This window comes from Urocitellus parryii, chromosome 9 (assembly GCF_045843805.1).
Source record: "Urocitellus parryii isolate mUroPar1 chromosome 9, mUroPar1.hap1, whole genome shotgun sequence".
Classification (NCBI taxonomy): Eukaryota; Metazoa; Chordata; class Mammalia; order Rodentia; family Sciuridae; genus Urocitellus; species Urocitellus parryii.
The window spans coordinates 429,474-713,145 of record NC_135539.1 but is presented as its reverse complement, the minus strand read 5'-3'; the positions used below and the strand labels follow the sequence as shown (position 1 = coordinate 713,145).

The following is a 283,672-nucleotide window of genomic DNA, read 5'->3' as shown; positions in this document are numbered from 1 at the left end:
ACCCCGTCCCCACGTCTCCCTAGGAGGACCCCCGTCCCCACGACTCCCCAGGAGGACCCCGTCCCCACGTCTCCTCAGGAGGACCCCCCCGTCCCCACGTCTCCCCAGGAAGACCCCGTCCCCACGTCTCCCCAGGAGGACCCCGTCCCCACGTCTCCTCAGGAGGACCCCATCCCCACGTCTCCCCAGGAGGACCCCCGTCCCCACGTCTCCCCAGGAGGACCCACCGTCCCCACGTCTCCCCAGGAGGACCCCGTCCCCACGTCTCCCCAGGACGACCCCGTCCCCACGTCTCCCCAGGAAGACCCCGTCCCCACGTCTCCCCAGGAAGACCCCGTCCCCACGTCTCCCCAGAGGACCCCCGTCCCCACGTCTCCCCAGGAGGACCCCATCCCCTCGTCTCCCCAGGAGGACCCACCGTCCCCACGTCTCCCCAGGGGGACCCCCTGTCCTGTCCCCCTCCCGTCCCCCGTCCACTCTCCCTGCCCTGTCTCAGGCCCCGTGGGCCACCAGGATGGTCCCGAGCTCCCTGCTCCCTCCTCTTCCCAAGTCACCCCCTGAGCAGGACACAGCAGTGGACACCTGTTCATTTCATAGGGAACCCTGACGTGACGCCCGGCTCTCAGTCCTGGGAGGGCCCACAGGGAGTGCCCGGCACCTGCCCCCATGAGGAGGAGACAGGACCTGGCCAGCTCCAGCCTCAGAGGCCAGAGCCGCTGCACTGCAAGTGACAGGTCAGTCACCATAAGAGGGGTCGTGTCCAGAGGGGGGGAGCCACTCATGGCGGTCACCAGACAAGCCAGGGGAGGAGCTGGGACCAGAATCCGCCCAGAGCCTTCATGGCCCCTGGAAGAAGTCCTGTCACCATCTGGAGGGGACGGGGGGCGGGGGCGGGGAGGAGCGGCACCCCGGATGGAGAAAGAGCCAGAGGTTCCCAGATTTTCCCAGGTGGGGCCTGGCCAGGCAGAGCCTCGGGAGGCAGACGTGCCCACTTCCACCCCTCGGCAGTCCCTGTCCCCTCCCTCCTCAGCCCAGCTGGGCTGGGGGCCTTCCCAAGGTAGACCCCGGGCCCCAGGCCTCGGGCTTGAGAAATGCTCATGGTGCCGACCCTCTAGCCCAGCGAGTCACCGTGGCCTCCGACTTAGCATTGCTGATGAGGGGCTGGGGACAATGGTTCCCTGGGAGGGGACGCTCCCTGAGCCCCCGGCGGCACCCCTTCCCGGTCTTCTTGGACAAAGCCTTTATTTCTTAACAAATGAATTTGCAATAAAAAAGGGAGAGGGACCTGCGGACAGGGGGTGGTCTCCAGGCCGCGGCTGCCCACTGTCCGGGAGGCCTGGGAACGCCAGCGGGAGGGCTGAGCTGGGAGTGGGAGAGGACGGGGTCTCATGCCCTCGCTGGCAGGGGAGGGAGACCACAAGCCCACGTGGGCCTTCCAGAACCTTCTTCAGGGTGACGTCCCAGGGGCCAGTGGTGGACGTGAAGTCTGGACCTGTGGGGGGACAGGTGGGAAGCGTGGACAACTCCTGGGCCTGGTGCTCAAAACCACACCAAAGCGGCACCTCTCCGTGCTTCAGTCCCAGATGGCGCCTCCCCGCTACAGGGGGTCATCCACCTGGGACCCAGGACAGACGTCACCTGGAAGTCCCCGAGCTGAGGAGAGAGCACGTGAGCAGGTGGCCACTCGGGGCAGCCCAGGACCTCACCGGCACCCACCCGCAGACCAGTTCTGGGGCCCAGGGCGGTGCCAGGCAGGAGAGCCCTCCCACACATGGAAGGTTCTAGTTCCTCACGTTGGAAGCCAGGTCTCCAACAGTGGGTGGCCAACACCCAGGGGCCACAGTCCCCACAGGAGGCGTGGACAGTCTGCGCTTTCCCAAAAAGCCCTGGAGTTTGGTTGACACCCGCTGCAGACAGATTGCGAGGCTTGTCAGCAAGCCGTGAGGGGCACAGCCAATGGGAAGCCTCAGATCCCCATGTCACTGCGGCTGGGGACCCGGCCGCGCCTTCCTACACGGCCAAGCAGCTTTTTAAAAACTTAGTTGAGGGCCAGGGACGCAGCTCGGGGGAGAGCTCTGCCAAGCCTGCGGCACCCTGGGTTCCACACCAAGAGAAAAAGTGACCGTTTTTAGAGCATTTAGTTCTTACAGGAGCAAGACTTGGGAACATCGTCGTCATCACCGCGGAATCCCAGGGAGGGCCCACTGGGGACTGAATGGCCACAGCCTGCCCACGGAGGTGTTCCATCTGGCCCTCACTGCCACTCTGCCATGATGTGACCCAGAAACCCGGGCCACTGCCCCCAGCACCCACAGACCCGCCGACTAATTGACGAATTCCTGGCTGACATTTCCCAAAGGTCAAGGGCCCAGGTCGCAGCTGCGCTGGGGGAGGTCAGGCTGAGCTCCAGGGGCACCCCCAGCAGCACCCCAGAAGCAGGTGCCCCGCCTGGGACCATCACCTTGAGGGCAAGCAGGAGGCTGGGGCTGGAACGGCGGCCGAGGAGGGTCAGGTGGGCTTTCCAGACGCGCAGGGCTCTCTGTGGGGGAGCCCCCAAGTCAAAGGCCCGGGAAGTGGGGGACAGAGGGCACCAGGATCGGGGGACTGAGCCAGGAGGATCCAAGCTCCAGGCCGACCAGTCTCCAAAGATAAAGAGGCAGGAGTGGAGCCAGCGCAGGGCACGTGGCAGCCTGCAGGGGGCGCTGGGCTGCCTCCCGCACCCCCCCAGGGCCCGGGTGGTTTGTAGGGGAGGGGCTCAGTGGACACTTGCTGGGCCAGAGAGGGCCAGGGGCCCAGGGGGTGTTCTTCTCTGTCCCCCCTAAAAGGTGGACCTAGGGTCATCGGCACCAGAACTAGGGGCGCAGCCAGGCTGGGCCTGAGCCTTGCCCGCAGCCCTACTGTGCACCCACCTGGAGTCAGGGGAGCCGCTTCCCAGAGGCCAGTCTTCCCCACGGCCAGGCTCTGCCCTCCACCATCCCAGGCAGGCCCCCGCCCCGCCCCAGGTCGCTCACTGTTCCCACCTGGCCCAGGGGAGGGGAGTGGGCACCCCAGGTGTGCCTGGGACGGCCTGGTGTCCCCAAAGTCCTTGATAACAGCCCTCTTCATCCTCAAAAGCTCCTACCTGGGTTCATCACAATGACTTTAAAAAGAATGTAGAAGCTGTGTAACAACAACAGAAAGGCTCAGTGACAGACACCGTTATTTACTTTTGAACAACTGATGAACAGCAATTGGAGAACCGTGGCTTCCCCTGCCCAAGCTGGGGCTTGTTAGAGTGGGACCACCCACAGCTGAGTGGACACGGTGGAATACTACCTGGGCGTCAAAAAGGACGCAGCCCCGATTCAGGCTGCGGCTCGGACCACACTCGACAACGTCACCGCACGATTCCGTTGGCACAGAGTGGACAGAACACGGCGGTGGGTGGGGGCAGATGGGGGGTCACAGCTAACCAGCGCAGAGGACATCACCGCACGATTCCGTTGGCACAGAGTGGACAGAACACGGCGGTGGGTGGGGGCAGATGGGGGGTCACAGCTAACCAGCGCAGAGGACATCACTGCACGATTCCGTTGGCACAGAGTGGACAGAACACGGCGGTGGGTGGGGGCAGATGGGGGGTCACAGCTAACCAGCGCAGAGTGCTTCTCTCTCTCCACTGAACACCGTCTGGGCCTTCGATGGTGCGGAGGTGGCCTTGACCTTGGGATCCTCCTGCCTCCGCCTCCCCCGTGGCTGGGTGGCAGGCGTGGGCCACCACAGCGGCCAGCGGGCTGATAGACATGCTCCTGGGGACTCTGACCCCCCCCAGGCACTCATTGCTCTTACCCGGGACCCACAGAGGGCCTTCAGCCTGCACCAGTGCAAACTAGTCACGGCCCCGTGCGGTGCTGGTGGCCCGCTCCTGGGACCCAGTGACTCGATGTAGAAGGGTCTAGGGCTGAGCTGGGGACAGAGAAGTGACAGGCGGGCACAGCCCGGCTCCGCCCACCGTTCCCGACAGAGAACACGGGAGCGTCTCCAGGTGCCAGGTCCCTGCCGGCTGCCCCTGGGCACAGGTGAGCCCCTGCCCTCTGGCACCTGGGGTGAGGCCAAGCTCGCGGGTCCTCGCGCCCCTGAGGCGGACCAGTCTTTCCCAACTGGCTTCACGTGCCTGGAGCCACCGTGGGCGGGGAGGCCGGGCCAGCCGCTTAGCCCAGCCAGAAGGACGCCCTTGACACCCAGGAGACCGGCCACCTGCCGGTGACTCACTGATTTCCCCACAGGATGGCCTGCGGGCCCTGGACGGGGACCACGCTGGAGGTCCAGGCTTCCGGGGACCAGGCACAGATGCACAGGGCCACCCAGACACCGGCAGACACCCCTCATCTGGGAAGATACCCGCCCCCCTCCGACCCGTGGGGACGCCCGGCCGGCACGTGCCACCTGCGTGCGCCCCACCTGCTCCCTGATCAGACGACCCGACGGAGGCTTGAGACAGAGGAGGCTCCCCACTCCACAGGGAGGACAGGAGAGAGGACCAGGTCGGAGCAGGTCAGCCGCCAAGAGGGCTGTCCCTGGACGGTGCTCCCTGTCATCTCCCTCGCCAGGCTGCAGCCCGCAGAGCCCATGCCACCGTGGCGGTGGCGCGGATGTCACTGGCTGGGCTCCGAGGGCTGTGCTGTCCAGGGTCAGGGTTCCTGGGCAGAAGCACGAGGCCTAGCCCACAATGTCCCTCCTGGAGGTCACGGCTTAGAACCGACTTCATTTCCTTATTTAGATGCTTTTTAATATCGACCTCCAGGTGCAGGTGGACACAGCACAATGCCCTCCTTTTCCTGGGCCAGGGCAGGCTCCACCGCTGAGCCGCCGTCAGCCCCTGAGGAGAGGACTATAGGAAGCCTCTGTGCCTGTGACCCCAGTGGCTCGGAGGCCGAGGCAGGAGGATCGTGTTCTGGCCTCCACCCTCTGCTCTGTGCCTGGAACCGTCCCACAGGACACCCACCCTCCCAGGAAGCGGCTGCCAAGTGCCCCCACTTCCTGTTTCCAGAATGTCCCCATTGGGGATGGCGAAGTCTCCAGGTTCCAGAGGGTCTTCACCCTCCAGGGCACGCGTCGGGAGAAACCGAGACCCTCGGGCGGAGGAGGAGACCCGGCAGGTGGGACTCCCGCTGCGGCCCGTGGTCACTCGCCCCGAGATCACCCGTCAGGGACTGTGCCAGCTGCCACTCCCCAGAGGGAAGGGAGAGGCCATGACCCCCTCGGAGAGGGAGAGACGCCATCAGACGCCCCAGTGACTGCTCGCCCTGACGGCCGTGAGGCACTCTGCGTGGACACCCAGGCCATCTCCCAGGACGAAGGACGCGTGGACGGCGAGGAGCCTCCAGCCGGCTACCACTCACGGTGTCCCTGCGGTGTTCCTGCGTCCCCCCCCGGGGCTTCTGGCCTTGGGAGTCCCTCCCCGTCCCCCACCAGCTGCCCAGTCCCCGCTGTAACTGAAGCCGGGCGTCAGGCCAACCCAGGGCCACGCTGAGCCAGGAGAGTGGGTGACCTGGGCCTGGGGTCCTCCTGCCGGGCTCCCGGGTCACCCCAGCACAGTGCGGGGCCTTCTGGAAAAGGCCGAGCTGCAGACGGCGAGGTCACCGGTGGCCGGGAACCTGAGAAGGGGACGGATGGCAGAGTGGAGGGTTTTCAGGGCTGGGAGCATGTCACACCCACAGGACACACACCCAGGCTCAAGCCTAAGGCCAGCCACGGGCTTCAGATGGGCGGACAGTATGTGACCTAGACTGTCACTTCTGGGTGACCTGTGACGGCCACATGTCCATGCAGGGCCAGCAGCTGTAGAGGAAAAGCCGTGGGGCTGTGGGTACCACGCACAGGCCTGGGTCCCCCCACACCACAAAGGGGGCGAGTCCTTAGATGGGGGACACCTTCCTGGACTGAGGGACCCGGCCGGGCTGCTCCTTGGGCTGTGAACCGTTTGCTCTCAATCTCGCTCCTTTAAAATTCTGACATTAAATAAAACCCTGAACCCGCTCCCGCCCTCCCGCCCTCGCTGGATCCTTCCAGATTCCCTGGGTCCCTCCTGTCACCCCTGAGGCCTGGGAAGGCCACGCCAGGCTCCCTCTGTGCGGACGGACGGAGGCTGCGAGGCCACGGTCATAGAGTTGAGCCTCGGGCGGACGGGAGCCGTTGTCCCAGAGAAAGCATTTTCCTGGCCGTCTGCAGGGGTGACAGGTGACGGCCACTTGTGGATGAAAAGGCAGAATTCTTCTATGAGGTCCCAGTGGGTAAGCTGACTGTGACCCGGGTTTGCATGGGACTGACCCTAAGGTCCCCAATAAACGGTGGCAGGACGGGGGGCATTTTGATCCCCCAGATCCATAACTCATCAAGGACCCTGAGCGACGACCTGTCGGGACCTCGCACTCAGGCCCAGGACCCCCAGGGCCCGAGGCAGCTCCTGATCTGAGACGGCGCCTGGTGTGCGTCGGCCTGAGGTCACCCGGGCACCGTCGGGGGAACAGCCGACTCTGCGAGCCCCGAATTCCATCCGACCCAGCACACGGGGCCCGGGGAGCAGCCCTTCTCGGGAACCGTGAGTCGGGGTCTCGATGACGACTGAGCCACACCCAGATGCCATCATTTCCCTGCCCCTTCCAGAATGACTCTACTCAGGTAGGAAAGGGAGTGGGGGTGGTGGCCACGGGCTGGCCGGTCCAGGGCTGGCCGGTCCAGGGCCCGCCTCCAGGCCTCACCACCCGGATCGACTGACAAAGCGTCTTCTGTTCAGGGCTGGAGGCGGACGGCTCTCCGTGTGCATTTCATTAAACCCGGAGCCGTGGCTGGCTGCCATCATGACGCTGTGGGCTCCCGTGGCCCACGTCCAGCCGGACGCGCTGGCACCCGGCCCCCACCCCCTCCTGACGGCGCGGGACACTCAGCCAGTCTCCAGTGTGGTCCCGAGGACTTTTCTGCCGTCACAGAGCACACAAGGGCTCTCTGTGGCAGCCCCTGGAGACCCACAGGCACTTTCCTTCCCAGAGGGACCGATGACAGCTCACGGAACGAACCAGAAACTTGATTTTATTGAAAGCCGAGAACACCAGAAGCAACGTGCAGGGCCAGGCTCACTGAGAAGAGCGTCGCGGGTCCTGCATGCTCAGAACTTCACACACACAGCCACGGCCACGCTCTGACTGTCCACCGAGGCCCATGTCCCTTCAGGCCTTGGTCTGTTCTACGTGTGTCAGTCCCAGGAGGGGACCCGGGGCCTGAGAAATGACCCAGCTCTGCCTCAAGGTGTGCACCACAGGGAAGACACAGAGGCCCACTCTGACCTGCCGCTCCAACCACATCCCCCAACGTGAGAAATGACGTCCACATCCCGGGCCCGAGGTCTCGGCACCGGGCCTGTGCGACGTGGCCTTCCTGCACGTCAGCCACCCCACGGGGAACCCCAAAGGGGGCCCAAACCACAGGAAGCCCGTGTAGACAGTGGATAAGACGACCCCCTTCTTTGTCTGTTTATCAGAAAAAGGTGGTTCGCGCCTTGGTCCCAGCACCCGGAGGTGAGGCAGGACGTGAGCCCAGCGGTTCAAGGCCAGCCTGGGCCACCCAGGGACACCCCGTCTCAGATACAGAACCGGAGCACCCCTCTGGAAATCACGCCCATCACAGTCACAGAAAACGGTTCTGTAAGCCTCCTTCAAGATGAGGTCCAACCAGGCCCCATGGCGCACACCTGCATCCCAGGGGCTCGGGAGGCTGGGGCAGGAGGATCGTGAGCTCAAGGCCAGCCTCAGCAAAAGTGAGGCGCTGAGCCACTCAGTGGGACCCTGTCTCTACATACAATAGAAAGTAGGGCTGGGGTGGGGCTCAGTGGTCAGTGCCCCTGGGCGCAACCCCCAGTGCCCTCCCCACAAACGTCAGGTTCAGAGCGTGGAAGGTCCAGGGAGGCTGAAAACCACCACGACAGTCACTCCCGGGGACCTCCCACGACTGTGCGCAGGATCTGCACCCAGACACGGCACGGCAGGGCAGGAAAGCCTCGTTTTTCTTTTATTTTGCATCTGGGGCCTCGCGGTGTGCCTGGTGGGCGCCAATGGCCTTTCCTTGCACTTAACAACAACAACAAAAAAAAACCCAGGGATTAAGTGAGTTGATGGCAAGGAGTCTGCGATCACGGAACCTAAAAGCCAAGCCCATGAAGTCGTAAGGCAAGATCCTGTCCTGGGGAGGGGAGGCCCTGGGCACTGGGCACGCAGCGGGCAGGACAGTCTCTCAGGTAAGGCAGGCGGGGCTTCGGAGTCGGAGCCACCACCAGAAAGGCCACTGAGGCAGGAGGAGGAGCCAGCCGGTGGCAGGTCGCCCAGGGACGGCGGGCGGCCACAGCCCTCCGGGCCGACCTGGGGTCGCGGGCTCCCTGGGACGGCCAGCTCCAGGTCACCGTCTTTGCCTGTCCTGGGCGGACTCCAAGCAGCAGTTTATGGGTCTGGAGATCTGGACTTTGTGATGTTTTCCCCCCAAAAGAAGAATCAAAGGTGGACTCGCGGAGAGGAGGCCGGGCGGCCTCTCCCGGGGTGGCCTCCTGCAGCGCGGCGCCCGCTCTCCAGGGTGCCCGAGTCCTACAAGCGCTTGTAGGTGCCCAGGAGGGCTTTGCAGTTGGGACAGTAGTGGTCCACGTCCTGCAGGGCGTCCACGCAGAAGGGGATGAAGCAGCAGCCGGCCACGCACCTGGGGAGACAAAAGGAGCCACACGTCAGCAGCCGCGGCAGGTGGGGTGGGGCCCGGTGTCCTGACACCTGGGAACCTGGGGGCACTAGGAAAGGGCATTTGAAATGGGGTCATCCGAATGGGCCCTCAAACCCGGTGACGGGTGTCCTCGGAAGAGGAAAGGCTAAGCGGCGCGGTGGCACTCCTGCAAGCCCAGACTCGGGAGGCTGAGGCAGGAGGATCGCCAGTTCAAGGCCAGCCTCAGCAATTCAGCAGAGAAGAAAGGCCAAGAGACACAAAGGCCCGGCTCCAACAGCGGAGGCCAAGCCTGGAGTGCAGCAGCCACAGCCAGAAGCACCTGGGCCACCGGAAACGGGGGGCGGCGAGGACAGCTCTTCCCCAAGAGTGGCTGGAGCCAGCGTGCCCTGCTGCCATCTTGACTCTGGGCTTTTGGCCTCCGGGATCGTGAGAGAGCAGTTTAAGGGTCTGTGGGGGTCAGGAGACTCCGACACCAAGCCTCACCACACCTCCCCGGGGCCAATTTCCAAACCTGGGAGCATTCAGCGTCTTTCAGGATCTCAGATGGGAGGTCGGGGTCTGTTTCTGTTTTTGTAAAAAGCACACAGCGGGTGTTGGGGACTCTTCTGTTCATGGTACCAGGGCTCGAGCCCCGGGTGCTCTGCCACTGAGCCACATCCAGCCCTCTCTATTTTATTTTGAGGCAGCGTCTTGCTAAGTTACTGAGGCTAGCCTCAAACATGTGATCCTCCTGCCTCAGCCTCCCAAGTCACTGGGACTACAGGCCTGCACGGTGACACCCGGAGACTCGACTCGGCTCTGAAGCAAGAAAACTGCCGAAGGGAGTCTCCGAACAAGTGAGGCTGGCTGCCTTCACTCAGCCCGTCTCCAGGCCCAGGTCGCATCCATCTCTTCACACAGCGACCAAACCGAGATCCCAACACCACCTCGCAGCCAGGTGACCCCAGGTGACCACGTCCACACACACAGCAGGACTCCTGCAGCCTTGGAACCAACCCGGTCACGGCCAATCACGAAAGACACACACTGTGATTCTGCTGCGGTGGTCAACGCGGTGGTCACATTTAGAGGCAGAGGATAGAAAGGCAGCTGCCAAGTCACCAAAAATGTCGATAAAACTCAGCCCCTGGCAGGAAGGCAGAGCCGGGTTCTAGAAACATTCCGAGGAGGAAACTGTCTTGTGAAAGACACTTCCTCTTTCCTCCCTGCCTCAGTACAAAGTTCAAATCCAGGCAGCCACACCACTTGGAGGTTACGCTACCACACATCCCAAGGCAAGCTCACAGATGGGGAAAGCCAGCACAGAGAGGCACAGTCACCTGCCCACTGTCACACAGCTGGTGTGAGGGGGTCTGGCCCTACTCTGCCACATTTAAGAAGACAGAGGGAGGAACAGAAAGTCGGTGTTGATCTCGAAAGCGAGATCACAGAGGCTGACTTGCAATCTTCATTTCTACTCTGTGTCTTCCTGTTTTTAAAGATGATATTTCAGAGGTCTTTTGTTTGTTTATTTTAGGGGTTTTGGCTTTGTTTGTGTGGGGACTGGTCCTGGGCTCAAGGGAGCCTTACCACACTGAGCTACACCCCTAGCCCTTTTAGTTTTTGGAGACAGGGTCTCTCTAAACTGTTGGAACCTCACTAAGTTGCTGAGGCTGGCCTCGACCTCCTGCCTCAGCCTCCAGTCCCTGGGATCCCAGGCCTGCACCACCGGGCAGTGCCCAGTGCCGGCAAAGTTTCATTTTATATAAACATCCCGGGGTAATGGACTTTGTAGCATTTTCTGTCTAGGGCGGGAAACCCACAGGCCATGGGAGAGCCGGTGGGCGGGCGGGGGATCAGATGGCCAGGGACAGGTTGGTCTCCCAGCAGGGCCTGACCTCAGGGAAGGGAGTAAGCTCTCTGGGGCTGCGAGCCCCTCTCTGAAATAGGAAGAGAAACACTGTTCCTTACTGCCCTGATGTCACAAGCACATGACGAGGACGTGGCAGTTGCCCAAGAGCAGAGGGCTCCTGAGAGCCACTCCTGACCCCTCTCCTTCAAGGGAAACTCGGCGGTGGTTTCCCAAGAGCCCCGAGGCCGGGAAGAGGCCCGGAACCTGCTGGGTGGGGTTCAGGTGTTCCCTCCAATCCCCCTCCAAGAGCAGACCCTAGGGTTAGTGCTGGGACCCTTAGCGCTTCTCAGAGTCAGCAAACCCGCTGTCAGGTGGGTCTGAAGTTCTAGAAGAATCAGAGATCCTAAGGGCCTCGCCCTGCGCACATGTGAGCGCTGCTGGGTCCCTCTGCAGGAGGGGCGGACGCTCAGGAGCCTGGGGACCCCAGTGGGTCCCTCTGCAGGAGGGGCGGACGCTCAGGAGCCCGTGGGTCCTAGTGGGTCCCTCTGCAGGAGGGGCGGACGCTCAGGAGCCTGGGGACCCCAGTGGGTCCCTCTGCAGGAGGGGCGGACGCTCAGGAGCCCGTGGGTCCTAGTGGGTCCCTCTGCAGGAGGGGCAGACGCTCAGGAGCCCGTGGGTCCTAGTGGGTCCCTCTGCAGGAGGGGCGGACGCTCAGGAGCCCGTGGGTCCCTGGTGGGTCCCTCTGCAGGAGGGGCGGACGCTCAGGAGCCTGGGGACCCCAGTGGGTCCCTCTGCAGGAGGGGCGGACGCTCAGGAGCCCGTGGGTCCCGGTGGGTCCCTCTGCAGGAGGGGCGGACGCTCAGGAGCCTGGGGACCCCAGTGGGTCCCTCTGCAGGAGGGGCGGACGCTCAGGAGCCTGGGGACCCCAGTGGGTCCCACTGCAGGAGGGGCGGACGCTCAGGAGCCTGTGGGTCCCTGGTGGGTCCCTCTGCAGGAGGGGCGGACGCTCAGGAGCCCGTGGGTCCTAGTGGGTCCCTCTGCAGGAGGGGCGGACGCTCAGGAGCCCGTGGGTCCCTGGTGGGTCCCTCTGCAGGAGGGGCGGACGCTCAGGAGCCTGGGGACCCCAGTGGGTCCCTCTGCAGGAGGGGCGGACGCTCAGGAGCCCGTGGGTCCCTGGTGGGTCCCTCTGCAGGAGGGGCGGACGCTCAGGAGCCCGTGGGTCCTAGTGGGTCCCTCTGCAGGAGGGGCGGACGCTCAGGAGCCTGGGGACCCCAGTGGGTCCCTCTGCAGGAGGGGCGGACGCTCAGGAGCCCGTGGGTCCCTGGTGGGTCCCTCTGCAGGAGGGGCGGACGCTCAGGAGCCTGGGGACCCCAGTGGGTCCCTCTGCAGGAGGGGCGGACGCTCAGGAGCCCGTGGGTCCCTGGTGGGTCCCTCTGCAGGAGGGGCGGACGCTCAGGAGCCCGTGGGTCCTAGTGGGTCCCTCTGCAGGAGGGGCGGACGCTCAGGAGCCTGTGGGTCCCTGCTGCAGCAGGGGTGGACGCTCAGGTGCGGGGCTCCCAGCCGGCGGGGTCTGCACCCCAGGGCATCTGGGGTGCAACGCAGCGGGGGGGGGGGCGGGGGTCCAGTGGGGACAGGTCAGGGATGCGCCCCGTTTCCCATGGGATGGGTGCAGCCCAGGGGAGGAGCGATGGCCTACGGGGCCAGGCCCTGGGTCCACCCCGGCCCCAGCCTCAGCCCCGCGGCAGGACTCACCCCAGCAGGCACAGGCTCCCGCAGGAGAGCCAGGTGAGGGCGCCAGCGTTGTAGGACAGCTGGGTCACGATCATCTTGCTGCACGACGGGCAGCACATCTGGACCGGACGGTCGAAGAAGGTCACGGGCTGCTGCACGTAGACGGTCTGCACGGCAACTGGGGGGAGGAGGGAGACACCTTGGCTGGGCTCCGCGGAGAGACGCAGCTGGCCACGCCCAGAGCCACGCCCTCACACCTGGCCCACCCCGAGGCTGGGGGGTCTGTCCACTGGCAATCGGATCAGCTAAACGTGGTCAGTCCACGTGGTGGACATCAGCTTCAGAAAAGGAGACTCCCACATTCGCTGGCCACAACGTGGATGACCTCCAGGACATGGGGCAGGGTGGCACGAGCCAGCCACGACAGAATGTCGTGTTCTACTTATAGGAGGTCCCAGGGCAGTCGAATACAGAAACATGGCACGGCCGTGGCCAGGGCCCGTGGGGCAGGACTTAGATGTTAGTGTCCAGGGGGCATTTCGGTTTGGGGAGACGACCAGTCTGGACACGGGTGGTCGGGATGGCCGCACAACTCTGTACCTGAGGCCACAGAGCTGCCTCCTAAAGGTCGAGGATTGTGTGTCTGGAGATTTCACGGTCAAGGAAGAGACAGCGGGCAGTGGCCAGGCCTGCAATCCCAGAGGCCGAGAGGCAGGGGCTCAAGGCCACCCTGAGCAACTCACCCGGGCCCTAAGCAACCTAGTGGACCTGCCTCAAAATAAAAAACAAAAAGGCTGGGAGGGGGCTCAGTGGGAAGGGGCTCGGTGGGAGAGCGCCGCTCCAGGCCCACGTACCACACACACAAAAGTAAGAAGCTGGTAGAGGAAATGGGGCACCTTCGTGGGACCCTACTCCAGGGCTCTCAAGACCTCACACAGGAGACAGACAGCAGGTCCTCCCACTGCCCTGTCCACTGAGAACGGCGGGATGCCGGCCCTGCCCCAGGCCCGCCTGAGCAGCGCCCGCCCGGGAGCACCCACTGACAGGCGTGTGCCCCCAGGCCCGGCCTCACAGACCCTGGATGGGAGTCCAGGGTGCATGACGGGGCAGTCGTGAGAGCAGGGACCATGCACCCAGCTCCGGGGGATGGCTGCAGCCCGGGTCACGAGGAGAGCGTATGAGGTGACGTGAGGGACCCCACGCACAGGCATGTGGCCATCACAAGACGCTCTGGGAGGGAACTGCTCCGCACTCGAGTTACCAGAGCCCGAGTGTCTGGTCAAGTGACTTCTTCTTCTCCTTTTTATGTCCCTAGGAGGCCACGGGTGAGGCTGCTCTGGGGGACTTAAGGACTGCCCAGAGGGCACTGGACCTCGAGCGAGGTCCTCCTCCCAGAGGAGAGCACCGAAGCCTGTGAAGAAGACTCACTCCTTTTCTGGTTCGGGAATAAGTTATTTATCATCAGCACAAAGTCTGTTCGTTTACTTGTTTTTGGTGGCACAGGGATTGGACCCAGGTGTGCTCTACCACCAAGTGACACCCCAGTCCTTTTCTTCAATCCTGATACGGGAGCTGGCTAAGTTGCTGAGGCTGGCCTTGAATTTTCGATCCTCCCGCCTGAGCCTCCCAAGCTGCTGGGACGACAGGTGTGTGCCACCGTGCCCGCTCGTCAGGGTGTACTGAACGCCTACAGTGGTCACTGGTCCTCTTCCCCAGCCCAGCGCCTATCCACAGACAGAGGCTCTCCCTGGGCTCAGGAGCCCTGATTTCCTTTCTAACATTCCACTGAGGTGGAGACTCGCCAAGGCCTGCCCTACAAAGAAGCAGCTGAGGACGTTCAGTGACCTGGGCAGGCTGACCCTCCCCTCCCTCTCCCTGGATCAGACCCCGCGCAGGAAGCCCTGCAGGGCAGCAGCACCACCTGCACAGAGGGGCCGGGAGGGTGCTGCCCACCCGCCTCTCCTGGGCCACCTCACTGCCCACGCCCTGGCCTAGGGGACGCCCTGGCCTAGGGGACGCCCTGGCCTAGGGGACGGGGGCTCTCAAGCCCCAGCAGGAAGAGTGGGTCCTTAACCACAAACTCCCGTTCCCAAATCCCCCTGGGGTGGCAGGTGGGGGGCAGGTCGGAGGCAGGCGTGGTGCCTGGGCGCCATCGAGAACTCTCAGGCCTGGGGAGGCCGAGGCCCTGACTACCGCGTAGAGAGGGAGGGCTGGGCTGGGGCTCAGAGGCAGAGCGCCCGCCTGGCACGGGGGCACCGGGTCGATCCTCAGCGCACCACAGAAACAAAATAAAGGTCTTGTGCCCACCTTCAACTAAAACATAAACATAAAAAGAAAAACAGGGCCGGGTGCGGCTCGCTGGCTGCGCACCCCTGGGACCCATCCCAGTTCAAACCCAGGGGCCTCGCAGCGTGGGTCTGAAACCCCACGTGACCTCTCGGGGTCGGGGATGGAGTCAGCTGCCCAGCACTGCACTCTGACTCTCCTGATCCCAGGCCACAGGCCGGGCGGAGAGCTAGGGACAGCAAGGGGGCAACGTACTTGCGTTGGCGTTGGGGACGGGCACGGGCTGGGTGTAATAGGAAGGCGGACTCATGCCCTTCCCATCCGGGCCGGCCACCAGCCCCGTGGTCGGCCCAGGCACGGGCGCAGGAGGCGTTGGGTAGTAGCCATTAACGGCCACCGTCTCTTCGTAGGACGGGGGTGCGGTTGGCGCCGAGGAGGGCCCGGGGGCTGCCTGGTAAGGTCCTGGAACCGACATCTTATCTAAAACACAAACAGGAGACACCAGGTGAGAAGTTCAAGGGCCGGCCCCTTGCTGTGAAGAAGTGACGTGTCCAGCCTTGTCCAAGGGCAGGGGGCACTGTCCCTGCCAGACCCACGCTCTCCACGAGGGCCTCCAGAGGCAAGAGCAAAGTCAGCGTGAGAGCCTCGGCAACATGACCAGACCACCCCCATGAGGTCGCCGTCCACACCTGGCACCAGGGACTGAACCCAGGGCCGCGCACCACTGAGCCCGTCCCCCGCCCACGTTCATTTTACTTAGAGACAGGGTCTCACTGAGTGGCTCAGCGCCTCCCTTTTTGCTGAGGCTGGCTTTGAACTCGTGACCCTCCTGCCTCGGCCTCCCGGGCCAGCTCCACGGCGCCTGGCCGTTTCCTCTCACTTACCTTTTGTAGTGGACACCATGACTTTACTCTGTTTATTTTATGTGGTGCTGAGGAAGGACCCAGGCCCTGCACGTCGAGGCGAGGGCTCGGCCTCTGAGCCCAGCCCCAGCCCCATTTCTTCTCTGAACCCCGTGGTTCCCACTAATCCTTTCAAGTCTTCCAAACACCAGCCGCACACTCTCCAGGTCAGAGTGCCCAGCAGAAGCCCCACGTCCCAAGTGCACGGTGCCCGGGAGAAAGAGACCCCTGGGGGGACCCGAGGGCGCGCTGACACCGGGGGAGGGAGAGTCTACGGGAGGTGGAGGGGAGTCCTGGGGCGTCACGGGTTTGCTGGTGCAGATGCGGGCTGTGCCAGCGAGGCGGGCCTGTTCTGCATGTCAGAGTTTTTGAAAACGCCAACAGGCCCACGCCAGGTCCACTCAGGAAAGCAAGCCCCGGGCAGCTGTGAGGGCAAAAAAAACCGGTCTCCCACCCCTGGCAGAGCGGCTGCCGCCTAGAATGACATCCCTGCGCCCGGGTGTGTTCTGCCTGACGCTGCTGCCCGGCAGCCAGGGGGGCAGCTGGAGGGGACAGTGCTGGCCTTTGTGTGGCTGTTTTCCCAGCTGGGCGGGGCCCAGGCCACTGTGTTAGAAGAGCCATTCAAACATGTCTCAGGAGAGACGGAGCAGAGGGCGGGCGCCTGGGCACAGGGCAAGCCCAGGGGGAGGGGAGAATCCTGGAGGAGCCTCCTGCTCCAGGACTGCATCATCTCCAGCTGCACTGGCTGGTGCAGTGGCAGCCACAAGGTGTGGACGTGTGCCCGAGACGCAGCCAGTGCATCTGAGTTTGCGCGATTTAAGTTTAAAAACTGGGCTGGGGATGTGGCTCAAGCGTTAGTGCGCTCGCCTGGCATGCGTGTGGCCCGGGTTCCATCCTCAGCACCACATACCAACAAAGATGTTGTGAATCTGCTGAGAATTAAAAATATATATATATTAAAAAAAATTCTCTCTCTCTCTTGAAAATAAAAAAATAAATAAATAAATAAGATTAAAAACTGGGGCTGCGGGTGTAGCTCCGTGGTACAGGGTCAACCCAGCGGAACCCACAACCAAAAGCCCAACGTCGTAGCTCAACCCTGGGAAAGCTCCTCACCTAAGTCTGGGAGTGGGAGCTGGTTCTCAGCAGGGGGTCTGGGGAACTCGGGGCTGGGCTGGCGCTCAGGGGTGAGCGCTCGCCTCGCGGGTGAGGCACGGGGTTCGATCCTCAGCACCACCCATAAATAAATAAGACACTGTGTATTCATCTTCACTAAATAAATGTTGAAAAATAAAAATTAAACAAGTCTGGTGAATTCTTGAGTACAGGTCAAAGCTCCAACTTGACGTGGTGTCAACGCAGATCACACCTGGGCTCTCAACTCGGCAGGAACAAGTCGGTGTAGAGGACCCAGTGACTTGGGAAGCTAAGGCGGGAGGATCGCGAGTTCAAGGTCGGCCTGGGCGGCTCAGTGAGACACAGTCCCCAAAGGAAAGAGCAAGGGGCTGGGATGTGGCTGGGCGGTCCAGCCCTCTGATGCTTTATGTTGGACCCTGGTGTCGATCTGCTGAGGTCTGTGAGACACACTGTCAACCTCACCTCTTTACAAAGCGGCTGTTAAACACGCCGCGTCACCGTCGTTTCTGACACAAGAGTGCTCAGAGCCACGGGAGCCATGGAGGTCACAGAGGGACTCAGCCTGGGAGGCGGATAGCCAGGTCTGAGAGAAGCAGGGAGGCCCCCAGCCCGGGTGTAGAGGGGGCGATGGGCATCGGGCCGCAGAGGAAGACGAGCAGAGGGCAGAGGGGGACTTCCACAAGACCACAGGGGGTCTCGTGGGGGGGCTGTGCGCAGGGGAGGTGTGTGGCGGCTCGCCCACCCACAACCGGGAGCCCAGCCGCCCAGCCCCAGAGCCAGGTCCCGGCGGGCGCAGCTCCCGGTGGCCCAGCACCCGCGCCCAGCGACGGCCTCGCTCAAGTTCCCAGCCCAGGAGCAGGTCGGCGGCCACCTCCCGCGGCGCACAGAGCCGTGCAGGATGCGCGTCCCTTCCTGTCACAGGAAGGCAGGCCCACACCAGCCCACGCTACTGACGAGGACTGAGTCATGTACAAAATGACAAGGGCAGATAAGGCCAGCGTGTGCCTGAAATATCACCGTGGGCTGCGGCGGCGGGAGGGGACAGGGTCCCCGCGTCCAGGATGTGCAGACGGCGGGTCAAACTGCCCAGTGACTCCACAGGCTCCCAGCTGCGACGGCCGCCAGGAGGAGGGGACCCGGCCACCACAGTGTGACACCCAGGTGTGGGTGTGGGCTGCCCCAGGCGTGAAGGCAGGGTGAAGGGGGACGGCGCTCGGCCTCCTGCCCTGAGCTCCCCCACCCCGCTGGCCGGGCCACGTCCTGCCCCAGCCCTTCCCAGCTCAGCTTTGGCATCAGATGCATTTACAAACCTGGGAAAACCAGGGCCACAGCAGAGTTGTAAAGACACCCACCCACAGGCCCCTGGTGCAGAAGTTTTCTAAATGGACTCCACAGCCTTCCTCCGCCCAGGCCCCGAAGCTAGGAAAGGCTGTCCTGTCCCGTCCCTGGCCACCACCTCGCTGTCTTAATTTGGCTTCCCACAGGGGACGGGAGGCCACCTACTCACCTCTCCCAGCCCCAGAAGGATCTGCTCAAGCCCTAGGCCATCGTCCCCAGGCCCTCCCCAGGCTCCCGCAGTCACCACCCAAAGCCCTGAGGCCCAGGTCCAGCCCGGCCCAGGCCCAGGGCCCTGCATAGCGGGGTAATGGCTGCCCCTTTTCAGGACAGACTGGAGAAGGCCTGCCACACGCACATGCGGCCCTGGACTCCCTTTGGTGGCCCAGGGGCAGGGCGGTCAACCCACGGATCAAGCAAGGCAGTCCTGGTGAGTCCAGGTGGCCACAGTTACGGGAGCCTCGTGGGGAATAAAGGAACAAGGGTCTCCTCCCCATCCCAGTTGTTGGCCTTTGTCATCAGGACCCTGAGGTGGCCCTCCACTGTCCACCTAAAGAACAGACTCCGTGCCCAGCCTCCCCACAGGGGAGAGAACATAAAAAGGGTAAGAGACATCTGTCTTCTCCGTTTCTGGGCAACTCTTTTATTAGCCATTTCCAAATTTGGAGAGGGACATTCCAGATCTATTTTTTCGATATGGGAAACGGGACCAGAGGGACCCCAAGCCGTGGCCCCGGGCACGTGACCTGGGCAGCTGCCTAGCCGGGGCCTGCGCTGGTGGGACTTTCTCAGCCCAGGGCCACATTTCCAAGATGCCTGAGACCCAGAGGCTGGGGACCTCCGCTGTGGAGAGGAGGCCCTGGTGACCTGCAGAGCTGGACTCTGACCGCCCTCCGGCCAGGCCGCACTTTCTCATCTGCAGATGCGCAGCTTGGAATGCGAGGACCTTCTAGGCAGACCTTCCACATTCCAGGCCTGGGGCATCCGCTCAAGGAAGGGCCCTGTCGCGGGTGGTGACGGGCTCATCCCAGGCCCTGGGGGACATCTGGGGGCTAGTGGCTCCCGGATCCTGGTCCCAGCAGCGTCCTCAGCCTGTGGGCCAGCTGCCCCGCCCCAAGGAGAAAATCAAATTCCATTTAAATTTAATTAATTAATTTAAACATAACTTGATTTCTGCCCAACAAGAGAAATGAAATACCCAGAAATAAGATTTTGCTGGGGAGAGCCGAGTTCGGGAGGGTCACCGTCACCGTCAAGACCCTGTCCATGGCGCCCACTGTCCAGAGGCACCTCTGCACTCCCTGGGATCCCCGCAGGGGCGACTTCTCCTGGATTCTCCCTGACCTTTCATGGACGCCACCCTGGTGTCCCCTACATCTGGACCTTCTTCTCCGGGCACCTCCAGTCTTTCCATGACAACCTCAGGAGTCTACAGGGAGCAGCAGGGACAATCCCCTCTGCTGTCCTGGGGCCACCACAGCTGGGGCTGGCTCTGTGCACGTCCACTCTGTCGCTGGGTCACGCCTTGGTGTCACCACCAGTAGCCCATCCCGCAGGCCATGTCCGGGGCACCACCTGGGAAGAGTGAGGCCAGCTGGGTAGCACCGTGCTGCCACCTCACCAGGCACCTGTCTGACTCCGAGGTCCTGGCCTGGGCAAACCTTCTCTGCCACCCACCTTTCTCTACCCCCCGGATCCTCAAACACACTAAAATGAAACTTAAAGGGCTCCCACTTTACCCCAAGGGGCCGTGTCGTCACCCCCACGGTACATCACCGAGACAGGACTTCCTATAATCACCTCCACTGACAAGTGACAGAACCGGGGCTCAGAGGGGCTAAGCTTCTGGTCCACTGTCACGCGGAACGTGAGAAGGCTGGAGCTGGTACCCATACCCAGTCACTAGAGCGCCACAGTGGGCAGCCCAGCACCTAAGCCCCCAGGCCAGACTCCAGAGGGAAACAGAAGTGAGCGGAGTCCACCTTTCAGGTCCAAGCCTCCCCGCTCACCGCAGGCTTTCATGCGCCCTGGACAGAGGGGACTAAAAAGACCTCCCAGACGGTCACTGGGCGCCTCCTCCTAGACAGGAGCCTGGATCGACCAGGCGTGGACATTCACCAAGTTCTTCCTGCTCAGGTTGGAGAGAGACCAAAGCTGTACACCTGAAGCCACATCCCGGGGCTGGGACATGCTCTGTGTTCCCCCCCCGCCCCCCACCAGGCAGCCCAGCCAAGGGTGCTGGGGCTGGAACCCAGGGCCTGGTGCAGGCGAGGCAAGCCCTGGCCCACTGACCTGCACCCGGCCCCAGTCCAGCCCTTTGTTAGTTTATTCATTTACTTATTTATGGTTCTGGGGACTCTACCACTGAGCCACGTCCCTCTCCCTTTTATTTTGATATAGGGCCTCACTAGGTGGCCAAGGCTGGCCTCAAACGCGCCTCAGGCTCCTGGATGGCCGGGATCCCAGGTGTGGGCACCACTATGGGCCCGTCTCAGGGCCACTGAGCCCAGCCCAGCCCTACTGTGTACTTTATTTACAGACAGGGTCCCACTGAGTGGCGAGCTCCTCCCTTTTGAGGTTGGCTTTGAACTGAAGATCCTCCTACTTCAGCCTCCAGAGCGGCTGGAATCACAGGCGTGCACCACCGTGCCCAGCTCAGCTTTTTATACTACTCGCTGAAACACGAGGCAGAGGCCCTCACATTCCTGGGGAGAAGTCACACCACTGGGCCCAGCAATCCTCAGAACCCTAGAAACTCGGGACACAGAAACAAACTCCGTGAAAGGACCCCTCCAGACAGGTGAGACACAAGGCAGCCTCGGCGGGTGCAGCGGCGCACACCTGCGATCCTGGTGCTTCAGAGGCTGAGGCAGGAGGATCAAAAGTTCAGAGCCAGCTTCAGCCATTTAGTGAGGCCCTCCGCAACTCAGCAAGACCCTGTCTCTAAATAAAGTGTAAAACGGGGCAGGGGTGTGGCTCAGAGGTTAGGGGCCCTGGGTTTAATCCCTGGTACCCCCCAAAAAATCCAGCCTGGGGCAGGGGATAGAGTGGTGAGCCCAGGCCCTGAATTCAATCTCCGGTATTGGGAGACAGTATTGGGGGACGGGGGGACAACACGCAGGTCTAAACAGCCCAGGGTCCTCTGGAACAGCCGGCGGAGAGCTACTTCAGGTGCCCACCGCAGTGGTTCCTTCCAAGTCTGAGGAGCCAAACCTGGATGTCACCTCGGTCACTGTTCTGCCTGAAACCCCGATTGAAGGGAACAGACCTGGGTTTGGGGAAGCCCGGAGATGGGCGGCCTGCCAGGTCCCCGCTGGTCACTCGGGCTCCAAGCCACCTCTGGGAAGAACCTCAGCGTCCCAAGGTGCAAGAAGGCACCAGCACGGCTTCCTGGCTGTGCAGAGAGCCCAGGACCCCAACCCACAGAGGAAGCCATCAGCTGCAGGCAAGGCAGGGGGATGGGGTGCGCGAAACCTCTGGATCCAGACCGAGGTGGGGGCCACACAGTGTCACCCGTGCCCCGATCGGTTGGTTCAAAGTGGCTCATTTCGTGTTATGCTGAATTTTACCTCAATAAAATAAAGGAGCCGGAGCTGTGCCGACGTCCCTAGCCCCCAGCCCAAGCGGCCTCGATGGGCCTGCACCCTGGCCACCAGCCCGAGGTCCACCCACCGGGCCCCCAAGGCCTACGGCCACGTGCCTGCGCCTTCCCTTCGGGGTGGTGGTGTCCCGGTTTGGGGGGTCCTCGGTGCCCACTTCATCTCTCACTCGTCTCCCCTGCACGCTGCACCTGCACCACGGCGTCCCCAGACGCCCTGCACGTTCTATCCTGGTGACCCAGTGTCCGCCTCCCTCCTGGCTCAGGCCAAGTCCCCTCCCATCTCCCCAGGCTGATTCCAGAGCCTGACCCAGAACCTGAGAAACACGTTTTCAAGGGAAGACGTTTCAGCGATGAGAAGCCTCGAGAGAGGGCCTCGGCCCAGCCAAGGGCAACGTGGGGGGTCCCCAGGCCAAAGCCACAGTGTGGGCGACTGGCTCCAGAGGAGATGGCTACTGAGCTGAGTGCAGTGGCTCCCACCTGTGACCTCAGGCCTGTGACCTCACATCTGTCATCTCACACCTGTGACCTCACACCTGTCATCTCACGCCTGAGACCTCACACCTGTGACCTCACGCCTGTGACCTCACACCCGTCATCTCACACCTGTCATCTCACACCTGGGATCTCAGTTGGTGCGGAGGCTGAGGCAGGAGGACTGCGAGTTCAAGGACAGCCTTCGTAATTCAGCAAGGCCCTAACCTGGCAGGGCTGGGGATGTGGCTGAGAGGGTGAGCGTCCTTTGCTGAAAAAAGACAGACAGGCTTCGTCGGGAAGGGCCCTCTCGGCCGGACTCTGGGGCTGTGAGGCTGCACAGCAGGCCCGATGGGCTGTCCAGGCGTGGGGGACGTGGGGGACGTGGGGGACGAGATGAAATCAGGAAGGAAGCCAGCCCCGGTCTCCAAGCGTCAAGACGGGCTCTTGTCTCTGGCTTTGCCAACGTCCATTCCCAGCTTCGGGTCCATGAAAAGGAGAAGAGTGCGGCCACTCGCTGCCCCAGCAGGGGCCACGGCCAACACCCCTGGAGCAAGGGCAGGTCACCCAGCAAGAGGCGCAGAGCAGACCTGCGGAGCCAAAGGCCAGGGAGACCAGCAGCCAGCCCTGGCTCACGCTCAGGTGACAGGTGGACCACAGGGGCCACCCACTGCGGATGTCCCAGGAGGACAGCTCGCAGCCTGCTGCTCGGGGTCTCGCTGGCCTCTCTGTGGGGCTCCCTGGTGGAGAGGGAGGCAGTTCAAGGACCCTCGGCCCTTTCCTGCCCACCCCACCTGACCGGCATGGCCAGAGGGAGGGGGTAAAGGCCGGAGGCTGCCCGCGGAGCCCGGGCAGAATCCGGCGGGAACAGCGGAGGCCGTGGAGTGGCGGGACAGCTCCCTGGGGCCCAAGACTCCCCAACAGGAGGGTTTCCAGACCCGCCTGCCGCGTGTCCCCCCCATTTGTAAGGCGGGGAGGCCGTCCATCTCTGAGGGGGCCGTGTGCAGGGGTGGACTGAGGCCTGGCTGCCGCACCCCCAGGGCTGTTCAGGGATGGGAGAAGGTGAGGGCGGGGGGGGGGGGAAGGGGCCAAGGGAAAGCTGAGGGGACGCCTGCGGCGGCCCCTGCTGGACAGCGGAGCCCTGGGCCGCGCCCTCTGCCACCTCCAGGCTGTGCAGACGGGTCACGCACCACACTCCTCTGGGCCTGGGCTTTCTTGATCTGGGAAATGGGCCAACGACATAGTCACCCCCCAGGGCTACAGAGAGGGGTGTGTCCAGACACGGGGACGTGGTGGCTGGAAAGCGCGGCTGAGCTGCTCACAAGGAGCAGGGGAGACCCAGGCGAGACCCCAATAGACCCAACCACACAGCTCGCTGTGCCCACCCCCCACAGCTGCCCAGGTGGACTTTCAGGTTGTCTAACTCCCTGCCATCTGGTGGCAGGGCCGGGTGGCAGCTGGATCCCAGCTACTCCAGAGGCTGAGGCCGAGGACTGAGTTCAAGGTCAGCCTCAGCAACTTAGCAGGACCTTAGCTCCCTTGTAGAGTGTCCCTGGGTTCAACCCCAGTACCAAAGACAAAAAAGAAAGACTCAGGTTACGCAGAACTTTCTGTACTAATTTTAATCTATAACTTTCCTATAAATTCAAAACTATTATGAAATCAAATTTAAAAAAACCACAACCAACCTTGTCATATATATATATATATATATATATAGGTACTGAGGATTGAACCCAGGGATGCTCAACCACTGAGCCACATCCCCAGCCTTTTTTTTTAAATATCTATTTTTTTGATTATAAGTGGACACGATACCTTTATTTTATTTCCATGTGGTGCTGAGGATCGAACCCAGTGCCTCACACATTGCTAGGCGAGGCGCTCTACCTCTGAGCCCCAGTCCCCCAGCCTTTTTAAAAACTATTTTATTTACAGACAGGGTCTCACTGAGTTGCTAAGTGGCTGAGGCTGGCTTTGAACTCGCAATCCTCCTGCCTCAGCCTCCCGAGCTGCTGGGATTGAGACAGGTGCCACTGTGCCCAACTCGTGATCCCATTTTTCATCCGTTCCTGTGGAAAAACCCCAAAGTGCTCAACAGCTCGTGCAGCTGGGGGTGCAGATGGAGCACACAGGCCTCCCCCAGGGCTAGTGGGAGGTGCCACCAGTCCTCTGGCCCCAGAGCTCCCCCTCCAGCAATCTGCACAGAAGGTGACCCCAGCCGGGGGCAGTGACACAGTGCCTGACACAGTGCTGAGCGCTGGGCAAGGCTGCTGATAACAGAAGACTGGAGGCCACTGTCCTTCAGCAGGGCCGGCCGGTCAGCTGACCCCGCGAACAAGGAAGAGCCAAGCAGGAAGAGCTGCTCCAGGCAGAGGCGTTCCTCCTGCACCGCCTGGAAACTCCAGAACAGCGTTGGGGACACCCACCCTGTGTGCCCTGCAAGGCTCTATAGGACAGGTGTGCAACACCCCGGAGACACAGGAGATGGCGACGGGCTGCAGGGTGGGGACCAAGGACACCCACTCCCAGGCAGCAAACCCGTCTCGGCCCTCCCCGGCCCTCCCTCCCTCCCTACCTGGTGCATCCTTCCTGGCCCTGGTGAAAGTGATGTCACCACAGCCCTAGGTCCCATGACTGGGTCTTATGTCCCTACCCAGCACCTGGCCTGGGTACCTCCCTGTTTGCAGAGTGATTAGAGCTTCTAATTACAGCTGGCCTTCCGGGTCCTAACTGGGTTCCACATCCGCAGAGCCAACCAACCGAGAATTGAAAATATTTGGGAAGAAAAAAAAAATCGGTACTCAATGTGTTCAGGCTTTTTTGGTCAATTATTCCCAAAACAATGCAGCATAAAGCTATTTACCTCGATTTTGCATTGATTACCTATTATAATCACCTTCATTATTAGCGATCTAGAGCTGATTTAGGGCAGACGGGAGGTGTGTGTAGGTTATATATAAATACTTTGTCATTTTACTTAGTTATTTTTTCCAGGGTGCCCTAACACTCAGCCACATCCCCAGTCCTTCTTTATATTTTATTTAGAGACAGGGTCTCACTGAGTTACTTAGGACCTTGCTAAGTTGCTGAGGCTGGCTTTGAACCTGCGATCCTCCTGCCTCAGCCTCCAGAGCCCCTAGTTCTTTTTACTTTCTATTCTGAGACAGGGTCTCACTAAGCTGCCCAGGCTAGCCTTGAACTTGCCACCCTCCTGCCCCAGCCTCCAGAGTAGCTGGGATTCCAGGCGTGAGCCCCCACACAGGGCCACGCCATTTTATATAAGGGACTTGAGTGCCAATGGCCTTGGGTACCTGAGGGGTCCTGGAACCCACCCCCTGGGGATACGGGGGAACGCTCTATCTGCTAGAAGGAGCGCGTTCTACCATTCCCACTACAGGCAGCACCCCAAATCTGCACTGCAGCACCCCATTTATCAACACAAAGCTCTTTTCCTCATGCTTTGTGTCACTGGCCATTTTCACCTCCCGGGCCACCAGGGATGTGGGAGCCCATGTGGGGAGCAGTGAGCCAACAGGGAGGCAGGGAAGGACCACCAAGGGGAAACTGGGTCAGTAGTAACAGCGCTGGAGGCCCAGGGCAGAGGAGGCAGGGAGCCCCCAGGGCGGAAGCTCAGAGGTGGCACACCAGTCCTCTCGGGCCAGAAGCCTTGGGAGACCCCGAGAAGGATTCGAGTCTAATCCAAGAACCAGCAGCTTAAGAGCAACTTGAAACCACCCCCCAAAAAAGCACTCAGCTCCTGCCAAGAAGGGGAGCTCAGAGCCTAAAAATAAGCCTCCAAACCCAGAACACCCAGAGAAACCACCCACAGCAAAGCCGCCAGCAGCTCGGCAGCGTAAACACACATCGAGGCTGGGCCACGGCTGGGTGCCGGTGCCCTCCAGAAGTGCTCAGCACTGGGCGCCCAGTCCCACCACCTGCCAGACCACGGACCCCGCAAACACTACCCAAAGCCTCTGACCTTCTGAGACCAGCCCACATTTCTCTCTGGAGACAGACAGACAGACAGAGAGATGGAGAGAGACGCAGGGAGGGAGGAGGAGGAAGAGCAGCTGGGTCTGCATTTTGTGGTCTGTCCCATCCCTGGCTCCTCAGCATCCAGCCAGGGGCCAGGGGCCGCCCCACCCCAACCTGCTCTACAAAGCCTCAGAGGACTTGGACCCCAACAGAACCAAGGGATAGAGGTTCCATGGACAGTGTGAGCCACAGCGTCGGGCTCAGAAGAGATCGAGATCCGGGCCTCTCTGACCGCCCCCTGCCTGCGGGCTCCCTGGAACCCAGGGAGAGGCTCTGTCTGCCTGGGGTCTGCAGAACCGCTCAGCGTCCCGGGACCCCTCCCCAGGAACCTCTCCATCCAGGAGACGGCATCACGGGAAGTGGACCAAAGGTCAACACCACAGGCAGAAGGGCTTTGTCACAGGCTGTCACCTGCTCTTCAGGCCCACTAGCTCCCCAAAATCACTCCCCCTAAGCGGCCACTGCCCCTGCCCGAGGTGGCACAAGTTTCTAGATCTCCGAGGGCTGCTGGGACCCTCACGGTGCTCATCCTAAGCCTACAGACTGTTCCCTGGGCTCTGCCTGATGCTGGAGGCATCGACCCTGGACCACGTCCTGCCTCCTGTGTGGGAGGTCAGCAGGCCAGGGAGTCTGCGCCCAGCAGGAACATCTGCTGACTTCCACAGCTGGGCCAAATTCCACGTGACCACGGGCAGTCCGCTGGGGCAGCTTGGAAAACGATGGAAAAGAGCTTTGCCCTCAGCAAGACTTAAGGACCTGCGAGACCAGGAGGGGGACAAGGAGATGGGAGGCAGGGGGAAGGGGGGGCAGGAGGACCGGGAGGGGGCAGGAGGATGGGGAGGAGGACAAGGAGATGGGGGGCGGGGGGAAGGGGGGAGGCAGGAGGACCTGGAGGGGGCAGGGGGACCGGGAGGGGGCAGGGGGACCGGGAGGGGGGAGGGGGCAGGAGGACTGGGAGGGGGCAGGAGGACCGGGAGGGGGCAGGAGGACGGGGAGGAGGACAAGGAGATGGGGGGCGGGGGGAAGGGGGGGGCAGGAGGACCTGGAGGGGGCAGGGGGACTGGGAGAGGGCAGGAGGACCAGGAGGGGGGCAGGAGGATTGGGAGGGGGGCAGGAGGATTGGGGGGGCAGGAGGATTGGTGGGGGGGGCAGGAGGACCGGGAGGAGGACGAGGAGATGGGGACGGGGGGGGGGGAGGAGGACCTGGAGGGGGGCAGGGGGACCGGGAGGGGCAGGCCCCGCCCACTGGCCTCAGGAGGCCCCGCCCACGAGGCTCTGACGGCTTCCCTTCCCTTGTGACCAGGTCCCCCCCCACGACCCCTGGGAAGGGCCGCACTGGGTGTGCGCGCGCGGCTGGACCCCGGGCCTGGGGAAGTCGTGCACACGGGACAGAGCGGGCTCCAGGTGCCCCGCGACGTCCACACCCCACGTGCTCAGGGCTATAGGGGTTGAGCTCAGGGGACGCGTGTGAGCAGGCACAAGGCCCTGGGTTCAAGGCCCAGCACAGGAAAGGACAGTGTCCGCAGGGCGCAGCGGCCGGTCTCCCAGCAGCTCTGCAGGCAGGAGGGTCAGGAGTTCAAAGCCAGCCTCAGCAACTCAAAGGAACTTGTCTCTAAATAAAATTTTTTAAAAAGTGGGTGGGGGGCTGGGCTGGGGCTGGGGCTCAGTGGTTGCGTGCCCCTGGGTTCAATCCCCAGTACAAAAAAAAGTGTCTATTTTTTAATTGAGGGGAAAACAACTCTTCCTCAAGACCAACTCTGAATCATCTGTGTGGCTAGCCCTCCAAGAGGGACCGCGATCTCTCACCAATCTCTGGTCCAGGCTGGACTAATGGCTCTTACAAGAAAATCACCTATGAAAAGGGACAGGAGGAGTCAGTCCTATGGAGAAACTGGCCAAGGCCACCTTACCCTAGTAACGAAGGCAAAGTCCCTGGTGATGCCTTGTGCACATCACTATCCTGTCCCCTCTCATGGGTGGGAAAAGAAGGGGACCTCACCTCTGTGGTCTTTATGCCCAGCACTCATCCCAGTGTCATCAGGAGAAGAAACAGAAGACAGCTGGGCACAGTGGTGCACCTGGCTCAGGAGGCCAAGTCAGGAGGATTGCAAGTTGGAGGCCAGCCTCAGCAATTTAGCAAGGGCCTATGCAACTTATCGAGATTCTGTCCCAAAATAAAAAGGGCTGGGGACATGGCTCAGTGGTAAAGCACCCCTGGGTTCAATCCCCCGGACCCAAAATAAAACAAATCATACAACCCAAATTTGAGGGACATCCCTCATCAATCCTCCCCAAACTGTCATGGTCATGAAAAACAGAGAAGAACAGAAACAGTCACGGCCACAGAAACTGGGAGACAGAATAACTGAAGGCCCTACGGTTCCCGGACAGGACTCTGGCACAGAAAAACAGAAGTGAACACTGGGAAGTGCGTGGGGCAGGAGGTCCTCTCTGTATTCACTGTACACAAGTGAAAACTATCCAGCGTTAAAACTTTGTTGCCGGGGGCTGGGAATGTGGCTCAAGCGGTAGCGCGCTCGCCTGGCATGCGTGTGGCCCGGGTTCGATCCTCAGCACCACATACAAACAAAGATGTTGTGTCCGCCGAGAACTAAAAAATAAATATTAAAAATTCTCTCTATCTCTCTCTCTCCTCTCTCACTCTCTCTTTAAAAAAAAAACAAAAAAACAAAAAAACAAAGATGTTGTGTCCACCAATAACTAAAAAAATAAATAAATAAATATTTTTTTTAAAAAAAGTTTGTTGCCGGGCGTGGCAGTGTACACCTGTGATCACAGCACACAGGAGGCTAAGGCAGGAGGACTGCGAGCTGGAGGACAGCCTCAGCAATTGAGTGAGGCCCTGTCTCAAAATAAAAAGTTAAAAGGCTGGGGGTGTGGCTTAAAGATACAGCACCCCTGGGTTGAATCTCCAGTGCCAAATAAACAAGCCAAACTGTGACTACCTCCAGGGTCACCCTTCTAAATACCGGAAACAATAAGGCGAACTGCAAGAGACTGCTCTCATCCCAAAGCATTCAAGCTCAATTAAAAATAAAGAACTTAAAGAGTGTGTGTGTGTGTGTGTGTGTGTGTGTGTGTGGTGCATGCTGAGCTCTGTGTGTGTGTCTACCAACTGAGCTCTGTCCCCTGCCCTCAGTATTTTAAAAGTATACTTTGGTTAAATGCCAAAGATTAAGTGGGGGAGGAAGGGAAGGATTCTAACTTTTGTAATAGAGGAAGTTAAAAAAGAAAGAAAGAAAGAAAAAGAAAACCCAGAATTTTAGCAAAAGGACAGGGTTTCCAAGGACCCTCCAAAGCCGGGGACATCACCCACTTCCGTTTCCCCACAAACTCTCAGTCAAAACTCCCACAAAGTCGCTGTGGCCACATGTGGGTGGTAAATGCTTCTATAAATACAGCCCCTGCTGCCTTCTAGATTTAGGTATCAGATCAACACACAGAAAGGCCAAGGCCTTCGGGGAAATAAAGCAGCTTTTTAACCACCAACTTAATCCTCTGAGATCAATTCTTCCAGAAAGAAAAAGAATGATTCAATTCCACTGGGCCCTGCTGCCCCCCCAGCCCCAGAAAAGAAACCCCGGGGCAGAGTCCATGAATATGCAGATGGCAGGCATGACCCCAGGAGAGGGAGGCCCTGGGCAAAAGGAAGACACCCCCAGGCAAGCGGTCAGCACTCAGAAAACAGCCTCGTTTGTAAACAAGGAGGAAGACAGCCGGGAGGCCACCAAGGCCTGGTCTTTCAGAATCCTTCAGGGAGAAGCAAGTTCCTACAACAATGTGAGCAGCTGGATCCCGGCTAGGATGAACCCTGGGCATCTCCACGTTGTGCACGGCAAAATCAAATAGGGTTCAAATTCTCCAGCCCAGGGCCACTGGCTGGTGATTTGAAAACCACAGATTTCTGCCATGGAATTCAACCTGCGTCTGGTTCCAGGGACGTCCAGGGAGTGAAAGACACTGACCCTGAAGGAGGAGGAGGAGGAGGAAGGACCCACACAAAGGGGAAATGGGCTTCCCGTCTTCTCTGGGGAAGGGAGAAAGAAACTGCTTATCTGACCCTAAACAGATTCAAATTCAGTATCGATGGTAAAAACATGGACCTCACAGTGAAATCCTTCAGAGAATTCTGAATTCCCTGCCTTTCTGCAGGGCCATACGTCCCCCGTCAAAGATAAAGTTACCACAAGCTTAAAGCCAGGCTCAAGCGTGGCCGAACTACAAATTACCCTGATTTGTGGAATGGAAACCAGGGCCACGGAGCTGCTCCTACAGTCAGAGTGGGCCGCTTCCCTCTGGATTCCTGGTGAAACCACATCCCCCCTTTGCACGTAAATAATGGCTTCGGATGAAACATGAGTCAGCCTGCAGCAGTACCGACCCTACATACCCTGGTGACAGTTAAGTGGAAAAGAAGCACAGAGACAAAAGGCAGAAGCCACCCAATGAGGGAGCAGTGCCGTCTCATGCACGTGGTGAGAGTAGGCTTGAGTTTCTTCTGTACCTTCCACACTTTGGGAAATATTTCTGAATTGTTCCCACCAGGGCTTGAGCATGCCAGAGTCATCTTCTACCACTGAGCTACTTCCCCGGCCTTTCTCATTTTCTTTTGAGACAAGGTCTCCCAAAGTTGCCCAGGCCGTGAACTTGCCCACCTCCTGCCTCAGCCTCCTGAGTTTTAAATGTGTTTTTTCTTTTTTTTAAATATTGGTACATGAAGCCCGGGGCCTGGAATGGTGGCACATGCCTGTAATTCCAGGGTCTCAGGAAGCTGAAACAGGAAGATTGCCAGTTTAAGGCCAGCCTGGGCAACTTGGAAGACCCTGTCTCAAAATAAAAAGGGCTGGGGGTGCAGCTCAGTGGTAGAGCACACCTGGGTTTAATCTGCACTACCACCAAAAAAAAAAAAAAAAAAAAAAAAAAAAAAAACTAGGAATGATCTTGATCTTGCTGGGTTCAACGTTAAGACCTAAGAGGGTCAACATGAAGCTGTCTACCCAAGAACACTCTCAATTCTAAGGCTCCTGGAGCTAAATAGCTTGAATTCTCATCATGATTTTCCCTGAAGCCTCAGGCTCTGGATCCTAATGAATGAACTCCCCCAGGGACAGTGAGCAGAGAACTGTCACATCACCCAGACACTATCTCTAGCACCCCTCCCCTTAAACCTGCTGGGCCACAGAAGGTGTGGCACACAGACAGGCTGTGGACTTTGGCCTGAAGGACAGGGGAGGGGCCTGCAGCAGTCTCTCCCCTCCAGGCCCAGTGTCCAGTCCTCCTTTCTCAGCTCCCCCCACACCAGGCAGGTCCCCAAGGTGGGTCAGGGAAACCAGACCCCTCCCCCAAAGCCAGCCACCCTACGACCTAGGACACCACTCTCACCTTCCCAACCTGCAAAGAGCTGGCCAGAGAGGAACACGGCCTCCCCTGTCTGCCAAGAGATGCTAGGACCCCCTGTCCAGTCATGTTCCTATCCATCTTTCCTCAAATATAAGCACAAAACCGGACAGTCATCCCTGGGCCTTTGGTTCTGGACTTCAGAAGCCTCCTGTCACATAAGTTTTGATCCATGAACCTGTGATGCTTTCTCTAACTTGTCTTCTGTCCCCTTAGGATGGGGAGGCCGAAGCCCAAAGCAATTAGACAGAATTCTTCTACTGAAGGGACCTGCAGCCAAGGGTCATCTTCATTAGCTCCAAAGATGCTGTGGCCCCTGCCCAGTGTCACTCAATGCCAGCTCAAATAATAAAATGAAATTATGACGACCCAGCAAAGTGCCACTTGACCTCAAATAACCATTCTGCAGCAAGTAAAGACCCACGGGTGGCCAACGGACTCCGGAAACATCAAAAACCCACACGGGCTCAAGAAGCAGGGCTAAGGACATATGTCTACCTGAGACCACCTGGGTACCTTCGTGGCAGTCATAGCAAAACCAAACACAGGGCAGATCACAGTGCCAGGACTCTCAGGACTCCTCTTAGGGGTCCCTTTCTCTGCACCCCCACTGGGGCTTGGGGGAAAACTCTTCTTCAGGGAGAATCTGAAGTCCCCGAGAAGCAGCAGCCCAATTTCAAAGAAGCATTACTCCTTCCTCGGGCAGCAAGGATTGGATTATCGGAAGCAGAGCAAGCGCTGTCCATCTTGAAAATTAATTTAGCCTGGAAATGGCTCCCAGCTCCCTCCTCTGTGAGGGTTCCCCTTTTACTGTCCTTGACCCTGGGCTGGTCAGCAGCTCCTCTGCAGCTTTGCTGAGACTCTTCTGCTTGTTTGAACCAAGTGCCCATAGGTTCAGACCTACCAGGAAGAAACCTCCCTCCTCCCCCTCCTCTCCTCGAGCCCTGGATCTTCAGTGCACTCCTACCTTCCATCCCTGGCCTGAGCCTTCAGGACCAGGAACCACCCAGGAGCACTGTGCACCAAGCACTTTTTACTTCCCCACGACCAGCTCAGGAAAGCCACAAGAGGAAGAACAAAGGGAAATGTGTTTGCCAACAACAGGGAATTACTTCAATCTAGTGTCTTAGAGACTTAAGAAATTGATCCTACATCTTAGATCAATCACTGAGTCACTTAATCCACGAAAACATTACAACAAGGACACTTTTTCAAATGTGAATGAAAGCATCCATTATTAATGCCTTCAAGTAGCAGGAAAGAGAAAGATGGGCCTCTCCCCAGGTGAGCTACAATAAATGTTTCTTAGAGACTTGGGTCCACATTTAGGTGACAGGCCAAGGGGTGGCACTGCCTGACAGGTAAGGCAATCAGATGCCCTCTGGATCCTGATCCAACCTGATAAAACCCACACTGGCGTGGTTCCACATACCACCTTGTGCAGGCACGGGGTGGGTCCTGTTTTTAAAACACCACTCTGAGAAGGCTGGGTCGAGGGTGGAGGGCAGGGGAGGTGCCGGGCTGGCCTTCATGCAAATCGTCATCTTACTGTAAAGGACCCCACCTGGGTTCCAGGAAGCCTTGAAGGAGCTCCAACTCCCCACCAAGGGGAAGGATGTACCCCCCTGTGGGCAGCTTCCAGAAAGTGGATTTCCCAACGACGACAGCTTGATCCCACAGTCAATGACATCAGCTCCATTATCCGGAAAAATGAGGAAGCAGAGGACCAGCACAGGTCCACCGGCTGACCCCATGGCCTCCTCCCTGACCCCGAGGAGCTGCGAGGAGAACGCAAACTGCACAGATCCACGCTGACCCGGAAACCCGAGGGAGGACACTGGTACCTCCGTGCCCCTCCGGCCCACCAGCCTCTACCCCTGGGCGGTGGGCGGCGCTGGGCGCGTGGGGATGGCCCCGGCGCTCACCGAGTGCCCGCGGCCCGGCCAGGAGGGGTCCCGGGAGCGCCGCCCTCGGAGGCCCGCCCCGCAGTCCGGGCGTGGGAACTGGCCGGCTCGCGGCTGTCCCCTCCGAGGCCCCGGAGAACGCAGCTCGGGTCGCGCCGACGGCCGGTCGCGCCTTTTCCCGGGGGGCCCGGGGCTTCCTCTCGGGAGAGGGGCGCGGGGCCGGCCGGCGCGCTCCGGGCCCAGGGCCCCCACCCAACTCGGGGCACCCCGGGCCGTGGCGGGGGAGCCGGACCCCGCGCGGCCGACCCCCGCGTCCCCCACCGGCTCGATCCCACACGCGCCCCGCGACCCTCGGGCAGCCGGCCACCGACGGCGCCGCGCCCCGGGGCTCCTGGCAGGTGCGGCCGCCGCGGGGCCCCGCTCCCGCCCGCTGCCCCCGCGCCCGGCTCCCGCCCGCGCCCGGCTCCCCCGCGCGCCGCACTCACCGCCTGCACCGCCGAGGAGCCGGGAGGTCTGAGGTGGCGCGCGGTCGGCCGCGAGGAGGGCGCGCGGGAGGAGGGCGGGGCGGGGCGGGGCCTGCCGCGGGCGGGGCCTGATGTGGGCGGGGGCTGTTGTGGGCGGACCCTGATGTGGGCGGGTCCTGGTGTGGGCGGGGCGGGGCGGGGCCTGCAGTGGGCGGGGCCTGCCGTGGGCTGGGCCTGCCGTGGGCGGGGCCTGTTGTGGGCGGGCCCTGATGTGGGCGGGTCCTGGTGTGGGCGGGGCTGGGGCGGGGCTAGGGGCTCGCCGGCTTCCGGCTCCTCCCGCCTCCGCGCGCCGCCTGGAGCCGCCCCGCCAGGGTCCCTGTCGCACAGCTGCGGCGCGGGTGGGCCCTGGCACCCATCGCCTCACCTACACGCTCCCCGCACCCCTGTCCGCACCTGGGGACTAGGCGGAAGCCACAGGCCCTTCCCGGAGCCCTCCGATAGCTCACCGCTCTGGCGACCCCCCAGGTCACGGCCAGTCCCTCTGGCACGCCTGGAACCCCCCCCCCCCCCGTTGCACCCCAGATGCCCTCGCGCGGACCTCCGAGACCCCCGCTCGCGGGTCCTGGTTCTCCCGCGTCCGATTCTGCCCCGGCGCGAGTCCCCACCCTGTGCCCCTGACCCCCGGCCCCCGCTGGCCTCCTGCAGACCTCGCGGAGCCCCCAGTCCCAGGCCGCGACCCGCGCCGCCCTCCCCGCCCACAGCTCGGTTCCGTAAAGAGCCCTGCGCCTCGGGCAGGCTGCCTCTGGGCTCGGCTCCCCGTCTGGAAAGTGACTGCGCCCATGAGGGTACCTTGGGCCCAGAGGGTCCAGTGACCTTCTGTGAGGGGCCGGGTGGGGCTCCATGGCCTGGATCCAGCCCAGCAGGGGAGGAGGGGCCTCGCTTCTTTGTGGCCGGTGACCACAGAGTCCCTTCTCAGTCCCTCACTGAAAACCCTGGAAGTCAGTGACCCCTGCCTCAGCGTCGGCCCCCGTGGGTACCCCCGCAGTGGGCTCCCGTCTTCCCACCCCAGAGAGGCCCCCAGTGACACTCAGCGGACGGAGAGGAAAGCGGCGTCCTAAGGGAAGGCAGAGCACGAGCCCTGTCCTGGTTGAGAAGAGGGGAAGTCCACGCACACCCGGAGATGCAGAAAAAAGCGCCAACTTGCTCAAGAATCCTACAAATAGTGGTCTCCAAGTGATGGAATCAGGGATTTCCCCCCTGGTTTCTTATGTTTCATGCACAAACACAGATTGCTAGTTTAAAAAACTGATTTTCAAAAAAGGAATCCAGTTGCCAGAAGCAGCCTCCAGGTCTGGGTTACCCATTTACAACCAAATCTGGAAACTAGGGTTTCCAAACAGCTTTCCATTTCCAAAACATGCCCCCCACACATGGCACAATCCCTTCTCAGCAGACTCAGGCGGCAGACTTTTGCGGAAGACGGGGAGACCCAGCCAGCAGGACAGAGGCTTGCTGCGGTGGTGCAGGTCCACCCTGTCCCCAGACCCGGTCCTGGCCCTTCCCAAAGGCTTTGCTTCTGCTGCTGCCAAATTGGAGCTGAAACGGGGCAGAGGGAGACCTCAGGTAGGGCTGCCGCCTACAGGGCACCAGGTAAATTCGAATTTCAGATAAACGATTGCTTAATGAAACACACCCTCAATGAGCAGAACCATAATGTGTCCCCAGTGTGCTTGCCTGGGACAGTCTTAAACTTAACATTTGCTTCTGGTTTATCTGAAGCCCACGGGGAACCGGGCGCCCCATGCTTATTCCCAGGACTGCCTGAGACCTGCATCCGACCAAGGGAGGAGGTCTAAGACGCAGGCAGTGGGCCACAGACAAGGGCCCAGCTGGAGGCCCAGGGGAGCCGGGAGGAATGGGAGACCCTCCCTGAATTGGCTAAGCCTCCATCTTCACCTGGCCCAGGAGAAACAGCCCAGGCAGACGTGGGCTGAGCCTGTCCTGGCCTGCCCAGAGTGAGCCCCATTAGCCGCTGTTCTCCAGATGGGGTGCTGACCCCTGAATGCTGAGTCCAGTGGTCCTTCTGCAGGCCTCAGGGGTCAAGTGCAGGCGGGCATGTTGCTGGCTGGCTTTGTGGTACTGGGGCTTGAACCCAGGGCTGCTCTACCACTGAAGTGCATCCCCAGCCCATTTTTATTTTTATATTTTGAGACAGGGTCTCGCTGAGTTGCCCAGGCTGGCCTTGAACTTGCAATCCCCCTGCCTCAGTCTCCCAAGTAGCTGCCAGTGCAGGCCTGGGCCGCGGTACCTGGCTACAGGCCTGTTTCTGCTGAACACAACCTACCCAGCAAGGGTTGACAGCGGGCCCCCAGGAGAGGAAGAGGATCGGAGGTGCTGAGTGGTGAAAAACACAAGCTGTAGCCCGACTGGTGCTGGCCCTGGAATATAGCAGCACTTTTCCACCATAAACTCATGTTCTCCTGACAACAACCCACCAGCTGTTCAAAGGAGGCCCAGAGAAGTTAAGTAACACACCCCAAGCCACACAGCGAGGCAAATGGAGATATTTGAACCTGGTCCAGCTGATCCCTGAGACGTTTATTCCCTCTGTGACATGTCCTAGGTACTAAAACTGGGGTAGCGAGGTATGGGTCCCAATTCCCGTGAGAAGCAGCAGAGACAGACAACAAGTCAATAGTAGTGAAGACTGGGGCTGGGTGCCGCTCAATGGAAGAGCCCTTGCCCAGCGTGGGTCAGGCTGGGGTTCCATCCCCAGCACCTGTGACTTTGGGACCACAGGCTGGCTCTTTCCAACATGGCCACCTCCAGGAAACACAGGTCCCTGAGATAGAGCGGGACTTTCTTTATTCCTCTGATGTATTCCTCGACACCACTGGGGGTGGGGGACAGCGCCCACCACAGGGTCAAATTCATTTAACAAACAGCCACAGGGTCCACCAGACACTGTTCTCCCAACTGCCCTGTAGGGGAAATAGGATCAGCTCCACTTTATAGATTTGGCAGTGGAGGCCCAGAGAGGTTAAGCAAGTTGTCCAAGATCACGCAGCTAGCAGTGGGCTTGGAAACCAGACATCTGTCTCCAAGTGCATGCTCAGCCACCAGGAGCATTCTGGAGGGCCCGGACCTGTGTCTGTCAGGCCACAGACCCTCAGGATTCTTCCCTCCAACACTGTCTCTCCCAGAGCGCCGATCCTCAGAACAGGAAAAAAGCAGTTCTGGGTGAGCTGTGGAGTCCCTGCCCCCCCCTGCCTCCCCCTGCTGCCAGCTTCCCCCCGTTTTACAGCTGAGGCCCGAGAGGGGCTGGGAGCTGCCGGACCCCCCACAGCCAGAGTCGGGCAGACCCCAGATTCTGGGTTCCAGCCTCTCTGGGACATTCACCGAGGCCCCGCCGGCTCCAGGGCGCGGCCATCTCTCCCTGGACGGTAGGAAGCCGAGGCCCAGGTGAGCCCACCAGCACCCCTCCCCTGGGCCGCGAGGGACTGCCCCTCTGGGTCTTCTCCCAGGCTCGGGCGGCGGTGCCCGCGTGTGTTTCCTGGAATTCGAACCTCAACCCCAGTGTTTGTCCATCAGCCTGGAGACGGGCACCAGCTGCCCGCACAGTTCAAGGCCAGTTTGGGTCCCCAAGGCCTGGTGGAGAAGGTCGCCTGCGATGCCCAGCCCCCCGAGGGCTGGGCAGCTGGGGGCATGATCGCGGCGATTCCAGAAGGTGGTCTAAGAAGTGGCCGTGACATGGGCACTGGAAGTCCCCTCCGGTGGCAGGACTCCGGCCGGGGGTGAGAGAGCTCGGAGGGCAGCGGGCGCCTGGCCTGGCAGCCGGGCCTCAGCCCTCATTCACGGCTCTTCCCGAGCCTGTGGCCCCGGGCTCTGAGCTCGGCTGGCGCAGAGCGGGAAGGCCGCCAGGCCTCCGGGATCTCAGGCGTTGGGTTTCTGTTGGGCTCTGCCCTGGGGGGGCGCAGTCTGGGGCTGGGGCTGTGGCCTGAGCGGCCGCCCGCCCTTTTCATTTTATTGTGGAGTCGTTCTCATTAAGTAGATGAGGCTGGCCTCCAACTGGCGATGCCTCTGCCTTCAGCCTCCCTAATAGCTGGGGCTACAGGCGTGCCCCCCCCTCTTGGCCAGTTCCTCCGTCTTCATGATGATCGAAGCCAGCCACTCGGGAGGCTGAGGCAGGAGGATTGCAAGTTCCAGGCCGGCCTCAGCAACTTAGCAGGGCCCTGAGCAACGTAGTGAGGCCCGTCTCAAAATAAAGCCAAACGGGGCTGGGGGTGGGGCTCGGCGGGCAGCCCCCGGTTCCTCTCCAGGGCTCCGCGGCACCCAGAAAGAAGGAAGGAGGGAGTCTGCGTGGAGGGTCCCCTTCCCCAGAGCCCTCAAGTGACAAAGCAGGAAGAGAAAGGAGGAGTGACATCTCCAAAGCCCTCCTAGACCTGCCCCAGACCCTCGGCAGGCGGAGAAAGAGGACAGAAAAGGACAGCCCAGGGCGGCGGGTCATGGGCACTTCTGACCTGGGGACCCACCGGCTGAAGGAGGAGCAGGCGGAACCTCCCGGAAGCCTGCTCAGGAGGAAGAGCCCCTGGTGGCTGGGCCAGGGACACGGCCAGGGCCCAGTGACCCGGAGTGAGGCAGAGGCTCTCAGGTCCAAGGGCACCTGGGCAGTGAGCAAGGAACCTGTCTCACGATACGGTAAGACGTGCCGGGGACAGTCGGTGGGGCCAGTCGTGGGGCGCGTCCCCGGTTCCGTCCCTGGCGCCCCCCCACACACACACACACAAGGAACGTGGAAGGAACCGCTCGGGTCCCGCCTGCTCAGGCTGGGAGCGCCACGGAAGGTGGCCCTGAAGACCTTGATGCGAAGCCGAGTTCCAGAAGAGAAAAGGGGCTGCAGCCAGGTCCCGCAGGTCCCCTGCAGGGCACAAGGTCCCCTCTGTGTGATGAAATGGAACGGAAGGGGACGGGTGGACGGAGCGCCCAGGCGGCCCAGTGCTAAGGTCTCCATCTGACCCCGGCTGCTGGCCCATCCAGCCTCCAGGTGGGGTCCCGGACAGGCCAGGGGTGCCCTACCGCTGAGCCACACCCGACAGGGTCCCACCGAGGGGCCCAGGCCTGGAACGCGGGTCCTCTGCCTCAGCCTGCTGGGTGCCTTGGGGTGACAGGCGGCCACCGTGCCCAGGACACATTCACTTTTCACTGTACCCTGTAGCTACAAAGAGGAGGAAAAAGGTCTTTTTTTCTTTTTCTTTTCTTTCTTTTTTTTTTTGGTGGGGGGACGTTTGAAGTGGAAAATATCTAAAAGAAAAAAAGACGGCAGACGACCAAGGCGCTCGCGGGAGAGGAGGAGGGGCGCGGGATTTCAGTTTACACGATTCTGTGATGTTTGGTTCTGAACCACGAGTGTGTATGGCTTTTGCAATAAAATAAAGAACTTTTTAAAGACTTGGAGGATAAATAAACACCCGGCCTCAGTCCCGGGAAGGGGCTGTGCTGTGGGAGCTGCCAACAGGCTTTTGATTTGAAAAAGACCAACTCCCTGCCCGGGCTCTGCCTCCCAGTGCCGCTCCCTCCCGTCCTTCTTCCCACTTCCTTCTCTTTGCTCCAGACCCACAGATCACCCCGAGTGGAAATGCACCTTCAGGCTTCAGTCTGGAAAACGAGGTCCAGAGGAGCCCCGACTGGGAGGACCCTGGGGACACAGCAGCAGGACAGCCTGGGGTCACGGAGTCCTTGGCCTTCACTCCCCCCTTGGGTGTCAGCACGTGGGCTCAGCACTGTCCCTGAGTGTGTCCCTGTGGACAAAGGTTGTCCCCTTTCTGGAATCCGCTCCGACCCCGCCGACGCGCCCAGAGACCTGGTGTCCTGCTGTAGAGGCCACAGGAGGTCCCTCTGGACAGGGCCTCCCCGGTTCCCGTTTGAGGGTCATTTCCCTCGGGCCAGTTCCCAGAAGTCTGTCTGCTGAGGAGACCAGCAGAGGCCAGGCGACCTCCAGGAGGGAAGGCTCAGCCAGCCAAGGACTTGCCCAGGCCCCGGCAGAGGTCAGCGCCACCGCGTCCCCCTGGTGGGAAGGGAGACATGGAGGGAGGGAGGAGGAGAGGGACTTCCCCTCCGCCCCAGGAATCAGGCCTGAGCACAAGGGTGGTCCGGGGACCGTCCCCCGAAGGGGCTCGCCCCTGCACCCGGGACCCTGGAGCCAGGCCCTCGGTGGCCCAGCCAGGCTGCAGGGTGGCGCGTTCTCCTGGGAACTAACTGCCCAGGAGGACGGGGCCCACGGTGCTGTTGGGGACACAGCTCAGCGTGGGTGACCTCAGGGACACCCAGGGGACCACTCCCCCCGTGAGAGGGAAAGGAACCTGGGTGGGCACTGTGGGGGTCCTGAACCCCACCACAGCCAGGCTCCAGGACAGCCTGGGCCACTTAGTGAGACCCGGGGTCTCCAGACGTTGCCGAATGTCCCTGGCTCCTGGAGGCAGGACGGGGTGGTTCATGACGGTGCCAGGGCGTGGCCCAGCCGCACAGCTGTCGGAGTTGGCCCAACAGATAGTGGCAGTCCGCCAGGTGCCGGCCCCTCCACCCGCGGCACCCTGGGGGGAAGTGAGACACGCAGCTAGACTCCCACATCACAGGCGAGGGCACAGGGTTCAGAGAGGCTGAGCAGTGGCCCTACACCACACAGCAATCCTGAGGACAGAGCACGGGAGGCCGGCGCAGCCTGAGCACCTCGTTCTCCACGGCAGAGAAGAACTTTAGCCCAGAGGAAGGGGGCAGGGGCTCGGGCTGGAAGGACAAGAGGGGTTCTAAGGGGGAGGCGAAGGAGGGGGTCCCCAGGCCCGGAAATACCAGCCGAGTGGGCCTGGAGGCGGGAATCTGAGTGGCTGGCTTAAGAGGGGGGACAGAGAGGACCCAGGAAACCGGCTCGTGGGGGCCGTGGCAGCGCGTCCACCAGGGCGGGCGGAGACACCCAGCGTCCATCCTCCACCCGCAGATGGGAGACACCCTGTCTACCAGCACGAGGTGCCGTGGGGCGTGAGCGGGGGCGGACACAGGCCACCTCGGCCAGAACCTGGAGCTCCAGGCCCGGAGGCCACAGGTGACCGTCGGCCATGTGGGTACAAAAGGAGGCTCCGGTCAGGCAAACCCGCAGAGCGGGGCAGGAGGCAGGCCGGGGGCTGCAGGGAGAGGGCCGTCTGCAAGACCGGGCAGCTGTGCTGGGACCCACCGCGGGCGCCTGCGGTCCAGGTCCAGGTGCTGAAGGCCCAGGGTGGACAGCGTGGTCTGGGAGTCACAGCTCAGTTTAGCCATCGGGGAAGAAGGACTCTGGAGGCAGAGAAGGGGTCCCTGCCACTCCCTGCCCCACCACGGGGACCCTCTGTCTCAATTTCCTTCTCTGCAAAATGGCGACACCAGGTGTCCCTGCCTGCTCGGGCCACAGGGTGGGTGGAGGGGGGTGCCCGGTGCTGCCCGCGCTCTCTGCCCTGCCCACCTTGGTCCTGGAACGGGAGATTCCCCGAAATCTGAAAGGTCAGGGCTCTCCTGGCCTGGGAAGGAAAACCCCAGCTGTCCCCTGGCCCCAGCGCTGGACGCAGGAGTCCCGTCCTGTCTTCTGTCCCAGGCCTGGGTCCCAGCCGGCATTTCCAGTTTCCAGACACCAGATGACCCCAATGATCTGCAAAGGCGTCCCCATGGCCACCGACACCCGGGGCCCTGGATCCATGTCACCTCCCTGAGTCCCCACTGCCCCATGTGGATCTGGGGACCTCAGGAGAAGGTGGCAGTTACCCTGCAAAATAACCCAGCCCACAGGACGCGGTAGCAGGGGACCCCACAAAGAAGCAAGTGTGCGAGTGGCTGTCCCCACACAATGGCCCCTCAGAAACCTGTGCCCGGGAAGCAGAGGACCTCTGTCAGCTCGGCCCAAGAAAGGGGCCTGTGTTCTGCAGGACCTGCCGCCGCCGGCCAGCAGCGCGGATTACCCGGGGGGGTCGGGAGAGGACGTGCTGGACGGGTGGGCAGGCAGGAAATCTTCACTCCGGCTCCTCCTGCCCCAGCCGGCTGCCGGGCCCCCCGACTGGGCCCCCCGACGTCGGGCGCCCAGGATCAAAGCCCCTCTGTGCAAGGTGCCCGGCCTCCCAGGGCCTCCCTGGAGGTGAGGACCTCCAGGGCGTCCTGGGCGGCCCAGCGGGAGGGGCTGGGCAGCCTGTGACCCCAGCGGCTCGGGAGGTGGAGGCAGGAGGACCGCGAGTTCAAAGCCAGCCTCAGTGACTTGAAAGCGACTCAGTGAGACCCTGTCTCTAAATAAAATACAAAAATTGGGCTGGGGATGTGGCTCAGTGGTGGAGCACCCCTGAGTTCAATCCCTAGTACCAAAAAAAAAAAAAAAAAAAAAAAAACCCAAATCTACAAGTGGGAACAGCACGTCATGTCGGGTTGCCCTGGTTGTGCACTTGCGTAACTCCAGAGGCCGCGCTTGGCAAATCTGGAGTCCCGCTGCGTAGGAGCTCTACTCCCATTCACGATGGCCCATAATGCAGCAGAAAGGGCACCGGGTGGCTCGTGTGGCCAGGGCCACTCTTGGACGAGGCTGGGAGAATCAATCTGTCTGTGGAGGACAGAAACCAGATCCGACCACAAATGGACACAGTTGAAATACTCCTCCGCCTGCTCCGCACCCGGAGCTGGCCGACCCGTGGGCGTCCGGGAGGAGGGGCTCTAGCCCGGGGCCACCGGCCTCCGGCCCATGCAGCCCGAGGGTCAGCGGAGTGGGCGCCAGGGCTGGCCGCGCTGTGATTGGCTGGCGCCGCCCCGCCCCGGAGGCCACGCCCAGGACCCCCCCACCGTCGCCGGGGAGTGGCCCGGGGACTGGAGCCGGGTCCGCCCCTCGTGGGGCCGTGCCCTGTCCCGGAGTCAGTGGGACCCCGCATCCGCGCGTCCCCGTGGCTTCCTGCCAGCCCAGCCCCGCAGGGACACGGACTCGGCGCTGCCCACACCTTCTGGGGCAAGGCCACTCCTGTGAGTCACGTCAGGTGACTTTCCAGGCGCCGGCGACCTGGAGGGCGTGGTCCTCCCCTCCCTGGGCCTCTGGAGGCCGGTAGGGGACGAGGAAGGAAGGGCTGGGACCAGTTTCCATGGGAGCCTCAGGGGCCTCTCTGGGGACACCTGTGTTTAGAGGAACCTGCGGCCTGTGGCCAGGCGGGGGAGGGGCCTGGCGGAAAGTCACCGTCCTGCCCAGTCCTGCCCTGCCCAGTCCGGCCCAGCTGACCCGGCCGCCCCGCCCAGCCCCGAGCCGCCCACTCCCGCTCTGCCCCACTCCTGGGAGGAGGGGACGCTTGGGGCGTGAGTCAGCCTCTCCCGGAGAGTCCACTTCAGAGCCCAACTGTGCTGGACCTGCAGCCCCGGCCTCCCCAGGCTCCCAAAGACCCCAGAGTGTCCATCTCCAGGCATGAGCTTCGTCCCTGCAGAAGGGCCTCTGTGGGCCGTGCCAAGGGCCTGGGAGCCCCTTCCCGGGGAGGGCCAGCCTGTCAGGCTCTCAACCCTAGACTGGTCCCCAGGGGATGGAAACGGTCACTTACATGGCCCCCGGGGTCACCGACCCGGGAGAGAAGCCGTACAGTGACGGTTGGAAATGGCGAGTCCAGGGCACCCTGTCCTGGTGACCTGGTGGCTCAGTCACACCTGGGTCTGGGTGCAGCTCCGCCTGCCCAGACCTGCCCCACCTCCAGGTGCCCATGAGTCCCAGCTTCCTGTCAGACCTGGCCTCCTGGCCCAGCTGATCCCCGTCGGTCGGGAGGCAGGGTCAGTCAGGAAGGGCCGGGCCGGACGCCCAGGAGGCAGGGCACTTCCACAGGTCAGCACCCGAAGTCCTCCACCCGGTCAGCGGGTCTGTGGAGGCCGCACCCCCTGGGCCCGGCGGAGCCTCACTGGTCACTGGCCATCCCTCTGCCTCCAAGGTCACCTCTTCTCGGGAACTCAGGGGACGAGCCCAGGCCATGCCTGCCCCCACGCCCTGTCAGGGACGAGAGGAAGACGGGGTGTGTGTTCAGGAGGTCACCGCAGCGCAGGCCACACACACGCACCTGGGTGCCACAGAGCCCTTCTGTCACAGCCCCAGGGAGGGGACCCAGTGCTGAGCACGGAGCCACACCCCAGCCCCTTTGTCTTTCTTTGTTGATATTCACTTCCAGGTGGACACAGGGTCTTTATTCTACTTGTACGTGTGCTGAGGATGGACCCAGGGCCTGGTGCGTGACAGGCCAGCGCTGCCTCTGAGGCGACCCCAGGCCCCTTTTTACTTTCCATCTGGAGAGGGGCCTCTGAATTGCTGAGGCTGCTGGGACCCGATCCTCCTGCCCCAGCCTCCCTAGCAGCTGGGATGACAGCTGGGCCACTGCACTTGCCACGCCCTGGCTTGGATCAGAGGCCCCTGATTTAAAAACAAACAGACAGACAGACAGAGTCCGACAGTAATGACCTGTCCCCACGGCCCCCACTGCCGGCCACTAGTGTAAGAGCGAGGCCTAGGCCCGTGAGGCCCCGGGTTGGATCCCTGCCCTGACCTAACAGCAGCAGCAGGGACTGAAGTGACACATCACCCAGACCCTGGGTCGCTACTGAGGGCTGGAAGGCCACCGCGTCCCATGTCCCCGGGAGGGAGAGGCGCCCCCTGCCGGCGCCGGTGGGCACTGCGCCCTCCTCTCGGGCTCCTGGGTCCCCCCGCGGTCCAGCCTGCGCGTGGGGGGCAGGCACTTCCTCGGAGGCTGCGGGAGGAGGACCGGCGCGGGGTGCCGTGCTGACTGTGGCTGGAGGCTGTCCCCCAGCGCGGATCCGACGGAAGGGACCAGGCCGCACGGTCCCACTTGGAAGGTGACTGGGCCCAGGGCCACTTCACTCTAGGGGACCAGAGGCACCAGTTAAGGACAAGAGGGAGTCGACCTCGGGCTCCTGCCAGGGGTGGCCAGCAGGGAGGGGCGGGGCGCTGCAGAGAAGGACCAGGTCCCTGCAGCCGCTGGACGCGCCTGTCACTGGCCCTTCTGCAGGGCCCACGAGTGGCCCGGAGCCGAGGTCCCTTGGTCCTGAGGCTGCGGGCACCATGCTGCCCCTCAGCCCCGCACATGTCCCCTGTGGATGCAGCCCAGTGTCCTGCGTGGCAGCCCTGGACACCGCGGCCCTTCCCTGCCTGCCCCCCTCCGCTCCCCCTGCACCCACGTGCCGAGGTCCAGGCTCAGGTCTGCCCCTGGGACCATGGACCCGGACACCCTCAGGGTCAGGGTGGGAAGCCAGCCCCGCTCTGGGGGACCCACGATCCTATTTTTTTTATTTTTATCCAAAGAAAACCCAGATCCAAGAGTTTCCTGTGCGACCTTCCGAATGGCAATTTCCAGCTCAAACGATATCGAGTGGCGGAAAACCGAGCAGACGGGCAGTCAGGGGCCCACTCTGGCCCCCCGCCCCCTCGTCCTCGTCGGGAGCTGTGGGTGCAGGGAGAGGCAGGGGGAGCTGTGAGCGGCCACGCAGAGGGCAGGGTGGGGGGCCTCTGGAGACGCCCCTGCAGCCTGCGGGGGAGGGCCCCCAAGTTCAGTCCCTGATACAAAAAATAATCAAGTCACGGATACAGGGTGAGCGCCCGGGAGCAAGGGTGGCGGGGAGTGCTGCCGGGCGTCACTGTGGGGCTTCTCAGGAGGCTGAGACAAGGACGCCTGGAGTCTGACGGGAGCTACCTTCGCCCTGGGCACAGGGACTCCTGGCAGCTGGAGACGGAGCCAGGAGGGCTCTACCCCGGAGCCACAACCCAGACCCCGCTGTATTTTTAATCTTGTTCAGGGTCCCACTGGGTGGCTCACAGCCTCGCTCAGTTACTGAGGCTGGCTGCAAACCTGCGATCCTCCTGCCTCAGCCTCCCGAGTCGCTGGGAGGACAGGTGCCACCGTGCCCAGTCTGTCTCCATCTCTCCATTCTGCTCTTTGTGACCGCCCGACTCCTGGCCGGCCTTTCCCTGTGGCTCAAAGGTGGCTGCCAGCAATCCTAGGTGTATCCCACGTCAGCTGAGCAATCCTGCAAAAGCCTCATGATTGAATCCCCTGGGTCCAGTCGGGTCACCTGCTGATCCTCTGACCAATCACTACAGTTAGGGACCACTGCCCACCCCTGGGGTTGGGGAAGATCAGTCCCACCGGAGTAGAAGTGGAGATGAATAGTTACTGTCCCCAGAAGGGATGCCGGAAGCTGAGCATCAAACAATCACACACACCTCCACAGCAGCGAGGGTGACAACAGCCAAGGCCCATGCTCCTAAAAGGGCAGTGGAGACAGTTGCACGGGTTGGGCACTGCACATCTCCAGGGGGTTCTGTTCACATCACTGTCACCGTAGGTTGGTGTATTTATCCAGACAAAGTTTCAGCAGGCGCCAAGGAGGGCCTTAAGGAAGGAGTGTGTCATGGACTAGAAAACTCGGTCACAGTCTTTTGCAATCCCTGCCATCAGGCGACAAGCCATTGCCTCACACCTCCACTGGGCTGCCCGGTTGGTAAGTGTGACACTGACTAGGAGGACCCAGGGGCAGTGACGCTGAAGATTCTGAGCCTGAGCCCAAGAGGCTGGGTTCCACTGTGACCCTCTGGCCATGCTGCCCAAGACGAGGAAGCCAACCGCCCCTGGAGCATCACACGCCTGCACCCCGGGACCCGAAGGCGCTCACTGTGGCCAGCTGCCACTGCCCCGAGCCTGGAGAGGGAGCCGTGGCCGCCTGCCCCAGGTCAGGTGGTCAGACACCCAGACTGAGTGTCCTGGGGACACCCCCAAACTGCCCGCACCTAAAGCCTCGCTCTCGACCTGGTTGGGGGAACTGGGTTTGAGACGGATTCTGAGGACTCCGTGCGGGTGCTGGGAGCTCCGTGGCCCAGGGAGCAGAGGAGACGGCCCCCTCCAGGCTCAGGGGCATTGGCAGCTGGCCCTCTGGCTGTGGCTACTCACCCCTCCACGGCCCACGAGCTGCGGCCCCAAGCTGCGGCCCTTGGGGAGCCTCCTCTCACCCTCCGCGGCCCTAGGAGGCAGGAAACATCGCCATCCCATTTTTTAGATGAAGAGACATGGGCACAGAGGGATTGAGTGACCTGCCTGAGGTCACACAGCGGCAGAGGGAAGACGTCAACCCAGGAGGAGACTCAGGCCTTTGGTCACTTCCTCAGGGCTCCACAGAGGGGGCTGATGGGCGGAGGTCCCAGCATCCAGGATGTGTCACTGTGAGTGGCATGGCCGCCTTCCTCATGACAAAGACCACGTTTACAGATCTGCCCAGGCCGGGATCAGGCTCCTCCCGGGGGGCTCTGGCCCCTCGAAGTCGACCCCCGAGTCCTCCCGCCAGCCTCCTCCTGTCTGTTCCATCCGCCTCGGGACCGCTGTGGACAGCCACGGGTCCTTGCCCCTCCCAGGCTCCAGGGTGACCGACCGGGCTGGCCAGTGACTGCGGCTGACCCCAGCCTCAGGGACGGCCTCAGCAGGGGCCCGGAGACCACTCCCCACATCTGGCTGGAGACCTGCACCGAGGATCTCCCGACTGGGAGCGGGGGACGGGGCCTGCAGCTTCTCAGTGCCGTCAGGTGGCATCAGGTGGCCAGGCAGTCCCGGGCCACGCCTGAGCCCTGGATCTAGCCGTGCCTGCACCCAGGACACTGCAGCCTCCAGTGACCGTCCGTTGGAGTCCATCATGGGCATGTTTCCCACCGTCCTGGTCCTGGGCTGGTCCTGGGCTGCTTCTGGGCTGCTTCTGGGCTGGTTCTGGGCTGGTTCTGGGCTGCTTCTGGGCTGGTTCTGGGCTGGTGCTGGGCTGGGGCTCGGAGTCTGCCCCAGGGAGAGCGGCCTGGCCCCTCACACCAGGCCCTGGCTGCCCCCCAGGGGCTCCCAGGTCACCTGATGAGGACAGCTGGGAAGGCTGAGGGGCAGCGGCCCCCTCTGCAGCCTCAGGACTGACGGGGGCCCCGGAGCCCGGGAAGCAGCCGTGAGGTCACGTGGGCTCAGCCCCAGCAGCGGGATCTGAGGTGGGACTGTCAGTGCCGGTGGTCTTTGGGAAAGGGGGTGTCTCCCGGGGTGGGGAAGAGCCAGGAGCCAGGAGGGGGTGGGAGGAAGGCGGTCAGCAAGGCCGCGACCCACTGGGGGAGGCTGGGCCCCATCCCAGGGCCTGCTGCGGGGGTCCCCACAGAGTGCCCCGCTGCAGGTGGGGGCTGTCCTTCCCCTGGGGCCCAGGGCAGGGGAGGGGACAGGGACACCTGTGAGGGTAGCAGCCCTTCCCTGGGTCAGTGGGGGACTGGGAAGCGCAGTGGTGGCCGCCCAGGGCTTGGGGCAGGCAGACTGTGTGAGGTCACAGGGACAAGGGGGACAGAGACAAGGTGTGGCCTGGGTCGAATGCTCCTCCTCCCAGAGCCACCTGGGAAGAGCCCAGTAAGTCCTGGCTTTGCCCGTCCAGGTGGGGAGTCCAGGTGGGGAGGTCCAGGTGGGCAGGTCCAAGTGGGGAGTCCAGGTGGGGAGTCCAGGTGGGGAGTCCAGGTGGAGAGTCCAGGTTAGGAGGCCCAGGTGGGGAGGTACAGGTGGGGAGTCCAGGTGGGGAGGTCCAGGTGGGGAGTCCAGGTGGGGAGGTCCAGGTGGGGAGTCCAGGTGGGGAGTCCAGGTGGGGAGGTCCAGGTGGGGAGTCCAGGTGGGGAGTCCAGGTGGGGAGGTCCAGGTGGGGAGGTCCAGGTGGGGAGTCCAGGTGGGGAGGTCCAGGTGGGGAGTCCAGGTGGGGAGTCCAGGTGGGGAGGTACAGGTGGGGAGGTCCAGGTGGGGAGGACCAGGTGGGGAGGACCAGGTGGGGAGGTCCCAGTGGGGAGGACCAGGTGGGCAGGACCAGGTGGGCAGGACCAGGTGGGGAGTCCAGGTGGGGAGGACCAGGTGGGGAGGACCAGGTGGGGAGGTCCAGGTGGGGAGTCCAGGTGGGGAGTCCAGGTTAGGAGGCCCAGGTGGGGAGGTCCAGGTGTCACCGGCCTGCTCCTGGGAGATAGGTGTCAGCCTCCAGGTGCAGGAGCAGGAAGGCTCTGTGTCCTCCGGCTCGCACTGGTCCTGGCAGAGGCTGACCAGGCTTCCTTGAGCCAGGGCTGGGCCCTTCTGCCCGGGGTCAGCAGGAGCAGCTGGAGGGTGGACGGAGCCGGAGCGGCCCGGGCGCCGGGGTCCTGGCTCCTCAGCGCTCCCCTGTCCAGTTACTGGACCTCTCTGTGCCTGGGTCCTCTCCTCTGCCCACTGAGACTAAGCCGACCCACGTGAAGGGAGGTGGACAGGCGGCCGAGCGGTCCGTGGAAGCTCTGGATGCCCAGCTCGCGGACAGGCGTCCGTCGGCGGCACCAGGGAGACTGCGGTCAGCGGAGGCTCGCTCAGAGGCCCCCAGTCAACGCTGACAGCAAAGAGGCGGCAGGTCTGTGCCCACGCGTGCAGAGACACACGCCCCTGTCACACACAGGCGTGCACAGACACACGTCCAGGTGTAGGAATGGAGGGGCACAGCGAGTGTGCAAAGCTCGCACACTAACCCACGAGCACGGGGCAGATGAGGCCACACACCCTGCAGCCCGAGCCAGCCCTGTGCCCCTCCCCCCACGCGGGGACAGTGGCCTTCCTGGTCCTTTGACAGGCACCTGTGTCACCTCTCAAGTTCACCGGGGCTGTTTCTGTTTATCTGACCACCAACACCTGAGGCCACCACTTCCAGAGGACAGTGGCCCTGGGCCCAGCAGCCTCTGGCCCTGTCGCTGTCTCTGGAAAACTGGGGCCTGCAGGGTCCCTGGAGCCGGGCGGAGGCAGCCAGGAGCCAGGCCCCAGACAGAAGTGGCCACCGGCGAGGGGGAGGGCTCCCCCACCTCCCAGGGCTGCAGCCCCGGCCTGACATCAGGCGACAGTGTCGCGCACGAGTTTGCTCTTCCCGCCCACATCAGCTGGGGCTGAGCACCTCAGTGGCCAAGTGCCTCCGCTGCTCCCGGCCTCCTCCGCTGCCCCTGGCCTCCTCCGCGGGAGGCAATCACCCACTGCCGGGTGCAGCACAGAGTCTGGCCACAAGGGGCGCCCAAGAGACAGGGCCAGCCATTCACGTCATGGACAGCTCCGTCACCGTCACCACCAGCTGCAGCTCGGAGCTCGTGTTCTCCGCTGTGAAAAAGAAGCAATGACATGTCGAACCCTGTAGCTTTGCTGCAAAGATTAAATGAGATAAAGGCACGTAGCAAGTGCTCAGTTCTCCCATTGTTAATGTTCTGACTTGTTTTGGCTTTTATGAGATCAGAACTGGGCAGGGGTCCTCAGAATGAGAAGATCCAGCTAGGCAGGGTGCGCACGGCTGTAATCCCAGAAGCTCAGGAGGCTGAGGCAGGAGAATCTCAAGTTTGAGGCCAATCTCAGCAATTTAGCAAGAAATAAAAAAATAAAAAGGGCTGGGGAGGTGGCTCAGTGGCTAAGGAGTCCTGGGTTCAATCCCTGACACCAAAAAATAAAAAATCAGAAGATCCACGAATTCGGATATGAAAAAATACATTTTCCCCAGTACTAGGATGGAACCCAGGGTCTTGCACACACTGCAAGCGCTGTGCCACTGAGCCACGTCTTCAGGCCCCCAAAGCCTTCATTTCATTAACCTGCAACTGAACTTTTGCGTTTAGCTTCAACTCTGATTCACGACACCCACAGCAGTGTGAGCGGGATCTGTGACTTTGTCACCAACAGAACTCACAGATATTTTTACCTCTCACAGCCTCTTTCCAGATGCACATGGGCTGCTTCCTTTGTGTGTGTGTGTGTGTGTGTGTGTGTGTGGTTGTGTTGTTTTGCATTGAAACAGATTCCCTTTAGTTATTAAAGTGCTTGTGCTGGAAGGAAACGGGTGTTGACCTCAGCAACTTTGAAATGCATAGGAATAAGCTGGGTAAGGGGAGGGGCGGATGGAAGGCGGAGGGTTAGCAGGGAGGGGGAGGGGAGGGGAGGGGTGGGGGAAGGGGAGGTCAGGGGAGGGGAGGGGGAGGGGTGGGGAAGGGGAGGGGTGGGGGAAGGGGAGGTCAGGGGGAGGGGAGGGGGAGGGGTGGGGAAGGGGAGGGGTGGGGGAAGGGGAGGTCAGGGGAGGGGAGGGGGAGGGGAGGGGAGGGGGAGGGGTGGGGAAGGGGAGGTCAGGGGAGGGGAGGGGGAGGGGTGGGGAAGGGGAGGGGTGGGGGAAGGGGAGGTCAGGGGAGGGTGGAGGAGGGAGGGGAGGGTGGGGAAGGGGAGGTCAGGGGAGGGGAGGGGGAGGGGTGGGGAAGGGGAGGGGAGGGTGGAGGAGGGGAGGGGAGGGGAGGGGTGGAGGAAGGGGAGGGGAGGGAGGGGTGGGGGAAGGGGAGGGGAGGGGAGGGGAGGGGAGGGGAGGGGTGGGGAAGGGGAGGGGAGGGGAGGGGAGGGGTGGGGGAAGGGGAGGGGAGGGGAGGGGAGGGGTGGGGAGGGGAGGGGAGGGGTGGGGGAAGGGGAGGGGAGGGGAGGGTGGGGGAAGGGGAGGGGAGGGGAGGGGTGGAGGAGGGGAGAGGAGGGGAGGGGAGGGCGGGGGAGAGGAGGGGAGGGGAAGGGGAGGGGAGGGGAGGGGAGGGGTGGGGAGGGGAGGGGAGGGGTGGGGGAAGGGGAGGGGAGGGGAGGGGTGGGGGAAGGGGAGGGGAGGGGAGGGTGGAGGAGGGGAGAGGAGGGGAGGGGAGGGCGGGGGAGAGGAGGGGTGGGGGAAGGGGAGGGGAGGGAGGGGAGGGGTGGGTGGAGGAGGGGAGAGGAGGGGTGGGGGAAGGGGAGGGGAGGGGAGGGGAGGGGTGGGTGGAGGAGGGGAGAGGAGGGGTGGGGGAAGGGGAGGGGAGGGGAGGGGAGGGGTGGGTGGAGGAGGGGAGAGGAGGGTGGGGGAAGGGGAGGGGAGGGGAGGGGAGGGGTGGGTGGAGGAGGGGAGAGGAGGGGAGGGAGGGCGGGGGAGGGGAGGGGAGGGGAGGGGTGGGGGAGGGGAGGGGAGGGGAGGGTGGGGGAGGGGAGGGGAGGGGAGGGCGGGGGAGGGCAGGGCAGGGCAGGGCAGGGTAGACGTTAGGGACAGGGAACGGAGGAAGGGTGGTGGGTGCACGGATGGTGAGTGGCAACAGGCTGTGGGGGCAGGTCCCTGGATGTTCATGATACAGTTTGGTTCAGTTTTGTCTGTGTGTTTGGACATTTTCACAAGAGAATATTGAGGAGAAAAGGGGAGCTGGGCTGTGGACTGTTGTACAGCACTGGCCTGGCAGGCCCGGGGCTCTGAGAGAGAGAGAGAGGAAACCAAGAAGGAGGTGGGGGCGGCCACAGGTCAGGTGACCAGCCAGGACGGGAGGGGACAAGCCAGGTCTCCCAGGACAGGGCTCGGGCGGGCGCAGAGCTGGGGCTACAGGAAGCCCACAGACGCGCTGGGCAGGCAGGGTCACTGGCTCTGCCTTCTGCCCTGGGCAGGCAGGGTCACTGGCTCCTGCAGGCTGGCAGGTGGCCGGGACAGGCACCCTGCTGCCCAAGGGCAGGTGTTGCATTCTTCCTGCGGGCGACCCCTCGGGTCCCTCGGGGAGACCCCTGAGAAAGAGCGTCTAAGATGCTGAGAATAAGCTGAGAGGGGCGCACCCCTGGGATCCCAACTCTCTGGAGGCTGGGGCAGGAGGATTCCAAGTTGAAGGCCAGCCTCAGCAGCTCTGGGAGCACTGATCCTCTCCAACTCCGGGGGTGGGCATGGTGGTGACCACTGTGACGGTCAAAGGATGAGTGCGCCACCCACCTGGACCCGTGAGGTCCAGTCATGAGACTTTTGCTGGAACTCTCAGGAGGTCAGTGTTCTCCGGCCGCCAGGATGGCTCGGCTGAATTCAGGGTACAGCAGGGACTGCGGGGGCCACCTTTGCAGCCATCAGGAAGGGACGGCCAGGAGGGGGGCAGCACAGAGAGGAGCAGAACCCGAGACAGAGAGGCTCTTCTTTCAGTGCCGGGATCAGACCGAGACACACACGTACCAGGCGAGTACTGCACCATGAGCTACGCCCCAGAGCAGGAGAGACATTCTCCTGTTCCATCTGCTTTTTGTGGCACTCAGGGACGGAACCCAGTCGGGCTCTACCGAGGACTGGCTACAGCCCCATCTCTCTAACTTGCTGAGGCTGGCCTCAAACTCATGATCCTCCTGCCTCAGCCTCCTGAAGTGAGTTTTTCCTCCGTGTCTGCAAACACTCGCACACACACAGATAGGCCTGGCCCCGGGCTCACCCTCCTGGACCTCTGACTCCTAGGCCCTGTCCTGCCTCAGGCCCTTGGCTTGTGCAGCCCCCTGCCCGATGTTCTCCCTAGAGAAGCTCGGCCAGAAGCTCCTTCCAGCCTCAGCTGGAGGCCACTGGCCCCATCTGGATGAGGTCCTCCCCCGTGGCTCTGGCTGATGCTCCTCCCACTAGACTGACCACTCTGTGAGGACCAGGACCCGGCTGGGTGCTCCCGGCTGGAGGCCCAGGCTTAGCACGGCGCCTGGCGTGTGGGTGAGGGTTAGGACAGGGACAGACGGACGTGATGGTGGGAGCAGGGGCTGAGGGACTTCTCTTTTAATATCTGTTTTTAGGTGTAGATGGACACGACACCAGGTCTTTATTTCTATGTGGTGCTGAGGGTGGAACCCGTCCTGGGCGCTAGGCGAGGGCTCTCCCGCTGAGCCACGTCCCAGCCCCGGGGACTTCTCTTGATAAGGCCCTGCTGCTCACTGAACAGGACAGGCCACTGTCCCCAGGCAGCCGCCGGCAGGAGACAGGAGCCCCGAACGCTCAGATGTGGGTGATAAGAGGACCAGGTCACCCTGAAGGGACACGGGACGTGGTGACCCTCACGCCAGGAACCAGGGAGACCAGGACAGTTCCCTCTGCCCCGACCTAAAACCTGCCGGAAGAGATTGCGGTTGGAACTGGTAGGCTGCAGGGACCTAGAGCCGTCCTGGCTGTGGGGACTTGGAAGTCTGACGTCACCTGCTGCCTGTCAGACACCCAGAGGGGACCTGGAACTTCCCCGGAGGGCGGGGAGCCCGTCCCCCTCTCTGACAGGACCCTTCCCCCTGACCATGTGCCCCCTGTCCCTCCCGTCTCATCGACTCGCACCTGAGCCCCTCCTGGAAGGTCAGGGTGCAGGGCCTCGGGCTGGCCCAGGCTCACGGCCTTGTGACAGTGGGACCTTCCGGAGGAAGAGGCGTGGGGTGACCTCTGGGGCCACACCCGGGGCCCGGGTCCCCTCTGGTCTTGCAGGGTCCCTGACGGGTGGGAATCCGCCACTGTGTGGAGAGGAAGCCCTGGCCACAGGCGGGGGACAGAGTGTGTCACCTGACAACCCAGCCAGGTCCCCGCCGGCTGCCCACCTCAGCCGCCAGGCCGCCAGCCTCAGCACCAGGAGGGGGAGACGCAGTGGGCCGCGCCCAGCAGCCGGCTGATGCCCAGGATGGCGGAGGCCGGTTCCTGCCGGGCGCTGGGTCGGAGGGGGCTGGGCGGCCAGGGCAGCAGAACCCACCGCAGGCCCTGCCTGGCCGCTCTGCCGTCCTGGGCTCCAGGTGCACCCAGCGCCCTTCCCGGTGCCCCCTGGGCCCGCCAAGCCCTCTGTTAACTGCAGACTCTGTGGGTTGTGCTGGGATGGGCCTGGCTCCCTGCTGCCCCCACAGTCTGACAGGCCTGGCACAACGCCAGGAAGCCTGGGGCCACCCTGGGCACATGTCATTCCCAGTCTCAGTGACCAGACGGCCTGGGCAGAGGTGACCGGCCGTCGTAATGAAACCATAAGCCATCGATCGTGGCTGGGCACTGCCTGGGTTCATCACCCGCGGCTCCAGGTGGGAGATGGAGGCCCAGAGATGGGCAGCACCTTGCTCGAGGCTGCACAGGGAGAGGGGCCGGAGCTGGCACAAGGTACCTGAGCCCTTTGCCTGTGGGATTTTTCTTTTTTTTTTAGGTTCTGGGGATGGAGGCTTGAAGCCAGGGGCACTTCACCACTGAGCCACATCCACAGCCCTTTTTGTTCTTTATTTTGACAGAGTCTCACTGAATTGCTTAAGCTGGCCTCTAACTTGCCATCCTTCTGCCTCGGCCTCCTGAGTCGCTGGGATTCGCGGCGTGTGCCACTGCCCCAGGGCACCTGACTTTCCTTATTGAACAGCTTGACTGAAATACGATTCACGTTCCACCCACGTGCTGAACACTAACCACTCAGCAATTCTCAGTGTCACCCTGGATTCGTCTTTGGTTTCGGTACTGGCTATTGATCCCAGGGCGCTCCCCACTGGGCCACATCCCCAGCCCTTTTTATTGAGAACAGGTCCTGCTAAGTTGCTGAAGCTGGCCTCAAACTTGAAATCCTCCTGCCTCAGCCTCCCGAATCTCTGGGACTACAGGCCTGTGCCACCTTATCTTGATCCATCCCCAGGTCAAGTTCAGGACACTCCATGGCCTCTAAAGCCCCGGCTGCTCGTCCCCCAGCTCCGGGCACCTTTAAGCTGCCCCTCTGCAGGTCTGCCCTCGGGAGTTCCTCGCAGGAAGAGACCACGGCAAGTGTCCCTGGTGCCTGGCTCCTTTCACTCAGGGCCAGGTCTCTGGGTGCCCCCGCTGCCCCCCACTCCTGACCAGGAGCTGGGGGGCTGTGAAGGCTGGTGCCACCCCTTCAGACAGCCCTGGGGCCCTGTGACCCTCCTGCTGGGCAGAGTGACCCACTGTCCGGTTGTCCCAGGATGTCCCTGTTTTAAATGTCGTCTAGGCGGGGACCCTTGTTGGCCCTCTTGTCCCCAGAGCTTCCTGCCTGACATCCTGCCCCTCACCACCGCCCCTCACCCAGCACCCGGGGCTCCGGAGCTCCCCGTGGAGGGCACCGACCTCTGAGGTGCATCTGCTGAGCTCCGTGGGGTTTTCGACCGTCTCTCTCTGTGCCCACCTTCTCCAGAGCCGTGATCTCCTGGGTCCTCCAGAAGATGAGACTGGAGTCTGAGTGGTCCACCCCCAGCTCACCCACCTGTCTCCCTGATGGAGGCTGCTCTTCTGCGAAGCCCTGGGAGAAGGGATGTGGCTTGGGAGGTTTTTGTTTTGGGAACTGGGGATTCACTCCAGGGGTGCTTTACCACTGAGCCAAATCCCAGCCCTTTTTGTTTCTATTTTTTAATTTTGAGACAGGGTCTCAGTAAACTGCTTCGGGCCTTGCTAAATCAATGAGGCTGGCCTCCAACTTTCAATCCTCCTGCCTCAGCCGCAAAGCCACCGGGGTTACATCTGTGCCCCCGTCTTTCCAGGGTAAAATAAAAGTCGATCCTCTCCTCAGCACCCTCCCTTTTTAAAACACATTTTCACTTTGGTAATCGATTTAAGTTTACAGAGAATTGGGACAGTGGTAGGAGGTTCCCACACAGCCTCCCCCAACTTCCCCGTTACTGCCGTCTCCCGGGAGCTCGGTGCGTCACCACAATCAATGAACCCACAGGATGACCTGGGGACAGTGAGCCACGCCGCAGGTGTGCCACTTGGCCTGCTGCACTCTGCACTGAAGGACGCCTCCGTGGCCCAGTCTCTCTGGCCTCCACCCTGTCCTCCTGTCTCCTGCACCCACAAGGGGGCCCGAGAAACAGACCCCTCCCCAAGCCGGCCTCGGGGACCCCCCTCCAACCTTCCCAACCTGCAGAGGAGCTGCCAGAGAGGGCGCCCCGCCCCTGTGTGCCAGGAGAGGATCAGACCCCGGGCCCAGGAGGGGGAGGCCCACAGAGAGGCCCGGGAGCCTCTGAGGTCACCAGATCTGAGCACTGAAATGGACGGCTGCTTCTCGTCCATCGACTGTCCTGGGGCGGAGTGTCACCTGGACCTTCAACACTGCCCTTCGTCACCGACTCAGAAGTCCCGCTTCCTACCCTCGGCTCCGGCCGTCTGCTCTAAGACCCACGTGGAGACTGGGCCTCCGTCTGGATCTGTCTTGTGTTTTGTTTTCATTCTTTGCAGCCCCCGGGATGGAACCCAGGGCCTCGCCTCGGGGCCACGTCCCCAGCCCTCCGTATCTCCCTCTGAGCCCGGGTCTGGCTGGGCGGTCCAGGCTGGCCTCGAACTGGCCACCCTGCCGCCTCGGCTCCCGTGTGCCACGCGCCCAGCCTGGCGTGTTCTCCCAGGGACCAGGGTCATGGCTGGGAGGACCCAGGGGCAGAGTTCCTCCCATCGCCACGTCACCTGGAGGGCACAGACCTCACGGTGACTCACGCTGCTGCAGCTGACCTTGACCATCGCTGACCCAGGTGAGTCACTGGGACTCTGTGAGGATCTCTGCAGTCGAACCACCGACCACAGAGTGTCACAGGCCCCACGTTCTGGCTGCCACGTGTGACCTGCCGGAGGAGGCCCCCGTGAGCCAGGCCTGGTGGCACTGGGCTTTCACACAGGAGGCCGCTCCCTGGCAGGAGGCCCAGCGCTCTCAGGGGCGGGTGAACCTCAGAGAGGCCGCGTGGGGACCCGGGAGTTAGGGTCAGGGTCAGGGTGAGGGAGCAGCGGAGGCTCCAGCGCCTGCCTCCCTCCCCCACCCCCAGCTGTGCCCCCCCAAGCCGGCTGCTGCCCCAGGCAGGAGGCTCTGCCCCAGCCACCTGCGTCACCGTGCCCCGGGACCACCACCAGGCCGTGGGGAGACCCTCACAGGCACCCACCCACGGCTGCCCCAGAACCTCCAGATCCAGACGGTCGGGAGACGGCGGTACGGCCCGCCACCTGCGCCCACCCCTGCGCCCTCTGCCCAGGGCCCGCGGGCTGCGGAGGGCCCCCTGGGATGGGCTGGGCCTGGCCTGTGCTGTGAGAGCCCGCGGGTCGGGCGGGTCACAGCGGGAGACCGGAGGACGCTCTTTCCCCTGGTGGCCTTCAGCCCAGTGATGACACGGAACCAAGAGCCACAGCCAACGTGACGGGCCACAGAGAAGGAAGGACACACAGCACCAGGTCGCAGCAGCGCCCGCGCCTGGAGTCCCCCGCAGCTGGGGTGTCCCGACTGGGAGGTCCCGGGCAGCCGCTCTCCACGGGGACACTCCGAAGTCTGGGTCCCAGAGGCTCCTTCAAGACACGTCAGGACACAGAAAGCTCCTTCTCAGGACCTGCGTGACCTAGAGACCCCTCAAGGACACACTTCACGTCCCCAAGACTGGCCAGGTCCCCCAGGGAGGGAGTGAGGACTCTCGTTCCCCTGGGTGGGCCTCACCCTGGGGGGCCAGTGCGAGGTCGGGCAGCACGTGGCCAGGCAGACCTGCGGGGTCCCTCAGCCTCTGTCACCCGCCTTGGGAAGGGGGGCTGGGGGGGTGAAATCTGGGAGGGACCTGCTCTGAGGGCACTCTGGGGACCCACCTGGAGCCCGGAGCAGCTTGGCAGGAGCTCTGCCACCCGCCACCTCCCAGCCCTCCGGCCTCCACATTCCCAGCCCTCCGGCCTCCACATTCCCAGCCCTCCGGCCTCCACATTCCCAGCCCTCTGGCCTCCAAGGCAGCCCCTCTCCGCGGTGCTGAGCCCGCGGTGCCTGGTGCTGGTCCCCACAGACCACGGAACTCAGGCTCCCTGCAGAAGCCCTGGACAGGGCCGGGAGGGTCCTGAGACGCCCATGCCCCCTTCCTGCCCACCAGACCTGGAGTCCCCTGTACCACCAGCAAAGCCCAGGCAGCCCAGCGCCCGCCCCGGCGACAGCAGCGCCCCCTGCCGGCCGGGGGCCTCTCGACGCCCTCTCAGCGCCGCCATTGCTCTCTGCCTCCCCCTGCAGGCCACCTCGGGAAGGGAGGCTCGGTTGAAAGCCAGGGGCCGTGGGTCCCCTGCGGTCAGAGCCAGGCCCTGGGCTCGGTCAGCCTGGGCTGCGGTCGGCCTGGGCTCCATCCTCAGCTCCACCACTTACTCAGGGAGCCTTCAGTGTGCGACAGAAGCCCTCGAACTTTAGTGCAAAGCTTGTAAAATGCACGTGATTTTTTAAAAAGTATATTTTGGGTGGAGACGTCAAACCCTTGCTGAGGAGGTGGGCTGTGGCTCAGCTGTGGAGCGCTGCCCGGCACGTGCCAGGCCCTGGGTCCGAGCCTCAGCGCACATAAAGCTAAATAAGTAAAATAAAGGTCTGTGTCCAGCTGCAACTAAAAAAATAAGATATATATTTATTTACAAAAACTTGCTGAAAAGAGTAAGAGTCACCTCTGAAGTGCATAAGGCCATGAACCACCACAGAGAAAGACCCCGTGACATTCCCAGGGAAATACCGGAAAGTTCCACGGTGCTCCCCCGTAGCTCTTCTCGTCCCACCCCACACACAGCCATGACCCCTAGATTCCAACATCCTGTTCTCTTCTCCCGAGGTCACTAACAAGGCCCAGATTCAGAGTCCTGGCCACACTTATCAAGGCCTCCTTCTCTCTGGCCAGGACGCGTCTCACTTCCTCTCCTTCTCTCTCTTCTCTGCCCCTGAAGAAGCCCCTGGCGAGACGTGCTGGTGCACATCTGTCACCCCAGAGACTCGGAGGCTGAGGCGGGAGGATTGCAGTTCAAGGCCAGCCTCAGCAAGTTAGCGAGGCCCTCAGCAACTGAAGGAGATCTGCCTCAAGACACAAAATTAAAAAGGGTTGGGACATGGCCCAGTGGCTAAGGCCCCAGGGTTCAATCCCTCAGGCCCCAGGGTCACGGCCTCGGCATGTCCACTCCCCTCTCCCTCCCCTCTTGTTACTTCCAGTGGGCAGCAGGGACACTCCAGGGAGGCACTTCCTTTTCCTTTCCCATTTCCCGCTTCTGTGGTGGCTGGGGTGCTCCTGGCTGGGCCACCTCGCCCGCCTCTGCCTCCTCCTTCACGTGGCCTCCCCGGGGGTCTGTCCACTGCCTTCCCGTGGTGTCCTTTCTCTTCTCACAACGTCTGGGCTTGGGGACACAGCGCCCCTCCTTGAGCACTCTGTGATGGAGCTCGGTGTCGACGCCCTGGAGAGGAGGGGGAGGGCCTGGAGGGGGAGGGCCTGGGCGGCGGGTCCAGAGCTCTCCCAGTGGCTCGGTCACGCTGCAAGGTGCCCAGCTCTGGCCTCTGGAACCCAGGGACAGTTAGTAGGCAAGCACTCAGGTGGGCCTGCCACCTCGAGCCGTGGCAAGGGGGGTGGTGAGGCCCAGGGGCCCCAGTCCAACCTCTGAGGCTGACCGACAAGGAAACCCAGGGTCAGGGGGGGCCTGAGGTCTGCTGTGGCCCCAGAGCTGGACCCGGAAGCTAAGGCTCTTGAGCCCCAGGCGGGGGCCCCTGTGTGTTCCCGGAGGTTGGGGTGGTGGCTGCTTTCACACACACACACGTGCACACACACACACACACACACGCGCACACGCACGCGCGCACACACACACACACACACGCGCACACACACGCGCACACACACGCACACACACGCACACACACACGCGCACACACACATGCACACACACTCACACACGCGCGCGTGCACACACACGTGCACACACACACACGCACGCGCACCACACACACTCACACCACGCAACGCACGCGCACACACCACGCACACCGCACCACACACACCACACGCACACGCACACACTGCACGCGACACACACATGCACACACGCGCACACACATGCGCACACACACACGCACACACACACACACGCACGCACACACACGCACACACACGCGCGCACACACAGCGCACACACACGAGCACACACACACACACACTTAGCCCCACCCTGGCCTTTGCCCTCCCTGACCTAATCACCTGACCGCGCTTCCTCTCCACTGGGTGAGACCATTTCCTGCTGGGATCGGGGGATGGAGTCAGGATTTCCACCCGATGACCCTCTCCTGCCGCCTCAGTTTCCTGTGGTCACTGTAGCAAGTGACCTCAGAGGGAGGGCTTCGGGCAGCACCTCACCATCCCTGTGCGGTCCCTGGAGATGAGAAGTCGGCTCGGGGTCCAGCAGCACCCTGTCACCCAGCACCCCCGGCTTCTGCCTGGAATTCGGGGCGAAGCGTCCCGCCTCCCCCACCTCGAGCAGCTGCCTTCCTTGGTGGCTGAGTGGCTTCGTCATCTCCCCCTCTGACTTACCTGCGGCGCCGCCCCGGCCTCCCTGGGCCTCGCCCGCTGGGCGCCTCTAGGCTCTCAGGCCACATGGATACCCCGGTTCCCCTCACGTCCAGGCCCCTGATGGTCTCAGCGGTTCTCTTGCAGGTCCAGGGGAGAGGCTTGGTGTGGGGGGGCCATGATTCAGCCAGAGCACCCCGATCCCTTGCCTGCCCCCCACCACCCTCCAAGGATCTCCTGTGGCCTTGACCCAGGGAGGGGTGGCCCCATCGAGCTGATAGACCCACTGGAGCTCCCGAGGGACACCTCCGAGGTCCCTGGCCAGGGGCAGAAATAGCCGTCACCCAAACCGAGGAGGCCTGCCTGGCCCCAGACCTCCCCCCGCACACCACCAGACTGTGCCCTTCCCTTCTTCTCCAGGTGCTGTGGGTTGGCCCAGGGCCACGCGCAGGCCAGGCAAACGCTCTACCACGGAGCTACGTCCCCAGCCCTTTTTAAGATTTTCTTGTTGAGACCCAGTCTCACTGTGTTGCTGAGCTGGCCTCCAACTTTCCATCCTCCTGTCTCAGCCTCCTGAGTCTCTGGGATCACAGGTGGGCACCACTATACGGAACCGACTGTCATTTTCTTGAAGTCCACGAGGCCCACATTTATCGAGTGCCAGTGTGTGCCAGGTTCCTTTTCCAGTATGATCCAGTTTGAGTCGCACGTCAGCCCTTATGAGTCTGATTTCCAAATAAACAGAACCGGTAGGTTTTTATGGGAACTGGCTCCAGTTACCGAGGCTGAGAAGTCACCAGGTCTGCAGTCTGCCAAGCCGGAGACGGGGAGCCAGGGGCCTGAGAGTCGGGAGGGCGAGGAGGCCCCTGGGTGAGACCTGGGCTCTGGTGTCCAGGGGCAGCAGGAGGAGGCGTGTCCCAGCTCCAGGGAGAGCGAGCTTCTCCTGGTACCCATCCCCTTGGACTGGATGGTGCCCACCGTTGTGGGAGGGCAGAGCCCTGGCTCAGCCTTGACTGAGAAGCTCATCTCTTCCAGACCCTGCCTCAGGGCACACCCCAATGACCTCTCACTCGCTCCCTGGGCGTCCCTGGTCGGCCACGTCGACCCACGGTCCAGCATCAGCAGCCCTAGGGGTGGGTAGAAAACCCTGCTTCACAGACGAGGAGACTGAGGTCCACAGAAGCAAAAGCCACTCACCCTGGCCCCACAGCCTGGCCTCCGGTGCCTCACGTGAAAGTTCAGAGGCATTCAGGTAGCCCTGCGTGGCCCTGGTAATAGGACGTGAGGAAGGTCCAAGGTGGCCCCGCGTGGAGGTCCGGCCCGGACCCCGAGGCCTGCGCTCGGTCATCACCAGCCCCCGGCTCCCGGTGCCGACACGGCCCAGGCGAAGGGGCTCCCTCCGGCTGAGCTCTGGCCTTGGCCTCCTGCGTCCCCAGACCCTCCTGCCCGGGGTCGGGCTCCCGGCCCACACATCAGCACCTGCCGGCTGTCGTCCTCCCAGCCAGACCCCCCCACCACCGTGGCCCTGGGGAGCCCCTGGCTGCGTGCCTGTAGCTTCTCCGCTTCGTCCCAGCTCTGAACCTGGTCTCTCTCTGCAGCAGCTGGCAGGGTCAGTTCTGGGGAGCAGGGAGACTCCTCGGCCCGTGAGTCAGCAACCTCCTCTGAGAGAGCCAGAGCCCCTGACCCGGTGGCCTCCCCAGGGCCTCCCCACCACAGGGAGTCGGGTCCTCAGCTTGAGCACTACTCCACCAAGCCCTGTGCCCACCTCGGCTGATCTGATCTCAAAAGGCCAACAAAAGCTCCCACGAGGTGGGCTTTGTGGACCCACAGACGGGGACTGAGGCGCAGAGCGCTGCTGTGGCCGGGCCTGCACCGTCCAGGGCGGGCCTCCCCCCAGACCCTCTCCTCCCAGCCCACCCTGCAGGGGCGTGCGGGAGGTAGAAGGAGAAGGACCGGGTCAAGAGGGACCCACTCGGAGAGGGGCACCCAACAGAGCTTTGAGGTGGGCCAGGTGCCGGTGGGAAAGGGGAGGGACAGGCTGCCCGAGTCTATGAGGCAGAGGGACAGTGAGACAGGTGCACCTCATCGTGGGGACGAGTGAGCCGCTGCAGCTGAGTGTGACAGTGCACGTGTGCCTGGGTGTTGTGCTGTCAGGAAAACTGATGAAACCTTTTGAAATGGGCAAACAAGGTTCCCACGCGTGTTCCCTGGGGCACCCTCTGGGTTCCTTGCCTTCTGTCACCTGTGGCTATTTTCAACACCTGAACTTGGGGACACTGGTTCTAAATCCCAAGACGCTCATCCAGAAAAGGGCCGACGAAGGGCGTCTGGGGAGATGCAGCTGATGTCGCTGTGGATCTGGACAGCCTTTGCAGCTCTTTCCAACTCATTTCAGTCCTCCCGATGGCCGGGTTTCCCAGTGTCCTTGACTTGGCAGCAACGTCTTATGAGTTTCCTCACCAGTTAACGAGTCAAAAACCTTTTGACACACCAGGCGTGGTGGTGCACGCCTGTCGTCCCAGCAGCCCAGGAGGCCGAGACAGGAGGATCGTGAGTTCAAACCCCCGGCCTCAGCAAAAAGCCAGGTTGCTAACCAACTCAGTGAGACCCTGACTCTAAATAAAATATCAAAACACAGGGCTGGGGAGGCGGGTTCAGGGTCAACTGCCCTGAGTTCTCTCCCTGGTAACTCCCCCCAAAGTCTTTGCCATGTTCATCTTACACTTGCATGAATCATAAACTCACCTTTTCTAACATGATCCTTGAGCAGTACCCATTTGACAGCAGCCTTGGGGGTGCCACGCCTGCCCACCCTTTAACCCTGGCCCACGTGTGCCTGGCCTTGCTGACCTGTCCAGCTGGCCCTGACATGGCCCTGCAGGCAGGAGGGCTGAGGATCATCGTCCCCCCGGCACGTACCGATCCGTCTCCTTTGGGCAGATTCTGAGCTCACCTTCCCCTTTCCACCGACCCCACTTAACAGACAGAAAACTGAAGATCAGAGAAGTGAAAGCCCGTGGCACAGTCAGGATGTGAGCCCCGTGGCCTGGCTCCTGGGGCTGGGGGTTCCCTGACTATCCCACAAGCACATGGGTTTTGTGGGCACCCCTCAAAGTCCTCCTGGGAAGAGTCTTCACCTGGAGCGACTCTCCAACAGCACTGGTGAACCGGGCACTCGAGGCACCCTGGGCAGGAGTGAGGTGCTCGCTGTGGTGCCTGGGGACACCCCTAGCCGTCCCCTCAGACACGCTCTGGCCATGTGGGTCCCGGCCACCCCCGCGGCTCCAGCTCACAGAGGGCAGGAACCAGGCCTCCGGGAGGAGAGGGGTGATGGCTCTCAGCTGGGGAGGGCTCTCCCGGAGCCCACTCTGCGCAGGACGGGGCGGGCACCACCGGCGGCCTCCCGCAGCCTCTTCACCACAGAGGGCAGCAGGCAGCTTCTCCTCATCCCTGTCACACAGGAGAGACCGAGGGCTCAGAGAGGGGGTGCCACTTGTCCAAGGTCCCAGGACAGAGCTGGGGATGGGGACCCAGGTCCGTGTCGCCAGTCTGAACCGGATTTGGGCTTCCCCAGGTCTGACGGAGGTGACACCCCGCCAGGGCTCAGTCAGCAGCTGGACACTGGTACCCTGTCCTGCCTGGGCAGTCTCCTCCTGGGAAGCTGGACGGGCGGCCAGAGCCAGCCCACCCTCATCCCCGTCTTTCTCATCGGTGGGAGCTGGATTCTCTCATCCTGAACCCTGCTCCCTCTGCCGCGCACAAAAGCCACGTCACCAAAACTCTGTGGCACAGGATCAGAAAAGACAGCCGGGGCTGGGGGTGCAGACCAGAGGTGGGGTCCTGGCCTGGCGCACACGAGAGGAGCGGGGAGCCTGCATGCTCCTGCCGCAGCAGCAGGTCCACCCCGTAAAGGGACTGGGGACGAGACCGCCCTGCCCTGCCCCTGCGTCCCCACCACTCTGCCTCCCAGACCCTCCCAGTGGCAGAGACTGAGGGTCCCTCGGCAGTGACAGAAGCTCCGCTGCGGGGAGCGTGCCCCTCAGAGCCAGGTCACATTCCCAGCTCCCGGCACCTGGGTGGCAGGTGATTGAATCTGCCAAGGGGACGTGAAGCCAAGGGGGTGCAGCTCCCCGCTGGCCTCTGAGGGAAGGGCAGGTCCCTCCTCCTGCTCTAGGTCCTCTCCTTCCCCCTCTGGTGGCTGGAGTGCAGCGTGTGGTGGTGGCTAGACTCGCACCCTAAGGACTCAGGCAGGACTGGGAGCCGTGGCTCAGTGGTGCAGCACTGGCCCTAGTGCTCATGGCCCCGGGTTTGATCCCAACGCTGCACAGACAACCCAGCATTTTGATTTTATATCCCTAACGGACTTGACCCAAAGAACCACAGCATCTCCACGAAACAATGAAATTCCCAGACTGCACGCCGTCATCTCGTCAGTAGTGACTATGTGAGGACTGCGATGTTGAGGCTTTAGCTTTCTAACACAAGATAAGTAAAGAAATCGTGCGGCCGTGCCGGGGCGCACACCTGTGATCCCAGCAACTCAGGAGGCTGAGGCCGGAGGATCACGAGTCTAAAGCCAGCCTCAGCCACTCAGCCAGACCCCTCTCTGAATAAAAAATAAAAAAGGGTTGGGGATGTGGCTCGGTGGTCAAGCATCTCTGGGTTCAATCACTGGTACCAGAAAGAAAAAAAGTGCTAAAGCTGTTAGAAACTACAGTTTTTCTGTGTAGGGAAAAAATGTACAAAAGAAAAACAAAGAAGGTGAATAAACACCTTGTGATCTGAAATTGGAAGAATGATCCGTTTTTCCGTCTCTAACCCTAGCTGCCATCACAACCCAGCAGCAGCGAGCGCCCGGCTGCCTGGACTATGTTCCCAAACCCCCGTGTATCAGCACCAGGTGCCGGGCTGCTCGGACACATGGCTGGCTCCAGGGAGAAATGGACGTGAGGACCTCAGGCCTGCTGTCCCCAAGCAGCCAGGGAGATGCCGGCCGGCGGGTGGGTGAGAGGCCCCGGTTCAGCCTCCAGCTCCCAGAAGGAGGAGTCGACAGAAGTGGCAGAGTGGGAGGTCACATCAAGGACGGGGCTGGTTGATCCTCAGAGGAGCCTGGCAGGAGGGTTGCCAGGGCTCACTTTACAGGCAAGGAACCGAGTCGCTGGGCCCTGGGAGGCGCTGGGCCAGGGCTGGACCCCCGGGACCTCTCTGGCTGCTTCCTCTAACGTGGGAAGGGAAAACAGGAGGCCGTGGCCAGGGGCCCAGAACCTCGGGCAGCGCCAGACTCGTCCCCTTCTTGCTCTGCTGGGCCCACACCAGGGCTGACCGCGGGGAATCCACTGGGATGTGCGCAGCCCCCTCTCTTGGTCAGCGGCCAAGCAGGCTCCCCTCTGCCCAGCTCCTCCAGCCACGTCCAGGTGCTCCTGCTGCACCTGCGGCCACCGAGGCCCTGTCCCTCGAGACGGCTCCTCGACAGTGGATGACCATTTAGCTCCGGACACGCTCAGCCGGGGAGGAATGGCAGCCCCACTTCCGAGACGGGAAAACTGAGGCTGGGCCAGGTGTCCACTCGGGCAGCTCAGCGGCAGGTGCTGGTGTCTGTGCCCTGGCCCCACCTCCTCGCGCTCCTGGGATGGTGAGTGTGGGGGTGCTGGTGCCCGGGAGTCACCCTCATTTCGTGTGTGTGTCATCTCCCCAGGTGCAGCGGGTGCTGGGCGGAGGTGTCGGCCACATGAACGGGGAGGTGGCTTTCCCAGCCAGAACGGGAGCCAACTCGGGAGCGTCCCTCCCGACGCCTCCTGCCATCCACCCTGTCCCTCCTCTGGCGGCGTTGGACCAGTGCTACCTCCAGAAGATTCCAGGACTGCCCCGGTCCCTCCCTCCCCCAAAGGCACTGCCTGGGCCAGGCCCCCTGGAGCCCCAGCTGACCCCCTACTTCCTGCTTCCTCCCGGCTGCCCTCTGCCACCTTCTGCCCGGGACTCAGGCAGCGTCTAGATGAGCTCTGAGTGGACAGGAGCCACGACAAAGTGGACAAAGGAGTGATTCAGCTGCAGTCTCTCTGAGATGGCCGGGACGTGGGAGGGGGTCAGCGGGGAGCGCTGGCCGTGCACGTTCCAGCCCACGCCGGAAAGACAGACAAGAAGGACCTCCGGGCTGGGGACGGAGCTCAGTGGCAGGCGCTTTCTGGCAAGTCCAATCTGGGCTCCGTCTCTAGAGCTGGAAAAAACAGACGACAAAAACGCCAACAAAGGAGACTCCTGGTCCAGAGCCGCCGGGGAGTCCTCCTGGAGGCAGCCCCATCAGAGGTCACGGGCCAGGAGCTCGGAGGAGGGGGTCATCACAGATGAAGGGGGCACAGCCCCTGCCCGCACCGACCTCCCGCACCGGCCTCCTCCCTGGACTTGAACCAACCCACACGGAAAGGAGCTCAGGGAACAAGAGTAGGACGGACCTGGCGGAGTGCGCGGCGGGAGCTTCCCAGGCAGGGTGTGGGGACTCCCAGGGAGAGGTCCGGCAGGGCGGGCGCCGCGGGCGGCAGAGCTCCTCCGAGCAGCTCCACCTCTCTCCGGAGATTGGCCTCACGTCAGCTCAGTGGATAGAACAGCCCGGAACCGGCCAGTGGCCGCTGAGAGGACCGTCAAGAACCGATGCGTGAAATATGATATGTCAAGAGCTTTGTAAGGTTTTGAACAACCAATAAAAAAAAACCCACGGCCTGGGGCCGCCTGGCACGCGTGCGGCCCGGGTGCCATCCCCGAGAACTAAAATAAATATTAAAATTCTGTCTCTCTCTCTCTCTCTCTCTCTCTCTCTTAAAAAAAAAAAAAAAAGAAAAAAAGCCCGGCGGCGGCCTGTCAGGGTGCCCTTGACGCGTGGTGCTCCTACCATCCTGTTCTGTTTCTGTGAACTGGGGAGAGGGAGAGCTACGCGGCTGGTTCAAGCCCTGCCTGACGCCTCCTTCCGGTGACCATTGGCAAGTCACGGTCCCACCACGTGCCTCAGTTTCTCCATCCGTCAGGTGGGGGTGTTGTCTGCTGGGCAGGGCAGTGGTGATGGCCGCGGGGCTGACGCTGGGATCAGGCCCAGCCACCACAGCGCTAGGGAACGGGCCTCTGGTTGTTGCCACGGGGTCTCAGGGGTCTGCGGGATTTCCTGTTTCACTTTTGATTGATCTGAGCAGATCTGAACCCCACCTCTGGAGGGTAGACGCCGGGCCCACGGGTGTCCACAGGCCGCTCTGGGTACAGGCCACCATACAACTCACCCCATGGACGGCAGAGTGCACCCCAACCGCGGCGGGGCAGGTGGCCCAGTCTGGAGCGTCTCCTGAACTCTCAGGGCAGAGGTGTGGGCCTGGGGCAGGCCACAGGCAGGCGTCCGGCTCTCAGATCCGCGGCAGGGACAGCAGCCCTGTGGGGTGTGTCCTAGAGAGACCGCGACCTCAGAGCAGTGATGACCGGCCACCGTCTGACCCCTCCTCTCAGGGGAGGAGAGGTGCTGGGGGGTGGGGAAGTCGCTGCCCAACGGGGCGGTCAGTGGTGGCTCCTGGAAAGAGGGGGGGAGAGGGAAGGGGGTGCTCTGGGCTGGGCGGGGGGCAGAGGCTCCACAAGCCCCTTCCCACCACCCTCAGGAGGCCCAGCAGGACCGGACCGGCCTTTGGGGCCATGATGAGGTGGGCCTGGGCCCTGCCTGCTGAGCCCTGTGGTCCTGGGGGAGGGCAGGCCTGGTGTCCTGGCCTGCGAAGTGGCCTTCCCAGGACTGGGGGGTGAGGGCAGGCCTGGTGTCCTGGCCTGCGAAGTGGCCGTCACAGGACTGGGGGGTGAGGGCAGGCCTGGTGTCCTGGTCTCTGAAGTGGCCGTCACAGGACTGGGGGGTGAGGGCAGGCCTGGTGTCCTGGTCTCTGAAGTGGCCGTCACAGGACTGGGGGGTGAGGGCAGGCCTGGTGTCCTGGCCTGCGAAGTGGCCTTCCCAGGACTGGGGGGTGAGGGCAGGCCTGGTGTCCTGGTCTCTGAAGTGGCCGTCACAGGACTGGGGGGTGAGGGCAGGCCTGGTGTCCTGGTCTCTGAAGTGGCCGTCACAGGACTGGGGGGTGAGGGCAGGCCTGGTGTCCTGGCCTGCGAAGTGGCCGTCCCAGGACTGGGGGGTGAGGGCAGGCCTGGTGTCCTGGTCTCTGAAGTGGCCGTCACAGGACTGGGGGGTGAGGGCAGGCCTGGTGTCCTGGTCTCTGAAGTGGCCGTCACAGGACTGGGGGGTGAGGGCAGGCCTGGTGTCCTGGCCTGCGAAGTGGCCGTCCCAGGACTGGGGGGTGAGGGCAGGCCTGGTGTCCTGGTCTCTGAAGTGGCCGTCACAGGACTGGGGGTGAGGGCAGGCCTGGTGTCCTGGTCTCTGAAGTGGCCGTCACAGGACTGGGGGGTGAGGGCAGGCCTGGTGTCCTGGCCTGCGAAGTGGCCTTCCCAGGACTGGGGGGGTGAGGGCAGGCCTGGTGTCCTGGTCTCTGAAGTGGCCTTCCCAGGACTGGGGGGTGAGGGCAGGCCTGGTGTCCTGGCCTCTGAAGTGGCCGTCACAGGACTGGGGGGTGAGGGCAGGCCTGGTGTCCTGGTCTCTGAAGTGGCCTTCCCAGGACTGGGGGGTGAGGGCAGGCCTGGTGTCCTGGTCTCTGAAGTGGCCGTCACAGGACTGGGGGGTGAGGGCAGGCCTGGTGTCCTGGTCTCTGAAGTGGCCTTCCCAGGACTGGGGGGTGAGGGCAGGCCTGGTGTCCTGGTCTCTGAAGTGGCCGTCACAGGACTGGGGGGTGAGGGCAGGCCTGGTGTCCTGGTCTCTGAAGTGGCCGTCACAGGACTGGGGGGTGAGGGCAGGCCTGGTGTCCTGGTCTCTGAAGTGGCCGTCACAGGACTGGGGGGTGAGGGCAGGCCTGGTGTCCTGGCCTGCGAAGTGGCCTTCCCAGGACTGGGGGGTGAGGGCAGGCCTGGTGTCCTGGCCTGCGAAGTGGCCTTCCCAGGACTGGGGGGTGAGGGCAGGCCTGGTGTCCTGGTCTCTGAAGTGGCCGTCACAGGACTGGGGGGTGAGGGCAGGCCTGGTGTCCTGGTCTCTGAAGTGGCCGTCACAGGACTGGGGGGTGAGGGCAGGCCTGGTGTCCTGGTCTCTGAAGTGGCCGTCACAGGACTGGGGGGTGAGGGCAGGCCTGGTGTCCTGGCCTGCGAAGTGGCCTTCCCAGGACTGGGGGGGTGAGGGCAGGCCTGGTGTCCTGGTCTCTGAAGTGGCCGTCACAGGACTGGGGGGTGAGGGCAGGCCTGGTGTCCTGGTCTCTGAAGTGGCCTTCCCAGGACTGGGGGGTGAGGGCAGGCCTGGTGTCCTGGTCTCTGAAGTGGCCGTCACAGGACTGGGGGGTGAGGGCAGGCCTGGTGTCCTGGTCTCTGAAGTGGCCTTCCCAGGACTGGGGGGTGAGGGCAGGCCTGGTGTCCTGGTCTCTGAAGTGGCCGTCACAGGACTGGGGGGTGAGGGCAGGCCTGGTGTCCTGGTCTCTGAAGTGGCCGTCACAGGACTGGGGGGTGAGGGCAGGCCTGGTGTCCTGGTCTCTGAAGTGGCCGTCACAGGACTGGGGGGTGAGGGCAGGCCTGGTGTCCTGGTCTCTGAAGTGGCCGTCACAGGACTGGGGGGTGAGGGCAGGCCTGGTGTCCTGGTCTCTGAAGTGGCCTTCCCAGGACTGGGGGGTGAGGGCAGGCCTGGTGTCCTGGTCTCTGAAGTGGCTGTCACAGGACTGGGGGGGTGAGGGCAGGCCTGGTGTCCTGGCCTCTGAAGTGGCCGTCACAGGACTGGGGGGTGAGGGCAGGCCTGGTGTCCTGGTCTCTGAAGTGGCCGTCACAGGACTGGGGGGTGAGGGCAGGCCTGGTGTCCTGGTCTCTGAAGTGGCCGTCACAGGACTGGGGGGGTGAGGGCAGGCCTGGTGTCCTGGTCTCTGAAGTGGCCTTCACAGGACTGGGGGGTGAGGGCAGGCCTGGTGTCCTGGTCTCTGAAGTGGCCGTCCCAGGACTGGGGGGTGAGGGCAGGCCTGGTGTCCTGGTCTCTGAAGTGGCCGTCCCAGGACTGGGGGGTGAGGGCAGGCCTGGTGTCCTGGTCTCTGAAGTGGCCGTCCCAGGACTGGGGGGTGAGGGCAGGCCTGGTGTCCTGGTCTCTGAAGTGGCCGTCACAGGACTGGGGGGTGAGGGCAGGCCTGGTGTCCTGGTCTCTGAAGTGGCCATCACAGGACTGGGGGGTGAGGGCAGGCCTGGTGTCCTGGTCTCTGAAGTGGCCGTCCCAGGACTGGGGGGTGAGGGCCGGCCTGGTGTCCTGGTCTCTGAAGTGTCCGTCACAGGACTGGGGGGTGAGGGCAGGCCTGGTGTCCTGGTCTCTGAAGTGGCCTTCCCAGGACTGGGGGGTGAGGGCAGGCCTGGTGTCCTGGTCTCTGAAGTGTCCGTCACAGGACTGGGGGGTGAGGGCAGGCCTGGTGTCCTGGTCTCTGAAGTGGCCTTCCCAGGACTGGGGGGTGAGGGCAGGCCTGGTGTCCTGGTCTCTGAAGTGGCCGTCACAGGACTGGGGGGTGAGGGCAGGCCTGGTGTCCTGGTCTCTGAAGTGGCCGTCACAGGACTGGGGGGTGAGGGCAGGCCTGGTGTCCTGGTCTCTGAAGTGGCCGTCACAGGACTGGGGGGTGAGGGCAGGCCTGGTGTCCTGGTCTCTGAAGTGGCCGTCACAGGACTGGGGGGTGAGGGCAGGCCTGGTGTCCTGGCCTGCGAAGTGGCCTTCCCAGGACTGGGGGGTGAGGGCAGGCCTGGTGTCCTGGTCTCTGAAGTGGCCTTCCCAGGACTGGGGGGTGAGGGCAGGCCTGGTGTCCTGGTCTCTGAAGTGGCCGTCCCAGGACTGGGGGGTGAGGGCAGGCCTGGTGTCCTGGCCTCTGAAGTGGCCTTCCCAGGACTGGGGGGTGGAGGGCAGGCCTGGTGTCCTGGCCTCTGAAGTGGCCGTCACAGGACTGGGGGGTGAGGGCAGGCCTGGTGTCCTGGTCTCTGAAGTGGCCGTCACAGGACTGGGGGGTGAGGGCAGGCCTGGTGTCCTGGTCTCTGAAGTGGCCTTCCCAGGACTGGGGGGTGAGGGCAGGCCTGGTGTCCTGGTCTCTGAAGTGGCCTTCCCAGGACTGGGGGGTGAGGGCAGGCCTGGTGTCCTGGTCTCTGAAGTGGCTGTCACAGGACTGGGGGGGTGAGGGCAGGCCTGGTGTCCTGGCCTCTGAAGTGGCCGTCACAGGACTGGGGGGTGAGGGCAGGCCTGGTGTCCTGGTCTCTGAAGTGTCCGTCACAGGACTGGGGGGTGAGGGCAGGCCTGGTGTCCTGGTCTCTGAAGTGGCCGTCACAGGACTGGGGGGTGAGGGCAGGCCTGGTGTCCTGGTCTCTGAAGTGGCCGTCACAGGACTGGGGGGTGAGGGCAGGCCTGGTGTCCTGGTCTCTGAAGTGGCCTTCCCAGGACTGGGGGGTGAGGGCAGGCCTGGTGTCCTGGTCTCTGAAGTGGCCGTCACAGGACTGGGGGGTGAGGGCAGGCCTGGTGTCCTGGTCTCTGAAGTGGCCGTCACAGGACTGGGGGGTGAGGGCAGGCCTGGTGTCCTGGTCTCTGAAGTGGCCGTCACAGGACTGGGGGGTGAGGGCAGGCCTGGTGTCCTGGTCTCTGAAGTGGCCTTCCCAGGACTGGGGGGTGTGGGCAGGCCTGGTGTCCTGGTCTCTGAAGTGGCCGTCACAGGACTGGGGGGTGAGGGCAGGCCTGGTGTCCTGGTCTCTGAAGTGGCCGTCACAGGACTGGGGGGTGAGGGCAGGCCTGGTGTCCTGGTCTCTGAAGTGTCCGTCACAGGACTGGGGGGTGAGGGCAGGCCTGGTGTCCTGGTCTCTGAAGTGGCCTTCCCAGGACTGGGGGGTGAGGGCAGGCCTGGTGTCCTGGTCTCTGAAGTGGCCGTCACAGGACTGGGGGGTGAGGGCAGGCCTGGTGTCCTGGTCTCTGAAGTGGCCGTCACAGGACTGGGGGGTGAGGGCAGGCCTGGTGTCCTGGTCTCTGAAGTGGCCGTCACAGGACTGGGGGGTGAGGGCAGGCCTGGTGTCCTGGTCTCTGAAGTGGCCGTCACAGGACTGGGGGGTGAGGGCAGGCCTGGTGTCCTGGTCTCTGAAGTGGCCTTCCCAGGACTGGGGGGTGTGGGCAGGCCTGGTGTCCTGGTCTCTGAAGTGGCCGTCACAGGACTGGGGGGTGAGGGCAGGCCTGGTGTCCTGGTCTCTGAAGTGGCCGTCACAGGACTGGGGGGTGAGGGCAGGCCTGGTGTCCTGGTCTCTGAAGTGTCCGTCACAGGACTGGGGGGTGAGGGCAGGCCTGGTGTCCTGGTCTCTGAAGTGGCCTTCCCAGGACTGGGGGGTGAGGGCAGGCCTGGTGTCCTGGTCTCTGAAGTGGCTGTCACAGGACTGGGGGGTGAGGGCAGGCCTGGTGTCCTGGTCTCTGAAGTGTCCGTCACAGGACTGGGGGGTGGAGGGCAGGCCTGGTGTCCTGGTCTCTGAAGTGGCCGTCACAGGACTGGGGGGGTGCAGGGCAGGCCACTGTGGGAGAGGAGAGGAGGTCAGCACGGAGGCCTCTCCTGCAGAGCCTGGTCACACCCACGGGGAATTCCAGCTCAGAAAGTCCCTGACACGGAGCTGAGGGGGACAGAGACCCTGGGAAGACCCCGGAAGGTCTGACCAGGAAGCAGGTGGGGGTTTCTGGGCGCAGGGAAAGGGACACTCTGGGTCGGGGAACTGAGAGCCGCCCTGTTCAGATCCCCTGTGGCTGCCCAGGGCACGTTCTCCAGGCCCCTGAATCGGGCTTGGCCTGCCCCTGGGGACCCCAGCCCCCCGGCCTGCAGGACACCCCCATGGAGTGCAGCCCTCCGGGCCTTGGGGCTCTGTCCCCAGGGCGGCCCGCCCAGACCTCCCCTCTAAGGCAGGCCCCTCACTCTGTCGCGCCTCACGGTACCGTCCCTCTCTGAAACAGCGGGTTCAGTTGTGTGTGTCTCGACCCGTGGCCTCCCCTCAGGAGACCAGCTCTGTGATGGCTGGATCTGGTCGGAGTCACCCTCCGGTCCCATCCCCAGGACGTGGCCGATGCTTCCTGGGTGGCTGTGTCTGAGCTGGGCTTGGAGGCGGGTGCCTCCGGAGGACCCCGGGGGCCCCAGAGATGGCCCCTGGTGTCAGAGGGCAGAGTCGCCTGCAGCTGGGCTGATGAGAGGTGGTGATGGCCCGGGGCTCGGAGGTGCCCAGGTGGCCTGGCTCTTGCTGGGTACCTCCCCAGGCTGACGTGGGCGAGTTCCCCACCGGGGGACGGGAGCCAGCTGCTGCCGTGCACTGTGCGCCCTGCCCCAGTCCCTCCCATACATACTTCAGGGCTGGACTGGCCAGGCTTGTCCGGTACCCACTGTTCAGGGTCCTGCCTGCCCTGGCACCTCCTGGTGAGTCCTGACCCACCAGGGGGAAGGACCATAAGTCCCTGTACCTGCCCTGTGGGGAGTGGCTGGGCCCCACTGCTGACGCTGCATTGACTGAGTGCCAACTAGGGGCATGGCCAATGCAGAAAGTGACCATCTCCCATCCAGAGGGTTCCAGCACGGGCTGGCCCCGGTCCCTCGTCCTGCCTGTCTGCCCTCACTCACGGAGAAGCGGCTCTCTCTGGGTTACAGAGCTGCCATAGTCTGGCCCTCCTTTGGGGGTCGCGTAGCCTGGTGGGGACCACAGGCACAGGGTGAGACCCGGGCAGGGCAGGAGCCACGCGGAGGTGGAAACGGTGCAGGATGGCAGGGCGCCCTCCAGGGCAGAGTAAAATGGTGAGCAGGAGACTTAAAAGAGCCCGGAGGGCATCCAGGCCTGGGGAGCAGCTGGCACAGGACTGGGCCAGGGAGGAGGTAGCAGAAGGCACCTGGAGGTGGGCAGCAGCCGGGCACCAGGACAGCCTGGATGCTGAGGATGCTGAGGGTCTCAGTGGCCCCAGGGCTCTGAGCAGAGGAGGAGGAGGACCCAGGCCGATCTGCCTCAGCGGCTCACTCCCCTCAGCCAGGTGCCAGGACAGCTCCGGGCCTGCTGGAGAGCTCCGTCCCTTCCCTCCAGGGGACGGAGGGTCCTTCTGAGTGACAGGATCCGTGGCCAGGGGCCCACTCTGCTCAGAACTGGTTCCCCTTGTCCTGCACGCTCCGCCCAGCCACAGCCCCAGGCCAGTGCCCGGCTCCCAGGGTCACACCGGGGCTCGGGACGGAGACGCAGAGGTGGGTCCCAGGTGGAGCTGGCCTGGGTAGGGGCCGCGGCTCAGAGCCCAGAGCCAAGTTCCTCGGGGAGCTGCCCGGGTGGGGCCGGCTGGTCCAGGACAGAGCTGGCTCCTGGGCAGCTGCCCCCGCGGTGCCCCTCGCCCTGGGTCCCGTGATCTGCCCCACAGCAGAGCGCTGGCTGCCCATGGCCCCAACATTAAAGGCTCCGGGCGCCACTCTCAGGAGGGCACAGCTGGCCAGGACCCCGGGCTCTGGGGACTAAGGCTGACCTTCAGTCTGGGGCCCTCCTTCCTGCTCACCCACGCCAGATGCGGAGCTGGGCACACCTGTGACTCCGCTGTCCCTGCCTTGGTCCCAGCCTTGAGGCGGCTGACCCTGGGAGGTCTCCTCCAGGCCAGGCCCAGGGGCTCTAGCTTTTCCTGGAAGTGGACTGTGATTGCCATGGACACAGGGACATGGTTGGTCACACTGCAGCTTGCTGGACACACAGTAGGTATTTAATAAATTGTGTTGTCTAAATAGCCACCTTTAGCACAGTGGCTCACTAGAAGCCATTTTCGAGGTCATGCCTGGGTCATCCGCCTCCTCCGCGGGCTGCGAGTTCCTTGGGTGGACCACACCATCTTCCTATCCCCAGCAGGGCCTGGACAGGGTCACCGAAAGAGCACCTCCCCAGACCAGGCCCAGCCACAGACTGCTCTGCCTCTGTGTAGGCCCCTTGTGCATCTCTTCACAGAGTGGGGCAGTTGTTCCCATCTCACAGATAAGAAATGGAGGCTCAGAGAAGGTCATTGAGCGTCCCGAGGCTGCAGAGCTGGGCAGCTTACGGCTCCTGTCTGGGGTGGTGGGGAGCCCCCAGCCCTGTCCCTGTGCCCAGCCGTGGATGAGAGCCCTGAGGACTGGGCCTCGGGAGCAGCCCAGGACTCCCGTGGAGGCTGAGTCCCAGGGCTCTCTCTCCCCGGGACATCTCCGCGCTCCCAGCAGTTGCCTTCCAAGGGGAGGCTGATGGATTCCGTGGAAGGAGGCCCAGCCTCCCCTTCCCTCCCAGGCTCTTCTCAGTTCTGGAGTCAAAGGGAGGGTCCCAGGGGAAATTGGGGGTAAATCCTGCTGCTTCCCCCTCCCCCATCTCGACTTCCAGGCCGTCCCGGGCCCCTGGCTGTCCCCGTGCCAGGGGTCTGGATTCTGGTGGAGAGAAAGAGGGACAGAAGTGGCTTTCGCGTGTGGAGCCCGAGGACAGGACACGGCGGCCGGCGCTGAACCTCGAGTCCTTCTTGAGGTAACTGTGTCCAGGGGGACCCACCCTCCTCTCTGAGACTCGGTTTCCTCATCTGTAAAATCCAGGAAATCACGTCTATTTGGGGGGCTGGGGAGGGGGCTCAGTGGCAGAGCACTTGCTGGCCTGTGTGGGGCCCTGGGTCCCGTCCTCAGCATCGCAGAGAGAGGTCCACTGACAACGGGAAAGGTATTTAATAAACCATGTTTCACGGAGCTGCCGGAGGCCCAGTGGGTCGATGGCTCACACGGAGTGTGACTCGTCCCCTGGCGCACACTCGCGCTCACAGACGCTGGCGTCCTCACGCTGTGTGCCAGGCGACGGGGGCGGCATTCTGCAGCTCTATCTCCCGAGATCTCGTGGCAAGCCAGGGGTGACCCTCCACCATTCCTGTTGGAGAGGAAGGTGAGCTCTCCCGGCAGTCTAGGGAGGGCGGGATGAGAACGCAGAATCTGGTGGCGATTCCTAGCACTCCCAAGAGTCCTGGTTGAATATCTGTCCCTCTCACTCCAAAGTACACCCATCACCCTACAAAAGCACAACAGATCACCTAGCGGGTCCCTGCCTCAGACCACATAAAAAAATCAACTCAAAATCAAGGACTTAAGGACTTAAATGTTTTTTAAAAAATTGAGCAGAACATATGAAATATCTTTTAGACCTAAATGTTGGAAGAGTGGTCAATTATGGACCACAGCAGAACCTGGGAATTCTGTAGAAAACACAGGTGAAGCTGCTGGTGGACACATACCCCTGCTCACAGCTACCTGGGAAGCTCAGGCAGGAGGGCTGCAAATCCAGAGCCAGACGGGGCATCTTAGTGAGGAGCCTGTCTTTTTGTTTTTCTTTTAATTATAATTTGTTACACACGACAGCAGAATGCACACACAGAGCACAACTTTTCACACCTCTGGTTGTACAAAGTGTGCTCACACCCTTCCTGTCTTCATGCATGCACTTAGGGTAAAGACGTCCACCTCACTCCACCATCACTGATCACCCCTGCCCCTCCCCTCCCCTCCCACCCCTGCCCTCTCTAGAGTTCGTCTGTTCCCCCATGCTCCCCCTTCTCACCCCACTATGAATCAGCCTCCTGATATCAGAGAAAACATTCGGCCTTTGGTTTTTTGGGACTGGTCAACTTCTCTTAGCATGATATTCTCCAACTCCATCCATTTACCTGCAAACGCCATGATTTTATTCTCTTTTATTGCGGAGTGATATTCCATTGTGTGTATTTACCACGGTTTCTTTATCCATCATCCACTGAAGGGCATCTAGGCTGGCTCCACAGTTTAGCTGTTGTGGATTGAGCTGCTGTGAACGATGATGTGGCTGTGTCCCTGTAGTGTGCTGTTTTTAAGTCCTTTGGGTATGGACCGAGGAGAGGGACAGCTGGGTCGGATGGTGGTTCCATTCCCAGTTTTCCAAGGAGTCTCTCCTGCTGTCCACCTGGCTGCACTGTTTCGCAGTCCCTCCAGCATGTGTGAGTGGGCCTTTCCCCCACACCCTGCAGGAATGTAGCTCAGGAGTGAAGTGTCCCTGGGTCCCGTCCTCAGTGCTGGAGGAAAGGTAGGAGGGAGGACGGAAGGGAAGGCCGGGGAGAGAGCAGCGAGCGGCCCAGAGAGAAGAGGCTGAGCCAGGTGGCTTCAGGCCCAGGAGGGGCGCGGACTGCTGTGACCACAGAAGCTGGGAGAGGGACCGAGAACACATCTTCCTGGAGCCTGGAGGGAGCGGCGCCCTGTTCCCACCTGGGTCCAGAACTGACCCAAGACGTTTGGGTGGCTTTAGAACACGGGGCTGTGACGATCGGTGGCACCGCTCCTAGGAAACGAAGGCCCCTTTTAACAAAGTTGGTGGAAAGGAACGGAAATGAGACTCGTTTCAGGAGACAGTGTGACAGACCTGGAGAGAGGGAGAGCCAGGAGAGAGGACAGCTTCAGACGCCAGGGCCTGGGCGGGGACAGCGACCTCAAGGTCAATGTCACAGTCCTGGCTTCGGCTTTGATGGACGGGTCACCCGGTGCAGATCACAGGATTCAAATGACGCTGCACATTTTTCACAAGCAGGTCATGAAGAACCTCAGGGGACAGCACACCATGCTGTGGCTTAAGTCTGTCCATGACTCTGTGGATCTGAAATCCACACAAAAATGAACACTTCCCAGTGCCAGCTCAGTGCCGGCTTCTTCCAGCCCGCGGGCATCGGGGCCAGGAGGCACCCTGGTTCTCGGCCCTGGAGGCCCTCCCTGGTGCCGTCCAGTCCCTTTCCCCTTTCCCACACTCACCTGCCTGGGAGGTGCCGCCACTGTCCTTGCTGCCCTGGGGAGAACTCAGGGCTGAGCAGCACCTGCCAGACTCAAGGCGGTCGGTCTCCTCAGCAGCTAGCACAGCACAGTCCCTGGCACATAGTAGGTGCTCAGTAAAGATCGGCAGAATGAACAGATAACTGAGTGAGTGGGTGGATGAGTGGTCAGAGGCTGGGTGACGGACAGACCCACGGTTCTCGGTGCACATGTGTGGGGTCAGGGAGCCGTCAGGGAACCCCAGCCACTGACCCCACAGATGAAGACCAGGCTGACGGAGGCCCCACTCAACCCCGACAGCCTGCTGCACTTTTCTCGTGGACCTGGGGCCCAGCTGGGCCTCTCCGGGGCCGGGGCACGGGAGGACTGTGGGCGGCAGGCTGTGATTTCCCTCTTGGCTCCTTGCACTTCAGCCACTGATCTGCCACCGCACCTCCTCTTCCATGTCCCATGACACCTCTGTAGTCACTTCCTTCACATTTTAAGGTACTTTTCCCCCTAACTAGGCCGACTTTAAGAGGAATGGGCATCGGTCACTGATGGTGAATGGAAGGGAACTGAAACGCAGGCACACAGAAGACCATCCACCTCAGCTCATGAGCACTGACTTCCCAAGATTCTGGGTGTGAGGTCGACTTTCTCTTCTCGGTGTCAGGGGTTCAGCCATGTTCAAGCTGCACTAGCTGCAAGCGGGGCTTCCTCCCCTTGAAGGAGAATTGCTGTGTGTCTCAGAGCTAGGTGACACCTCCTCTGTGTCCCCCCTAGCCTGGCCCTGCAAACCTCACCAGTGGTTTTCATCTCGCCCTCAGGAAGCTCCCCTGTGGCCGAAGTCAAAGTTTTCATTTTCTCTCTAGGCCTGGAGCCCTGGGGGGGTGTCCTGGGAGCATACCCCCACCTGGGGGCAGGGCCTGGTGGCTGTGGGCTAGGCAGGGGGGCCCGCTGCAGGAGCTACCCAGGCAGCTGACTCCTCTCCACTCTCCAGTCCCAGCCAGCCCCTTCCTGGTCGCAGCCCCCTCCCCTTCTTCCCCACCTCCCCCAGTGGGCCCAGGGCCAGGTCAGCACAGGGCAGACCGGGTGGCCGGCCAGCCCCAGGGAGCCCGGAAATGTCACCTCTGGCCCTTGATCATCTTGCTGGCTAATGAACACCTGAGACCCCCAGCCCGTCCAATAGGGAGGACTCAGGGGATGCTGAGCCAGATGTCACCACAGAGGCCGCCAATATCTCCCTCCAGGATGTGGGCCTGGGGGCAGAGGCCCACACCCTGCCTCTTGGGTAGAGAAAGCTGGGGCTGGGGCAGCCAGTTGGGGTCTTGGTGAGAGCAGACGCCATGGGCTCCTCTGTGGGTTCGGCCTCAGGCCTGGTCCCCACTGTTGACCGTCAGCTCATGAGAAACCGAAGCTCAGGCGCTGCACTCAGAGCGCCGCCCCGGGGGTCCTGAGCTGTGCATGGGGCTCCCAGTGAGTTGGGAACTGGGAGTTTGGAACAGGGCCTGGCAGCTCTGTGTAGGTGTTTGTCGCTGTCTGTACTGTTCCTTCCTGCCTTGTTACCAGGTGGGAGCCTGGTGGGTGGGACAGGGCTGGATCCAGGTGGGCGGAGGCCAGGGCCTCCCACCTCTCAGTAGCCCCAGAGGTGGGTTGTGAAGACCAGGGGGTCAAGGCTTAGAGCAGTGCGTAACTTCACCTGCCAGACCCCGTTACTAATATAAACAGCCAGTGGCCGAGGCTGCTCAGTCCTCCATGTGCTCTCCGCCCTGTGAAGTGGACCTTGCTGTCATCCCTGTGTGTTCAGATGAAAAACGTGAGGCCCAGAGAGGTTAGGCTGCTCTTTCAAAGCCACTCAGCAGGACAGGCTGGACTGAAGCTGGGCAGTCTGGCGGTTTCTATGCCATGCTGCATGGCTTTCATCAGTGTCCTGCCTCGCCTGTGGCCAGCTCTGGCTCTGGAGATCTGAGCCTGCTCTCCGGGGCTCTGACTGCTCATGAGGCGAAATCAACTTGAGGCTAGGACCAGAGGCCACTGGAACTGGCTTTTGGGGAGAAACTGTTTCCTCTGCTCATGTTCCCTGGTGTGGCCCATAGCCGGTCCACTCCGGAGCAGGAGCTGCCTGGCTCTGGCCTTCCCTCTGTGGTTCTGGGCCCCATTCTTATGTAACTCCCAGCTCGCCTCCTGGGCCTGTGCTCCTCCTGGCTGGGGTGCAGCTGGGCTGGCTGGGAGAGCTGCCTTCCCGTCACATTCACTCAGCATTTATCTGTCACCCACTGTAGACTCGGCAGGCAGTGAATGGGACACACCAAATGGGTAGGACAGACCTAAAGTTAACTGTGCGTCCTTGATTAGGGGAGAATGACCAAGAGGACAACCCTTGAGTGGGGGCTCTCCTGACAAGGGGCATGTAAGAGAAAACCTGAAAAGGGAAGTGGAAGAATGTTCCAGTTGAAGGAAAGTCGGGAGACAAGAGGGTGGGGGCACTGTGCACTGCTGCCTGGTGGGAGGGAGGCAGGAGCTCAGACCATCTTCTTCCAGAGGGCTCCACTTGAGGCTGGGGAAGAAGTTTCTGGCAACAATCCCGTGAGCTCCCAGAACAGCTCCCGCCAGCTCCTCCACCCCCTGCTGTCTTCCCTAGTACCTGGGCCACCTTCACCCACCTTGTGGACTCCAGCTGGCCAGGGGCCAGTGTCCTCTACCCCAGCCACTTTCTTGGAGTGAACCAGTGGTGGTTACTGCACTAAGGGAGCCTCTCAGGACCCACCTAAAACCCAGGCTGCACCAGAACAGCTGGCAGTCCTTGAGCTCTTTAACACCTGGGGTTCCTTATTTGTAAATGGGATAATTCTTAAAGTTATTTTGATAAAATGTGTTGACCAATTAATTCAGCGCATGGCATTTAGTGGAGGGCCTGTCCACCGGGGTCTGAAGTTTTTAAAAAACCCGTGATTTGCCAGATGCACTGGCTCCCATCTGCTCATCCCATAGGCTTGAAAGGCTGGGGAGACTGTGAGTTCAAAGCCAGCCTCAGCAACTCAGCGAGGCCCTCAGCAACTTAGGGAGGCCCTGTCTCAAAAAATAAATAAGTAAATACATAAAAAGGGATGTGGCTCAGTGGTGAAGCGCCCCTGGGTCCACACACACACACAACAAACCCCAACCCCCAGGCCATGATCATGGGTGGTCAAAGGCTGCGATTCCCACCGTCTGCTGCCACCGGAGAGCGCTGCCGGCAGAGACCGCCTCTGTCTGTCCGGGGCTCTTTGCGCAGCGACTGGGGAATGAGGCCCAGGGTCGGGCTCCCTCCGTAGAGAAGGGAAGAGGAATGGGTGAACAGCCGCGGAACTGGACCCCCGCGGTCTTTCCGTGCAAAAGTGCCAGGCCCGCCTCCGCCGGCACAGCCCCGAGCGCTGCGCTCCAGCTTTCCGGCGGGTGCCGTCCTGCGCGCCGTGCGCCTCAGTTTCCCTGTTCTCAGGCGGGAACGGAGCGGCCTGCGGGGCTGGCCGGAGGACTGCCGAGGGAGGACTCCCGTCGCGGGCCCCACACCCCCCGGCGCCCAATCGGCGCGCGGAAACCCAGCCCGCCCCCTGCCCCGGTTCTGCCCGCCCCGCCCCGGCCGCCCGCCCCCTGCCCCGGTTCTGCCCGCGGCGCCCGGCCGCCCGCCCCCTGCCCCGGTTCTGCCCGCGGCGCCCGGCCGCCCGCCCCGGCCTCCGGCGCACGTGACTCCGCCCCGGGCCGCCCGCCCCGCCCCGGCCGCCCGCCCCGGCCTCCGGCGCACGTGACTCCGCCCCGGACCGCCCCGCCCCGCCGTCCAAGCGCGGCCCACCATTGGCCTCCCTGGAGGTCCCGCCCCCTCAGGGGCGGGGCCGGTGGCGTCCCGCCCGCCGCAGAGCGGGGCTCCTGCGTCCCGACGGTGCGCGGCGGCCGGACCGGGCTGGCGGGCGGGCGGGCGGAGCCGGACCAGCGGGACTGCCGCGGGGCGATCGGGCCGGCTGCAGGCCGCGCCATGGTGAGCGGGACCGGGCGGGCCGGGCGCTGTCGGGTGGGCCCCGGCCGGAGGGGCCGGGGCGGACCCGGGCGGGGTGGGGGCGCGCTCGAGGCCGCGGTGCCCGGGGCCGGGGTCTCTGCGTCGGGGGAGGGGCGACCCTGCGGGGGCGCGGCTTCGGGGAGGGTCTGTTCCTGGGGGCCGCGCCCGCGGGCGGGGGCTCTGGGTCCGCTGCGCCGTGCGAGATCCGGACAAAGGAGGCGGCGGGGGGCGGAGGCTGCTTGGCGCGGACCCGGTGTCCCCCTCCCCCGCCGGTGCGGGTCCCCCGCCGCGGCCCGCAGTTGTGCGCCCTGCGCCCGCTGCCGGGCTCTCCGGGACACTTCGGGATTTCTCAAAATCCCGGGAGAGATGGGGGTCCTGGCTGCCCCCAGCGTGGTCCAAAGGGCTTGGAGAGGTGGCCTCCAGCCGCATCTGGCGTCCGTTTCGTGGGTGGGGAAACTGAGGCCGAGCCGCAGCGTTTGGCGCCGGGTTCCGTCGGCCGTGGCTGCGCGGCGTGGGCAGGACTGGGTCTCGTGGTCCCCGTCCCCCCACCTCTAAGAAGCGGACTTGAGTGGCCTCTCCAGCTGTCGCTGCCTCTCCAGCTGTCGCCCCCGGCCTGAGCCCCTGCTTCCCTCAAGCCTGGCCTCGCCTCTCCTCTCCACAGAGTGAGGGGACGCGGGCGTCGCCTGCAGGGTTAAATGAGAGGGTGCGTGGAGCGCATCTGGCACCGCGCCTGCACTCCGCCCGCGCTCAGCACGAGGGAGCTGCCGGGGCGCTTGTCATCGAGTCCCCGTCCCGCCTTGAGTCTTCAGCTCGGGTCACCCAGCCTGCTCTCATGGGGACCACACTGGGATTCACCTGTCCTCCACCCCTCAGGCGTCAGGGAGAGGAGGTGCCGGAGAATATGGCATTTTAGAGTCATACTCTGGAATCCAGAGTTTCAGATCTAGGCTGCCTAGGTTTGAGCTGTGTGACCTTGGGCAATTGACATAACTTCTCTGAGCCACAGATTCTTCCTCTGCCAAGTGGGAAGAGCAATAATTCAATTTTAGGGTCGTTGTGAGGCAGAAATTTTGGAGACGATCTGCAAAGGGTGTCTGGCACATAATAGTCACTATCAACTTTTGTAGCAGCCACTACTTCCAAAGTTGTTTGGCCAAATGGGCTGTGAGAATGACCAGTGGACGGTGCATACTGTGGGAGCAGGAGCCTCAGATCTGGGCCACAGGAGACCCTGGCTGACCTTGGGGCAGTCCCGGAGCTCTGGCTCCCGCTTCCTCTTCTGCCGTGGGGAGCCGTGACTCTGGAGCCAGCTTCTCTTCTGGAGGAGGAGGTGGAGGGTGAGATACCGGGACCAGAGCCGGGCACAGCGGTAACGCTCACTTCCCGTCAGCTTCCCTGCTGTAGGATGTGTCCTTGTGTCCAGGGCGGCTGGGGCTGGCGCGGCAGACACTTTGCCCGCAGTCTGCTTCTCCTTCTCTGGTTGTCTCTGTCCGGCAGTCCTGCCTCCCTCCTCAGCACCAGGGCAGCAGGCCTTCTGGTTTGTGAACTGGGGTCAGTCAGTGCCCTTGGCAGGTGGCTGTGTGGCGGGTGAGAGACATGCTCTGCCCTGGGGTTGCAGTGGAGTCCCTGGGGGGGGCTGCACCCTGCGAGCAGGTGGGAGCTGTGGACATGGGGTGCTGAGCTCTGCCAGGCTCAGCAGCACCATGGTGTGCCTGGGGAAGGGAGAGGAGCAGCAGTGTGTCCCTGGGGAGGGCTGCTGGTGTCACGGGGCCTGGGCCAGACTGTGTGCCCTGCTGGTCCTCACTTTACACACTAGAAACCAAGGCCATCAGCAGCGACATGCTTGAGTGGGTGGGAGCAGCTAACGGAAGCCTGCTTTGGGCCCTGCGCCTGTCCAGTGGGCAAAGGCCATGCAGAGGCAGGGTCACCTAGGTCCTCTCCTCACACTGGCCAGACTCAGAGGAGAAGCGGGGCCTGCGAAGGAGACCCATGCCCTGTGCCCACTGGTGCCTGGGCAGGGACTGTCTTTCTGAGCCCTCCGGACCTTGGCACAGCAGCTTTAGCACTGCCGCAGCCTTACTGGCGAAGGCCGGCGCTGGCCAGTGCTCACCTGGAATTTGTTGATTCTCTTATTCCAGGGGACACATGACCTCTGTGGGGACACGGCATGTCCTGTGCTTCACCCTCCTTTGGGGATGATTGGGGGGCAGAGAACTCTGCAGACTGGAGAGCCTGGGCTTTGCCAGGCGTGGTCTGTGGGACTCCCGGGTCAAGGCACACAGTAGGCTGGGTGGGGTTCAGGTGCCAGGTTTGCCCTGACCCAGAGAGTGGGCCAGGGGGTGTCGCAGATCTCTGCTGCCAGCTGGCCCTGTCCTGCTCTGGCCCTCTACACGTGAACGACCTCCCTTTGCTCTTGGGGGTCACTGCTCATTTCCAGCTCTCACTCTTGACAGCCCACCCCAGCTCTACACCTCGGTCTCCTCATCTGCGAAGCGGGGGTGCTGATGGCGAGTGGAGTCATCCAGGGGCCTTGGGGGCCAGAGGCCTGTGTAGGAGGTGTGATGTGTCCACGTTTCCCACGTGTCATCCTGGGCATCTCCCCAGCCCAGGCCTTGACCCTCTCTGTGCCACCCTGGCCCTTGTGCTTTGCAGGATTGCAGGGGCCAGCTGGCTTGCAGGAAACAGCCATACTCGGGGGCCTGAGGAGGCCCAGGGGGGCTGGGGTCCAACCAGGCAAAGTGGGGCTCACAGCGCCCAGCTGCCCTGGCATGTTGGACTTCCTCTGGGCTGTGCTTCTCAGCCACTCGGCCACCACCTCCCCTCGCTGCCCCAGCGTGCAGCATGGGCTGAGTCCTCTGAGAATCCACGGGCACATCTTTCTTTCAAACCCCACACTCTGGCTGCAGCCTGTCCTTCCTCATAGGCTGCTGGAGTGGGCACAGGGATCTGTGCCCAGGGTCCCAGGGCTGGCCTGGGTTTAGGGAGCTCACTCAGCTGGGGTTCCCTGCCTTTGAAGGCAGGATGTCCTCTAACTTCTCGCTGCGTCCCTAGGCTTGGAACACTCAGCAGACCTTCACTGAGCACCTACTGTGTGCTGGTGATCAGGCAGAGGATGTGCATGGGCAGTGGCTTCCTCTTGCAGACCTGGTGTCCATGGGTGCAAGTCAGCAGCCAGGGAGACACCCTGACCCAAGAGCCTTCCAGGTGACAGAGAGCTCTGGAAATAAAGTGGAGCGGGGTGAGCATGGGAGAGGGGTTGCTGGGGCCAGGGTGGTGTGGGTGGCGGCCCTCAGAGGTACCTTCTGAGAAAGGCCCCAGTTACAGGAAGGAGCACCATGGGCTGGGGAGGGAACACTGCAGGCCCAGGGGACAGGCGGGGCAGAGCCAGCTGGAGGCGGGGAGTTTGGATTTTCTTCTGAGGCCTGGGAGGGTCTGAGTGGGGAATGATGTGATCAGATTTTTTAGATCAGTTCTCAGGAAATGCTCGTGACTGAAAGGAGGAACCGGTACATTCCGGGAGGGCGGGGGGCCACTGGTAGGCGTGACTGTGGCTCGGTCACGCTCCAGTCACGCTCCGTGCTTGGGGGTGGGTGGGACAAGAGGCCCCTACCTGGCTCTGCCCATCTCCAGGCCTGGGGCAGTCCCCTCTCTCCTCAGCGGGTCCCTTTGAGCTGGGGCTGCCTGTGCCTCAGTTTCTTTACTAGTCCTGAGACTGCTGGTTCTCCTGGACTGGTGGGTGCTTCTTGGGCTATCTCCCACCTCCTGCCCCTGAGCCACCCAGTCCCCAGACACACACTTCCCCTTCTAAACTGATACTGACTTGCCTTCCTGCCAGAAGGCTGTGTGGGAGGTGGATGTCCCGGCAGCTCTGCACCCCGAGGCCCCGGAGAGGGAGTGCAGGCAGGGCTGGCCGGTGCAGGCCCACTCCTGGGGCCTGAGGGGACAGGCTGGTGGAGAGGGCAGAGGCCGGGCTGCTGAGTGGGCAGGGCAGGGTCAGGAGGGCATCTTGCCAGAGCTGGCATTAACTAGGTCAGAGTTACTCTCCGCCTCCCTCAGGTGGCATTTGGGGCCAGGTCACTCTGTGTCACAGTTCTGGAGTTGCCCTGTGCCTTGGGATGTTCAGCAGCATCTCTGGCCTCTGCCCTGTGATAGTGCCTCCTCCCCCGGTTTATGACCACCCAAAATGGCCGCAGGAACCGTCAGACGTCCCCAGGGTGGGGCAGCCTACATTGAGGACCACTGGTGATGGTGCAGAGGATGTGCGCGGGCAGTGGCTTCTTCTTGCCCACCTGGAGCACAGGTCAAGGCAGGGGCGCCTGGCGGAGGCGGCCTGGAGGATGTGCGCGTGGCAGCAGCATGGCTGGGAGGTGGGAAGCAGCCCCGGGCATCGTGCTGGCCCTGTAGGCAGCTGTGGACTTGGTTGTGTCCTGTGTCTTGGGATTGGCAAGGGTCCTGGCTGTGGTGGGCTCAGTGAGAGGGACGGCAGCAACAACAGTAAGAAGGACACAGCTCCAGGACTGTCGCCTTCCTGCCTGGAGCCTCTCTGCAGGTGGTGGGCAGTGCTCCCTGGTTCCAGGGCCGGTCCTTGGACACTGGGGTATTAACTTAGCTGCCTTGACCTTCGGGTAGCCCCCCCACCCTAGCCTCCTAGGTTGGGTACAAGTCACTTCTAATTGAGGTCACTATGGCTGAGGGACACAGCAGGTCCATCCTGTTTGGAGGGAAAAACTTTTCCAGTGCTGTCTACCTGCGTGGATGCGACTCCTGAGAAAGAAAACCTACACCTGTGGACACCCAGTCTCAGCGGAGGGCGGACTGAGTGCTGGGCCTGCACAGGATGCTTTGCAGGCTGGTCCTCACCCCCACGGCCAGGGTGTGCTGCTGTAGTGGCTGTGTGACTGGTGGCGGGGGGAGAAGGGGCAAGGTCTTGGGCACCAGGGCAAGCTGGTTTCAGTGTCCAGGGGTGCAACAGTGGCAAAGTCCAGGCCTCGATGCCTGGCCCTGGGTGTCCCCTGTAGGAAGAGAGGAAGACTGGAGTGTGGGTTTTCTGGATCCCGTGTGGTGGGGAGCCACTTTCTGATGCCCCCAGCAGCCACATCTGCAGATGAGGGTTCTGGGGCTGGGCAAGGCGGTGGGAGCTGTCTGAGGTCACATGGGGAGGCAGTGGCTGCCAGTCCTCTGGGTCCTGGCCTCACCCCTCCCACACCTGGGAGCAGGCCTGGCCTGGGGTGCCCTCCCACCACTGTCTAGACAGGGTGCTGCTCCCACTCCCTGCTCCTGCCTTGGGTAATCACCACTCCCCCCGCCAGCAGTGCCGTTCCCCCCCAGCGAGGCCTCCCTGCACCCTAGCCGCCCACCACCTGGTCCTTGGTGTCCCTACGTGGCACCTGCATTTGTGGTGACAAGCATTTTGGAGTACTGACCAGGTGCAGAGCATGTGCAGACAGGGCTCCTGCCCACCCCTGCCCCTCCAGAGCTCCCCTGGGCCTCTGGGCCTCAGCTCACCCAGGTTCCAGAGGTCCAGGTCCCCCAGGCCAGCACAGGCCCCAGGGGCAGAAGTCACAGGAGTCCCCGAGGGACGTGGTTGCTGTGTGTGTCATCTGCTCCCCACCGGAGCAGATGTCATTTCCTTGTTTTCAAATCCTTCCTCCATCCCTCAGGAAGTCACTGGCTCCTCTTAGTCCCCAAGTGGTTAGTGACACCCAGTGGTGCAGCTCCCGGAGCCGACACGGCCAACGGAAGAGCCAGAGGAGTGTCCAGCCCTCCCTCGGCCCCTGCCACAGCTTTAGAGGTGTCCTCTGTCCCCCTTCCCCTCCACGACTGGGTCCTGGGGCTGAGCCAGGGGCCACATGCTTGATCTGGTTACAGAAGCAGGTGGGTGTGGGACACCAGATGGACAGACACCGAACGCCAGTCCTGTGTCCTCCTTGGGATGAGAGCCCGTGTTCAGGCTGAAGAACTCTCAAAAACAGAGTCCAGAGCTGGGCCCAGTGGCGCCCACCTGTGATCCCGGCAGCTCGGGAGGAGCCCGGGGGGGGGGGGGGAGCACCTGCAGTCCCAGCACTCAGGCCGAACAGGAGGATTGCTTAAGTCCTGGAGTTTGAGACCAGCCTTGGCAACAAACTTAGAGCCCATGCAGGTGCCAGCTGGAGCTCTCCAGTGGTGTGTGGTCCCCCTGTAGGCCCCGGTGTAGCCTCCACTCGCTCTGTCTTTCAGGACCCTCACGTCCAGCTGGAGTTCCAGCCTCACTGAGCCAGCCGCCCCAGGAGCTTCCTGCCGAGGAAGCCACACGAGCACTGACCATGTCTATCATGGACCACAGCCCCACCACAGGCGTGGTCACGGTCATTGTCATCCTCATCGCCATTGCTGCACTGGGGGCCTTGATCCTGGGCTGCTGGTGCTACCTGCGGCTACAGCGCATCAGCCAGTCGGAGGACGAGGAGAGCATTGTGGGCGATGGCGAGACCAAGGAGCCCTTCCTGCTGGTGCAGTACTCGGCCAAGGGACCGTGCGTGGAGAGGAAGGCCAAGCTGATGACCTCCAGCGGCCCCGAGGTGCACGGCTGATCTGGGCTTCGAGGCTTCCGGTCCTGTTTGCAGCCAGCCAAGCGGCACCAGGAGGGGCAGAACCACACAGATATGCTGCTATCTGAGAGGAAGGGTTGATGCTTGCTGGCATGGCCTCTTCGGGCTTGGCCATCGCATGCACTGACTCCAGGGTCCTGGCTGTCCTGGGCTTCCCCTTGGCCTCCTGGTGGGGCTGCCCATTGCAGGCAGTGGGCAGGCTTGACCTTGCTGGGGCCTTGCTGGGGCCACGCTGGGGCTGTGGCCCCCTAGTGCTTTTGTTACTTGAATGTTTAGCTGAGCCTGTTTTTGACAGAGCTACTACTGTAATGCGTGAACTAACAAACCTGTGAACTGTACATAGGCCCCAGAAGCACGTGCTTAAAGCCTTTTTTTTGCTGAATTTTAAAAATACCATATGAAGCACATGGGACCGGTTGATTATGGCCGTACTCACGATGAGCAGAGGCAAGACCGTGGAGGGTCTTGGACGTGTAAGGCCCAGGGTTGAACCTGGCAGGAGTCTCTGATGCCTACCTGCCTGTATGTAAAAGAAGTGAGATGTCAGTTTGAAGTCTCTGGCTGACCTGTCTGGGTGCTTTGGAGAGGTCTCTCTGGCTGGTAGTGGATGAAGAGCCACGCCCCTCCCTCTTTCCTCCAGGTAGATGCAGCGGTTAAGCTGTTAACCGCGCCCATTGATGGCAGTTTATTGCAAGGACGCTACGTACCTGCTTGGGAGCCAGTGAAGGACGAGTCAGGGCACGCGTCCCGAGGCTGCCAGGCGTCTTAGTAGCCGAGCAGTGTCTTGCCCCCCTGGTTGTGAGCATGCTGAGTGCCCCATCTTGACACAGGCTTTGCTGAGCTCACTGATCCTCAGAGGAACACCAGCGCTCTGGTGGCTCCTGTCAGCTGAGACCCAGTTGGCCCAGGAGCGAGTTTTTGGTTTTGTTTTTGTATTTAATATTTTCTGCACTGGAGGGGAGGAGGTGGAGATCTGGCTTTTCTCCCCCTCTTCCCTTTTCACAAGTTAGCCCCCTTTCCTCTCTGGTGAGCGCCCACCTGCTGGGTACTGGATTTCACTTTCCTGAGTGGCCCATCTCAAAAGTCCCTGATCTCTTCAAAGGCCCTGCATGCGGTGTGTGGCTTCACCAAGAAGCCACCAGATGCTCCCTGCCAGCCCGTGCTTAGCACAGGAAGAGGGGGTGAATTTCAAGTTCAGGAACTGGTTCTCATGGGCAGGAGTTGGTGGCTTTCAGTGGAGCTGGCCTGCGTCTCAAGCTGTCCCATGTGAGCTAGCTCAGGTTTTTAATCCAACCACTGTATGCACATTCTACACCATCACCAAAATGTGGCTCAAGTGTCATCCTGGGTCACCAGTCGGAGGCCAGCCCTGGCATGACTTTGGAGTGCTGGCCCCATGCACTTGAGCTGCTGGCAAGCAGCAAGCATCGTGGGAGGCACAGCTCTGGCCTCCTGGCCCTGCTGGAGGCAACTCCCCTGTTGAGCTGATCCACTCTCTAGAGCCCCGGGGAGCTGTAGGGAGCCTCCATTTTAGCAGCATCAGACATGAAGGGTGGGAAGGGGTGGCGGACTAGGCCATCTGTGCTGCAGGCAGTGGAGGAGCACCGGAGAGCAGGAGAGGAAGTGCCCTTGCCCCTGACGGATGGCGCAGTGGCCAAGAGGTGGTAGAAGGACAGCTGGGCCTAAGCAGAGGCAGTCAGGTGGGGCAGAGGCTGGGAGAGGCCACCCAGCCACCGCAGCCAAGACCAGAGGGGAGGACAGGAGGCCCAAAGATGCCGACAAAAGACAGGTGAGGTGCTGGACCCACTCCTCTCCCTGCCGACCTCCTGGCTGGCTCCCACTACTCACGAGGCTGGTGGCCCACAGCCTCAGCTGCATGAGTGGCGGGATCTGCACCTTCAGCCTCTGACCCCGATCCCTCAGCTGACTCCACTCTGACGCCTGCAGTTCTCACTGTGCCGCTGAGTTTGTTTGGAGATGACTAGCCCTGCCCTCTCATCAGCTTCACTTTGAGGTCCTCTTGCCCCTCCATTAGCCAGCCACGTCTGTAGAGCCTGAGTTGGCCAGGGGCAGGCCCAGTGGGGCGCTGGTGGGGTGTCTGGGAGGAGCATGACCATGCCCATGAAACTGGAGAGCAACATACAGTGGCTGTCCCTGTTCTATCAGTGGCTACTTTTTTAAAGCATAGATCCCAAGCCACACACTCCAATGGCTTAGTGAATTATGATCTCTCTCAATTCTTTATCAATAGCCCAACTTTTGTGTTCCAGTCTTCTAAGACAGTCAGAGTTGACCTTTCCCCCTCCATGTCATGGCAGAAGCAACAGTAGGGCAGCGGGAGGGAACACTGACACTGAGCCACTCAAATACAGACTGATTTTTCAGACAGATCTTCAAATGGACTGTGCTACTGTTTTTCTCTCAAAGCTACCAAGTTTGTGCAATAAGTGGAAGGGATGTCATCCCTGTTTAATAAAAGCTGAACGACATTCAAGTTGATTTTCTAGACCACTGAGAAAATCTTTATTTACAATAAATTTCAATAAAATTTGCATAAATATATTCCCAATATACAGTTTTCACCTCTGATTCCTTCATGACATTTTGCAAGTTAGTCTGTCCTGTTCTCACCCTTCCTCTCAGGTGCCAGCGAGGAGCTGCCATTGGAAGGTGAAGGGGCGCTTCCAGGTAACTGGGGGGCGCCTGTGGGCTCAGGGTGCTCAGGACGCACCTCTGTCCGGGGGGCTGGGTCCTCAGCCCGGTCCCGGCCCTCCAGTTTCTTCTCCATGGTGGCCACCAGGATCTTGAGCCACGCGTTTTCAGTGAGGAGGGTCTCTGAGGCGTCAGCCAGCTCTTCCAGCTCGCGGGCCTTCTGTGCATACAGGGCCTGCAGCTGCTCACTGTGCCGCTGGAGCAGGCTGTGCTGCTTCTCCAGGGTCTGCTGCTGTCGCAGCAGCCGGCGCTCGTCCCTGCGGGCGTTGGAGAGCTGGCCCTCCACCTGCACCTGTGCTCGGTGAAGGCTGCCTATCTCTGCTCTCAGTTTCTGGATCTCCCTCTCCAAGTGGGAGATGTGCCCCTGCTGTAGGACTGCCTCGCTCTGGAGACATTCTTGGGTAGACATTCTTGACTTCTGGGGGGCGGAGGCAGGGTCCGAGTGGTGCAAGATGAACCTCAGCAGATTTGGAAGGGTGATGGGGAGGTCTTCAGGGTATTTCACACTTAGGTCCTTTCTGGAAAGAGAGGGAAAGGAGCCGAGGATCAGACTCGTGGCAACAGGATGGTATAAAACCAGCTGCTGCGGAGGTCAGGCAGCTCTGCTTACCAAGAAAGACATCCCGAGGACTTGACTTACTGGAGGGAGGGAAGAGGGGCATGAGCAGGCACTTCTCACAGGTGAGGCTGGCTGCTCCGTGATAAGGCAGCTTATCTAAATGTGTGTCTGTTCCTGAGGCTGGAGCTCAGCTTCTGCACACGGCCTTCCAGAAGTGCTCCCAGGCTTAGGCCTAAAGCCAGTGACAGCAACTTAGCAGCGTGGGGAAATGCCACGTGCTCTGTGAGGCCTAGTGACCATGCAGCATGGGCTTCCTGGGCAGGACTGTCCCTATGTCACTTTGTGGTCATCAACAATGCTTGGTGAAATCAGAAAAGCTGAAACGTTTGTTTTCTCAGTAAGCATTTCTACCCATCCAAGGCAGAAGTCCTCCATCCCCAGGAGACACTGGGCTCCACCTGGAGAGGTCTTATTGGCAACCAGACCTACCAAGGGGCTCAGGTCAAGCGTGGCTGCCTGGTCCTGAGAGCGCAGAATAAGGAAGAGGGTGACAGTGGACAGGGTTCCCCACAACTTTGTTCCAAGTCTTGATTTAGAAAATTCCTTTTCGGAACTTCATTGTCTAACAGCCAGAGTCTCTCACAGATATATTCACTTGTGCAGGCAAAATCTGGCTGAAACAGACCAAAATTACAAGCCTTCTGAATTTATGCCTGAGGGGCGGCAACAGACAGTATCAGCTCCCTCAGATATTAAAGGAATGGAAGTCAAGAGCAGAGGCTCCAGACGTCAGCTGCCCAGAGTGGTTCTGCTCTGTGTCCTGTGTTCTTAGTCAGGTGACTTATCCTCCGTTAAAGGGGGATGAGAAGAGTATCCCCTACCTCACGAGATTCTTTTAAGGATTAAATGAGTGAATACACAAGGTTAGCTTTTTAAAAACTTGCACTGTTCCTTAAGCAACCACTAGTTAAAAACTTATACACCCTCTCCACACACACAACCAGTGGCTAAATACCTAAAAATGTCAAAAGGGGTTCTATCGATGTTCTTTCCCTAGCAAATAAAAAATCACAAGGACATCAAAATCAGATATGCCCCACTGCACACAGTATTAAAGGAGACTTTCAGGTGACAGCCAATACAAAGAACATGGACCCTCGCATGTAAATTGTTTTATAACATAATTTAATCGTCCCCGCTGTTAAAGCACGGTTCTCTGGACATGAATGCTTTGTCCACATGGGGTGTCAAGTGCAGCCCCTGCAGAGGGCAGCCAGCAATTCAGCAGCTGGGTCTGCCACTCTCCCAGGGCAGAGCAGAGGTGCACCACCCCTAGGGAAGGGCCACGAGGAACCTTGGCGGGCCTGTCTGGAGACATGTGTGCGCGTGCAATTGTAGAAGTCCTGAGGCAGTGCCACCAACTCCCTAATGGCCATGCTAAAATGCTTTTGTCCATTCTGAAAGTAGCTAAAACACAGAGCAGCAACAAACTGTTGTTCTTTTGGAAGCATGACGGTAAGAGGTTCTGTAAGAGGTTCTGCCATTGTCTGACTCCCCTGAGTCTTGAGGGAAGGGCTGGGAGCTCCTCAGAAGTGGCTCCTCCCCAGGGACCACCAGGCGGAAGAAGGCTGTTGGTGGAGTGTGTATACCTCCTGCCCCCTGGAGGGTTAGGCCAGAGCACCTGCATTTTGAAATGTCATCCAGAGAATCTGATGCAGGCAGGTGGCCAGGAGGAGAGGCTCTGAGCTGTCCCTATGCAGAAAAGTGATGGTTTCCGTTGGAACCCACCTGGCCTCCTGCCTCGGGTAGGGGGTGGCAGGACCAGGAGCAGGATGAAGCCAGCCAGGCTGCACACCTGGCTGAGGACAGGCTCCTCTGCAGTTTTCCCCATAATCTTTACAAAATGAGGCATGCTTGTTGCAGAAACTTGCGAGGGATGTAGAGATCCACCCCCAGCAATCACCCCCCACCTTGACATTCCCCTCCTATGCATCTGACCCACAGCACGGGGCCTTTTTCATAGTGCCCATACAATTCCATATTTCTTTCACTAAAAACAGCCTAAGCAGGTGAACGTGAAAACAGCCTTATCACATGGTTGGTCTTTTCATTTCCTCCTTTGCAAGCTGCCAGCTCCCATCATTTGCCTGCTGACCTCCTGGTCAAACCAGGCATTCCAGCCAACTGGGAGCTCACTTCACTTGTGCCTCCCATTTGTTTTTAGGAAATGAGAAAAATCCCAATCCAAAGCAATAAGGCTTTGATTTACTGAGAGCTCGCATCAGGACAGAACTGGACTCTCCTCTACTCACTGCTGAAGGGCACAGGAAGGGGCTTGGTGACCGACCTGCCCAGGTCTGGAGAATGAGCTCGGCTTCATGCTTCTCACAGCAGGCAGCTTCAGCAGAGAACCCATCCCAGATGCAGGCCTCCCAACAGCCACCGCCTTGCACTGTCCTCCACGTGTGTCTCTTTGTCCCTCTCAGTGCATACCCGTGCGTTCCCACTGCAGAGAACTTCCTCATGCAGAGGTACACGTTAGGTGCCATAGCTCTAATACCTTCTCCAACTGTGTTTGGAATGCAAGGTTACATGTCGTTAAACTACGTGCCCAACTTCTGTCCCACACAGATGAGATTGCTAGTGTTGGAGTCCATGATTCCTTGATTGTGTGGCAATTGAAACACTTCTTAGAAAGAAAAAGGCTCATCATGACACAGCCAGCGACAGAGCAGGGTGAGTCACATTCTGATTTTAGTGCATGATTTGACAAGACCCTACTACAGGGAGTGTTCCAACAAACATTCTTTAAGTTAAATGGCAAAAACCAAGCAATGAGTCAAAGCCCATCCAGGAAGCCCTCTCCTGGAGCTGCAGGTGAGAAGAGCAGGGGCTCAGGGAGTCCTGAAAGGGAGGCAAACGCTGCTCGTGCGGGTCAGGGCCTTCCCTAGAGGACCTGAGCACACATTGCCAGTAGAGAAGAGGAGTGAACCCCCAGGAGGACCCACCCTAAAGCCAAGGGAATCTGTACCTAAAAGGGAGCCCACATCCAGTTTATTAGGCTTGAGAAGGCCAAGAGTTCATTTTCTACTGAAACGTCTGCACCCACAGTCACTGATTGCCAAATCCCCTCTCCTTTTGCTGCTAGGGTCTTCGGCACAGATGGAGTAATAAGTGACTCTGGAATACGTGCAGGTGAAACTGACAGGGTCAAGGGTCAACACTATGGCAGACATTCACAGTGTTCTGCACGTATGCAGAGAGAGGCCCCTTTTCAGTGCTCCCCGAACCCAGGGAAGGACAATGCTGTCAGTGAGAAGTCCCCACTCATCTTGTTCAAGACGGGTGGGGGCGTTGGGAGGGCCGAATGGGAATGGGCATGGAGAAGGCTTGGGCGGCAAGGCGCCAAGACTGGCTGCTCATTCACCCCACAAACATCGGGTCTTTCCTGCCCATCCTGGCTCACGGGCCATGAAAGCTAACCAATTCTGACGGCCACATGCATGCTCCTGTAAGAAACAGACTCAGGAAGAGCAAACTTCTTCAAAGAAAATTAACACCACACATAACATTCTGACACTGGAGCTCTTCTACCATGCTTCCAATGGCATATTTTTTGAACAGTTTAGTCACAGAAAATGTTTTATAAGGTTTTTGTTTTTGTGCTAGGGATTGAACTCAGGGCCTTGTGCAGCACTCTACCACTGAGCGACATCCACAGTCCTTACATTTTGAGACAGGGTCTTGGTATGTTGCTGAGGCTGTCCTCCTGTCCTCCTCCCAGGTAGCAGGGATGACAGGCATGTGCCAACAGCACCTGGTTTTTTTATAACTCAAATTCATTTCATCTTCAGACCTCAACATGAGAATCTTATCTGCCCTACATTGAAAAAAATTCAGGGGCTGGGGTTGTGGCTCAGTGGTAGAGCGCTTGCCTAACATGTGTGAGGCACTGGGTTTGATGCTCAGCACCACAAATAAAATAAAGGTCCATTGACAAATAAAAAGAAAAAAAAGATTTTTTAAAAATTTTTTAAAATTCAGTCTTACCTGTTGCAAGGAAAAAACAAGACAGTAGGAAGACGGTCAACCATAAATTCCCAAGGAAGATCATTCTGAGACACATCAATTCTGGGAGACAAAGAGAAAACAGAGGTAAGAGAGAGGCCCAGGGAGCTCCCAGCTCAAAGAACCTTCTCTAATACCTAAGGAATCCGGTGCTTTTTGTCCCATGCTGGCCCAGCCCCGCTCACTGAGTGTCGGGCACCTTGCTTTCAGGACGTGCAGCTGTCCACCCTGGGAAAGCCTTCCACTGAGGGCTAACATAATGTCTTCAAAGTAATCATGACCTGCCAAAGAATGTCTCATTGACACCTAAGGAACAGTTCATTCATCTGACAGGATCTGGCCAAATATCTTAATGCGTGAATTAGTTCTAGAAAAAGAAAATACACTGAATGAAATATATCAAGCATTTTGAAGATGGAAGATTATTCTCTTTTTCATAAATTCTGAGTCTGAATGGAAGTTGAAAACAAGTTCCTTAGCAGCTTTTAGATTAACTTTTGAATACAGAGAATGACATCAGTCTTCAACCCAGTGCTCAGGCACTGAGGAACTCGGAGCAGGGCTTTGGATGGTGAGTCCTCAGGCCTGAGCTGGGCCTGGGGCAGGGCTCCTGTGCCAGCTGCCTGGACACAGAGAGCCGACAGACCCTCCAAGGAAGGAGTGCGGTCCTGCTAGTGGAAGGGCCGCGTGGCCAATGCTCACCAGAGCGCATGCGAAAGCTGCCATGGTGGAACCTTCAACTCGATGGGACACTTTCAGAAAGTACAACTGCTGTGGGGTTGGAAGGGATAAATCAGTGCCACGTGTTTATTCAAAAGGGTGAAATTCACTTTTCAAAAACTGGCATGGGCTGGGGTGCTGGCTCAGTGGCAGAGCACTTGCTGAGCATGAGTGAGGCCCTGGGTTCGATCCTGGCACCATATAGAAATAAACAAAGTAAAGGTACTGTGTCCATCCGCAACTAATAAAAAGGCCTAACTGGAAGAAAAACCGTTTACCACGACTTTATCCTGCCTCTGCCTGCGGCATCCTACCTACAGCACCAGAGTTCCATCTTTCAAGCAAGTGGCGTTGAACACTACGTCCTATAACCACGTGTTTTTCCTTGTGATTTTTACTTCAACAAGAGAGCAGACTGTGAAATAAAAAAGAAAAACACGTAAAGACCCGCTCAGAGCTCTCCTGGGCTGCCTGGGGCCTTCTTTCTGGGATTCCCGTCCACACCTGGCCTGAGAGCTGACATGGTTCTGGGAGCAGTTAGTATCTCACGCTCTGTTCTTTCCAATTGATTGTATGAGGTGCACTGCTCCTGTGAACACTTCCAGAACTGTGTTTCCTCTCCTACTGGATATGAACACTGTGTCCCTGGGCTGGGACCCCCATTTCCCTAACCTCCCAGAGCGGAATCAACTGGGTCAGAAATACATAGCTGTCTTTGTGATTCCTTGCAAATGTTGCCAACATTTCTAAAAAGGGTTGTGCCAATTTACTCATTCCATTAGCTAATGTGACTGTGCCAATTTCACTCCATTTTATCAACACAAGATTGTCACTTAGAAGCACTTATTAATTTAATGGATGTAAATGATGCATTGTTAGTATTTTAATTTACATTTATCAGGTTGTAATTTCCCAAGTTGTGTATATACTCTGTCCTCTTATATGAAAAACTTGCCCATGTCCTTCCTTCACACTGGAGTTCCCCTCACTGGTCCTTAAACCAAGTTAATGGCGAGGGGGCTGGAGCCTCTGAATCCTGATCCATCACTTATAGGCTGTGTGACTCTGAGAAGGTTACCTAATCTTTCTGTGCCTTTTTAGTTTCCTCCTCAATAAAATAAAGTGATGATCATAGTGGCTTCAATGACTGTTCTGATGATTAAGTCCTGTGTACAGAAAAATCTCTTAGCACATCACTCCCCAAATTTGGCTCTAGTTATTACTGACAGTGCACTGGATATAACAGGCAAAATACAGATACTGTAAACTACTTATGGTCCCATTTTTTACATCTGATTTCCTTTCACTGTATATACTTCTAAGGAAATCTATGCATCTTCCTTTTCTTATTATTTTCATTATTATTTATTTATTTATACCAGAGGTTGAACCAGGGGCGCTTCACCACTGAGCCACATCCCTACCCTTTTTATTTTTAGAGACAGCATCTCACTAAATTGCTTAGGGTCTTGCTAAATTGAATTTGTGATCCTCCTGCCTCAGCCACAAGTCACTGGGATTACAGATGTATGCCACCACATCCAGTTTTTTAAATTAATTTTTTAAGTACTTCCACTAGGGAGGTTTTCAACTTTCAAAAGAACTAGCAAATCCAACATTCTATGTTCTGCTATGTTTTCTATGGTTTTATCTTTTATATACACCTAATTTATCTGTACGGGGCTTGGGGGGGCAGCTTAAATCTAAACAACCCCAGCCCAAACTGTCTACTAGCTGTTTTAGTCAGCCTCTGCATCACTGTGAGAACAACTCAGAGGAGGGACGTTCATTTGGAGCTCGTGTTTCAGAGGTCTCAGTCCACACTGGGCGGACTCCATTGCTTTTGGCCCAAGGTGAGACACAACATCATGGGGTAAGGGCCCAGCAGTGGAAAGAAGCTCAGCTCATGGTGAAGTTGGGAAGCAAAAAAGAGAAAAGGGGCCCAAAGGACAGGGTCCCCTTTCCAGGACACCCCCGGCGACCCACCTCCCGCCACACCACACCACTCAGCAAGTCCATTCAAACCAGGGTGGACTGATCAGGATGCAGCTCTCCTAACTGACCACTCCATCTCTGAATATTCCTGCAGCAGCATCTCTGCGGGGCACTGAATCTGAACCACAATACCACCTCCTCTAAAATCTCTGTTTGAGCCTTCTTTTTCCAAAAGAACAAAAAAACTCTATTTTTTTTTTTTGCTTATGTGGAACCCACACACAGTGCTCATGTAATCACAAAACTAGAATACAAGGCTATCAGCCAATCCTTCCTCTTGATTTCACAAATGAGGAGGAACACAAAGGTTGGTACTCCAGGTCCCAGGGTCAGGTGGCCATTCTAAGGAGCCCCCTTCCCATGATACTAAGCAGACAGAACTGCATCTGGCTTCCAAAGAATCCCATCAGTCCTAAACACACTCAACATCATGGAACACTCAGAATTCACCAGGAAAGGAGGGCTTCAACCAGGCTCTGCTCATGGCTTCAGCCTAACCACCAAATCTAAGTCTCGCTCAAGGTCAGTGGGCATAGCCTCACACACTACGGCCAAGCTGCAGGGAGAGTGAGGGCAGCACACAGCCCATAGCATTGAGCACGGGCTTCTTTACCTGGCCACCGTGAGTGCATCCGCAGGCAGGAGACGAGCTAGCTGGATAAAGACGTGATTGAGGGATGGGCAGAAGCCACACCACGGCGCGTAATAGAGCAGCAGGACATCCTGTGGACAGGGAAGACCATTACTTGACCTGGGCAATAGGCTCTGCCTCCTGTCCCTGCTGCGCGGGGTTAACGCTAGGCCCTATGCAGAAATTACAGGGAAGTTTTCATCTCCAGATCTCAAGTTCCACCACTAGCAAAATGTCTTGTGGCTAATGTGTACATCACAAACTGACTGACCACGCCAGGCAAGATGGGGATACCCTGTGATCCCAGCTACTCAGGAGGCTGAGGCAAGAGGACTGCAAGTTTGAGGTCAGCCTAGGCAACAGAAGGAGACCCTGCCTTGAAATAATAAATAAAAAAGGGCTGGGGAAGTAGCACAGTGGTGGAGCAATCCTGGGTTTACCCCCAGTACTGAAAAAATAAACAAGCAAAAAAACTGCTCACCCCAACAACTGCAGCTTTGGAAATTATTTCAAAAGGGACAGAAGTTTAATCTCTGCGTCCCTTGTGACTCCATACCTGTCTCCGAAGGACAACTTCCCAGAAGGTATCCGTTGTCACTTCAGTGATTAAATGCTGAGAAGGGAACTGGGCAGGATCACTTCCAATGAGATGCCTTTTCAAGGGACTGTAGAGAACGCTGAAGTTTTGAATAAAAGACTCTAAAAAAAAAAAAAAAGTGAGATAAACTCTTTTGTAGATACAGGGAGAGTAACTGGCTACTTTAAACTCCACGTTTTAAAAACAGAAATGGCTTCCCATGCTCACATTTGTAACACTTCACCTCTTAGCCAAACCTTGCACGGAGCCGCCCAGGGTGGCACCAGGCAGAGCTTTGGTAGTGTTAACCGCCACAGTCCTTTAGATGACAAAACCACGCAGCACTGGAATCCCAGGCTGTTCTCTTCTAAAGGGCCTAGTCCACAGGCACACACCACCAGCGTGCCACGGTCTTCTCAAGAGACTTCAACCTAGGATGCTAACATCTTTAAATGTAACTACAAAGGCAGAAACGCACAAGCTTCCGCAATGTGGAGGGCATTTGGCACTCGTAAACTGGAGGACAAGGGCTACTTTTTGTTTCCTTTATTAAGATCCTTCAAGTTTCCTTTTTTAGAGGTTAGTGAAAATAAACTCAATCATTTGTGGTGGAATACCTAAATAAAACCTATATACATACCACTGGCCCTAAGTCGAGTCAACAGTTTTACCATTTCCACAGAAGCCACCATCTTTAGGGTCCTCTGCCTCAGCTGAAGCAACACTGATCTGAGTTTTGCTTCTCTTTTTCTTTTAACTCCCTCCACTTTGAGAACCTAACAAACAAGGGCATGTTCGCAGGAGGAGGAGGAAGTGAAGAATGCTATGTGAATGAATACTAAAGAGACTTCACTGTCAAATCTGAGGGACATTTAGTTTTGGCTATGCCGTTAAAACATAAAACCAAGAATTATTTCCTATTCTGAATGCAGCCTTAATTCTGCAAGTGCCCTAGAGACGGCTGCCTTGGGAGTTAACTCTCCAAGCCAACAATGTGTACAAGCACATGGTTTGTTTCACAAGGACCCTAAGAAGTGTCACTAGCTACAAGTCAAAGAAACGGCTAAGCCAGACATTTCAGAGTGGATACAGAAGACAGAAGAAAATCTGAAGAAGGGAGCTGGGGATGTGGCTCAAGCCGTAGCGCACTCGCCTGGCATGCGTGCGGCCCGGGTTTGATCCTCAGCACCACATACCAACAAAGATGTTGTGTCCGCCGAGAACTAAAAAAAATAAATAAATATAAAAAAAAAAAAAAAGAAAGAAAATCTGAAGAAGGCTTCTTTCAGCTAACACTGACATTCAGAGTGAACATATCATGAGCTCATCAAAAGATCCAATGAACACTTTCTTTAAAAAATAAATACTTGTTTCATTTTAAGAAAATCCAATAGACAAAAATACTCTTGGAAAACACGAATCAGGAGTAATTTGTAGTATCAAAAGATTACATCATCTGGGCTGGGCTGTAGCTCAGCTGGTAGAGTGCTTGCCTCGCACGCACAAGGCCTGGGTTCAATCCCCAGCACCATAGACAAACAAAAAAAGATCACGTCCTCCAGAAAGAGACTGGTCCCAGGGCTCTTTTAAGCACCAAGGAGCACTCATGATTGCCATACATAATTTGGAGGGAAATTAACACTTCCATAAAGTCCGTTCCCAACTGTGGGTCAGGTACAAACCCACTCCACCGGGATTGAACGAGGACAGCTTTGAGGACCAGTATTCAGGGACTCCTGAGTTTACTTTTGCTTTCAAACCCTCTGAACTTGAAAACAGTTTCCTTTGCTACCAAGTTCCTCCTTTCTCCATCTGGCACATACTGCCTGTCCCCCAAGTCTCCAGTGAGGCTGAACTAACAAGGCTTTTGAATTCTCACTTCCCTCTGTCTGTCCAGGGCTCCACCAAGGTCCTGGGAACAGGCAGTGTGGGTCAGCTGCTGCTGCTGCTGCTGCTGCTGCCAAGCCCCAGGGGCAAGCTCTGGGGTCTTACCCAGATGGAGTTGTAAACCCAGAAGAGGATTTCACTAGTTTGCAACCTGCTGTTTGTTTATTGCACTTGACCCCTGCTTGTTACAATCCAGGCACCCAAGGTCACAGCAGCATTCCTGGAAAGCTGCAGCAGAACAGATTAGGCCTGGTGGCCTTGAGGCCAGAGTACAGACCTGCAAGGCAGAGAGGGCGGGAGGCACTTTAATATCCTCTCCTGGCTGCTCAAGAATGACATGCTGTTAACCCTCCCCTTCACCAGCCCCTGCACGTCCCCCCAGAACAGCTCTCCCCTCCTTGCCCAGTACACAGCCAGGTCCCCTCTGCATACAGCTGGCTCTACATTAAAAATGTGACAGGAACGGTCAACTAGAGAGTTGGACTCTTACCCCCACAGTTGATAAACTTATCCAAAGTTTGGGTGAGGAAGTTTCCGTTCCGCTCTTTTTAAGATTATGACTGATGGATAATGACGATGTCCAAGAGTCTACAGACCTAAGTGAGCCTCAGAGCTGCCAACCCCCCAACCCAGTGCAACGAGCCCTCCCAATCAGAGTTACCTAGGCCAAGTTAGGCAAAACTTAGTGTGCTGGGGAAGCCACCTACAGTACCTAGGGTGAACTTCATGAGCGTTTGTTTTGGATCCAAGATATAGTGAGACTCTTCTTTCACGTCAACAATTGTGGCAAACTCTTTCACGTGCGTGGAGCTCGGAGCACCCAGCCTCTCTGCATATAACCAAAATAAATTGGAATCCAGAAGGTAGATGTTCAGAGTCTTGTTGGTTCGGCAGCTCAGGCCGGTGAAGGTGGTGCCAGGCACGCCCACTTCAGGGAAGAGATACCTGTTCTCCTCAATGTGAGGAAGGGAGCTGGGGGCGGCGACCTCACATTTCTCCTCCAGGGAAGAGAATGCAAGGGTTGGGGTTTCAAAGACACCTGGTTCAGAATCGATGAAGCTCACCACGCCCCTGTTGATGGTCCTGCAACATGCAGTGTAGTAGCTGAAAGGGCTATAGGAAGTTAAAAAATTGCTGCACTCCATGCTGTCTGAAGCTGCGTGGTAGAAGGTCTGCTCCTTGAGGTAGAAGGAATCCAGGGCTGCCGCCATCTCAAAGAAGCTGCACTGTGGCATGCTGGCCGAGCTTGGCCTGAGGCCCCTAGCAGTCTGGTTGACACACAGCTCACAGACGTTGTGGGTCCTGGAGAAGGAGTGCCCCTGGGGCAGCACCACACTATTGCAGCAGGGGGACGCTGCCACCGGCGGTCTGTCCAGCAGTGGAGCTGGGGGCTGTGGCGCCAGGGACTGGAACACAGGTGTGTCCACCCGCCGCAGGTGCTGAAGTAGACGCTCCACCACCTGGTCCCCGTGACAGTTGTTGTACTCCAAGGCCACTTCGGTGATCTGAAAGAAAGGGCGAAGCTGGTGAGAGGCCAGCAGCTGCCTGGAAAGCACCCCCTCTGGGTGGCAGTGGAGCCCAGGCTGGGAGGCCAGCCTCTGGCTGCAGCAGCCTTCCCAGACCTGCTCGGAGGCGGTGGTGCTTTTCATGACATGCCATTCTAATGACAAGCAGTGAACACTTTTTGTTTTGTTTTATTTTTTTTGAGACAGAGGGGGTCCTGGAGATGTCTTAGCCTACTGTATGAGAGGAGAGGGAAGGGCTGAGCCCAGGACTTAAGTCCACGCTGTCAAGGAACAGAAAGAGAAGTGAAATCCCTCAACTGCTAAGGGAGTGCACGCTCCTTTACACCAGCAGAACTCCTCCACAGGGTCTTCTTTCTACATCTTCATTAATGAGTCTAAAAACTTCCCAAACCAGTACATCAAAGTACTTCACAACAGGCTGGGCGCAGTGGCTCATGCCTGAATCCCAGCAGCTCAGGAGGCTGAGGCCCAAGGATCTAAAGTTCAAAGCCAGCCTCAGCAACTTAGCGAGACGCCAAGCAACTCAGTGAGACCCTGTCTCAAAATACAATGTAAAAAACAGTGGGTGATGTGGCTCAGTGCCCCTGAGTTCAATCCCCAGTAACAACAACAAAAAAGTATTTCACAACATTCACGATTCCATAAAGTCCTGTCTCACAGGAGGTCAGCAATCCAGCCCATTCTGAACCACACTCACTTATCTCACCTACCCTATAAGCCGACCTCTTCCTTGTCCTGTACCACCTTCTCTGGGAAAACGGCAGCATCACGCAAGAAACTGGGCTGATCTTCAATTTCTCCTGTGTGGGCATCGCCTGCCTTAAACGCAGCCTGCTCCGACTTGGGCATGCTTGGCAGCCCCTCCCGTCCACAGCCACTGCCTCAGTTCAGGAGCTCCACCTGAACTCAGAAACGGAACCTTCACACTGCCCCACTCTATTTTCAAAAATATGATCCCAAGGTCAACAACACTCCTTGGCCAGATGACATCTAATGGGTCCCCACAACCTCTGGACAAACCCAACCTGGCCCATTGGCCTTTCCGTTCTCCATGCCTTGCCTTCACAGAGGCCAGGACGGCGCCTCCCCATCTTCCCAAGACTCGGCACTGGGTGGCTGCTTCAGCAAACCTCACTCTCTATACCTTGGGACGAGCTGGTGTCCATGTCCACACCTCCAGGGCCCCTACAGCCTTTTTAATCCCTCTTGCCCAGGCTTATTTATGGATGCCATAGGCAGGGAACACATTTGATTTATCCTGCTAACCCTGGGGCTAGCACAGAGTCAAGCACCTAACTAATGTTCTGTTACCTAGAAGGGTCAGCAGTTTATATATATATATATATATATTTTCACAAGATTCTTCCATTTCCAAACTGAGTATCTTTACCCCGTCTCTCTGACCCTTGTCTAGTTTTGTGAGAAAGAAGAAACAGTTATAATCCAAAAGTGTTTAATCTCTAGAGGAGTGTGTTTATTTGAATCAAATTTTGCTGTAATTTGCTTAAAGGTGTTCAGTCAAGATTTTATTTCATGGGCTCAGTTGGTAAAGTGCTTGCTTCACATGCACAATGCCCTGGGCTCAATCCCCAGCACAAAAAAAAATAAATAAATAAAATAAAAAAATTATTTATTTCATTAAAAAAAAAAAAAGGATATGTGAGCACAAAACCATTCAATGAGTGCAACTCCAACTTGGAAAAAACAAGTTTTATAACAATATTTATAGACTTAACTCAAAACATACATATTGGGCTGGGGATATAGCTCCATTGGTAGAGTGTGTGCCTCGCATGCACAAGGCCCTGGGGCTCAATCCCCAGCACCCTCCCCAAAAAAGTATTTGTATAGAAAAATGGCTTGAATAATTCTTGGCATAAAGAAAGATAGTTTAGACGATGAACCAGGGTTTTCAATGGTTTTCCTCCCCCCCCCCACAAACTTCTCAGTCCTTTCTGGAGTCCTTTCATGGGCCCCTGCATTGACAGGTGGGGCCTCTGCAACCCAGCCAGAGTCCGCTGCCTCTGTCCACCCTGGAACTGCGTGACACTCAGTGACACAATGGTGGGGAACTCCTTCCTCCTACTCCCAGCACCCCATAAAACTTCAAAACTGTCATCTTTTACAAAATATTCACAGAGGAAAGCATTAATTACACCAAAGAGCAAAATTCCGAGTGTCTTCTTGTTTCATCTCTTCCATTTGTCTCTCTTGTCAGAAAGCAATGTGCTCATGCACTGTGCTCCTAGGAACTGGCTTCTGCATCTCACTCCTTTCCCAGTTCTGAAAGTGTACCTCCATGTACCATCTTGTTCTGTGGACTGTTTAATGTCATGTTTAATTCATTTAAACTATTAGGGAAAACTTGGCAAATAACTTAAAATCTTTGTGCAACAGATGCTTTCTTCTCTCTTTCATCAGAGAAATGTGTAAGTCTGATTGCAATATCCATGCCTGTGCACTAGACTCACGCCGTGACCGTCTCCTAGAAACGTCACAGTAGGACAAGGCTTGCAGACTATGCTGGCTGACAGGGCATTTCCTTTGATTAACAAGGTGCATAACACACACTGCGACGTCACATGACAGACCTTTCTAGAACCCTGGAGACAGCAGGGTGTCAGAGCGTTGTGAGTATGAATTCAGATGCACGTGTGTGAGAGGCACCACTGCCCCAGGGCTTGATGTGGCCATCCTACACGTGCCCTACCACGATGGTTCCCGACATCCTTGTCTGGCTCTCAAGCCTAGACCCTCCCCCGAGGAAGACTGCTCGCTTTCAATGTAAGCTGCTTCGCTTCCTGCCCCGAAGTGGGCTTCCGGTGGTGAGGGGAAACACGCTGCCTCCAAGCACACGTTAACTCTCCCGGGTACTGTGATGCTCACCCCACCTCCCTCAGGCACCTGACGAGTCTGCCTCTGGTCACTGCTGCTACTGCCCCCAAAGAGACACTACTTGCCACCCAAGTTCAGGCTCTTACTGCTTCTCACTTTTCTGGAAGCCTGTTGCCATCTCTACAGTGGCAACCAGACTTTGAGGGTTACAGTTAGTACTAAAAGCCTTGGAAAAGCCTCCCAGGTCCTGTCCTCACACATCCTTCCGGGTCTTCCCCAGTGAGCACCCTCACCCCAGGTACCATGAGTCCAACACTGAGACCTGCTGCCGCCTCCCACCCCAGTCCCTCTGCCAACGTTCCTCCCCCTGAGCTTCCCTCAGCCCAGCAGTCTCCTGGCTGCCTGTAGAAGCCCGATTCAATCACTCTCCCCCCAAACCTCTCTAGGCCTCCACCTTCTGGAATGGTGTCCTCTCTCCTCTGATTCCTGTTGACCCAGGGCCTAGGGCTGACTGTCCTCTGTCCTGAGTTATGAGCAGGCTCTCCGTTCTCTACTGGACCCGTCTCTGGACCAAGACTGCTGTATGCCTCCTTTCCCTGGGCCCCCAGCACAGCGCTCAATAAACACTGGCCAAACTGACCCCATCAAAGAGGGAAATGTAGACGGGTGTGTCACTTGCCTATGTAACTCATGATATTGGGAAAATACAGAAGCCACCTGGTTGTCAGTCACATCAATTATATTCCCAGTTTCAGGGAATCCACCTGCGACACAGGGACTGTGGGAGACCAAGGAAAGGAGCCACAGACAAAACTGAGACCAAAAGAAGGCCTGTTAGCAGGTACAGCAGAAGGCAACGGGTGAGGCAGAATGCTCTTCCAGGAACACGCTGGAAAGCAAGGGTCCTCCCACCAGAGCCGACACCAACCACAGCCCCCTGGAGATGACCTGGGCTCCTGCCACAAAACACCCCCAGCCCAGGACGCTGGCACTCCCTACCAGAACTCCAGAAGGTGACGTCAACTCCATAACCACAGCTGCCACTGGGTGGAAAGCCCTGCCTCCCACAACACCTGGTGGCTCCTGACACGGCACTCGGGGGAGGCCTGGTCACCAAAGGGAGTACCAGCTCCCAGTGCAGTTCCCCTGCGTAGCAGACCCTCTGACTGCTTGGCGTCCTCCATTGTTGGGTGGGGGAGAACTGCTCTGGTTCTCCCTTCTCTTCTCCCTCTACGCCAGGGCAGTGGCGCTCATTCAGAAGCCCCCAGAAGGGACCCCCCCAGAAGGGACCATGACTCTAACCACGAGGCTCCAGAGCAGCAGCGCGTGCAGCCTGGCTGGAGTCCGGGTCCTGCCCTCCATCCCTCCAGGCGGGCATGAGTCGGGGAAGGAGCATCCGCCTGGCGTGGCCCGTGGCACACGGCTGTCTAAAACTGGTTTTGGCCAATTAAGGGATCCTTGAGGAAAAGAAAAAGGATAAACCCCCAGTAAATCCAATTTAGCAATCCCAGGATGTCTCTGCTGACGGTTACTGCTCTCTCTCAGTGCCTCCAAATGATCCATGTGTAAAATAAACTCACAACCAGGGATGGCGAGTGCCCAGGAAGAAAGCAGGAATGGGCGGAGAGGGCAGACTGGGGAGGGGGTGAAAACCACTCTGGCTCTCTGTGAGACAAGGGAGTTGAGGGTAAAAACAGAGTCCCAACATCACTACTGCTGCTCCCAGCTACTGGGCTGTGCACCTCTTTTCTGCTGACACTAGGATGGCCAGGGCAGGCAGTCTGGCCAGCTCCCTCACAAGAGTGGCATTTCCTAGGCCACGCCAACTCCACTGAGTTCCCGTCGCTCCTGCCTCAGGAAGGGGAGGCTTGGTCTTTCTCTGGAGGGGTGGTCTGATCTCCCTTCCCACCTGCTCTCCCCAGACCTGAGCAGCTGTTCACAGTGTGGCCAGAGAGACCGGGGTGGTCCCTGTCCAAGGCACAGGCTCTCGAGTCCACTGAGAGGAGGGCGCTCAGCCATGGACAGCCATTCCTGGCAGCCACTGGGCTACCAGGTTGACGCTCCTGGTGGTGGAGCAGAGAGGGCGAGCTAGTGGGTTCTGCCACCCTGCTGCCCCTGACCACGCACGCGGCGGCTTACCTCATCTATTAAAGGGTGACTTTCGGCTAAGGGGTCAAAAGGGAGGAACAGAAAAAGTGCTGGTCCTTTCTTGAGCTCATTATGCAGCAGGAGACTCTTGCCTCCGTGGGGCCGCAGCCATCGGAAGAGTGTCTCGCGGTTCTCCGAGGCCCACTTGTAGATGTTCTCGGCTGTGTAGTTCAGGACCTCCCTGGGGAAGACCTGTGGAGGAGGAGAGCACAGAGGTTCAGGGGGCTGGGCGAGACAGGGCCACACCAGAGTGCACAGCGCCATCCTTCAGAGCCCACGCTGCCCCAGGAGTGAGCAACCGAGGGGCTGCCGGGCCAGCACCCCACCCACAAGACCTTGGCCACAGGGGCAGAGTGACAGGGGTGGCAGGAGGGGCTCCTCCCCTCAGACAGACCCCAAAATAACCTCTCCTGCCTGATGGTGGCCACAAGGACCGCTACTAGCCCGACGCAGGAGAGCTGTGAGACCTCACTATGCATCTATAGAAGGACTGACTCCTCTGCAGGAACAGGAATTATGGAGTCAACAACTTGTTAGATTTTTACCGCAGTCCTGAAGGCCTGTCCCCAAGGCAGGGACAGAGCTCCTGTGAGGCAGAGGCTGCACCAGGTTGGCTCACAGGTCCCCCTTAGTGCCTGGAGGACCTGGAGCAGCAGGGACTCTACAGGCCTGCGCATGGACCAGGTGTCCTGAACTTGGCCTGAACACGTACGTTCAAGGCTTTGGCTCACACCTGGTGCGAGTACACGAAGCAAAGAGACACTCGGTTCTTGCCTTGCTTTTCTACAACAACCAATATAGGTGAACATAAAATTATTCCTTAAAAGTCCAGTGATATAACCCACTGGTTTCAAAGGGAATTTCCAAAGAGGTGCTGTGGAGGACTTCACAATGAGATATTTGATACCCCTAAAATGGAAATTTAAGTTTCCCCACAATGAAGATGTCCACTCTTTTGTGTTTTACGTTACCAAACCCAAACGTGCCATTTGGTAGATGAAGACTACTGCTAAACCAGCCAACCTTAAGAACTATCTGATTAAGGCAGCAAACCTGGAGCTGGGCTGCGGCTCAGTGGTGGAGCGTTTGCCTTGCATGTGTGAGGCCCTGGGTTCCATCCTCAGCACCACACACATACACACATACATACATAAATAAATATATTTTTTGAAGCAGTAAACCTGATCTCTTTTACAGTGTCACCTCACAGCTGTACCTTTTTGCTCCATCCATCTAAAATTTCTTCCTCAGTACCCTTTACTATAAATAAGTGTGATACACTTAGGCCAGGAATGAAGAATGTAAGAAAATGACAGCTAGCAAAAGCAGATGAAGTCACAAGAAGCTCAGGCACAAGAAGAGTGGCGGGCATGGAGAGACCATGGCAGCAGTGGTGCTGAGGGGGCGTGGGAGTCTGAAAACACTCAGACCCCATCATCAATAACTCTGCTGGGAGAGCACAAATATGAACTGAGTTTGAATATAAACTGCAAGAAGCGAGGCACAACATCTGGAATACTGGAGATACAGAGAAGCCAGGTGATGGGCAAGCAGGGGCCCCCAGAGGGCCTGGCGGCACCTCTGAAGGCACATGACCCACTAGTTGAGCCACGGGAGCCCAGGCTTACAGGGGACAGGCCTTACTCTGAGTAAGGGCTATCAACCATCATATGTCCTGTAAGCCCCTGACACTGTCGATGAAGTCAGAGAGACAGAGAGCGCCCAAGAGCGCCATCACCAAGCGCACGTGGGTGATGTGACTAAGGAAGCAGCCGTCAACAGAGAAGCACAGGACTGCGTAGGACACAGGCCAACGCTCAGAAACAGCTGAGTGGAGGTCACCCCACCAAAAAGCAAAAATATCAGGGAACAAAGGAGACAACGGAGAACCAAGGATCTCTAGGGTGAGAAGTCATCGACTTCTTCCTCTGACTGGTCAACTTAAAAAATCCATTATATCAGCAAAGGAGAAAAGCATGTCTCGTGACCACCCTTCATGAAAGACAGGAATGAATAAAGAACACCCCTCTCCCAGTGGAAGCTCAACCTCTGTGAACAAGGGCCAAAGAAACAGCTCTCCAAACACAGGGACTGCATTCCACCTAGAGGGAAACTAACCAGGCTACACTAAAATCTAAGAACATAAACAGAACTGCTGAGTATTACGCTCCTGAGCTCCTGAGCCCCATAACGCGTGGACCCTGACCCAGGAGTGGGGTGCTGGTCTGCAGGAGCTTTCAGCCTGCACAGAAGAGCACTCATGGGTCAGCCATTCTCACAGGAGCCAGTGGCCCACGCAAGTTAAGAACACTGCTCTAATACAAACGCAATTTCAAAATACTTACAAGTGATGTGTTGAAATGTCTATGTAAATACACACTTCCAGAGTGTACTAAGGAAACCAGTTTCGCAAGATGTTTATTTGTGATAACCCCAAATCGTACTGTTCCTAGGTAATCTGAAACAGAAAATTTTCCTTTATTAAAGAAAAGGCCTAGGCCTCGACACAACCACAAACCCAATGATCACGTCCTGATGACAAGTCCCCTAGTGCAAGGCTCTTCCTGCTAACCTAGCCTAGGCAGGAAGGAGAAGGAGCTGTGGGGACCCTCCTCAGACACAGACTGCAACCCATCCAGCATCGCGTCTACCCCTGAGAGGAGCATCTCTCGCCTGGCTTGCACTGAGGACCCACTGCATCGTCTACGAGGCTCAGACCTGCCCCCCTTGCTCACGAGGGCCACCTCAGGGCCACGGCGGCTGCTATACTCTCGGGACGCTTCCCATGGCTGGCTCTTTGGCCTCATTCATCTCCACTCCCATCTTCTTCAACAAGCCTTCCCTGACCACCCACCTCTCCTCAAACACCCAGGGAGGGGGTCCCCAGGAGACTGTGGTCCCTCCCTGCTCAGGCACTTTCCTTACTACTATCCTATTTTTCATAGCACTTATTAATATCTACACAATCTTATTCATTTATTTAGATTTTCCTTGGTCCAACTTCCTCTTCAGAACGTAAGTGCTGTGAAATATAAATCCTGTGAATGTTTACTGCCTGGGATACGTATATAAGAGACTGACAAACATTTATTAAGTGTGCAAATCTAGCATATACCATCAGTAAGAAAAAGAAAATGGTTAAGACAGGCAAACCACAGGAAAGAAATGTACATGGCTGATAATTGCATGGAAATGCACTCAGCTTCACACTATCTCAGGAAAGCAAAATAAACAAAATGCCACTTTTTACTTCAAATAGCCCAAATTTAAGACACAGGAAATGTCAAGTGAGCAGGGAATGCTCCCATACAAGGCTGCCAGAATCGGGAAGGCGGGCACAGCCATGTGGGAGAGCAGCTTGTGGACTGCTTGCAATGAAGAGGGACACAGCCAGCAACCTCCACATCTGTGCATCAGGTGCCTGCAGATGTGAGGAACTCCAAGGCAGAGCTAGCGGCACCGCAGGAACAGATCTCGAAGACACATGTGACAGAAAAAACAAGTGAAGATGCCAAGCATACCTTTTATGTTAAAAAAAATAAAAAAGAACTCACATTTGTAAAACAGTATTTTTCCTCATAGGTGCATATATTTAGAAATGTAAAAAACCTGAAAGGAAGGCATGGTGGCATGTGCCCCTAGCCCCAGCTAAGGAAGGAGGCTGACTTGAGCCCTGGAGTTCAAGAACATCCTAGGCAGCACAGAAAAACCCTGTTTCAAAAAAACAAAAACAAATCAAAAAAGATTCTGAGCCAGACAGATCACAAGTTCAAAGTCAGCCTCAGCAACTTAGCAGAACCCATCTCAAAAAAATAAAAGGGGTGGGGATGTGGTTCAGTGGTAAGCACCCCTGGGTTAAACCCTCAGCGCGCGCGCGCGCGCGCACACACACACACACACACACACACACACTCACACAAGATTCTGAAAGGTTAACAGAACTGGTTTGATGAACGAGGACTTCTGGTGTGACACTTTTGACTTTCTTCCACAAAGCACATAACACTGTAATAGCTATGTGATCATGAAGTATTTAGTGTTAAGAAGGATAGATAAGATAGTGGAGGAAAAAGTACCTTCCTTCCTAACCCCTTTCTGCTCTATTAGCAGATGTTACACAAAATCAGTTCAACTTTAAATTTACAAAGTTACATCCAAATGTCTAAGGTAAAAACACAAAGGTAGTAAACACAAGCAATCTCTGGTTCAGTCTTGAGTCCATCCTCCCGGCAATGACATCCTCCTTCCCTTGGGAAGGAGCAGCTGACAGCACGAGGTGGGAATGACGTCCACCTTCTGCCACCATGGATAATCTTCAACACAAATGTGACGAGTAGTTTAAAATGGCACAGAAGAAATAGCAGGAAAAAAAGCCAAAAATTAGAGACTAATGGCTTGTGGTGAAGCAGGGCTGAGAGGCCTGGTGTCCCCCGGTGGGTTCTGACGGGACCCTTGCTGCAGTAATGATAAACCTAACTGTGCTGCACGAGAATCTGGAGCCAGAGGGTGAGGGAGAGAACCCACCTGAGCAACTGGACAGCGCCGCCCCCCAAATGGGTGCTGTCGAACAGGACAGGCAGGACTGTCTGTAAATGCCAGAAATCTCCTTCACAAATGTGTCTCTCACAGTGGTATAAATCAGCAATTCGGAGACTACTACTTTGTTTTTTATTTTGTGAGTAAATGTATTATCAATGATGAGCTCCAGGGTTCTCACTGAGGGAGTAAGAAGGCACACAGGAGAGGGGCTGGGTTGTGGCTCAGTGGCAGAGCACTTGCCTAGCATGTGTGAGGCACGGGGTTCAATCCTCAGCACTATATACAAATAAATAAAAAATGAATGTACATCAACAACTAAAAAATATTAAAAAAAAAAAAAAAGGCGGCGGCACATGGGAGAGGGAAGGCTAAAATGAAGGCTGTGGTGCCAGGATGGAAGCAGAGTTACATAAAGCACATGACATGTGACCTGGAAATATAGATGCACGCACACACTCACGCAGGTATCGCCTCCGCTGCCTGAGGAGAAGACCTTAAAGCAAGGTCACCCAACCCCAACACTTGCTTTCCAAACATCATTCTCTAATAAAAGGAAAAGGCTCTCGGTGAGGAGATTGGTTCCAGAGCTGGGACAAAGGAAGTACAAGCCTGAAATTTCTTGTATTAAAACAAAGAAGTGCTCATAAGAGATGGGGGCTTGAAAAACATACATTGGAGAAAAGAGCCTTTTTCAAAAATGGTGCTAGGACCAGGCAGGTTGGCACACACCTATAATCCCAGCAGCTTGGGAGACAGAGGCAGTAGGACTACAAGTTCAAAGTCAGCCCTGGCAACTTAGCAAGCCCCTAAGCAACTCAGTGAGACCCTATCTCAAAATAAAATCTGGGGATGTCAAGCTCCAGTAAACAAACAAACAAAAAGGTACTAGAAAACTGGTTATCCACATGTAGAATAAGACTAGACCCCTACCTCTCACCCTGCACAAAAGTCAACTTCAAATGGACCAAAGACCTAGGAGTTAGATCAGAAACTATGCAACTCCCAGAAGAAAACGTGGGTCAACACTCGAGCTTTTAGACACAGGCAGTGACTTTCTCAATGGGATCCTTAAAGCTCTGGAAATCATGCCAAGCATTAACAAATGGGATGGCAGCAAATTAAAAGCTTCTGCAAGGCTGGGGTTGTGGCTCAGTGGCAGAGCACTTGCCTCGCATGTATAAGGCACTGGGTTCAATCCCCAGCACCACATAAAAATAAATAAATTAATTAAAGGTTCTGTGTCCATCTACAACTAAAAAAAATATATATATTAAAAAAAAAAGAAAGCTTCTGCACAACAAAGAAAACAATTAGGAATGTGAAGAGAGAACCTACAGGATGGGAGAAAATCTTTTCTAAGTACTTTCTAATAGAGGATTCATATTTAGAATATATGAAGAACCCCAAAAATTTAACATCAAAAAATCAAATAACCCTTTAAGTAAATGGGCAAATTAAATAAACAGACACTTCTCAAAAGAAGAAATACAAATAGCCAATAAATGTACAAAAAAATTTTCAGCAACATTAGCAACTAGGGAAATGCAAATCAAAAAACTACACTGCACACCTCACATCAGTCAGAATGGCAGCCATTAAGAATAATAAAGAAGGGCTGGGGATGTGGCTCAAGCGGTGGGGTGCTCGCCTGGGTTCCATCCTCAGCACCACATACAAACAAAGATGTTGTGTCTGCTGAAAACTAAAAAATAAATATTAAAAAGATTCTCTCTCTCTCTCTCTCTCTCTCCCTGCCCCCTTCTAAAAAAAAAAAAAAGAATAATAAAGAAAAGTGCTGGAGAGGATGTGGAGAAAAAGAACACTTTTCTGCTGTTGGTGGGAATGTAAATTAGTACAACCGCTATGGAAATCAGTAAGGAGGGTCCTCAAAGACTAGGCCTGCAAGGACCATATGACCCAGTTACACCACTCTTCAGTATTATCCTAAAGAATGAAAGTCAGCCTACTACAGCGACACATGCATACCTACGTTTATAGCAGCACAATTCACCACAGCCAAACTATGGAACCAGCTTAAGTGTCCATCAATGGATGAATGGATAAAGAAAATGTGGTATATGTGCACAGGGGAGTTTTTATTCAACCATAAAGAATGAAATCATTGGTACAGAATAGAGGACACAGTAACCAATCCACAAAACTACAACTATCTTATATTTGATAAAGGGGCTAAAAGCATGCAATGGAGGAAGGATAGCATCTTCAACAAATGGTGCTGGGAAAACTGGAAATCCATTTGCATCAAAATGAATCTGAATCCCTATCTCTCGCCTTGCACAAAAGTTAACTCAAAATGGATCAAGGAGCTTGATATTAAATCAGAGACACGGCATCTGATAGAAGAAAAAGTTGGTTATGATCTACATACTGTGGGAGCAGGCTCCAAATTCCTCAATAGGACACCCATAGCGCAAGAGTTAACAACTAGAATCAACAAATGGGACTTACTCAAACTAAAAAGTTTTTTCTCAGCAAAAGAAACAATAAGAGAGATAAACAGGGAGCCTACATCCTGGGAACAAATCTTTACTCCACACACTTCAGATAGAGCCCTAATAACCAGAATATATAAAGAACTCAAAAAATTAGACAATAAGACAACAAGTAACCCAATCAATAAATGGGCAAAGGACCTGAACAGACACTTCTCAGAAGAGGACATACAATCAATCAATAAGTACATGAAAAAATGCTCACCATCGCTAGCAGTCAGAGAAATGCAAATCAAAACTACCCTAAGATACCATCTCACTCCAGTAAGATTGGCAGCCATTAGGAAGTCAAACAACAATAAGTGCTGGAGAGGATGTGGGGAAAAGGGCACTCTTGTTCATTGCTGGTGGGACTGCAAATTGGTGCAGCCAATTTGGAAAGCAGTATGGAGATTTCTTGGAAAGCTGGGAATGGAACCACCATTTGACCCAGCTATTCCCCTTCTCGGTCTATTCCCTAAAGACCTAATAAGAGCATGCTACAGGGACACTGCTACATCGATGTTCATAGCAGCACAATTCACGATAGCAAGATTGTGGAATCAGCCTAGATGCCCTTCAATAGATGAATGGATTAAAAAAATGTGGCATTTATACACAATGGAGTATTACTCTGCATTTAAAAATGACAAAATCATAGAATTTGGAGGGAAATGGATGGCATTAGAGCAGATTATGCTAAGTGAAGCTAGTCAATCTTTAAAAAACAAATACCAAATGACTCCTCTGATATAAGGGGAGGAAACAAGGACAGGGTAGGGACGAAGAGCTTGAGACGAAGATTTTCATTAACAGGGTTGAGAGGTGGGAGGGAAAGGAAACGAGAAGGGGAATCGCATGGAAATGGAAGGCGATCCTCAGGGTTATACAAAATGACATATAAGAGGAAAGGAGGGGTAAGACAAGATAATTCAAATGGAAGAAGTGATTTACAGTAGAAGGGGTAGAGAGAGAAAAGGGGAGGGGAGGGGAGGGGAGGGGGGATAGTAGAGAATAATATAGACAGCAGAATACATCAGACACTAGAAAGGCAATATGTCAATCAATGGAAGGGTAACTGATGTGATGCAGCAATCTGTATACGGGATAAAATTGGGAGTTCATAACTCATTTTAATCAAACTGTGAAATATGATGTATGAGGAACTATGTAATGTTTTGAACGACCAACAATAAAAAAAAAAAAAAAAAAGAATGAAATCATACCATCTACAGGTAAATGGATGGAACTAGAGACCATTATGTCAATGAAATAAGTCAAACTCAGAAGGTGAAAGGTCATATGTTTTCTCTCGTATGTGGAAGCTAGAGAAGAAAAAATAAAAGAAAGGTGAGGAGGAGGATCTCACAAATATCAAAAGGAGATCAACCACAACAACAAAAAAAGGAGATCAACAGACAACAGGGACCAGAGGGTGGAAGGAGGGGAGGGAGGGGGGAAGTGCTAGGGAGTAATACTGGCCAAATTATATTGTTATACTGTGTGCATATATGAATATGTAACTACAAATCTCATCATTATGTATCACTGTGGTGCACTAATAAAAAATGTGCAAAGAGAAAATAAAATCTAGGATGAAAATATATGGACTTATCCAGGACACCAGAGCCAACCCAAGGCATTCCTAATGGTCATTGCTGGAACAACCTGAATAAAATAAAAAGTGATGGCACTAAGGTGAAATAAACATCTGTCTCCATAAGATTATTACTAAGGGAGAAGAGTCAGCTTGTTTTCCCCAGTGCCAGGGCACTCTACCACATAGATACACTCCCAGCCATGTTGTTGTTGTTATTATTTTGCAGTGCTGGGGATGGAACCGAGGGCCATATGCACACTAGGCAAGTGCTCTACCACTGAGCAACACTCCCAGCCACCCAGGGTATTTATTAATTACAAAGGAAAAGACAGTAAATTCTCACTGGAGAAACCCAGCAGACACTACTTTAACTAAGTGATGAAGGTTACTACCACCAGTAGAAGATACGCTGACATAATGAACCTCTGAAAGTGGCATGAGAGGATATATTTCTGTGGCATTCTTGGAAAAACGCACACCCTTGTGCCAATCCACAAGAAAGCATTAGACAACCCCCCCCCAAAAAAAAAAACTGGGGGACTTTCTATAAAATATCTGAGCAGTGTTCTTCAAAAGTGCCAGTCTCCCAGCATCTTGAGAGGCTGAGGCAGGAGGATCCTGAGTTCAAAGCCAGCCTCAGCAACTTAGCAAGGTACATAGCAACTCAGTGAGTCACTGTCTCTAAATAAAATACAAAACGGGGCCAAGGATGTAGCTCAGTGGTTGAGCACCCCTGGGTTCAATCCTCAGTACCAAAAAAAAAAAAAGTGTCAACACTCAGGAAAGACAGAGGAATTGTCAGAGGTCAGGTGACTAAGGAGAAAAACTAACCAACTGCGATGTGAGATCCCAGATGGCATCCTGTCTGTTTTAATACTAGTGGGAACACCGGGAAAATTCAAATACGGACAGAAGTGTGGTTAACAGTACTGCAGTGATGCTAATTTCTTACCTTTTACAAAAGCCATATATCTGTGTTTATTTCTTAGTTTTTACAAGATCACCATACCACATAAATGAACACATGTTGATAATGGGGACAGCTTGGGGAGGCAGGTAATCAGGGAAATCTCCGCTCAATGTCTGCAGCCTTTCTGTAAAAGTATAAAAGTAGTTCCTGATTTAATCTTTTTCTTTTGGTGGTGCTGGGGATCAAAGCCTTGTGCCTGACAGGCAAGTGCTCTACCACCAAGGCTGCTGCTCTACCCAGCAGCTCTTAATTTTTTTTTTTCTTAATGGTACAACATGTGCCATTTCCAGGGCTGTCATAGAAAAAGCAAGACCTAAGAAACGCTAAGAATTGGTAGAACCTAATCATCACTGTTCAGAGGAAAAGGCTGGACATTGGTGGACAGCCACAGTTAAAACGCAAGAAAAAGCAGCCAGGAAGGACACTCATTTGACAGTCTGCCAAAGTCACCAACTGGTCTACTGGAGCAGAGGAATAAGAAGTGACAGCCTGGCCCCAAAGCTGAACGAGGACATTTAAAAATCATTTTAACTCCATTAACAAGAATGGACAGTCTGCCTGCACAAAACAATCCTACCACACTCACACCCTGCAGTTTCAAACCTTGTTTTTTCATTGGTAAAGAGATGGACAAAAATCACACCTGTATGGAAGTTCCTGTTACAGTGGGAATCTTGGGGTCTCATGAGAACAAGGAGTGCGTGGTTAGCAGAGCAGGCTCACAGTGCAAGGGGGATGCGAGGGGACAATATTCCCCTGCCCGCGGTCAGAGCACCTCCTGGGAGAGGGGGCACTGGTCCTTCCACAATAGGGGTCTTGATCATTTACAAAATAAATCCTTTTGTCCTAAACATAATGAGGCTTCAATATTTCAAGAACTTTGAGTACTGTGAATAACTTAATTTAAAAAGTTCTCAATCTGATTCATTCACCTGATAACATGCCAGCTTGAGATCTCTACTAATCACAGTGACAGGCAGCGTCAAAGAGCACTGTGAGGGGCTGGATGGTGACCCGGTGAGTGTTCAGTGGTGAGCACTCGCCCGGCACATGTGAGTGAGGCAATGGGTTTGATCCTCAGCACCACATAAAAATAAATAAATAAAGGGACTGTGTCTGTCTACTAAAAATCTTTTTTTTTTTTTTTTTTTAAGAGAGAGCACTGTGAGCTGAGCATGGTGGTGCACATCATAACCTCAGCAACCAGGGAGGCTGAGGCAGGGGGTTGCAAGTCCAAGACCAACCTAGCAGCTGAGTCCCTATGCAGCTCAACAACTCCCATGGAAGGGTGTACCTGCAGGGACGGGGCATCCACCTTATCACAGAACTGCTTCCCCTGAAGTCCACAGCCGCACTGCCTAGGTGGCAGCCAAGAGCCACAGGTGGTACTGAGCCCTGGAAATGCAAACAATTGGAACTAAATCTATTTAACTTTGAAGTGACGATTTAACTGTCGGAAAACCTTTCTGTTTAAATCAACTTGGGTATGTCAGACTTTTTTCAAATATAAGTTTTATAAAATCTAAATATACATAAAGTATTTCCAATAAAAATTTGGTGTTTAAATTGAGATGTGCTGTTAAATGTAAAGTATAAAAAGCATAAAATACGGGGCTGGGGTTATGGCTCAGAGGTACATGCTCGCCTACCATGCGTGAGGCACTGGGTTTGATCCTCAGCACCACATAAAAATAAGATAAAGATATTGTGTCCACCTATAACTAAAAAATAAATATTTTTAAAAAAGCATAAAATACTTTTTTAAAGACTGGGTTCAAAAACTAAAATAAGGTAACATCTCAGTTTGATACGATTACATGTTTAATGACAATCTAGATATAACAGGTTAAATAAAATACATGATTTCACCTGTTTCATTTTAATTTTTAATTGAAATTAACTATGTAATTCATATCATATTTTCACTGGACTATGCCAGGATGATGATGATGAAAAAGCAAGATTTGTTTATGTCAGGAAGAAAATTAGACAGAAATAAGTTACTTCTCTCAGAGGCCTGCAGCACCTGGGATAGTAAGTGAGAGCTGAAAAAACAGACGCAGCCAGCACTGAACAGGGTGAATCTGCAGGTCGAGGTTAACATCTATTCTGCAGGAGACTTCTGTGTGAGCTAAGTTCTCAGGGACCATGGAGTTTCAGGACAAGAAACACACCCACAGAGATAACTGCTAACAAAATAAACCACAGCATACTTCAAAACTAAGTACAGTTAGACTGAGTCACATGACATTTAATCAGCATGACCAAGAAACCACTAGGTCCCTGGGGAAACTTCTCTACTTTTACACTGGGAAACAGTGACATTCCAACAGGCAAACAAGTACCATGCACCACAGTGCCATCCATCTGCTTGGAAACAATCCTTACCTTATCCTATACTCTCAGTCATTTTTATTAATTTTTTGCTTCCCCACTCTTCTTTCCCAGGTTTTGGACAAGTTAGAAAAAGGGAAAACAAAGAATTATATATTAAAAAAAAGAATAAAAAACCACTCCGTTAACATTTCTATGCACTTCCTTAGTGATCCACGTTTCCAATGCTTCATAACCATTTACTGGATGATGACTTCATCACTTCCAATGATAAATACATCAATCAGGGACTGGGGATGTGACTCAAGTGGTAGCGCGCTCGCCTGGCATGCATGCGGCCCGGGTTCAATCCTCAGCACCACATATAAACAAAGATGTTGTGTCCATCGAAAACTACAAAATAAATATTAAAAATTCTCTCTCTCTCTCCCCTCCTTTAAAAAAATGTTTTAAAAAATAAATAGGGGCTGGGGATGTGGCTCAAGCGGTAGCGCGCTCGCCTGGCATGCGTGCGGCCCGGGTTCGATCCTCAGCACCACATACCAACAAAGATGTTGTGTCCGCCGAGAACTTAAAAATAAATATTAAAAATTCTCTCTCTCTCTCTCTCTCTCTCTCTCCCTCCTCTCTTCTCTCTCACGCTCTCTTTAAAAATAAATAAATAAATAAATACATCCATCAACTTGAAAAAACTTTCAAAGGCCTAAACAGAATACGAAAATCCTTGTTTTCAAAGTATAAACTATTGCTATTATTGCATTTTCCCCCTAGAAATGTGACTTCGAGGCTCATACATTTTCTAAACTCTTCATATAAACCACAAGGCAATCATCTAGAAAAAAAAAAAAAATCCTAGCCCCTGGGCACCACAGGCACATTCTGGTGCTTGCCAAGACACTGCTAAGTAAACACGTGACATCTTAGCCATGCGTTTCTTTCTTGTATGTTAAGCGTGAGAGAAAGAGCAATGTAGTTCCAAATAAATTACTTTTTGATAGAAGAAACAACAGAGCCATAAAAGCATTGTCACATATATTTAAGGTCACAGTAAAATACATATCAACTGTTTGTTCTCATTGAACAAATACCAAAACAATAGTAAATCAATCAATTCAAATACTTCCCTTGTATACATTTCAATTAAATTCCTTTCTTTTTGCTGTCAGAGAAGATAAGACTTCACAGTCTAACCTGGTCAGCTTAGACAGCCTCCTCCACTTGCTGCTTTCAGGTTCTTCTGTTCTAAGGGATCAGCTGTATGAACCCGAAGACCAGTGAGGAGTCGTGGCTGGGCTGTGGTCGGAGCAGGAAGCCTGCTAGTAACATGGCTTCTTCTCAGGAGACCTAGTCCCTGCCTGTGGGAACTTCTCCTTCGGAAGGTATCACTAAAGCCCAAGGGAAAACGGGAAGCCAGCCCGAGCTGCTGAGTGCGGACAGCCTACTAACGCACAACAGGAGTTCCAAGAAGGGAATCGGTGGTAAGAACACCTCCTTCTGATGCCCACGGGATGTGAGATGTCATGCCTGCTAGGCAATATGGAATCAATCTCCAGGACTTCAACTAGGCCTTGACAAATTAGCAAGGGGGATATTAACCAGAGAAAGGCATTACATTTAAAGCAGCTCCACAGGTAAGGCCAGGAGGGAAGCACCATATTGGGCCACCAGCCTCATCCCAGTGAAGCACAGTGGCCAGAGGCAGAATGGAGCAGGGCTGGAAGAGGTGAGCTCTGGACCACGGGTCTACTCCCATCTCAGCTCCTGCATTTACTGCTGTGTGACCGTATTAGTGTCCTGTCACTGCTATAACAAATTACCACAGACTTAGTGGTATAAAACAACATACATTATCTTAAAGTTCTGGAGATCAGAAGACTAAAATGAGTTTCATGAGCTGAAATCAACCCTGCCCTGTCAGCAGAGCATGATCCTTCTGGGGGGCTCTTTTGTAGCTCCCAGAAGTTGCCCAAATTGCTTAGCTGCAGCCCCCTTCATCTTCAAAGCCAGAGACCAAGGCTAGACAAGTCACATCACTCTGACATTGTTCTTCTGGCTCTCAATTCTGCTTTTAAGAATCCTTTCTATACAATGGAAATATTCCCTAGATAGCCCTGGGAACTCTCCCTACCTCCAGGTCAATTTGTCAGCAATATAATTCCTCCTTGCAGCTTAACAAATTTATAGGTTCTCTTTTATGGGAAGTTGTCATTCTGCCTACCACCTTGACCCCTGAGTAAGTTAACAACCTCCTCAGAAGCTTAGTTTTCTCATCTGTAAACAGTCCCCACTTCAAGGAGTGATGGTAAAGATGGAGGTATAGTGCCGTCATGGAGGTGCTCAAATATCAGCTTGTCATGTACAACTGGTGCTAGGAGTTTCTTTTTTGGCTGTAATTCTTACCCAGCAGTATTTTAAAAGCTTCAAAAAATAAGTCATAATGGAAGTAAAATTATTTCTCATGAGCTGAGCATGTGGTGCACACCTATAATTCTAGCCACTCAGGCTGAAGCAGGAGGATCACAAGTTAGAGGCTAGCCTCAGCAACTTGGTGAGGTTCTCAACAACTTAGTGAGACCCTATCTCAAAATAAAAAGTAAAAAGAGCTGGGGACATGGCTCAGTGATAAAGCATTCCATTCCTGGGTTCAATCTCTGCCACCCCCTAACCAAAAGAATTCTGTAGCTAACATAAATGCAATGTAGTTCAAAAGTCAGCTTTAGGTGTGGGAACAGGCACTGTGGAATTGCTAGCATGTTTATTCTAATGTATTAACAAGCACCCAGAGGCTCTTAGAACAAAGGCGGACAGTTTGAAGACTTCCCTCTATGAGTGAGAACTACAATAACCAATGAGATTATCTGAGAACACCACGTGGTCCTAGACCCTGTTCCACTTAGAGAGCATTGTTAAGACCAAGGCCTCATCTGTAGATTCAAGGAGCCCAAAAAAATAGATGAAGTAATCTCTGAGTCAGCTTTGCTTGGTAGTCCTGTTTTCTCAAAGCCTTTAAGAACATTACAGACTGCAAGAAGACCTACCTCCAGACCTCTTGATGTTGTATAAAATTTGAAAACTGAACAGAAAATGCTCCAGAAAAGCTTTATTCATGAGTAAGGCTATGGAGCAGGACACCAGCAACCATAGCAGCAGTAGGCGCCTCTTGGTGGAACAGAGGGACCCTACAATGCAATCAATTAATTCCTCTTGAAAAAAAAAAAAATCTCTAGATTGTTCCTCAGTATCTGGGGAGATTAGTTTCAGGACTCCCCACCCCTAGGATGCCAAAATCTGAGGATATTCAGTCCTCTCAGTAAAATGGCACGGCTTTGACATACAACCTGTATACACCTTCCTATGTAAATCATCTTTAGATTACCTAGAATGCCTAATATAAATGGTATTTATATAAATGTTATAGTATATTGTTTAGGAAAACGTGACAAGAAAATATCTGTACATGTTTAATACAGATGGAATTTGTTCATTTAATTTTTTTCTTAAGACAGAGTCTCTTACTATGTTGCCCAGGCTGGCCCTGAACGCCTGGACTCAAGTGATTCTCTTGTCTCAGCACCTTGAATAGGAAATTTTTTTGAAATTAATATTATTTTTTTTTTTAAAGAGAGAGGAGAGGGGGAGGGAGGGAGGGAGGGAGAGAGGGGGGGAGAGAGAGAGAGAGAGAGAGAGAGAGAGAGAGAGAGAATTTTTAATATTTATTTTAGTTCTCGGTGGACACAACATCTTTGTTGGTATGTGGTGCTGAGGATCGAACCCGGGCCGCACGCATGCCAGGCGAGCGCGCTACCGCTGAGCCACATCCCCAGCCCTGAAATTATTTTTGATCCTTAGTTGAATCTAGGAAACAAGAGGGCCAACTGCATTTCCCAAAGATGATACTTAAAGAAACTAATGCCACAAGGTTTCCTTGTCAACTCCATTTAGAAATTCCCCAGGGAGAGGGCAGCTTATATTACCTTTAGGTGAATCAGCCTGTTTTCAAGGTGACATTGAGGTTCCATCTGAATGTTAATTAATTCATTAGGATGTCAAGGACAATGAGAAGCCATTGGAGATAGAGATCTAAGAGTGGACCAGGCAGGGCTCCACAGCCTTGGTGCAGCGACTCCCAGGCATCCTTGAGCAGCCCTGAAGGGCCAGGCAGGGGGAGATGCAGTGGTAGTATGCGGGTAGGACCCACAGGACTTTTTCTGTGGGCACTGGGGACTGAACTCGGGGTCCTCGACCACTGAGCCACATCCCCGGACCTATTTTGTATTTCAAGGTCTTACTGAGTTGCTTAGCACCTTGCTGTTGCTGAGGCTGGCTCTGAACTCACAATCCTCCTGCCTCAGCCTCCGGAGCCACTGGGATTATAGGCATGTGCCACTGCGCCCAGCTCCAAATGACTTTTAAAACCCCAGTTAAAATCTTTTCTCAAGTGTCCTTTAATAATCATTCATTGGGGCTGGGGTTGTAGCTCAGTGGTATAGAGTGCTTGCCTCACATGTGTGAGTCACTGGGTTCAATTCTCAGCACCACATATAAATAAATGAATAAAATAAAGGTCCATCAACACTAAAAAATATTTTTAAGAAAAAATCATTCGTTGACCTTTTTAGCTACAACTATGGTCAAACAGACTATTAGAGCGATAGGAACAAGATGAGACGCTGGCTTCAAGGCTCTCAGCACACACTGTCGGTGCACAGCACTCCTCTTCTGCCTGGAGAAAGACTCAGTGGCAGCAGGGAGTGCTACAGGGAGGGGACAAGGAAGACACCCAGGGCGGGTCAGTGACTTGATTCCTATGCAGATGCTTTTTGGGGGGAGGGGTTACTGGGGTTTGGAACCCCTCCCCCCGAAGAAGTGCTTAAACACTGAGCCACATCCCCAGCCCTTTTTTATATTTCTATTTTGAGAGAGGGTCTCGCTAAGTTGCCGAGGCTGGCTTTGAACTGGTGATCCTCCTGCTTCAGCCTCCAGAGCCACTGGGATTACAGGTGTGTGCCACTGCGCCCGGCTGTACAGATGAATTCTAAAACAAAGTATTACAGACTTTAAGACTACTTCTTCACTCACACAAAAAGTATCTCACACATGGTTTGGCCTTAAAAAACAAGCACCATCCTTACCTTTCAGATAGACAAACACAACAGAGAAAAGTCAAATATTAGGTTTCAAGCTTACAGACCCGACCGACCGTAGCAGACAAAGGCCAAGGCAAGGCACTGGAGGCTTCCGGCCACTGTGGCACACCCCCCACCCCGGGCTGCTCTGCTGCGCATCACTGTTGTAGGTCAGATGAAAAACAAGACCAAAATTTGCTGCAGATTTTCTTTTTCAAAACCATTGCCAGGGACTGGAGCGGAAGCTCCGTAGAGGGCACTGGCCTCAGGCGTGTAAGGCTGTGGGCTCACCCTCAGTGCTGCGGCTCCTCCTCAGAACACCACAGCAACAAAACCGCCACATCGTCGCAGAAATGTGTCAACAGTTTACTAGCACATCATTCTATAGGAAATAATGAAATAACTGTAGGATGAGGGGGAAAAAAACCAAGCAACTTAAAAAAATGAGCCCTTAGGCTGGGGACAGAGCTCAGTTGGTAGAGTGCTTGCCTCGCACACACAACGCCCTGGGTTCAATCCCCAGCACCACAAACAGGAAAAGAAAAATGAGCCCTTTACCAAATTTTCTTTCGGTAAAGAAATTGTGAAGGCTCCTGCGCATATGAAACAGTTCCAAGAAGAGCAGGCTCCCGAGTCGGGCAGAGCGGAGGACGCAAAAGGGGCACCCTTCAGGCTCATTCAGGATTGTGACGAGATCACACACTACCAAGAGACCCGTAGACCTACTAGGAAAAATGAAAGGAGGGTTTGAGTAAATGAGGGATCATACTGTGAGCCTACAAAGGGAAGCTAAATGTTACGATCGTGTCAACTATCTTCAAGTCAATTTAGACATGTAATTTAATTACAACCAAAATCCTGTCAAAGGCATGGATGTATAAAAAGAATATCCCACAAAACCAAGAATTAAAGGAAGTGGAGTCCACAGTTTACCACAGAATAACAGTTTATGAAGCAAGAAATTCAATTACATTCATTCATCTAAAAATAGACATCGAGACCAAGAGAAAACAAAGGAACAGGCTGGACTGTGTGGAAGTAGGGACTCTGGTAAAGCAGGTATCGCCAAGATGGGGGAGAAAGGAAGTATCATTTTGTAAATGGTGCTAATCGATTAGCCAACAAGAAGGATGGGGGGAAAAAATCAAGAGCTGTACATCTTGAGTCAAAATATCCAGGTAGCGTACTTTGTAAATAACTTTCACATTTAAAAAAGAAGAAAGTTTGTCTTTTTTTAGGGAAAAAATTAATAAAAAGAACCAGGGATTTAATAACATGAAAATATATAATTACTACATGAAGAATAATGATAGAACCAGGCACAGCAGGGCTCACCTCTAATCCCAGCTACTTGGGAGGCTGAGGCAGGAGGATCATAAGTTTGAGGCCAGCCTCAGCAACTTAATGAGAATCTGTCCCAAAATATAAAATAAAAAGAGGTGGGGATGTAGCTAAGGGTAGAGTGTCCAATACTAGAGGCTGGGGGGTGGGGATGAAACAGAAGAAGAAAGAAAAAAAGGGTGGAGGAGTAGAAAGAGAAGAGGAAGAGGAAGATGGAGGAGGAAGAGAAGGAGAAAAAGAAGCTAGGAAAATAATGGACAGAAATATAACCAAGTATTCCTGCCCACACCACCTGCTACTGACAGACCAGCATCAAGGCTGAGATCCACAAGTAAAGGATACCAGTAATTGAGAGGAAAGGAAGTAATTAAAAGAGAAGACAATTCATGTTATAATGTGGAGATGGGAAATGAATTTCCCCTAATTTTCTTTATTGTCAAGATATTCAACAAACAGCCTAAAGGCAGTGGTAATGCACCACAGAATCAGGCCTTGCCACTCAGCCTTGGCATCCCCAGGGACACCCCTTACCACACAACACAGCACCCAGACATGGTGCTTCATCTGTGGCACAGTGTCAAGTTCTCTGTGGACTGATGGCCAGCTGGCTTCAAGAAACAAATGAACAACTCAGAGAGGTCCTGGCCACTTCTAAGGCAACTTCGAAGAAGCATTCAATCGGGCTGGGGAAGTGGCTGCATGGCAGAGCCCGAAAGCCCCGAGCTCCCTCTCCAGCATGGTGGAACACAAAACCCAACCAGCAAGCACAGGGAGAGTGTGTGCATGTGAAGCAAGGCATCCGTGCTCTGTGCGCATCTGCTTTCTAGGCAGAGTCGAGCACTTCTTCAGCTCTGCTCCCTTGAGCAACCGTGAAGCTTGCTGACCTTTCCTCAGGTCCTGATCTGGGTACCCATTCCAAATAGGACGTCCACCTAGAATTTACATGGAAGACTGCATCTTTTTTTTTTTTTTTTAAGTGCATGTTTCTCTTTCTGCAAGCTGTTGTGAATAACAAGGAAAATACTATTTGACTTCAGAAGAAGAAAAACAAAGTGGGAAAAGCCTAGATGCTCAAGGTAAGATTTATTTTAAGTAATCCTCCATGGTTAGAGAAAACTGTCATTTCAAATTTGTCTTTCTTCTAAAAATGGTTCATTAAGCTTAAATGTAAATTTAGCACCCACACAAAAATGAGGTGGATAAAGATTAGTTAGAATGAATCTTTTTTTAAAAAGAGAAGACAGAGAGGATTTTAATATTTATTTTGTAGTTTTCGGCGGACACAACATCTTTGTTGGTATGTGGTGCTGAGGATCGAATCTGGGCCGCACGCATGCCAGGCGAGCGCGCTACCGCTTGAGCCACATCCCCAGCCCCTAGAATGAATCTAAATTCCCATAAACTTGCACAAGCAACAGGACTTTTCAAGGCCAAGCCCAACTAGAATCATAGAACAGAGTAGAAAAGATAAACCCAGACCACATTTATAAGAAAAAGTTTCATATAATCATTTGTCAAAATTTGTGATTTGACCAAGGAGGTTCATTTTGTACTTCTAAGGTTTATTATTCATCTAATTAGTGCTATGGAATCCTGGACCTTGAACATGCTAGGCAAAGGTGCTACCACTGAGCAACTCCTCTTCCACCCTTTTCCCTGTGGTTCATTTTGGAAATGATGTTTCATTCATTATGGCCTTGAATTCCTGGTCTCAAGGGATCCTTCTGCCTCCACTGCTGAGTAACGGGGAGTGAGAGTAAGAGTACACACCACCATACCTGGCTTGAGTAACTTTTAGCCTTTTATCCCTCGTAATCCTATTTTATTATCATTTTGCCCTCCCTTTGCTTAAAGAAAGGGGAAAAGTCTACTGACTTGCATTTGGAAAGGTTTTTCCACTTTAGAAACCTCTGAATGAAAAAATAGTTTAAGATGAGTGACTTATTTTCACTAACACAGTACAGCAGCACATAATAGAAGGCAATCAAGTAAAGCATCCTTCTATGATTCTAATATCCCCTTCAATTCAAGGGCTTGCATGCTTCCACCACATCAGTGAAAGATTCTACGTTACCTTTCATATTTAATCCTAAGTTAAGGACTTTAATTTTTCCTTAAAAGGCTTTAATTTTTCATGAAAGGCTTTGAAAGTCTCCTTCTAAAGCTTCTTTAAGTTGCCAGTATTTTGTTTACAAAGTACAAACTCTGATTCACTAAGTCTTGTTGGTCACTTGAAGCTGCACAGCTCAACTCTTCCACGTGGACAGAAGACATGAAAGCTTGCTTTCTCCCCCAATGACCCCATACAAAAAATATGTACATAACAAAATCTTAAGACAATGTACACACCAAAATAGCCAGTTGTATGACTGATGTATTAATGACATACTGCTATAATAAAAAAGCTGACGCAACTTAATAACCAGTAACAAACAGATGGCTACATATTTTTAGTTGGTCTATTGGAGCAAGATGATATGGCCATCAATCTGATCACTCACTTGGCAAATACTGATCAAGCCCCTGATATGTGCCAGACACTGGAGAAAAACCTAAACCAAAGAAAGACACATGGTCTCTATCCTCAGAAATCTGAGGAAAAAAGATATTAAACAAACCATCTTATAACTGCATACACAAATGTAAACTGTGTTTAGTGCTACGAAAGAAACAATGGGGCACCCAATTTAGAATGGGGGAGGGATAAGTTACTGAGTTGCAACAGTGATGTTTGAGCTGCACCCTAAAGATGAAAGGGTCTGCTATGGGGTAGACGATCAGGCCTGAGGCTGGGGCACTTCTGCCTTCCAGGCAGGAGCAGCATGTGCAAAAGCACAGTCAAGGAGGAAGGGTGACACCATATCCTGGTGATATGTCCTCCAGTCGGGTTCAGAGTGGGTGAAGGAGCCTGAAGCAGAGTGCTGACAAACAGACTGAGACAAGTGAGCAGATGAAAGTGTCCAGCAGAGCAACAGCCCCGAGTCATGACCGGAGGGAACGCAGAGCCACATGGGAAACACAGGACGATGGGAAAGCAGGACTCCCAACCACACGTGGCAACTAAGTCAATGAAAGGTGGCGAGAGGAGAGGGCAGTAGGCTTCTGCGTAATGGGACGGGACTTTGTATTTGTAAAAATACTCCCCCAAAGAAGTGCATTGCTCAATTAGGGTATATGCAACTGACAGATTAGATAATCACTACAAACTCTGACCCAAACTTGTAACTACACACTACACAATGACCAAATGATACAATAAGTTTTATAGTACAAAATATATAGTTGTAGATACCATATGATCAAACTCTATTTTTAAAAAGCTAAACACTAAAAAGACTGTATTTGAAATAGTGCAGTACTTCGTTTGCTAATGACAGAACATTAAAAAATGTAATAATTTACTAAGAATACGTTGAGAAAAGGAATCTAGCAAATTAGAAAACATAGTCAGCATGATAATATATGCAAAAGATATCAATACAAATATATCTCTGTTAAAGTTCTAATGTCTTAATGTGAATCTGTTTTACCTTTCTTTAACGAGTGCAAGGCCGAGGTGAAGAAGGTCAGATAGCCAGGCGGCTGGGGTGAGCTGCTGAATTCAAAGTACCCGAGTACTCCAGGCTGCAGGAACAAGAGCACAATTAGGTGACTGAGACATTCTCAGTCATGTAATGGAGAATATTTTAAATATGCAAAAAATAACAAGACATAATAATTGATAATTAGTGCATTTTGTTGCATTTCTTTAAAAAGTCTACCCACGCAAGAAAGGCTGCAAGCTGGGGCTGAACTCCACCTCCATCCAGAAAGTCCTGGGGCTAAGGACGGAGTGCAGCAGCCTTTATAGGGTGGGCATGGCTACTCCGGGGCACTGAAGCCCAAAGCTCATTCTCCCACCCTGAGCAGGGCTTTCCACCTCTTCTGACAGCATTCTCCTAGACCTGGCTCAAAACCTCCAGGTCAGGTACTCGAATGGTTTAATTCACTCCAAATTCACCTTCCCACTTCCCTGGAAATCAGGATATATCTGAGTGCTTTCATGTGTGTTCAATACCCAGCACCTACCATAGTCCAGTGGCAGGTCAACTGTCCTCTCTGGTAAGGGCAGCTGCAGAAGGTCCAACATTTGCCCTTCTGCACCTCCACCCTCACCAAACTCATTTCCACTTGCTCATTCTACAACAGGTTTACCAAAGAATGGCCCTTCCATCTGCCAAACCTATGAACTGTCGTCTACTGGACACATTCTGCCTTCCTGCTCACAGCACCTATTCTTCTTTGGAGGTCCTATGGCACTTCTTCTACCTGGTTTTGCTCTTTAATCACTGTTATCTGTCTTAGTAGCCCAACTGTGGGCTCCCTGAGGAGAGTGCTGGGCCTGGAGTCAGAAGACTTCAGCTGAGTCGTGGCTGAGTGCCCAATAGTGGATGATCCTTCACATTAGCCTCAGTTTCCTCTCTAGGAAACAGGCCCAGCTCTTCATGGGATTGGCGTGAAAAGTAAACCTGATAAACTAAGGCACCAGGCAATTCAAAGAGTCCTTTTCAGCCCCAAAGCCTCAACACCATGCTCTCAGCAACTGTGGAGGCTTATTTATTACTGGGACAAAATTGAACCCAAAAGTTAAGGTGCAAATTTAATCTGCTGACTAGGTTTGAAATCAGTACATTAATTTCTGATCTGTAGAAAAGTATATTACCTTCCCAATAAAAGCCAATTACCTCATTACTAAGATTTAACTTTAAATGAATCAATTTGTTTTCATTCTAATAGAAACAGGTAGAACTTTTAAACCAAACATCCAGAAAATTTAGCAAATAACCAATTTCTCAAACTAAGGAACTAGGAAAGCAAAGTTTGTGTTCTGTGGAGCTGGGGACTAAACCCAGGGGCTCTCACTTGCTCAAGCACACGCTCTACCACTGAGCCGCATCCCAGCCCAAGTTATTGAAAACAAAATTTGCTCTTGCCCTATTCCTTCAAAACATTTTTAATAAGCCAACCTACAACTGACTTAAAGTAGAATTCTACAGTATTTGTGTTCTTAAGATTTCAAACCCTTCTATGATCATGTAATAAACTTTCCTACTTAAAAAAAGGACGATAGAATCTTCAGAAATTCTAGCCACTTAGGTAATATGGGACATAAAAAAATGGAAACTAATTGAAAGAAAACGGACTCATTTAAGTTTCTTTAAATTCTGACCAATCTCTCAAACTAAAACCTATGGAATAAATTCATTCTAAGTATTAATAAATATTCTATAGATAGAAATTAAATAATGTGACTTTTACTTCTCCCACATTATCATTTTTTTTTGTAGCTGTAGATGAACAGCATGCCTTTATTTTCTTTCTTTCACTCTTATGTGGTGCTAAGGATGGAACCCAGTGCCTAACACATGCTAGGCAAGTGCTCTGCCACTGAGCTACAGCCCCAGCCCATCCCACGTTATCTTAGGTAGCTTGTGGCAGTGGATATGTGGCCTATCAACATGCATGTATCTACATGCATATATGCAATTACATATGTATACATGTACATACATGCACACATGCACAGAATAATCAAAGTAAAACAAACATGAATTCTGAGTCTCCAAGGAAATCAAAAATAAACCTTTAAAAGTGAATAAAAGGAGGGCTGGGGAGATATTGCTCAGCTGGTAGACAGCTTGCCTTGCATGCACAAGGCCCTGGGTTCAATCCCCAGCACCCCCCCCCACAAAAGAATAAAAGGTAAAAGTAAATAGAGGGGCTAGGGTGGTAGCTCAGTAGAGTAAAGCGCTGGCCTAGCATGTGAGAGGCACTAGGTTCAATGCTCAGCACCAAATATAAATAAATAAATAAAATAAAGGTCCATCCATAACTAAAAATGTTTAAAACAAAGTCAACAGAGGATGAACCATGTGCAGGTATCCTTTGTGGACATTTCTACAGTATATTGGGTTTGTTTTTTTGTTTGTTGGTACCAGAGATTAAACCCAGGGGTGCTTAACCACTGAGCCACATCCCCAGCCCTATTTTGTGTTTTACTTTGAGACAGGTTGCTTAGGGCCTCGCTCAGTTGCTGAGGCTGGATTGGAAGTTACGGTCCTCCTGCCACAGCCTCCTGAGCCACTGGGACTGCACATGGGCACCACCACAGGTGATGATGAGCTAAGGTTCTTTTTCACTAATGCCATCCCCACCACAATTTACATGGCTTGGATGAAAGAGCCTCTGCTCCAAGTGAATGCTACTGAATTTTCAAGTCATTTGACCAAAGAAATTCACCAAACATTGAAAAGCAAAACAGCCCTATGGGAAAAATTATTTTCACTTTTCATTGCCAAAGAAATGAAGAACACAAGATTCAGCAACTATGAGATGACTACAAGTGTATAAAATGTAAAATACTAGCTATTAAAAACACAAGAAGTAACTTCAATCCCAGGTACTCAGGAGGCTGAGGCAGGAAGACCTTGAGTTCCAGCCCAGTCTGAGCAACTTAGCAAGGTCCTACCTCAAACAGAAACAAAAGACAGGCAAAGTACATTTTAAGTGCTAAGTGACAGATACAACACTGTAGCATTCTGTGTCAAATATATAAAACTGGCTTGCTTGAGAATAATCTGAAATTAATACTTCAAAATTATAAAAAAGAGGAAATAAAGTGAAGTAATGGTTAACTGTTTATTTCTATTGCAATTTATTCTTTGGCTTTTGTTTGTTTTACAGTACTGGGAACTGAAACCAGGACCTTGCACACTCAAGTCAAGTGCTTGACCACCAAGTTACATCCCCTGCCCTGTATTGTAAATTATTATTTAAAAGTTACCAAATTGGGGTTGGGGTTGTGGCTCAGCGGTAGAGAGCTCACCTAGCACATGCAAGGCCCTGGGTTCGATCCTCACCACCACATAAAAATAAAAAAAAATAAAGATATTGGGTCCATCTACAACCAACAAAAATTTTAAAAAAAAGTTATTAAACTGGTCCTGGTTATGTATAAAATAAAATTTTGAAATCCTAACACAACATGAAATTTAAAGTGTTTTCCTGTTTGTTCTCTAAAATTTCAATGTCTCCCCAACAGAACCTATGTCATTTTAAGAAATTCTCACAAAATAGCTACCTATATTTTAGTTTCCCCCACATTTTTAGCTGAAGCTGAAGAAAGGTGAGTTTGAGGAACAAACATATCTTCACCCACAGACCTTTCTAGGTCTAGGCCTTGGTCTGCTCAGCTGAAATAAACCCATGAGCTGGCTCAAAAGCGACAACTCTAACCCTGTACTCAGTGCATTTGGAGGTGCCTTCCAGAGGAGCTGGGCAAGAATACAGGTCACCTGATACTGGAACATGACATCAGGATTCGAGCCCCCAGGGTGCAGGGATGTCCCTCTGTCTTAGCAGTCCACTCCGGGATGCCCACATAGCCTCCAGGTGACCGAACAGCCAGGAGCCCAAGTGCTAGTGTTGCTCTTCCTTCGTTGGTCCACCAATCAACAGTGTCACCAGGACACACACTGGTGAAAAGATGCCTCTGTGACCGCTTCTTGGGCCCCATCAGTCCAGTTCCTCCTCAGAGCTTTGCAATGATTATGCCCATGTTCTAGAGCACTCTAAAATCTCTTCAGGGTTGGGTCCAATCACATAGGCTCCACATTATTTAAGATTTATTCCAATATTATTCCCTAAAGAGGTCTTGCCTGGCTTCTAAAATAACAGCATCCTTCCCCTATGTCCCTAAATCATCCTTCTCTACTTCTCTTCACACACTATCTCAAGTTACCCTGTGCATTTACTTCCTAGAGTTGCCCTAACAAATTACCACAAACTGGTGGATCAAAACCACAGAAATTATTCCACAGTTCTAGAAGCTGGAAGTTCAAAATCATGCTCTCCTGGTAGGGGGCAGAGGGTCCTGCCTCGCCTCTTCCAACAGCTGGTAGCTCCAGGCATTCCTTCCTTGACTTCAATTTCTGCCTTCATCTTCACATGGCCTTTTTCTCTGTGCCTTCTCCTTTTTTGAGCAACACACCAGTTTCTGGATTTAGGACCCACCCTAAATCCAGGATGATAACTCTCAAAACCCTATTTCCAAATAAGGTCACATCCTAAAGTTTCACCCAGACGTGAATATTAGAAAGACACTCTTCCGCCTAGGACCCTTGTTTGTTTTCCTGTTTGTAGGGCTGGGGGTGTAGCTTAGTGATACAGTGCTTGCCTGGCACATCTAAGGCCCTGGGTTTGAAATCCTAACACAACATAAAATTTACAGTGTTCTCCTGTTTGTTTGTTGTCTACCTCCATGCTATAACTCCAGCTCCAAGACCGCCTGGCACAGAGCAAACAGACACTTGTTAATGAACAAACAGGAATAAAAAGATAAAAAGACAAAACTCCTCCATCAAGTTCACACCTTAGCAAAAAAACAAGACACAATGAATACTAGACCCAGTTTGTATTTATCTAACTTGACCCAGTTTGTGGTTAATTTCATATTATGACATACAGTGTATTTACTTAGCACCTGTTATAATGAGGAAGTTGGAAATTGGTTACTTCTAAGAGGCCAGCAAATCCTCATTGACATATTTCTTGTGTAAGTGGACACTGTTTGTAGGACAGCATAAAATTTCAGCAGATGGTACTCACACCCTCTAGTGGTCATGAGAATAATTACCTTACCGTGTTTTTCTCAGCGGCACTTGAAATATTTCTGTACCAATATTAACTCATAGCTAGAAAATGGAAAACTTTTTCATTCACAGTGCTATACAACTATGAACTGACAGAAATGGGATCTATTTTCTCAACAGACAAAATTTTACTTACCAGCAGTATGATAAATTCTACTTTCCTCTAAACTGCTCAAGTTTTTAGTCACCTGGTAATTTACCTAACACCCCCACTTCTCTCAAAAAGAGATTCCCATGTCCTTTCTAATCCTACTTAAATTTAAAACAATTTGGTTTGCCAAACCACCAAGAACAAATGTACTAATGTAGGATAAATAACCATTACTAATTACAGAAATTCACAAAAAGATTCGGAAAATATTTTGGCTGCAAATACAAGATAAAAGCTCAAAATAATTGGCATTTGGCAAACAGACGATAACGTACAAACTGGATCATTTTGTGCTTTAATTTTTTTTTTCAAATACTGAAATTAGATAAGCCATAAAACTAGTGACTTTGAAAACTACATTAACATTACATATTCCTATTCTCTTCCTAATGAACTTAACATTCACCACAATAAAGATGACACTGGGTTCCATGGGACCATGTTGTCCACGATGATAAACTACTTCTTCCAGTCTGTATCTGAGGCAGGAAAAGCCTGCAAGGAACAGAGTCTGCAGTTGGAGTAACAGCAAGAAGCAGAATTTCCTTACATGGTTTGCAACGAGATGACTTAAAGCTATTCATTTCTCTTTGCAGTATTCCCTGGGAAGTTCACTGTAGTTTTTAAACACACCATGACTTATAAGGTAGATATCACTTTCTTGTGTATCTGGGAATACCAGACTCTACCTAGGCTCACTATTGTGACTTTCATTCATAGACCACCCCCCGTTCTGCAGAACAAATGCTAATGACAGGAAATGGCAAAACTCCTGCTCTAACAGTAAAGTCAAGAATCATGGAGCCATCCTCCATCCTTCATCACTATTTATTCTTAGACCTGTTCATAAGAACAAAGGAAAAGAAGAAAAGCTAACAGCCAAATTAGAAGCCAACATCTTTTAAATACTTCTGTCCTGAAAGAAAAAGTTTCAAAAATGACATAAAATAATAAGAAATATTTAAAATTAAATATGCAATTTTAATCTCTAGATAGACACTGAAGTTTCAACTCATTGACCTTAAACATTACTGGGAGGAAAGAACATGGGACATAAGAAGGAACTGGGGAGCCAAAGACCTGGGCTAGAGCCAGCCTCCCTTCAGGCAAGCACACCTTCTGTGGCTTCCCCTGCTCAGAGGGTCTGCACGTGCTGCAGCTCGTGTGTCCACTGGCAGACAAGAAGTAAAAGCCAAGGGCACTCACCATCATACACCTAACTCAAGATTTCCTTGCCAACAGAACTAAAGCAGAGCAGAATCTACAGGTAAGTGTTTGTAACTTTCAACTTTAATATCTTCCTATGATGTTTAAGGCAAAATTGATTTTCTAGTAATTGTATCTGAGGTAAGATAAGAGTTATATTTTACAAACATAAAACTACAGTTAATGATTAATAATCTTAAGTAGATTTGAGATAAAGTCAAATAAAATATTTTTCATTGGTTAAAACTATTCCTCTAAGCCAGGCACAGTGGTGCACGCCTGTGATCCCAGCAGCTCAGGAGGCTGAGGCAGGAGGATCATGAGTTCAAAGTCAGTCTCAGCAATGGCGAGGCCCTAAGCAACTCAGTGAGATCTTGTCTCTAAATAAAATACAAAATAGGGCTGGGGATGTAGCTCACTGACAGAGTGCCCCTGAGTTCAATTCCCAGTACCCCCGCCACAAAAAAAAAAAAAAAACACTTTCAATAATATCCAATTTAAAATAGGCTTTTGAATGGATTCAACTCTAAGACTTAAAAATTCAAAGCAAGATATAATCACAACATTTGTCAAACCCTTTAACATTTATAATTTAATAATCTTTTCTTTTTTTTTTTTTTAAGGAGAAAAGAAACAGTTTAAAAGTTGAGTGTGGGGACAGCTTTACTGATGAGAATCTAACTCACTCCTGGCTCTAGTCCCCCAAAGATAACATTCCAGAATTCTCTAGCCAAGGCACTATTGAGTTTCCATCTTTTCTCTACTGCTACTTGTCTATTATAAGCAGATAAATTTCCAACTATAGACTGTGGGTTTCTGGGTGCTCCAGGAAAGAAGAGGCGGGACACCTCGTCTTAAGGCCTAACAGGGAAACGTAATCACTTAGAGTGGCAGTTTCAACTAGGGCAATTTTGCCTCCCGGGGACATCTGGCAATGTCTAGAGATATTTTTGGATGTCATAACATGGAAAGATGATGATGGTACTAGCATCTACTGAATGGAAGCCAGGAATGCTAGTAAATATCCTGCAAAGCACAGGACTGCCCCCCTCAGCACTGAATTCTCTGACCCCCATATGTCAACAGTGCCAAGGTTGAGAAACCCTAATACAGCAGGTAACTCCAAAAGTACTATATATCATAGAGCAGCGCCTCCAAATGTTCCTATGTATTCAACCACCAAAATCATGAAAGATTCTGGACCCCGACTGTCATCTTTCCACTATCTTTACAGAGGTGTGCATGAACTGACGGTTCTTTCTAGGCAATACAATTTGGTATGTTTCACAAGACAAGTGATTCCACAAATACCACACTGGGCTTGACTCCCTGATTCTTCCACATTTAACAAGTGTCTTCTCTTGACAACCAGACCACTTCATCTCCAGGGAGAAGCCCAGCAGAAGATGCTGCCAACACAATAAAAGCTATCCAAGGCCTGGGAAGGAAGCATGCCATCTGCAGGGAAAACTGAAGCCTTTGCAGGGGGGTTCCATCATCGCAGCACCCACGGCTCCTGTTCTAAAGGTGCTCTGATCTGTTTTACATAACCAATTAAGTGGGCTGCCAAAACCCAACCACAAGAGACATCATCAGCACAACACTGGGACTGAGGGAAGGAACTCCTTGTGATAGCGGGAAGCAGGATCTGTAAAAAAAGCACTGCTGAATAGCAAATTCAGAGGGTGCAAAGGCTACAGCTCAGGGTTGCCTGTCTGCTCAGTCACAAATGTGCACTGTTTCTCTCCTACATATGCTGCTAGAAAGAACACTAGAAACACTGAGATAATAAGTAAAAAGGGGTTAAAACCGGCTGGGGTTGTGGCTCAGTGGTGGAGCACTTGCCTAGTATGTGCAACGCACTGGGTTCGATTCTCAGCACCACATATATATAAATACAATAAAGATCCATCAACATCTAAAAAAAATTTTTTTAAATGATATATGTTGTAGATTTCGAGGTCACTGACTCAAAAGTACTTCCCTGGCTAGGTGTATGGTAGCACACACCTACAGGCCCAGCTACTTGGAGGCTGAGGCAAGACTGCTTAAGCCCAGGAGTTCAGGTCCTGTTTGAGAAACACAGGAGGCCTCCATCTCAGAAACAAAATAACTTTCCAAACAGAAGCTTAGGAAATTTTTGTATCTTTCCAGCCTCTAAAATTCACCAAGCCACAAAAGTCGGTGAGGATTACCTAAATCAACCCAAACCCTTACTTTAGAGATAGGAAATTTACATGAAGCTCATAAATTAAACTTGCTAAGGTCAGGGTTAAAACCCAGCTCTCTAGAATTCTAGTCAAGCTCTTCTCCTTACCACATCACCTCTGCCAAGAACTGAAGCAGAAAAACTGGCTGAGAGCTCTCTAGAGGTACAAATCTCTGATAGAGATGAAAATAGTTATGAAGATGCTCTCAGTCTTTTGGGGAAAGCTAACAATGCTGTATGTTAACTCTTGCTGTTATACAGCTCCTCTCCTTTTTCTCTTTCCTTTTCAGAAGGGCTTGAGTGAAAATTTAAAGCGGTGGTGGGGTGGGGTACTTTGGGCCAGGCACGATGATGCACATCCACAATACCACCAACTCAGGAGGCTGAGGCAGAAAGACTTCAGGTTGCAGAGGAGCCTGGGCAGGTTAGCAAGACCCTGTTTCAAAATAAACAAAAAGGGCTGGGGATGTAGCCCAAGGGTCAAACATCCCTGTGTCCTATCCCTACATCCACTACCAGAAACAAACAACAACAAAACACTAAAATAGCATGCTTGAGGCCCTGGTCAATTCCCAGCAACAAACACATGCATGCAAAAAATAAAAATAAAAAATAAAATGAAACCAAGGGTGCAGCTGGGGTTGCGGCTCAGTGGTAGAGTGCTCGCCTAGCATGCTTGAGGCACTGAGTTCAATCCTCAGCACCACATAAATGTAAAATAAAGACAGTGTGTCCATTTAAAACTAAGATAAATATTTTCTTAAAAAAAACAACCAACAAAGCATGAACGAAGGATGACATGTCAGCCCTGCAAGGTCATTTTTGTCATCTGCATTACAGAACAATTTTTTTCCTTTTTATAAACATGGAAAACTCCAGTAAGTATCATCACATTTATGTTTCTCTTAATAATCCTGATATCCAGGATGTTTTCTGTGGCATCATTTTTACTGAGACGACACCCTGAGTATTTTCTATGTCTTACTTGGTTTACTTCTGTCTTACAGTGGAGAAAATGAAGACTTAAAGAGGGTAAGCAGCTTCTGGCCACACAGCGGTAAATGATGGAGATGGCTTTAACTCAGTCTGACTCATGGCTTTTCACCATTTTGCTGTGCCACCCGCAGTTGTACCTGAAGTCTTAAAAGAAATCTTAAGAAAACCCTGGCCCAGGCCCTGATGCCAAGGAGGTGAGAAACCAGCCTCAAATCTCAAACCCAGTTAGTCCTATCATGGGCCTATGACCCGGCACAGGAAGAGAAACCGGAGAGGTCCATCCCTCATCACATGAGATTAAGGAACATTTACTCTGATGTACATCCAAGATCTACAAGCTGAATGACTGGACATTAAACAAAGTTGCTTGGGGAATCTGCTAATAGTTAACACGTAAATAGAGTTTCTAAGATGAAAGAAACCATTTACAAATGATGAACTGGTGGGAAAAAATCACCTCCAATCTATATGAAATACACCTAGTGTAACTCAGTCACAGTCAGTCAGGGAGGTCTAGGGCTGGGGACACGGCTCAGCTGGCAGAGGCTTCCCTGGCACGCACAAAGCCCTGGGTTCAATCCCCAGCACCACACACACACACACAAAAAGTCAGGCCTAGATTCATGTGGATTTTCACTCTATGGTATATTCATGGTCGTGACATTGATGCGCCCAAGCATCACTTACTTGTTGTGTCCAAGTATGACCTTATACATGTCCCCATGAAGGATTTTGTGGAGCTAATTTTATAATTTTTTAGATTATTTTAATAATCTCAATACTGGCCTTTCAATAAATTATCCTGAATGTGCATGAAATGTCTTATAAAAATAATTTATCAGGGTTAAAGATGGCAATGAGAAAGCAGGAGAGAAGCCACGCTAAAAAACTGGGAAATTTTCCATAAATAAGAGCTTGAAATAGTTACACAATTAATAAAATAACATATATTTCCACTAAAAAAAAACAAATTACAACAAGAAAAGTGAGGTATTTCTGCAATACTGCAAAGCATCAAATGACATTCTTAGAAATTGACAACCACAATACATTGTAAGTTAACTCTCATGTACTTTAACTATAAGACAAGGTGAAAGTTTGTTGAAAATTCCCAAACAAAACACAGAATTTCGCAAGCTTTCTATTCCCTTTAAACTCATTTGATCAAACCATCATTATGGTAAGTCAACTCAAAATGCATTTTTTTTTTCTGGGTATTGGGAATTAAATCCAATGATGCTTTACCACTGAGTAATATCCCCAGTCCTTCCTTCCTATCTTATCTTTCTCTCTCTCTACCTATGTATCTACTGTGAAATGGGGTCTAAGTTGCTGAGGCTGGCTTCAAACTTGCGATCCTCCTGCCTCAGCCTCCCAAGTACCTGCAATTACAGTTGTGCACCACTGCACCCAACTCAGAAATGCATTTAACTGGGATTTATCTATAAAGTGATCTTTTAACTGCTGCAATTCAGGAGGTATTTTAAAAAAGGAAAAAACACCTTTAAATATGAACAATCCAATATAACCCAGTAAAAGGCCTTGGGAACAGAGGAGATATGAAAGATAGGTACCTCGTAGTTTGAGAGAAAATCTAGTAATTCTGATTGAGATGGGATGTAGAGAAGTGGTTTCATCACCCGGCGGACAAACTTCTCAATGTAAACAGCACTCATGGGGCCTTTGTATTCGATTGGTCCAAAACTAGTACCAAAAAATAAAATAAAATATAAATAAATAAATAAAAAGTAAAAATAATACACCATGCGTTAACCCTGCAATGTATAGCTAAAATCATCAATACCACAGGATGAAAATATCTTGCTTTAGTATCAAACTGTTTCAGGGAAGGAGCCTGCTTTGCTCAGGGGTGCTGGGGCGCTAGTTAAGAATCGACAGTTTAAGGAGGGGGAGGTGCAAGTAATGTGACCTTTCCATGAGCTCCATTCAATTGCAAACTAAATTCTTTGTAGTGTCTGAAAGAAAAATGAAATCCCACAACATTTCTTAAAAATAAAAAATAAAAACAAGGCTACTGTGGAAACTGGCCACATGCTGAAAGGATTCCAGGATCTTAATTGCACACCTCACTGCACATGGGTGAGGACTTCCACATGTCACTCTGAAATGAGGAAAAGCTAAGCAGCTGGCCCTTAGCCAACAACATTCCTTTAAGTGCCTAAGTATTCCATAGGCACTTAAAGGAAGAATCACTAAATGAAGCTTAAGCCTATCTAAAGCTTTACTAGAACAGGGGAAAAAAGTGGAAGTATAAAGTCAGGGAGCTTGCATAACCCACCTTTCTTCCTTTTCCTCACAGCTGTCCTTTGGGACACAGGAATTTGATTCAGCACTGCTAAGTAATGCCTCCCTAATTCAGTTACGTTCCTAACTAGTCAGAATCCGTACAAAAGGCTCTCTCAACCTCACACAACACAAATACAACTGATGGTTGGTGGCAGAGTAGAGAAGGCACGTGAAATGCACCAACTCCATAACTGTTCTTCTCTCTAAACAGCAACTGACACTAAGCCTGTTGTTAACAGCAACAACAGCGCAGTCAGGAATTAAATGCTGTGCTCACGATACACTGTCATAAACACACACACACACACACACACACACACAATGGAACACAACAATTCCTCAGTGTATACTACAGAACATGAGATGGAAAGAATTTCAGTATGAAAAAATAAAAACAGCATTGTACAAGCACAGCTGGGAGAAAAGAGTTAAGAATTCTATCAGTTCAAAACTTACCACAATTAGTTCTGTTTAGAAATCACCACTATCACCACCAACCCCAACAATCACCAACAATTTTTAAAAGAAAAAAATTTTTCTTAAAAATCTGGTAACTTGGGCTGGGGTTGTGGTTCAGTGGTAGAGTGCTTGCCTAGCACATCTGAGGCACTGGGTTCGATCCTCAGCACCACATAAAAATAAATAAGTAAATCAAAGGTATTGTGTTCATCTACAACTAAAATATATACATACATTTAAAAAAAAAAAAGCTGGTAACTTATTTTGTTCGGCAAAAAGGAGCCAACAAATCCAGAAATCTCATCTAAGTAAGCCAACAGGCTTTGCTGAGTTTCCTTGCTGTGATATTACAAGGGTCCAACTGACTTACCAAGATTACAAGATTCCAGAATGCAGGATGTGGGGCATGCTTTACCAATAAACTACAGCCACTGCCACAGGACACGCTGTTGGATGGCTACCAAGCTCTGACAGGGTTGTGAGAACACACCTCCCTGCTTTAGGCCCTTAATTAACTTTTTCTGTGACTGGTCTCAATACAAACCAAAAAATCTACTTTCACAAAACAGAAAAGCCTATTAGTTTCTTTAAGTGGCTTCTACAAAATAAGTCATTATAACAAAAAAGAGCAATAGCAGCAACAAAAACACACGAACAGCAGTAGTGTGCTCAGTAATGAGACCCAGGGGGCACATTCTTGGGACTACCGAGAATGCTCCAAGGACCCTTTAGTCAATGGAAACATTTCATGTGTGTGCACATAAAATAGAGATCTTGAGGAGTCTAAGGTAGAAAAGAAATTTTGGGAATTTCTGTGCCTTAGCACTGTTTTAGGGACACAGGCAGTGGAAGTGTTGCCCCAAGCAGTAAGCAGCCTACACTGACACAAACAAATAAAACACCAACAGGCAAAGTTGAGTGACAACTTGGATTCCTCATCTGTAAAGCAAGAGGGTTGGACTAGATACTTCTAAAGTCCTTTCAATCTTTTTACAAAAGCTAAGAAAACAAACAATATAAGATAATACTGTATGCCCATGTTCTCCAAAAGATATCTGTACTCAATTCAAAGGGAATTCTTCCGATTTTAATGCCACATCAAGTTAAGGTCACCTCTGGGCAACCTGCAAGGACTTTCCCTCCTGCTAGGCATCTGTGCCTATTTCCAAAGCCAGAGAGTAACACAGGGGCCTCAGGAGGCAAGTTCATCACCATGTGACAGAGAACAGAGTCTGAGGACCTTCAAGTACAGCTTACACTTACCTTAAAGAAAGAAAGAAAGAAAGAATGAAACCCTGAGACAGTTATCAAGAAAGTATTCTATATTCTAAACAATCTGCACCTTAACCTAAAGTAGAGGTAGAATCTCAAATCAGTGAGCAAAAAGCAGGTCGGGGGATCAAAAATGGTCATAATATCCTTAAGCAAAAACTGGCTTATTACTGCAAATACTAAAATTATAAACATTTAATGTCCAAAATAAAATATGAAGGTGGTGGTCAGGTAGAAAAGTATCATTTTGCCCAAATACTACTATCAATTGCTCCTGGAAACAATATTATGTGCCCCCCAACAGTTTATGTTAGAGATATGGAAGTGAATGGAATGGGATAGAGAATCTAGAAATGACTGTCTACTGATGCTTGTGATAAACCATATTGACTTCCGCCCAGGGAGTTCAGAAGGAGGGAAAAGGAAAACCTAAATGGTAAAGACCTTACTAATCAATTCTTTACCCATATGGCCTTCTATAAACTTCAAGCCAATCACACTGAACAAAGACAAACTTCCCATCTTCTGCCTCCAAAATCCTTTGAGTCAGATTCTCAGACATGACTTAATAATACCCACAGCATAGTCTGGGTACCCAAAGCCAAACACCAGTATTTTTGTAGCAAAAATAGGTAGCTTAAGTGGGATAAAGACCACAGGTAGCCCCATCTTACTTTAGGCCAGATGAATGCATCTGGGGACAATATTCAAGAAACTTCAAGTTTTTTAGTCCTTGTGATTTCAGAACTTTGGATATGAAATTGTGAACCAGTAGTAATTTTCTTCCCAATGAAAAAATATGGTAAAATGCACTCTTGACTGTGTGATGCTGCCAGATAAGAAGATGAAGAATCTAATGTATTTTTGCAACATAAAATACTTTTTGGGGATTGAATTCAGTGGCACTTGACCACTGAGCCACATCCCCAGCCCTATATTTTATTTCACTGAGTTGCTTAGTGCCTCACTTTTTCTTTTTTTTTTTTTTTTTTAAGAGAGAGGAGGGGGGGAGAGAGAGAGAGAGAGAATTTATTTATTTATTTATTTATTTATTTTAGTTCTCGGCGGACACAACATCTTTGTTTGTATGTGGTGCTGAGGATCGAATCTGGGCCGCACGCATGCCAGGAGGCAAGCGCGCTACCGCTTGAGCCACATCCCCAGCCCAAGTGCCTCACTTTTTCTGAGGCTGGCTTTGAACTTATGATCCTCCTGCCTCAGCCTCCAGTGCTGCTGGGATTACACGTGCGCGCTACTGCGCCCGGCACAAAATACTTTTTGAACACCTGAATATACAGTCATTCAGTGGAGCAATTTGTACTTTTAAAACTAATATTGCATACCAAATAATAATAAATAATAATGGGGGGGAGGAAATGTAGCTCAGTGGAAAACACTTGCCTAGCATGTTCAAGGATCCAGGTTTGATCTTTAGCATTGCAAAAAAAAAAAAAAAAAACGAAAATAAAAATAAAATGCTATAATATATATAATGACATAAAAAGATGTTCACAAAAGTGGAAAAAAGCAGTTTAGGAGATAGTATTATTGCCTGATCTCATCTTTACCTTATTAAAAAAGTGGTAGACATGTAGATTTATAGGAGAAAATAAATAAAAACACAGCCATTATACAGAGAGCTTTTAAAATTTGTGTTTATCAATTTTATACAGTAAATATCTAATACTTTTATATAGAAAAAAGTCATTAAGATACTGATAAACAAATTAGAAACACTACTGAAAAGTCCTTACCTCCGATGGTACAGATGTATTACAGGAAAATAAAAGAAGTGTTTCTGTTTCCTGCATTTCCCCTGGTTCCACCAACAGTTAACTGCCACAAACAACACCTGCGGAGCAAAAAAAGGGTTTCAAATGACTATGAATAACAGCTGAGCAGTACCGAAATCTGAAAGATGAAATCAGAAATGGAACCAGTCCTCTCTCACAGAAACAGAAAATACATATTTTTTAAAATTTGCATAAGGCTTTCAAAGAAGTTCCTAATTTGCCACTAAAATAAAAATGACAAGCTCTTCTCAACAGTGTCAGCTAGGACTTGGAGTCTGACCCAAGAGTTGTTTGTTTCGAATTTTAAAGTGAATGAGTGCCAAGGAGCTTTTTCTAAGCATGAATCTGCTAACTTAGAAAGATATTCTGGGGGCTGGGTATATAGTTCAGATGCACAGCGCCTGCTCAGCATGCTCAAGGCCCTGGGTTCAATCCCCAGCAACACAAAAACAAACAGAAGGATATGCCCTTTGATTGTCAAACTAAGCATCCAAAAATTAAAATGTTACTGTGAATAAAACATCATAAATATCAAAGGATATTTAAAAAACAAATAATCAAAGCTTTAAGCCATGATCTAAAAGGTATTTTTTTTGCTACTAAGTAGTAAAAACATGCACTAACTATATATATTTATGAGTAGATGCTGATGTGTCTAGGGAAAAGTGTCCTCTGACTACAATTTACTTTGAAAGGTGCCAAAAACGAGATGGATTAATGGACTGGAGCAACTTCTCAACTCTGGCAGTACTGCCATTTGAGGCTGAATGCATGGAGGGTTCTGGGATACCTGCTTTGTGATGACAGATATCCTAAGAACTAGACACAGGGTGGTGCAGGGCAGGGGATATAGCTCAATTGGTAGAGTGCTTGCCTCGCATGCACAAGGCCTTGGGTTCAATCCTCAGCTTTCCTGTGTTCTACCCACTAGATGCCAGTAGCACTCATTTCTGAAGCAGTGACAACCAAACACCAGACATGGCCAAAAGTCCTGGAGTCAGGGCAGGGACAATATGGCCAGTAATTGAGAACCTCTGAATTTGAGGAATGGTTAGATGGGTAATTACATAATAAGATATCGACAGAATTTAGATGGTGGGTACATGTAAAATTCTTTCATGTTTGCTATATGTTTGAAAATATTCACAATAAATTGTTGAAAAATACAAAGACAAACTACAAATGAAAAGCCACCTTTGAATGTTTTTATACCTACTATTACAACAACCAACTGCTCAAAACCTAGTGGCAACCCTTCAGAACTCTATTTCTAGGAAAAAAGAAAAATAACAGTGGCTTTATTTGAAGTTTACATCTCCTCTTTTTTTAACTCAAAAGTAGGGCACAATCCACCATTTTGCTAATTTTACTAAGCAATATGGTGCAAAAGATTTTTGCATATTTCTAAAAATAAACCCAGTCCTTTTTTTTCCTCCTGAGCACATGGAGCAAAAACTCCCAATGTGGAAGAAGCTGAAAAAAATTTTTTTGAAAAGAGCTCAGTCAGTCACTATGGGTGGTACTATAACCCTGATGTGTTGTTTCTGTGCCTCTTTAACAAACTGCTTGGCTCCACTGGAAGCTGTTATTATTCCAATACCATCATTCAGAAGGGCAAATATTCCAGAGCAAAATACCATTCAACTACAGTTCATCTAAAATAAAATACAATCTTCCCTTTTCCTCATGTGGACAATGGGACTGCTGCTCTTTACATTCAGAAAACTGGGGAATCACTGACAAAATGGTCATTTAATTTCTGTTACACACTGCTTGCTTCCTAGTGCTCCGTTAGAATTCCTGTTTCCTCCTGGAGTTATCTGCCAGCTTGCTTAGTACTTGCAGTTCTTAAAGGGAATGGGGAGAAAATAGAAAATAAATTCCATGGGCCCACAGTGAGATCACAAAATGTGCCCCACTGGTACAAATTAGTGTTATATAAGGAACAGAGAATTATATTTAAGTACTACTTGGTACACTCTCAGGGATATAATGGTTAAAAAGGGTTCACCTGGCAGGTGGAATGCCTAGTCACCATCTATAACACTACTTGTTTCTAAGAAATACCAACTGAGGGGCAGGAGATATAGCTCAGTTGGTAGAGTGCTTGCCCGCATGCACAAGGCCTTGGGTTCAATCTCCAGCATGACCAGAAAAAAAAAAAAAAACAACTGAAAGTTCCAAATGAACTTCTGCAACTCTGCTGCCTGCACAAGTTAACTCAAGTCAGTGGTTCTCAGCAGCAGCCTCTCATGGATCTGTGGGATGCTTTCTGTTTGCTGCTGTGACTGGGGGAAGCAACAGGACATGTGTAAGGTAGGGGACTTAGCAGACATCCTCTAATGCTCAGAACTGCTCTGCACTAGGAAGAGTCATCCGTATCATCCCATAGTTTTCTAAATGCCTGCCAAGCACTGATGTTTGCTACTGTCCAAACCCAGAACTGTTAACTCCCTTTGACACATGACTCCAAGATCTCCTATTTATGTGAGTTCCAAGTGAGGCTGCTGTGCTGAATTTCTCAGGAACACAACTTTTGTACAGACCGAGGACAAAGAGCACGTTGCTGTTCAGAGTCCCCAACACATCACACCTCTATCAGTCTGTATTTATAACTATCACACTCACAGGGGCTCTACATAAAAGTATAGGGACCTGCTTTGCCCAAGCATTTACATACTGAAATACACCATGTTTAGATATAAATTACTTTTCTTTTTTCCCACAATTTTTGGTTAGTGCACTAGATTATTTTGAAATTACATGTGTAGGGGAGTTTTATCATCTCCGAATTTCTTTTAGGAAAAGGGACAACATAAAATGCCCATTTTCTAGAAGGCAATGGGAACCACTGGGCTTAAAACCACTGATATAACCGAGGACTCATTTGCTTATGTAACCCTCTTACCTGGTCCAAAGTTGGCATTCATTAAACATTTGTTGAATACAGTTCTGGTTCATGCAATAAAAGGTCAGCCCTTGTTATACATAAATCTCTCCTACATAAAACATCTACCTAGCACTTATCAAATGGCTGTGCAAGACACACATAACTAGGCTTTCAGCCCTCTTCTCCTGCAGTACTGAGACCTCACTGCCTGGCATCCTGGGATGAGCGCTGGCCTTATCTCAAGATCCAGAATTTGCTCCACTCTTGCCTCCAACTACAAGCATCACACTCAAATCCTTTGTTCTTTTACAGCAGGCTTTGTAATTGACAAACACTCCAGGAGTTCATCTTGACAAAACTGCCAGATGGGCAAGGTGTCTCCATGGGACACCCTCTCTTAAATACAGGATTGATGATCATTAATTTTGGAGACTAAATGTCAGCATTACCTGGTCTGAAAGCCGGCTTGCTGCATGCTCGATTTCTGCCCTGGCAGCAATGGACTGGCCACACCACGGGGCATAAAAGAACAGAAGTACCACCTCCGAATCCCGGCGAACATGCTCTGCATAATCCAGTTGCCCCTGGAAGAGGTCAAGGACCAGAGACCTCGAGGAGAAAAAGCTGACAGGAGGCTTTGCTGGTATTATCACATCTTTTGCTCGACTAAAAAAGAGTAAACACAAACAAGATTGCTTATTTATCTTCTTAAAACAGCTTTGTGTGGAAGGAGAATGAAGCTTAAAAGAAAAGGCTCCTTTTGAATTAAAAAAAAAAAAATTGGAGTCATCAAATCACTGTCCTGTAGTAAATGTAGTATACCATGGTAAAGCACCTTCCAGCTGAGCCAATACAGACAGATGACATTTTGGAAATGATTCTCTGGTATTCTGTCCTACCAGGCATGGGCTGGGAGAGGATTGGAGAGCAAAATTATCTACAGTCTTGATGCCACACCCCAAAGACTCCATCCCTACCTCTTCGAAGCCTGGCTTACCACAGGAGCCACTGACCTTTAGGGCCACCAGCTCTGGAGCTCAGAAATATGGGGAGGGAGCACACAGGCCACCATTAGTAACACTGATCACCAGTGACTCAAATCTGAGAAAACACTGAGTTTGTTAGGTAGGGCAGCCTGTACTTACCCAGGGCAAAAGTAATAATAATACACATTTATCCATATACATCATAATCCAAAAGGTATGAAACACAAGTAACAAACAATAAATCTATTTAACTGGAAAACAGGCTTTCTGAATACATGACTTCTCCAGCAGGGAGAAGTCAGGAGAAGAAGGAACATTGAACAAGTGGTCAGGAGTCAGAGCGGCCACAGCTTTCCTATTGGGACAAATAGGTTTTGGCTGGAACTATATCCCACCAAGTTAAAGTGGCCTAGTAAACACTTTGAGTCGTCCACATATCTGCACTAACATAAGACTATTATAACAGTTTAACTAGGAAACAAATAAACAATATAAAAATGGAACTCTAAAAAAAATACTAGATGAAACCAAAAGAAGGCAAAAAGGACGAAGAGAGGAACCAAACCCAGAAGGTACAAATAGAAAACAAGTAGCAAAAAAAACTTAAACCAAACCACATCAGTAATTATAATTACATTAAATATAAAAGGATTAAATAATTCAAGTAAAAGGAAGAGATTGCCAGACAATATAAAGCAAGACCAAATTATATATTATCTAAAAAAGACACATTTTACTACTCAGAAGAGGCTGAAGCAGGAGGATCCCAAGATCCAGACTGGCCTGGGCAACTTAGTGAGACCCTGTCTCAAAATAAATAAAGTAAAATAAAATGGGCTGGGCTATAGCTCAGTGGTACAGCACTTGCCTGGTATGCATAAGGCCCTGGATTCAATCCCCAGCATTGAAAAGAAAAGGTGGGGGTGGGGAGAATAGCTGGGGAGACACATTTTAAATATAAAGACAAAGGAGGAAGCATAAGGATGAGAAAATAAATGTAAAAAGGAGTATTTACTGCTAACAGTAAGCATAAAAAAGCCAACATGACTCATCAGGTAAACAGCTAAACCAAGGCACATTCTTACCCTTCAACTTTATTCCAAAATTAGAAACAAACAAAAATGCTCATACATACTATAACTCAGATGAATCCCCAAATAATTATGCTGATGAAAAGAAGCTAGGCACTAAAGAGTACATATAATATGACTGTACCTATGTGAAATCTCAAAATATACAAAAGTGCTAAAAGGAGCAGACTTCCTATTTGAATGACATTGTAACCTGCGGTCTCTATAGAGCCTTCAGTCTATATAGAATATGCCCATAATCTGAAAAATTCACTCACATGACATTTTTTAAAATTATTGTTTAGTCATAGATGAACACAATACCTTATTTGTTTATTTATATGGGATGCTGAGGATCAATCCCAAGGCCCCACACATGGGAGACAAGCGCTCTACCACTGAGCCACAACCCCAGTCTCCTTACATGACTTTTTTTTTTAACGCTTATGTTTTAGTTATAGCTGGATACAATATCTTTAATTTATTTATTTATTTTTATATAGTGCTGAGGATCGAACCCAGGGCCTCGCTTATGCTAGGCGAGTGCTCTACTGCTGTGCCACAACTCCAGTCCCTTACATGACATTTTTAAAATGTCAATTTAGCAACTGTTACTGCACTTCAGACATGGTCCTTCAGACACAGGTACCTGGGCCACAGCAGCCAGCAGGCTGTATAGTAGGAAGCTAACTTTCTAGCAGAGGAAGATGGCAAGTCACAAAACATGCAAACAACTAACAATAAAATACACAAAATTGTCACTGCTGTGCAGAGAATATAATGTGGTGATGTAACAGAGGAAAACAGTGGCTCCACCTATAGGGTGGTGGACAGAGTAGTACCAACTAAGGTGAAAACTGAGTGACAAGACAGCCATGCAAAGAAGAGGGACAGGTTGCATGGGGAAAACTGACACATTCTCAAGAGATCCTGGTATTTGGAGCAATTTTTTTTTTAACCATTTAAATTGCATCTTAGGTGTGAAATAATGCAATCTGTGGGAAATTATAGGTATCTGACAGCTCAAGAAAAGAGAATCACAAGTTAGTACTTTTGCTCTGCAGATTCAGAGGAGTTCCTAAAGTAAACAAGCCAGATAAAATACAAGACCAACCAAAAAGCAAACATTAGCCAGGTGTGGTGGTACATGCCTGTAATCTCAGCTACCTGGGAGGATGAGGCAGGAGGATCATAAATTCAAGGACACCCTGCACAACCTGGTGAGATCCTGTCTGAAAATGAAATAAAAATGGCTGCAGTACATGTGGCTCAGTAATAGAGCACCTCCCTAGCATGTGCAAGGCCCTGGGTTTAATATCAAGTAATGCAAAAAGAGAAAAAGAGAGAGAAACAAACTAGCCAGGAAAGAGAAACACTTGCCTCTGCTCTATCAGAAACATTCATAAAGCTGAGGGCCATGGCCCCTGCCTGTAATCCCAGTGGCTTGGAAAGCTAAAGCAGGAGGATTCAAGTTCAAAGCCAGCCTCAGCAATTTAGCGGGGCACTTAGCAACTCAGTGAGACCTGTCTCTAAAAATAAATTACACACACACACACACACATATAAATAAGAAGGCTGGGGATGTGGCTCAGTGATTGAGCACCCCTGGATTCAATCCTCAGTACAAAAACAAACAAACAAACAAACAAAAACATTCATGAGTTTCCATTTCTCTCTTGAATTTGTTTCCTTTTCTTGGGGAAACAAAAACAAAACCAGATCAAAGATGTCTCACAGCTCTGAAATATTTCAGGTGCAAAAAAAACTTGAAGAGTTGGTTGTAAACAAGAAAGGCCCATTGCAATTACAATTTTTTTTTTTGGTGGTGGGAACTGGGGATTAAACCCAGGGGTGCTTTACAACTGCATTACACCCCCAGCCACACACACCCTTTTTTTGAAACAGGGTCTCACTAAGTTGCTTAGGGTCTTGCTAAATTGCCAAGCTTGCCTAGAACTTGTGAGCCTCCTGCCTCATCCTCCCAAATCACTGGGATACAGGTGTGTACCACCAAGCCTCGCTGCAAACTCAATTTTTACATAGAACTTATACCCTACACCTCCTTCAAAGGAGAATAGAGGCAGCTTTGAAGTAACAACCCTCCAAATCAAGGTAAAAGCAAGCAGGATAAAGTCATGGAGATTTAATGCACAGAAATGCAGGTAGATTAAATACTCAGGGATCCACAATTATTAGCTGTGACTCAACCTAAAAAAAACTGTTTTTTTTTTTTCCTTCCACTATCTAGTTTGAACTCAGCTCAGTAACAGACACTAAAGAGAGCAGTCATTTATTTCAGGTCTGGAGCTACTAGGAATAATTAAATAATAACAAAAAATTTTAAAGATCCCAAAAGACTCCATTTATTCTCCCTTAAGCCTCTGTCCTTATTAAAGATCTTAAAATAAGAAAAGGGGACATAAATGCTAGAGTCAGTTGTGTGGCAATAAAATAGTAACATGACACCATTCCATCAAAAAAAGATGGAAAAAAATAATCTGAGTCTATTAACAGATTGCCAAATTTGCCAGTAGCATAGAAAGAAGACGAATAAACAAACTCATTGACAAGCTCACTGTCATTACCAGACGAAGGTCAGAATTTCATTGTTAGCTCTAGAAACTGGATTTATACTCTTCCTTCTTCCTGAAATCTCAAAGAACTTTCTTATCAAGCCATGTTGTCTCAAAACAAACACAAAGCATCATTTCTACAACTAGACAGACTGAAGTTAAAAAAAAAAAAATAGCCAGGTGCAGTGACACATGCCTGTAATCCCATCAGCTTGGGAGGATGAGGCAGGAGGATCACAAGTTCAAAGCCAGCCTCAGCAATGATGAGACACTAGGCAACTCAGTGAGACCCTGTCTCTAAATAAAATTAAAAATAGGGCTGGGGATGTGGTTCAGTGGTTGAGTGGCCCTGAGTTCAACCCCCAGTAAAAAAAAACAAAAAAAAACAAAAAAAAAAAAACACAAGAAACTCCACACTTTTGGAAGAGGGACCTTTCTTCCTAATATGAACCCAAATGCCACTTGCAAAATTCTACCTTGTAAAATACTTTAGTATATTTTCCTTGGGGAAGGACAATGATGAAGAGCAAGGTTAAGACTCTAAAGAATTCAAATCCAGCTCAGTCATTTAATAGATGGGTTTGATTTCAGGCAGGTTTTATAATGACCATGGCTTGACTTTCACCTATAAATTGGGAAAGATAACAGTATCTTGGGGAATTGAAAATTTAAAAGAGCTATATGCTATGCTCTCAATTATATGTTAAATGAATAAATGCATTCATATGGACACTAGTTACCAAGCAGGTACTTCTGTTCACTAGGAGACATTTAGTAATGTCTGGAGACATTTTTAGTTCTTACATCTAGGGGTATGTGCTACCAGCACCTAGTGGGTATAGGCCAAAGACAAACCTTCTTGAATGCACAGGACAGCCCCTTGCAACAAAGAATAACCTGGCCCCAAACTGCCTGCAATGGTGCTGAGATGGAAAAACCCTGATTGTAGTACAATATCTGCCACATGGCAAATGCTCTATGACAGTTATTCAAATTTGTTATTTTTCCACTAAAATATCTAATCCTGTGATATCTTCTTGGAACAGGGGCCATATAAACTTAAAAAAAAAAAAAAAGAAAGTCTGCTGTTGAAATCCTCCTCTTGGCTGAAATGCCAAAAGGATATTATCAGCAGCAAGAGGTTTTAGATACACTGTGGAACTGGGAGGCCAGAGTACAACTGAAATATAAATTTTGTATCTTTGTACTTCCCTGAGAAGAGGCACATTAACTTTCATTCCTCCCTCTCACTATCCTCCCCGCACCCTAGGAAAACAACAAGCTTGTCCAGCCTCAAAACTGTGTTTGCTGTTTCCTTTACCTTGGACACTCTTCCCTCAGCTCTCTTCCTCCTCTTGTGAGCCTCCAATTCCTTAGGAAGGCATTTCTGTCCCACTCTCCTCTCTATTCCCTACACAGCACTTCTTGAAGCTCTTTAAAATGGTTTCCTTGTTTATCGACTGTCCCATCCACTGGAATAGCCACGTAAGAGGGGCAGGGGGTTTGCCTTCACTGTTGACGGATAAATAAATAACCATTACACCCCAGGGTGCCTCCATCCCCCAGAGCCTGGGGCTCTCAAACGGCTGAGAACGACTCCTGGATTGCACGAGGGAAACGCAGCAGGTGAGGAACGAGGGTCTGCTATCCCTAGCGGAAGTGACAGGTGCACCCTCAGAGACCCTAAAAGTAGGAGCAGCTCAGAAACATGGCCCACCTCCCCCGGCACTGGAACGGGACGGAGGGGCTCCAGGCAGCACCCGGAAATCTCACCCTAGGGCTGGCCGGGCACGGGCAGGGGGAGCCGTGGCCGAAGGCCTGGGAGGGCCAGGTCAGGACCGGCTTCCCCAGATGGAGCCGCTCCGACCCGGCCTGAAGGCCCTGAGCCGGCCTGGCACGGCCGACCCACCCGGCCGAGGGGCGCTGGGCCGCGGACCCGGGGACCCGGGGCCCGGCCGCCTCACCTGCAGGTGAACTTGAGGGCGAGGAGCAGCGCGCAGCCGAGCGCCACGGCCCCGCAGAGCAGCTCTGGCCGCTGGCGCGCCATGAGGGAGGCGCTGCGCAGCCCGCGGCGGAGCCGGCCCGCCGAGGACGCTGGGGCCGGGGCCGGGCCAGGGGAGCCGGAGCCCGCGGGGCCGCCGCCGCCGCCACCCTCGTCCTCGGCGTCGTCGCTGCTGCTGCTGCCGCCGCCGCCGCCGCGGCCTCCGCATTCCGACATTACATGCTCCCAGTCGCCGGCTTTATACCGCTGCCACAGCCGCCGCCTCGGGCCCGGGGGCCCGGCCCGGCCAGCCGCTCCCCAACCCCGCAGCCGGCCGCGCCCGCTAACCCGGGGCCTCCACGTCAGCCGCGCCGCGGCGGCGCTCCGCCCCGCGGCTCCGCCCCCTGCTGACCGAGTCTGCGCGAACCCGGGCTCCTCCCGGCCATCCCGCTCCCTGGGGCCACGCCCCCTCGGACCCACGGAGTCTGCGCGCGCCGCTCAAGGCCCCGTCATCATCTCACGGGCCGCGTCCCCCCGCCCACGGAGTCTGCGCGGGCGCTGCCTTCCGCGGGCGTCTCTGGCTCCACCCCCTGCCGGGGCAGTCCGGTTGGACCCGCCGGCACGCGTGCGCGTGTGCAGTTCCGCGGGTCACGCTGGGTTTTCAGAGCCCCGGCGGTACAGCCGTCGGGTCCCCTGTCTCACCAAGAACGTGGAAGACTCCGTGCCACTCATTTATTCGTGCCGAGGCGAGCAGGGACACGGGTGGGAGGAGAGCGGTCTCAGTCTCAGCTTCTGCACCTCGACTCGCACTTCTGTAAAGTGGGGGCCCATCGCAGTCCTGCTCTCAAGATCGCACCAGGTGGCTCCTGGAAGGTGCCAGGCCTCGTGGGCCTCAGTACATCTTGGGTGGCTGGTGTTTCCCGCCGCCGTCCCCTCCAGTGCCCGAGCCCCCGTGGGGAGGGTCTGTTCTCCCGGCCTCACCTTCCAGAGGGGAAAGCCCCAGCTGGAAAGGTCACGTGACCGGGGTCACCCGGCGACCGCTGAGAGGTCAGGCCCCAAGGTCGTCCTGACCGGGAAGCCCCTCCAGCAGCCCACCCTGTGCCCCCACTGTCACGGTCGCTCTTTGTACGGACACACACAAGTTTTAGGAGGAACTAGCTCAAGGGAGCCGGCGAAGCCCCGCCATCTCGGGCTCCCGAGGGCTGGGGGATTCTGGCGGGTGGGTTGCGAGTGCGGGTCCCACTGTGGGCTCAGCGCTTGTGGTGTTGAGTGACTGCGGGTTAGATCCTGGGGACTGAATCCCGGCGCCTGGCACGGGCTAGGCAAGCACCCAGCTCAACGTACAGACCTTTTTGTTTTATTTTGCCCCGGTTGTCCTCCAACTTGGCCATTCTCCTGCCTCAGCCTTCTCTGACCAACCGGAATCACAGGCATGTGCCACTGTCCTCAGCTGTTAGATCTTTTCTAAGTAAGATCTGTGAATTAAAAAATTCAAGTTGGAAAGGGTGACACATGATTTCAGAATGACAGGAAGAAACTTTGCCTGAGGAGGAGGGACAGTACACTGGGGGTAAGTCTACATGATCATGCAGCTACAGAGGCCTCTGATCAAGACGGCCTCCAATATCAATAACTAATAAATATTATTATTCAATAGCTCATCAAAGAAAATCTGAGGGAATTACGGCAGCATGATGTTATGCAAGAAAAGTGTGTGCCCCCACACACACGCCTTTCACAGGTCAGCTGTGTTCCTCAGTGCAAATCCTGTCCCTCCTTGTCCCGTTCCATTTCCACAGACGCAAAGTGAATTCTTGCTAGATGGACCAGACATTTAATGGTCAACCACCAGGGCCCAGTTTCCAGGCCCAAGGTGTTTGTGGCTCATTTACACCTGTTATTTTGTTATTTGTTTTCCTCTTTGCCTGTCTTGTCTCTCCTTTACTGTTTTAATAGCTATTTTCTAGCATACCACTCATTCCTTTAATGATTTTTAATTTTTAAATTTTTTTTAAGAGAGAGTGAGAGAGGAGAGAGAGAGAGAATTTTTTTTAATTTTTTTTTTTTTTAAATTCTCGGCGGACACAACATCTTTGTTGGTATGTGGTGCTGAGGATCGAACCTGGGCCGCACGCATGCCAGGCGAGCGCGCTACCGCTTGAGCCACATCCCCAGCCCTAATTTTTAAATTTCATATTTAGCAGATGCTAAGTACTACAGTATACATATTTCAGTATCTACTTCATATTTGTACTAACAATTCCAGAAAGATAGAGGAACTGCCCCAGGATGGCTCCAGCCACTCCTCTCTCCTTTGTGGCCCTTATTAACTTTGTCTATATGTTACAACTCAACCATATCCTGTTATATTGTTCTTATATAATCTTGTTTTTAAAACTTTAGAGGAAAGAATATATTTTTGGAGGAGTTCATTAATCTTCACATTTGCCATTTCTAGTTCTCTTGATTTCTCTTTCTGTAGATTTGCATTATGTGGCATATTACTAAAGAAAACCAGTATGGTCTCCTTGCTGGGCCTCATTCACTGTAGGTTGCTGGAACAGAATCTGCTCTATGTTCCATAAGCCATCTGGCATCTGTACAGGCCTTGATAAGGTTCAAAGTGCTTTTGTTGCCTGTGGTTTATATCATGAGACTTGTAATTCCTTGTGAACACACAATCAGGCTAATGTCGTAAGGACCAGGAAACACCCTGAATTAATAAAAGGGTGTGCCCTTTCCTCTTCTCTGAGAACCTAAGCTACTGCTCTGAAACCAGAATGTTCTTCTGAAACAATTATAATTTCAGAATAAGTCTTTGGGGTCAAGTGGCACTAACTTGTCCACATTAGGAAGCATCTGAGCTTTTATGGCCGTTCAGTGATCAAGTTGGTGGGATTTGGGAAAGGGTGGGAGAAGAAACACACACACACACACACACACACACACACACACGTATATATTTCCATAGATACCAATTCTTTCTAAAAACTAGAGAGAAATAATGACCATTCAGTTTTAAAGCTTCCAAGCATTTACTTACAAAACAGGGCGTACCTAACATGGTCCAGGACAGCAGGAATGTAGGAGGGAAGCCCAACCCTCTGCCTGGGTCCTTATCTGTTTCATGGAGACTTTGTATCATGATCCTAGAATGGGCTTTCTACAGATTTGCATTTGTTCCTTGCAACAAATACTCCGAAGAAGCCTGGATTCTTATTTCCTCAGACAGCTCAAGTTTGCAGGGTACACCAACTGCCCAGGAAATGGGCCCTCCTTCAGTTTTTCATTGAGGTAGCTCCCTGAAACTTAGTCACAACATCAAAGACTCTATTCAAAAAGCCCAGGTAGGGTAGGTGGCCCCAGGAAAGATGAGGGTAATGGAGGCAGCCTGCCTGCCCAGGACACCTCAGACCCTGGGGGCGTAGTAGGCAGAGGGAGGATTCCCCTGCAGCCTCTCTTCATTGCAGACAATAGAATTTTTTTCCCCTGCGGATTGAATCCAGGGCCTGATGCCTGCCAGGCAAGCGCTAGGCCAATAAGCTACATCTCCGGCCCTCTTATTTTTGAGACAGGGTCTCACCAAGTGTCCAGTCTGGCATTGAACTTGTAGTCCTTCTGCCTCAGCCTCTCAAGTACCTGGAATTACAGGCATCTGCTACCATACCCAGCTCAGCTTATAAAATTCTACGGGGACACAAGAACTTGCACAACAATGTGAATATTCACAATATCCAAAAAGTGGAAACAGTCCACACCTCTGGCTAATGAATGGATAAACAAAATGTGGCCTATCCATATACAATGGAGTGGTTTTTTTAACCATGAAATGATGTACTCATACATACGAAGAAACAGTGAACCTTGAAAATGTGCTAAATGGTAGAAGCCAGTCGTGAAAGAACACATTTGACTCCATTTATGTGAAATATGCAGGAGACTCCAGAGACAGAAAGCAAGTCAGTGGCTGCCGCAGCCTGAGACGGGGTGGGAGGGTGAGAGGCAATGAAAACATTCTAAAATAGGTTATGGTGATTTTAGCACAACATTACGAATATACTTCTTTTAAAAACTTTATTTTTTTATGTGGTGCCAAGTGCCTCACACGTGCTAGGCAAGTGCTCTACCACCCTACCACCGAGCAACACCCCCAACTCATGAATATACTTTTTTCGGGGGGAGGGACAGGGAACCATGAATATACTTTTTTAAAATATTTTTTAGTTGTCAATGGATTTTTATTTTATTTATGTATATGCAGTGCTGAGACTCGAACCCAGTGTCTCACACATGCTAGGCAAGTGCTCTACAACTGAGCCACAACCTCAGCCCGTGAATATACTTTTAAATCAAATCTCTAAATTGTATACTTAAAAATGGTGAAGTTTGTTTTATCTTAAGAATAATTTGAGCTGGGTGCAGTGGAGAATGCCTGTAATTTGGGAGGTTGAGACAAGAGGATCCTGAATTCAAAGCCAGCCTCAGCAAAAAGCGAGGCGCTAAGCCACTCAGTGAGACCCTGACTCTAAATAAAACACAAAATAGGGCTGGGGATGTGGCTTGGTGGTCGAGTGGCCCCCAAGTTCAATACCCAGTACCCTCCAAGAAAGAATAACTTGCTGTTACAACACCCCCCCCCCCATGGAGATAGCGTGTCCAAGTAGACACATATCACTGTCCCGACATCATTATGGAGTTGGAAGTTTGGTCTCACACTTTTCCTTTTCCTTTGTTCTCCTCAGGCCACCTTCTTTGCCCAATGAGCCATACACTTGAAGGATGGGGGTGAGATCTCCCACAGAATAATTGACCTTAACTTCCTGATGCTGAGACCAAGGCTGTGACAGCAGTGATCTTCGCTGCAAACCAGAGCCTGAAACTGGCGGATTTAGGCAGAAGTGGAATTCATGAAAGAATGGTTCCGGGCACAGAGAGCTGCTGAGAGGGTGGAGAGCTGGGCACAGACCTGGGGAGTAGGGGAGGAAAAGTCTCCACCACCCGTAGGACTTCAAGTAAGTTCTGTGGATCCCAAAGGTTAGAGCGACCGATGTTTTCATCTTTAACTGAGACAGCACCGGAGGCAACCTTTTAAGATCTCCTATTCTCTGTTTTATACATTTATTATTATTACTATTGTTACTATTATTATTATTAAAAAGGCCAAAAGGAGTTTGGGAGAAAGCATAAAGGAAAAAAAATGCATTGAAGGCCATCAGACTAGGGAGACTGAGCAGAATCATGATTAGCACTCTGTTCTGTAGGAAATATCACCACTAACAGATGATGGATTTGGTAGGTAAGATTGCTTCTAAAGCATCTGTGAAGTAACAGTGGTGCCCACGGATAGTACCAGTTACTCAGAAGGTTGAGGCAGGATTGCTTGAGCCTGAGAGTTTGAGGCCAGCCTTGATAACATAGTGAGACCATCTCTTAAAAAAGATGGCTGGGGGTATAGCTCAGTGGTAGAGCGCTTGCCTAGCAGGCACCAGGCCCTGGGTTCTGTCCCAGCACCACAAAAATATAGACATGTGTGCATAAGAAGTAAAATCCAGACTCGGGCTGGGGTTGTGGCTCAGTGGTAGAGTGCTTGCCTCCCACATGAGGCACTGGGTTCTATCCTCAGCACCACATAAAAATAAATAAAGGTATTGTGTCCATCTACCATTTAAAAATAAATAAATAGGGGCTGGAGTTGCAGTTCAGTGGCAGAGTGCTTGCCCCTCACACGGGAGGCCTTGGGTTCAATCCTCAGCACCACATAAAAAAATAAAGAAAGAAAAATTTTAAATAAATAAACCCAGAACTGGTCTCCAGGGCCTTCCCACCCAGGGAGACCAGAGGCCCTCCCGACACCTTGGGGAGACTCGGGGGGCTCCTCCTACTCTGAACTGTTGGTTCTGCCCACTGCCCCACTTCCACCCTCCTGCTCAGCCCCGGAGGCGGGCCCAAGCCCCTCTTCCTCCCCAGCAGCCCACCTTCAGGGTTGTCATGAGGAAGGCATTCTGCCTGAGGGGTTCAAGGGTTTGTCCCCCACAGACCCTGCCTTTCAAGTCCTCAGCTGGCCCCTTCCCGTGGCCGCCTGCTCCCGGCCCCGCTGCGCTCTTCTCCCTGGCCCGCTGTCCTGCTCCCCGTTAGGCCAGTGCCGTTGTTTCTGTTCCCTGGCAGCCCACTGTGCCCACGCCCTCGGTGGTCCCTTTCAGCAATGCCAGGGCCTGTCGAGGGTGCTCTGTGGACTCCCACAGCCTGCGTCCCACCAGCTGGTCGCCGTCCTCCATGCTAAGTGACTCCCCTGAACAAACAGCACGGCCCCAGGATCACATATCACTCCACACCAGAAGCCTCAGCCCGACTCGGAGAAGAGGGTCTATGTGAAAAGCTGCCTCCAAGTGGCAATCTGTCACTCACTGCTTAAATTAAAATATCTTTTTTAAACCAACTTGTGATTTTGATACCCAGTTTCAACAATTCTTTGTGGGGAAAGAACCACACCAAAAAAAAAAAAAAAGTTCATCTATATATAAAATTTTTTATTACAGGCAATATTGGTCCATACACTACACGATACCAACAGTACAAGTTTAGTCTTTCAAAATCATCATTTAAACAGCAAAAGACCAAGAAATAAAATTTGATTCAACTGATTATTTTTCAAAATAGTCTCAATGCACATTATCCTCACTTCCCTTATTATAGTGAAACATACAAATACAGAAAAATACCCCATTTAACATATACTAGTGTTAAATGGTTATTTGGCTTAAAATCTGAGTTAAGAAAATCCTTTTTAGCAACCTACATACAGATAAGTAGCAAACTTTATTATATTAAACAAATTCATTCCGCTAAAACATGTAAAGAACTTCATTCATCATGTATTCTGATCCCAGTACCAGTGTTTATTCTCTTACCGTCACGGTTCTTATCTGCAGGACCAACTCAAAGAATCGTCCTAGACATAACCTTATCCTCTTCCCAACACACTTCATCCAAAAGTCTGTTCAACAGAGGGCACCCGGGTAGCAGTCACTTCGCCATTTGATGCCAATGGTTCCGTGAGAGCCTGGCGGGACCTGTTAAACAGCCCGTTTTCCTACCTACTGTGGGTTGCTGCTCAGGAGGAACGATACACGCCAATACAAGCAGAAAATCTGCAGCTCCTCTGCTACGTGCCTCAGAACACTTTCAATTTTTCTGGTCAATGCTCTGATTAGGTTACATAAAAGCCAGCATATTAGTTTAAATCTTTAAACAAAAAACTATATTTTCCAAAGTCATTATCATTTGGGGCAATTAAGTGATCTTTTCTTGCTTTGTTGAGCTTCATCTGGAGGGCGCGTCTTCTTTCTTCCCACTCTTGAAGTTCAGCATTTCCATGAGCAAATTTACAGCTGCTGCCTTCTGTGCAGGTACCATTCATATACCTGGGAGGACGAGGCAGCTCGGTAAGGGTCACAGGCATTTAGGAAAACCAGGCCACAATTCATGGAGAGAGAGACTCCACTAGCTTTATGAACTGCATGTAACTCTCAGGAATGTTTCTATTCACTTGTTCTGGTGCTGGGTATGGAGCCCAGGGTGTGGGCCTCTAAGTACGCACCTTACCATGGCCAGGAAGCCAGGGCCTCCTGTCTCGAGCTCCACCCCCAACCCCGATCTGTACTTTTCATTGAATACATCACAATAGTTTAAAGTACTGATTTCTCTACAGATAACATGCCCATAAGATTCATTTTCCTAGGCTTAAGCTTCCTAACTGGGTTACGTGTAGCTCACTGGTAGCACAGATCCTGAGCAGGTGCGAGGGTATCTGCCACACCAGACACTCTGTCCCCTGATAATCTCCATGAAGTTGTAGGAGTTCAGCAACGTCCACAGGGAAAACTGTCCAGACCTACATACCTCTCACAAATACTAAAACACCCTGTGGGGAAGCGGTGCTGCCAGCAGTACTGGTCATCTTCAGTGTGGAAAACCTTCTCTTTGTGCTTCTCCGAAGAGATGTGGCCCTGCCACTGCTTCTCACTGTTACAGTTCTTCCCGCACATCCAGCAGTGAAAGTCCACCTAGTGGGTGGCAAAGACAGGTGGCCATCAGGGATGCTGTCTGTGTCCTGAAACTGCTCGGGGAAACCGGGAGGTCCCGATGCCACCTGCTCTAAGTCCCAGGTCCACTCTAAGGGAGCAGGGTAAGAACACAAAAGTCAGAGTCGAAAGCAGGAACAAGGAAGAGACCGCAGCAGGAGGAGGCAAGCCAGCACACAGAGAGCAGAGGCGGCGTCCACTCCTGCTAGGCACCCAGGAAGCCTCCAGCAAGAAGCTGAACAAACACGGATGTTTGTCAGGAGGACAAGAGGCAGGTTCAAATAAGGATTCTGGGAGGAATCCGCACCACGGGGGAAGATGGGAGGATGTGAGAGACAGAGCACACCAACTCCGGAAGGGCTAGCAGCAGCTCTGCCCCATTTTGGGGGGCATGAACTGAGCCATGATTACGGGTCAGGTTTGTGCCAGGAGGTAGGAAAGTACAGACAGATCTCCTCGGGGGAACTGTCACATGGAATTTAAAAGCTACAACAGGTGCAAACTCTAGGGGTTGGGGTTAGTCATTTCCCAAGTGTCCTGGCGGAGACATACCAGACCAGGCCAAACACGAGGCCTGCAGTGGGCTGGGCACGTGGACCTGACTGCACCAGTATGGAGAGGTGCCCAGGCCCAACAAGGAGCAAGCAGAACACAGGCGCTGTGCGACGGAGGGGAGTGTGCTACACAACAGGCAGAAATGGATCAATGATATGTGAACACGGCCTAGAAACACAGCATCTGGTTCCTCTGGGAAGGGGACCAAATGGACTTCCAACTTGATCTGCAGCACTGTTTACTTTGCAGAAGCAAACATAAGTGTTGACCCTGGTTGACCTGGCAAGGTGGGCTCAAGCCATTCATTATGGGAGCTACTTTTAACTTTTTGAAAATTTTAAAAGAAAACCAAAACAGAGGACAGGGGGAAGAGGTGGCGAGGGATGGGAACGACAGTAGAATGAATCGGACATCACTTTCCTCTGTTCATACATGACTACATGACCAGTGTAAGTCCACATCATGTACAGCCACCAGCACGAGAAGTCACACTCTATGTAATATAAAATGTCAGTATACAGTCTACTGTCATGCATATTTTAAAAGAATAACAAAAGAAAGAAAGAAAGAATGAAAGAAATAAAGAAAGAAAGAAAGAAAGAGAAGAAAACCAAAACAGAAACAGACCATCAGTAATTCAGGTGTCTCCACACAGATGCAGAGAGGCCAGATTGCAGGAGATCAGGATGGAATGAGGCCTGGGCACCTTCTGTGGCCTCCCCTGGGATCAGTGTCCGTGCTCATCACGATTCAGTAAGACTCACAAAGACCCCACTAGAGAGAGGTCATTGATCTGCTCAGGGTCCCAGGCGGGCCAGGAGAAGAACAGGCCTGGGACGCACAATTAGGAAAAAGGACTGAGAGGAGGAAGTTCTAGCCCAAGGAGACTTAAGCTAATGGCAGGAAACTCCTGAGGAGAGAAGAGGGCCCCAGAGCAGGGCAGGCAACAGGAAATGGAGTCGGGTTTTGAAAAAGGTAGGAAAGGAAAAAAACTCCTCTCAACCACTGGCAGGCCGAGTTGGGCTGAAATGACCCTCGGTACTTACGGTGACCTCAGCATAATCTGTCGGCATGTGAATCTGTTTTCCATTTTCCTTGTTTGACTGACTGGCTACATCATCACTTTTTTCATTTTTTTGACTCTTTAGCCAGAGTTCATAAAACTGCTCCATATCTTGTACTAAAGAAAGATGAATTATTTCAGCAGCAACAAGGGAAAGCCATTTGAACCCATGCGTTATCATGCACATTTTCTATGTCAGCCAGCAGGTTTTCAAAACAAAGGCGAGAGGGCCGAGGGCGACCGGCGGTATTAGATACGGGGAGACGGTCCAGTCTGAGCAGCAAATAAATTCTCATGCGTAAGAATCAATTTCAGGACAATTAGGCCACAAACATTAGTTTGCAATATTAATTCACTGTTCCCTGCATTGGCCAGACACCCTGGGAGTGTTTAAAACTCACACCACCATAAAGGCACCGCCAAGAAAGCCTTGGCCCTGCTTACCGCCACCCGGCATCCCACCTCAGTGCCATAACCACGTCAGGCCACCAGCATGGCTCGGGGGCTCAGAGCTAATACACTCCCCACTTTTCACTGACCAGGGTCCCATCCCTGATGGGAGCCCGTCAGTCAGGCCGCAGGTCAAGAGGACTGACGTGCTGGGGAGCAAGTTGCAACAATACCACTGTGACCAGGTCCTGGGCAGTGGCTGCCAGCTGCATCCTGTGGCAAGAACAGGTAGTAGTGGGCGTCACCGCCAAGTGCTAAAACCAGGCTCTCTCAGCCGCGCCACTGCTGACACGCTGCTGGAGAATCTCTGCTGCCGGCAGCTGTCCTGTGCGTTATGGGATGCCGGACCCTGCCCAATCACCAGAAGCCAGGAGCACACTGCCCTCCGTTATCACTATGAAAATGTCTCCAGACACTGCCACCTGTCCCCAGAAGGAGGGAAGCTGAAGGGCCAGCTGTGTCCTCCTACAGAACCACTGTGTTAAACACTCTGGTCTGAGCATCTCATCTGCACTTGGCTTCCTGTCTCCTCCAGGGTTTCTAATACTGGATCATCAGGAAAGAGGAGAGAGAAATAGAGAAACTTCTCAGGAGCAGCGGCAGCAAGAGTCACTGCAAGATCCTAGGAGGGCTGACTGTGTGTCCTCAAGCAAGACAGCCAGAGGGACTTCCACACAAGTCACACAGCAGGTGGCAGCCTTAAATCCAATTAATTCTTGTCATCCAGAGACTGTGGTCAGTATATTTAAGATTAAAGAACAATGTTCCCTGTAGCAAGACAGTTTATGGTCAGAAGGAAAAGGTGGTCTGTGGCTCCTCTCAAAGGCTCCAAGATGAACTTAAAATCTGACCAAGGTGAAAGCTTTCTCTTTGGGTCTTGACTTCCTGTGGAGCCCTCCTGTCTGCCTGGCTGCTCCAGAGGGAGGGAGGGAGGGAGGCTGGGCGACAGGTGCCCAGGAGCAGACCACCTGGTTTAAGAAGCTACGGAAGGACCCAGCTTCCCTAGACCACTTCTGGGGAACACGTTTCTTAGATGAAACGATGCAGACCTCCACATTCCCATCCAAACCTGACCTAACGGAGCGTGCTGGCACTCAGACTCTGCTCCCCTGAGGCTGAGGTCACTGTCACTGTCACCACCAGGGTACAACTGTGTAGAATGCAAACTGCTTTCTGCTGGTGTTTTTATAAAAAAAAAAAAAAAAAGGCATTTGTGGGTGAGCTAGAGTGCAGGTCAAGGACGCAGCGAGAACACCCACTTACTCCCGTTCTCCTTCATGTACGTCCACACCTCTCGCTCCTCAGGACTGTGAGCAAAGGAGCAGTTCCCAACATACTGGCATTTTTTCCCAGAAGCAATGTGGTTGCACAGCTGTGTGAAAAATCGACACATAAACAGGCTGTCAGTCAGAGCACACTTAGTAAAACTGATTTTTAACTTAAGCAAAATAAGTCTTATTATTGGTGCTAATGCTTCACAATAAAACTTAAAAATCAATTTGGTTCTATGCAAATTGATGATAAGCCCAAAATATTTGAGATGACATTAATGGTAAATATTTCTACGTCAAAATTTTTCAAAAAGGAAATTCCCGGAAGAAAATAAAGTATAGGATTATAGTACAAAACGTTTTCTTACAAGAAAATGCCAACAGACTCAGAACATTTAATCCCATGAAAACCTCGGGCCCTCTCTGGTGGCTCCTCCTCTCCCCCGTGTTACATCAGGCCACCTACAGCTCAGCCTCGGAGACCAGAAAAGGTAGCCTGCTTCCCCTGACTAGGGCCAGGACAGGGACGCTTCAGAAACTTAACTCACTGATAACCAGTGCTGGTAGCTAACACTGGCCACAACTCACTAGATACACATTATCTGAAGGCAATCAGTGAACCAACCAGGCCATGGAGTGACAGGGCCCTCAAACAGTACCTCCTCTGGCTAGCTGCACTTTTATTTAGCAAAGAAAACAGGGTGGTACTAGTAGGAAAATAAAGTCATGGTGATCAGCAGAACGTGGACTTTCCTAAGAATCTTGACCTTCCAGAGACAAGCCAACCTCGGTTGCCAAGAGTCCCTTTGTAAGTGTCAGCAGCCAACTTGTCGGGACACAGCCGACACTCTGGTACAGCTGATCAACAGCGAGTCCTGCTGTGTCTCCCCAGGGGCTGCCATGGACTCAGCTCCGGGGGCATGAAAAACTGCTTTTGAAACACCCTGAAAGCAGGGAGCCCTCAACACTGCTCCTCCCGAGGACCGGCGTCAGGGACACCACCCTGAAAACCTTCTGCATGAAGCCACAGCTGAGCGGTCCCAGCGATCACTTCGTCACACTCTCTCCCCGTGGAATCCCAATAGGTTGCTGGGAACGAGAGAGAGCTCAGCGAGGAGGAGCGAGGAGAGGCCAGGCACCGCTCTGGGGGTCGGCGACCGCCACCCACTGCGTCCTCCCTGTGACCTACGTGTTCCCACTCACGGGGACACCCTGCGGCTGAAGAACCTGCCGAGAGCCCTTCTGGCAGACTCTGAAGCGCATTCTCCTTCCACCTCACCACCCTCCCTACCCGTGCACCTGCACAGGGCATTATTTCTTCTTTCAGAAAAAGGGCCCCTAGCGATACCTCGTATGGTCGAGAGAGGCAAAGGGAACAAGTCCCGTCAGGTAGCACAGCAGCAGACCACGGGCGAGGGAAGAAGAATCAACCGTCCCAGGCAGCTGCCTCATGAACTAGAATGGGTCTCAGGTGTCCTCAGCTTAACCAAGTCCCTGATCCGTGCATTCTCTACATGATCTGAGAGCCCAAGATATGGCTCCAGTAAACCCTGGTCCCCCTCCTATGAAAGCGATTAAGCCTGAGCCTCAAACCACTCCAGACACACACACCGACCACCACCCTGCAAGCACTGAGCTGGTTACTGATGTAAGTTTTACAAAACTGAAAGGTGTGGAAGGTCATAAAAATTTACTGACTTCTTCCTCCACTCTTCCTGGCAATTCAGAGAAGATGGTTCATTGACATCCATCTGCCCCGCTTCCCTGAGCAGAAGGTGCTCCCCATATTTCCTCCATGGGGTAGACACTCCACCTCCTGTCAATGCCCCACCTTCCTCTGTCCCTTAGGTCACACAGTGAAACACCTCTGAACTCTCCAGAGCCCTCTCTTGTCAAGAGGAAAGTCCAGACACATCGCAAGTGGTCTGCGTGGACAGTCGTGACCCGGGCCATGTGATCCTACAGTGTGCCAAGACGGACACGCCTTCGCCCCAGGGAAGCACGGCCCCAGCCAGAACTGGCCTGCCGGCTCCGACCCAAGGGTGCTGAGGAATGGGCTCCTCTGGCCCCGAACACGTCCCTCTGGGCTGCCTTCCAAAGGCCCTACAGGGCTGAGTATCTGTAAGCTTATATCCCTCGCAAACTCATCGATAGCATTCGTAACAACACAGGAGGCCCTGGGTTTGGTATCAAATGCAAGGAACCAAAATTAAATGGAATTTTCTCATTCCATCCCAAAAGTAATTCCTTTGAAAAACAAGTTAAATTATGCTCATGACCTTTTTCTCAATTGCAATCTAAAATTCTAGTCATTATGAAAATCATTACAGAATCACACACATATTAAAGGGGAAGGAAAACAAAAGAGGACCCAGCTAAATTTCATTACTACTGATGAGCACTGTTTAAAGGGCTTGAGTTCCAATCTGAATCACTACTTTCTAATGATTTGAAATGCCTAATTTTTAAAAAGTGGCTTAAAAATTACGTATGTACATCAAACTGTAAAGGCATTTGTTTCTTTGTGGGGAGAGGACGGATGTTCATCCACTTCTTACGTTCAAAAGACATCACTCTCATGGCCCGGCGCTCCTTGGTCCACCTAAGAAACATGGAGTTCAGAAAAACACAGACAGACTGGGAACAGGCATCACGTAAAGAGAGAGGCGAAGTGTGTACCTGAAGGACCAGAGATGCTCTCTTTCTCCTCAACACTTCTGAAAGAAATGTCTCTGAGGCTACAATTCCACTTCCTGAGGACGTTTCCCAACCTTCCTATGAATCCTCAACAAATCACTGATAAAGTACAGGACAAGTACTACATTTGGATTCTTAGCTACGAAATGCTAAAAATCTCTTCCCCTTTTGTAAATAGTTATACACTCCTTTCTTCAAAGTGTTCATCTTTTTTTTATCTTTATTCTCATGTGAAAGATTTTATACCCATGAAACAGTAACCACAAGGGCACACACCTCCACACGCACACACACAAGATACTTACGAGTGCCTAGCTTTTGCACTACAATATTTTCGGTTTTTGTCTGGTTCAATGACTTGACCATTTCTCAGACACTGAGCACACACAAATTTTATACTCATATTAAGAGATCCAGGCATTATCTGATTGCCAAATACCTTAAACAACAAAAAGATTATTTGAAAAAAAAATCAGTTTTCTGAGAACAAAATATCAAATCATCATACATCTTTTTCATAATAGTATACAAATTTTTATTTTATCTGGCTTGGTGTCTTGACCATTATCAATATGCTCTAATAATTCAAATCTCCAAATCAGCCAGACACAGTGGCACACGCCTGAAATCCCAGTGGCTCGGAAGGCTGAGGCAGGAGGATCGCAAGTTCAAAGCCAGCCTCAGCAAAATGGAGGTACCAAGCAACTCAGTGAGACCCTGTCTCTAAGTAAAATACAAAATGGGCTGGGGATGTGGCTCAGTGGTCAAGTGCCCCTGGGTTCAATCCCCAGCCGTCCCCCTACCCCCCGCCGCCAAAAAATCTCCGATTTTTCTCCCCTATGTAAGAGAACATGATAGTAGCAAATTACAGATGCCAAGCCTCGATCTACAAATGCCAGCTTTGAATCAAATGCCCGGAATTGTTTTTGTTTCTTTTTTTTCTAACTTTTGTAGTGAAAAACTAGATCCTTTTCATAGATCCAAATCAAACCAAAAGTCATATGTGCCCAGCCATCCCCACTCCTTCCGTCATTCTGTCCTGTTTTCAGGCACAATAACTATTTTTAAATGGGGAGACAGTGGGTAAACAAGTTATGCCAGGTGGTCTGCAAAACTACAAATAAAACCCACCTCCTTCATTCCAAGAATCCCCAAAGCCGGAGACCCCAACTGTTTCATCCATTAAACTAAATGAGAAAACAGTAGCCCACACTGTGGGCAGGTATTATGGGCAGGCATGATCTTTTTTCATGATTAACTAAAATGCAAATCGTTTTTTAACAAAAGAATTCCTCAACAGAATGAACATTAAATAACTGGACAGTACGTGTCATCGGCACCCTCCCTCAACCCACGTCCAGGAGGCTATTCAGAAAGACCAACACCTCTGGAAAAGACACAGAGGACATACCTGGGCTCCAGGGACACTTGCTTCCAAATGTCGCCAATACCGTTTAGACTCCTGAGCAATAGCATCATGAGAAATACCTGGGAAAGGGACGAGCCTTCCTTAAATTCTAAACAGCAGCCGAGCACCCGTCCGGCCAGTCAGACCTGGAGAACCCTCAACCCACAGTTGCCTCAGCCAGCCTGGTCTGTCACCAAGAGGAACAAGCACATTCTTCTTCCTCAAGATGGAATTTACAAACTCAGCTCTAGGTGCACCCGAGGGATCCTCCTCCCAAATCCAGGCGATAGGAGCCCACCCCCGGAACAGACAGCCCTCCAGACCACAGCGAGTGTGCAACTGCAAGCTCCAGACCACACCAAGGGAGCACCCGCGAGTGGGGGGTGGGGACAGTCCTCAGGCACACAGACCCACCTGTTTCGTTCTGCATGATCCAGACCTTCAGTTCCACGAGACTGTGGGCATAGAAGCACTCGTCTTCCCTTAAGCAGCCGTAGCGGACCTCGTGTCGACACAGGTCCAGCTGACACTGACCGTGGAAAGATCGGATTTTGGAGTACTTTACCGTGGTCTCTCGCAGAATGTGGACAAGGCACCTAAGAAGAAAACGGTGATGCTTTGATATTGTTCTGTCGTGGTTTTTACACAGCACACACAATGTCCCGATCTTTATCAGAAATACACATCACCACATCCAACTGTTGGATTAATGGGGGGGATATAATCATATTTTAAACCAAAACACACCTACGTCCAAGTCATAAACAGATATGACCCAATAATAATTTTCCATATTAAAGAATCAATTTAATAAATCATTAATTAATTCCTAGTCAAATCTACTAAAAGACATTTTGGGGTATTTTTTGGTACCAGGGACTGAACCCAGTGAGTACCTAACCACTGAGCCACATCCCTAGCCTTTTCATTGAGACAGGGTCTTGCTAAATTGCAGGGGCTGACCTCAGCTTGCAATCCTCCTACCTTAGCCTCCCAACCTGCTGGGAGTACACGCATGCTCCATCATGCCCAGCTTAAAAGACATTTTAAAAGAGTTACTGTGCCTGAAAACAGGACAGAATGACGGAAGGAGTGGGGATGGCTGGGCACATACAACTTTTGGTTTTTTTGGATCTATGAAAAGGATCTAGTTTTTCACTACAAAAATTAGAATGACCAACGTACTTATTGTCTTCAAATTCATGCTTTGTAACCGGGTGAGAACAAGCAGTAGAATTATCTTTATTTCTTTTACTTATCATTCTAGGTTTATGATCAAAACATTTCTGGAAAAGAGAGAGGAGGAGGATTATCACACAAATGCAGACTCTGAATCTTGTGCCCAGAATATTGCCTTAGTTTACAAACTTTTGCATTCCATTCTTCTGCCAATTAACAGCCAATGTGAAGACTTCCTATCATTCTCTCTGATGATAGTAGTAGCTACCACTTCTTTTTTGGAGGGGGGTACTGGAGATTGAACTCGGGGCACTCGAACACTGAGCCACATCCCCAGCTCTGTTTTGTATTTTATGTAGAGACAGGGTCTCACCAAGTTTCTTGGCACCTCACTGTGGCTGAGGCTGAGGCTGAGGCTGGCTCTGAACGTGCGATCCTCCTGCCTCTGCCTCCTGAGCCACTAGGATGACAGGTGTGCACCACCATGCCTGCCAGAAGCTACCACTTTCTGAGTGAGTGCTGTATCACATGGCAGGATCTGTTGAGCTCCCCGCAAGTCAGAAGCCATCACCCAAGTGTGCGTGTGTGTGGTGCTGGGGAAGGAACCAGGGCCTGGTGCGTGCCCGGCTGGTGCTCCACCCCTGCACTCCACCCCTAATGCCATCACCAATTACAGAGCAGAAAATAGTCTTGGAAGAGCACCTCACAAAGGAATATGAATTCTCCAAGATGCTCCTGCAGAAGTTTGAACACCGTGAGGCTGATCTTCCCATTGCCACCAAAGAAAGCCTCCCGGCTGAAGGCTCCCTTCCTCTCCAAGGTCCAGACATCTATCTCTTCTTGGCAGTAGGCAAACGTGCAGTGGCCCGAGTATCTACATTCCTCCTCCGCAGCCACATCTGGAAGGACAGGGCAGGAGACACTGAGCCACGCAACCCTCTCAAGGCTGGCGAGCGCCAGTCACACTGAGCACATCATTTGAGACTTTTTAATAATTGGTAGAGGCTTCAAGAAATCCTACATGTATTACTCTTCAGGAACAAGACTAAGTCTTCAAGCCTAAATGAATTCCACTGCAAAAGTGGAAAGTTCCTCAACATTTTCAAGTACTCCATCTGAGATTAAAAAATGATTTTAGGAACATTCAAAGTATATTCAGACTAAGCGGTTTGATAAAAGTGAAGAAAACCAACTCCTCTCCAAAGCATCGTAAACACAGTGACATTTTCAAAGCCTGTCCCAGTGTTCCAATTCTCTGTAGATAAAACTTCAAGCTTCAGAGTTTTTTGTTTGAAACGTGGCTGAAGCCCTGTTTCCATTAACAGCTCTAAAATATACACAAGATTCAAAACAACAACAGTAAGAACAATAGAAAAAATACTCACTTCTCAATCCAAGGATCCTGCTAGTAAGTCTAAACATTTTTATTAACAGTCAATATCAGAGTGCTTAGGATAAACGTAGCAGTTTATTACTTATGTAAATGTACTTAAGTAATTATAAATAGTTATGCAAGAATTACAACATGTACCTTTACATATATAATATGGTCCTTCATAATTTGTTTTTGTTGGTCTTGGACGAATTTTTTTCCATGATTTATCTTCAACATTCTTTATCCTACCAATTAAAATATCTTTCTTACATTTATGATCTATATTAGCATGGTAAGTGAAATCCATTAACTTAGGGCCTGAAAGAGATAAAAAGAAGATTGCTGATATGCGTCAGAAAGCAAAAAACTCATTCTACAGTCAATTTGTAAGCAGACCTGAGCGATAAACAGTGATTTCCATTATCCTCCAAATTTCATCAAAACAGAAACAGGCTACAAAGCAGACTTTGCCTTGTTTTATTTTTTTCCTGTTTGTCAGGCAACACAACTTCTACTCACCATCAGTCCAACCAAAACATTCCCTTATCAATTATCAGGGAAATAATTTGGTGAGGCATTCTGAAGGCTTATTTTTTTTTTTTTTACAAAGGACCATTTTTGTTCCAGATTGTTGACTGTTTCTAGAATCTCAAATAAAGCCAACTAAGATCTGCAGAAATGGGGTTAGGGATGCGGCTCAAGTGGTAGCGAGCTCGCCTGGCATGCATGAGGCGCTGGGTTCGATTCTCAGCATCACATAAAAATAAAGATATTAAAAAATATATTAATAATTTAAAAAATATATATATATCTGCAGAACTGGGGGGGAAATATACAACTAAGAAAGAAAATAAAGTTGGGTCCAGACCAGAATTCTTTATATCACTTGCTTTGAAGCAAAATCAAGAGGAAGTACTTTAAACAGTTCTTTTAGTTTTTAAAGGCCTCAACTAAGTTGCGAAGGCTAGCCTGAAACTTGCGATCCTCCTGCCTCAGCCTCCTGAGCAGCTGGAATTACAAGTGTGCACCACCATACCTGGTCACATACTGCTCTGTTACATACTTTTTTTCTAGTTTTGCTTTATTTGAAAATTATCAAAGTTTTTACACATATGCTTAGAATACAAGGAATTTCCTAAAAGCTTCAATTGGGGGCTGGGGTGGTGGCTCAGAGGTAAAGTGCTTGCCTAGCACGTGTGGGCCCTGAGTTTGATCCTCAGCACCACATAAAAATAAAATAAAGGTATTGTGTCCACCTATAAGTAAAAAATGAATTTAAAAAAAAAGCTTCAGTAAGTTTCTAGGTCAGGTAAATGTTCAACAGAGCCATGACTCCTCCTATCAGACTCCAAATGCCATCAGTCCCTGCCGCCTCCTCAGGAGAATCAAAGCAGGTGACGAACAGCGGCCACCATGGCAGAGCTGTTGACAGCTGCTTACGAGCTCCTGACAACCTACAGCGTCTGAATTAGTTTGAACGCTCTCTGCCACTTGTTTGATCCTGACCTGATTTTACAAAACAGATCTGGCAAGCTTGTCTCAGCTCGTGGGTCCCCTCCAGGGGATGTCTTGGTACCACTGTTGACGGTTTCACAATCGCACTTCCAAAAAAGTTTCCAAAGTCATTTCTAGGCTGACTCGAAATTCCCGGGAAACTCTCAGAAGCAAATAAACTACTTGGTCCATTCATCTGCAAAAAAAAAAAAAAAGAAAGAAAAAAAAAAACAGAACAAACAAGCAGCATACATTGTACTACCACAGGCTGGAGTCATCTGAAGAGCAAGGCGGGGCAGTACTGCCCTGTCCTCAACACCCTTCTTTTTTAAAAACCGACTCCATCTACGTCTTCCTCTCTGGCCTCCAGGCACCCCGCTGGCCATCCTCCAGTGTCTGCGTCTGTGGACCAACACCTCACACGCTGCTCAGGCTGCGAGGAGCCTCTGAGGCCATCTGCGCAGTGACTGACTGGCAGGGACAGATCCAGTCCTGAGCGACACACCAGGCCCCACAGCACACACAGATTCCAGGGAGACCCTCATGTCATTCCAACCAACCGGTTACTGAAGCACAAGGCCTATTTCAATTTAAGCGACTTATTACAAAAGAGGAAGTGCACTTACAAGTGAAAGGGAAGAATTACTGTTGTTAAGCGTTGTTCCCTCTCTAGAAGTTGAGGTGGGCAGATCTAAAATAATAAAAAGACTTCAACAGACCTTTTCACTCCAGTCAGTGACACCCACCCTGACTGGCCAGGCTTCCCTCCGCCGGTTCCCGCCCCAGTCCCCCAGCTCTTGCTTATCATCACTGACACTCAAAGAGGGCTCCAGAGTTTCCCTTCCTTCTGGAAACCAAGGGCATAGATGACCCTCAGTCACACAGAGTCAAAGGGAAAGTCATCTTTGGAGAAATGATCCAAGGCAGGGCCTACAGTGAAAAGGCTACGAAAATCACTCAAAGTGGGGAAGGGCCTCCCCTCTGAAGACGGGAAGCAGAAGCTCAGCACAGCGTTAGACCCGGGCCAGGTTCAGGCCCGTTTTTTCCCTTGGCCTGCTCCTCGACCTCCTCTCCATCTGTCTGTCTCCCATCTACTTCACTCTCTTCAGCTGTAAATCTTTACTTCAGTTATTTAGAGGCTGGCCATTTTAGCCAAGTGACAATGTCTCAGAAAAAAATGTGTAGATTTTTGACATTACTGCTGACAGCATGCATTAAACCTGGGATTACAGAAACAGGAGTCAAGCCAGGTGCAGCTTAATGAGCTTAATAGATGAAGCCAAAAATAGGTTTAACTGTTACCATTCCAAACACAGACCTTAAATTAGTGTTTTCCCAGTTTAGGATTTAGAAAAGACAATCTGTCGTTCGGACCCTTCAGATTTGCTGAAGAATACATTGAAAGTCATTCACCCCATAACAGGGGACATCCTGGTTAACAAAGGCTCTGACGTAGGGACCAGGGCCACCATCATGTCCACCCTCACCTCTACTCCAGTGCTTGGAATGGTACTGTTAAGACCCAGGTGAACTCGACACTAAGGCTCCGTCTTGACATTGTTGGCTCGTGGAAAAACTTCAGATACCTATTGCCTAAAGTTAGTTACATAATTCCAGATACTAGTTTTCATTTTTAGAAAATTAATTGCAATTGTTTAAAATTGAGTCTAGAGTCTTACCTCGTTTGGATTCACTTATTGAAAATGAATTTAAAGAAGAACAAAAATCTTCTAAGGATGAGGTCAAAGGTGGATACAAATCTGCAAAGGAGGGTGGAGGCGTATACCTCGCACCCACGGGCAAGGTCCCCAGCAGAGACGCCGGGAAGGGCAAGCTGGGGGCGAGGCTGGCTGCCGGGAGCGGTCCTCTGACCAAGGCCGACGGCTGCAGGAGAAGAGAGAGGTGGAAGCTCAGAAGTCTGCCGTAAGTTTAGCTGGCCTGCTCTCAACACCACCAAATACAAACAGGTCACCACAGGGCGCTCACGTTACATCACAATCAAAATGAAGATCCACTGGAAGAACTCAGCTACAGACTTCATTTTAAAATCCAACTTTTAAAAACGATTGAGGTGTGAAGTCTAATATTGCATAAGCCCAACTATCACACTCACCTGCTCCTGATCATTTGTTTCATTAAAGAGGAATGGTCGGATGAATGGGAGGCGCTGGGAAGAAGGGGGATTCAGAAAGGGAGCTGGAAAACCCCAGGGACCATCTCTCCATGGGTGGAACTCACAATCTCCCAGGGACCACTGGAGCTCCCACCTCCCCTCCCAATTCAGAGCAGTGATTGGTAAGCGCCCCCCGGTGCCCCACAGTGGGTTCTACATGCTTTCTAGGGGGAGGCTCAGGACCCTTGGGGATCTGCACCTCAGTAACTGCCACTGAACAGGGCGCTGGGGCACCAAGATGCCAAGTACCTTGCCCAAGGCCACAGAGCTGTGGAGAGCCAAACCCAGAGCTTCCGGACACTCACAGGCATCTCTCCTCAGCCCACCTCACAGGGACACCATCCACCAGAAAGCAGCTCTGAACTTCTCCCCTCACGGGCCTCGGTGTTGATGCACTTTATGGAAGGGGTCCGAAACCTTTTCTGGGCAGGGCGGGATGTTAGGTGTTTCGACTCTGCAGACCACATGACCCCATTCCAACTCCTCGATTCAGCCACGGCAGTGTGGAGCAGCTGCGGCCAACACCTAAGAGGGCCTGTGGCTGCGTTCCAACAAAACTTAAGGACTCTGAAACAGTCTTACCTAATTTTTGTTGTTGGTGGTTGCCATTCTTCTAGGCTTTTAAAATGTTAAATCTAGTTTGTGGCCACACAAAACAGGCAGTGGGCCGGTCCGCAGACTTCTGTTTAATGGTATGTGGTTAACAGAGAATTTCCTCAAGCCAATGAGAAGTTCCTAACCCATAAAACTGTTTTTCCTTAAATGTCAAATGTTTATTCTTAGTCAGAATGTCATATTTTACCTGTTCCTTCAAGAAAAACTGGCTAGTGACTAGAAGCATGTTACTTTCTTGTTTTAAAAATGACCCAATTATCCAGTTACCACCAAAGAAGGACAAAAATAATATTCAAAGTCAGAAATCATAGATCAGTCTGGAACATGAAAGTATCTACCCAGTTACACGACAATTTAAACAACTGGTAACCGCATCTTTGGAAGTAAAGCAAAGCACCGAACTTACCATAACAGTGTCGTTAGTTTCTGGGGCAGAATCAAGCAAGTCATCAATCTCATCTCCAAGGACCATGTCTCCATCATCCAGAAAAGCCTCGGGCATCGTGAAAGGCATCTTCCCTCCATTTGCCAATACTGAGGAGGGCAGAGTGTTCTCTTCCACTTGCAGGGACAAAACAGAAGCTAGGGGCGTGACAGAAACCGAGGCCAGCTCACTTCCTATGTCGTGAGAAAAACTGGGCGCAGGTAGGGAAACAGCGGGAAGTGCTTCTTGCCTCGGAGTCACCAGATCTGTAACAGATGGAGAGGTACTCACTCGCTTCTGCCAGACTGACACAGTAGTGGTGTCAATAGTCAGTGACAGAGAACACGAGAGCTGGGTGAAACATGACACACAGAGGTCATCTGACAGTGCCAGGTCAAAGTCCAGTTAAAGCCAGCACCCTTCAGCACAGGAAGACAACATGGGAACACATACCTGGCTCAATATCTTCCACAGAATAGCTCACAGCCTAGAAATTAAAGCACAATGAATCATGGTTTCAGGATCGTCAACAGCAAGCAATCTCTACAACTCATCCTAAAAGAGCAATGCATGTTCGCACAGAAATTTGACTCCTTTCTAAGTAAGATCCAAGAAGTAAAAAGTAAGGCCGGTCATTGGTGGCACACACCTATCATCCCAGCTGCTTGGGAGGCCGAGGCAGAAGGAGCATGAGCTTGAGGCCAGTCTTGGCGATTCAGAGTGACCGCCTCTCGAGATAGAGAATGAAAAGGGCTGGACAGAGGACAGCTCCGTGGTGGAGCGTCCTAGGAGTCAATCCCCAGTACTGCGGGCAGTGGGCAGGGAGAACACGAATGTCCAAACCTTGTAACACTTGCTATGTTGCCCAGGGGGTCTCAGCTCAAGGGACCCTCCTGCACGAGTCTCTGACTCTACAGGTGCATAACCAAGCCAGCTGCCCCCACTTATGGACCAACATTTTTCAAAGGACATTTAGTAGAACGCAAGGGACTAATTAGCCACCACTCCACCCCAAAACACACACACACACACACACCATAAGCATCCTACTATCTCGAAGAAGACTTAGCTTTGGGGAAAAAAAAAAAATCATAATTTTTTTTGTTTAATGTCTCCAAAAACTAGATAGTATTTGGCCCTGGTCTACGTTTCTCAAATAAAGCCTAGCATCTATGCACATCCTGTAAAATGCTCCAACGGACTTCAGGAAATGCTGGTTAAGACTGAAATATATTACTTGAGTTTATTTTTTTTTTAAAGTGACAGGAAGCTCTGGTCAATTATGTGAGGACTAAAAGAGGCACGCACTAAAAATAGGAAAAGCAGAATTGCTAAGAATTCCATCCTTCCTTTTCTTGTAAACATGCTTCATACAGAAATCATAACTTTACCTTGGTTGCCCCGTCCCCAGGAACTGATTTCAATGAGAGCTGAAATATAATAAAGACACTGATTTAAAAACAAAACTGACTCCAACTCAGAAAACAAAATGCAAAGCCCTCACGGACGGAACCCAGCTTACCTCGGCTCTAACATACGCTTTCCTTATTTTAAATCCCAATTTCTGAGCTAGCTCCTGAGTCAGTTTTATTACATGTTCATCCTGAAAAAAGTCAAGATGCATGCTTAGAAGACGGTTCTACCGACAGACCAGGCGGCAGAACCAGCAAGCGTGTGGCACCTCCTGTCCAGGCCCTCGAGTTATTAGCTGTCACCCCAACTGGAGCAGGCTGGAGGCTGCGCAGGGAGCTGGACTTTTTTGTTTTGTTTTTTAGATCTGGGGATTGCACACAGGGTGCTCTACCACTGAGCCACATCCCCAGCCCACATATATAGACTTTTTTTTTTTTTTTTTGAGGTTAGTCTCAATCAAATTTGTGACTTTTCTGCACTAGCAGAAAATTGATTACAATATTTATTACAATATTCCCACCTCAGCCTCGGCCTCCTCAGTCACTGGGACTGACCACACTCTCAGAAGTTTAACTCTTTATTTCATTTTATTTTATTTTTTAATATATATATATACACACACCTTTTTTTTGTTTATTTATTTTCACGTGGTGCTGAGGATCGAACCCAGGGCCCCACAGGTGCTAGGCAAGTGCTCTACCACTGAGCCACCACCTCAGCCCCCAAGTTGAACTCTTCAAGTGCCACTCACATGCGAGCAATAAAACAGCCATGACGTAAACAAAGGAGCCACATTTCGGTTCCATACCTGCGGCACTGCCAGGGAGCACTTGGCCACAGCGTCGTAGGCCTCCTTGTACCTTCCCAAGTCACTCAGAGCCTTAGCCTTCCGATACAGAGCTTTGCAGCTGTTGGCATTGAGGGTGAGCACAGCACTACAGTCTTCTAACACCTTATCATGAAAACCCTGGTGTGAGGACAGAAGAGAGTCACAACCACACGGCTCCCTTCTCACATGGACCCCTTCCTGGAAGTGGAGACAACTCTGAGACGCCATCCCGCCACACTCGGTTAGAACGCAGCGTCAGCAATGCTACTTTCTTTTCAGAATCATTTTTGTTTTGAAGTTTCAAATACACAAAACTGGAAAGGACACCATGAATATCAAGGCACCTACCACCCACCCGGCAACTGTCTGACCATAAGGACCCCAGGTCACCAAGAAATAGGGCTTTCTACAAGTCAAACTGAAGACCCCGGACCACTCTCCATTCTATCCCCCACCCCTGGGGCTCATTAGAATGCCACATGGGTCACTACATGTGACAATGTGTCTTTAAAGTCATGTGGATCTTGAAGGTTGAAGACAGGATTTCAAATGTTTGCACCACAGGGAACTGAATGGTCCAGAGAGTCTCTGACTCTCCAGACTCAGACTCAGCACCACACCTCGGGCACCTGCCCAGTGCAGCTCCAAGTGCATCTAGCAAACAAAGATGACTCTGATGTATCAATTAAAAATAAAAGGGAAATGGAACGTAACTCCCAAGAGCTGACCGAGGGTCCTAATGGGTTGGAAACCACACTTGTCACCACTGAATGTCCTTGAAAATGTGCTAGACAACACAGAGACTTCTCTTAATTCATCTCTCATCTTCCTGAACATAGCACAGTGAAAATCATTAGCGTATCAAAATACTGCTTTCTAAGCTTAGAAACACTTCTGTGAAAGAAAAAAAAAGCCCTAAAAGGGCAAACTAAATCTTTTTCGGTCCTGGCAAGTGAACCCCAAGTGCTGGACGCTGAGCCCCATCCCCAGTCCTTGTTGAGACAGGGTCTCCCTGAGTGGCTGAGGCTGGTCCTGTGACCCTCCTGCCTGTACCGGGGAGCAGCTGGGATCACAGGCCTGGCCACTGTGCCCTCCAGACGACTTCTTCCAAGTGGACACACCCCCACCACCACCCTCAAATGGGAATCTTCAGGGACCAGTCACTAAGAAAGTATTTTTTAGATCCCTAAAGATCTATCTAAAGCCGATTTTTTAAAGCCTTGGGCCACACTAAAAGCAGTTAATATGTCTTTCTTAAAAACTCAAATCAGGGAGCTGGGGTTGTAGCTCAGCGGTAGAGGGCTCGCCTAGCACAGGTGAGGCCCTGGGTTCGATCCTTGGCACCACATAAAAATGGATAAATTAAAGATATTGTGTCCAACTACAACTAAAAAATAAATATTAAAAAAAAAAAACAACTGAAATTAGCCCGGCACAGTGGCACACGCTTGTGATCCCAGTGACTAGGGACGCCGAGGCAGGAGCATCATAAGTTCAAGGTCAGTACCACAAAAAAAAGAAAAACAAGAACAAAAATTCTAAAAACTGAAATCAGCATGAAGTTCTGGGTTTGATACTTGACCCCTGGATCTGTTAAAAAAACAAACTGAAATTAGGAAAACGTGTTTTATTTTGAACCCAAGACTACCTACCACTAACCTGGCCTACGTCCCTTTTCTTAAAAATTCGAGATAGGGTCTAAGTTGCCCAGGCTGTGCTTGAACTGGAGATTCTCCTGCCTCAGCCTCATGAGTCCCTGGGATCGTAGATCTGGCAGAAAACTACTCTTTATTAATGTTCTACAACACAGAGGTAAATTTTCTCCTAGAAACATTTAAAAAAAAAAAAATCACACTCACCATGTTAGAATAGCAGGCAATACGATTTATATGTAGTTTTTCAATGATCTCGTTAGGGATTAAAATCTCTTCAGACTTTGCATAATCAGCTATGCTCAAAGCTTCCGTGTACTGGCTCACCGAGCTGTTCCAGTCACGTTCCCGATAAACATCATTTCCCTCATTGAAAAGGTTCCTCACGAGAGCACGCAGATACACCTGGAGAAGAGAAAAGGCACTTCCTGAAGCCCTCTCAGAACACAGGGAGGCCCGGGTCGACTTCAGGGTCTGCCCTAAGACTCCAGAGAGAGCCCCACAGGGCAGAGCCCTCCTGAGCCCCGCTGCGCCGTCGGCCAGGGCTTCATTCTGCTTTTTTTTTTTTTGCAAGAGAATTTTCTCTGCTTCTGAAGAAAGCCCAGCAAGAGCCCCTGCACAGGCCTGCTCAGCTCCCGGGTCCTGCTCCGGTGCCAGGCAGAGGAAGCCCTCGGCCCCGGAGCACAGGACCCAGGCTCTCACCAGCACCCAGGAAGGCAGCAGCAGCCAACCCCCGAGTGGACGGCTTCTTGGACCTCCCTGCTGGGTGGAACGTGGGCACGGGCACGAGCATGCGTGTGCACAGAAAAACCCCGAGTTCTGAGTGGACACGGCGTCCTTTTCATCTGCATGTCTCTACGACCAGAGAGGGTGAACTTTCCCGCCTGCTTGTAGACTGCTTTATTTCTTTGGTAAACTGCTTGAGTCACCTACTGATTTGGGGGAAGGGGACCAAGCCATTCTCAAGTACACACATCTTCTTGTGGGCACACAAGCTCATAATCCTCCTTCATGACTCCTAGCACTACTTCAAAATCTTAAAAGTCCTCTCCCATCACAAGATCTGGTCAACACTCAACTTTTTTTTGTCTCATTTTATGAATTTGGGTATAAGTTGACTAGACCTTTAAGAGAAGAGGACAAGTCAACCATTGATAATTGGTGTGGGGCCAGGCGCAGTGGTGCACACCTGTAATCCAAGCGGCTCAGGAGGCTGAGACAGGAGGATCTCGAGTTCAAAGCCAGCCTCAGACATGGCAAGGCATTAAGCAACACAGTGAGACCCTGTCTCTAGATAAAATACAAAATAGGGCTGGGGTGTGGCTCAGTGGTAGTAGAGTGCCCCTGGGTTCACTCCCCAGAACAAAAAATAATGACTGGTGCGACTGGTGACATGGCACTTAGGCTCCGTGGGCCCCAGGTCCACAGGTGGAAAATGAAAGGTCCCTCCAAGTGGTGTCTGGCTCACACATTTTTTGACTCTCTACCTGTGTGGAGAGAGGAAAAGGGAGGACGAGAGAACTGAACCGAAAGGGAAGGAAACAAGACAGAGAGAAGGACACTGGGCAGCGCCCAAACCCTCGCTGCCCCAAGGGCCTGCTCCCGGGGTCTCGCTGGTCAGTCCACTGCCACGTCTTCCCTCGGGCCATCCAGCCCGCTTACTGCTGCTGTCAGGACTTGCTCCGAGATGAAAACAGAAGACGCTACACATTCTTCTTCTCAGATTCTGCCCCACTTATTTTCAATAAAATGAAGGGTCATTTTCAAAGGGCTCCAAAGACAGACCAATTCAAACTACACTAACAGAGGAAGAGGAAACACAGGACAACTGTCCACGTGCCAGCCCTCCCCCGGAAGGCTGCCCACCCACGGGGTTGGCAGGCCGCCCGTGTGAACACCAGGTCACGTTTTAGGTTTTGCAGGCTGTAGAGTCTCTGTCACAACCACCACACGTCGAGAGGAAGCCAGAGATGATACATGAGCAACTGAGTGTGGCTTCGTCCCAAGAAAGCTTTATTTGTGAAAAAGGGCAGCGGTCAGGTCGGACCCCCAGGCCAGGTTGGCCACCCCCTGCTCTCAAGCAGACCCTCCCAGGGTCATTACCGCATATTGTTCCTGGGATCCTGGGTATGACAGCGGCGACCTAAAAAGAAACAAATCAATTGTGATTATCAGGCTCCCATCGGGATCTGTTCAGACAGAAGTTATCTTAAAACTGCTTCCGTTGGTGCAAAACACGTCTGAAGACACCTCTTCACCGCCAGTGCCCGCCACAGTCATGAAGCAAAAATCCCAACTATTCCTAGCGCTTCCTTAAGCACAGCACTTTTCTTTCAAATCTCCTTCTATTAAAAGAAGGCCTAATTCTTCAAATGCCAAAAAGGTTAAAAATAGAACAGGCCACTAACTCGATCTGATCCAATTTAGTGCAGCACAGAGGACAATGTCTCCTTCCCAGGAGGGAACAAAGAGGCCCTTCTGCCTGGACACCTCCACCCAACCGAGGGCTGCCTGTCACGGGGCACTTCCCAACAGGAACGTCTGGTGGTGAAAGCCCTCTGTGGTGACAGGTGTTTACTTCCGTCACTTTTTCATTCATCAGAACCGTTCTGATGAGAACGAGTTCAACTTCTTCAGTTCTGGGGAGAGGAAGGACTTCAACCCCAAGACTCAGCAACAGTGAGATCCAAGAACTGCAAACAGGCCAGGGAAGGGACACTGGCAGGTGTGTCACCTCTAGCCCAGGGCAACAGGACCTGTTCACGTGAGGGAGCTGCTCTCAGTGTCAGGCCCCGTAGAAAGGCCGCGGCAGGTGGCCCACACCCAGATGGACCGCGTGCTTACTGTATGAACTGCAGTCCTTCCTTAATGTTCTGCTGCCTTTTCCTTCTCTCCTCGGACACACTGGACATGTTATCCCACACATCCACTTTCTAAATGAACAACCTGGAAAGAAACAAGGCACACAGTTACGTCAGGCGCCAGAGCTCTGGGTCCCCTTCACCCCCGACTGCAGGCCTGGTCGCAGGGTGAGCTGTGGACATGCCCATTCCCCTCCTGGGTCTGGAGTGGTCTCTGTGGGCCCCTGTGGTCTTGCCCCCCACGAGCAGTTTCCTTTCTCTCCCAGGCTGCCCAGCTCTGCAGAGCCTGTCTGTCCCTCCAACTGGTCTCCATGGAAGGTCATTTTGCTCCCTCCCTCCCCCCAGCTGCAGGCGTGGTGTGTCTCCGTCTGTCCTCAGGTGCCCATGGCACTGGAAACAGCCCGTCCCTTTGCCTCGCTTCTGGAAGCTCTCGAGAAAGGAAAAAGCTCTATCGTCCGCCTGCCTCCCAGGGCGCTTGGCTTCCTCGCAAGCAGACTCTAAACCCTCTACTTGTTTTGCCACGAAAACTCTGAAAGAGCCCTGTTGACCACCACTGATAGGATGGTGATCTAAAATGACTTCAGTTGAAACTTCTGGATAGTCAGTGTGCCTTCAGCCCAATACTGACTGGCGATGACTTGTGTCCTGCTGACACCCACCCCCAGTGACAATGCTCACTGAGCAGAGCCCCCGAGTCGGGGAGAAGCACCGTGAAGAGATGTAGACAAAGCACTCCTCCCGGCCTCCTGCACCAGGGCCTCCCACCTCAGCACCCTGGCCAGGTGACTGGTGGCGTGTCCTGCGCATTTCAGGATGCCAGCTGGCGGGATCTCTGGCCTCTACCCACCTGGCTGTGGCACCTTGACCCACACCACAGCCACATGTCCCTGGGGGAAGGGGGGAGATGCGCACGATCACCCCCAGCTGAGAACGACTAGGCCCTGACACTAAGACCTCTTCTCCCCACCTAGGCGACAGGACTCACTGAATCGCCCGAGCTGGCCCCAATACTGCAATCCCCCTGCCTCTGGCTCCCCAGTCACTGGGATCACAGGTGTGCACCACTGTGCCTGGCCAAGAAGACTCTTATCACATAAATCATGAATTTGGACCTGGTGACAGAAAGGGAAATTCCATCCATACTTTACGTGCCTGGTTGAAATTTTCGAGTTTCGTTATCGCTTAGCACTTGTAGTTTTGTTTTAAATCTACCTTTTTTGAAGTGTGAGGATAGGATGGGGGTTGGAATGTCCAAAGGGTGACAACTGATGGCAGTCCCTACTGTCTTTTAAAGACTGTCAGTTCTAAAAATCTGTATCTTATACTTTACTGAAATGTTTTCATGGAAAAAGACGTGATGTTTGGGATTTGTTTTAAAATACTTCAGCAAAAAATAAAATACTCCAGCAATTTATGAAAGGGATGGGGGAGGGCAGGGATGAAACAGCAGAATATTGGTAAGAATTCTTCACACTATTCTCTCTACTTTGCATATATTTGAAATGCTCCAAAATACAAAGTTCAAAAAGTCCACAACACAGAAGTAAAATGGCACTGTTTCTGGAACAGTTTTTAAAACAGTCTAGCCAAACCCAGGGCCGTGGTGCACACCTGTCATCCTAGTGACTCGGGAGGTGGGGGCAGGAGGGTCAAGTTCAAAGCCAGTCTCAACAACTAAGTGAGACCCTGTCTTAAATAAAAAGTTTAAAAAGGACTGGTGACCTAGCTCAGGGGCAAAAGTGACCCTGGGCTCAATACCCAGGACCCTAAAAAAGAACAGAAGAATAGTTCAGCCAAAGGTGGAGGTGGGAGGGGAGGAATGAAACAGCCAGAAAAAGGGATGAATGCTGCCCGAGGCGGGAGCCTGTGGGGTCCATTCCACACTTGTGTCCACCTGCACACGTCTGAGTATTCCCCTGGTTTGGGGGGGTGGGGGATCAGAGTTGAACCCTGGGGCACCTGACCACTGGGCCACATCCCCAGCTCTTCTTATTATTTTCTTAATTTTAATTTTTTGTAGTTGCAGATGAAAGGCATGCCTGTGATTTGTTGACCTTTATGTGGTGCTGAGGATCGAAACCAGGGCCTCACACACGCAAGACAAGTGCTGCCACTGAGCTAAGGCCCCAGCCCCTTTATTTTTATTTTGAGACAGGGTTTTGCTCAGTTGTTTAGGGCCTTGCTAACTTGCCGAGGCTCTTGAACTTGCAATCCTCCTGCCTCAGCCTTCCGAGTCTCTGGGATTACAGGCGTGCACACCGTGCCCAGCAAGATTTTTTAACTTGGACTCCCAGGTATGAAGTCACTTCAGGAGGCACTATATTTCTTTGTACACACATGAAATAGCTCCAAATAGAAACTCTGGACCTTACAGCAGTAACAGTCATTGCCTAGCCTGGCAGGGCCCTGGGTTCAGTCCCCAGCATCATAAACCCACACACTCCACCACTGCACTCCACCCCAGACCCTCTCAGGGTCAGCTTCTTTAGAGACAGACTTAACAGAGCACAGGACTCCCGAGCACAGAAGGGCACCACAACGACCCTCCCTCTTGGCTGCTGATGCACCCTGCTCCCAGCTCTGCCAGCTGCGGGGAGGAATCAGTTTGAAGTTCACTAATAAAGCAAATCTGTTGGCTAAGAAGAGACTCCTGGGTAGTGATGATCTGCCAGATTAATAGCCTTAGAGTCACTTCCCCAGAAAGTGCTAGAAAACTTTGAACCTTGACCTCTTATGAAGTACCTGGGGCAAAGAGCCGACACCTCAAGTGATCAGAGGAATTAAGATGCAATGAACACATCCCTCCTGTACACATAGAAAGATTTAGGGACATACTATCAGGCAATAATTATATAGGACAGACCATTTCAAGTTCAATTTCAAAAATTTTCCCCAAATCTTAATGGAAATTTTCAAATACACAGTAGACTTTTTTTTTTTTTTTTTGGTATCCAGGATTGAACTCAAGGGCACTTAACCACTGAGCCACATCCACACCCCTTTTTTAAACTTAAGAGACAGGGACTCACTAACTTGCTTAGGAAGAGCCTCACTAAGTTTTTGAGGCTGGCTTTGAACCTTTGATCCTCTGGGATCCCAGGCATGCACCACCACGCCTGGCTCAGTGAACCGGCTCAGTGAACACTGTTCTAAACAGTGAAGACTATGTACCCACATAGTGACCACATTCTACAATCCACATCTTCTTAGAGTTATCATCTTCCCACCTTTACCCACCAGGGAGTCCACTTCCTGATTTCCATTAATTTCAAATTAAGTTGCAGACCTCAATTACAATTCATTCCTAAATGCCTCAGCAAACATACCATTACCTCCTCTACCCCCACCCCCCCCCTTTTTTTTTTTTGGTAAAATGCACAACTTTTTTTGCACTTCTGCAGGATGCTAGGGATAGAAACCCAGGCCTCATGCCCGCCAGGCAAGCACTCTACCACTGAGCTCTAACCCCAGTGTTAGACACACAAATTGTAAATGTGAGCTTTGACTGACTTCCTATCATCCAGGCTCCTACCAAGGTGTGGGCCAGACAGCTCAGCATGCCCCCTCAGACCCCTCCCAGCCAAGCCCCTTCCAAGTGGCCACTCTTCCAATTTTTTTTTTTCCTACCACAGATTAGTTTTACTTGTGAAATAACTCCTCCTCCCATTTTTAAAAGCAGAAAAAAAGACAGTTTTCAATATACCACTTTATTTTTGCGTTTTTTATTTTGGCTTGGTGTTTTGTGGCCACTGTCTGGTGCTGGGATTCTCGTTACTGTGTGCTTGCTTTTTGCAGTGCTGGAGATGGAGCCCAAGGCCTCGTGCAGGCCACGCAGCGCTCTGCGACCGAGTTGCACCCCAGCACACCATTCTGTACAAACCTTTGTTTTTGGTGGGGGGTGGTTACCAGGGATTGACCACAGTGGGGCTTAACCACTGAGCCATATCCCCAGCCCTTCTGTTTCTTCTTTTTTTAGTTGTTGATAGACCTTTATTTATTTATACATGGTGCTGAGCATCGAACCCAGTGCCTCACACATGCCAGGCAAGTGCGCTACCGCGGAGCCCAGCCTCAGCCCACCCCCCTTTTTAATATTTATTTTTTAGTTGTAGTTGCACACAATACCTTTATTCCACTTATTTTTATGTGGTGCTGAGGATCAAACCCAGGGCGCAACGTGTGCGAGGTGAGCGCTCTACCACTGAGCCCCAGCCCCAGCCTTCTTCATACTTTATTTAGAGACAGGGTCTTGCTAAGTGGCTGAGGCTGGCTTTGAACTTGTGACTCTCCAGCCTCAGGCTCCCAAGCTGCTGGGATCACAGGCGTGCGCCACAGTGTCTAGCTTGGCCTCAATTTTAAAGTAGGGCCAACAGACGCTGTCTCACTGCAGCTCGGTGGCACCTCCAAAGGCCTTCCTCCACCCTTCCTGTCCCTACCTCCTAGGCCAGGACCTCTTCACAGCCTGTGGCTCCTCTCTACCTGGGGAAAGCCCTGAGGGTTTATCAAAAACCCCTTCAAGACTCCCCCACCCTCTACCCTAGAGTTCCCCGGCCATTCCCAGAGGTCAGAGATGACCCCCCAAGTCCATCGCCAGGCAGAACTCTGGAGGCAGAGCGGACGCGTCTTCTATTTGAGATGCCTGACAGACAGGCGGAACTACCAAACCATTTCACAAGTACTTTACGTGACAGTGAAAAGGAGCCCTGTCACATCTGGCCACCCCACTGTCCTCCCTGAGGGCAGCCCATGCTTGCTTCTAGCCTCTTCCTGCCGAAGGTGACCCTCACGTTTCTGTGTCTGACTCTGGTAGTGGTCACATAAACCTCTGTGCAGAAACACAGCCCAGAACACAGGTGAGTGCTGGTGAAGAGCGCGTGTGTCTGCAGTCCGGTGGACAGTTGACCCGACTGGCAGTCTCCTGGTTGCAATGTGTGCTAGTTTTATGTCACCAATGGAGGAAGCAGGGTGAAGGGTTCTTGGGCCTCTAGGTACCACTTCTGCAATTTCCTGAGGCTATAATTATCTTAAATAAAAAGTTAGAAGTATTCTGTGCTTATGTTCTTTTTTGTAGAAACCAGGGCCTTTAAGATTGTTGTGGATTTTGCGTTTTGCACCCAATCTTGGAGGTCACTCCCGTCAGTACATCCATACGTATTCCATGTCACCACCTTGCCACGATTTCACCAGGCCCAGGGTGAGGGACACTCTTCTGTTGTAGCCTTCATTCCCGCCACCGCTCACCCAGGGCATCCTGGATGGGTGTAGCTCTCCAGAGATTTCCACAGAATAAAGGGCATACAGCTGTTTGCCACCTACTGCCCAGGCATACCAGACAGCCCACTGCACGCCAACCCTGTGCTGGGGCGCCTGTCTCGCCACCTCACCAAAGAGCTATCAGAAGTGCACATCTGTCGGCAGGGAGGTGGGCGGTAGTCTGAGCGCACTCAGGCCTGATGGCTCCACCTCGGCTGGGTACGTGAGCATCTCTCCAGACCTGAGTCATTGGTACCTCCCTCTCCACCGACTCTCATGACCCCAGTCCACGTTCCAACCACAATGAGCATATTAAGATACGTCCTGAGTTGCTATTAGATGTTACTCAGTCCTTTTTCCAACTTTTTTGGTAGGACTGTATGTGTGTGGGCGGGGGGTGCTGGGGATTGAACCCAGGGCCTTGTGCATGTGAGTCAGGTACTCTACCAACTGAGCTATATCCCCAGCCTTGGTTATAGGACTTTTTACTATTCATTTATTTAGGTGGTGGTATGGGTCTTGAACCTAGGGGCACTCTACCATTGAGCCACACCCCTAGCCCTTTTTTATATTTTATTTAGAGACAGGGTCTTGCTGAGTTGCTTAGGGACTCCCTACGTTGCTGAGGCTGGATCCCTAAATTGATCCTCCTTACTTACTTATATATATATATATATACATACATAAAATTATTATTTTTTTAAACTAAAGATGGACACAATATCTTTACTTTTTTATGTGGTGCTAAGGATGAAACCCAGTGCTTCACACATGCTAGGCAAACACTCTACTGAGCAACTCTTTTTTTTTATTTTTTAGTTGTAGTTGGACACAATACCTTTGCTTTATTTTTATGTGTTGCTGAGGATCAAACCCAGGGCCTGCACACACTAGGCAAGTGCTCTACCGCTGAGCCACAATCCCAGCCCTGAGCAACTCTTTATAAATTACTTCTCCCAAGTTTTCTTCTAGTATTCGTTGTTCCAGGGTTGAAAACTGTCAGAATCAGGTCTACTGCTTATGGCAAGATGTGATGCAGGAGAATTCCGTGTATTTTAAATCTCCCTCCCAAACAGCCACCCAGTCGCCTAAACATCAGTTACTAAAACTTCCACCCACTTCACACTGATAGACAAGGCCACCTCTAGCCCACACCAATGCCACACCTGCTGGCGACCTGTATTCAGCACCTCAAGCGCGACAAACACCCTCAAACCTCACCCTCCCTCCCCTTTTCAGCTACGAAGCCCACTTGCCAGCTCCTTCAGCTGGAGGCCCGCGGCAGCGCTGGGTCCCCTCACACTCCACGGCCAACCAGCCCATCACAAAGCCCACTGAAGATGCCATCAAGACACACACGGGGCTCCCCAAAGCTGACACTTTGTGGCCTCCTCTGCGAGAGCCAGGCCATTTCTGGAACCACTCAACAGCCTCCCTCCCTGGCCTCTGGCCTCCCCTCTCTGGCCTCTGCACTGTTCCCTCCCCCACACACCCCACCCCTAAGTTATTGACTCTTGCTTCAAATCCTTTGGTGGCTTCTTCACCAGAGACCCTGCCTCCCACCCTGTGCACCCTCCTGCTCCAGGGCACTCGTGAAGGTCCCGTCACGCTGGCCTTCTGTGGGCTGCTAGAGGGACTCAAGCACTCCAGGCTTCTGAGCCACTGTGCCTGCTGTTCCATCTGCCCAAAGGCCCTTCCCAGCCCTTGGCTGAGCTGGCTTCTTTTCATTGTGGAATCTTGGCATCGTCCCTCACCACCCCCTTCAGAGGTGTCGTGTCAGTCTTGTGCTCTCAGGTACTGTCTGAACAACACCTGGTCAGGTCAATCAACGCTTGAACGAAGAACGAGAAGTAGCCAAGCAGAGAGAAGATGTCCCCCATGAAGTCCAGGGGCCTCGTTAGAACCTGGTTGAAAGCGAGAGAGGAGGGTGCCAGAAAAGAAGTGCCCAAGAGCGAGGGCAGACCAGGGTGGGCAGCGGTCACTCCACTCCCGCAGGCTGGAATGTTGTCTTTCTGGGATGGGCTGACAAAATCTGCCACTCACCGAGAGGTTCTGGAAGGACAAAAGGTGCTGGACCTCATCGCAATTCCAGCAGGTCAGTCAGCATCTGTAGGTGAAACTCAGTGTCCTGGAGTTGGTCAAGCCAATAATGGAACAGACGTGTCCAGGAAACTAGCTCCCCTCAGCAGAAGACACCCAGATAAGCACAACATGACTGCGGCACACTGCACCAGGCAGCCTGTGACCCCACCGACTTGGGAGTGTGAGGCCAGCCTCAGCAATTCAGCACAGCCCTATCCCAGAATTTAAAAATAAAATAAATAGATAAATAAAGGGGGGTCTGGGGATGTAGCTCAATGGCAGAGTACTCCTGATTCAATCCCTGGTATTGCCAAAAACAAAAAAAACCACACAATTAAAGGAACAGCAGCTACCACTAGTGCGCCCGCGCCAGGTGCTCTGTGTACACTGAGCCATTCGATGCTGATAACCTTGAGAGAGAAGTGCTATGAGGAAACACACACAGAGAAACGGCACACCTGGCCAGGTCCCACTCACACAGGGAGAAAGTGGCAGAGCTAGATGTCAGAGCCAGACAGCCTGACCTCGTGTCCACCTCACGGCCCTGCACCATAAGCACGCAAGATAGCCCAGGAGGGCCACACCTGTCTCAGGTGGCTGGGGTCTGGGTTCAGACCCCAGACAGGCACTTTATAACCACTCAGGAGGAATGGAATAAACACGCAGAAGCACACGTATGTACGTGGACATAATCAATGGATGTCATTTAAAGCAACCTGGACAAAGCAGGGGACTTCCCTGGGAATGTAGTGGACTCAAGGAGTCAGAATAAATAGATCTTTCCAGGGGAATATGCCCTACCCAGACCATAATGCCTTTAGATAAAAATGTTTAATATTAAGCAGCTTTTCTCACAAGACATTCTACATGCTAACATAGAACCAGCGAAGGCAGCAGGTCATCAGAATATTGTTTGTATTTCTGCCTTAAAAGTATCCCTGCAGGGGCTGGGGTTGGGCACTGTGCCACATGCCTGTAATCCCAGCAGCTTGGGAGGCTTGGGAGGCTGAGGCAGCCAGCCTCAGCAATAGCAAGGCGCTGAGCAACTCAGTGAGACCTGTCTCTAAATAAAATACAAAATAGGGCTGGGGATGTGGCTCAGTGGTAGGGTGCCTCCAAGTTCAGTCCCTGGCACAAAAAAAAAGTACCCCTGAGATTCAAGTGAAAAACTCTAATCACCAATCTACGCTCAGCTCTATTCTCAGCCTCATCTCTCTACATTTTGGCTTAAGACAGTAAATGCCTGTGATCCCCCCCAACTTGGTTGAGGCAGGAGGATCACAAATCGGAGGCTGGCTTCAGCAACTTAGCAAGACCCTCAGCAAGTTAGAAAAACCCTGTCTCAAAAAATAAAAAATAAAAAGGGCTAGGGGTGTGGCTCAGTGGTAGAACACCCTGGGTTTAATTCTCAATACTGAAAAAACAAAAACAAAACTAAAAAGTTGTTAAAGTAACACTATTGTCAACCTCGACTTGCAGAAGTGTACTAAGGAACTCTTGCAACACTTGCCAGAGGGCGGCGTGGGGGCAGGCTCGTGCCCAGCTCAGCAGGCTACAAGCCCAGGTGGTGAAACATTATCAAATGCTTGGGACCACCTTTAACAGTGAAGCTGCAACTGGACACGTCATGAAACAGTTTCTCCTTTACTGAAAACTTCACAAGGCAGGCTTGCCAAACAGCCCTCAGGAAGGTTTGGCCAGGTTCTTCCTGCTACAGGAACTGTTCACTTTGAAATTGCGAGTAGATTTCAAGATTCCAAAAGATAACACATTTGCCAAGTCTCCTCTAGCACCCAGTCCTACTTTGAGGTTCACAGGGGACAATGTCTCATCCACAAAGTCCATCTGCAAACACCGCAGGAGGATTCAACAGAAAGATTTCATGTGAAGTCATGGTACATAATGCTCCTGGGATCACCGGGACCTACCTGGTGTGGCCAGGCAGAGTTGAGTGGTGACATGATAACTTCCCACTTGGATATCCACGATCTTATCCCCCAGACACTCTGGCCTTCTCATCAAGACGGCCAGATGAACACCCTGCTCCAAACCCAGGTCTTTTCATAAAACACAAAGCTTGCATTTTCATATTTGTGAAACAGAAATTCTGAGCCTCTCTCATACCACTCCATCCCATGGTTCCAGGTGCCTCATGAAGCATGTGAAATTCATTAATATTAACTAACTAGACCACACATTGCTAAACTCATAGGATTAAAAAGCAAATTTTGGGGGCTGAGGCTGGGGCCCAGCGGTAGCGCACTTGCCTGGCATGTGTGAGGCACTGGGTTCGATTCTCAGCACCGCATTTAAATAGATAAAGGTTTATTAAAAAAAAAAAAAAAAAAGCAAATTTCTAGGGTTGGGGTTGTAGTTCAGTGGTAGAGCACCTGCCTAGCGTGTGTGAGGCACTGGGTTCGATGCTCACCACTACATAAAAAACAACGTTATTGTGTCCATCTATAACTGGAAAAAAATTTTTAAAAAAAGAAAATTTCGGGGCTGCGGATGTGGCTCAAGTGGTAGCGCGCTCGCCCGGCATGCGTGCGGCCCGGGTTTGATCCTCAGCACCACTTACCAACAAAGATGTGTCCACCGAAAACTGAAAAATAAATAAAAAAAAAAAAAAAGCAAATTTCTTGGGATAAAACCTGGCAAAGATAGCTAATGTCATCTCCTCACATCACCTCACATGAGCTGTATGAGAGAGAATTAAAATGGACATGCTATCACTAGCATTCATTTTTGAACTTCTGGATTAATATTTTAATATTTCTTTCCCCCACCCCACCCTTAAAAGTAATATCTAAAGCTTTTTCTCAATCTGTAAACACCTCCCATTTTAAAAGGAAAAAAATTTACTTGTAAGATTCTGGAGAAAAAGTATTTCCACCCAAGCAAAACACTTCTAGAGATGACCTAGAAGAGGACCTTTCCTCCCACCCAGCTGCAAGCCTGGTGCAACTCGGTCCACACAACCTTCTGTTTCTTTTTCTTCATTTATTGGAATGTCCAAACCCTGCCTAGAGTTGAGAGATTCTATCATAATTGATTCCTTCCACTTACAACATATTTAACCCACCCAAATTGGCAGAATTAGAAATCTTCACACTGTGGGCCATATGTTGGAGGAACCACCCTTACTAGGAAACACAGGCAGTACCTGGGGAGCCAGAAGGAGGGTGGAGGCAGGGTGCCACCCCAACAAGCAAAAGTCACAGTCAGGCAGAGCAGGGCTGGAGCTCTCCAGCACGTGTGGACCCAAGAAAGCCAACAGGCTCTTTGCAGAACACACAGATATTGATAACGAACTTATGTGGAGCCGAACCTCTCTGGACAACTCAGTCCCCGACTCCAGCACACTGCTGATAGGGGGCATTTTTTCAAGGAGAAAATTCTGTCCATTCATTTGAATTATTGTGCAAATGAGGACAAGACCCCACTGAGCAATTCGGCTCATGAGTTCAACAGAGGGTGAGGGGGAAGAGGCGGCAGATTCCTTGAGAGCCTCCAGGGAAGGGGGCCACAGGCCTGCTCCAGAGAAGCCGGCAGACCAGCAGATGGCAGAGGCTCCCGCGGAGTGCTGTCCAATGGAAACACCATGCCAGCCCTAGTGCCATTTTAAACTGTCACGCAGCCACACTAGGAAAGTGAAAGGAAACCGGGGACCTGACTTCTGACCTCACGTTCTCGTCCCAGATGCGCACCCACCATCTCCACCTGCACCTGAGAAGAGAAGAGGGCCCAGGAGATCTTTTCCCTTCTCCTCCTCCTCCACCCAAGTCTTTGCAAATCCCGACTTCAAAAATCAGGCCGGAATCACATCTCGATCCAGTCCAGCCACACTGGAGCGCTCCACAGTCCCACGTGGCCAGTGGCCACCTGGGTGGGCACCTGAGTCCAGTCTGAGCGGACCCTGGCCCTTCCCTCCAGGTCGGGCACCGGGAGAGGCCCCAGTCCTGGTGCACGCGCCCCATCCGGAGGCCGGCGCCGCCCCTCGGGCCCGCAGGGCCTTGCAGCCTGACCACACCCCGGCGATGACCACCCCGAACCGGAAATTCCCGCTCCGGGGAACTGACAGGTCTGGATTCTTCCCGGGTGGGAAGAAGAACCCCAAACCAACCGCGCGGTCCCGCACCCCCCGACTTGCCGGAAGCCGGTCACCGCCCCGCGCAGAGGAGCGCCCCGCGCACCCCGAGGCTCGGCCGCCGCGGCCCCTCCCGCCGCCCCCGCCCGGCCCGCGACCCCCGGCGCCCGCCGCCAGGAGGGGAGGGTGCGCCCGAGGCGCGAGGACCGGAGAGGAGCCGTCCGCCCGCAGCCCGGCGCGCGGGGGAGCGCGGCGCCGTCCGGCCCCGGGCGCGCGCTCCGCCGGCCCCGCCGCCCCCCGCCCCCGCGCCGCGCCCCGCCGCCCCCCGCCCCCGCGCCCGGGACCGGCGCGCGCTCCTCCCGGGCCCCGGCCGCCTACCTGCGGGACGCGCGCCGGCCGGGCGGACGCGGGCGGCGGGGCGCGGAGGCGGCGGCGAGGCCTGGCGCTGGCTCGCAGCTTCCCTCGGCGACCGGCGACGGTGGCGGCGGGGCTGAGCCCGCAGCGGCGCCCCCTGGCGGCGGGAGGCCGCGCCCCGCGCCCGGGAGACGCCGCCATTGGCTGCGCCGCGAGCGTCGGGCCCGGGCGGCGGCGCCACGTCGGGCCGGGGGCGGCGGCGGCAGCGGCGGCGGCGACCTGGGCACCCGGTGCGCGGGCCGTGGAGCCGGGCGGCCGCGAGGCCACGGGGTCCGCGGCGCGCTCGCTCCGAGCGTCCTGGCCCGCGGCGGCGTGTCCCCGGGGCCCGCCGCTGCAGGCGGAACCGCCGCCCCCGGGAGGTGACCTAGATTCGGGCGTCAGGGCGTCGCTCCCTGCGGCCTGCGGGCCCACAGCTCCTTCCCCGCGGCGTAGTCAGTCTGCGTCCTCGAGGACGCCTGGAGGGCCCCGGCCTACAGCGAGGACAAGCCACCGGGTCCCCAGGCCTCTGACTGGCCGGGCCTTCAGGTCCAGCCCCAGTGCGTCCGCCTCCGCCCGTGGCCCGTGGGCCGTAGAGCGCGGCTCGGTGCCAGGACCCACCAGTGCGTGATGGTGAGGGATGGGAGCGGGAAGGTGCACCGTCAAGCGCACAAAGACCCAGAAACCGCAGCAGCGGAGTGTGGCCATGGAGTGGGGGCCACGGGAGGAAGGGCTGGTATGGGAAGATCTGAGCCACCGAGAATGCCCTCGGTAGGGATGGGAGTCACTCAGGAGGCTGAACTGGGAGTTCCCAGGTCTGACTCTCATTCCAGAACCTTCTCTCAGCTCCTGCAGAGTGGGCTGCAGAAAGGACAAGCCAGGGGCCCTGCCAGGTGGTTCTTCCAGGGTCCAGGGACGGAGATTTACAAATCAGGTGTAGCAGGCTGTTCTGCCTGGAGAAATACCACAGAGGAGGCAGCTCAAACAGCAGCAATCCTTTCTCACAGTTCTAGAGGCTGAAAGTCAAAGACCAAACACCAGAGCTGTTTCCTGGTGGGGTCTCTCCTCCTTGGCTGGCAGACAGCTGCCTTCTGGCCTTGTCCTCATGTGCCCTTTTCTCTGAGTGCGTGAATTCCTGGCCTCTTCCTCTTTGGGGGACACCAGTCCCCTTACCCTGTTAGTTTAGGGCCCCACCCCAGATGACTTAAATACCTCCTTTTAAAAGGCCTTCACTACTAATACAGACACATTGGAGTTTAGGGCTTCATCCAGGGGGTTTGGAGGAGACACATCTTAGCTTATAACACAGTAAAGGCAGCCAGAGAAGTTGAAGGAGAGCTGATGGGCAGGGCCCTGGTTTCAGAGAGGCTTCTCCAAGGAGGAGGCTGCTTATCATTTGGTCTCAGCTCCAACGGTTTTTCTTGGCAAGGCTATCTCTGACAGCCCATCTAAAATTTGCTCACTAGCCCAGCACCCTACTTGTTCTATACAGCGTGGTATTACCCAGTGCCACCAAGATCCAAGGATGCAAATGTGTACAACCACTGATGAAATCACCTGGTCACCTCCTCAATCATGAGTCCTTGTTTGTGGTCTGCCTCCTCCCAGACAGAACAGCAGAGGCCCTGCTCATTTTATTTTATATTCTCAGCCCCAGAATAGTGCCCCAAAGTCCTAAAGTCCTACATGCTGCTTCTTTTTTTTTTTTTTTAAGTGAGAGAGAGAGAGTATTTTTTTTAATGTTTATTTTATTTCCTTTTTTTTTTTTTAGTTTTTAGCAGACACAACATCTTTGTATGTGGTGCTGAGGATCGAACCCCGGGCCGCACGCCTGCCAGGCGAGCATGCTACCGCTTGAGCCACATCCCCAGCTCCAACTAAATGCTTCTTGAATGGGTGTCTCCTGCAACCTTGGGGTAGGACTTGAAGGATGAGCTACAGATTTGCAGATGCAGGGGTGTGTGGAAAGAGAGGGAAGAACTTCAGTCAGACTGAAAGACAAGCTGGTTGGCAAGATGTCAGGGAGGTGAGAACAGAGACGCAGGCCAGTCCTTTAAGCAACAGGAAGCTGGAGATGATTCTGCAGGTACAAGGAAAAAGTAGCTTGGATTGTACATTTTTTACCTTTACCAAAGCAAATTAAGTGGCTTAAAACAACACAGCTTGTCTTACCACTCTAGAGGTGCCAGGTCTGAGATGGATTACGCTGAGCTGAAAAGGTACTAGCCAGGCTGGTTCCTCCTGGCGGCCTTGGGGCAGAGCCTGTTCCCTTGTCTGTTGTGGCTTCTCAGGGTCCCCTGCATTCCTGGCATCCTGGCCCCTTCCGTCTTCAGAGCCTGTGGCCTGTGGGGCCTTGCTCCCGAAGCGTCTCTCTGGGCTTCCAACATCATTTCCTCTCCTCTGACTCTTCACCTCCCTCCTTCCCTTTTAGGGCCCTTGTGATTGTTTGGGGCTCACCTGGACGATCCAGGTGGCCTCCCTCCTCAGGAGCCTTCACTTCATCACAGCGCAGATTCCCTTTTGGCAGGTAAGATTCACAAGTTCTTGGGGTTAGGAGGTGAACATCCCTGGGGACCCATTGTCCTGCCTGCCACGGGGAGCAAAGCCAAGCAGGCAGGACTGTGACTGGACCAGCTGTCGGGGTTCTGCCTCTCGCCCCCTGGCAAGGCGATGACCCCTGCCTCTGATATGCCATTGGACTATCAGATGCTAAGTAAAACAGATGGAGTTGCTGCCTCCTCAGCTTGTACCCTAGTGGAGAGAATTTTTCAGACTCTTTGCTATTATTACACTGGACATGCATGTTCTCTGAGGACCCAACGTTGAATAAAGATACCTGCTCTGTACAAGCTCTGTGCATCAGTGAGCCGAAGCCCCACAGGATAGGCAGGGCACCTGTGGGGCACTAAGAGTGACTATCCTGTCCACAGGCATTTACTGAGTACTTAAATCTGTGCCAAAACTTTTAGATGTGTGGGTATTCAAAACATAGATCACTGTTTTCATGTACTTACATTCCAGGAGGCTAAGACAGACAGCATTTATAAGTAGATTATATAGTCTGTTAGGATGCTGAGTGTTTTAGGCAGCTTTGTGTCACTGTGACCAAAACCCTCAATAGAGAAGGAAGAGTTTATTTGGGGCTCACAGTCTCAGAGGTCTCAGTCCATAGATAACTCACTCTGTTTCTCTATTTCTCTGGGCCCCAGGTGAGACAGCATATCAGAGAGCCTCTGTGGGTGGGGCCACCAGGGAGCAGAGTGGGCGGAGCACAGGGGAGATACACCTCTGCAGGGCACTCCCCAGGACCCACAGCCTGCAGCCACACCCTTCCAGCCCACGTCACCACCCCCGAGTCCACTGAAACTTGGGTGGACAGATAGGTCACAGCTCTCAAATCCAATCATTTCACCCCTGAATAGTCCTGCATTAAAGAGCTTTTGGATGACACCTCATATCTAAATCATAACACGGAGTGTTTCGTTAAAAAAAAAAAAAAAAAAAGAAGAAGAAGAAGAAGAAAGGGCTGGGGGTGTGGCTCAAGCCGTAGCGCGCTCGCCTGGCGTGCTGCGGCCAGTGGATCCTCAGCACCACATACCAAGATGTTGTGTCTGCCGAGAACTAAAAAAAATAGATATTAAAAAAAGTTCTCTCTCTCTCTCTCCCTCTCCCTCTCCCTCTCCCTCTCCCTCTCCCTCCCCCTCTCCCTCCCTCTCTCTTTCTCTCTTAAGAAAGAAAAAGGCAGGTGAAAGGAGATCAAGAGTAAAGAGGGCAGGGGCTGGGGCTGGGGCTCAGTGGTAGAGCCTTGTCTACATGTGTGAGGCACTGGGTTCCATCCTCAGCGCCAAATGTAAATAAATGAGTAAAATGAAAGGTCCATCAGAATCTAAAAAAAGTATTTAAAAAAAAAAAAGGTGGGCACAGTGGCGCACGCCTGCAATCCCAGCTGCTTGGGAGGCTGAGGCAGGAGGACTGCAAGTTCAAAGCCAGCCTCAGCAAAGGTGAGGCAGTAAACAACTCAGACCCTGTCTCTAAATAAAATAAAAAACAGGGCTGGGTATGGGGCAGAGTGGGTGAATGCCTCCGAGTTCAATCCCCGGTACCAAACATTAATAAAAACAAAAATAAATTCTAAAAAGAGAGAAGCCGGCTGGTGGTGCATGCCTGTAATCCCAGCAGTTTGGGAGGTTGAGGCAAGAGGATTGTGAGTTCAAAGACAGCCTCAGCAACTTAATAAAATGCAAAAGAGGACTGAGGATGTGGCTCAGTGGTTTAGTGCCCCTCAGTTCAATCCCTGGTACCAAAAAAAAAAAAAAAAAACTAAGAAGGAGCCAGGAATGGTGATGCACGCCTGTAATCCCAGCAACTGGGAGACTGAGGCAGGAGAATCAAGTTCAAGGCCAGCCTCAGCAACTGTGGAGTCCCTAAGTAACTTAGTAACTTAGCAAGACCCTGTCTTAAAATTAAATTTAATAAGGGCTAAGGATATAGGTATAGTTCAGTGGTAAAGTGCCCCTCGGTTAAACCCCTATACCAAAAAAAAAAAAAAAACTAAAAAGGATTTGTAGGGGCTGGGGATGTGGCTCAAGCGGTAGCGCGCTCGCCTGGCATGCATGCGGCCCGGGTTCGATCCTCAGCACCACATACCAACAAAGATGTTGTGTCCACCGAAAACAAAAATAAATATTTAAAAAATTCTCTCTCTCTCTCTCTCTCTCTCTCTCTCTCTCCCTGAAAAAAAAAATAAAACAAAATAAAAAGGATTTGTAAGGGTCTTAAGACCTTTCAGATTCATGGAAAAAAAAAAATATATATATATGTATGTATACACACACGAAGCACACAAGGAGAGTCCCCATGGGTAAGACACTTGTATTCTAAACAAAAGAAACTGAGCCAGGGCTGTTTTTGTTTTTTCCTAAGGTGTGTCACATCTCTGTGATTTCAGTCTTCATTTTCACCTTGAACACCTCTGCCGATACAGGTCGCCCCTGTAACTGTATCCGGAATCAGGATATAGGCTATCTCAGGCTGTCTCGGTTTTCCTTGGAGCTGAGCACCCACCTAGGTGTCTCTGTAAAGAACTCTCATCCCTAGAGCCTGTCTGGAAATGTGGGGTGATTTCTCCCTGGTCCCTGGGGTCTCTGGGTGGCGGCTCCCGGCCCTGGCAATGCCAGCTGCCACAGCTGAAGTGAGCACACAGCGTAGTGAAAGTGTTTGGTTTTTAAAGTTGAGTTATACCCTCAGTCCCCCCAGCGGGGAAAAGTGCATTGTATGGTCACCAATACCACTCTCCCATTCCAGCCCCTCCAAAGAAATACAGAAGGAACGTTGAAGCTGTGAGCAGGACCACCCTGGTGGAGCGGGGGGGGCTTTGGGGAGGGGAAGCATCCTGGCTCCCTCCTTACCCATCTGGTGGTCCTGGGCCGAGGCTTTCAGGTCTGGAACACGTCTTTGAACGTGGGTGATGGTACTCCTGGCTTGGCGCCTGGCCTGGCGAGGACAGAACAGCTGGGAGTCAGCCCGGAGGGTGCCCTCCATAGACAGACAGCAGCTACCCTCCCTCATGGATGGAGCAGGCTTCCCAGCGGTGGTCTTGGGGTGGGAGAGTCCCTCACACACACCCCCTATAATATATAGACTTGAGATGGTGAGGCCTGATCCCTGGTCCCCCAGGTAGCTGCCTTCAGACAGACTTCCTGAGGGACAGGAGAGGAGGGGCAGATACTTCAGGTGCACTGAGGGGAAGAAATGAGCCTGGACGGAGGGGCCGGGACGTGGCGAGGCTGGGAGAGCTGCCTCACGTGCACAGGCCCTGGGTTGGATCTCCAGCACCTCAAAAAAAATGGAGTCTAGGAGATGACCCCACCATCTGAGGGCCATCACTGGGATGTAGTGCCACAGACCCAGCCTCCAGTAAGAATGATAAAATGACCTGTTTGCAGATATGACGTGCCTGGACCAGAAAAGGAAAACCTTCAATTTTATAGCACTCAAAATACAAAAGGCACATCCATGTGTTTGCCAAGTGACCACCTGATACTTTGACAGGCCACATGCAGTAAAATCTGCCATTATGCCTCTGGAAATCTGGAACCTAAGTGCACAGCGTGGAAACTTTTAAAATCATGACATTCCTTCTGATTTGAATAATCCCTGGGAATCACCTGGACTATATTTCTTGCAAGTTATACTTTGAGGAAATGCATAAAGTATGTGGCTTTTCAGCCGTTGTGTGGCTCATGCATCTTTCTTTCTCTTGATGTTTATTGACAGCTCTTCAGCTCTGAAAAAAAAACAATGACTTGTTAAAAACTTTATGCAGGTCCTGATGGCCTGAGCGTGGGTGTGAACGTGTAGCAAGAGCCAGGGAAGGCAGCCCACTGTGGGTGCTTTCCTTCCATGGTTTTTTTGTTTTGTCTTTCCCCCATATTCTACGTTCTCACTAGGAAGGCGGATTTTTGCTTCAGGAACGAGTGTCAGAGGTTTTCAGCCCACATTCGATTCTAAGTTTAATGTCACAATTTATCAGTTCGCTGCTAATTTGGGGAGAGGACACATTTAATAGGCAGAGAAAGAATCTGACTCTCAGAAGCCTCTGGGAGTGGAGGAGCAGGGGAATCATCAGTGCCCCCTCCGCAGACTGCTGTGGCCCAGGTTGGAATACAGGCTCCAGCTCCTGGGGTCCTGCCTTTCACTCAGAACCTGTTCCTCTTTGCCTCCCTCCACTCTCTGACTCATGGATTGAATCCTGCCCATCATCTCTGCCACCTCCGGCCACCTGGAACAAGGCTTCCTGGAATTTCAGATGGAAACCAGGAGTGCCCGTCCGTCTGTCAGTAGGCCACGTGCCAGCCGAGTCCACAGCAGTTGCTGGACCCACAGTCTACCAGCCACGCCTTCCACTCTCAAGATACTAGAAAAAACAGGCACTTCGAGGTCCCTCAGGTGTAAAGTTTGGAAATGGACTGCAACACAGGAAGAAGCAAAAAAAGTACAGATTAAGAGTTCCTGATCTGTTGGGATCCAGGATTTAAGATCTTTGTCTTTTATTTATTTATTTATATTTATTTTTGTAGTTTCAGATGGACAGAATGTCTTTATTTTATTTGTTTATTTTTATGTGGTGCCGAGGATCGAACCCAGGGCCTCACACAAGCTAGGCAAGTGCTCTACCGCTAAGCTACAGCCCCAGCTCAAGATTTTAATCTTTGGATATATAAAAAAATGTCAGAATGTGGGGGCTGGGTTGTAGCTTAGTGGTAGAGTACTTGCCTAGCACATCTGAGGCACTGGGTTCAATCCTCAGCACCACGTACATACATACATACATAAAGGTATTGTGTCCATTTACAAATTTTAAAAAATTTGAATGTCAGGGGTTGGGGCAGGTGCAAGACCCTGGGTTTGATCCTCAGCACCACATAAAAAAATAAACAAGTGAAATAAAGGTGTTGTGTCCAACAACTAAAGAATAAAAATTAAAAAAAAAATGTCAGGACATGTAAGTGATGGCGTAGAATCAGGAGACAGTTCCACCAACTTCAGATTAAAACACTTATCGTTTCAATTAAAGGAAACTACTGTCAAGCCCCTTTAATGCAACTAATCATCAATATTATGTTAGACTTGTTTTAATGCACGAACAGGATCATAAATTTTACTCAAGCTTTTACATCATTTGGCAGGGAGCCACAGCTTATGAGGAAATTCACAGAAGCCATAAATATGAAAAATGTTCAAGTCCTCCCTTGAGTCATCACACAACTGCTTCCAATAACACATCCAAAGCTACTTTTTCTTCTAGGAAGCTGTTATAAAATATACTTCGCACAAAGAAACCTCTGCTACTCTAGCTTGATTTATAGCAAAAATTTATATCAACAGATTTTTAAAAAATATTTTGTTTTAGTTGTAGTTGGACACAATACCTTTATTTTTATTTTTATGTGGTGCTGAGGATCAAACCCAGCGCCCTGCACATGCTGGAGTGAGCCACAACCCTAGCCCCTATGTCAACAGATTTTAAAGAAAGACATTTGCAAAAGGAGAGTCCATTATAAGAAAACGAAGCAGAACAACGTCTGTCCCTTCCCCTGAGCTGCCTCCCTCCGCAGTCTCACTTCTTGGTTTCAACTGTCCCCTATATGCTGCTGACTTCTCTTTCCCTATGCTAGGGGTTAATCTATGGAAGCTCTATCACTGAGCTGCCTGCCCATCCTGTTTTTGTTTCTCTAATTCTTGTTGTTATTGTTGTCAGTGGACCTTTATTTTGTTTATTTATATGCCGTGCTGAGAATTGAACCTAGTTCTCACACATGCCAGGCCAGCCCTCTACCTCTGAGATGCATCCCCAGCCCTAGTTTTTATTGATGTATCTCCATTTACTGAGAAATGTCTTTCATAACTACACAGAAATAACCTAAAAGTCAGTTCACTACCGAGAAATGATCCATCAGGTCAGATGCCAAGGGACTGATTATGGATAGGTGCCCTGATGACCACTGGCCAACAGCCCAAGAATTCTTTTTTTTTTTAATTGGTACCTGGGGTTGAATCCAGGTCATCCGAGTCACTGAGCAGCATTTCCAGCCTATTTTATTTTTTATTTTGAGGCAGGGTCTTGCTAAATTGCTTAGGGCCTCACTAAATTGCTGAGGCTGGGCTGGGGATGTGGCTCAAGCGGCGCTCGCCTGGCATGCGTGCGGCCCGGGTTCGATCCTCAGCACCAACCACATACAAACAAAGACGTTGTGTCCACCGAAAACTAAAAAATAAATATTAAAAAATTCTCTCTCTCTCTCTAAAAATAAATAAATAAATAAGAATAAATTGCCGAGGCTGCCCTCAACCTCACTATCCCCCTGCCTCACCCTCCAAAGTCTCTGGGATCATAGATGCACACTACCTGCCTGCCTGCAGCATAGAGCTTCTAAGGTAGAATTTAAAAGATGATCCCAGAAGGTCTCCACGTGGCATGAAGGCTCTTGGAAGACATGGATGTCAAAAAGAAAGCATGTGACATTTTATACTGAGTTACGCCAGTCAAGCGTCACTCTTTGTATCTGTCATGATTAAGACATCAGTATGAGCAGTGATGAGCCCGGGGGAAACCCGAGACTGATAGGATCAGAGAAGAGGCCAGAAGATGACGGCAAAGACGAGGAAGGGAAGATGCACAGTGACAGGGACAGAGGCCCATAGGTCTACGAACAAGCAGCAGTGGTGGTGTGGACTTCGTGGTGGTGGCTTTCTCTGTTCCCCAGCTACAGTTAAAGAAAAAGGCAGCAGCTCTAGAAATCTGCCTCACGAAGGCCATTAAGTAATTCTTTATTTGTAGATGGACCCAGTACTTTTATTTTTATTTATTCATTTTTATGTGACGATGAGGCTGAGGATCGAACCCAGTGCCAGAGGGAACGCGTGCCCTCTTGCCCCTCACGTCGCCCCCTCTCAGCTCTGAAGCAGCCAGAGGGCGCCGTCGCCCTTTCTCCTTACAGCAGTTAAGGAGTTCCTAAAACGAGGGGGTGGAGCCAGGAAGAGACAGTGGGTGTAGACAGGTAAGTCAGCCAGGTCAGATCCAGGGCGCCAATTTTGAGTGAGTCTGGGAAGCTGAAGACTGTCCCCTGAGGGTTACTGTTTACCAAGATGTAGGGCCTGCCCCAATAGACCCCCAACTGAGAGAACCACGATGGGTCCCCAAGTCTCCAGAGAAAGGGGGAATGAGAAATGGGACTCCATTTTTGAGAAACCAGCTTCTTCCTCAAGGCCTCTCCAAAGGGAGGGGGCCTGGCCCTTGTCCTTGGAAAAACTCACAGAGCCTCCTAGGCACATAGCCACCCTGCTGAGTTGTTTTCCTGTAAATATAGGGAGAGATCCGTGGCACCAGGTGTCCCTGACTCAGGTGCCCTAGGTGAGGACCCATAGCAACCTCCTAGCAACCACCAATCAGCAGAGAAAATATCTGAAATGCCAGGGGATCCTCCCAGTAGTTTGGATGATTGATAACATGATTAGGCCACCCTGCAGTTCAGCCTGTACACTCTTGCAACCCCTCTTGGCCTAAACCAATCACCCTTACCCAGCTTGTTCCCGCCAGTGAAGGTGCCAATCAAGGTTAAGAGTTGTTGTTTGACTTTCCCGAAGTATGAAATGATTTGCTGTGTGACGTTGTGAGGCATAGAATATCCCCCAAAACCTAAAAATCCTCACTGAACTAAGGGTCAGGACTCACTCCTTGGGACCGCTGCGTCGGAAACGGTTGTGAGGAAGACTCTTGTGTGATGGCATCGGATTCGGCTCCTGGAGGTCCACTGGGGTCCCATGAATCTGGCATTACACTAGGTAAGTGTTCTACCACTGGGCCACAACCGCTGCCTCTCCCAGCCCTTTTATATATTTTATTTGGAGTCAGAGTCTCTCTGAGTTACTTAGGGCCTTGCTAAATTGCTGAGGCTGGCTTTGAACTCATGATCCTCCTGCCTCAGCTTCCCAAGACACTGGGATTATAGGCCTGTGCCACCACACCCAGCTGCCTCAAGTAAATTCTTAAAAGCCAATAATGGAGTTAACAAATGGAGTAAACGAATAAAACAACTTTAAACCATTGAGGTCCATTTTGTGGACAGAAAACCATTCTTTAAGGCAGAAGACCCAAGAAGAATAGCAGAATATTATGGATCAAATACAAATTAGGAAGAAGGATGTGAGGAATAGTGAACTACACTCATGAACTTCAAGAGAAGTAAGTGATCTAAGCAACCCAATATCAAGAAATTAAAAAGTGCCAAGGAAAATAATGTTTCCTGTTAAACTCTGAAAGCTTTATTCAGAATATTCTGAGAGCAACCTTGTAACTTTTGGAACTGTTATTAAGCATATTAATAATGCCAGTCTAAAGACAGGCAATGACACCTGACATTTTCTTTGAATTCAGTCATGATAATTAAATATATTATTTAATTTTAAAAATTAACAGGTCAGCATCAATCATTATTGATATTTTTTGTTTTATTGCCTGGGGTGGGGGATACTGGGGATTGAACCCAGGGACACTTCACCACTGAGCTACATTCCAGTCCTTTTTACTTATTTATTTGTTTATTTTTATTTTGAAACAGGGTCTCACTAAGTTGCTGAAACTGACCCGAAACTTGTGATCCTCCTGCCTCAGCCTCCCAAGTCCCTGGGATTACAAATATATGCCACCACACCCGGTTGCCATTACTGATGTTTTCATGTAAATTTCTAAAAAAACTTTTTTGCAAGATCAGAAACAAAGCTGAGCTTGGTGGTGCACACCTGTAATCCCAGCAGTTCAGGAGGCTGAGGCAGGAGGATCATAAGTCAGAAGTCAGCCTCAGCAATATAGCCAGGCCCTAAGCAACTCTGTGAGACCCTATCTCTAAATAAAATATAAAGAAGGGATGGGGATGTGGCTTATCGTATTGGCAACAGCTGATATTTTCCATGCCTTCATCCATTCTCTTTGGTCTTTTTGAGATTGTTACTGAAAGTGTGGTCTGTGGATCAGTGGCACTGGCACCCTGAGTTTGACAGGAATCTAATTCAGTAGTTGAGGCCTGAGGTCTGTACTTCTTACAAATCCTTAGACCATACAGGTGCTGGTGGTCCAAGGACCACAGTTTGAAAAGCCAGGTTCTTCTGGGAAATGTCCTATGTACCACCTTTAAACTCTATTCTTAAGGTTTTTCTGTTTTCATCTTAAAAAAAAAAAAGAGTGGGATATTGACATTTCACAATGCTCCAAATCAGAAAAAAAAAAGCTACATGTAAATATGGCAGTTTTATATCCTTTAATCTTTAATACAGCCAATACCTTTCTTTATGAATAATAGCTTTTTTTTGGGGGGGGGGTAAAATTTTTTCAGAGGGCTATGACAGACCCCTAGTGACACCATGTGGCTACATCTTATAATTACAATAGCATTTGGGGGTTCCTTTTGAATGTAAAATTAGAAAAACTGACTTCTTTTGTTTTCATTTAAATATTCTGTATTTTGATGCTATTTAAATTTCCAACTTTTATTTTGAAATAACTAGAGATTCAAAGGAGGTTGCCAAGAAATATATGGAGAAGTCCTTTTTCCCGGCATCCCCTCATGTTAACATTTTAAGTATCAAAACCCAGAAAGTGGTATGTGACCAACCCACAGAGGGTATGCAGATTTACCATGTTATATGCACTCATCTGTGATCCTTTGACCTGCCCAGGAAGCTCTGAGGCCAGGCACAGAGGTACACGCCTGTGAGCCCAGCTACTCAGATGCTGAGGCAGCAGAATCACAAGTTCAAGGCCAGCCTCAGCCTCTTAGCAAGGCCTGTCTCAAAATAGAAAACAAAAAGGGCTGGGGATTTGGAGCGCCTTGGGTTCAATACCCAGTACCAAAAAGGGGGAAGGGGACGTGATAGCACAGGAAAGAGAAAAGGGTTCATTTATCTGAAATTAATTGGAGATTTTTTAAAAATATTCTTTAGTTGTGGATGGATCTTTTACTTATTTATTTATTTATTTGTCTGTGGTGCTGAGATTCGAACCCGGTGCATCAGGCAGGCTAGGCCAGCACACTACCACTCAGCCACAACCCCAGCCCCTAATTGGAGATTTTTGAAGGCCTTTGGCAGGAATAGAGATTTCACTGAGGCTCCTAGGAGACAGAGATGAGGATGATGAGAACCTGAGGTCAAGAGAATAATTCTGTCAACTGGACCACTGTGCTTTTCCAAGAAGCAACATACCTGCAGCCCTGCCTGGTCACGGGATCTGTCAATTTCCTCAGCAAACCACCTGGTAACTTCCGGAGAAAGGCAGGCCCAAGACAACGTCGATGGGAGGAACCCAGGAGACCTTTGTGACCAGATCCTGACTCTGGAAGATACAGAGAGTCCCTCGGGACCCTCAAGTCTGTGAGAATGTGGGGCTCAGAATCCAGTTAGAACCGGTCAGCAGGGACCAAGGGGACCTAGAGTCCCAGTCACCTCCATCAGTCAGAAGCCAGAGGGGGACCTGGACAGGCGTCTCTGGAAACTTCTCTGGGACTCCCAGGAAGACGGGAGTGAGAGAGAGCACATTGTCCCTCCCCTGTGCCCACCCCTCAGTGACCCCTTCTGCGAAAGTGGGCCTTCACCTGGACGCAGCCTCATGGCTCTGAGGCCTGTTATCATTTTTAATGTTTTTTATTCTCTCCTCTCGCCCTCCCTGACAAGGTTGGGGACACGGCGTCCTCTATCCTGGCCCTCTTAACTGCCCTTGAACACACATCACAGGGAGGAGATGCCTGCCGAGGGTCTGGGCAGCAGAGGCCTCCCCAATTAACAAGAGGGCACCTGGGCCCCACACCTGAGCACACCTGGAATGTAACACTTGAAGCTCCTTTAAATGTCCCCTGTCCCTACTGATCAGACTTTGGACAGGAGTCCCCTGTGGTTCTCCTTTGCTAGCAAACAATAAACCTTCTTTTTCCTTTTTCTCAAAACCATGTCCTCATTATTAAATTGGCATTGATTGGCTCTGGGGACAGGGACCAAGCTCTCGGTTACGATTCCTGTTACTCTGAGGGACACGTCTGAAATCTTTCTGACTTGGTCCCAGGAATTGGGGTTTGAAGAGGGGGTCTTCACAGTGCTTCCGTTTCTGGGAAGGTCCCAGATCCATAACAAGGCCACACAGAACCAGGCCATTCCCCAACCAGACAATAAGCTTTGTAGAAGTCAGAATTCGTTTCCATTTAAAACAGGAATCCAAGGGTTTGAAAAGGTCCAAAGACCCAGAGATGTCCCAAGGTAGTCAGGAATCACCATCTGGCGCTGCCTGCGGTTGTGCCTCTATCCCACAATACTCAGAACAGGCTCTGCCAAGCCTTTGGGCATTTCTAACTTTGGTGCTTCCTCTGACTGTTGATGTGTTTCACGCAAGAACCATCCAGTAACGGCAGAAATAAGCCATGTTGGGCTGGAGATGTGGCTCAGCGGTAGCGCGCTCGCCTGGCATGCGTGCGGCCCGGGTTCGATCCTCAGCACCACATACCAACAAAGATGTTGTGTCCGCCGAGAACTAAAAAATAAATATTTAAAAAAAAAAAAAAAAAGAAATAAGCCATGTCAGAAGCAGCCATTATCCATCGCAAGGGAGGAAGGTGTCTGATGGGAGGAGAAAGCTACCACAGAAGGTGCCAGAAGCAAAAAGGAGCCGTGGAATGTAAAACAGCTACATTTATGAAATATCTATGGAAGCGCTTCCTGCCTCATGCTCAGCAACCACCTCCTCCTCTCTCACGAGCTTGAAAAACTGGGACCAGGCTCAGCGTCATTCTGCAAGGATAGAAGAAAGAGCACCAAGGTCCAGATAAACCCATATCCCCATCTGAGGATGGGGGGACACCAGGGTAAGAGAAGGATTCTATAACGTGAGCCCCCAAAGGCTTTCTTTGCCAAAAAAGCCACCTGCCCACAGCTCCAGCTGCCCTGCAGGGACAGGGAATGTCACATTCCTCAGCCAACCGAGGCCAGAGGCCTGGAAGGAAGAGGCTGATGGGGGTGGAGAAGGTGTGGGCTGTTATCAAAGAAAAGACAGAGGGTTGCTCCCAGCTGAGCTCTGGAGTGGCCAGCGGTTACCCCGGTGGCTCTTCCTGCCCTTAGGCTACAGACAGAGAAAGTGGAGGTTCTAGGCCTAAAAAAGCAAGACACACCCACCCACCCCCTCTGGGCCCCTCTTCTCTCTGGAGAAGTCTCTCTCTGTCCCTTTGGTAAATAAAACTGGCTTTCCACCCTGGCCTTGGCTTTCCCAGGTGTTTGATCTTCAACACTTGGGGGCACAGGACCGTTCCTGACCTAGAGGAAGTCCTGAGTCCTGTCACCCTGACTTACCAAAGCCTCCTGACCCCGGGCAGGAAAACCTGAATCCACTTCCAAGGAAGACTGCCAGAAAATTCGGGGCGGGGTGTCTTCTTCATTTTCTCTAAAGGGATCTTTCAACAGTGTCTGTGATGCTCTGTTCCACACACTTCTGGATCGTCTCCAGAGATCACTGCGGAACCGGGAGGAAGCCCAGGGATGCGAGGTTGGCTGGAGGACCTGGGAAGACCCAGGAGGAGCTACGTCTTATTGGGATTACTGGGTGGTGAATTCAGGACAGTTACACTCATTTAGGTACTGATGACAGGGAACAAGGGCCCTGTGGTTCAGTTTAGATCTGGATGCAGTTGGCATGCAGGCTGCCGGAACAATGATCACAGGCAAACTTTGCACTTCAGCACAGGGTTTTGCTTTAACAGCCACATTCTTACCTGTGTTGAGAGAGTCTCCATTCTTTTTTAAATTTTTTGATATTTATTTTCCATTTCTCGGCGGACACAACATCTTTGTTGGCATGTGGTGCTGAGGATCGAACCCAGGCCGCATGCATGCCAGGCGAGCGCGCTACCGCTGAGCCACATCTCCAGCCCCCTCAGACGAATTCTTAAGGTTCCTTTCTCTTGAGCCCCCTTCCGACAGCCCCCAGGGGTATCTAGGGTGATCGGTAGATGAATGGCACTGAGGGAAAGCCCCAATCACATTTGCCTCCGTATGGGCCATGCAACACTCCCAACCCGGCATCCATTCCTCCTGGATGCTTCCCTTCCTTCGCAGGTCAGAAATGTTAGCAATTCAGGTTGTAGGACTAAGAAAGACATGAGATAATTAGTAAAATCTGCCCAGGTTCTCTAAGGTACATAGGTAACTTTCAATAGTCTGTTTTAGCCACTGATAAAAGTCATGATTAAATGGAAGTTCAAAACCTAGGAGAGATTTTTTTCCTTATCTGGTCTGTTTTAAGGTTATTATAGATTGTTTCTTGGGGATAATCTAAGTTAAATGTGTGTCTAACAAAATTAATTTTTTTATTGTAACAATCTGGTATCTGAATGGGTTTCTAAAGTATTGCACTATCTTGCAGTTAAAAGTTGGGTTTAAGTAATTGTTTTTTTTTTTTTTTTAAGAGAGAGTGAGAGAGGAGAGAGAGAGAGAGAGAGAGAGAGAGAGAGAGAGAGAGAGAATTTTTAATATTTATTTTTAGTTTTCGGTGGACACAACATCTTTGTTGGTATGTGGTGCTGAGGATCGAACCCAGGCCGCATGCATGCCAGGCGAGCGCGCTACCGCTTGAGCCACATCCCCAGCCCAAGTAATTGTTTAGTTTAAGATTTCAGATAGTTCATACCAGAGAACTTAAATACTTAGGATAAAAAAAATTAAAAGAACTCTACTTCCAAGTTGGCAAGTAACTCCCAATCATTCAGTTTTATTTTTTATCAGTTTTTGAATTGGGTAGCCTAAGGAGATTTCACTAGGTATACAGTGCATTGATTTGGGTAAAGATAGTAAATTATGATTTGGTATCTGTTTCTCTCTCTGTGTAAAATTTTAAAAAGTGTTAAATTAAAACGTTGGTCTGGCTTATTGAAGTGACATTAATTAGCAACAGTCTTGAAAATTTTCAAAGCTTAATTTTGATATACGTGGTGGTGTGTGGTTCTCTTTTAAAATTTTTCAGGCGATTTAATGTAACTTAATATTACTTTAGAAACTTCAGAACAAAGAAAGTGGCTTAATGATCCTGAAAAAATTTCTTCTGTGGTAGCCTCTATATTATCAAGAAAGATCCTATTTTCAGTTTTGTGGGAGCAAATTTTTCTAGTGTAGAAAGATAAATTGTGACTTATGGTTAAAATGCCTTAGGCATAAAGTTTCTGCTCAAGAATTCCAGTTTTCCCAGTTCCCTCCAGACCTCAGCCAGGGCTTAAGCTGATATGCAAACAGAAGCAGCTTGGAGCTCAGGCCCGAAGGAAAAAAAAAAAGAGTAAAAGTGTCCTTTTACTCAAACTAGATTAAACCAAAGAGTAAATTGTATGGCATTTACTAATTACTGGCCGGTCAATTTTTCTAGGACTTTTGCCTTTTCTTAGATTCTATATTTTTTTGAGCTCATGATTTTGTTCCTACAAACAAGTTAATGTTTTTCTGATAAGTTCTATTTTTGATCAACTGGAGTTTTTTGAAACATTGCAATGGAGATTTCATCTGCGAAAAGCTACAAGGCCATCACTATTATGTGTGCACACTCTTGTTATGTGTTGTATGTCGGTATGTCTGTATGTGTGTATGTCCATATATCCTGCAGTGATATGACAAATTGACAAATGAGGAGCGCTCATGAAAAATTTAAAAATGGATCCAAATATCTTTGATTCACGTGATTCAAATGGTTCAATTTAAATTGGGTAAACAAATGAAAGTAAAGATGTTTTTAAAATTAAGCTTATAAGTTTTTCTAGGTGTTCAAAAAGGTTCTAATAAAATGTTGATGTCTATGAAATAATCTGCTTAAATTCAAAAATTTACAAGTATTGTTTCAAAATGTGAACAAAAGGAGGTTTATGTAAATTGGTTATGTGTATAAGTTTTTGAGTAAATTACACAACTATGGTTAAACAACAACTGTTATTTTTCATTACTTTTCTTGTGCTCTCTTGCTCTACATAATGAAGTTCCTTCAAATCCGATTGCAAAAAGTCTCAAATTAAACTTCCAACCAGCTTCTACTTAGGCACAACCAGCCTCTGATGACCGATGGACCCCCAACATCCTCAAGAGAACAGTTCACTCAGTGCTGAAGCTCACTACCAGGCATGAACTTCTGCCAGAAATTGATTTTTGCTCTAATTTTTATCTTTATTCTGTTTTTTATTCGCTCTGATCTTCAGGTGCTGGTGATGATATCTGAAAGAACTTGCCAATAGACAGGTTGCCTGCCATTTATCTAAGCCCTGCCATATCCCCCTTAGTCATTTCTTTAAAAGCCAAACATGGTTAACATAAAATCATCAACGTAATTATGGTAAATTTAATGTGTTCATGTCTTCCAGGTACACAAGTTTGTGAGGTAAAAGCTTTATTATTTGTGTTCTATAACTGGAGTTGTTATCAGTAAGATATGTAAAGTTCTATGTTGCTTTCTACACTGAGATACAGTTTAAATGTATTTTTAAGTTAATGAGAGCTTAATCTATGTAAAGGTTTTATTGCAAAACACAAAAGTACTTTGCTACTTCTCTACAAAAAAGTTAAAAGCTTTCAGCCTTTCTTTAATTCATGTTTTAGATGTGATACTATGTTGTGTTAGCTAATGTTCATGTAAATTTGAGCAACAATTTATGTAGGCTTTATAAAATGATGTCTAAAAAGCAGAGATTAGCTTCAGAACTATAGTATTTAAGGTTTATGAAGAGCCCCACCTTACTTGAGATAAGGCTCTATGTCCCATCTCATGTGAAAGTGACTATGAAAGAAGTAGGCCAGATTTCAGTGCATTTAAAGTTGTGTCCAAAAGATGGTTTTTGTCACAATTGCCAGGACCTCAAACAGGGGATTATAATGTATAACTCTGCCAAAATTCTAGGTAGCTATTATATAAACTAAATATGTTTTTACCCTAGTTAGTTGTGTTTTGTAGTTTGCTTTTAGATGGTCTAAGGATTGCCTGTTAATGTTTTAAAGAGGTACTCCTTTAAGAACTCACAACCTGGGTTAATTTAAGATAAGGAGTTATCACCTACAGGATAGAGAGATAGGTACTAAAGCCCAGTACCCTTAATATAAGACTGTTGGCTTATTTGCTGGATGTTTAAGATTAAGTTTTAAAATTAAAAATTTGGCTCTTGCCCTCTGAGTCAGTCTGAATCTAGGGATAGGGGACTTCTCCAAAGAGCTCTGCAACTCTAGGCCACATGACCTCCTGATCAGGGAGATTAATGAGACCAGTGGAGGACAGAAGGCCAATCAGTGCATTTGCTGTAAAGAGGAGGGTCACCAGAGAAGGGAGACATCCCTGATGCTTCCGAGGGAAGCCACGTGGTCAAGCAAGGCCTGGACCCATCCTAGCGCAGATGGCACTAGCAGAACTGAGAAGCTGCTGTGAAGTTCCCGAGGACTCCCAGTAGACTCAGCTGACTGTTATAGAAACAGAAGTCAGTTTGACTGCTTCATCTTAAACACTTAGCAAAGACAGTCAAAGGCAAAACACAGCTGTTCCTGGGCATTTTAAATAATAATAATAGTTAAATGTAGCCTCCAACAATAAGTAAATTGGAGGCTGCAAAAGAGATTCTTAGGTAAGAATGCCTGATAACTATCAAAAGAAACTGCCAGAGTAGTTTTTAAGTTTAAGGCCCACAGATATTCCTAACCTATACAGGTAGGCTTGGTGTTTTCTAGTATGAGTATCCAGCCCTAAGTAACAGAATTAGATTTCTCTATTAGACACAGGTCATACTAGTAAAAGGATTTTGCAAGATCAGATGACATTAAATTATTAAACTGTATCTTAAGGGAAGGATAACTGTAACCCTAAAAGTTAAATGTTGTGTTTACATCCCTGACAATTCTGGCAATGTGACAAATATCCTTAAAGATTTACATGCTCAGATGGAAGCCATGTCCTCAGCAACTTTATCATGGAAACAATATCTTAGCTCCTGGTTCTTGGTACTTCCTGGTGGAAAACATTGTTAGTCTTTGTCTTTGCCATCATACTCATTGGCATATTCCTGTGCTATGGCATTTATTGCCGCATCAATATGGTTCCAATATTAATAAATTCTTGTTTCTCTTATAGACCACCCATCACTCAAATGGCCCTCCAGCCTATCATGGACCACTCGATTGACCCGATTTTTAAAAAGGGGGGACTCCAAACTGCTTTCCCCAACATCGCCCCTTTTGTCAGCCTGAAGAAGTCAGAAAGATCTTTGCCCTCTTTCCTTACAGCAGTAAGGAGTTCCCAAATTAGAGGGGGAAATAAAGCCAGATTTAAAGTTAGGCAGTCAGTGTAGTTAGGTAAATCAGGTCTAATATCGAGTGAAATCTAAAATGGAGGCCATGCTGGGAATGACTCAGGGAAAACACAGGACAATGGATATAAGATTCTATCCATGATCAAGAAAAAGGGGGGAATGAAAGACCCCAGCCCAACAACCTCAGGTCTAGTTGCAAAACCACCGAGGCATGTCACAAACCTACGCAGGCACCAGAGGTGTTTTTCAGACAATCAGTTAGGTGTAACCGGGTGAGAAAGCACAAAGGACCAGGTCCTAAGGCATGCCTGAATGAGCAGCAACAGGAGGACCAGAGTGCTAACATGTAACTTTTATGTGGCTTTTCCAGTAACATAAAGTGAAAAACAACTTTGCCCTTTAGGTAGCCTATATGCTGGGTTTAAAATTAACTAATAAGAAACCTATTGTTTACCGTGCTCGAAAACTGCCCCTTTACCCTATAAAAATCTCTGTATCCCCAAGCCCGGTGTGCCAGCTCACCAAAGCTCCGGCTGAGGTTCTGCTGGGCACCCGCAGGCGCCTGTGTCCCAATAAATCACCTCTTGCTTATTGCAGCCAGTGTTTCGTGTGATTCTCCTTGGACAGGGAAACGGGGGTCTTTTCACTGAGGATGGAAGCCGGGCCACACACATGCCGGGCGAGCGCGCTACCGCTTGAGCCACATCCCCAGCCCAAGTCTCCATTCTTTAAAAGTTTTTATTATTGGCTACATAATCCATGTGACTGGTGAATCCTGGTGTGGGGCATGTTTCGTTACACTTTGAGAAATACTTAAGCGGGCTGCAGTTGTGGCTAGGTGGTAGAGCGCTTGCTTAGCACATGTGAGGTACTGGGTTTAGTTGTAGATGGATGCAATACCTTTATTTTATTTACTTTATGTGGTGTTGGGGATCAAACCCAGGGCCTGGCATGTGCTAAGCAAGCACTTTACCGCTGAACCACAACCACAGCCCCAGCAACTAAAAATATTTTTTAAAAAGAAAAGAAAAAGAAGAAATACTGGGCTGGGGATGTGGCTCAAGCGGTAGCGCGCTCGCTCTCCTGGCATGTGTGCGGCCCGGGTTGGATCCTCAGCATCACATACAAACAAAGATGTTGTGTCCACCGAAAAAACTAAAAAATAAATATTAAAATTCTCTCTCTCAAAAAAAAAAAAAAGAAATACTTAAGAGCTGGCACCATGGTCACACCTTTAATCCCAATAACTCAGGAGGCTGAGGCAGGAGGATTGCAAGTTAGAGTCCAGCCTCAGCTACTTAGTGAGGTCTTAATTAACAGTGGCACATGCCTGTTAGCCCAGCAGCTCAGGACACTGAGACAGGATTGTGAGTGCAAAGCCAGCCTCAGCCAAAGCAAGGCACTAAGCAGCTCAGTGAGACCCTGTCTTGAGAAAACCAGGACTTCAGAGGGCGACGGATGATGCTGTCTTAAAGGAGAACATTACAAAACCAGAAAATAAGCTTTTAAAATGCAAATTTATTTGTATTTAAAAATAATGCTCAAGAGACTTAAAACAAGAGTTTCGGAGTTTCTGTGACATCCAGGTTCAGTTTGGAGTCACAAAAAGGTGCTGGCTGTCACCGAAGGCTCTGTCCAGTCTCGGGGTTGCCCATCTCTTTCTTCCTCTTCCAGGCTCTGCCTCACAGCTCTCTGCGCGTTCTGACCAGCGGTGCACAAAGCCAGCGTGCAGGAAAGGAGGGTTGAAAAAGAGCCTAGAGCCATCATCGTTATTCCAATACCGAGGGCCACCGCGCCAGAGGAGCCATACACAATGACAAGCATTCCTAGAGTCGCCGTCAGTATTCCCAAGCAGGTGACAAACAGGCATTCCAAGTAAGACAGGCCTCTGAGCTCCGCTAGCCTCTGCAGCTGGATCCTGAGGTTCCAAGTCTGGAGATGCTGGCACATTCTGAAGCTTCCCTGCAATGACTGAGAAGAGAACGTAAGAAAGACTGAGGCTGGTAGTGCCACCTTCTGTGAACGGTCCCAGGAGTTATGGGTCAGAACTGTGTCCACTCTCTCCATATCCCGAGGGCAAAGTCAAAGGGTTGCCTTGTAAAGCTGCTCCAAGGAGACGCAGTTGGGCCACAACAGGTGACTATGTTTTTTTTTTTTTGGGGGGGGTGGGTACTAGAGATAGACTCCAGGGGCACGTAACCACTGAGCCACATCCCCAGACCCTTTTTTAATATTTTACTTAGAGACAGGATCTCACTGAGTTACTTAGGGCCTCTCAAGTTGCTGAGGTTGGCTTTGAACTTTCGGTTCTCCTGCCTCTGCCTCCCGAGTTGCTGGGATGACAAGTATCTGCCACCAGGCCCGCCTACCACAGCTACAGGAGTCTGGGTTTTTACTGGATTTGAAGTAGAACCACCAACTCCAAGGGGGAAAAGCTAGGTCTCATCATGAATCCACAGGGCCCCTTGGGAAGAGGCTGACATACAGATGACCGAGCCCGGAAAGTGACGGGGACGGGCCACACTGTTCTATTGGTCAAGAGTTTGAGATTCTGCTTTCTGTACTTCTCCGCTCTCCAGTGGAAGGTCTAGTCATTTCCAGCTCAGTAAAGTGATTCCGCGGCATCACTGTAATGCCGAGCCTGTTCCTCCTCCCTCCCTCCCTCCTTTCCTCTGTGATGACCTCCCCCAGGGAAGGCCAATGCTCTGTCATTGATCTACATCCCCAGCCCAGTCCTGAGACACACTGCTGCGAGCTCTTTCTGCTCTGATCTTAAATCTGTGAAGAAGAAACACAGGGGACCCATGGGGGTGCATGTACTTAGTGGTAGAGCATTTGCCCAGTATTCAAGAGGCCTGGGCTCCATCCCCAGCACTGGGGGAAACAAGACCCAAAGAAACGGAGGCCGAATCCTGTTCAGTCTCACAGGAAGTGAACATCATTGGTGGAAACTGGCACCAGGGAAAAAATCCCTGGTGCTTCTTTTAGCTGTAGATAAAAAATGGCTGATTTCATCAAAATATACAAATATACTCCATTTGGTCAATTGGAGGCTAATAATTATAAACACATCATGGGTCAAAGTTGATACTTGGAACCTTAGCCACAGGCATCAAATTTCAAAATGATATGTATTTTCATGACAGTGATATGATAAGCTCATCAATTAGAAAGTTAAACAAAATGTTATGTTAATGTAAAATCCAGGGGGAAGTGGCAAGGGAAAAAAGTTCCAGGAGAAAAGTGTGAAAAGTTTGTCTGGTTTGGCTTTTGTTTTTGATTTTTGTACTTATAGATGGACAGAATGCTTTTTTAAAATTTTTACATAGTGCTAAGGATTGAACCCAGTGCCTCACATATGCCAGGCAAGTGCTGAGCTACAGGCCAGCCCTCCAGCCCCCAGCCTTTGTTTTTAATATTTATTTTTAAGTTATAGGTGGACACAATATCTTTATTTTCATGTGGTGCTGAGAATCAAACCCAGTGCCTCAGGCGTGCTAGGCTAGTGCTCTACCTCTGAGCCACAACCCTAGCCCCCCCCCCAGCCCTTTTTATATTTTATTTTGAGACAGTGTCTCACTAAGTTGCTAAATCCTCCTGCCTCAGCCTCCCAAATCACTGGGATTATGAGTGTGCCCCAACACACCTGGCATTATAGTTTTATTTTCAAAGATCACTATATAGTTGCAAGTTATCTTTGCAATTATATACTAAAATTTTAACTGTCAGATTACATGCTAAGTGGCACAGATTTCAATGCAAAATTTTAGATACTTAGGAACAAAAGACTGATGATTAGGGGTAGAGATTTAGCTTTGTGGTAGAGCATTTGCCTGGGTTCAATCACCAGCACCTCAAGACAAAATTAAAAAACACCAAACTGGGCTGGGGATATGGCTCAGTTGATAGAGTGCTTGCCTTGCAAGCACAAGGTCCTGGGTTCAATCCCCAGTACTAAAAAAAAAAAAAAAAAAAACCACACCAAAACCCCCCAAACCCCAAAGTGTTAGAATCCCTTAAATACAAATAACTTTAGCCAATTAAGAAGAAAAAAAAACAATCACAGAGTTCTATCCCCGAAGAAATGCAAATTGTTAATAGGTATAAAAAGATACAGAGCTCAACTAACAATATCTTTAAAAGCATTTTGAGCATTTTTCAAGAATATTTAGCAAAAACTACTATTTTTTTTTTTGAGACAGTTCTCTCTAAGTGGCTCAGCACCTTGCTAAGTTGCCAAAGCTGGCCTCAAACTTGCCATTTTTCTGCCTCAGCCCCTCAGTCAGCAAACTACTAATTTCATAAAAGAAATGATCACCGTTTCTCTCACCTGGTACAACAGGTAGCTTTTTAGTAAATAAGCAAATGTCAGAAAGAGTTTTCCCTCGAAACAGACGGACGCACTTCAAGACAAACGTCCTGAGACAGAAAGACCAACAGGGCTGTTTCATTTATATGAACCGGGCTCCTGATTGGGTGATTGAAGTAGCAGGGATTCTCTAGAGGGGTTTTCACACATCAGGTGGTTTTTCTGAATCCATCCCACAGAATAACTCTCCTTACAAGGAGAGATTGGGGGTAAATACACACAGGAGTTCATTCCCATGTCCTCTATAAAAAATATTAAAAGTAGCCCACAGAGGGAACGAGGGATCCTCTCACTTTGGGACTCTGAACTTGGGCTCACCCGATGAGGACTTGGTAAGATGTCCCTTGTCAGCTGAGGCAGCTTCAGCCCAGCTGTGGCCCTCCCTGAGCACCAGACTTACCTGGCTTCTGGTTAAACCCCCGATTCTAGGACCCACGTGTCGTTTCAAGTAGATCTGCAACCAGCCCAGGAGCCTGCGTCTTCAGAGGCACCACCTGCTGCCAACAAGGTTTTCTTCACATTTTCTGTGTTCTTCACAGAGCCCTGGGCCTCATGCCTGCCAGGCAAGCCTCTACCCCGAGCCTCATCCCCAGCCCTGCGTTCTCCAAGAAAACATTTAGAGGGGTGAGGTTAAGGAAGGCTGGCATTTGTTCACTGCCAAATAATTTCATTTAAGAAACCTTGGAGACTGGGCAGAGTAGCACACACCTGTGATCCCAGCAGCTCTGGAGGCTGAGGCAGGAGGATGGCGAACTAAAAGCCTCATCAATTTAGCAAGGCCCTGAGCAACTTAGTGAGACCCTATCTTTAAATAAAATATAAAACAGGGCTGAGGGTGTGGCTCAGTGGTCAAGCGCTCCAGTTCAATCCCCAATACAAAAAAAAAAAAATTACACACACACACACACACACAGTGTTGTAGGTGGCAGAATGCCTTTATTTGCTTATTTTTATGTGGTGCTGAGGATGAAACCCAGTGTCTCATACAGGTTAGGCAAAGTGCTCTGCCGCTGAGCTACAGCCCCTCCCCAATGCTAACCATTTTAAATGCTGAGCCGAAATGTTTCAATCTGAGGTTAAAATTAACCGCTTAAGTAATTTGCCACTTTCTCTCCCTGTCCAGACCATTAGATTAAAATGATCACTACGATAACTCAAGTTTTATTTATGGTCTTTAATCACATGCACTGATTCCTTTAGCATCCAGGCACTGACCATCTTCTCATGATTCATAAAGTTCTAATAAGGGTCTTGTTTGAGTATTAACACTAGCTGTAGGCAGGGAGAGTGGTTATCAATTTTAAGGAAAAAATACGTAGGAAGTGCAGAACTTTCGAGTGCTGAATTGAATGGCAAGACCCCTTTGGGAGTTAAACCCTTAAATACCTGTGGGAGTCCGGGTTGTGCGATTAGAGAGCATCACATTTGACAAATTCTTTGCATCTTCATTTTATTTCTCACAGTCACCAAAATTCAGTGTGATCTTTATGAAACATTTAGACCACCTTAAATATACCTAAGGCTCTAAGTTTTTATGCTTACTACAGTTTCTAAACAAACTAAATTCTGGGGCTCAATGGTAGAGCACTTACCATTACCATTACATTACCATGTGTGAGGGCCTGGGTTCAATCCCCAGCACCACATAAAGCTAAATAAACAAAATAAAGGTATTGTGTCCATCTACAACTAAAAACATATATTTTTAAAATTGAAAACAAACCACAACAACAACAAACCACACACACACACACACACACACACACACACACACACACACAATTAAATTCTTTGTGTGTGGGCGCGCGTGTGTTGCTGGGAACCCAGGTACATGCTAGGCAAGAGCTCTACCAGCCAAGCCATGTACCCAGCCAAAATCCTACTCTCTTTACAACTTTCATAGGAAGGATGGATTCCGGAAACCTGCAACACTGGCCTCACTGACCCCACAGCAGAGTGAGTTACTGCAGCACACAGTTTTATTCTCCTCTGGGCTCCTGGGTAGACCACTCCACTGGCCAGCTGGAAGAGTCCCCTCTACTTCTCCAGCCTGGGAAACCTAATAGCTAGTATTTGGACATATTTTTTTTCATTATAATTCAGATTATCAACAATTCCATAACTGTGGCATTCCCTTGTCAAAATACAGGTGTTTTTGTCAAGTATTTTAAATCTAGTGGGGCATGGTTGTACATGCCCGTCATCCCAGCAATTTGGGAGGCTGAGGCAGGAGGATGGCAAGTTTGAGGCCAAAGTCAGCAATTTAGCAAGGACTTTAGCAACATAGTAAGAACCTGTCCTAAAATGAAAAATAAAGGACTAGCAATGTGGCTCAATGGTTAAGCACCACTAAATTCAACCCCTGATTAAAAAAAAATGGAATTTAAAATACTTAGGGAAAATATCACATACATACTAGATGCATGAGCAAACGGCCTCATCATATTCAACAAAACAAAGTTGCAGGCCCAGGAGTCACCTGGCATTGAAAACCATATGGAGATCCCTGAAGATTGAGTCACATGGGGATCACCATGTCTAGGTGTGTGGTGTCCCTCCCGCAGAGCAGCGGGGCTTTGAGACCTGGTTCCCTGAGAACCTTTCTTTGGAGGACAGACAAAAGCCCATCCTCCACAGTCCACGGAATGGACTGAAAGGATTGTGGGAATCACTGTTTTGCATTTTAGACATTTTGTAAAAAAGTATCACATTATTTATTTTAAAAAATACAGGGCTGGGGATGTGGCTCAAGCAGTAGCACGCTCGCCTGGCATGCGTGCCGCCCGGGTTCCATCCTCAGCACCACATACCAACAAGGATGTTGTGTCCGCCAAGAACTAAAAAATAAATATTAAAAAAATTCTCTTAAAAAAAAACCCCAAAACATCTATTTGTTTCTATGTGGTGCTGAGGCGCTAGGCGAACACTTTCCTGCTGAGCCACAACCAACCCCAGTCCTACAATGTTATTTATGCTACCAAAAATACAAGTGAGACTTTCACTCCTCACCTCTGAACCACGTCATCTTTGAAGACACCTCATACTACCCTAAGTCCACCACTTACTGCTTGGGATGTGCCGGGGAAAGGCTGAGCGCTCAAGAAGTCATCTACCACCTCAGAGTTATCTGACAACTCAGCAGACTTCACACGCGGCCCAGCCTCCAGGGTCTTGGCACTGTCACACTCGAGTGGAAAACAGGAAGCTTATGGATGGTACAAGTTCCTCCAGTAGGCAGGATGCAACCCGGGGCCTCTCCATGTTAACGTGTCTGCGTTCATTTCCCTCACCTCCTACGCGCCTCACTGACCACCATCAAGACCCAACAGGAGCCACACCATCTGCCATGGTTTAGTGTCATCTCCCAAAAGCTCATGTGCGAACCAAGTTCAGAGGTGAAATGACTGGTCACAGGAGCTTCGACCTCACCCGTGCACTACTCCACTGAGGAGGAACAGGTCGCACCATAGGCCTGAGTCAAACTGGATGCTGCCAACATTACATTTTAATAATAAAACCACAAAACTGTAATTAACATCATATTTTAATAATCCAACACGACCAGGGAGAAGCACTCTACTTTCCCTCTATTACATTAGCAAATACACAGGGCAAAATTAAAAAACAGATTTCACTTCAAAGCACTGGCTCTTAGAACCAGGTCCTTGTCAGGATCCCCAGGGCAGGTTTCTGGGATATTCAGGTACAGGCCACCCCTTTGGAGAAGGTTGCAGGGGGGGTGGGGGTGTCAGGACTGAGTTTTTAATTGGTTCTTTGTGGTGCGAGGGAGGGCACGCAGGGCCATGTGTGTCTAGTACTCCACCCAGCCCAGGGCCCAAGTATTTTTGAAAAGCTCTTGGGGTGACCGCTGCTCCGGCTGGGTGAGTCACTGATTTGGGGTGGACTGGGCTACTTTGGCCTTCTTCAGCCACTGTTTGGGGGTTTTGGGAGATTTTCTTGCAGATTTGCTGGGAGTAGTGAAGAGCTTGGCCTCTGGCTTCTTTGGAGTCTGTCTCAGGTCTTTTTTCCCCAGTGCAGAGCTTCTTTCTGTTTTCTTCTGTTCCACTTTTGGCTGCTTTGTTGGGCCTTTACCTGGGGTCTCGGGCTCTGCAGATTCTGGGGTCTCTGTAGCTGGCGGGGCCTTTCTCTTCTTGGCACGAGGGGTGCTGGGACCAAGACTTTTGTTGGGAGACTTCTTTCCTGTGGCCTGTTTTTGCATCCAAAAAGAAGAGAGTTAAATCTGGAACAAACAACCCTGGCATCTGTTCCCGGGTTACTGCTTTTTTTAAAGCACTCCATCACTTTGGAGAGGAGTGACTTCTTTTCTTTTTTTAACACTTTATTTTTTTTAAAGAGAGAAGGAGAGAGAGGGAGACGGAGAGAGAATTTTAATATTTATTTTTTTTCCTTAGTTCTCGGCGGACACAACATCTTTGTTGGTATGTGGTGCTGAGGATCGAACCCGGGCCGCACGCATGCCAGGCGAGCGCGCTACCGCTGGAGCCACATCCCCAGCCCAGGGGTTACTGCTTTTGAGTGAACTTCTAAGGCGATCTCAGCACGGAGACCGAGAACCGGCCCTTTCTACTGCTTTGCCGACATTGTGAGACAGTCACGGGCCACAGCAGACTGTGAAAGGAACTCAGAGGTCTCCCGGGTCCAATGAGGGAGAACCATGGAAACAGGTCTTGGGGGGACAGTAGGGGAGAGTGAGCCCTGCTGGCTCTGCTCCAGCGCACAGGCACAGTGAGTTCTCTTCAGGAGGTGGGGAGGGCTTTCAGAGCAGGTGCAGAGAACCCTGCCAGGAGACGACTAGCAACCACACCCAGAGCCAGGTTTTGAGGCTCATGGGGGGGTGGGGTGCCACATGCCAGGGATCCTAGGTTTCCCCAGCAGCCCAGATGGCTGCTGGTGGGACCTAGCCATGGGCTGTGTGGCCAACTAAGAAGTGGGCTGCTTTGTTTTTATGTAAACACAGAGTGTACGTTTTATTATTATGGAAAATTTGAACACAAAAAATAAAACTCCCCAAGAATCCTAATCGGTTATAACCACCCCTAGTATCAAAAGTGACTCCTAGTAAAGGTGGGACGCTGCTGCCAGGACACGGACGCACCCTGTCTGCTCCTCAGTGGGCAGAAGCGGTGAGCACTACTGCCATGATCACACCTCCCAGAGTGGTTCCCAGGGGCCTGTCACTGCGGCCGGCTGGCTGTGCTCCCACTAAGTCCTAACACATCACCTGGCAGTCCCCTTGTCACAGAACAGCTTTTTCTAAAAACACTCAGAGTTTATGAGCACTACCACGATCACTTATATATTAAAAACTCAAGCTGGACATGGCGGCAAACACTTGTAATCCCAGTGGCTTGGGAGGCTGAGGCAGGGGGGCAAATTCAAAGTCAGCCTCAGAAACTTAGTGTGGCACTGTCTCAAAATAAAAAAATAAAAAGGGCTGGGGATGTGGCTCAGTGGTTAAGTGCCCCTGGGTTCAAAACCCTGTTCGAAAACAGAAAACCTCAAAACACTTAAAGGAACCACCGCTCCCACCTGGGGACCATGTGCCACAGCAGGTAGAGGCTCAGCTGAGAGGAGCACTGTCTTCTATGAACCCACAAGGGCAATGTTCTAGTCTCCTGGGGACCTATTACCACCCCCCTTTATTTTTAAGAGTTCCCCAATAACTGGACAAGATAACGTATGAGTAGAAAGATTATCAAGGATCCAAAAGGTGGGAGTGGGGTTATGGTTCAGTGGTAGAACATTGACTTGCCTAGCACGTAGGAGGCCCTGGGTTGATCGTTAGCATCACACAATAGATAAATAAAACACTGTGTCCACCTACAACTAAAACATATATATATAAAAGAACCAAAAGGTAACCCATTACTTGAAGGCATCTGCAAAACCCCACGAAGCCAGATTCCTACAATGAGCCACTGCAGGCACAGGGCGAGGAGTCAAGGCGAGCGGTTTTAACGGCAGGATCTAGCACTTGCTCTAGGAAGTTTCCTGAGATTAATTATGTGTTGAGACAAGACCTACTTTCAGGAACAGAAATAAATACCCTTGTCTGCCTTTTAAATCCATAGGAAATGTTTCTTACTCTTACAGATTATAATCATGGTTCTGGAGGCTTACTCTGGTAATTTTCATCTTCTGTCATTGACATAGTAGTCATAAAACATTTCACTGTGAATAAATGTCAATAAAAATACCTTAACATTTTCTTTAGCCAGAGAGCTGCCTATGGGTACCAGCTGTGGAATTTCCTCATCAGACGTATCTGCTGCTTTTAACTGGGGCTTTACCCGTTTGGTCTTTATCTTCTGGGATCCAGGGCTCTTCGCTGGACCCCCCGTTTTAGGTGCCGCGGAGTCACCTTTACTTAGGGCTGCAGCCTCCCTAGCCCGTTGCCTTAACTTCTTGTTTTTCTTCTTCTTCAACTTCTGTTTTTCACGGAGTTTTCTCTCTTTCTCTTTTTGCTTCGCTTCCTACCAACAACCAACAGTATAATTTTAGCGGTGGGTGAATATTTCTATAGAAAAACCAGTGGCACAGAGTCAGCACTGGCGGTTCTGGGTACTCATCATCTCCTGGGAAACCTTAGCAAGACTGAGCGGAGAGCACCTGCACCTCATGCAGCATGTTGCACACTGGTAGATGGTGAAAACCATTCTCAGTTGTGAGTAATAAGTAACCCCAAATTATATGGTTTGTGAACTATTAGCTCAGGAAAGCCATTATTAAAGGGAATCCTGACCTCTCCCCCCCATTTCAGACAGTAGTCAAAAGTTAAAAACAACAAAATATTTACACAGGTAAGAGTAAGCTCATGGGGCTGGGGATGTGGCTCAAGCGTTAGCGCGCTCGCCTGGCACGCGTGCGGCCCGGGGTTCAATCCTCAGCACCACATACCAACAAAGATGTTGTGTCTGCCGAGAACTAAAAAATAAATATTAAAAAAAATTCTAAAAAGAGTAGGCTCAGCGGTGTATTTCTGTATTCCTAGCTACGTAGGAGGCTGAGGCAGGCAGATCAAAGTTCAAGGCCAGCCTGGGTAATTTAGCAAGACCAAAAATCTGAAACAAGGTGGGATGCAAATCAAAGGTGGAGTGAGTGCCCATGGGTTCCATGTCCAGTACTTTAGCTGTGTGAGCCAATTGCCAATTATTTACACCAGTATGAACTAATCTCGTGAGCGTAGTGGGAACAATGAACACAAAGCACAGCCCCCAGGAATGCTGGGCAGTGAGGGCAGTGATGGAGACTGAGCAGTCCTCTGGAAGCCAAGCTCCCAGCCCTGACCTTTTCAAGCCATCCAGCGTTTAAGGTCCGACTAACCTTTTCTTCCTTCAGTTTACGGAAGGACACTCTGTCGTTCTCATTCTGACAGCTGACAAAAGAGGAGAAGATGGGAAGGGAAACAGACCTCTCAGTCTTCACAAAGAGAAGCTTCACGCTCTCCCACTTCTGGAACAGAGAGGAGAACGTCACCTGTGTGCAATGTGCTTCTTTTGAAGGATCAATGGGTGCACTTGTCAGACCTTACCTCTGGCAGTTTCTCTGAAAGAGTTTTTGTGACGGTAATGATGTTTTCAATAATGTGCTGAATCTGCATCCCAGTGTGACCGATGCGTACAGTGCTGAAATTTAATTTAGTTACTAGATGAAAAATTTTAAAAATGTCAAAAGCACAGGCAACGTCTGTGAGAAATGCTAAAATCTTAGGTTCCAAGTAAGTTCTAAATAAAGATTATAATCTTTCATATTCTAAATTGTCTTCACTGTCTTACCACACAGGGGTGATTGAAGCACCGGCCCCTAACTGTGGAAGGCTGGGCCACGGGAGGGTCCACCTCCATCCCACAAAACCCACAGGCTGCTTGGGCCCTGCAGCTATTGTCAGGGAACCCCCAGGAAGCTCACGGCTACCTTACAGTTCCACTGCCTGGACCCAGCTGTCCCTAAAAGAGAGTCCCTGTCTCTCAAGGAACAGCACCTTCTGGCAAGAGCCTGGCCAGTCCCTCCAGCTGAAGCACAGCGAGAGGTGTGGGTGGAGGACAAGCGGCAGCTGCCACCCACACCTCCCTCAGCCCAGCTGCCTGCTGGCTCCCGGTCCACCCCAGGCAGACAGACAAGACCAGAGCCCACCCGCCTCGCTCACCCCTCTCTGGTTTACCTGAGACACACTGTCTGCGCCACACTCCCTACCATCTAAAGCTGAGAGGAAATCACTCCTTAAAAGTTGCTTCCTGGCACTCAAGTCTGGGCACGGGGGCTCCACCTACCTCTGTGTCCCAGATTAAGATCAAACCAAGAGGCCAGTGGGGGAGTGAGTCTGACCAGATCCCACTGCTACACTGTGTGCCCATGCACATAAGTAACAATCTCACCACTAGGCCAATGCACCAGTTAAATAAACCAAGAGCAAAGCAAACATGCTGTAAAATCGGATGGAAGAGGGACACTGAATTCAACAACAAGAAATTGAACCAAGACTGAGGCGGAACTTCACTTTAAAGGATGATATGCAAACTCTGAATCACACTGATGTGGCCCAAGCATCAGTCCCACTCACCAGTCACTAGCTACATGCGCCTATCTAAAATCACGTAAAAAACTCAGTTCCACAGATGCAGCCACGTGTGGCTAGGGCTACTAGAGAGCCAGCAGGGATGGAGACCATTTCCACCAGAGGAGAAACGTCCATTAAGCAGCCCTACCTGAGAGAGCCAAATACTTCTAAGGAAGGGGTTTGGCTTTAATGGAAGAACCTGGTTTCATACACAGTGCCCCTCTAAAAAGTGGATAAATTACTATTAACTATAAGATTTAAAAAGGCGGGGCTGGGGATGTGGCTCAAGCGGTAGCGCGATTGCCTGGCATGCGTGCGGCCCGGGTTCCATCCTCAGCACCACATACCAACAAAGATGTTGGGTCCACCAAATACTAAAAAATAAATATTAAAATTCTCTCTTTCTCCCTCTCTCTTAAAAAAAAAAAAAAAAAAGAAAAAGATTTAAAAAGGTCCCAAATGTCTGTTGCCCACCTGCAAGAACCACTCTTGGAGATGTTTAGGACGGTTCCACCTACAGAGCTGTTGATTTCTTTCGATAAATTCTTTGCCAGAAGGTTCACAGGAACTGGAACTCTACAAGAACACACAGAATCAGAACACTGCACACACACTCTCATTTCTGTGCTGTAAGTCCAGTCCCCGCAGAGAGGCTTACTTCTTCCTGCGGTAGAAATGCTTCCCTATGTGTGAGGGCAAAAGCCGCCGGATTCTGTCATCTGCGAGGAAGAAGTCAAAACTACTCAGAAGGCGGAGCTTGGCTTCATAGGCTTTATACTCTGTTTTTAAGGCTTTGAAAGGAATAATCTAGAAAATACAAAGAGTAAAAATACAAGAAATTAAGAACCCAAACAAGGAGAAAAAATACTTGGGCTAAAATTTGTATTCAGAGTTTTAAAATGTCCTAAAAGCCATGCCCTTCACAGGGCATTGAACACATGAGCGCCAAAATGTATCAGGGGCTATGCTAAAAGCTAGGAATAGAGAGGCAAATGACAAAGGACACTAGCCAAAGCTCCCAGGGAAAATAAAGAACACCAACAACTGTAAAAGAGGGTGATGCTCCCGAAAAGACACGGCACTTTGCGAGGACAGAGACATAAATGTTTTGTAATTTGTAAGATATAAGTTACTGATGCAAACTCTAGCTTTTAGGTCACAAACCTCAACAACTCCTCTATCACAGGCAAGACAGAAAATACATCTTACTCAGAGCCATAAAAGTCAAATTTTAAAACACAGAAAATACTAAACAATATAGCAATGCACTATCACTCCCTTTCAATTAAATCTTTGAAATGACTTGAAAATATTAACCTGCTTCCTACCCGAGAGATGGTTTTAATTCCATGCTTGTTCAAAAGTTTTCTGTAGAAACGTTCTGTCTCTTCGACTGATGGGCGCTCATCCTTAGTAAATAAACAGACTTCTGACAGATCTGATCGAATACCATGAGGCAAGGACCTGCAAAACACAAGAAGGAACCAAGGAGTGAAGCACTGCTCTAGAAAAGGGGTTGCTTACATTAGCCAGAACATACATTTAGTGCCATCTTTATAATCTTCACCCGTGCTATTTAAGCAAATACTGTACTGAGAACCACATCAAGAAACGTATCTAGGAGTGAGGCATGCACACCTGCAATCCCAGCTACTCAATGGGCTGAGGCAAGAGAACTGCAAGTTCAAAAAAAAAAAAAAAAGAGAACTGCAAGTTCAAAGCTAGCCTCAGCAACTTAGTATGGGGCTCTGAGCAACTTAGCAAAACTCGGCGTCTTAAAAAAATAAAAAAGGGCTGGAGAAGTAGCTCAGTGGTTAAGCACCCTGGGTTCAATGCCCAGCACCAAAAAGAAAAAAGCAGGTACCTGGATTCAATTCCTAGTAACAAAACAGAGAAGAAATACTTTTAGGGCCAGGGTGTAACTTAGTAGTAGTACCCTTGCTTGCCTCACACATGTGAGGAGTGTGAGGTTCACTCCCCAGTACTGTTAAAAAAAAAAAAAAAAAAAGACTAGTTTTCAACACTAGTTTTTTTTGATCAATAGACCTAATAGCTCTCAGAAAACTAATGGCATTTCTAGAAATGGAGAAGGGACATAAGATTCAAGTAAAGTGCTAGGAATGGTGGTGCACACCTGCTACGCAGAAGGCTGAGACAAAAAGATCACAAGTTCAAGGCCAATTTGGGCAAAATAAAAAGGGTTGGCTATGCAGCTCAGTGTACAGTGCCTCTGGGTTCAATCCCAGCACAGGGGTGGGGATTCAAGTAATCCACCTAAAACACCCACACACCAAAATATCAGTTAACATTTGAGACACAATAAGAGTTAAAATATCTGCCGAAAACTAAAAAATAAATATTAAAAAATCCCCACCTCTCAAAAAAATAGTTAAAATATAATCATAAAGATACCTAAAGAGTACATATATAATTACTAAGATTATTAACTCCAGAGGAACCAGTAAACACACACTGTTGAGTCTTTTTTTTTTTTTTTAAAGTTTTCAGTGGACACAACATCTTTGTTGGTATGTGGTGCTGAGGATCGAACCCGGGCTGCACGCATGCCAGGCGAGCGCACTACCGCTTGAGCCACATCCCAGCCCACTGTTGAGTCTTAAACAGAATTTCTTAGGCCTACATGTTGTGAAGAAACATTTCCTTGGTTAAAAGAGAAAGGAAATGGTCATCCCTACACACTGCTTTCTTGAGCAGAGCTGGCTCTTTGACAGATTGGATAGAAAAGCAGTGTTGCCAGATAGAATGAAAACTGTTAAACTTGAGTTTCGGATCAAAAACTAACATCAGTAGGTCCCAAATATTGTATGGAATCTGCCCAATCTAGGGAAAAGCAATCTGACTGAATAATCTGACTTGCAGGAATAATATACAATCAGAGTTCCTTTTCTATAAAAAGGAGTTCAGTGCCAAGCTTTTCAGTTTCTCTTAAGGAGTCTGGACCTCAAATATTTTAGTTTGAGCTACTTATTTTACTTTAAATCTCCCTCTTCCCTTTTTTTTTTTTTTTTGGTAGCAGGGATTGAACTCAGGGTCACTGGACCACTGAGCCATACCCTCAGCCCTCTTTTCTATTTTACTTAAGAGAAAGGGTCTCACTGAGTTGCTTAGGGCCTGGCTTTTTGCTGAGGCTGGTCTTGATTTGCCATCCTTGTGTATCAGCCTCCCAAGCCTCCAAGCCCTGGGATTACAGGTGTACCCTGCTTACTTTAGATCTCTCAAGCACTAGGTTTTTGAATGGACATCTAATAGCCTCAGGAAAACTGGTGACATTTCTAGATAATTTAAGTCCCAAGTGCTATTGTTCTTTTAGGCATCAATGCTTTGTCTCAGATTTTTGAGTTTGTGAAGTTTGCATTAGAAACAAAGGTGCAATTGTTAGTTACCTAGAAGGAACAAGCACATTAACAACCGTAGAAAAATCAGAACTCACAATCTGATCCTCAGTTCTTTTTCTGGAATTTTCCATAATACCACCATTAAAAATAAATTTTCATTCTCATTCAAAAGCAAGCCATTGTCGTTTTTCCTGGACCTGGAATGCGTCAACAGAGCTTCCAATGCCTTTTTAATCTGCAAAGTGGAGATAAGTTATATTATCCCAAACTGATTTAACATTCGTCCCTCCCACAACATATGTATTTGCTCCCCCCTCTATTTTAACAGGCCACCTCGACCACCTACTTATTAGGATCCTGAAATACATACTCAGGAACTTAAGCATCCACCAAAACGCCTAAGTACCCTCCTGAGCGCGGCTTACACCAGGCGCCCGGAAGCGATGCTCCTGTCCTCGGTAAGAAGGTCAGTGGCCCCAGGGAAAGCGCCCACACGAGTGCCCCGTGCCAGGTGCTGGCCCAGGCGGCCCACAGGCATCATCTTTCCGGCGACGCCGGGAAACCGCGGGCTTTCCTAAAACCCACGGTAAGGAGACGTCCGGCTGCGGAGTCCCACGTCCCGACCACCGCTGGGGAGCGCAGTGGGTCTCGACCCTGACCCTAACTCCGGGTGACACTCGCAAACCCCGCTCCGGAGAGCCAGGCCGCCCGGGGAAGCAGGGGTCCGTCCATCGGCCAGCACTGACCGCGGGTCCCAGGGCACCGCCAGCCAGACACCCTCCTCGGGCGCGGGCTCGTGCACCCCGGCGCGGAGGCCGCGCTGGGCTTCCCGGCCTCCCCCCCGCTGCGCCCGCGCCTCACTCGGCCCCAGCCATCCCCCGGTGAAGCCCCGTCCCGGGGGCCGCTCACCTGCTCCTGGTCCAGCTGGTTCCGCGAGGTCGGAGCAGCCGGGGTCGAAGCCGAGGTGGCGGAGGCCGCCGAGCCCTCCATCGCGCCCTCACCTCGTGCGGACTCGCGGCCGAAGCTGGGCGCCGAATCCTGGTGCGCACGCACCCGCGAGGCCCGGAACCGGAAACTCAGGGCCCGACCCGAGTCCCGCGTCATTTCCGGGAGGGCGCGCAGTTCGGTTCCTGGGCGTGGCGCGGCCGTGGCCCGGGTGGCGGCCCGCTTGGCTGCGGTCGGCGACGGCCCCGAGGCAGCGCCTCCCCGGGGCTGTCCCCGCTTTCCGAGGGGCACGGGGCGCGGCGACACTTGTCGCTCTCACCGGAAACAAGCCGAGAAGGCGCCTCGAGGCGGAGAAGCCCGGTGCGGCCCCCCGGGCCTGCGGAGTCCCGCCTCCCCTGCCACTGCGGGGCGGCTCTGGGGACGCCTCCCCGGGCTGGTGGCAGTTCGGGGAAATTCGGAAGGACCGACAGCTGGGGCGTCGTTGAGCGGCGTGAGGGACCGAAAGGTGAGCCAGACCCGCCCCTAGGACTGGCGGGAGGAGAGCCTCGGCTGCCCCGGAGCCTGCGCCCGGGCGGGAGGGACCTCCGCGCCCTCCGCTCCGCGCCCCGCGGCCAGTCGCTGAGCCGCGCCTCCGGACCCCCCAGAATCGGGGCCTGCTTGGGAAGGGCCGCCCCCTCTTTATGAGGCTCGGCGCTCGCGGTCCCGCCCCCGGCCTTCCTCGCGGGAGACGCGTCGGGAGGCGGTTTACCGAGGGTCCTTTTAGTTGGCACCCCACGGCGTTCGCGTTCCTCCTGCCACGAGCCATGAGAAGTTTTGAGAGGTGGAAGAATGGGAGTAGGAAGCCTTCCACATTTCCACGTTTTCAGGGGCTCCTTTCCTAAAAGGCGCACCCCTGTCATCCCAGCGGCTTGCGCGGCTGAGGCAGGAGGGCCACAAGTTAAAAGCTAGCCCTAGCAAGTTAGGGAGGCCCTGAGCAATTTAACGAGATACTGTTTCAAAATAAAAAGGACTGGAGACGTCGCTTAATGGTAAAAGCACCCCTTGGTTCAATTCCCAGTGATAACAATGACACAAAAGTGAATCAGCCAGGCCACTGGGGCACACCTGTAATCCCAGCTACTCAGGAAACTGAGGCAGGAGGATCACAGGTACAAAACCAGCCTCAGCCATTTAGCCAGGCCCTAAGTAATTTAGCAAGACCCTGTCTCTAAATAAAACATATAAAGGGCTGGGGATGTGGCTTAGTGGTTAAAGTCCTCTGGATTCTCTCCCCAAAAAAAGAAAGAAAAAAAAAATCTGGTTAACTGTACTATTGGTCTTTTTTATCCTTGGAGATAAGTAACTGACAACTTGTAGGGACTATAATCTGTTACCTAATATCAGTATGTAATTGGTGAATGTTATTATCCTAAATTTTCACAGTTCAAAATGCATGCTTAGGTAGGCTTTGTTTTTCTGGTATTGGGGATTGAACCTAGGGATGTTCTACCATTGAGCCACATCCCCAGCCTTTTACATTTTTTTTTTTTTTTAATTTTGAGATAGGGTCTCCCTAAATAGCTGAAACTAGCCTTGAATTTCAATCTTCATGTCTTAGCCTCTGCTGTAACTGGGATTGCAGGTGTGTCACCATGCCCAGTTTTTAAGATGATTTCAAATAGACATTATGAAATACTATGCTAGAGCAACTTAGCAATTTAGTGAGACCCTGTTTCAAAAATAAAAAGGACTGGGATATAGCTCAGAGGGATGTAGCACCCCTGGGTTCGATCCCTAGACAGAGGCTAGGACATCATAAAGGATCAAATAAAAGGATTTCTATAAAAGCAGTTGTGCACATAATTTGATAAACTAAAGCTATCTCCTAGCCCCCCCCAAAAAGAAAGGAAAAAGGACTTATCCCTGAGTTAAGAGTTAATTGGAGGAGCTGGGATTGTGGCTCAGCAGTAGAGTGCTGGCTTAGCTCGGGCAGGACCTGGGTTCGATCCTCAGCACCACATAAAAATAAAGGCATTGTGTTGTGTCCATCTACACCTAAAAAAAAAATATTAAAGAAAAAAAGAGAGTTAATTGGACCACTTAGGAGGCTGAGGCAGGAGGATTTCAAGTTGAAATCAGCCTCAGCTATTTAGCAAGATCTGGTTGCCCTGGGTTCAATCTCCAGTACCCCCCCCCCCCCAAAAAAAAAAAAAAAAAGGTAATTAGAAATTCAGGTTAGTTCTGTAACTTGCCCAGGTAACATGTCATTGTGATAGGGACAGTCCAATGATTGAATTGGTACATCATTTAGAAATGGCATATCAGAGGGAACACAGGGAGGTAAGCATTCAAGATTGGACAGGGAGATCAGAAGGGAATTTGCTATTTCACCTCTTTTTTGAGATCATTAAATTGATGTTTTATAAAAGTAGATGAAGAAGAGGTGAATCTCTTCTCTTTGGTTTTACTTTTCATTTCTGATGATAAATATATTTTCTTCAAGAATGCTATATTTGCAATCAACATGACAAAGAATTCTAATTGGAAAGCCAAATTAATTTTCTTTCAAGGACAGATGTTTACAATTGTGAGATATCGGTAAATGGATTATTACTACTCAGCAATATGAAAGAATGAACTACCGATTGAACAGTGTTAATTTCTAAAAGGTGATGTGGAGAAGACAAAATTGAGAACATTATGTCATTCTATGGATAGAGTTCAAAAACAGACAGTCCTTATTACTTTGGCAGGAGATGGATTGGAAAGGGGCAAAAGGGAACTTTCCTGGGGTGTTGGAAATGCTCTGTTACAGGACACATTTACATAATTGTGGACACTTAACAAGTTCCTTATAAAATCTGTGCATTTCACTGTATACAAATTATACCTTAATTAAAAAAAACTTTCTACAAGTTTTGTTTGCTGGAACTTCTTTATAAGTCATAATTTTACTCCTATGAGTCTGATTATTTGAAGACTTCTTTCTCATCCTAAAACTTCTATATTTGCAGTTAGTAATGTGCATTGCTTTTGTTCTAAGTAACTGCAGTGTATGAGCAAACACAAAATCTTTTAGGAGTACTGTAATCTTGCCCAGTTAAGTAGGGTGAAATCACGTGATAAAATTTTAGCATAAAGGGGCTGGGATTGTAGCTCAGTGGTAGAGTGCTTGCCTTGCACATGGGTTCAATCCTCAGCACCTCATAAAAATAAGAAAAGATATTGTATCAATCTTTTTTTTTTTTTTTTTTTAAAGCGAGAGAGAGAGAGAGAGAGAGAGAATTTTTTAATATTTTTTTCCTTCGCTATTGGCGGACACAACATCTTTGTGTGTATGTGGTGCTGAGGATCTAACCTGGGCCGCACGCATGCCAGGTGAGCGCGCTACCGCTTGAGCCACAACCCCAGCCCTCAATCTTTTTTTTTTTTTTTAATATTTATTTTTTAGTTATTGGCCGACACAACATCTTTGTTTGTATGTGGTGCTGAGAATCGAACCCGGGCCGCACGCATGCCAGGCGAGCACACTACAGCTTGAGCCACATCCCCAGCCCCTTGTATCCATCTTAATAACCTTAAAAAAAATCAGCCGAAATATAATTACATGAAGAAGGATGCAAAACGAATGTGACTTTTTTCTATTGCCTTTGCCTAAAAGGCCAAATTATACTTATATATAATTATATATATAATAACTGGGTTCTTAACTAAACTAAAACCAGAGGGTAACATTTTTGGTAAAAAGTGCCTTAAACACAAGAGTTAAGCTTGTATAAATTATAAAATTTTAACTGCTTAATTGCTTAAGATATTTCCATTGAAGAGAAGTGTTAGATGTGAGCAATGGGATAAGAAAACATCCTGGGGCTGGGGATGTGGCTCAGGCGGTGGCGCGCTTGCCTAGCATGCGTGCGGCCCGGGTTCCATCCTCAGCATCACATACAAAGATGTTGTGTCCACCGAAAACTAAAAAAAAAATAAATAAATAAACATTAAAAAATTCAAAAAAAAAAAAGAAAACATCCTGCTCCCATTCAGTGAGACTCTATGCACATTAAGGAAAAAATTTGGTTTAATTTTAAACACAAAGATCTTAGCATGAATAAATGAATAACAAAAAGTATTCTTGTCAGCTAAGGATTTGTTTTCTTGTTTTAGGTTATCTTATCTGCAGTGGAATACAGGAAATAATTGCAAATAATATTGGGTGCAAATTCTTTAGAAAGAATTTGAGAAAAGGTATATTCACAATAATTACGAAAATTTTCACCTTTAAGACCAACATTTTGAACTAATTCTACAGGGAAAGTGTTTTTATGTGGTGTAAGGATTGAACCCAGTGCCTCACACATGCTAGGCACTCATGCCTCACACTCTGCCACTGAGCTATAACCCCAGCCCTAGCTCATGACTTTTTATTTTTTTTTTAAGAGAGAATTTTAAAATATTTTTTAGTTTTCGGTGGACAAAACATCTTTGCGTGTGGTGCTGAGGACCGAACCCGGGCTGCACGCATGCCAGGCGAGCGCACCACCGCCTGAGCCACATCCCCAGCCCACGTGACTTTTTAAATTACCTACACAGCATCAAAGTGGCCATAAAAAGGTAAAATAGATAACTGCTTCACTAGAGCATAAACAGAAATTTTGTTTTTTTCCAGGATCATTTTTTTTCACATCATCAAAGACGGTAAGCTTTTTTCTTTTTAAGGCCCTTTTAGGGGGGCTGGGGATGTGGCTCAAGCGGTAGTGCGCTTGCCTGGCATGCGTGCGGCCCGGGTTCGATCCTCAGCACCACATCCAAACTAAGATGTTGTGTCCGCCAAGAACTAAAATAAATAAATAAATTCTCTCTCCCTCTCCTCTCTTTAAAAAAAAAAAAAAAGGCCCTTTTAGGTTTGGAAAGATTTAAAATTTGTTATTTGGTCATTATTTATTCTAGATTGGAAGGTAAATCCTTCAAAGCCCCAGTATCCAATGTTTTGATGCTATTCTACTTTAAGATGCTTTGATGGAAAGTGCCTGTGTCAAGTATAAAACTCCATCAGTCTTCTACCCAGTATGTACCAAATGTGGTGTGCAAAACATTTAAGGAAACTCTTCTTTCACCAAACTGTACCGACACATTTAATGGATAGTGTTGGAAGCCTTATCATTTAAAAGTAGAAAAATGTAGTCAGTTTACTGGGCAGTCACTAAAGTTTACTTAAAACTAAAAATAGGGGCTGGTATTGTGGCTCAGGGGTAGAGTGCTCGTCTTGCATATGCAAGGCCCTGGATTCGATCCTCAGCACCCACATAAAAATAAGGGTGCTGGGTCCAACTACAACTAAAAAAAAATATCAAAAAACTAAAAATATAAATTGCTGCTTTATCACAAGCTTGCTCATCTTTTGTCTAAGCTAAGGCTGGCTTAATGCCAAACATCTATACTAGAGACCAACTACCAAATTTTAGGTGCTTTCATCTAAAAATAGTCGAAATAGGAACTCATGGTCTTAAGAGGAGTCTGCAGAGGGACCTATTGCTACCATTCACTGCATAAGACCACCTCTGCTTATCAGTAATTTTTCTTGCCCTTGCACAATAACGAGGGGCAAGTACCATTTGTTCTCTTGATCTTTGTTAGAGGTCTTGAATGTATGAAGCATCTCCTATAATACTTCCTGGAGCGCGCTACCGCTTGAGCCACATCCCTAGCCCTCCTATAATACTTCCTATGGAGCTGCTTTTTGTTTTGTGACATATCATATATATCATACAAAAGCCTTGCAGAGTATATCGAAGTGGATATGTTTGTAAATTCTTTCCTTGACTGAACTTTTTAGATCCATCCAACAAATATGCTGGTAGATGGTCCCAATACTTAATACAAAATAAAAGACTACAGAAAATATCATGGAAGGTTACAACATAGGTGATTATAAACAAAGAGGCAAGTCCATCAAAAGGGAAGGTGACAATTTTTATTAGTATTACAAAAGCAAAATTTAACTTCAGTCATTTGAATAATTGCAAGAGCAGACTAAGGGCTTAATCCTCACACAGGCACCAAGTCAGGCACAGTAGGTAGCTACAAATCATAAGAAAAAGGTTTCTTCTACCTAGGGCACTCTTCCATGCTTTGGAATTAGGTTACAAAACTCAGCAAACCTAATCAGTTCCCTTTAATCCTCTCTTAAAAAGAAAAATGATCTAGGTATTAACTAGCTGTCTAGTAAAAACTAGTCACTAAATCCTGGCCTGAGAGAGATCCACATTTCCTTTAAAACAAACAGAAGAAACTGGTTAACTGTGTACATTTCTGAGGGCTCAATGTGTGAGTCCCTAAAATGCAGACCTTACGGGCTCAGACCTGTTTCACCTAATGCATGTGGAGGAAATGGAGGTGAGGACGATCACCTGAGGAGCGCCAGAGCTCCAGCTCCAGCTCCAGCACAGACACTTCCCCGGGCAGCAGGAAAGGAGGTAGCAAGGACTTGGGCTGACATCTGAAGCACTAAGCTAACGTGCCTGGCAGAGGGGAGCCTCAGGAAGCACAAAATGTTATTCACCTGTGCTGTTCACAAATCTGAGGTTTCCATGTTAAGTTTTAAAGGACACAGTGGCATGTGTGACAAGGCAGAAAATTCAATCATAGTCTCAGGGTTTAAGAAATCCTGGTGTTTTCTGCCTCATCAGTACTAGTGCCTGTCTGCTTTTACCTTACACTGGAGAACAAAGTGTTTTAATCTCCACTCCCACACCTCCAGGCCCTTGTCAGAATCTTTAGTAAACTCAGCTAGCATATTACTTTTTCAAGGAAGCATAGGATTAGAGGTATGTGAGGAGTGTAGTTATTGAAGGGAAGACTCAGTAAGTTCTAGGATACTGAAAATCAAGAGTATCCTAGAGCCCAAACCAAATCTATTCTGAATTCTGGCAATACGGTGGTTCAAATGGAATCAATTGGATTACTAAAAAAACCCAAAACACCCACTTCTTATTCCACTTACTATAAAATCTAATATAAATAACTGCTAAATTTAAACCTAATACATCTTTTGAGTTGTGCATACGTAATTACATGTATTTAACAAGTTGCTGCCATGGCAGGCAGTATCTCTAAAATGAAACAAGATCATGAATATATTAGATGGCATCTGCTAGAATCACTGAAAAATTAGCTGGAAGTAAGTGCAGTATTTGGAGACAGATAACCATCCTCCAGATCCAGCTGACTGATATCTATCTACCTTACGTATATGTCTGTGAGAGGATTAATTGCAGTTTATTCTAATAAGGTAGGCCAACACTGAGTATGACATTTAATCATTCTACAGTCAGAGCTATAGTGCTGTAACCAGAATTTTCACAAAGGGTTTAAAGGTTGAAAGTTGCCTGATGTTAAGAGCTGCAATAAATACTGCATAATTGTCCCTTAACTACCTTAAATCCCTACCCAAAGCAATGAAGCTATCACCCATGAAGCAGCAGTCCGTGAGCAAGTCCATGCCAATGCTGAAGGTGCCAGAGTGCTGTCATGTGTTAATAGTCATTCAAGATCATGGAGTAATTACTAGTGTTCCTGAAGATTGCCAGAAGTTTAGCTGGTTTGGTTTTTTTGTTTTCCCAACAAAAGTTCATCATGGGAGCAGTTTTTGACCACAGGTTCAACTTTTTCTTAGGTTGCAAAACTGGATCTGGTTGAAAGTACGACCCAAAATATTTGCAGCGCTTCAACTGAGAGGATGCCAGTAATTGTTCAACTCATTTTCGAAGTCTGATATTGTAAAAGCAGTTTTTCTTGGTTTTCTCAACTAGCAGACAAGTCTGAATTACCTCATTACAGTGAATAACCTATACTTTTACAGTTTACTAAATTTTTACATTCAATTACCACATATTTCAAGATTTTTAATTCAAAACAAGAAATATACACGGGTTTAATTATTCAAGAACACTTGACTTTTGTCAGTTAATTTCATGGCAATATACACTCAGTCTCCAACTCTTTTAATTGATTTTACATATATTTTCACTGGATAAGTTTTTTGCAAATTAAAAACAGGAAATGTTATCTTTTCCCTTCTTCCACAATAAGAAATATAGGGTTAAAATGGCGATTACTTAGATGTTTTCTACAATGATATCTCTTAAAATTCAGCTTATTAATTTAAAGGACTATAATTAAATAATCTAGCATGAAAGTTGTATAAAGATCATTAATATAAAAAGATGCAAACAAAATCATGGCGAATAAATGCTAAGTATAGAGGAAGAAATGTTTAGGTCTGTAATATCTTAAATATGCAACCAATTACCCTATTTTGCATTGTCAACCATATAAACATTTTGCACTTGCAGAAGACAGAATGACAGCATAGGAATTTGTATTGCTCTTTAAAGATCCAACGAACATATGCACACACTGCAAGTTTGTATCACACACATTTTCTCCTTATTCAGGTGACTAGCCATTATAATCACAGGTTTAAATGCATCAACTTTAAACTGGGAATACTTCTTGAAGAATTTCAAAGCCCATAAAATATATGGTGTTGATTAACCTTGCAACCGTGTTAAGATTAAATCCAACAAAATTCTTTAGAATTATGTTTGTTATTTTTACTGTTATTTTGTAGAGGTAGGCCCATTCACATTTCACTTAAGAGTCTTGGCAACATGCACATAATATCCCAATAGTGTAAATGTTTTAGTAGCAAATGTAAGTGGTTTAAAAAAAAAAGTGCTCAATTAAAAAAGAGAAACCTAGTTTTGGAAATAATTTCAATGACTCTTGAACTTGTAAAGATTCATTAAAATCCAAGCAACTGCTAGTATTTCTCCTTATTAACATGGAAGTACAAAAAGAATGTTCCGATTAAAGGTCCCATATTTCCCAGAAAAATAAAAGCCCAGAAATTTGCAGACATGATAAAATTTAAATTTCATGCAATTTATAGCCACAAGTATAGTTCGAAGAAGCTGTAGGACAATGACTTTGCCCTTTCCCTAAGATGTGGTCATTCATTTCATGAATGGGAAGTCCATAATTAAGAAAACAATATTAGATCTTAGGATTTATGACTGGAAATAGTTGACTAGGCTTTTCTTTTCTGAGGAGTAAGATTATAGGGAAAGAATGTTATTAAACATACAATACAAAGTATCTTATTTAGTGATAAATCACAATGTAAAAGAGACTGTCTTTGATAAATGGCAACACTCATTCAACAGGAAGGAGGCTCTGATAAACCCAGAAATTATCTCTTCCATTTCTCATTCATTCTTATGAAAAATTTCAAAGTCATGATAATTGTAGCAGAAAGTCAGCCTTCAGTCTAAAAGCCACAATGCTGCATCGTGGTTCATCCAAGTCATGGTTAGCAGATTTTTGCTTTATACTTGAGAAAACTCAGTCACTTTCAAACAATTGAGATAAAACGTATACTGTGCTTGATTCTATTTTATCACTGTTAATTTTAGTCTGTGCAGATTATGTATGTATATGTTCATTGAGTTGCTGGATTGGGATTTAGCATTAACCAGCAAGGATCTTCCAACCTTTAAAGTTACTGAATCAAAGAGTAAATCGAGTAACTTGTAGAACTGGCCCTTGTAATCGATAGTTTCCATACTAGATGCATGCAGCTCTTATAAATACTAAAAGAGGCATTTTTGCCAAGTCTCAACATGCTTTCTTTATTGTAAATTCCACTAATTTAACCAGTTAATGGAATTTTCTGTAGGGGCACAATTTCATTAAGTCTTACTTACAAAACAATAGTATGCTGTTCCTTTATTTTAAAAGAACTTACTGTGTTTAAAATATAAATTGGCAGAAGGTAACTGATAGACCTAATTAGTAAAGCAGGGTCACGGTTTCACAGAGGTGTGTAACGATATGTATGCATTAACCGTCTAAAGAAGGGGTTCGTCCAACTAATTCTTGAATACAAACTTGAACATTGTTTGTGAATGCCTCACTTAGAGTAGTGATTAGGGAAAGAGTTTAGAAAAGTCCAAGTAATAAAAATGTACTCGATTACTTGGGAAAGTTAAAAAGCTAATGCAACAATGTTACATCTAGATAAAAAACATTATTCAAAAGCAATTCAAATACCGAAAAGGGTTTCAAATGGAATATTTTATTAACATGGTAGTTGTCTTTGTAACATGTGCACACACACTCGCACACTCAGAATGATCTGCCTGGGGAAAAAAGACTATGCCTAAGGGGAAAATGAAAAATAAAAAATTCCTGTAGGTTTTCATTATTGTAGGCAATTATGTCCACATCACTTACAAAGCTATTGCCAAATCTGTCCAAGGAAGCAGAGTTTGAAAGGGGAGGGGGGAGATTTTGGGATAAATTCCACAGTGGCATAGCAGAGCTCTCAATATGAGAAAGCTGACATAATGTGGACTTTTGCTGTGAATTTTCTCTTTGCAAAATATGGGAAGAAGTTTATCAATGGGCAGAAAATAAGAGAAGGCGGTGTGAAGTAGGCTTTTGCAGTCAATTTTCCTCACAGTATTGTGCAGGGTCATCAAGAAAATGCTTAGTCTTTCTCTGGAACCAGTTTCAGAACTTTTCCAATTGCAATGGTCTTACCTAGAAATGAAATTAAAAAGAAACAAACAAAAAATACAAACTTTCAGTAGTTAACAGCACGTGTATGTATGGTATTAAATACTAACTATCTGGCTTTATCAGCAAAGCTGGTTTAAGGTTAAATAAACTTATTAAGCAGGTCTTATTTGGGGGGCTGAAAAAGAGATAGGCCACATTTTGTTTATCCAAGGATAGTGAAAACCTATCTACACAATGGAGTATCATTGAGCAATAAAAATAAATTACAGTACATGTATCAACATGGCTGAACCTCAAAACCCTGCTAAGTTTAATAAAAGGACCAGATATTTATGATTCTTTCATAAAAATCAGAAAAAGACAAACATAAAAGATAGATCAGTGGTTGACTAGGGCTAAAGGGTAGGAATAAGGGGGGCTTAAGGCTTCTTTTTAGGTGTTCTAAGTGTATTAAAACTAGAATGTGATAATGATCATACAACTCTGTAAGAACACTAAATCCACCAAGTTACGCACTTAAAATTAAAACAGGTCAATTTCATGCAGAAATTATATTTAAAGCTCTAAGGAAAAAAATTCCTATCCTTAGCAGCTGAAAAGATGTAGCCTGCAATCCAATGAAAACATTCTTCCAATAGTATTCCTATGGACTGAAAGAAGGATACAGAACCACTGGGGTATTGTAAAACTTTAAAAACAAACAAACAAACACCCTAGTTATCTTTTAGGGGGAAAAATTTCTAGGATAAAAATCCTTGTTACATTTTCTTTTCTTCTATCTGCCTGATTATCAGATACTGACTATAAACTAACACAATTACTAAGCTAAGCCAAAATCCAATTTCACTATTGCCAAGATTTTCAAGATAAGAAATTTAAAGTAAAAGAAACACTGTCTTTACTGTTTTCTCTAAAATAAGATTCAGTGACTGTATTCATCATCCTGGCTTCACATAGTTCTTAACACTTAGTAGATATTCAAGTAAGTTTTTGCTGAATGGATTGGAATTACCATGTGAATATTGTATATTTCAACTGGAACATGGAGTTTTATGTAAATTTTTCTAAACTTAAAATATACAGAAGTGTACCACCATGCCCAGCTAAATCTGTTTTCACATCAAAGAATTTCATGAACCTGAAAGGAAAATCACAACTGTTCTGCATCACTCAGAGGTTGACAGAAATGGATGCACACAAAAGGAGATCAGTATCACACCTCTGGAAAACTATGTATTTGGGGCTGGGGATGTGGCTCAAGTGGTAGCGCAATCGCCTGGCATGATCCCCAGCACCACATACAGACAAAGATGCTATGTCCGCCAAATACTGAAAAACAAATATTAAAGTTCTCTCTCTCTCTCTCTCCCTCTTTCTCACTCTTTCTTAAAAAAAAAAAAAGAAAAGAAAAAAAATAAAATTTCCCTTAAGCAATTCAAAAAAGTTAAAAAAAAAAAAAAAAAAGAAAACTATGTATTTTTTTTTTTTAAAAAAAGCCATGAATTTTCTTTTCTTTCTTTTTTTTTCTGGGGATGGCCTTGTGCATGTGACGCAAGCACTCTACTGTATTCCTAACCCACCTGTATTTTCATTATAGAAATCATTTAGTAATGCCCTTCAATAGATGAATGGATTAAAAAATATGGCATTTATACACAATGGAATATTACTCAGCACTAAAAAATAACAAAATCATGGCATTTGCAAGCAAATGGATGGCACTAGAGCAGATTATGCTAAGTGAAGTTAGCCAATCCCTAAAAAACAAATGCCGAATGTCTTCTTTGATATAAGAGGGGTGACTGAAAATGGGATAGGGAGGAAGAGCACGAGAAGAAGACTACCACTAAATAGGGAAGAGAGGTGGGAGGGGAAAAGAGGGAGAAGGGGAGTTGCACAGAAGATGGAAGGAAAACCTCATTGTTATGCAGAATACATATATGATGTTGTGATGAGAAAAAGAAAAAAAAGTGTGTCACATTAGATTGGATAGAGAGAGAGAAAGGATGGGAGAGGAGGGGAGGAATACGGGGGATAGGAAGGGCAGCAGAATAGACAATATGATTGATATATGTATTATATGTCAAAATACATTCTGCTGTCATGTATGACTAAAAAAAATAAAAATAAATTGTATGGTTAAAAAAAAAAGAAATCATTTAGTAAATTTAATTACCTTAAAAACCCACTAATAACAAAATATCAAAATTAAAGGTCTTACTTCATATACAGTATGGTCAATTCTGTTTGTTGTTCAGTATATCCAACTCAACATTTATTCGACAAATATTATGGAACATGAATCTGTATTTCCTTTGAACCTGTTGCAATGTGGACTTTGCTAGGCATCCTAGAAATCAACTGAACAGGACTTACCCTCATCTCTTAAAGTAAAACGACCCATTTGAGGGAAGTCTTTAAAGGTCTCAAGGCAGATGGTTCCTGCTGTCCTTAAGCGGGCGATGCATACTTGATCTTGTTTCACAAAACGGGGTCGAGTCTTACTTTTTTCCCCTGATTTTTTGTCTACCAAGCAGATTAAGGCCTATCCAAGAAAAGAAAATCAGAAAAATGCCAAATATAAGCAACTTTTAGGAGTACAAACAAAAATGTATCATAATTGCCCATTAGAAACTTTTAAGATAAAACAATCTCTCTCTTTTTTCTTTTTTGGTATCAGGGATCAAAACAGGGGTGCTTAACCACTGAGTCACATCCCAGCCCTTTTTATTTTGACTCGGTCCACTAAGTTGCTGAGGCTGTCCTCAAAATCATGATCCTCCTGCCTCAACCTCCCAAGCAGCTAGGATTATAGGCTTGTACCACAACACCCAGCAAGATAATAAATCAAAATAAGTCAGTAAATAAACAAACCAATTAGTTTAAAATAAACTCACTGTTATTTCGACTTCCTCAATACAGGTATGAATATGCAGCACCGCATTATACCCTGGGCAGATGATGGATTTGTGCTCTATAATCACTATCTGCCAAATAAGGAAAAGATGAATTCTTTCTTATTAACCTTGTTCACAAGGTGAGTTAGATTGCCTAATTTCAAAGCATGAATTTCAGTATCCTATTTTACTACAAATGGCAAGTGCCTGGTAAACTTTAACCAACATCCACTAAAAGTAAACAACCTTATATATGTGACATCAAATCTAACCTGATTAGTCATCATACTTTAACTGTCATTCTCCAGGGAGCTCAGGTTGCTACTGACATGGAGAAAATGTATGTGTGATTCATATCTAAGTTATTAGCTATGAATGAGCAGACAAACCACAACTTCCAAGGCAACTGAGCTCTAGTCAAAGTGAATGACACTAAACAAAATGTAAGTAATGATAAATCACTACTAGTATCTGTTTTACAAAGTGAATAGTTACATTTTGATCAATTGATTAAAAATAGGCATTCACAAAAAATAGTCCCTACTCAATAAGTACTTGTCTCATCTTGAAGACTGAGATATACATCATAATGGTGATATATAAATGGCTCCTACTATTATTTTCCTAATATTAGTTAAGTGGCATGTCACAAATATTCAAGACAAAAGACACTAAAATTCTGAGAGAGAGAGAGAGAGAGAGAGAGAGAGAGTATTTTAATATTTATTTTTTAGTTTTCGGCAGACACAACATCTTTGTTGGTATGTGGTGCTGAGGATCAAACCCGGGCCGCACGCATGCCAGGCCAGCGCGCTACCACTTGAGCCACATCCCCAGCCCCAAGACACTAAAATTCTAATTAACTTCTCTTTCTCTTCTTAACATCACTACAACAACTATAATAAGTAATCTACCTGGGCATCAAACGTGCGTCCAGAATGACAAAGGTTATTAGGATCACAAAGTATGAATCCTGGAAGAATCTCTTCTTCTTCGATTCCTTTGAGTCTGATTTTGAGGTTTTCACCTGGTGCTACAGAATCTGTTTCTACATCATCAGAAAGTATTCCAAGAACTTCCACGTTGTGCTTTAAAATAAATCAAGAAAGGTTTTATGACATTCACTCCATTGTAGACCATAAGAATGCCAATGTTACCTCATGATCGCCACATTAATGTATATTCATTAAATATACCATGCTTCCTAATCTTGCAGCAAAGACAGTAAATAAGATATCTCATTCTAGATGTACAGCTGCCAGTGAAAGTTTTTTCCTCTTCAATAATAGGGATTGATCCTAGGGCCTCAAAATGCTAGGGAAGCCCTTTACCACTGAACTACCCTACCCTCTAACCTGTGATCTTCTAAATATCACATTCTAATAATTTCCAAATAGAACACGGTACAAACTAGCATTTTTTTCTCATTTTTTTAAGAACTTAAACACCAAATTTAATATCTGACTTTTGACTTTATGGATGTAAAATTTTATTCCTGGGGCACTCTAGGACTTAATAGATCTATCTCCCATAACCTAACAACTACAAAATATCTAAAGTGTGTACCTGTTATGATTTAGATGTGGTGTCCCTTGAAAGCTCACATGTGAGTCAATGCAGGAAGTTTTGGAGAGAAATGATTGGGTCATAGTTTCAGCCTAATCAGTGAGTTAATCCCCTGATGGAATTAACTAAAGTGGTAGGGTGTGACTGGAGGAGGTGGGAATTAAGGGTGTGGCTTTAGTGTATATTGTATCTGGCAAGTCAGAGTCTGTGTGATGTGAGATGCTTCTCTCTGCCACCCTCTCCCACCATGATGTTCTGCCTCCTTGCTAACATTTTCAATAGAAAATCTAAACAGCGAAGAGCATTACTAACTCTTACCTTATTTGGCATCATCACAAGTTGCTGGCCTTTACAAATAGATCCTGATTCCAGCTTTCCCAGGACCACAGTGCCCATATCCTGTTCAAATAAGATAATAAAATTAAAAATCATGTTTCAGACCTTTATTGCCGCTCTACAGCAGTTGACAAGCTCAAAGTGAAATTCTATAGTACTTTCTTATAAAATCATTAGCTTAAAGTAGAATGGTATTGTGTGCACGTACAAATATGTAACCAGGAATTCCACTATTATGTGTAATTAAAAATGCACCAATAATAAAGGAGTAGAATGTTTAGGATTATCCTTAAACATGGGGAGGGGGACAAATGCTCTGTAATAACTGTGTCATAAGCATATGTATGATTATATTAATTATTAAGTATGCTTAAAATTTAAAAACGAAGCATGGTGCAGAAGACAGCAAAGATCATTAAGATGGAAGATATGAATTGTTTGTACAATTTCAGGTTCTCCTGATCTAAGCCTGTTTCCTCTTGTGTAAATTTGGAAAAACAATAGTTGTTCAAGAACATTAGAATGGAGGACAGAACCTGAGAACGATATATTAAATGAAATAAGCCAAATTCAGAAAGTCAAAGTCATGTTTTCTCTCATGTGTAAACTAGAGAGACGGGGGGGGGGGGGGGGGGGCAGATCTACGATAGTAGAGGAAGGGGGGGACCAGGGAGAAGGAGGACGGAAGGGAAATGGGAGCTACTGGTGAACAAAATTGACAAAATCACATTGTTACTGTAAAACTTTTAAAAATTAAGGTTGTGGGCTAGGGATATAGCTCAGCTGGTAGAGTGCTAGCCTTACATGCAAAAGGCCCTGGATTCAATCCCCAGCTCCAAAATCAAAGTAAAAACAGAAAAACAAAAAGCCAAACCAAAGACTAACACCTGGATTGGTGAGGCTATGATAAAACTAGCACTCATATGCTGCTAGTGGTATTATAAATTTTTTTTAAGTTGCTATTTATTTATTTATTTATTTTTTTAGTTCTCGGCGGACACAACATCTTTGTATGTGGTGCTGAGGATCGAACCCGGGCCGCACGCATGCCAGGCGAGCGCGCTACCGCTTGAGCCACGTCCCCGGCCCTGGTATTAATTATAACATGATATTTTCACAAGGCGGTGTATCAATATCCACCAACTTTAACGTGGGAATACTTTAAGCCCATTTGTAATGAATTTATTGCTACGAAGTGATCACTGACCAGGCATGGTGGTGCACACCTATAATCCCAGTGAATTGGGCCCAAGGCAGGAAGATTGCAAGTTCAAGACTAGCTTCAGAAACTTAGCGAGGCCCTGTCTCTACCAAATCATGGTCTACATACATAACATATATAGTACACCATATGTACCATGAAAAAAAGATATTATATCATTAATAAGATTGTTTCCTAATTAGAAATAAACACAAAACAATGATTCTGCCTCCCACAAAATCCAATTTCTTTAAATTTTGGATACCTTGTACTTATCCACAATTGGCAGCCTGATTGGTCCATCAACTGATCTATTGAAGTTTGGCAAATTATCCAGATATGGAATAAATGGTAATCCACTGAGAATAAAACAATACCCATTAGAGAAAAGTCAACATAAATACAAAAATTTTAAGAAGTTACACAAATGTACTCAACTTGGCTGTGATATTTCCATTCTACCCATGACCTCTTTTAAATCAATTTATTATGTTATCATACTCCCCAGAACACTACAATAAACTTTCCCTTTTATTTGAATTGGAAGATTTAACATTGTGTAGCTGCCTTTTTTTTGCAGAAATTACAAGCTGATCTTAACATTCATATGGGAAATTTAATGAGCTCGGAATAGCCAGAACAATCTAGAAAATAACAAAATTGAAGACATACACTTCCTGATTTAAAACATCAGAAGTACAGCTAGATTATGTGGTACTAGAAGAGAACTGAAATCCAGAAATAACCTCTGAAGGCCATTTGATTTTCATTGATCCAATTCAGTAAAGAATCATGTTTTCAACAAATTGTGCCTGAATAGCTGGACATCCATATGCAAAAGCAAAAATTTAGACACATACCTTCAACTTACATTTCTCATAAAAGTGAACTATAACACATTTAGAAGAAAATATTTTTGTGACCTTGGGTCAGGCAATGTTTTCTTAGATATAACACCAAAAGAACAATCAACCAAAGGGGGGAGAAAAAATAAAAAGATAAACTGGATCTTATCATCAGCAAAACCTTGTGTGCTTCAAAGGATACCAAGTGAAAAAAGAGGGCTGGGGATAGAGCTCAGTGGGTAGAGTAATAATGGAAAGCCTTGGGTTCAATCCACAGCATGCATGTGCATATGCACATGGAAACCATGTGTAAGATGGATGAAAATACTTTCTAATCATGTATTTGATAAGGGAATTTGTATTCAATACATAAAAGAACTCTTAAGATTCAAATACAACCCAATTAAAAATGGGCAGTGGTTCCTAGTATTTTTAAAGTCAAGGGTATAGCCAATACTTAAAACAAAATTTTTTGGTAGGTATAGATGGACAGAATGCCTTTATTTTATTTGCTTATCTTCATGCAGTGCTAAGGATTGAACCCAGTGCCTCACATGTGCTAGGCAAATGCTCTGCCACTGAGCCCCAGCCCATATTTGCTTAAAGTTACTTATTAAGACACACACACACACACACACACACACATACTTTGGGTACTGAGGATTGAGCTCAGGGGCACTAGACCACTGAGCCATATCCCCAGCCCCATATTTAGAAACAGGGTCTGAGTTGTTTAGCATCTTGCAATCCTCCTGCCTCAGCCTCCCAAGCCACTGGGATTACAGGTGTCCAGCTAAGACATAGTTAAAAAAAAAAAAAGAAATAAAAGGTTACTTACTTGTACCAAGGACAGAAATCTGATTGCTCTTTGAGATTTGCTCCAGTCAGTCCTGAGCAGGGCATAAAGTGAATGTCTTTTTTGGGATTGAAGCCAACTTTTTTCAAAAATGGCACTAGTTTCTCTTTACATTCTTCATATCTATGAATATTTATAAATAATTCAATTATAAGGTCAACCAATGAACTCTAGGGAAATATGCATGGAGTAGCAAAACCATGTTTTATTTTACCAACATATCTATTAAAAGACCAGAAAGACATCTACGCTTACCTCTCATTGCTCCAATTTACTGTTGGATCATCCATCTTATTAATAAGCACAATTAAGTGTTTTACACCTGCTGTCTTTGCCAACATTGCATGCTCTCTCGTCTGTCCTCCTTTTTCAAAGCCAGTTTCAAACTCTCCTTTCCTGGCTGAGATGACCTATTCCAAGAAGTTAAGGAATTTATTCTTATACTTAAGACAGACTTTTCAAGCAGTAAAACATCTTTCATTTATATCAGAAATAAGATGATAGAAGAAAGTTACAATGTACGTGCTTTTGAATGTTGCTTAAGATCTGAGTGGTTAAGTCTGGGGGTGTAGCTCAGTGGTAGAGTGGGCACTTAATATGCTTGCTTATCTATCTATCTATCTATCTATCTATTTATTAGTTTTCGGCGGACAACATCTTTGTTTATATGTGGTGCTGAGGATTGAACCCGGGCTGCACGCATGCCAGGTGATCGCGCTACTGCTTGAGCCACATCCCTAGCCCCTTACTGTGCTTATTAGCATGTAGAAGATCCCAGGTTCCACTCACCGCACCACATTTTTTTTTTTTTAAATCAAATCGTATGATTTAGTACAGGAAAATGTCAGATTTGAGGAATGACTAAAGGCCTTAAGAAACGAGTGGTTTACTATTCATTGCTAGAAGGTTAAACATTTATTAGACACTAAGCTCTGACATATTTATAGATAATAGTGATAGGAGAGAAAGTTTAAAATGTATTTTCAGAAGTAAATTATAAAGATTTATTGGGCATATTAATGCAACAAAAATGAAAATTGTCACCATGTGTACGATATTATAGCTCAGTGTAAGCTACATTCTAACTTCCGAAAGGTGAATTTGGACATTTATTTGAAGCTATAAATTGGGTTGCTAACAAATACACAGATGGAAATGTCTTTCTTACCAGCACAGCCAGATCAGCCTGAGAGGCACCACCAATCATATTTGGGACAAAACTCTTGTGGCCAGGGGCATCTAGAATTGTGAAATGCTTCTTTTCTGTTTCAAAATAGGCTCGACCCACTTCTACTGTTTTACCTTTGTCCCGTTCTTCCTGATTTGTGTCTAAGGCCCAAGATAAGTACCTTGAAAAAAAAATTAAATAATAATAGAACATGAGATTCTTTTAAAAGACATTCTTCTACCATGAAAAGTAAATAATGACATCTTGCTTTGTGTCCATCATACAACTAAGTCATAAACAGGGCTAGTAAAATATAAAATTAGAAGAATAAAATGTGGCGGGTACAGTGGTGCATTTCTGTAACACCAGTTTTTTTGAGAGGCTGGAGCAAGAGGATCATAAATTCAAAGCCAGTCTCTGCAACTTAGTGGGATATAACGCAGAGGTGGAGCACTTGCTTTTTTAGTAAGCATGAGGTCTTGAATTCAATTCCTAATGGTAGGAAGAGGTGGAGAAGGGGAAGCACACTAGTACCACTCAAAGAGTTTTTTTTTTTTTTTTTTTTTGAGGAGAGGGAGAGAGAGGGAGAGGGAGAGAGAGAGAGAGAGAGAGGGAATTTTTTTTTAATATTTATTTTTTTTTTAGTTCTCGGCGGACACAACATCTTTGTTGGTATGTGGTACTGAGGATCGAACCCGGACCGCACGCATGCCAGGCGAGCGCGCTACCACTTGAGCCACATCCCCAGCCCTCAAAGAGTTTTTATATATATATCCACAATTATATATTCCATAAGCAAATGTTATTTATGAAAATAAGAATATAAGCTAATAGCACACATAGAAAGGTACTTGGTACCAATGCCAGTATCATTGTGAGTGCTGCAAGAATGACCTCCTTTATATTCACATTATAATTACATAGTACGAAGTACAAGTCATGAGTGTAAAAAGTAAGGATATATTTCAAAAGTAAAGACCACCAACCAATCATGTGGGGCACTGGTTACTTGCTGAAAATTATTTCAATATTACTTTGCTGTGTAAAAATTATATAAATAGGGTTGGTAGTATAGCTCTGTGGTAATTGCTTAGCTGGCATGCCTGAGGCCCTGAGTTCATTCCCCAGTACCATTAAAAATAAAAACAAATCAACCCCTTCTCTCACGACTAAAAGGCAACCACTGTTATTATTTTTCCCACTTTTTAATTTCCAGTATTTATTTACATTATGATCATATAATAGCCAAAGAACAATAATGTTTTCTGCTTTCTCCCAAATGCCACTATAAAGTAATTCCTATTCCTACATATTATAAAGTCTGTAAATGTAATTTTTTGGTGATTAAATGATGTCCCAACTGAATGGATGATTGACAATTTATTCAATAAGTGTCCTGTTACTAGAGGTTTGGATGATTTCTAAATTTTCTGTGTAAGATATAAAGTCACCAGGAATAGATGTACTGTGTATTATGAGGTGAAGGGAAATATTACAAAACCATTATGTGGGCAGCATTTCCTTAAGTAATTTATAGCATCACAAAAGATTACCAAGTTTCTCTGTTTTTTTCTTTAGCTTCTCTTTCATATTTTTCAAGTGTCCTTTTGTCAACCATTCCAGTCAAATACCTGAAATTGATTAGAAAAATTAAGAAGTGAACAATTACTCTGTAAAAATAACAAATACTTTAAATCCCTTGAGAGGCATTATCTCCGGAAATCAAGTTTTTTTTTTTTTTTTTTTTAAACGAGAGTGCGCACGAGAGATTTTTTTTTAATATTTATTTTTTAGTTTTCAGCGGACACAACATCTTTGTTTGTTATGTGGTGCTGAGGATTGAATCCGGGCTGCACACATGCCAGGTGAGTGCGCTACTGCTTGAGCCACATCCCCAGCCCCTCAAGTTTGTTTTTTAAAAATTTTTATTTTTTTTGCAGTTGTACACAATAACTTTATTTATTTACTTATTTTTATGTGGTGCTGAGGATCGAACCCAGGGCCTTGCATATACTAGGTGAGCACTCTACCAATGAGCCATAACCCCAGCCCCACAGAAAACAAGTTTTTAAAGTAAATGTGCCACTGGTGATGATAAAATCATGGAAAGTGGAAAAACTTTATAGAGGAGAATACTGGCAAACACCACCTTAACCAATCCTGGCTAATGTCACCAGCACTACATAAAACATATTGAATAAATAAAATACGATTATGGATAGCATGGATCTTTTATAGGATGCACTGAGAAAAGCACAACATATTTTTAATGATATTCTTGCCCCCAATGCAAAACCTTGATAGAATTGTGAGAAAATAGCAGTCAAATCTAATTGAATAGTCTATGAAATAAATGAATAGTGCTCCTAAAATTATCTAAGGTTATAAAGCATAGGACTGAGAAGATGTCATATGTTGAAAACTAAGAAGAACTAAGAATTAAGTTCATTGTGGAATTGCAGAAAAACTCATAAAAGATCTGTTGTCTAAGTTAATAGTATTATACTAATGTTAATTTTCTAGTTTTGATGACCTATGGTTATGTAGAATGTTTGTATTAGGGATGGCTCAATGAAGGTCTGTGGAACGCTGTACTGTTTTGTGACCTTTCTGTAAGTCTAACAATTTCCAGAATGAAAATTTTTTTAGAAAAGTAAATGTAGGGTTGGGGGTGTAGCTCAGTGATAGAGTGCTTGTCAAGTATGTATAAGGCTCTGGGTTCTATTCCTAACACTGGAAAACTACAACAGAACAAAGTAAATATAAACACTATAAAAAAAAACTCAACAATGTTATCCAAATACCTGTCAAAGTGACACTATAATTTTAAAACAGTTCCTTTGTAATGCCTACTTCCCTCGATTCACTGTAAATCAAAGCCCTCTAGTTCCTAGCTTTCCCCTTTTTGTGTTCTCAGTGACAGTACAGTGTCCTGAATGTAGGAAGCTCTGAAATGCCACCCAAAATTACAGCCTACCAACAAACTATATATTCTCCTGACACATTATCAAATAGGCATGACACTTCCATCTATGTATGAGCTTTAGTCAAGGATGCCTGTTTTAAGCAAATTTCCAGACACTAGTGAGTAGTAATTGGCAAGATTATTAATTAAGATTATTGAACTAGGCAAACCATGTTATGCTCTCTAGCTCTTTTGATGACCTAGTTTAGAAGAAATGGGGTTATTACAGAGGGAATTAAAAAAAATGTAGGGTCTTTTAATTATAAAGATCTACCAAAATTAAATACTTTATATTAAAGGCCAGCCATGGGGTTTTCATACCTAAATAGCTTCTACAATATGATTTACGAAATTTTAAGATGCTACCCAGACTACCTGATTTTGATTAAATCCATATAAATTTAAGGAGCCGATGAATGAAGAAAATAGTCGTCTCATTCACCAGATTTAAGAACTGGTGGGGCTGGAGACAAGAGCTCAATGTTCGGTGCTTCCTAACATGCATAAGGCCCTGAGTTCAATCCCTAGCACCAAAAGAAGGAAAGGAAAAAAGAAAAAAGAACTAGTTTTCGTCATTCCCAAGTAAATTATGAAATCTCCTCAACTTAAAGTAAGGTTATACCGTACCCCAATGTAAAATGAAAATACATTTAAAACATCTAACCTATTGAGTATCATTGCTTAGCCTACCTTACCTTAAACATGCTCAGAACATTTGCATTAGCTTTCACCTAGGAAAAATATTCCCCTAACAAAGTATTTTATAACAAAGTGTTAAATATCTCATGTATTCCAACAAAAGGGCATTTTGTCAACAGATAGGAGGTAAAAAGGCATAATCATAATATCCAGAAATGCTGGTGCCAGAAAACTGTAGAGTGCAGGTTGTTTAACCTAGTGGTCACTGACTGGAAGTTGCAGTTTACTGTGTCTGCCCAGCATCACCGCTGAGTACCATTCCACACTAGAAAAACAAAATTCAAAGTAGTTTTTCTATTGAATCACTATTGCTTTTGTACCACTTTAAGTCAGGACCATATTCAAAGCATACTAAGATTAATTGTGATCTAGGGTTTTGTATTAGTTTCTATTAAAAAAAAAAAATCTAGGCCTGGCACAGTAGCATAAGCCTATAATCCCAGTGGCTCAGGAGGCTGAGGCAGGAGGATCTTGAGTTCAAAGCCAGCCTCAGCAAAACTGAGGTGCCAAGCAACTCAGTGAGACTCTGTCTCTAAATAAAATACAAAATGGGGCTGGGAATGAGGCTCAGTGGTTGAGTGCACCCGAGTTCAAATCCCAAAAAACAAACAAAACTAAAAAGCAATGTATTTAATTAATGTCTACTGAGCGTCTGATGGTGATTAACATACTAACACTGAGCACACTGCAAAAAAATCACTAAACACCATCAGCCTTCCCTACAGGTGATTTTTATTGTCTTCTTAACTTGAGGTTTATAATGACTGAAATTCACTTAATTAATTTTTATTATTTAACAAAAGATAGACTTACATTATTTGTCCTCCAATGGTTGACTTGCCAGCATCTAAAAGTAATATCAACAACATGCAGCGAGAGGTTAAAAAACAGCAACCAACTGCTACATATGCAAACACAACCACAGCAGCTATTTTTCAGCATCTGTAATCAAGTCTTGTAAAAGCAAGTAAAGTACAATAGATAGGACGTGGGGCATAAAGCCTAGTTACCTTCTCCTTTGGAAAGTGAGGCTGCCAAGTCTCCCTACAGCACCATAATGGCTCAGACATGCTTTACTGATAAAAAGAACTTCTGAACAAATTGTTCTCCTATGTCCAGCTAGTAGCCCAGCAGCAACAGAATAAATACACTTCCCCAAGGAAAGCCTTAGAGGACTGCAATAAAAGCTAAAAAAGCTGTGAACTAATAGCCTTCCTTTCACTATATATATATATTTTAGTTATAGTTGGACACAATACCTTTATTTTATTTGTTTATTTTTATGAGGTGCTGAGGATCGAACCCAGGGCCTCACGCATGCTAGGCAAGTGCTCTACCGCTGAGCCACAACCCCAGCCCTTCCTTTCACTTTTTAACAAATGGGAGAGGTGTTCCTTTACAAATTTCAAAATTTTGCCTTCTAAAAAAGGAGTTTGGTGTATGACACCAAGAAGAAGGCAGAAGGTGGTGTGGTGGCACACACCTGTTATCCTGTCTATTCAGGAGGTTGAGGCAGGAGGATCCCATGTTGGAGGTCAGCCTGGGCAACTCAGTGAAACCCTGTTTCAAAATAATATTTTTATAGAAGGGCAAGTCTATAGTTCAGTTTAGAGAGCTTGTCTATCATGTCCTAGGTTCAATCCTCATTACTACAATAAATAAATAAATAAGCAAGGAAAGATAGAAGAAAAATAGCACAGAATCCTTAATTTTCTTCTCCCAATTCTGGGTACAGGTCAGATAATCAGAGACTATCTGAATAAATAAGGTTTTGTTTTGTTTTGCTAAAGCAGCAACCTGGCAAATTACTCCAAATTGTTAATTTCTTAATTCACACAAGTTTAAACTACCCAGTATCAAGGTCAAGGTCAACCCTATTAAAATTTAAAGTTCACACACAAAAATATTTTTTTAGAATATTAATCAACAGATGTCACAGTATGTCATGTCATCAGTGGTCTACAGACTACAATACACACAAAAATACTGAAGTTTACTTTCTTTTCCATGCCATTACCAAGTTGTTCATCTGCCCAAACTTCAAAATAAATAGAAGCTCACTAAGTATCTTAAAGCAGCTAAGTAAGATGTCTTATGCTCTGATGAATCCAATACTTTTGGTCATTTCTTATAAATGCCACAGCTGCAACTTACCTACATGCCCAATGAATACTACATTTACATGTTCTTTTTTGGGAGCACCTGGTGGTGCAACCACAGATTTAGGTTTTGGTATTTCCTCTTCCTCCTCCATCATTTCTTGGGCACTTTCCTCTGGTGGCCTTCCATCTCCACCCCCTGGCTCCGCTTCACTTATTTCTTCTTTGTGCTCCCATGATTCTTCTGGGGACATTTCTGTCTCTCCATTTTCTACTGAAGTAAGACATTTTAAATCAGTATTCTGAAAAAGACTTAGCCATACACATGCTTTAAAACCAGTGGAACTTCGAATATGTAAATTCCATTTCCTAATGTCTAGTAACACATAAGTAGGAAAATCTCTTTCACAACCGAAATGGGTAATAGCTTTCAAGTTAGCCTCACTCTGATAACAAAGAGCTCTGACTCAAAGACCATGAGAGACTGCTGTATTAGCAGGGCTTCATTTTTTATGGACAAACCAAATGTAAATAGGAGAGCTAACATTCCCAACAGCTTAGTTATTCCAGTGTCAAGACAACCTGACAGTGGGATAAAAGGAAAAGCGTGAAAGGATTTAGGAGATATAGTTTCTTTTTCCTTTTTAAGTAATAAAACTTTGGCATGAACTTTAATAATAACCTTGGGAACATGAAACCCTTAAGAATAACAAAGTTATAAAAAGGAAGGAAAAATTTCACAAAGTTAATAGAATAACACAACTATTGAAATTGTCTCTAGCATTTTTCCACTCAACTATCTGTGATCACTCAATTTATCAAGGAAGCACTATGCCTGATAAGTTCTCCTTTCTAAATCCTAATAGCAAAGACTCAATAATGTGCCTTAAGTTGCAGACATTACAATAATCAGAACACTTACATTTAAACCTTAAATCTGGACAGTGAAAGTTTCATATTACTGTATTAATATGGTCAGAAATTGTCTTACCAACAGGTTCTGAAAGTTCCATGCTAACAGATGAATTTGAACCTAGACAAGAGATTGAGATATAATACATATTTATAAAAGAATATCTAGTTTTACACACCACAATTTAATGTTTTCCATTATAAAAAATTACCTTCACACAATGACTGTTCCTCTTGAGAGGGGTCCACAGGTGCTGTTTAATAGAAATAAGTTATATTTAAAATTAAGGTCTCAACATTGTTTTACTTATCTTATTTTTTTTGGGGGGGGTGGGGGGGGTTAATGGGAATTGAACCCAGGGGTACTTAATCACTGAGCCACATTCCCCCCCTTGTTTTTGAGAGAGAGAGAGAGAGAGAGAGAGAGAGAGAGAGAGAGAGAAACTTTTTAATATTTATTCTTTAGTTTTCAGTGGACACAACATCTTTATTTTTTATTTTTATGTGGTGCTGAAGATCAAACCCAGCGCCCCGTGCATGCCAGGTGAGTGTGTTACCACTTAAGCCACATCCCCAGGCCTCCAGCCCTTTTAAAAATAATTTATCTAGAGACACAGTCTCACCAAGTTGCTCAGTACTTTGCCAAGTTGTCAAGGCTGGTTTTGAACTCTAATCATCCTGCCTCAGCCTCCGGAGCCACTGGGATTACAGGCGTGCATCACCACGCATGGCAATTGAGATGTATTTATAAAAGTTTGCTTATTCTATTGATTTGCTTTATAATAAAATCTTTCTTTCATAGACAGTGTAAATGTGATGTGTAGCCCAGCCCAGATCAAATTAGTTTGATTTTGTTTAATAAATATATATATACTTCTCTAGATTCTCTTGATGATAACCCTCTAGCTCAAGAAGGCTATAATTAGCCCTGAGCTTACAAACCATATATCTTATCAAGATCCCCTAAATAAATTTGATATCAATAAGATAAATGACATTTGTGAAAAGTCTCTGAATACATATAGGACCTTAAAATATCTGCAGAAAAGGTGATTCCAATGTTGTTAGTTTTGCCCCACATTAGAACTTGAAGATCAAACAACTTGAAGATCTCATACTCCAATGTCAAAGTATTCTTGCCTTAAAAGAAATCTCCAAGATGTAGAAAGACACCCAAAAATTTGAACTATGAACCATACACAGTAAATGATATAGAAATGGTGAAGTTGTAACCTGCAAAACTCATACCGGAGTGAGGGAAGACCAGTATCACCACTGCAAGAAGTGTGCCCTGAGGACAACTGAATGGTACAAGCAGAGAAAAGGGTAGTGCAGATTCTAGAAGCAACACATGACAGGAGCCGGAAGACAGGGATTAGCAGGATAGTAGTCAAAATGCGGGGTATCATTTAAACTAAGCTCCGAAGGGGACAGAAATTGTACTTTGGACCAATATATACCTCTTTTTGCTTTTATATTTTAAGAAAAGTTTAAGGGTAGGGGAAAACTGCTTCATCATCAGAGAAAGCCAGGCAGTGGTAGGGGCCTACCCTGAGCTAACTCTTGGATTGATATCCTGACTGGCCACTCACAAATTTGTGAGATGCAGATTTTTCACTGGAATTATGAACCACCTACCTGACAGGACCACTGAGAAGATTACACTTTAGTGTCAATTTAAGAACTCTTGGTTTCAACAAATGTTATTTCCCACTCACTACAAGGAGCCACTCCAGCTCAATCTATCAATTGGGCAACAGGGACACCAAACACTCACAAAACCCACATAAAGGAGGTAGGGGTGAGCTCTGCAATTTACTCTATCAGCAACTGATTTTTACTAAGTCTTTATGTGCTGATTGCTACATCATTTAATCCCTCAAAAAGCTCTATGAAACAGATACTGTAATCACTAGCATCTAATACACAGGCACTTGAGAATTAACTGTGATCTTTTCCAAGTTATACAAGTGCCATCTTGCCCTTCCTCAAATAGCCCCTGCTAAAGATCCGTACAGAAGTAAACCATGCTATCATGTACCAAGTATTTTAAGGCAGGAAAAACACTGAGACAACGGGTGGGCTTCCTTACCACTTGCCATATCCTGGACTTCCCCAAACCAAACTGACCACCTACTTCCTCACATCAGCTCTTAAAGCTCTGAAATTAACATATACTATGTATGTCTGTAAGGGACTTTTCTGGAAAGCGCCATCTATCATGAGACCATCTCCATGGCTGAATAACGTGGCATAATGAAAATCTGTTCAGTTTTATTTTTCAAAAACACCTTGTAATTTGTTTGTTTTATGACTGTAAAGCCGACAGATGGCAAAAACAGAGCGAGCACTAAAAACAGTGGAGTGCTTGATACGCATGTGATGATGGAGTTAAAGGTCTTCAGTGGAAAGACCTTGCCAAGACATTCAGACCCTCAACCTCATGAACTCAATGGCTATGCTGGTGACACTTCTGAACCAACATCTCTGCGATGAGAAACAAACACTGTAGGATATATAGCAAAATGTTCTTTAAACTTAAACCCTATGTAATTGTACCCAGTCTTCACACATGCACAACCAAGCCTTACTCATTCACTTTGTTCTAGTCTTATCCATAAAGCATCTGATATCCAAATAATGGCAAATAATGAGGTTGGGTTTAGAGTTCTCCTAGGTTCAAAGTCATTTATTTGTTCAGTTAGCAGATGAACATTACGGCCTGGTTTCTATGTTTTGTATATTTGCTATACAATTTATCATATTTGCTAGTGAAGTTAGAAACCTTCCTTAGGAATAAAATTATGGATTCAAATTTTTCAACGCTATCTCCATATTCAGAAATACAACCTTATCAAGTATTTAAATATGGGAACAATTCTAAATGCGAAAGTAGTCAGTGAACCAATGAATTCAACACCATACTACTAATTAAAAGGATCCTACTAGAGAAAGAAGGTAAATGAATTGGCTCTGATTCTAGGTACATTACCACAAATTCTAAAACAAGAAGTGAAAAGATCTTACCAGAAGACAGCTGGTCAACAATACTGCCTAAGGTTTAACATAGAGGATAATCTGGATCTTAAATGGTTAAATGTAAGCACTGTGAAACACAAAACACAGAAGGGTGTAGGATTCCATTTATATGAAAAACTCAGATAGGGTGAATCCATAGATTCAGAAAGCTGACTGTAGCTTCCAGAAGCTGGGAAGAGGGCAGAATGGGAAGTAACTAATGAATACACATTTCCTTTGGGGATGAAGAAAATGTTTTTGGATCTAGATAGAGGTGATGGTTGTACCACACTGGATGTACTAAATACCACTGAATTGTTTCCTTTAAAAATATTTAATTTTGCTATACGGACTGCACTTCAATTTTACAGGGTATATAAATTCTCTCTCTTTCCCTAATACTGGGAATTGAACCCAGGGTTGCTTTACCTCTGAGATATATACACAGCGGTTTTCATTTTTTTTTTTTTTTTTTTTTTGAGACAGGGTTTCACCTAGTTGCCAAGGCTGGCCTTAAATTTAAGATCTTCCTGCCTCAGCCTTCTTAATAGCTGGGATTACAAGCCTGTGCCACCACCACTGGACATATAAAATTCGTCTCAAAGTTTTATCATGGATGAAGGACTTAACTTGGAGAATCCAAGTTGGCCAGCTCATCAATCCCACACAAGTTATTCAAGGCTATATACATGGCAGGTAATAAAAGATATATTTGATTCAAATTACATCTTTTAAACACAAACACATGACTAATTCTTTTTTTAAAATGCTTAATTCAGAGCTGGGGCATACAGCTCAGTGATGCAGTACTTGCTTAGCATGCATGAGGCATAGGTTAAGCGCCTGCCTAGCATGTATGAGGCACTGGGTTCTTTTTTTAGCACCACATACAAATAAATAAAATAAAGGTCCATTGAAACCTAAAAACAAAAAACAACAACAAAAAACCAAACCAAACAAAAAAGCGTAACCTATATATTTCATATATCATCAATTTAAATGTTTTACTGTGTTAAGTATAAAACCAATCTTTAACCCTCTCTACATGCAATAAATGTTTAATGTGGGGCTGGGGTTGTGGCTCAGTGGCAGAGCACTTGCCTAGCATGTGTGAGGCATTGGTTCAAACCTCAGCACCACATAAAAATAACAGATAAAATAAAAGCATTCTGTCCATCCACAACTACAAATAAATAAATAAAAATAAATGTTTAAGGTGGCTATCCTAACTAAAATTTTTCAGTCCTGTTAAATGATGGGTTCATTAAAGAAAAAAAAATTGGTACCAGGAATTGAACCCAGGGGCACTTAACCACTGAGCCATATCCCCAGTCCTTTTTATTTTGAGACAGGGTCTCACTAAATTGCTTAGAGCCTTGCTAAGTTGCTGAGGTTAGCTTTGAACTTATTATCCTTCTGCCTCAGCCTCCTGAGCCACTAGGATTCACGTGCCACCATGCCTGGCAAAAAAGAACCAAACAATTTCTTTTATTTTTTGGTAGTTGTAGATGGACAGAATGCCTTTATTTTATTTGTTTATTTTCATGTGATGCTGAGGATTAAACCCAGTGCCTCACACATTCTAGGCAAGCGCTCTGCCACTGAGCCCCAGCCCCAATTTCAATGCTGTCACAGAGGCTGTAAGAGTCTTTCACAGCATGGAAGTGAGAAATGAGTGTCAAATGCCACCCAATGCAAGTTTCTGCAATGATGCGCTAATGGAAATGTTCTGTATCTGTGCTGTGACAGGATAGTCACTAGCCATGTGTACCTGAAACATGGATACTTTAACAGTTGAATTTTAAATTTTATAGAATTAATTTAAATTTATACATGTGGCTGTGTACTGGATACACAGTTCTAGCTCCTCAAAAATTCTCCATGGCTAAGATGCAGGTCAGTGGTACAGCACCTGTTTAGCTTGACCCTGGGTTCCATCCCCAGTACTCCACCTACTCCATTCCGTGCTCCCTAACCCCAACACACCTCTTTCACACACATATTAGTTCTTGCTCCCTAGGAGATTACAGACTTCCGAATGACTGCATCATAGATGAATTTCTGGATCTTTTCTCCATGAGTTGGAACAGTGTCCTATATACACAATCAATTTTTACTGAATTAATTTCCATTTTCCTTTGGTTTCCATTACTAGTTTTTCACAGTTGCATTACTTCATTTTTTTCACCATCCTAGCCTCTATACATTTACTGAATTTCCATGAAGGTTAATAGAATAAAAATGATTTTAAATGTGCCAACTTTTGGAGAAAAGATTAGGGAAATACCGTACTCGGGAGGTTAAAGTATATAGCTTAAGTAAAAACTAAAATTTCCCTGGCACTCAAGTGAAAATATACTCTCACCAAAACTGCAAACCAAGAAGTTTTTCTCCAATAGTCAATACAGAAAGACAGTAAAAGCAGACATAAGAAAGAAAAGTCTGCAGAACACATAAAAAAGACCAATGGCTTTGTGTTAAATTAATTACCAAACGTTTCTACAAAATGAAAAGGCAAAGCCAGGTGTAGTGGCACATGCTACAGTCCCAGCTACTCCGGAGACTACAGTGGAAGGCTCACTTGAGCCTAGAAGCTCGGGCCCAATCTAAACACCACAAGTCCCTGTCTCAAAAATTACGTAAATAAATAAATAAATAAGGCACAATAGTACCAGCAATGGCAAACAGCTGTTCCCAGTGCCTCACACGTGCAAGGCGAGCACTCTACTACTAAACTACAACCCCAGCCCAGGACTGCCTATTTATGTTGTCATTCTGTTGCTCCTGAGACAAAGCACTGGGATAATGCTGCAATCCAAACCCATGGGTCCAGTTTTTTTTTTTTTAAATACCTTTATTTCACCTATTTATTTTTATGTGATGCTGAGGATCGAACCCAGGGTCTTGCATGTGTGAGGTGAGCGTTCTACCGCTGAGCCCTGTCATGGGTCCAGTTTTTGAATGTGTCTCAGCCACAAAGATTATTTAAGTTGGAGCTTAGTGGTAGTACACGCCTATAATCCCAGCAACTTGGGAGGATGTGGCAGGAGTTCAAAGCCAGCCTCAGTAACTTAGTGAAGCCCTAAGCAAATCAGAGAGACCCTGCCCTGTCTCTATATTAAAAAGAAAAAAAAAGGGGGGGGGGCGCAGAGTTTATTCCTAGTCGTGGTGCAATAGGGGTGTCTAATATAAAATCACAAGGAAAGGACTAGCAGAGTACCACTGGAATAATTTTGAAATAAGTCCTAGATCCTAATCCTCATGCCTCCATTTATTCATGGAAGTGAACTCACTATATTATGTAGCTCCTCTAAACAGTAACTTAGGCATCAGTAAAATGGGTCAATAGTATCTAAACACCAAGAGAACACTGTAGAGCCTAAACATCAGGGGCAGAATCTGCAGAGGTAACTGGTCAATACATGTGTCATATGACAAATATTTTCAAAGCCCTAAAACAATTACAAAAACCTTTAAGTATGAAACATTAGAATGGCCAATTTCCAGCAGATAGAACCAGCTAATCATGCTGGTTATGATTAGCTTTTAAGTGTGCCCTTTTTTCCATTATTAAATAGCATGGTGCGGCAGAGAAAGCCCTAAACTAGCACTTGGAAAATCTAGATTAAACTATCAACTGTCATTAACTCTTTTAAGTGACCTTAGCATTCACTTAGCTTCTCAGGCTTCAGTTTCTTTTTTTTTTTTTTAATTTTTTTTTTTTTTAAAGAGAGAGTGAGAGAGGGGAGAGAGAGAGAGAGAGAGAATTTTTAATATTTATTTTTAGTTCTCGGCGGACACAACATCTTTGTTGGTATGTGGTGCTGAGGATCGAACCCGGGCCGCACGCATGCCAGGCATGGCGCGCTACCGCTTGAGCCACATCCCCAGCCCAGGCTTCAGTTTCTTTACTCAGAAAAAAGAAGTGCATTACAAGTAGAGTCATTCCAAGCCCTAACAGTCTAAGAACCTACTTAATCAGTCACTAAGGAAATGCCACCTCTCAACTTGATGACTCTTTCCATGAAGTAACTAAATTTCACGGTATTTTTCAAGCAACCCTAAAAGATAACCTTATAGTCTACCTACTTAAAAAACAATTCGAGGCATATTAAAACACGTAAATCAAAATCATTTCAGATAGCCCCAATAAAGTACAAAAAACAACAGAAAAATATCTTTCTACCAAAAATTATCTACCCAAAAGAGAAGAACACAGACTGCTTAGTAGTATGTACATTTTGTTTTCTTTCAAATGAAACATACAATTACCTATTTGGAATGTGATTCGGAATTGCCAGGCTATGAAAGATGTTGCAGAAATCCTTACTGTTTCTTTTTCCTTCAAGAACTATGATGGGAAACTACTTCAATGTGGAGGACAGAACCCACTAGTTTCCCTGAGAACAAAGCTATTATATGCTTTGTTAAAATCTCCTGAAAACAAGAACAAAACTTTTAAGAAGCTTTGGTATGAATCAACAATTGACAGAAAAAAAGTTTGGGGACCTCAGAACAATCAAGAACTCTCAACTAGTGGCCAAGTTCTTGCTTCCCAAAGATTTTCACGAACTAAGAGGAGACTGATGAAATTCTTTTTTGTTTTTTAATATTTATTTTTTAGGTGTAGATGACCACAACACAATGCCTTTATTTTTATGTGGTGCTGAGGATTGAACCCGGGTCCCGCCTGTGCTAGGAGAGCGCTCTACCGCTGAGCCACAATCCCAGCCCCTGATGAAATTCTTAATTAACATGCCCAATAGGTACATTAGCTAGAAACACAGTGTCCAGAACTCACTACCAATTGGTAAGAAAGAGGTAATAAATAGTGTAAAAAGATAACTGGCACTGTACTTAGCAGATTCCTAGCAAACTTAAGTAAAAACAGAAACACAAGGAAAGGAAATTTTATATATGCACCGAGTCTCAAAAAAACAAAACAAAAATGGTATTCATAAAGAATACTTAGATATCGTAAAATAGGTATATCTATTCTCTGCTAAGTATTTAATGATATCTGTTTTGTGATTAGGGTGACAAGATTGAAATGATTTACATAAGTATTATAAAACCCGGGCACCCCCCTCTCAACTTTGAAAGCCCTCTATACCTTTCATAACACACTGTCTTCCAGAAGAGTAAATCAGCTCTTTGATCCCTTTCAAGGCTCCTCGAGGACCACTTATTCATGTTGAGGTCATTTCAAATGCTTTGCACAACACCCCACTTTGAGTAGCTAAATGCTTATTAAATTAATTATATCTGAACAAAAAATTTCACCTCACAAAGTTCTACTCTACTACTGCCAACTCTTAAATCTTTTTCACTCCTTTTTCTTCAACAAGAAAGACAATTTTATATTTTTTTAATAGACTAAAGGACATGGCCAATAGCTTTCTTTATTTTAGTTGTTGATGGACCTTTATTATATTTTATATATACGTGGTGCCTCACACATGCTGTACCGCTGAGCTATAATATAACCCCATCCCGACAATTTTTATTTTAACATTTTAAAGACATTCCTTCTTAGTAAACAAAAATAAGGAAATCAAGGCTTAAGATGTCCTCTACATTTCCTTAACTTGCCCTTGTAAATCTAAATTGCTGTCTTTCCATACAGCACAATTTCAGAAAAGGTGATAAAGACAACATAATGCAAATAAAGTGGGCTTGAGTTGTGGCTCAGTGGTAGATCGCTGAATGTGTGAGACCCTGGGTTCAATCCTCAGCACCAATAAAAATAAATAAGTGAAATAAAGGTATTGTGTCCAACTACAACTAAAAAGAAAATATTTTCTTTAAAAAATGCAAATAAAGTATAGACTAACAACACTAAAAAAAAAAAAAAAACTTGCTCCAAAGAGGATTATTTGCAAGCAAAAATCAAAATTTTCTTTCTTCTTTTGTTCTCCCCCCTCCCTTTTAAAAAAAATTTACTTTTTAGTTATAATTGGACACAATACCTTTATTTTATTTATTTATTTTTATATGGTGCTGAGGATCAAACCCAGGGCCTTGCAAGTGCTAGGTGAGGGCTGTACCACTGAGCCCCAGCCCCAGCCCCCCAGGGGAGTTCTACCACTAAACTAGATCCTCAATTCTTTTCATTTAAGACACAATCTCACTAAATTGCCCAGGCTGTCCTTGAACTCATCACCTTCCTGCTGAAGCCTCCAGAGCAGCTGGGATTACAGATGTGTACGATACATCCTGCCTGCCCCATCAAGATTTTTTAATGGTTTAAACAGCTGCTCAATCTAGCTAGCACAGCCCTAGTTGGTGTCATCACCAAATCCTGAATCTTTGAAGTCAAGCCATTAATACATAAGACCATGAAATGAGCTAAAATCTAATAATCAGTATATTAAGGCAGGGAAAGAAATAACTAATGGTACTAAAATACTAATCACCGTGACATTCCAGGAACAATAGATATCAACGATCTCATCTTACTCTTTGTTCTGACAACCAACAATACTTTTATATTCAAACTGTTTCTGTACACATTTCAGTCTTCAAGAAAAACAAATCTCAAGAACCTTATCTATCATCTAGTCTTCAACAGGAGGTGTAATAATAAAGTGTAACAGCCCAATGGACAAAGCAATCATTACTTTGATTTTGTTCTTCTGCTGTAGAGGCCCTGAAGAGAGATCACTTTTGAGATTGTCCAGTGATTCAAAAAGCATCCATCAAGTGGTAATGGTCACATAAACTTGTCAATATACTAACCGCCCAGAACCATAGATATATATATGCATTATATCTCAACTACTGAAGAATAAAGTCTCTCCCCAACAACAACAAAGTATTCAGCAAAAACCAAACACTCCAAAACAGAATATATTTCTAAAATTCAAAGCTAACAATACAATTTGTACATTTTGGACACAATGCCTTCCTTCTCTGAGGAAGAACTGAAAATTGCTGGTCTTATTCTAGATTGCCCCCCCCCCCCCCCAGTGCTGGGGATTGAACCCAGGACCTTATACACACTAGGCAAGCACTCTATCACATTTTTAGTCCTTTTTAAAATTTTATTTTGAGGCAGGGTTTTGTTACATTGCCCAGACTGGCCTAGAACTTGTGATCCTCCCCATCAACCTCCAGAGCAGCTGGGATTATGGGCCAGCACCACCACACCCAGTTTAGACTCTTTTTTTTTTTTTTTTAAAGAGAGAATTTTTAATATATATATTTTTTTTTTTTAGTTCTCGGCGGACACAACATCTTTGTTGGTATGTGGTGCTGAGGATCGAACCTGGGCCGCACGCATGCCAGGCGAACGCGCTACCGATTGAGCCACATCCCCAGCCCTAGACTTATTTTTCATGGCAAGGTTTTGAGAGGCTTTGGGGAATGGGGTGGTGCAAAGAACACTAACACCTTTCGAAGCTCCGGTGCTGTAAAAGTCCAAGTAACCCTGATGACCTAACACTGCAAAGCTGTTTCTCATCTAACAATAAAAGACTGAACTAGGTACAAACTGGAAATTAAAATATATTCTATCAGAAAATGTTTGTTCTAGTACATATTAAATTTTGTTTTCCACATTTTCATTCATTTTGGGACCTACATTTTAATGAGAATCACCTGACCAATTTACTTAGTTCTGTAGAAAATTGTACTCAAATGAATTACACTTAATAATACTTCAGTGGGTTCTACTTAATCGTTTTCTTTGGAAATCTATATTCTTAAATTTTCAAAGAGATCCAAGGTCAACACTGAATATCAAAGTTTTGAGATGACTCAAGACAGGCATAACCAGTAGCCTCCCAGTGAGGATGAAAGACATTTTATACAAAATCCTCTTCCTCAAGCTGGGGAAGCAGCTCAGTGGTACAGCACTACAGAGCAAGCACAACGCCCTGAGTTTAATCCCCATCCACAACAAAAAGAACAAACATCCCACACCTACCACAAATTTTACTTATCAAGAACAAGAAAAAAGAGGCTGTAACTCTAATATTGTCCATTTCTTCACTACAAAAATAATTACACACTTTTTGGTTCCCTCTTTACCAAGTTTAAGCCTTGATGCTATTTCTAATTTTTCCAAGTACAGTGTCCTGATGGTGGCATTTTAGGGACCTGAATGGTCTGGAACACACAATCCAACAGTTCCACATTAACTGTTGACCTTAATGTAGAAAATTCTTACATTTTCAAACAGACATTCTATGGGATTTTTTTTTCAAAAAACATTAAATAGCATTTTGTAAAAGCAAATGGTATAGTCAGTAACACCAAAATAGGTTTCTGGTTTTAAAAGAGAAAAAAATTAACTATGATTCCTTTTGGATTTTCTTACTAACAATCATTTCCCTACACATTTTTAATATCTCCAACTTCTAGAAGTGTCACAGACAAAAGGATTAAAACTACAAACTAGCAAATATCAGGAAGGAAGAAAACTCCTATATAAGAGGTAATACCTAGTCACTGAACTAAGACCATTCCAAATCACCACTCTGTAGACAGTTGTCTCTTAATGAATAGGCTGACGGCTAGATAGGCTGTAAATGGAACCCCAATCCTTTGCTGGTGGCTCCACAGTAAGGAGGGGGGCTGGATCTTACAAGGTAAAGTACTGGGAAACAAGCACTGTAAGGAACTGCTAAGTGAGCTAGCTCAGGTGGCCAACAGGCTTGATGAAAGCAAGGAAATAAAAGTGGAGGTTTCCTTGTTCAGCAAAACCCAAACACGCCAAAACAGAATATATTTCTAAAATTCAAATCCAACAATACAATTCGTACATTTTGGACACAAGGAAAACATCAATCCCGCACACAAATAAAAGAAATATCAGTCAATAAAACAACCAAATCTTCACTGTGCTCATATACATTCTTCACAAAAGTATTTATCCAAACTCTTGTCTATTCACCTCTAGAGAGCAAACTGTAGCAAAAGTTTTGGAAGAAACCAAACTTCAAGAGCACTTTTATGATATCCATTTATCTAACATATACCACAATCAGAACTTGAAGAAATCAACAATACACTCTTAAAACGAGCTGGGACAGTCTAGGATCCAGTCCACCAATATCCTCTCTAAATCAGCCCTTTTCTTTTCTCTTTAAGACAGTAATGAGAGTTCTTCAGGTGACCACATAGGGAAGAACACTTAGTTCACCTTCTGACACTCCCACAAATGCAGACCCTGAGAGCCTGCCACCTACCTTTGGCACAGCCTTTAACACAGGGAGAGTTTACAGAGCGGACTTGATCACGGGTCTGTCCACTAACCTCGGGAAAGAGACTGGGACACCGACACGAACACTTTAAAGCAATGAAAATCCCAAACGTGTCACCGACCAAGGAGGAAAGTCCCAGTCCCATTTTAGAGAGGGGCACACACACGGACTTTGCGACACTCGGCGAACTCCGCAGCACCCCACACACTGGGTGGAGATCCCGAGCCTCGGCCGGCAGCTCCGGGGCCACCTCGGGCTGCAATGCATCCTGGGACTCGTGGAGGACGGCTGGGGCCGCAGGTACCGGAGACGGGGCCGCAGGTTCCCGGGCGGGCGGAGAGCGCTCCCGTCTCGGCCCAGGCCGGGGGGCGACTCGAGCCCGTGTCCTCCCCGACTCCGGGCGCGCTCAGCGCCCACCGGCCCGACCCCGGGCCCCGTCCGTCCTCACTCCCGGGCCTCGTGGCACTGACCGCCGCGGCCCTCTCGGTCCCATACGGTTCCCACTTCGGGCCCACAGCGGCCCCGCCCCGCCGGTCCCCCCGCCCCGCCGGGCGCCGCTGTCAGCGCCCCACGTGCGGCCGCCCCGCGCCAGCCCGCCCAGCCCGCGGGGCCCGGCCCTTTACCCGAGGGGCCTCCCGCGCCGAGGTTGCTGGCGGCGCCGGCGGGGGCGGGCGGCGGCTGGGCCGGGCCGCGCAGGAAGGACGGCACGAACTCGGCGGCGTGGACGTTGGGCACGAAGGGCTTGGCGTTGACGTTGAGCTGCCGGCTGAAGGCCGCGCTGAGGTGCTCACGCTGGGCCTCGGCCCCCGCCGCCAAGGGGCCGCCGCCGCCGCACGGGCCCGGCCCGGGGGCCTCCATGTCCGCCTGGTCCCAGCAGTCGGGGGCCGAGTCGCTGCTGCTGCTGCCGCTGCTGCTCCCGCCGCCACCGCCGCCACCGCCGCCGCCGCCGCTGCCGGGATCCATGATTGGGGGGGCCGTGTGTGTGGTGAAGAGAGGGCGGGAAATGGAGGTGGGGGCGTCCGGCCGGGGAGAAGCCGCCGCGCTGACCCAGGAAGGCGGCGAGGCAGAAGTGCCGGCGGCTAGCGACTAGGTCCCTGGCGTCGCCGCGGCGGCAGCTCCAGTCCCGACTCCGCACTCACGACAGCGGCCGCGGCGGCTCAACCCTCCTCCTCGTGTGTGCGAGCGGATCTCCTCCCACCCAGCCCAACCACCTCCGGCTGCCTCACCGCCAACCCTACGCCCGGCGGTGGGTTGACCCCTCCCCGCCACCCGTACCTTCGCCTCGGTAGTTCCCAGCCCTGTCCGTCCCCGTTTCCGGCTACGAAAGGCGGCAGAAGACAGAACTACGAGTTCCGGCAGCGCCCGCGCGACCCTGCTGCGGTTTTCCCGGGGGCCGATGGGAGTCGGAGTTCAGGGGCCGGGCGCAGCCGGAAGCGACTTAGCTCCCAGCAGGCTGCGCGAGGAGGCGGAGGTCTGGTGGCCGCTCGGCAGCGCCGCTGGTCACCCGGTGGAGGCCAGGGCAGGCCCTGGCCAGTCTCCCGGCGGGTCAGAAGACCGAGCCTTTAGCCCAAAGGAAGGGCCTACCCTACCCCGGTTTTTAAGTACAGGGCGAGGGGAAACGGATAGCAATTAAATATGGAGAAGGGGAAAAAACACTCCCGAAGTCCCCCTTCCATCTCGTCACCTTTTCTACCTCCGAGCCCCTCTCCCTCTCTCTCTCTCTCTCTCCACCTTGCTGCTCCCCAGCCCCCGCCAGTTTTGTGCCCTACATTTCAAAGCCGATGGGGAGCGTCTTTCATGTGTTCATTTGCGGAAGAGACTATAAAACCGTGTGAGTTACAGCTTAAACTGCAGCGTGGCTCTTTAAAGGGCCCTGCCCGGGCAGGAGGGTTGTTAACTGGAAACTTGGGATGACTCACAGTCTGTTTGACTAGTTATTAAAAGCCTTCACCTAAACTTTTCCATCTCGCCCTCTTCCCTGCCAAGAGGTCTGCAAGTTAAACCGAGGATGGCCATGCTCCGTCGTGTATCTGGCCGTACCTAGCTAATGGGACTAGACTAATATTTTGCAGCGTCTTACTTTTTTTTTTTTTTTTAAATCGCAATTAGGTGAAGAGGTTTTCTTTTGAATGGTCTGAATTGTTCAAGTATTCCCATAGTTCTTCAGTGACTGCATATCACACTTAAAGGCTATGTTTAGGTAAACATTAAAAAAAAAAAAGGTGCATTCAGTCCTGACTGAGGTCGGAAAACGTGTTGTTCTGAGTACCTGTTAAGTTTTCCTGTAACTCGCACATGAGGAGCTCAAGGCAGGAAAACATTGTTGACTGTTATTTTCTGAAAGGAGTGGAGACGGAATGCAACTAACTTACCTAGACATTACCCATAAGGGAGTGGACAGACAGAAAATAGATTAGGTTGCTTAAAAAAAAGACGAAAAACCTAAGTCTCAATTTTAAACACTTATTTTGTAAAGATAAAAGAGAATTCAGCCTAATGAAATAGATCAGAAAAGACGCCATCAGTTATCTTTAAAACAAGTCCCATGTTCTAGTGGATTCAATTGATGTTTAATGTTACACTAGCAAACTATGGAATGCTTTTTTTCTTTAACACACAACACGTGGGAAGTTGATTATTATAAATGTAAAGAAACTGGATATCTCCAATAGAACAAGATTCAGGATTTCATCATGTCTGTAGTGCATACTCCCTGAAATCTTATTGAAATTGGTTTTTGTTTTTGTTTTGGTGGGCTTTCCCGCCCCCCCCTAGAATGTTCTGATTCCAACCTCTTAATATAGTTCCCTAAATACCCAGTGAAATCCCTCTTAAGAATGGTCATTTTCAGGTTGATATTAAGTAAATGCCCACGGATTTACAGAGAATTTATTAACAATTGTCATAGAGATCAGAGATTCTTTAATATGTAAGAGATACGCGTTATCTTTGAATGAAATGTTTTCATTTTTTTTTAGTCATGAGAAAATACATTGTGTCTGAAATAAAATGCATTCTTACTCAAGATTTGTACTTCCCAACCCACTTCTGAGAAAATGGAACACACACAGCTGACGCAAATAGTAAACCACACAGTCCTTCTCCAAGTAGCTTGTCATCAGAAACCACGCCTCTCTGGTTGTGCGAACCCTCCTAGGGCACTGGGTGATCACACTCTGATAGGTCAGCCCTGCACATCTAATTAAATTGACAGTGCTTCTTTGTGCCTAGTAGTTTTTTCTAAGGACAAAAGCTGAAACTGCTAAGACTGGTACTTAGAAAAGCAGTTGATGTCATTAACGTCCCTGTCTCCAAATAGGATAATTATGGATATTCAGGGAAGAATCCACTCCATTGGTTTTCAAAAGCTTTGACCTGCTAGGCAGGCAAGAAAGTGAGAAATTCTTGTTAATTACTGTTGTGCCAAGAATGAGTGACTTGAGGACAGGGTCTTAATCTTCTTTATATTCCTATTGCCTAATGTAATGCCAGGCATACAAAAGGTGCTTAATAAATGTTAAATTGGATGATCCTGCCCTTTTCTACTCATTTAGGGCTGTTGAGACACAGGCCTAATAACTTTAAAAGATATTTTTCCAAGAATGTACTAACAGGAATGTATACGTAGGATTAGTTTGACAGCAGCTTTACATGGCAGAACTATGCTCATTCAGGGTCTGAACCACATCACAACAGGTAACTCCTGTCTTCCTATGAAGATTCTACCAGCTGCCAGCTGGGATGCCTAGCAGTCTCTCCTCTCTCTCTGTCTCTGCTTCTCTCTCTCTCTGTTTTTTTTTTTTTTTTTTTGGTGCTGGGGATTGAGTCTGGAGCCTAGTGCATGCATGCTAAGCACAGGTTCTACCACTAAGCCACACCTTCAGCTCCTCTCTTGTTCTTTTCCTTCTTCGATAAATTGTAATCTCTTTAAAATGCTTCAGGGTCTCAGTATTTGTACTTTTGAATGAACTGCACAGTGCTTTGTTTTGCTTTTTGAAATCTGAGTCCATCTCTTATGCTTCCAAATATGGGCTGATATGAAAATTCACTGCTTGACCAGGGATTTAACAGATGAGAGTGTGTCACACAAATGGACACTGGTGTTGTTCCATACTTGAGATCGTTTTCTGCAAAAATATGAATAGCTGGGGGTGGTGGCACGTGCCTGTAGTCCCAGCAGCTCAGGAGGCTGAGGCAGGAGGATTACAAGTTCAAAGCCAGCCTCAGCAACTTAGTGAGGACCTAAGCAACTTAATGAGACTCTGTCTCCAAATAAAAATAAAAAGACTGGGGATTTGGGTCAGTGGTCAAGAGCTCTTGGGTTCAATCCCCAATGCAAAAAAAAAAAAAAAAAAAAGAGAGAGAGAGAGAGAGAGAAACAGACTAAGTGCTAAAATAGAAATACATTTAAAATACATGACAAAACAGGAGCAGAGGAAAAATAATACATTCAACCTTCCGTATCCACGAGTTTCACAACCATGGATCAAAAATACTTGGGGAGCTGGGGGTTGTGGTTCACTGGTAGAGTGCTTACCTAGCATGCATGAGGCACTTGATTCCCAGCACCACATTAAAAAAATAAATAGACAAAGTAAAGGCATTGTGTCTATGTAGAACTAAAAAATATTTTTAAAATACATCGGAAAAAAAGAATTCATGGGATGTGGTTCAGTGATAGAATGCTTGCTTCACATGTGTGAGGCTCTGGGTTCCATCCCCAGCACTGCAAAGAATAAAATTTAAAAATTGTGTCTCTATGGAATAGATGCAGACTTTTAAAAAAATTCCCAAAATAGAACAGTGTAACAAGTATTTATATCATATTAGTATTATAAATAACTAGAGATGACTTAAAGCCTATGGGAGGATATGTGTAGGTTGTAAACAAATACTAACCTTTTTATATAAGGGACTTGAGCTTCCACCAATTTTGGTGTGAGAAGTGGATTCCTGCAACCAAGTTCCTGTGGACATCCAAAGACAGCTGTGTCTCTAAGTGTGCAATGTGCTCTTGGTGTGAGCTGGCTTAAGAGCATCTAGTTTTCCCTCTCCCTTCATTGCTCTGCCTTACATAGTCACATCTCTATTCTTTGTTATCCACCAGCTTCCAAGTCCCGTCTTCAGAGCAGAGCCCTCCCCAAGCCACGTGGTCCTCTACCAACCCAGATGGCTCCTTTCTTCACAATACTTCATCAGGATGAGAAGGCTGTTCATTCCCATGCTTAAGGGCCCTGTCCTCTCACTAAAGCCCAGCCCATCCGTGTGTTACTCTCCTTTGTGTTCTGGGCACCAGACATTGCCTGGGCTGGTAGAGTGCTCAGGAAAGGATTAGTAGAGGGGAAAAACATTTTATTTGGACATTGTAAAATTTCTTTTTTGGGGAGAGTGTGGGGGGTGTTTACTAAGTATATTATTATTATTATTATTATTTTATTTGGAGACAGGGTCTCACTAAGTTGCTGAGGCTGGCTTTGAACTTGTAATCCTCCTGCCTCATTCTCCCTGAGTTGCTGGGATTATAGGTGTGGGCAATCGTGCCTGGCATAACACTTTTCAAAGTGCAAAAAGGTACATATTAAGTTGCAAATGTGGGCTGGGAAAATGGTTTAAAGGTGGAGGGTTTGTGTGAGGCCCTGGTTCATCCTCAGTACTGCCCCAAAGAAAGAGAAACAGTAAAGGTAAGGTGTATTTGTGAGAGGGGATTGGAAGTGCAAGAGAGGACTCAGGAGAAGAATTGCAATGTTTTACAAGTGCTTTGGTTGTTTAAAAACTTCTATTATTTGGTATTGGGGATGGAACCCAGGGCCTTACACATGCTAATCATGTACTTAACTATTGAGATGCCACCCTGAGCAATAAATTGCATTAAAATTTATTAAAATTAATGTTTGATTATTTTAAATTATTTTACATAAATAAAATTACCCATTTTGGCTGGGCATGGTGGCTGACGCCCGTAATCTGGCTACTTGGGAGGCTGAAGCAGGAGGATCGCAAGTTCCAGGCCAGTTGAGGCAACTTAGTGAAACCTTGTCTCAAAATAAAACGTAAAATGGGCTGGGGATGTATCTCAGTGGCAAAGCACCCCTGGGTTCAAACCCCAGGACCAAAAAAAGTAATTAATTAAAATTTAAAAGGGATAATTTTAAAGTGAATAGTGAAGTGACATTCAACACATTCATTTTTTTTTTTTTTTTGGTTGTTGTTGTTATAGCTGGACACAATACCTTTATTTTTTTTATTTATTTTTGTGTGGTGCTGAGGATCAAACCCAAGGCCTCACACGTGCTAGGCAAGTGCTCTACCACTGAGCCACAACGGTATATCATTATTAAAAAAAGACATTATTATTTAAATATTATTATCATTTACATGTCATTATTATTATTATTTTACTACTACTACCAATATTATTAAAATAATAATAGAGCCCGACACATTTCATTGTGTTTTCAACTACTGTCTCTATTTAGTTCTAAAACATCTTCAGCACCCCAGAAGGAAACCCCATAACCACTGAGAAGCTGCTGCTGATTCCTCGTCCCCCCAACCCCCAGCCATGCTTATTGCTAGAATTGACCTATTCTTAACAGTTACTATAAATGGAATTCCATAGTATGTGGATATTAGGGATGGAAAAAACACCCAAGCTTTTTTTCCTCCTTCCATGGCACTCCCCACTCACCACAGAAGACCTCACCTGGGGTGTGGAGAGCAGGCTGGGCCCTGCTCTGAGCTCCTCCATCCTGTCAGAACAGCAGCCTCAGGCTGTTGCAAACCCAGCTGGCCCTGACCTACTACTCCCTTCTGAGTGTGAGTGTTAAGGCGGAAGAACTTGATAACTCCTCTGGGCAGGGAGATAACCACTAGCTGTGCAACATGCAGAACTTACAGAAAGGAATGACCCCCAGCCACAAAGTATGAACAAATTGATGAATGAATTAATCGTGCTCATAAAAAATGGCCACCTGTGAACTTATCAAATCGAATCATAAGCAAAGGGATGTCTGGGAGTATCAAACCCATCAGAAGAACTAGGCCCATTATGGACAACCCTGAGGACATTATGCTCAGTGAAATATGCCGGTCACAAAGGGACAGATACTATATGTGAGGTCCTAGAGTAGTTAATTTCACAGATAGCAAGTAGAGTAGTGGTCACCATGGTGTTGGGAGAGGTCTTCAATGGGGACAGAGTTTTAGCTGGGAAAGATGGAAAAGTCCCAGAGGGGGATGGTGGTGATGTTTGCAGAAGAATGGGACTGTGCTTACCGACACCCGACTATGCACTTAAAAATGGCTAAGAGGTGATTTTATATTACGTGTACTTACCACAATGAAAAAGAGAGAGAGAGAGAGACAGACAGAGGTTCCTTGTCAGCAATACATTATGTGACTGAATTTGAATCTGGGCCAGTGACATAGGAGAAAGAACTTCCTATAAGAGCTCTTGGAAATGTTTCTTCATTCCTAGAAAAACTGCAGGTAAAATGCCCTTTCCTTTCCTCCCCACCTCTTTTTTTTGTGTGTGTGCGCGCGCGCGTGTGTGTGTGTGTGTGTGTGTGTGTGTGTGTGTGTATGCGCACGTGCGCTGAGGATTGAATCCAGGGACACTCTACCACCAAGCTACATTCCCGTCCTTTTTATTTTTATTTTTGAGACAGGAACTTGGTAAGTGGCTGAGGCTGACCTTGAACTTGTAAGGCTCCTGCTCAGCCTCCTGAGTCCCTGGAATCACAGCTGTGCACCAGCACACCCAGCTAAGATGCAGCAGGTGACAGGTCTTTCTTTCTTTTTTTTTTCAAGATAGACTTTATTCAAAAAGAGAGAGAGATAGAGAGAGAGAGAGAGAGAGAGAGAATTTTTCAATATTTGTTTTTTTAGTTCTCGGGGAACACAACATCTTTATTTTATTTTTATGTGGTGCAGAGGATGGAACCCAGAGCCCCACGCATGCCAAGCGAGCACGTTACCGCTTGAGCCACATCCCCAGCCCAGATCTTTCTTTTTGAGGACTGAATAATATTCCATCATCTGTAGTCCCACGTGTTGCTCGTCCATTCATCCTTTGATGGATGCTTGTGGGTTGCCTCCTCCTTTTGGCTACCATGAATAATACTGCCACGAACATGGATGGACACATACCTGCTTTCCATTTTTTCGATGTCTGTCTAGAATTGCCTGCTAAATGTGTTGACTGACTTACTTTTACTTGGAATCACGATGCGGTTTCTCTGCAGCAGCTGCACCTTTGACATTCCTACCAGGGATTTCTCCACATCCTCACCTCCCTGTTATTTTCTGTTTCGTTGTTATTGTTTATTGTCTTTTGTTTTTGCTAGTTTCTTTTGCACTACTGGAGTGCTCTCTCACTAAGCTACACCCCCAGCCCTTTTGGTTTTTTTGAGACAGGGTCTCGCTAAGTTGCTGAGGCTGACCTTGAACTTGTGATCCTCCTGCCTCAGCCTCACAAATAGCTGAGATTGCAGGTGTGTGCCAATGGGCCTGGCTTTTCTATCTTTTGGGTGCTGAAGATCAAACCCAGGACCTTGTGCATGCAAGGCAAGCACTCTACCAACTGAGCTATATCTCCAGCCCTCTTCCTTTCTTTTTAATACAAAGGCAAACATGTGTGAGGTGGTACTCCACCGTGGAAAGAGGATCTCTTTAACCAGTCATTTTGCAGTTGGTTGCATATTAAAATCTCCAGGTGGAACCTTAAACATAACTAATCCTCAGAGATTATTATTTAATTGGTCACGGGATCTGCACAATGATGTATTTTAAATACATCCCTGTAATTCTACATGACACCAAGTTTGAGAACCATTGGCCCTATTGGCAAATTATCTTTGGAAAGAAAACAATGGATGTTGGAGGATCAGTTGTAGTGTTCAGAACAACTCAGAAGTGATGATACCAAGCCCTCAGTTGAATTTTTGTTCTTGCTGTACATACCCAGTTGAATTATTCATAAGTAATTCAGAACCAGAGTAATGTTAGCCCTGATAATTAAAATAGAAAGTACCATATTTGCAACTTAATTCCTTAACCTGGCAAACATTTTGTCAGAATTGTCAATAAATACTGTGATAAATCGACAGGTTCATATTTTAGTGTAGTTTTCTGGCTTTATGTGGTTTGCTTAAGCTCTTTTTAATAGCTTTATGGAGATATCACTCATCTGTCTGATAATGCGCCCACTTTGAGGGTACAATTCATTGATTCTGGTATTGTCACCGTTGTGTGACCACCACCCAAGTTCACCACGCTTGTTGTTTGCGTCTGGTTCAGTGGAGAGACAGGATGGTGTGAAATGACCCAGAAGCGGGAAAAAGGGGTTTCTTTTTTTTTTTTTTTTAAATATTTATTTATTTTTAGTTCTTGGCGGACACAACATCTTTGTTTGTGGTGCTGAGGATCGAACCCGGGCCGCACGCATGCCAGGCGAGCGCGCTACCGCTTGAGCCACATCCCCAGCCCCGGAAAAAGGGGTTTCGATGACCAATAAAACACATACACGTCACCAAGAAGGCTGTGTTGGATGAGACTGAAAAGAGAGGACTGAATCAGTAGCCCACAGTGAAGACGATGCTGGTAAGACTTGATAATGCCAATGTCATTGCTTTGACCTTGAGCCCGAGAGTTCTGCCTCTAGGAGAGCCCGTTGACCAGTTCAGGTGCAGACGTTGCCTCCCTCCTGTGGGTTGACCATCTTTTCCAAACCAGCTGTTCTGGTTTCCCCGGAGACAATCCCATGTGTGATCCATCTTCTGTACCACTGCGGACTTCCCTTTGCAAGCCACCATCTGAAGGGAGAGAGCTTAGCCCGCAGACCCCAGGTGACTCCAGGGACTAAAATTCAGGCGGTGTTAGTGATCGATCACTCTTGGGCTTCTCTGTATTTCAGGGGTTTGTTCCCTTGAAATAGAAGGGAACTACCAGGCCCTTGGCCAGTTGTGCCCAGCTCTACCCAAAGGAGTGTAAAGGGCAGCTGTCATCGGATGGAACCCGCTCCTCCTTTGTGCTGGAAATAGCTGGCTCATTGCTAACCACAGACCCATTACATGCCCCGCCCCAGCCTGTAAAAGACCCTTAACCTGAGAGAACAGAGAAAACCCAAAAATGATCGTTTGAGGGGCTGGGGATGTGGCTCAAGCGGTAGCGTGCTCACCTGGCATGTGTGCGGCCTGGGTTCGATCCTCAGCACCACATACAAACAAAGATGTTGTGTCCGCCGAAAAACTGAAAAATAAATATTAAAAATAATTCTCTCTTTAAAAAAAAATAATCGTTTGACCTCAAGAAATTGACTCAATTTTGCAGAATCCAGGACCCGTTGTCCCTGAGCTATCAACATGTTGCTTGGTATGTTTTATACATAAATTGTCCTTGAAAATTTTTTTTCTAGATCCTTTGTTGGGGAAAGTGCTTTGTAGATGGGAACAGAAAACCCCCAACTGGGTAACTAGGTTCCTAGGGTTTTTTGTTTTTGTGGTTTTGAGGATGGAATAGCTCCATAGCTCACTGTGCTGTACCACTGAGCTATATACCCAGCCCAATTTTTTAACTTCTAAAAATTGTAGTAAAATATAGACAACACACAATTAAATATCATCTTATTTATTTATTTATTTATTTCAGCACTGGTGATTGAACCCAGGGGCACTTAATTATGGAGCCACACCCCAGGTTTTTGTTTGTTTTTTCTTTTTATCTTTTATTTTGAGACAGGGTCTTGCTAAGTTGCTGAGGCTGGCCTTGAACTTGGGATCCTCCTGCCTCAGCCTCCCAAGTTGCTGGGTTTACAGATGTGTGCCACTGCAGCCTGATCATTTTAACAATTTATTAGTATAACCGTTTGGT

At 50.1% G+C, this 283,672-nt stretch overlaps 6 protein-coding genes and 3 long non-coding RNA genes across 26 annotated transcripts; 4 read left to right on the top strand and 5 right to left on the bottom strand.

The window, feature by feature from the left end:
• Positions 1-8,025: 8,025 nt before the first annotated feature.
• Positions 8,026-33,958, bottom strand: Litaf (lipopolysaccharide induced TNF factor). Its single transcript, XM_026380837.2, has 4 exons — positions 33,876-33,958; positions 14,840-15,064; positions 12,320-12,476; positions 8,026-8,718 (listed from the first exon to the last, which is right to left on the bottom strand). Exons 2-4 carry the CDS (start codon positions 15,057-15,059, stop codon positions 8,610-8,612), a joined length of 486 nt encoding a protein of 161 aa, XP_026236622.1. The 5' UTR covers positions 15,060-15,064; positions 33,876-33,958; the 3' UTR covers positions 8,026-8,609.
• Positions 33,959-82,696: 48,738 nt separating this feature from the next.
• Positions 82,697-91,882, top strand: Snn (stannin). Its single transcript, XM_026380846.2, has 2 exons — positions 82,697-82,780; positions 89,015-91,882. The coding sequence occupies exon 2, from the start codon at positions 89,101-89,103 to the stop codon at positions 89,365-89,367; it is 267 nt and encodes an 88-aa protein (XP_026236631.1). The 5' UTR covers positions 82,697-82,780; positions 89,015-89,100; the 3' UTR covers positions 89,368-91,882.
• On the bottom strand, positions 91,881-156,374 carry Txndc11 (thioredoxin domain containing 11). Of its 2 annotated transcripts, XM_026380843.2 has the most exons (12): positions 156,012-156,374; positions 149,868-150,084; positions 146,490-146,587; positions 142,272-142,401; positions 130,976-131,069; positions 111,389-111,501; positions 109,035-109,235; positions 103,247-104,039; positions 100,627-100,769; positions 100,053-100,162; positions 96,707-96,787; positions 91,881-92,615 (listed from the first exon to the last, which is right to left on the bottom strand). In XM_026380843.2, the coding sequence occupies exons 1-12, from the start codon at positions 156,263-156,265 to the stop codon at positions 91,997-91,999; spliced, it is 2,853 nt and encodes a 950-aa protein (XP_026236628.2). In that variant the 5' UTR covers positions 156,266-156,374; the 3' UTR covers positions 91,881-91,996. The 2 variants fall into 2 exon arrangements, with proteins under 2 accessions (XP_026236628.2, XP_077658374.1); XM_077802248.1 differs by lacking the exons at positions 142,272-142,401; positions 156,012-156,374 and having other exon boundaries at positions 149,868-149,955.
• Positions 156,375-156,629: 255 nt separating this feature from the next.
• On the top strand, positions 156,630-162,427 carry LOC113176375 (uncharacterized). 2 transcript variants are annotated; one of them, XR_013344250.1, is made up of 3 exons: positions 156,630-157,458; positions 160,771-161,040; positions 162,194-162,427. It is a non-coding gene; the product is annotated as an uncharacterized LOC113176375 (long non-coding RNA). The 2 variants fall into 2 exon arrangements; XR_003300062.2 differs by having other exon boundaries at positions 156,630-157,598.
• A 107-nt stretch (positions 162,428-162,534) lies between these two features.
• Zc3h7a (zinc finger CCCH-type containing 7A) lies at positions 162,535-198,704 on the bottom strand. 6 transcript variants are annotated; one of them, XM_026380833.2, is made up of 23 exons: positions 198,002-198,704; positions 185,552-185,653; positions 184,811-184,850; positions 182,915-183,112; positions 181,035-181,193; positions 180,336-180,416; positions 180,205-180,243; positions 179,267-179,300; positions 178,796-179,079; positions 177,281-177,485; positions 176,228-176,292; positions 175,614-175,797; positions 174,264-174,425; positions 173,435-173,631; positions 172,739-172,839; positions 171,968-172,149; positions 171,557-171,633; positions 170,451-170,584; positions 169,945-170,050; positions 167,441-167,549; positions 165,711-165,844; positions 163,928-164,091; positions 162,535-163,449 (listed from the first exon to the last, which is right to left on the bottom strand). In XM_026380833.2, the coding sequence occupies exons 2-23, from the start codon at positions 185,617-185,619 to the stop codon at positions 163,260-163,262; spliced, it is 2,913 nt and encodes a 970-aa protein (XP_026236618.1). In that variant the 5' UTR covers positions 185,620-185,653; positions 198,002-198,704; the 3' UTR covers positions 162,535-163,259. The 6 variants fall into 6 exon arrangements, with proteins under 6 accessions (XP_026236618.1, XP_026236617.1, XP_077658950.1 ...); XM_026380832.2 differs by lacking the exon at positions 198,002-198,704 and adding an exon at positions 197,369-197,450; XM_077802824.1 differs by lacking the exon at positions 198,002-198,704 and adding an exon at positions 183,897-184,194 and having other exon boundaries at positions 185,552-185,594.
• Positions 197,667-219,349, top strand: LOC144256939 (uncharacterized). Of its 6 annotated transcripts, none has more exons than XR_013344331.1 (5): positions 197,667-198,013; positions 199,152-199,296; positions 199,812-199,907; positions 207,602-207,724; positions 210,132-210,827. It is a non-coding gene; the product is annotated as an uncharacterized LOC144256939 (long non-coding RNA). The 6 variants fall into 6 exon arrangements; XR_013344330.1 differs by having other exon boundaries at positions 210,129-210,827; XR_013344334.1 differs by lacking the exons at positions 207,602-207,724; positions 210,132-210,827 and adding an exon at positions 218,905-219,349.
• A 5,785-nt stretch (positions 219,350-225,134) lies between these two features.
• Rsl1d1 (ribosomal L1 domain containing 1) lies at positions 225,135-234,590 on the bottom strand. The gene is made up of 9 exons (XM_077802539.1): positions 234,443-234,590; positions 233,629-233,768; positions 231,506-231,641; positions 230,836-230,984; positions 230,652-230,753; positions 229,152-229,245; positions 228,944-229,072; positions 227,818-228,093; positions 225,135-225,806 (listed from the first exon to the last, which is right to left on the bottom strand). Exons 1-9 carry the CDS (start codon positions 234,521-234,523, stop codon positions 225,486-225,488), a joined length of 1,428 nt encoding a protein of 475 aa, XP_077658665.1. The 5' UTR covers positions 234,524-234,590; the 3' UTR covers positions 225,135-225,485.
• Positions 234,591-240,405: 5,815 nt separating this feature from the next.
• Positions 240,406-274,104, bottom strand: Gspt1 (G1 to S phase transition 1). 5 transcript variants are annotated; one of them, XM_026380841.2, is made up of 15 exons: positions 274,079-274,104; positions 260,792-260,833; positions 260,659-260,700; positions 259,723-259,941; positions 258,382-258,415; positions 255,458-255,535; positions 253,905-254,085; positions 252,992-253,146; positions 252,719-252,859; positions 251,301-251,394; positions 249,817-249,897; positions 248,847-249,020; positions 247,933-248,022; positions 247,412-247,580; positions 240,406-245,056 (listed from the first exon to the last, which is right to left on the bottom strand). In XM_026380841.2, exons 3-15 carry the CDS (start codon positions 260,678-260,680, stop codon positions 245,004-245,006), a joined length of 1,491 nt encoding a protein of 496 aa, XP_026236626.1. In that variant the 5' UTR covers positions 260,681-260,700; positions 260,792-260,833; positions 274,079-274,104; the 3' UTR covers positions 240,406-245,003. The 5 variants fall into 5 exon arrangements, with proteins under 5 accessions (XP_026236626.1, XP_026236624.2, XP_077659010.1 ...); XM_026380839.2 differs by lacking the exon at positions 274,079-274,104 and adding an exon at positions 273,427-274,052; XM_077802884.1 differs by lacking the exon at positions 274,079-274,104 and adding an exon at positions 273,427-274,052 and having other exon boundaries at positions 259,723-259,938.
• Positions 247,983-271,074, top strand: LOC144256954 (uncharacterized). Of its 2 annotated transcripts, none has more exons than XR_013344343.1 (3): positions 247,983-248,072; positions 255,699-255,769; positions 270,815-271,074. It is a non-coding gene; the product is annotated as an uncharacterized LOC144256954 (long non-coding RNA). The 2 variants fall into 2 exon arrangements; XR_013344344.1 differs by lacking the exon at positions 270,815-271,074 and adding an exon at positions 261,046-261,116.
• Positions 274,105-283,672: the final 9,568 nt, after the last annotated feature.

Excerpts from the sequence above, each read along its gene's own strand:
- Rsl1d1 (XM_077802539.1), bottom strand. The coding sequence starts at position 234,523 with ATGGAGGGCTCGGCGGCCTCCGCCACCTCGGCTTCGACCCCGGCTGCT. Across the intron at positions 229,246-230,651 it reads TCCAAGAGTGGTTCTTGCAG|CACTGTACGCATCGGTCACA; the intron begins GTGGGCAACAGA and ends ATTAAATTTCAG. Across the intron at positions 225,807-227,817 it reads TGGCTAAAGAAAATGTTAAG|GCCACAGGAAAGAAGTCTCC; the intron begins GTATTTTTATTG and ends ATGCAAAAACAG.
- Txndc11 (XM_026380843.2), bottom strand. The coding sequence starts at position 156,265 with ATGTCGGAATGCGGAGGCCGCGGCGGCGGCGGCGGCAGCAGCAGCAGC. Across the intron at positions 146,588-149,867 it reads CAAGCCGGCTTTCAGACCAG|GTGTTGTTTGTGGCAGTTAA; the intron begins GTAATGCTGACA and ends TTTGCTCCGCAG. Across the intron at positions 104,040-109,034 it reads GTCACCCTTTAATAGATGAG|ATCACCGAAGTGGCCTTGGA; the intron begins GTAAGCCGCCGC and ends CCTTTCTTTCAG.
- Zc3h7a (XM_026380833.2), bottom strand. The coding sequence starts at position 185,619 with ATGTCCAGTGTGTCCGAGGAGAGAAGGAAAAGGCAGCAGAACATTAAG. Across the intron at positions 173,632-174,263 it reads ACCATATTATATATGTAAAG|ATGTGGCTGCGGAGGAGGAA; the intron begins GTACATGTTGTA and ends CTGTCCTTCCAG. Across the intron at positions 172,150-172,738 it reads CATGAATTTGAAGACAATAA|GTGCCTTGTCCACATTCTGC; the intron begins GTACGTTGGTCA and ends TTTTCTTCTTAG.
- Snn (XM_026380846.2), top strand. The coding sequence starts at position 89,101 with ATGTCTATCATGGACCACAGCCCCACCACAGGCGTGGTCACGGTCATT.
- Gspt1 (XM_026380839.2), bottom strand. The coding sequence starts at position 273,766 with ATGGATCCCGGCAGCGGCGGCGGCGGCGGTGGCGGCGGTGGCGGCGGG. Across the intron at positions 253,147-253,904 it reads AGGCTGATCTGGCTGTGCTG|GTCATCTCAGCCAGGAAAGG; the intron begins GTAAGAAAGACA and ends TTCTTGGAATAG. Across the intron at positions 248,023-248,846 it reads GACGCACGTTTGATGCCCAG|ATAGTGATTATAGAGCACAA; the intron begins GTAGATTACTTA and ends CTTATTTGGCAG.
- Litaf (XM_026380837.2), bottom strand. The coding sequence starts at position 15,059 with ATGTCGGTTCCAGGACCTTACCAGGCAGCCCCCGGGCCCTCCTCGGCG. Across the intron at positions 12,477-14,839 it reads CGTCCCCAACGCCAACGCAA|TTGCCGTGCAGACCGTCTAC; the intron begins GTACGTTGCCCC and ends TCCTCCCCCCAG. Across the intron at positions 8,719-12,319 it reads GGGAGCCTGTGCCTGCTGGG|GTGCGTGGCCGGCTGCTGCT; the intron begins GTGAGTCCTGCC and ends TTGTCTCCCCAG.